Source organism: Cnephaeus nilssonii, assembly GCF_951640355.1.
Source record: "Cnephaeus nilssonii genome assembly, chromosome: 2".
Taxonomy (NCBI): domain Eukaryota; kingdom Metazoa; phylum Chordata; class Mammalia; order Chiroptera; family Vespertilionidae; genus Cnephaeus; species Cnephaeus nilssonii.
Genome location: NC_137073.1, coordinates 46,746,279 through 47,034,636, shown reverse-complemented (window position 1 = coordinate 47,034,636; position 288,358 = coordinate 46,746,279). Strand labels below are relative to the sequence as shown.

Below are 288,358 nucleotides of genomic sequence, written 5' to 3'. Positions count from 1 at the left end.
CAGATTTTGAAAGTGAGATCATCTTTGGAGATAGATCATTTTATACATTAATACAATCCCTCCATGTTACAGCTGAAGAAAATGAGCTCTGGACTTTCCCAAGACCATTCTTGACCAGCAAGGCTGGGACTTGAACCCATGTCTTTTGATCCCTTGTCCAAACCCCAAGACTTGATTATGTCCAATGGTTCACTCAGGCCTTTGAGTGTATGAGGCCCTGGTCTAGCTCAGGGGCTTTTGGACAAATCTCTCCTCAGGATCCCTCTTCTCAGAAGAGAATGTGATGCTTGGGCTGTTATAATATAGTCTTAAAAATGATGTTTAGCATCTTGAGCATCCAATTCCCTGCTTCCATGTGAATAATACAGAAATTTCTCTTGTTGCAAATATTTCCAAAATATTTGCAGCCATTTAGTGAATTTAATGAGCATACAAATATTTCAAATGATTCAAGATGCTACAATATCTCAAGGTCATCATGCTAGAGATCTCTATGACTACCTTCTAATACATAATCTAGTTTGACCTTTTAATTGATTTTTTGTCATTTGACTTTTTTATATTTATAAAAATAGAAAGTAAAATGTCTAATTAATTGACAAACTTGGGTTAATTGAATTCTGGTTGAGGCCTTTTTATATTATATGGCCTGTTCTACCTTTGTCCTCCCAGCCTCCTTAAACAAGTTGTGAAGAATATTTAATGTTAATGGTATAGAAACTTCATGGTATTTATAAAAGTACTGTGCATTCTTCCCAGCCTGGAGCATGTTCATTGTTAGTCAAACAGAAAAAATATCAAACACCTAAGTGGTTGACACCCAGCCTAGAATATGAATCTAATCAACCCTCCTGTAGGTCTCATCTTTTGTCAGGTTCTAAGAGGCAGAGCAGGGTTTAACTCTTCTCAGGCCTCATCTGCTGCAGCGCCAGTGTTGCTGTCCCTGCACAGAGAGAGACCTGAGAACTGCCTGCCATGACTTCAGCTTCTCAAATCTCCAAACGGACAGCTGTTCTGACTGGAGAGATCAGACACCTGTCTTTCCCCCTCTGAGGCAATCAGATTACTCAGTCGGTATAAATGACATTGCCTTTGGCTGCCGGGATCATCCTCGTTGGATCTGGTGATTGCCTCATAAATCAGGGCTTTTGTCCTCCTTCCTTTAATCAATTAGAATAGCGACAATTAAATGTGTTCTTAATATAATTTCTCTTTTTTTCACTGGGCCCTGAGAAACAAGTCTCCCCAAGACATCTGTTGTTTTGTTTTTTTTCCAGGCTGGTTTTTAAGGAAGGAATAGAGACTTCTTGAAGCTAGCCTAAGTAAAGGGGATTTAATGGTAAGGTATATGTGGATCAGTGAGGAAGGGCAGAAACCAAGGTATAGCTGGGTCATCTGGAAATGGAACACATGGACTCAAGGGGGCGCTAGCAGGGTCCTCACTGAAGCACTCCACCATTAAGGCCAAATACCTGCATTCTGCATGATGGCCTTTCTCTTTCAGGCCCAACCATCAGAGGTTCCATGTGCTTGCCCATAGCCCCAGCTCACCCTTAATTTTGGCTTTTTTCAGTTGTAAGTTTCCTCAGGAGTAATTTCTCACGCCAGTAGGAAATTCTTCTTTGATTCATGGTTCATATGAGAGGGAGGGAAGGAGGAAGGGAGAGGGAGAGGAAGAGGGAGAGGGAGAGGGAGAGGGAGAGGGAGAGGGAGAGGGAGAGGGAGAGGGAGAGGGAGAGGGAGAGGGAGAGGGAGAGGGAGAGGGAGAGGGAGAGGGAGAGGGAGAGGGAGAGGGAGAGGGAACCCCTGGTCCAATGAACAATGCAGAAGGGGTGTGGGTAGGGAATGGTGTTTTCCTTGGAATAAAGTGTGGTCTGAGCAGGCATCAAGGACCTGCCAATATAGACAGCATATATGGGCATGTGAGTCTTTTTAAAGCAGTTATAAGCTCTCCATACACTGTCACTTCCATGGAAGACTGAGAAAAGCTGGGAGAAGATGAAAAACGTGTCTTTGGCTCTAACAGTCCAGCACATATTTTTTCAATTCAAAGACGATCTGGCTATTTCAGAGTGAAATGAGACACACCTAGTCTTAGGGCCTGCAGGGTGCTCCCAGCTTCAAGCCCTGCTCTGAAATCAAAACAAGGTGCATCCCTAGCGCATGCGTGTGCGCACTCGTGCGTGTGTGCGTGTGCCTCGTGTGACAGGAGGCCAGGGCAGGAGCACAGGTGATGGTGGAGAAGACGGGCAGCTGCCCTGCAGCCTGGACGGGCAGTCTCCTGATACCCTCTCTTATTGGCCTGAACCCAAGAAGCTGGCTACAGCGCTGCCCTTTCGACAGGAATGCCTACAGAGCTGCTATTGTTTCCTCAGGTAACAAATGCCACAGGCCTGGGCCGGCTGAGCCGCCCTGGAGCCCAGCTGCTTCCCCGGCCATCACATGAGCAGGGTGCTTTGTTTTCATTGTCACATTTGTTGTTTGGAAGGATGCTCTTTGACTAAGGAGTTTTCTGGGTGACCTTTCCATAAGAATTGCATGCAAATGTCTCAGCAAAGCGGTGATTGATCTGGAAAGGTTATCTCCGTTTGTCTAGACTGCTGTCTTCACAAAAGGAGAAAGTTCGGGCAGGGTGCCCAGGGTTGGGGTGCCGCAGAGGAGAAAGGTCATTTGGTCCACACCCCTCCGTTCCCTGGGCCCTACCTGCAGGTGGCTGCTTCCCTTTGCTCCTGGCCGCCCCTGGTTTGCCCCGGCCAATAGCCCTGCTGGCTGAGGGCGTCCTGGAGGTTCCTGCGGACAGGCTCTCTGAGCAGAGGGGGTACATCCTCCAATTGCGCTGAGACAGGGCGGGCGGAGGAATGCCCCTCTGAACAACCGAGGCCGTTGACAGGTTTTTAAAAGGTTTGTTGAAAAAAAAAAAAAGGTTTGTTGAGGGAACAACATGTTAATGGTTCATCCTCCAAAAATCCCATTTAAATCACCACCCATTCTGAACAACAAAAAAAAAAATTTTTTTTTTCCTTTGGAAACTCTGATGAGATTAATGTGTCTCTTATTACCCCAGAGCAGTGTGGCAACCCTCATCCCCAATCCCAGGCTGGCCAAGGGAGAAATGGCTTTTAAATGAGACATTCTCCAATTGAAACTGCTGAAGGAGAGGGCCTATGTGATTTATGGGCGTGTGGTGGGGAGTGGATTTCTTTCCCCTCTGCCCAGTCGCTCCCAGTGAAATCAGACTGTTTCTTTTCCTTCTGGGTGGAAGCTGGTGGCAGCATCCTTAACCTGAGAGGTCGCCTGGGCCAGGGTGGGAGAGAAGGAAGGCAGGGATCAGGGAGCCCGTGGCCTGGGCTATGCATGAGGGATAGCAGAGAAGGTGAGAGAAGTGTGAGGGGATTGCAGTGGAGTGTGAACTTCTAATGAATCATGTCAGCTGTTGACTTGGGATTCACAACAAGCAGCTGCAAGTGCACGCCTCAGCCCAGTCCTTAGGGAAGCAGGTGGTGGTGATGTGGTGGCCGGCCTGCCCCAGCCTGCCTCCATTAGCTGTAATTATGCTCCTGACTTCTGCTCGGGGCCAGCGAGGAGCCATCAAGGCATGCTGAGACTATCGAAGACCCACGTTTTTAGCCGGTGGTCATTCAGCTGTAAAAATGGGCCACAGTTGGCAACTACAGAAGGAGTTGGAAGCCTGAAGCAATTTTTCTTTGAAATCAGCTTCTAAATTGCAGGGAGTCCAAATAATGGATACATTTACTAGCTTTCCATTCCTGCTTCATTGCCTCAGCTGGGCCTCTCCTTGCAGGAGCCGCTCTGGGTGTGGGGATTGGAGAGTGGCTGCCCCCAGCCCCGGCCCAACAGGGCTAGGATCTGTTTGGTCACAGGCTGGGCTCTTAGGTGATGATTTCTCTGTGCAAGCACATTTTCATTTCTGACATTAATGAGTGCATTTCCACTTACCAACTGAAAACATTTTATTTATCTATTTATTTTTACAAAAGAACCTGTAATCTATAGGGATAAACCCCCCATAAAATAAGAAGCAAAGCGGTACCAAGTGCTTACTCTAAGGTAAGTGTGTGTTTGCCACAGTGTGGGCTCTCTCCCCAATCCACCTCCTGGATAGAGAAAGTCACCTTTGAGGCAATAGAATTCCTTTATAATTTAGCTGGCTTACATTATGGGATGTTTCCTTCCAAAATCAAAACTGATACGAAGTGACAGAAGAAGGCCCTCGAGAGCTTAACATTTGCTCGGTCACTTAGCTTTTACAGCAACACCTTCCTCACTAGGATTTTGAACTGCAGGCCCAACTGGGAAGTCGTGAAGTGGTTAGGAGGGAATTATCATTGACTATAGACATGTCAGTGTTGGTGGAAGCCTAGGGACAGAGCTGCAGGCTCAGGCATCAGTTCGGATCCCAGCTTGGCCACTTATTGGCTGGGTGACCTTGGACGAGGAACTTCATCCTTCTAAGCCTCAGTTTCCTTATCCATCAATGGGGATGATAGTAACGACCCAATGGTTATTTTAGGATTAAGGAATGGATGGATATCACTGGCATATTGTAAGTGCTTACTGAGTGTCAGCTATTTTCAATCATCATTGAAGATCAATGTGATGGCATTTTTCATTCTCAATGCTGGGAAAGCTGGGCAGTCGGGGAGCAGCCTTGGTGTGAGCCCCAACTTCTGTCCTCCCATCCTCTACACAAAATTAAAAGCAATCCAGATTCGGGCCTAATGCTGCTCTAAGTGGGCTTTTGGAACTTTGACCTCTGTGCCTTTGCTGTCCTCTTCCTCCTCCTCCCTCTCCTCTTCATCTATCTTCACACACCGGCTGAAGCCCAACCTCCGCTGGAAGCCTTCCCTGACGTGTTACCCATAGGATGCCTGGAGTATTCATTTGTACGCCCTGCCTCTTACCAAACGTAACACTGATACTCACTTTAGATGAATTATGTCACCTCTTAAGCCGGATGGCTACAATTTTGAGGGCCTTTTTGTATTTCTTTGCATTTTCCTCAGTACTAGTCCAATGTCTGGTTCAAATCAGGTGCTCAGTAAATGCTTGTTAATCCATTTTAACTGGTGCAACAGTACAAAGTGGGCTGAAGACTTGTGCAAAGACCAGGGTTTGTTCTGATTGTCTCTGGTAGCAAGTCATTCAACCAAAATTGACCTCCTTATCAGCACAGGAAGAGGGCAGTGAGCAAAACAAACCATGTCTCCATTTCCCTGGCCCTTACAGCCTTGTGATGGGTGTAGAGGAGGATGAATGCGTGGCATTGGGATTAGTATTCCTTCCACAGGTGGGGGTGGGAGGTCAGAGATCTCTTGACGTATTTTGGTGGTGTGTACTGTAACAACTGAGCTAAACTGTAGCTACAGTCCCCTGAATTACCTTCTCATATGGTTCTAGTGACTATTGGCTGTACAAGGTAATTTGAATAAAATGTGAAAAGTGCCCTGGCCAGGTAGCTTAGTTGGTTAGTGTCATCCTGATATGCCAAGGATGCAGGTTCAATCCCCAGTCAGGGCACATACAAGAATCAGCCAATTTATGCATAAATTATGCATAAATAAGTGGAACAACAAATTGATCTCTCTCTTTCATCAGTAAATAAATATTTTTAATGTGGAGAGTGGAGGTAAAGCAGGTTCCAGTTTTCTTCCCAGTTTCCATGTAAGTCTCAGTTCATCGTTGCAGGTTCCCGTTTGTCTTTTCTTCCATCCGTATCCCACTTCCTTCTAGCTGGTCTGCAGTAACTGCAGGTCCCACACTAGGCGCAGGAGCAGCAGCCTGCGCAGCCTGCATCACTAGGTGGTTTGCAACCTCTGTTGCAGAGGGCCCAACTCCTGCAAACTCTGAAAAGTCCTTCCCAAATCATCCACAGCAGTTTTGCTTCTCTGATCAAACCCTGCCTGAGCCAATGAGTGTAGCAGCTAATAGTTGTGGAGCCTCATTCTGTGCAGGCACGCACAGTTGTCTAAGAGGGTTCACAGGCAAAGGATACGGTGTCCTGGGCGGGCGGGGGGTGGGGGTGGCTTAAAGTCCCCATTTCAGAGGGGAGGGACTGAGCCATCCACCGCTCCCTCCCTCTCTGGGGCTGCTCAGGTTGGGGTTGGGCTTGATGGAGAGGAGGCAGGACGGTGCACTTGACCACAACGGGAGGAACAACCTGTTCACCACAAGACCGGTGCAATGGAGCTGCGTCCGTTCGCCGTGGCGAACAGTGTCCTTCCAGTCCAGCAGACGTTCCTGCCTGGCTTCTGTGAGCTGGCGGCGGGAAGAGAGACCAGGGAATCCCGTTTCCCAGATTCCGGGGATGCATTTACCTTCCAAGGGGCAGTAGTTCACACCTTATCTTCGCTTTTTTGTTTTTAATTATTTAAATTACCGCTTACATTCGGTATTATATTAGTTTCAGGTGTACAGCATGGTGGTTAGACAATCATATACTTTACCAGGAGTTACCCCCATATTTCCAGATGTATGCATGGTTATTACAACACGATTGACTATATTTTCTGTGCTGTACTTTACATCCCCGGGACCGTTTTGTGGCTGCCAATCTGTACTTCTCAGTCCTTCCGTGCCTGACCTTTGAATGAGGTGGCTCCGGCCAGCCCAGGCTGCGGATGTGTGCCTGGGGGCGGCGCCTTAAGATGCAGAGCTGGGGAGCCATTCCTGGGCTGCGGGGACAGACGCAGCCACCACTGAGCAGCAAGGCTGCGTGGGTCTGAGGTAGGAGGAGATGAGGAAAAACATCCAACATCGAAGTAAAATATGTGACAATGTGTGGAAAACATGGGGACAAGGAGAAAAAAAAAAGTAATGAAAACAGCAAATCTCCCAAGTGCACTTTTACAGAGCGGTGAAATGAAACCTCGGTGTCTGTCACCATGCAAAGTGCCATAATTTCATCATCCTTCCCACACAATGCTGTGCTAGTTTGGGTTCTGTTATTTCCCCCTCTCACCTCAATATGCCCAAGATGCCAAGATGTCTGACAAACAAACCTATAGGCAAACACTTTATTTTCACCAGCACGGATGGAGACTTTAACACGGGAAGCGCATCTCGGGGCGCGCGGCCTCCTCCGTGTCGTCACGCTCTGCCCTGGGGAAGATTTCAGCTGAGCAGAAGCCCGGCTGACTTGCCAGCTGTGGTCTGCGCCCGGGAACTGAACCCTGGTGCTCTTTGCTAGAACGATTCCTTTCCTTAGTCACAGATCCTCGCAGAGCAGAATAGAACGGCAGCCACCCTTTTGCAAAGACAGCATACGTCCCTTGTCCCTCACGCGGTGTGCCAAAGATTTCTATGTTCTGCTTTGTCTAGTTTCCTTTGTTAAAAAACAAAACAAGACAAGACGGAAAGAAAAACACACACACACACACACACACACACACACACACAGAAAAAAAAAACTTGGAGCTCTTGAGGACAAGGAAGGAGAAGCCAGAGGAAATGGAAGCATCTGATGTTATCTTAATGCCATCTGTTCACCTAAGGAAGATATTTAATCAAATGAACAATTGAGAGCCTGTATAAGCCAGGAGACTGAGGATCACCCCTGCATCCCACTCCTTCCCTCCCTGCCCTGCAGGCCGGGCCTCCTCCTCTGCAGGCTGGCTGAGCCCTCGGTCACGGTCACTGTGTACACCTTCCCCTCGGGGAGGCCGGGCGGAGGCTGGGCCCAGGCAGGCCCTGGTGAGGTGTCGCCTCTAGACCTGTGCTGCCTGGGCTGGTGAGGTGTAAGTCTGCAATCCCGTAACCCGGGCCGAGGGCGGCCCTGAGCAGAGCGCTAGGGGCCACATTGACTTGAGAACTGTATTTTCAACACGGGGAGAGGTCATTACATCGAAGGAAAGGAGCCGCCAGCCGCCTCCAGCAGGGCTGGCTTTGACCGAGACTCCCTCAGGCCATGGTCGTAGACTGGTCACCCGTCAGCTCGAGCGGCCGTCGCTGAGATCGAGTCCTTTCTCTTTGGAACTTGATGACACTTCACCTCAAAAAGGGAACTGAGCCAACTCGGGGCATCCGTTTGGGCCTGTTTTAACAAACAACAAACCACGTGTTTCCCGAGGAGAGCTGTGCAGCAATAGCACAAGGGCCACTACGGTTTTCATACCCTGTGCCAGGTGGCCTCGGCTCCCTTAGTCTCCCCAGCACCTCCAGGCAGATGGGCCTACATCCTGCCATTCACATGCTTCTCTGTCAGGGAACCAGACCGAAATGAGCCCTGTAATGCTCGGAAGATTTATTTTACTATATGATATGCGTGACTTCCTCTCTCTAAACCATTTCCAACCTATGTCACATGATTCTCCTTCAGTTCTTTAGCTGGTCAGTTTACTGTTCTGGTGCAAGCCTGTGTTTCGCTGATGCATTTCTAAAATGGCATCGTTTCTACCTGCAAAGAAGCTTCTCCAGTAGTTCAGTTTCCCAAACTTGTCTGTGCCTGGGGGAGGCAACTGAGTTATACTGAAGCCCTTTCTTGATGAAAAATTTGCAATTCTTACACTGTGGCAGAGCAAATGGGACTGTGGCTCATGATTCACGATCTATGAAGTTTGACAGTTCTAGCATGTTTCTCACCAACACGAGCTTTACGGCACTCAGCGTCATGGAGAGCAGCCTGCTGAGGTGCAGTCTCTGCCAGGGGTCCGAATGCAGCCACAGCCGCCCTGGGCTTCGTTTAGTCTCTGCTTTCAGTCCCGAGCAGGGAGGGGGGGAGGCGGGGGAGATTTCTGTTGAAAGCAAATATGATTATACTGGTTTAAAGCTTTTAAGGACCAAGTAACACCTCACGGAGTTGGTTGAGGTGTTAAGCACCAGTGTCTCTCAAGCTGCCAGTTAATTGGGACGCAGATTAAAGTGGGAGTCAGACTGCACGGAAGGCGCCTTGCCTGTCGCGCCCGTCCTGCTGGTGTGCGCCGTGGAAGGTTTCCGGGGAACATGAGGCCACGGCGACTTCACTTCCCTGCCTGTGCAGCCCAGTGGGAAGGACACTGTGCTAGGCGCTGAGCTCTGAGGCAGCCAACACTGCAGAAATCGCCTCCCTGGCCAGGCCCTTGGCTCCCAGGGTAGAAGGTCAAGGTTGGGTGCTGCTCAGCTGGTACTGGGAACTGCCTTCTTCTCACAAACTGGAGGTTCCAGATTATGGGGGAGGGTGCCAAGTCCCACGCTGTGGCTGAGGTCACCCCAAGTAGTATTCCTTCTAATGGCCTGAATGCTCCTCCTCTGAGAGCAGGTCCCCTTCCTTGCCTGAAGTGCTGTCACAAAGGGCCATCCTCTGCTCAACCAGGGGCACACTGGCCCCGTCAGGGCTGGGCACACCCTGGTCACAGCACAACCAAGAGAAGACCCAGACTCCAGTGACTACCTTGCAACCAGTCACATGACCCTCAGGAGGTGTCAGACTAAGGCTTAGTCACTAAGCCATTTAAAGAGTGGCTAACCTGTTTCTTACTTACTGGATGACAGACTTGGTTGGGAGTGCAAAATGGAGGGGCATCTGGCATGTCTCTCTGCATTGTATTTATTTTTAATCCTCACCCAGGATATATTTTTATTTATTTTTAGAGAGAGAGAGAGAGAGAGAGAGAGAGAGAGAGAGAGACGAGAAACATAAAAAACATCAATCGGTTACCTCTGGTACATGCCCCAAATGGGGATAGAACCTGCAACCTTCCAGTGTACGGGATGATGCTCCACTCAACGGAGCCACCTGATACTACAATAGCCATAGATCAGAACCGATCCAAGTATTCATTAATAGAGAACTAGGTAAACAAATAATGGTACATCTACACAATGGAATACTATACCCCTATAACAAATAAGAAAGTGCATCCATTTGACTTGATATGGAAAGATCTCTAGGTTATATTGTACAGTGACACAAGCAAGGTGTATATTGTGTACTGCTTTGTATAATTGTGTTTCTCAACCTTTTTTAAATTATCACCCCTCTAAGAAGCCTTTTTGCAACATGTGTTTCCCAATTGCTAACCCCATGAAATTTCAATACCATGTGTATTTGTTTATGTTCTGTATGTATAATGTCCAACTGTGATTTATACATAAAAAGATTAAGTATTTTTCACTTCTAAAAACCAATTTTCACCCCCATGGGGATGATATCACTCCCTGTTGAGAATGCCTGTTCAATAAGAAAGGGAGAAAATAAGTATATTATATATCAAACTGGAAGGAGATATAAGAAACTAATAAGAACGGTTGTCTATGAGGGAGAGAATGGGGTGATGAGGGCAAGGGTATGAGCAAGATTTCTCCATGTCTTCATTTTTTTAACATATATTTTTTATTGATTTCAGGGAGGAAGGGAGAGGGAGAGAGAGAGAAACATTAATGATGAGAGAGAATCATTGATCAGCTGCCTCCTGCACACCCCACACTGGGGATTGAGCCCGGAACCCAGCTGTGTGTGCCCTGACCGGGAATCCAACCTTGACCTCCTGGTTCATCAGTCAATACTCCACCTCTGATCCATACAGGCTGGGCTCCATTTTTATATTATTTTTTTTGAAACATGCAAATGTATTGGCTGTTCAAAAAAAAATAAGTGGAAAGATATATAAATTCATTTTTTCTATAATCAAACAAACAAACAAAGGACATCAGAAGAACCATGAACCAAAACAAGCAAGCAAAGCCTGCAGCTCTGTTAACACTGTTCTCTAACCACACAGAGAGCCCCGAGCAGCCCGAAGCACCACCCTTCCCTGCAGAGCGCTGCTTCCTGCTGCACCGCCTGGGACCTCCGCTCCTCAAGAGTCTTTTGTCCTCTCGGGTTTACTTCTCAGCACAAAAGAAAACCGAGGGTATGCTCTGCTCCCTAATAAGGGCTGTTTGAGCCTGCGTTAGCTTTGAAGACCGTAGCTTCCACTTTAGAAGCACCAGGGTGTTTCTCAGCTGGAGGAAGAGGCTGCACAGGAGCGTGGAGGAAGCCCGCCAGCCCTTCCCAGAGACAGTGAAACGAAGGAGGAAATTACTCCTGCCCTCTCTCCCGCCCACGGCACACGCAGGCGCTCGCCAGGAAGGGACCAGGATGGGCAACACAGCTCTGGCAGTGAAGGGTAAAGGGCAGAGCTCCTGGGCTCACTCAGGTTCCCGTCAGCTGGAGCCGGCCAGGCCAGCTCCCTCCAGCAGAGAGTGTTTCCTCCTGCCAGAGAGAGCGCCTCTGGGGGAGGAAAGGCCAGGTCCAAGGTTGATTAGTGGACCAGAAATTCCATTGTGGGATTAACCAAACAAAACAAAAAATTGGATTCACACTTCAGTGCATCAGCAACTTTAATTTGACTGTGTAATGAGGCAAGATGATAAATAAGATTTGCATGATTGTGCCCTTTCCTTTGCTTAAATATCAAGCATTGCAATGTGTATTTGGAGTAAATGGCTGCCTTTGAATGAGTTTCATTTTTAAAAAAAAATGCTACAATAAGTTATATAGGGAGGAGAGAGTCAGTACCTTTAGGTCAAGTCCTGGTTGTTCCCCCTACGCCTGTTGCCCCATCTATGGGGTGGGTGTAATAATACCCACATATCTACATGACAGTGCTGTTGTAAAGAGTGAATGATTCGAGTTAAGAAATGTTTCATCCGAGTAAGATACTGTCCTCCTCGTCCTCGTTGACATTGTTATTTCTAGAAGAGGGAGGGAGTCCTGGTTTTTAGATCTCAGTAGGGGACACTCAACAAACGTGCTGAGCTGAATCGAAATGTCTCTGCTCCATTGGAAGGCGACTCTAGAGCAAACACTGCCCTTCCGTAATGTGGATTCACTTCTCAACTTTTTCAGAAACGGGGAAGCCACTGACAGAGTGGTCGTTTAGATACCCGGGGTGTTGTGTGCACAATGGCAGCTTTCGATGGACTTTATGCCCTCTTGCCACTCTGTCCCTGTTGGGCCTCAAGTTTGTCACTTAACTTTCCAGTGTTCTCTCCTTTTCCTACCTCTGCCTGTTGTTCTCTGAAATACACGCTGGGACATGCAACGTGTCTCGGGAAGCAGAGCAGCGTTTCTTCCTGCTGGGCCGCACAGTGCTGAGGTCCAGTCTGTGAGCACCAGGACGCGCCTTTCAGAGCTGCTGCCCCTCAGCGTCATTTTCTATCAGTGAGTGTCCACCCCCTGACATGGGTTCTGGCAGGGGGCGCTGAGCTTTCTTGTTTTAAGTTAAAGAAAAAAAAGATTGTGTGTGTGTGTGTGTGTGTGTGTGTGTGTATACTATATATATGCTTATTGTAGAAAATGTTATAAATATTAAAAGTACGCAGAAGAAGAAAATAGACATTACTCATAATCCCACTACTTAGAGATATGGAATATTAACATCTAAGTTTATAAAACATCTATAGATTATTTGTATATGTACAAATGTGTGTGTGTGTACATCCTGTGTGTATGTCTATCTATCTACCTAGACAGATGGATAGATAGAGGAATAAATAGAGATGTATGCATATGCAGGTGTGTGCATGTATGTATACTTATATATTTGTGTATTTAGGTTTATATAGTTTTTGTTCATTTTACTTTTATATACAAATGGGACCACGATGAACATACTGTGGTGTGATCTGTAAAAAATATTGCAAACAACCTTCCACATTAATAAACATATTTCTTATGTATTATTCTTGGCTCTCATATTTTAAAAGATTTTGATTTTTTACCATAAGTTTGATGTTATGAAAATCATCGCACAAACTCTTTGTTCAAAATCTTAATTCTTTCTTTAAAATAAGTTTTTAAAGGTGGGCTTTACTTGCCGAGTTGAAACTCTACACACCAAATACAAGAGGCTCTACCAATCTGTATGCTTATCAGCAGTGTATGATGGTGCCCCTTCGTCAATTACATTGGCTTTTCTCTCTTCATTTAATCTTGCCAAATTGTATTTTGGACTTTCCATTTTTTCTTGTGAAGTTGTACATTTTCTTATGTTTTTCTCCTTTTGCAATATGCTTGATGTTGTCCTCTGCCCATTTTTTCAAAGAAGGTCTTTGTATTTTAAATCCTCATGACTAATTTTGCAACTAGCAGTTTGTACTTCTTAATCCCCCTTCCTCTTTTTGCCCCTTTCCCATCTGTCAACTATCAGTTCTCTGTATGTATGAGTTTGTTTCTGTTTTGTTTTGTTTGTTCATTTGTTTTGTTTTGTTTGTATATTTGTTTTTTAGATTCCACATAAAAGTGAAATCATGCAGTATTTGTTTTACTCTGTTGGACTTATTTCATTTAGCATAATACCCTCTAGGTCCATCCATGGTGTCACAAATGACAAGATTCCATTCTTTTTATGGCTGAGTAATATTCCATTGTATATCCACATCACATCTTCTTTATCTGTCTACTGATTGACACCTAGGTTGCTTCCATATCTTGGCCATTTGTAAATAATACTGCAATGAACAGAGGGATGTATATATCCTTTTGAATTAGTGTTTTTAATTTCTTCAGATAAATGCCCAGAAGAGGGACTGCTGGGTCATAAGGTAGCTGTATTTTGAGGAATCTTCATAATGTTGTCTATAGTGGCTGTACCAACAGCGCATCAGAGTTTCTTTTTCTCCACATCCTCACCAACACTTATTCTCTGTTGTCTTTTTGATAATAGTCATTCTGACAAGTGTGAGGTGATTCCTGTCTGTGGTTTTGACTTGAATTTCCATGATGATTAGTGATGTTGGGCACCTTTTCATGTGTCTGTTGGCCATCCGCATGTCCTCTTGGGAGAAATCTCTATTCAGGAAGGACTCAGTTTTTCAAATACTCCTCCTCAATGTTCTTTAGAGACTGGGATGGGGATGATCAGTTGTTAATGATTGGCTGATTGAGAAAGAAAGGCCACGAACAATATCTCTGTGCCCAAAAGCAAAGCTGGAATACATAAGAATATAGTTGGTAACTATCAATGATGGATTTCCCCCATATGTTTTCTTGTGAGTCATATGTAATATCCATAAAGCAATATACTTTAAGGAGAGGTAGAATGGGCTCTCCTAATTGCTATCTGGTTTAGCTCCTCCATATTGTATAGGCTTCTCAGGAACCATGTGAAAGTGGGTAACACTTTGATTTTTTCTGTACTACTTGAGAGGAGATGGAGGTACAGTTCATTGCCAGAAAGTTTGTGTCTTCATCAATTATGAGTACCCATGAGCACTCTCTTCCTCCCTCCTTCCCTCCCTCTCTTCCTTCCTCTCTCTCTCTCTCACTCAAATCAATAAAAAAGAAAAGAGAAAACAGCCTATCTGATGACATGGGATGCACATTTTCTCATGGCAACAGGCTATTGGGGCTGAGGGTGCTCTCCATTTGCTCCAGCCCCCACTTAGCCCGCTCCAGTCACTTCTATGCCCTCAGAGCCTGCAGATTGAAGGGACGATAAAAGAGGGTCTGTGGCAGGGGGCCAGATATGGCGGGGATCTCCCTTTTCTGTGTTCAGCACAGAAAGAGAGATGAACCGGTTCTGAGTGGAGGCGGCTGGGGATTGAGAAATAAAAGAAAGAAAGAGACAAGACGCAGAGATAGAAAAAAAGCTGGGAGCTGGGTGGAACCGCTGCCTTCTCTGATGGAGGGACAGGGACCCAGAGCCCATGCAGCACATTTATTTATGTATCCCAAATACCAGGAAGTATCACCAAAAGTTAGGATCAAAGGAGATTATTTGCATTCTTGAGTAGGCCCGAGCATTCCTGGTGCTTGACTGGATTTACATATCGAAGTCTCACTACCTGACACCTGGGCAAAGTTAAGAGTCAGTACTGATAACACATCCACCTTTTTGGTGAATGTGTATCCAAGACGAGGCTCTGCCTGTCGCCTCGGACTCAGCTGACAATAATTAAACAAATGCCCATGTGCCTTCCCAGGCGCTGTCTACAAGGGTCCTCAAAGTCAGAAGTGCCCAATGCTGCCCCACTCCTCACCCCCCTCCTAGAGAAACAGCCAGATGCAGAATTTACTGTTAGGAAGGGATAGGGACTGTGGGAAAAGCTGTTTTCCACACTCCACTTCCTCCAAAGAAGCAGATGACTGAGGTGAGGACACACTGACCTGCTAAGAAGAGAGGATCTGGAGGATCGACACGAGTACCAAGGGAATGACACAGACCTAAAGCCTTTCCCAATGGCAGGGCCTTCCAGGTCTGCATCCCCGGGTGGGATAGCAGCCCAGCTGGGGTGCACTGGGTGCCTGGGCTCTTCCTGGAGCACAGCATCCAGCCACCCTGCCTCCGCGTGAGCCCTACATTTTCCAGGACCCTTGGACATTTCTTCTGGAGAGACGGTGGAGAGGCATTTTCCATGCTGCTTTGTGCTTCTGTTGCCCGAATCCCTCGGGCTTCTGAAATGGTTTTTTGTTGTGTTTTTGCACTGGACATATTTTGCACCTAGACACATCTTCGCCCTGTTTTCCACCACCCTTTTAGGATTCTGCTGTTGCCATGTCTCTCCTGGCCAGGGCTGCTGATAGTTCTTGTGTACCTCTAGGGGTATGTTCTTTCTTTTAAAATAGATTATGTAGCACACTCAACTCAATGCAACTGCTACATCCTTTGCCTGGGGCTAGTCAGCGGCCTGCCTAGCAAAGAGGCTCAGGAGTCTGCAGGTTGCACTCCGTCCTGAGAAGCTCCTGCAGCTCTCTGGTAGGTACCTACTGGGGGGAGGGGAGTGGTGGCCGGTGTCTGTTTCCACTGTTTCAGAAACCTGCTTTATGAGGGTAAAGGGCCAGAACGGATGAGATTGAGGGGATAACAACATCCCCTGTAAGACTCGGGAAGAAAGTGCTGCCAGTTTCTGAAAAGCTACACATCAATCCCCGAGCCAGCGGTGGCCCTGCCTGCAGCTCACAGGGATAATCCCCGCCCTCACCCTCTTCCACACCCAAAGGGGTGGGGTCACTTCTGCAGCCCACACCCCACTCTAATCTGCCCCCCCCCACACTGTGTGGGACAGACAGCTCTCCCCCTGCAGCTCAGCTCACTGCCCACCGCCCTCCCCGCATCCACTTCTGCCGCAGGCAAAGGTCAGAGGCTCCCAAGCCTTCCCATGAGGCAATTTTAGGTTAAATCATGTGAAATTGCTAACAGTCAACTGTTTTGTATCTAAAAATGGTAATTTCATATGTTTCAACTCAGCACTTCTCCTTTGGCCTCTGAGAACCTGCATTTGGGGTGAGGGCTGGAGAAGGGAAAAGTACTGTCCCGTTTGGGCCCCTGTCACTCCACCTCTCTGACCATCTCCGGCTCTTCCTCCTTTGACCCTCAAGTGGGAGTGTTTCCCAAAGCTCTGACCTCAACCGTTGGTTACCTCTTAATACTCAGAGCTCATCACTCACAGCTGCAACCAGCTGCTTTCTAGACAGACGCCAGAGCGACCCCACGCTCTGTCCTGAGATACAACCCTTCATATCCCACTGCTGGAGAGGTTCCCTTATGGAGGAAAATGAATGTGATGGCTGCGTCCCACCCACGATGCCCCCCCCCCCCCCCGCAGAGCAAGAATGGGCACAGGAGTGTGCACGGACCCGCACACGCTTCCCACTGCCGGAGACACGGCTGAGGCCCCTGCCCACCTACTTCTCAAGGGCTCCGTCTGTATGCTGCTACAACTCCCTGAAGCAACGACTGTCAGCAGTGACTGAGGGCACGTCTACTTGCAAAGACGGGAAACTGAGGCCCTGAGAAGGAAAACACCCATCCATCAGCCAGAGCTCAGAAATATTATCAGCCTGGATTTTAAAAACTAAGAACAGAGAAGGGGTTAAAACCAGATCACCCACTGGGAGTGGTACAATGGTCGTGTTCCTGGGTGTCCACTGCGTGCAATACGATGTGTGGGTCCTGGGGCGCAAAGGGAGACTCTGGCTCCTCACCCAGCGAAGGGGATGCGTTCCATGGCCGTGGGAGAAATCATGGTGGACACATCAGGATACATGATGGCTTCAGCGACCTGAGGAGTAAAATATTCTCAAGTATTTCATGGTCACATTTTACGCAACACATTTTTTTTTTTTTTGAAGAGCTTGCATAATCCAGTACAAATTTCCCCATAGCGAAAATGTAGAGTCGGGCATGTGTTCCAGGAGAGTATAAATCTGTAATTACTCTGTTGTCTTTTTGCCTTAAAGCTGCTTCCCCCCCCAGCATTATCTTTAATATTTTGCAGAGCCTTTTCCTACATAAAGAGCACATCAGAGTGCGAGGACCGGTTTCATTGCAGAATTTTACCACATCTGACTTCCCTTTGCAAAGATTTTGATTTGGTGTTGCTTTTTACCAGCCTTAGCATGAGCATCCACATTTAGATCTTATAGATACAAGTCATGTATTTTAAAAAGACAATAAATTACGTCAGTAAAGATTATTGTTAGCAAAACTGTCATCACTATACTAGCAAACTCTTTGATTTATGTAAACAATAAGAAGTTTCACAGATTACAGATTCTGAGAAAGACTGGCACGCGTTTCTGTGGGGAAAGTATATACTGTTCCCAAGAACTTGTGCTGGTCTTGAAATTACACAATGTTTGATGGGCTTTTTAAAAATTTTGGATGATTCGTATTAATTGCAATGTTGTGTATAACATGCAACAGTGAAGTCATACTGTCTTATATCACACGGTTCAGATCTGCTATGACCACGCTGTGATAACTAAATGGGATCCCATGTGCCGGACCGGACAACTCTGGCTGGAAATCCTGGAGGCGGACAGGCAGGCCTGAGCGGGTGTGAGGAGAGGTGGAGATGAGGCAAAGCTTTAGGCTAGCTGGACCTGAGTGACAGCTGTAGCAGCGAATGGGAAAGGAGTTTTCCACCCCAAGTGTGTTGGTCTCTTCTGCCAAAAAGGAAATGAGAACCCACTTCCACCAACAGGAAGATACCCCAGGAGGATTCTGCAGGTGGGTAGATTCACTGAATGGTTCTAGGCCAGTGGTTGGCAAACTCATTAGTCAACAGAGCCAAATATCAACAGTACAACCATTGAAATTTCTCTTGAGAGCCAAATTTTTTAAACTTAAACTTCTTCTAACGCCACTTCTTCAAAATAGACTCGCCCAGGCCGTGGTATTTTGTGGAAGAGCCACACTCAAGGGGCCAAAGAGCCGCATGGGGCTCGCGAGCCGCAGTTTGCCGACCACGGTCCTAGGGTACGCATGTGTCGCTGGTCCAGGGACCACATTTTGAGTAGCAAGGCTGTAGGGTGCTGCCAGAGCTCCTCTGCACCCTCCCCCATTCCTCTCTCCCACTTCCCGGTGCCTAAAATCCACCTGTATTGCTACAACTAGAGAAAAAGGTAAACGCAGTGGAGAATTCTTTCACAGGATGCATTGACTGGTGAATGGCAAAGAACTCTCCCTTTTGATGATGGAGGAAATGAGGCCCTGGCTTTGACCTGGGAGAGAGGCTGGAGAAAGGAGCCCAGGGAGCCAGCACCACTCTGAGGACCTGCGTGTCTGCGTGTTCTGCGCCCAACAGCCCCTGCCGCTCGCGTCTCAGGTTTCGTGCTGCTTCTGTTATTTAATACGTCTGACTTCACAGAAAGGAGCTTTGTTTGGGGGGTGAGCTAATTGAGGCATCAAGGTATAGGATACAGACTTTGCCCTCCAGGACTGCAATGCCGTTTTTTAACTGTTTCCAGAACTAGGCTTAAGCAACCCAACTCGGCACAGAAACCGCCGCGATTAGTTTTCCGTTTCTAAGTACTTTTTCATTCTGGACGGAGAAGCTGAAAATCATGAGGGAGTGTGCGTTCTTCTCCAAAAGCCACAGGTCCATTTCATGTCAGAGTATATCCAGCTTCTTGGGGAAATGTCTTGACAAGCAATTTTCACATAAAATTCATCTTGGTGTGCACCCAAAGACCAGCCAGCAATATGCGATAGCTGCGCCTGGGATTACTGAGATTTATTTTTCTTCTTTAAACATGCCTTTTACTGTGGTTGTAATGATGTGTATACAAGAAAAACATTCATTTTTAGAGGCCGAATCGTCTCTGAACTGTTTCTATTGTGCATTGTATTGGTAGGGGCAGAATAAGCTCATTATTCCCAGACTGTCAGGAGAGCGGAAAGTGATTAAACCTTTTGATAAGAAGATAAATGATAGGAAATCCATCTGAAAGCCCGCAGTGCCCGAGTCAGAGTTTCCACACGGGGCCAGCACAAAGCCTGCCTTCTGCGCAGGGCGCCCGGGCAGCCTCATCCTTCCAGCTGTGGCCGCGTGCTGGCTGTGACACTCTCAGCCACCCACACCTGGGGCAGCAGTGTTTCCTGAAAGCGGGCCCCCGAGCTCGGTCGGGCCCCGGTTCTGCACTCCTGCTGATCCTCACTCATCACTCGCGGAGCGGTTTGCTCAGTGTGAGCTTCCCTGATGCTTCTTGCTTCCAGACGTCAGAGACCGGGTCTCATGTGCAGTCTGGCACATGTGGGCACTTGGAAATATTTGTGGGTTGGCTGGATGCATGGATGCATGGGAAGGAAGGAAGGACAGATGGAAGTTTGTCAAGCTTTGAAGTTACCGTCATTGAGTGCTTGGCCGTAGGCCAGCTTTCCGTACAGGCTGGTAATCGATGGGCCATGTGCGTCACCCTTCTGAGGTGCAGGCTTCTCCTCAGGGGAGTCAGGGGGAGCTCATCTTCCTCAGGAATTTTGTCTGCACACAATGGTTTATTTAAATATGCATTGAAAATTATGTCCACCGACCCCTACACTCTCAAACCGCCTTCACTGTGTCTACTCCAGGCTCCATAACTCACCTGCGGGGCCTTGCACACACTCAGGGCACATGGCCCTCCTGCTGCCAACCACCTCTCACTCCCCTCAGGTCTGGGCAGGGCTGGGCCCGGACTTCCAATCCCGAGTTCAATACCCACGAACAGGGAGTCGATAAGGGCTTATGGGATTACTGCTCCATTAGTTTCAGAGCCCACTGGCCTCCCGTTGCCCTGCTTCTGCGCGTCAAGGGAGAGCATTGCAGGATTAGCATCCGTGACTAGCCAACCTCCAGCATAAACCCACTCATTTCATGGGAACTTCTGAAGTTTTGTGTAGCAGGGATATGGAGTTTTTAAAAATCTAGTTGTCATTTCTCTGAAGACAAAAAAAGGGGGGGGGGACTTTCTTTTCTTATGTACAAGTAAATAACAAAGGAAAAACCCCAGACTTCGCCTTAGATATGGTATTTATGCTCTTGATCTCTTGTCTGACAAATTAACAACGTTGTCACTTCCGCCGGCCTCATTCAGCTCCCTGCTTTGGGATGAATCGTGATATCTTGACAGAATCCAGAGAGTGCTGAAGAATACATTTGACTCTATTGCCAGCTTCCTCTACATTTTGTCTCGCTCATGGGAAAGCAGTGGCACTCTGTAATCCTGAATCAGGAGTTTATCAAATTAGAGCTTTCTCTGGTGTCAGAGTAAATTACAGCACAAATTGTACAAGTAAAAGGAAGCCGATGGCTCTATTTGGTATCTTGTGTATGAAATAATGTTGTCTGCATGGGTTTATTTTTAGTTGGCACTTTTCTTTGGAGGGCTGGATAAATTGAGGTTTTGGACCCCAAATTCACCCTGCTTATACTGCCTAGTGAAATGTAAAAAGAGGGGCACATCAATGAAATTACTTGGGGCCTACAAAAATCTTGGGTTTAGGAATCAAAAGGTGTACGTTCGAATAATCCTGGCTTTGACATTTACCAACTGTCCTGCTGTCCAGTATGGACATCAGTTGTGTTTGCCTGCCGATCACCCATGTCCCTGTATTCAAGTGACAGCAACTCTTTCCTACTCACACAGCACGCTTTCCTCGGGGCTGATCCCACACCTGGCCTTAGGGAGGATATGCGCAAGGCCAGGACAGTCAGTTCAGAGTTGTGGTGATTAGTGGAGCACTGGGCATGCAATTTAAACCAGGTCAGTGAAATTCAAGCTGTGACTTTTACTGAAATACTGAAGAGAGTCTCTTTATTTTTGCTGGGGATGCCTAGTTGATAGGCTATAGAGCTAGAACTACTGGTGGCCTATTTTGCCACCTCACAGGAAAGCAAGTGCATTGCCAAGAAATGGAGAAAGGTGGGTTGGGGATATTCATTGAGCACCTGGGCACAGCCATGCCTGCACAAACAATGCCTGGACTTTTCAGATACAAGAACTAGTAAATGATCCCCTGCTTTGTCTTTTTCTTTTCCTTCTTTCCCTCTCTCTCCCTCCCTCCTTTCCTTTCCTTTTTCCTTCCTTCCTTCCTGTTTCTGGTTTTGTTTTTAGTATTTGCAACCAAAAGAACAGTAAAATTAGTGAATGCCTTAAACTCTCTGATTTTAGTATATAATTGATGAAATGAAATGAGATTTGACCCTAGCCAGTTTGGCTCAGTGGATAGAGCGTTGGCCTGCGGACTGAAGGGTCCCAGGTTCAATTCTGGTCAAGGGTACATGCCTGGGTGTGGGCTCCGTCCAATGTGCAGGAGGCAGCCAATCAATGATTCCCTCTCATCATTAATGTTTCTATCTCCCTCTCTTCCTCCCCCTTCCTCTCTGAAATCAATAAAATTAAAAATTTTTAAAAAGAAAGATGAAATGAGATTTCTTTTATCTAAGAGCAACTATGACTCAAATATACATTGTAGAGGCAATGAAGCACTTGAGGAAGTGGATTTATTCTGGGACACCAGCTCAGCATTCAGGGCCTGGACAGAGGCGACTGCAGACCCCCCTCAGCTCTGCACCCGGGAGCAGTGCGGCTGGGCCTTCGCATACGTCTCACAGGTCAGCGCTGTACCGGCGGTGGGAACTGAGTCCTGGAGAGCTCACTGCAGTCCCTGAGGTGTATGGAGCTGGCACACTGAATGACCGAACTCGGCGGGTGCGTGTAGAAAACAGTCTCACTCTTTCTCAGTATTGACCCTTCAAACCCATGCTGTGGACCAGTTTTTACCCACCCGTGGGATGAATGCTTGGGCAAACCCCATGGCTTTCCTTATCATTCCTAGATAATAGAAAGTCTTCTGGTTGCTTTAAGTTTTAAGAATAGATTCATTTAAATAATTAAACCATCCAGTCTGCTATAATCATTAAAACATCAAACTTGATTAAAAAATGAAATCTTCCCCCCCTCCCATCTGGGGCCTGGGCAGCAGGCAGGGGGGAAACGGTTGCATGCGTTCTCATCCTCCCCTCCTCACGTCACCCGGCTGCTCGGCTTCTCCAGGGCGTGGAGATGGGGAGAGAGGAGAGGTGACGGGAGGAAGGTTGTGTTTGGCTGGCATCACTGGAACCCACACTGTTGCCTCCTGGTCGGACAGGTTCTCAACAGGGGCCTTTTGTTTGTTTTTGTGGGGACAGTCTCCTCTTGGGGGCCTTCACCTGCAAAAGGCATTACCACCTGTTAAAATGCCTCTTCTCCTTCGGCCCCCACATTCCATTGGCCCTGCTGGGTCCCATTTCCCTCTTGGGGGCCCACATGGGTCAGAGCTAAGGTTTTGCCAAGCCAGTTCCCTTCCTGGGCTCCCGCATCTAGGGAAGTGGCCATCGTGGCATGCAGTTAGCCCTCAACATACGTCCCTCCCTCTCTCCTAGGAAAGCCTGGCAGCTTCCTTAGCCTCAGCCCTGTCTCCGCCAGGCAGATCGCGGCTAGGGAACAGGCCTGCATAAGCAGCGCAGCACCTTGCTTTGGATTGGGGTGTTCTTGGCTCCTGCTGTTTACTGATACGTCTTGGCTCCTGGGGTTTCAACTCAAACTGAGACATACCGAGTCCCATTTTAACACTCTAGTCCCGTGGTCGGCAAACTGCGGCTCGCGAGTTTGCCGCTCTGTTGACTAATGAGTTTGCCGACCACTGGGATAGGGGCTTAATCACAAGGAGCAACAACAGCCTGTAATTATTGGAATCGAGAGTCTAGGTCAGTGGTCGGCAAACTCATTAGTCAACAGAGCGGCAAACCGCGCTCGCGAGCCGCAGTTTGCCGACCACTGCCCTAGTCCATACCGTGGGTTCCATGCCAGAATTTCCTGGTTCTACTTCTAACTATAAGGGGACTCTTCTTGGTGGAGGGGTGTCCCATCCCAGACTTGGGCTTTCCCCCCAAATCTCCTCTCTGTCCAGGAACCAATAGGATCTGGGTCACAGTGGTGACACATTTATTTCCACGGAGCATGCTCAGACACCTTGCTGTCATACTCGTTGGGGAGGATTTCGGTGGCTTATGATGGGACTTCCTACACTCTTACCAGTAACGGGCATCGTTATTTAGCTTCTAACAAAAATGATTGGTTGAAGGTTTTGGTTAGTTAGACTCCCAAAAGGAGGCCTGGCGAGCGGAAGTAGCTCACCCACAGTCACACAGCCGAACCGTGGCGAGAACGCAGTGTGGCCACCGCTTCATTGCTCCGGCCTCTGGACCTTGCTAGCGCCTTCCTCAGCTCATTATCATCTGTTAACAATCCCTCCCCTGTTTTGCACACAACAGCCGAGATGTCTGCAGACTCATATGAAACAGAATGCAAACATTTCCAGAATCCATTTCCATCTGCAGTCTGAGGAGGTGTTAACTTCGGAGTACTTCGCTGATCATTTTTCCTCTAGCAGCAATAATTGTTTTGAAGAACTTGACACACATTTCAGCAGGGCTCAGTGCTACTGAGCAGGCAGGGAGCAGTGAGAAAGTGCCTCCACGAGCCAAATCTGCATCGTGCTGCGCCCCGAGAGTGAGCTGCACACCCCGGTCCCATTAACAATAATGATAGGTGAGCGCTGAGTTCTTCCTCGTTGCCAGAAACATATTTCATCCTTTGGGGATCTGTTCCAGTCCTTGGCCCTCTGTGCACCCAGCCTCCACAGCGTTTGCTCTGTAATTTATAAAAGATGTGTGTTGCACCTGGGTGCCTCAGAAAATTTAAAATAATTTCAAAGCATTCAACACCAGCCTTAAATTAAAGCTCTCCAAATCCCTTGCCTGACGAGTGTAATTAAACTCAGACCCACATAGGTGAGTCTTTTAATACATCCTAGGGATCAGGAGGCCCGGGCTGGGTCTGAGGAGCCATTCCAGGTATTGGAGGGGGAGAATGATCCTGCTACAGGCAGCATGGCATGCTACGGGCAGATCACACATCCCTAAGTAAAGCTTAGGAGAGCGCCATTATTCCAAGATGCTCTATGTCCTTGCTTAACAGACATTGTCTCATTCCTCCCACTTCACCCATCAAGGAGGATGGCTTTTGCTTCCCATTGGACCCCCTGGCCAGCAAGATCCCGCTGACCTGACCCCAGGCTTCTTAGCAGAGCAGGATGGACGAGCCTGAGTTCCTCCCAGCGCTGGGATCAGCCTGCTCAACCAGGGGAGGTTTTCAGGGGCAGAGTGCTTGAGGTTGGGACCTGACTAATAAGCTAAAACAACAACAACACTTCTCTACCTTAGATTTCATTTTCTGGAACAGCCATTTTTAAACCTAAGTCCCTGGAACCTTGGGCACCATGAAAAGCACCACTTTTGGAATTAGAGGGACCCAGGTTTGAATCTTGACTCTACTACACATGAGGGAGTGGCCTCCAGTAAGTCACATCATGCCTCGGTTTCAGTTTTCTCATCTGTAGGGGCAGGGGGATAACAATGTCCAGGCAGCAACAGCTGTCTTTGCAATGAAACAGAGCTGGACACTTTTATGTTCCCGGGGCTCCCCTGCCTCCATGGTGCAGGCTGGGCAAGTCCACATGATCCTGAATCCTTGGCATGCTTTTCCAGGCTGGCAAGTCACCCCCATCTTATTCTTATTTCCAAGTCTAAAAGCAAGGGTACTCCCTCCGCTCCCAGGGAAACATGTCCTTGTGTTCCAAGATCATTGAAGTAGGGGTTCTAGAGAAACAAAATCACTCAGTGTAGACAGTAAAGAAAAAGATGAGCTTAGGACCTGAATGATTCAGACAAGGGCTTTATCTATATACTTAATGGTTCCTTAGATGTGTGCAGTCATATATATATGTATGTGTGTATATATATATATATATATATATATATATATATTCTCATTAAAAATTTATATAAATTTTATGTCACAATGATAATATTTTGAACAGATTGGATTAAATAAAATGTTAAAATTAACTTCACTGCCTCTTTCTTTCTTTCTTTCTTTCTTTCTTTCTTTCTTTCTTTCTTTCTTTCTTTCTTTTTGTTAATCCTTATCCAAGGATATTTTTCCATTGATTTTTAGGAAGAATGGAAGAGAGAGGGGTAGACAGAGAGAAACATGGATGCGAGAGAAACACATCAATTGGTTGCCTCCTGCACGAGCCCTGTCCCGGGGAGGAACCTGCAACCAAGGTACGTGCTCTTGACTGGAATCAAACCTGATACCCTTAGGTCTGTAGGCCAATGCTCTATCCACTGAGCCAAACCAGCTAGGGTACTTTTTCATTTTTTAATGTGGCTACTAGAAAATTAAGAATTACACATGTGACTTGTATCTATATTGCCTGAGGGGTATCTTTTGTTTCCTTTGCAAGGGCTAGATACACAGTAGGATCAGCCCAAACCAGGGGCTTGTTATCTGGACCCATGTGTGTAGGAAGCAGCTATGGGGTTAAGCCTCGGACTGACCTGTGGCAGGGCCACAAACAAGTCTCAGCTTGGAGGGCAGAGCTCTCCTAGCAAAACTAAGCTTGACCTTATAGTCCTCCCTTGTTCCTAGGTAGCTAATGGGCTGTGGGAGGTACAGCAAGTGCTGCCAAAACAAGGTGAAACTCACAAGAACATTTAAAAAATGTTGACTACTTCTCTTGTTTTGCTTTGTGTGCTCTGACTATAAAATAAAGCTTTGGCTTGCAGGCCATGGCGCTGTCTCTCCATCAGAGAAGTGGCGTGCCACCGAGCCCCAGCTATATTCTCTTGTCTGTCTTCTTTAATCCTTCACCACCCCTCCTCAGGCTCACCAAACCTGCTGTGCTGGACGCAGCACACATGTGTACTTGCTCAGACACCTCAGAACCCAAACCCCAGTGTGGATGCAGCTCAGGGTGATTGTAGCTGGTAAAGGCCTCCATCAGTGGGGTCAGAAGCGATCTTTAATTTACTTGTGATTCAACAACTTCTGTTCATGGGTCTTCTTTCTCCTCCTACTACCCATGGGCAGCCTCTCTCCAGATTTCCTGTTTGTATGCCTGAGAGAGGATCAGAGTGGCCCAGTTAATGTCATTTACAAGTCAAGGAAAGAGGCGTCAGAAGAAAACAACCCTGTCAGCATATTGATCTCAGACTTTCAGCCTCCAGAGAACTGTGAGGAACTAAATTTCTGTTGCTTACGCCACCCAGTACTTTTTTCTGGAAACCCTAGCAAATGCATGCAGCCCTCAAGGATGAACTTGCCCTAGGCCCAGTTTTGCTGCTGCTCAGCCTGCCTAGGCTGCAATCCTGTGACTGAAGGAGGCAGCCAATGAGCTCTCACGGCTGGAATCCCGACCATCCAGGTGTTCACTCTCCCTGCATCCTGCAACCGTGGCTGGAGCCACCGGCCTGGTGGAGCCCTCCCCTCCCCCTTGCTGCTCTGGCACTTCAGCCAGCCGCTCCTTTCTGCTCTGTTAGCTCCTGGAGGACGAGGTCCAGTTTCCACACCTGCTGTTTACTCCGTCTTTTCCTTCTGAGTTGGCAGCAAGAACACAAGGACTTGCCCTGGTTTCTCAGAAGCAGAGAGGCAGCCATTTTTGCTTTGAAAGTCACAGACCTGGGAGCTGCAAGGATAATACCTCTGGTGGAACAGGCCCCAAAAGAGCAGATGGCGCAGGTGCCAAGAGCCAAGAGAAAGCTTAGTTGTCATCTGAGGCCTTGAAACTTTTACCATGACTCAGCAAAGCTGTGTATGCAAAACTTTATCAATCATGCTTCATAAATAAGTCATTTAAATGCACAATGCACTAGTTGAATATTACTTTAATTCATAGCAATGTGGGTTAATTACAAACCCCACTCCATCCCCTTTCCAAACGGAGAGGCGAGCAGAATGGACTGCCCTTGATGGGCCTTGCAGTTGGGAAGATGCCCAGCGTGTGTTCGTGGGAGGCTGTGGAGAGCTGAGGGGCCCTGGGGCTCTTTGTACCTGTCTTTGTCCTCCTGTGACTGCGGAGATCTGGATGCGACAATCCTCACCCTCCTTCCTGCTGCGTTTTTGAGTCCCAGGAAGGGCCAGCTCCTTCCAGTATGCGACCCCAGCACTGGCCTCGGAAGGGCATTCCTGGGCATGGAGCGTGTGCAGACGTGCCAGCATCACTCTCCAAAACGAGGGACTCGTCGGGAACCATTAGCCTTGGATAGTCTTGGAATGTGTCGTAGAGAAACCACTTGCCAAGTGTCTTGTTTTCTTGAAAGAAAGCTTTTTTTTTTTTTAAGAAATAAGAGTGACAGAGTAATTTTGAAAAAGGGAGAATTGAGATGTTTACAGATAAGATTCACTGACAGTGGGTATCTCTGGGGGGTGAGATCACTGGTTACATTTCATTTTCCTGCCCCATCTTTTGGTATTGGCATATATCTTCATTTTCTAGTAATAATAAAAGAGACAAAGCCTATCTATGTCTCCTTTCTACCCTGAATCAGATGCCCTGCACCATGGCGGTAGCCGACCATCCATCCGGTGCCAGGATGGCATCCAAGCCCTATGACCTGCCAAGTCAAGACCATCATTGGAGCTGGACTGCCAAACAGACCTGTGGGCTGGAGAGAGCCGCCATAGGAGGGAAGACCCGTGTGTGTCCCCTGGCCAGGGAGAGGCCCCGGGCAGAGCAGGCTGGGAACGCCGCCTGGGCTGCCTGTCCCAGCCCAGCTTTCTCTGCCTTGCCTGCCCTGCCCTCCTCCGGGAGGTCTGCTCCTCTCTCCAGATGGTGTGAAAGGCGCTGGTTTCCCTGAGAGCCCAGCAGTGTTCTGTCTGTAAGGCCTGGGGGGCAGGGCTGAGAGGAGTAGGGCCACAGCTTTCTGCCTACACCGACCTCCTCCGTGAAGTGTGTGCCATCCCTGCACCTCCGCCCTGCCCCTTCCCGCAGCACCTACTCCCCTTCCTCCCACGGACAAATGGACTGACGGACAGAGCTTGTGTGTTTGAAGGAGGCAGGAGGGGGGTGGATCTAGGGAATGAACAGTCAGTATTTGCCAACTGGGAGCCAAGTGCTACAGAAAATAATCTAGCTGAATTGTCACAAAAACTAGGGGAGATTGGTGTACTAACCTACTTTTCAAATGAGGAAACTAGGGTTGAGGATGTAAGAAATAAGCCAACCAACATCATGTAGCTGATAAGTGAGGCAGACAAGGTCTGAATCCAGGTTTTCTGACTTTGAAATTCATGCTTGTGCTTTTCCTTCGAATGCATCCTTCAGGGTTACAATTAGTTGTAAGACTCCATTCTAAAATGTACTTCTGTGGTCTGAGAGGCTCTTGTGTGTGGCTTTGTGATGGATGTAGATATAGACACAGCTACATGTTCCATAGAGTGTTCTCCTGCAAGAGTGCCTGCAAGAAGCCCACCCTACGGCCAGAGAATTGTAGATAAAATGGGTTGTGTGGCTTTGCCATCCTCCTCACTAACAGGGACCTCCCTGAGCACAGTGTCATCTCCCCTGCACCAGCCCCCCACCCCAGCCCTCGGCCACTACAGTGCTTCTATTCCCTTTAGTAGAAGTTAAACAAGTGTTGCACCGTGGTCAGAGCTATGAACAACGAGCCTTTAAGCATATGCCCTACTGTGAAGTCTCCATGGGAAGTGTGTTAGGATCACATCTAACTTACATCCCCATGGCGGCCCATGTGATGATGGGACTCATTGTTCTTCGAACATAGTTTAGGAAGCTCCGGTAAGTTCAGGGGCTTAATCACTGTTTTTCTGTAGCCAAAGGTGACGTTGCTGGGTTCAGCTGGGGCGGGGTCCGAGGTGAAGGCCAGGAGAGCAAAACTGAAAACGCTGAAGAAATTTGGTCCAGAGAGGCAGAGCCCTTTGAAGAGCAATAACCAGGGACAGAATTTACCAAATTTTCTTTATTTCTCTCTACCACCTTTGTGATTTTTGTCATTACAATAGATCACTGAGCTATTATATATATTCATTTAGCTTGACTCACTTCTTAAATATTTTGGCCTCATGTCAGGTAATCATAGTCATGGAATGACATACTAGTTCTATCTTTTTCTAAAGCACCCTTACATTAGGACATGACAATTGAAATGGAAGTATTTGTGTAGCACTTGTAAGCCCTCTGACATGCCACGCTTTGGTGATGGAGGCCCAAGGGGACCCAGAACTCCTTCTCCTTCCGCACGGGCCCTCTGCACGGGGGCTCTGAGCCTGGAGCTGCCAGCGCCCCGCTCCCAGGGGTGGGAAAGGACGGTGCGTGCAGACCACCGAGTTCCAGCCTGGTGCTCCCTCCGTGACGGGAGCTTCATCTCCTGAGAACACAGGCTAGCTCGGCGCTGCTTTATGAGCAGTAGCCATCTTTTCGGAATCCCAGGTCTGGGTACATGGTGTGCTCCCGGGGTAGAATATTTAAAAATGAGACCGTTCCTCTAAACTCTGGGGAGCGAGGTTGCTACAGTCAAAGGTCTGAGGGGGCTTCTGCAGCCCCTTCCTCAGCCTGGTGTTTAGGGGTAACGTGGGCCCACCTGGGACAGCTGGTGCCCTCTGTTGCCTCTCCGGGGTTTTATGGGCTGGCTTTAAGATAGCTACACGTTTCCCAAAACTTTAATTTCATGTATCTTATTACTTGTTGCCCTGAGGCTCTTTCACAAGCACGCTGTGGTCAAAACTAACTGTAGAGAGAGGTTGGGGGGATGGGGGTGGGGTTGGGGGAAGGTAAGCAGTGAGAAGCAGCTGAATTGATTCAAGGACCAGGAGGCTCAGCACTGCGAAGGCAAATAATGTCGAGGCCCAGGAGTCCCCCACTAGGTGCCCTTTTCTGTCTCAGAAGGTGGACAGACGAGAAAATAAAAGAGCTCCTACTGGGACGGGGGTCTTTATGATATTTCTGCAGAGTAAACCATTTACCATGTGCTCTTCCTGCCCCAGTCAGCTCAGGAAATTTTCTTCGTATGTGCCGGTCAGATAGGACTCTTGATTGCAAGTGACACAAGCGCCATCTCGCATTGTCTTTGGCAAAAGCAGAATGTGCTGCTTTGCGGAGGCTGCAGGGCCCAGGGGGAGGGCGGGTTTCAGGCACGGCTGGACACGCACCTCAGACAATGTCCTTGGGACTCATTTTCCTTCCGTTTTCAGCTCTTTAAAACGTAGGTAAGCAATTAAGTAATTAATTGATTAATTTTTTACTGAGTTGGCCTCTGTCTTGACTTTTGTCTTTGGTTTTCAGGGTAAAATCAGCTGCAACTCACTGCCCTTCAGCTCTCTGGCAGATCCAATGTAGGGAGGTCACAGGCCATTTCCGCCAGGGTCAGCCCCAGCTCTGACTTGCAAAGGGGAAAACCTGAAGGGCAATGACCAGGCATTGCACTTGATTCAGAAAGATCTCTTTGGTGGTGTTTGTACCTTGAGGGGCAAAATAACTTAGGAATTTCCATCACCAAATTAGCACTTGGACGATTAGATTTCTACGCAGTTTATACAATGTACGTTAAAAAGATGGGGAAGTATTTTTAAAAGACTGCAATACAACAGCCCTTTGCAGCAACTGAGATTCTTGGAAACTCCTCCTGGACTGGGCTTCCTGTGGCCAAGGATGTGCTGGCACAAGGGTGCCTGGTGACCCCAACCCACCCTCCAGGCTGTCTCTTCAGCTGTCTCCTCCTTCCCAGCCAATTCCGCTAAACTGTTTCCTTTTAGACGTTCTACTTTTGTCCTCTAATTTATCTGACAATATAACCCAAGGATACGGGCCACATAGGAAACCAGCGGGACCTGGTTTAGAATTTCCTGACGGAGAATACGGAATAACTCAAACTTACTGCTAGCACTGACATTTGTTTCCCCACAGAACCTTTAGAGCCAAGTCGATATCCTTCAGGTATCTGTCTGGAGGAAGGGTCTCAGACAGCCTCCCAGGGTCACCTTCGGCTCCGAGACTTGCTGCACCGCAGCACTCTGCCCCGGTCGCTCGTCTTCACGCCGGCTCCTCCTCCGGCCGGCTCCTCTGGTCGTGGCCATTAGCAGCCACCTCCTCTCCCTGAACACACGCCAGCTGCTGACTGGCTAGGAAAGCCACAGTTCTGCTGCCTATTTATCTCAGAATAAGACAAAATATGGCTGATCTGACTCTCCGGGTTCACTGAGAGCTTTCACTTTTCATACCCCGTGTCATTAGATTGCCAGACACTTGCATGAGGAGGGCTGAGAATGGGAGCATTCTTGGTATGGCTGCATAACAGCCCACCCCAACACAGAGGCTGCATACACCCACAGAGTTTACTTGCCACGTGGGTTTGCAGTTTGGGAAGGGCTTCGTGGGGGAGGCTCATCTCTGCTCCTTGAGGAAGGAGCTGAGACAACCCGCCTGGAAGCTGCAGGATGAACTTCCAGGTCGGCTCACTCACCCCCGGCAGCCCTCCCTCTGGGCCCTCCCGGGGCTGCATCAGAGCAGGTGGCTGGGCCCCAGAGCGAGCATCCCGAGGCATCAGGTGAAAATTTGCAGTGTTTTAAGAGCTGGGTCTGGACGCTGGCCTAGCAGAATTTGTGCCAGCTTCTACTGGTCCAACTGTCCCAGGGCCCAGATTCAAGGGGAGGCACGAAGACCCACAGCTCTCAATGGAAGGGGTGGCAAAGAGTTTGCGGGCCAACCTTTATAATTGCCAAATTGAGGTGAGGGAGCTCCAAGAAGTTTAGTGACCTGCCTGAGACCACTTTAGTGTACCCCTTTTGAGGTGCCTAGTTCGCTACCACCCTCTCTGAGATTTGCCGTTTATCCATGGGGTGTCCCCTGAGGCCCTTTTCTTACTATGGAACTAGGTACCCTAGGATTTCCATGGTTTATGTGAACAGCGCCCCCTGGAGACCTGGAGAGCCGCCATCCTATAACTTGCTCCCAGGAATTGGGACTTGGGTCTGTAATCTACTGGGATCAGGACTATGTCCAGGTCAGGGACCAGGGGTCCAGAGCAGGAGGCTACACCGATACATTTGATGTTGGGGGAGTTATTTCTCTTCTCTGGGCCCCAGCCTCCTGTAAATGAGGAAGTGAATGATGTTAATAATCTGAATTCTTGTGATTCGAGGCAGGGCAGGAATGTCCCACCTTGGCCCCTAGCGCACTTTCCACAGCTTGTCTCGCGGTATTTGGATTCCTGTGTTAGCACTGCCAGAACACCGAGAATGTGGAAAGAGGTGGCTCATTTTGTGACTGGCTCACAATCCGAAGCCACAGACTGTCTGCTTCAGAGAGGAAAGGCTGCGCTCCCAAGGCCCTGCGCTAACCCAGGCGGGGCCACAGGAAGCTCCAGTGAGCCCGTCTTACCTCCAGGGCTGCTGCGGGGCCAAAGGAGAGCGTGGCCACAGGGGAACTTCTCAACCCTGGGACACCTCAGGGCAGTGTGGGGGACATTTTTAGTTGTCACACGTGGGGAGGGGTGTGCCGCTGGCATCAGTGCGCAGAGAGCAGGGGTGCTGCTAAACACTCCACAATGCACAGAGCTATCCAACCCAAAACACCGGTAGTACCAAGACTGAGAAATCCTGCTCTGTCCTGTCACCCAAGGGGAAATCTGAACTTATCGTTTACATTGACGCAAAGGTGACGTTTTGGTTGGAGTTTGTAACACTGATCTTTCTGGGTTATGACTTGGTAATCTGTACGACAACTGGAATCTCCCTGTATCTTGAGTTAATTTTATAAGGTTCATTCAAATTCCCAAGCCTGCATTACCTTGCCCAAGATTTCTGCTTTACCTGTCCCATGTCAGCTCATATGTAAAACTCACCTTCAGTCTCAAGTGTGAGTACAGACACACACACATCACATACACTAGGCAATGTGTGTGTGTGTGTGTGTGTGTGTGTGCGCGCGCGTGCGCGCGCGCGCACGCGCGCGCGGGGCAGGGGAATTGAGGTGGAGTAGGAGATTTATAATGCAGCAATATCCCTGTTCTTACGTTTTCTACCTGCCACGCTAATGGACCACTTGCAACCAAGTGAGCTGCAGCAATGAGTATATGAAAAGTGGAGAGTGAATGAGAGAACATTTTGTAATGGAATGTTCTGCAAAGGAAAAAGCCAAGGAAATTATTTTCATACTTTTAAAGATCATGACTTTTAGGAAAAAAAAAACTGACATCAAGCCATGTATACTCATCAATACATATAATTCAAGCAAAAGTTTCATGAAAAAAATACCTTATTACATGCATTGCTCTTGGAGATTTTCTATTTTATTTTGTAAAAGTTCTACAGTTCACTACAGTAACCTCAGGAATCAGCGATGGCTCTGACCTGCAGTTTGAAAATATGGCAACGGTGATGCCCTAGGGTAGGTAGAAGCCTAGGCCGCAGAAGGGGGTGGATGTGGGGAAGATGGAGTTTGCTGGAGCTGGCAGAGTTGGGCACTGCCAGGCTCAGGTGCTACAGGGCCATTCACAGTGGCACCCATGCTCCTCAGCGCTTGTGGGACTAGTGCCGTGGTCAGCAAACTGCGGCTCGCGAGCCACATGCGGCTCTTTGGCCCCTTGAGTGTGGCTCTTCCACAAAATACCACGGCCTGGGCGAGTCTATTTTGAAGAAGTGGCGTTAGAAGAAGTTTAAGTTTAAAAAATTTGGCTCTTAAAAGAAATTTCAATCGTTGTACTGTTGATATTTGGCTCTGTTGCCTAATGAGTTTGCCCATCACTGGACTAGTGGATCAGGGAAAGGCTGTTCTACCCAAGTCATTAGTGAATAGAGGGGGTCATCCGAATGTCACTAGAGTCTAAAAGGAGGAGGGAGAAAAGGCAACCTCAGAGGTAGCGTTTTCCTCTGAGTGGACGGTGTTGGTGGTTTAGAAGAAACCAAATCATCCTTCGAGGCCCACAAACCCACGGCTTGAAGCACAGGTAGGAAATCAGTGTTGGGGAATTCATTCTTTTGACAAATATTTATTCAGCACCTACTAGCTTAATACGGGATCCACACACTTCTGTGTCCTGTTTTGTTCCTCTTAAAGTGTTTTAGCCAATCTAAAACTCCATGCTAAGGATTCACAGCCATAGCCGGGGGCACTATCTGATAACATTATCTTCTTTCTCCTACGCTTACCTTCTGCGTTAACACGTGATAAGTCAAAAGCAAGAAGACAATTTAAAAAATGTAAAAATCTGAACTTTTTATGTAGAACTTTAAAATGGTTCCTGATCCCATTATCACATAGATTTCAGGGCAAGATAATCCGACTCAGGCGAGCTCACATGCCTGCAATGGTACCGGGAGCAGGAGCACCCCAGCGCATCTGCCGTCCAATGATGGAGGACTCAGGGCATCAGACCCCAGTGATTATTTTCAGCAGAATGTCCAAGCGTTGGGCCCTCTGGGAGATGCCTGTGTTTGAAAAGATCACAGTTTATTTACCTCTTTCCTGGCTCAATACCCACCTGCAGCTCGGAAGGTCTCTGTCTCTGGCTCCATATCTGTTGGCAGAGTCTAGAGTCTGTTGGGCCCATGTGTGAGTCCTGGCTCAGTTTCTCACCAGCTTTCCCATTTAAATGTCCATTTTCCATCTATAATAAAAGGTTCTTGAGAAGATTAAGTTAATCGTTGAGCCTGAAACAAAGAGTAGAGTACCTGGCACAAGACAGATTTCTGAAAATAATACCTCTTTTGCAGTCCTTGCCTTTTCCCTTCCTCCCTGTGGTAGGTAGGTGGCTTATTATTCTCCACTCTTCGGCCCCTCGCAGTGTGCTGTTTGCTCTATAACATTGATGTTCCTTTCACTAGAGGCAGAATATATTTTTCTGCTCCACTGATGTTGGGCTTGGCTACCTGGTTTGATTCGGGCTTGGCCATGTAACTTGCTTTGACCATTGGGATATTAGCAGATATGACATGGGTGGAGGCTCGGAATGTGTTTTTATGGTTGAGCTCATTCACTTGCACTCCCACTTTTTACCATGAGAACAACATGCCTCCAAAGCTGCTGGGCCGAGGAGGGTGAGAGACGTGGAGGGGCCCTGGACCCAGCCTGCAGCTCCGAGTGGAGGCCAGCTGAGCCCCGCCTCGTTCAGCTGAACCCCAGCTGATCTTCCAATGCGAGAGGGAGAGATAAATGCTTATGGCTGTATGCCTCCGCGTTTATGTGACATCATTGTGGCAATAGCTAACAGATAACTGCATTATAGTTTTCACACTCCATAAAAATGCCGCATATATTAAATAGCAGGGAAAGTAACTGTTCCGGGGAAGCGGCAGAACAAAGTGAGTCACTGGTGCACAGAAGGGACCAGATGTGATTCTCCCGCTGGGCCCTGAAACCGTCCTGTGGTGTCCTGAGACTTCCCCTCCACCTCGATTTGTAGGTGGGAGGTTTCATGTCCAAATGAAACTGCTTGGAGACGGCACTGTTCCCTTTAAGAGAGTAATGCTAGGATTATGCTTTCTCTGAGAGCAGGGCCAAACTATTTATTGAAAAAGTAAGCACACTTAGTGCAAAACCCGATGTATTAATTTTAGAAGAAAACCGATTCTTATTGGGTGAGGTTATTAGCTCTTCCAGGATCATAAAGTAGCCCGAGCCATCAATGGTGAAGAAACTAAGGTGTACCCCTACTGTGCATGGGACAGACCCCCGTCTCCCCACTTTGCAGCCAGCAAAGGAACGGGGGCACCACCTTGCACAGCCCCGGGAGACAGCATTGCACCTGCAGACTAGTTTCCCAGGAGGAGGGTGGTGTCCAAGCAGACGGGGGCGAGACCCTGGAAGAAGCAGAGAGAAGAGCGGGGCTACAGGACAAGAGGGATGGAGGAGTTCAGGAGGTAGGGTTAGGGGACCTCAGGGCTCCCAGAACAGGTTGGGCAGTTTATGTCTGAGCATTCGTGAGCTGATGGGGTGAGTGAGGCCTAGAACTCCAGCCATGCTCCGCTCACCAAGCCAGGTGTCCAGGCATGAGGCTGTGTCTGCCTCAAGCACCATGGAGATGGAGGAGGAGTGTTCTTTATTTTTCTAATTCCCACAGGAGCACAGCATACACTAACAGCTGCTCTAGGGGAGAACAAAGCCCTGCCTATGTGCGACACCTCCTGCAGGCCTACACTCTGAGTCTTGTTCTCCCACCCCAACCTTGTATGGGGCAAGGAACAATGTTAGTTAAATAAAGCCACACCTTCCGGCTCATCTACTGTGTCTGCCGTAGGACACCTTCTTGATCCTTCAGTAAGGCGTCCTGCTGAGTTCAGAGCCGGCTTCTGCCGGGAAGCCAGGGCGGTGGTTCTCACAAAGAGGAAGCACCTGCTTCCTGATCACCTGGCGGCACCCAGCCCTCCCGCCTTGGACTGCTGGGAGTCGACTGCAGAGCACAGACAGTTCCTCAGGCCCGAGGGACTGGGGCGTGCATCTCCGCTTGCCCAGGGCCCCACTAAGGAGTGAGGGACATCCCCTGTAGGACAGAAGGAAGGGAGGTTCCTGACACTCCCTGGTTACAATTCTACTTCAAAAGCAAAAATAATATTTAGCTTTTAATTTTGTTCAGAGAGCACCTACCTCTGAGCTTCCTAGCTTTATTTCTCTTTCCTCTGTATTATACTCAGGATAGAGCCAACTTTTGTGCGGCCCTATGCTTATACAATTTGGAGGGCCTGCTTTATGGAAAAAATATATATATATACACTGACAATATGGAATTAGTTTAAATAAAGAAGTGAGCCTTGATTTAGTATGAGCCTGGACGAGGTCCTGAAGCTTGGGTTTTATTAGTATCACAGTACTTCTGCCCCAGACCCCTGTTGACTTAATTGTTCTTCCTTTCGTCTAGGAGGGTGATAGGCAGCAGCCAGAGGCTTTCTGACAGGTGTGTGTGTGTGTGTGTGTGTGTGTGTGTGTGTGTGTGTGTGAAAGCCCCCTCCTGTGTTCCCTGTGGGGATGCTCCCACTTTATGCTCAGCGGTGCCCAGCCAGGCCGGGGCCTGAGGACGAGGTCACCAGCCCTCAGAGGACACCAGCAAGGGCGTGGCCAGGCTGCTTGGGTAGAGTCATTTCTCTGGACCATAAAAAAGTGGGGTACTCATGCAGAGGTCTCTGCATGTGTCCAATGTTACCCTGGGGCCTTTGATCCTCCCCTGGAGCCTATTTGTAGAATCACAGGGAGACGGAGATGGTCTGGAAGCATCTACTACCAATTCCTTTTTTTTTTTTCAAGGAACACTCCCCCCCTCCCCAAGCCTTCCTTTTCTTAAAATGTCCACAGTTTCCATTCTTTTCGGTAAGAAATGTTATTAGGGGGGGGGAGGGGTTGCCTTGCTCACTAATCTAAGAGAATAAAGGGGAGCACTTCGCTGGGTAGTTACTCGGCCCTCAGAGCGGACAGGGCGCAGCCCAGGCGCGGAGAGCGGGGAAGCCACCGGCAGCGCGCTCCTCTTTCAGAGCCCTCGGTGCAGACAAAGGCTGGAGCGGCTGGTCATCCTCTGGTCACTTCTCTCTAGAAGAGCCCGAATGGCCTGGCTGGAGCTGTGTCCACTTCTTGCTCATGACGGACCGGTCACTTCGATAGCTGTGTCAGGATGGAATAAAATGAGGAGGTGACGTTCTGCAAAGGTTAGAGGAGAGCTGCTGCAGGGTGGGGACGAGGTGAGGGCGGCACACGCACTGCACCTGGACTTGGGGAGTGGAAGCACCTTCTTTAGCAGTGCGTTTGATTAACAGTGCAGGGAGTGAGGAGATGGGGCAGGGGTGACTGGTGGAGGGCTGGGCTTCAGGAAAGGTCTGGAATGTGGAAGTGACCAGAGGCACACCTGGGAGGAGGAGGAGAAGAGGCTGAGCCCCAGAGAGGCATAGAGAGCGTGGGGAGTTAGCTCCAAATGAGATGGGAGAGCTAAAAGGAGGAGGACGGGCCCTGATCAGAAAATGCATTGAGGTCACTGGTGTGTGTAGGGAGGACTCGGACTTGCAGCCTGGAGTTTTTCCTATAACTAAGCACTTTTATGCTAGCCATTTTCAAAACTTTATGCAGGCATCCCGGTCCAAAAGGGGTCAGAGAACAAGTGCCGAGGAGAGAGCAATTTCATATTTAACAGGGGAGTTTGAAGCTCTGAGGAACGTCCCCGCAAGGGATTGGGGAGATCTGAGGTACTGGATGGTCATAGGCAAAGCTTGCCTGAGAGGTATTTGTGGGGAACGCATAAAAGCCACAGCCAACTATGAGAGATTGGGTCTCAGGAAGGGCAAAGGGAAAATAAATCACTTCTGGATTTTAGAGGCAAACAACCTCGTGACATCACACGGCCCTGAGGAAGGACTTATGTACCAAACGGCAGGTCACAGTTAAGGTCAGGCTCTGCACAGCGAGTCTCCACAGCCTTGAAGTGAGAGGGTCACGGCTGGATTGCAGCCCTCTCTTCCTGCAGGGTTTCTGGCATCACGAATCACTTGTATGCCCAAACTGTGGAAATAGTTCCTTTTCCTACCCGATTCTTCAGGCCCAAAACACATGAAATGAGCAAATGGAGGACCACAGGCTCCAAAAGGGAGGCTGCTGGGGCTGGTCAGCGAGGACAGGCATTTGCTTATTGTCAGAGGTGGAGCCGAGGTGGGTGGCCACATCTTTGTTCCTGCAGACGGCATGCTCTGTGGCTTCTTGCCCTTTCTCAGCCTCCCAAGCTCCCTCCCTCCCTCCCTCCCTCCCTCCCTCCCTCCCGGTTAGAACAGGCATGTTTCTTGTCCACACCCCCACAAACCATTGGGCTCCGCCTGGACCCCTGCCCTTGGTCCCAAATCCATTTTGAGCGTCTGAGCCTCGTTCAGCGGCGCTGCCCTTGGCTTTTCATCCCACCAGAAACCTGCTGCACGCGTGGGAACCGGCCAGTTTTATTTTTATTTTTTGCTTTTTTTAACTACACAGAGAAGCAGAAAGTACCTGTGTGTCCTTCACCAAGGAATGTATTTTTAGATAGCTCCCACATGCCTCTCTTCTTTTTTTTTCTTCCCAAACTCCTATGTTTATTATTGGAAGCAGCCACTGCTGCTGACTTCTCGGTTGTACCTAAGTAGGATCACCGAGCCAGAGTCCCTCGTTACCTGTTTCACGACGAGGAAGGACACACTGTTCTGCTTTGCAAAAGGACACTGAGCTCGTAGGGAATGCCCTTGTTTCAGCTCTTGGCTGCTCCAGGTGAGGATTTGTTGACCAATTTTAGACCCTTCATAAGCCCTCTGGGTATAGATTTGAAAATCTTAAGCAAACACACAAAACCCACAGAGATCGGAGTGCATCAGATCTGCTTAAACGTCTTTGATGGTCCTCATGGTAGAGCCCAGATTCTTTAGGCTTATGTTAAAGGCCTTCACGATTCAACTGCAGCCAGATTTTCAGGTCGATACCTGTTCCACCGTGACCGTGTATTCTACGCTGCATGCATGCCACCGCGCCAAAACCAGCTGGCCAGTTCTCTGCTTTCTTTCCCCATGTTTGGCCCTCAGCTGGAAGTGCTCCTATCCCCCGGCCCCCTCCCCTCCCCGCCCCCCTCTTCCCATCCTCGTCTCTTAGGCACTGGCATCCCTCCCAGCAAAGTTCATGGCTTGATGTTCATCCATCGAAGACACTTACAATTATTGCAATTATTTGCTCATGTCTACCTTCCTCAACTGTGAGTTCCCTGAAGAAAGGTGCAGGTTCTTATTCTCTCTTTAAATCCTTAGTATGGAGTCTTGACAGTGAATATTTGATGAACAAAATGAATAGTTCAGCAAGGGCAACTTTCCCTTAGACACCAGAAAATCAGCACTTTTTTTTAATGGACACGTGTCCCTACAGGGCCCAGATGTTTGGGGAGGGACTCACACCTTTTTTCCTTCCCTTGCCTGGCCCCCAAAGGGCCAGAATTCCCAGGAGGTCCCTAATGCCTCTCCTGGTGATCTATTTCCTGTTACCAACTAAAGGGAGCTATATACCATTGTGTTTTCTTTCTTTTTTTTTTCTCTCTCGGAGGAAGTTTGGATCTAAGCCAATGCTTTCTGATATAATTATCCTACCATACCCTCCCCACCCCCTTCTGACATTAGTTTTAGAGGTTGTATGGTTCTTTCATATGTGTGCTTTTTATTGACAGCTGTGTCACCTCCTTTTGGAAGCATGTAGGGCATGTTAGTAAATAATAAATGAGAGCTGAATATATGTTTCACAACAGCCTGGCCCAATAAAGCAAGAGGTTTCCCACCCTGTATATGGGTTTTGCTTCTGGACCCCTTAGGTACACACCCTGGTCTCTCTGTCACACCATAAGGCAATGACGTCTCTGTCGCTGTTTATATCATTCCTAGCTGGACATGGGAGAGAGTCCTTTGGTTATGTCCTTCTCCAGAGCACCTCTCACAAATTTCAGAGAAGTTTCTGTGCATGCAAAGACTTTATTTACCTTTAATGTGGATGGACCACCCTACCAGTTTCTTTGTAGAAATTCTGAAAAAAAAGGAGGGTGATTAGAAAAATGTTACAACTCAGAGTGACCACCTTTCATAGATCACTAGACACACACACATACACAATTTTGCATACAATTTCAAGGGGGTCAAGAACCCCAGTTTAAAGACCCATTCTCTATAGGATGATTGAGGATGCTATTCTGGGTCAGGGATGGCTACATCCTAGTCATGGCTATATAATGTGTGGATGAATAAATATGTGATAAGTACCAAGGAAATGTTAAAACAGAATATTGTGATGGTTTTGCTCTATGTGCTTTAAAACCACCCAACTAAAGAAGCATAGTCCTGATACAAATTAATCAATGGAAGAGAAAAAAGGAAAAGAATCCAAGTAAATTTGGAAACAATGTGGATGATATCACTCAGGGTTCAATCACAGAAGCAGAACAACTATCAATGATATAGATGGCAGTTGTCAATACAGATGATTTGGGCCCAAGAAACATTTAGCAATGTGTGGAGACATTTTTTGTAGCCAACACTGAGGGGCAGGTGTTACTAATATCTAATGGGTAGAGGCCAGGATGCTGCCAAGAATTCTACAATGCATAGGAGAGCCTCACATAACAAAGAACTATCCAACCCAAATGTTAACGGAGATGAGGTTGAGAAACACTTCTATAAAGTATTCGTTATAGGAAATAGACCTCAAGCAGCAGTGGGAGCTTATTGAGAAGTCTGTGCAAGGCTATTGCCTCTGCTGTTAGGGCCTGAGTTGCCACAGAGCAGTCAGGAAAATAAGCTAACCTGGAGCTGGTGAGGAAAAGGACAAACGGAAAACCATGAGGACAAACTGGAACCCGCGTCTGTCTGTCACCATCTTGATCCATGGGTGACCTGCAGGAGAAGCTGGTGCCCTGCCCCACAGAGCTGCACCTGGCCCAGACTCAGAGGCGCTGATGGAGACTTGGTGGGAGCCAAGGAGCTGCAGGCCTGGGTGTTGCTTCAGCCAACAATACCCAAGAACACCTTGTCCTGTACAATGACCTTCCAAGCATAATCTCTGCTGTGTCACTTCCACCTACTTGATTTTTCTTGCAGCTATTCTAACCTGGACCATACAGGAAAGGGAGTTTTGGAAAATACAGTTCCAGCTTCGCTAGTTGACACCACACCAATAATATGAGACAGTGGGAAGAATATCTTACATAGTAAATAGGGTTAGAACAACCTGCATCTGTTTGGAAGACAAGCAGCATAAAGCCTTCCCTAATGCACATATATAAATAAATGAAGAACATGGAGAAAATCCATGAGAAAAGAGAAATAAAGCTCTCATTATTGGCAGGTGACAGATGCTGTGTATAGAGAACCCAAAGGACTCCATCAGAAAACTACCAGAACTGACAAAATGAATTCAGTCAAGTAGCAAGATGATGGCTGGTGGTTTCAGGGAGAAGCTCAGGCCTAAGCCAGACAGCAGGGGAATGCAGAGGGGCCCCTCAAAGGCTTCTGTGCCCCACAGGCTCCTGGTGGTGCTGGAGGGTGAGCCTTTCAAAGAGTTACTCGCCCAGCCCAGCCGGGGGCCCGCCAGCCTGCGGAGATGGGTCAGGTGTCGCCCATCTTCTTGATGAGTTTCACCTCCTCACCCAGGAAGCGGTTCTCCCGGAAGTCACAGAGCTGAGGGTCAGCGAGGGGAGAACCCAGGGCGTGCAGCTCCGAAGGCCTGGTTCAGGTTCTCCAAGGCCGGGGCGGCTTCCTTGGCCTCCTGCGTTTTTGCCCGCTCGCCCTGGAAAAGCTGCAGCACGTCCTGGAAGAGAATGCGGCCACCGCGCTGGCTTTGAATCTTTAAGGGACGCTGGGCACCCTAAGGCGGGTTCCCCTCGGCCACCTCAAGGAAGACGTGGCCACGCCCTCCAGAGCCGGATGGTCGAGGCTGAAAGGAAGCCCAGAGCGAGGTAGGTGTGGGAGGCCCTGCGATGCAGGATGGCCAGGCGGTTGACTGCGGCCTCCACCTCAGTGGAATAATTTTTCTTTTTCTTTTCTCAGTGGAATAATTTTGACAAATTTGGGAGCTCATGGCTGTTTGGCAATATGCAGTTAAGGTTGAAAAGCGGTGCTGGCTGGTCTCAGAGGCCGAGGATGGCTGAGGTGGTTCCAAGGTGGTTCCAAGGTGGCGGCTGAAGGGGGCGTCCCGGGGTCTGTTCCGTCGAAACACTGTTGAAGCAAGAGACAGATCCGGGGGCCTGCTGGGGGTACCGCCTTTGCCCATTTTTTAATTGGATTGTTTGTTTGTTTTGGTGTTGAGTTAAATAAATTCTTTATAAATATTGGATATTAACCGCTTACTAAATGTAGCATTGGCAACTATGTCCTCCCATAGTTGTCTTTTCATTTTGTTGATGGTTTCCTTTGCTGTGCAAAAACTTTTTAGTTTGATGTAGTCCCATTTGCTTATTTTTCTTGTTTCCCTTGCCTGAGGACATATAGAAGAAAAAATATTGCTGTGAGAAATGTCAGGGATTTTACTGCCTGTGTTTTATTCTAGGAGTTCATTATTTCAAGTCTTAGATTTAAGTTTTTAATCCATTCTGCGTTTATTCTTATATATGGTGTAAGAGGATGGTCTAGTTTCGTTTTTTTGCATGTATCTGATTTTCCCAGCACTATTTATTGAATAGACTGCGTTTAGCCCATTGTATGTTCTTATCTCTTTTGTTAAATATTAATTGGCCATATAGGCATGGGTTTATTTCTGGGATCTCTATTCTGTTCTATTAATCAATGTATTTTTTATGCCAATATCATACTGTGTTGATTAATATGGCCTTATAGAATAGTTTGATATCAGGTAGCATGATACCCCCAACTTTGTTCTTTGCCAAGATTGCTGTGGCTATACAGGTTCTTTGGTGGTTCCATATAAATGTTGGGATTATTTGTTTTAGTTCTGTGAAAAACACCATTGGTATTTCGATAGAAATTGCATTGAATCTACAGCTTGCTTTGGGTAGTATGGATATTTTAATGATGTTAATATTTCCTACCTATGAACACTGTATATGCTTCCATTTATTTGTATCTTCTTTGCTTTCTTTCTTCAGTGACCTATAGTTTTCCAAGTGCAAGTCTTTTACCACCTTGGTTAAATTTATTCCTAGGTTTATGTGTTTGTTTGTTTTTTGGTGAAATTGGAAATGGGATTGCTTTCTTAGTTTCCCTTTCTGATATTTCATTATTGGTGTATAAAAATGCAATTGATTTATGAATATTAATTTTGTATCCTGCTTCTTTACTGAATTCTCTTATCTGTTCTAGTAGTTTTTTGGTGGGGTCCTTAGGGTTCTTTATATACAGTATCATGTCATCTGCAAGTAATGAGAACTTTATTTCTTCTTTTCTAATTTGGATGCCTTTTATTTCTTCCTTTTGTATAATAACTGTAGCTAACTTCCAGTACTATCTATACTAATAAAAGGGTAACATGCTAATTAGACTGAATAGACCAGCCGTCTTCCAGACGTCCTTCTGGACAAAAGTGCGGTGGCTGCGAGGGCCGAAGAGGACTGGTGGCTGAGGAGGGCCAGCATCCGCGGTGGCCAACGGTGGCAGCAGCAGCAGTGGGGTGATGGGGGTGGCGCCTTCCCCTGATGGGCCCGGTTGGATATCAGTAGGACATCCTCTTAGGGCTCCCAGACTGTGAGAGGGGGCAGGCAGGGATAAGGGACGCCCCCCTCCAGTGCACGATTTTTTGTGTACCAGGCCTCTAGTGTTGAATAAAAAAGTGGTGAAAGCAGACATCCCTATCTTGTTCCTGATCTTAAGCAAAATGCTTTTAGTTTTTCCCCACTGAGCAAAATGTTAGCTGTGGGTTTGTCATATATGGAACCTTTATTACGTTGAACTGTGTTTCCTCTATTCCCATTTGTTAAGAGGTGTTTTTTTTTAATCATAAATGGATACTGGATTTTATCAAATGCTTTTTCTTCATCTACTGTTATGATTTTTATCCTTCATTTTGTTTATGTGGTGTGTCACACTTATTGATTTGTGGATATTGTATCAACCTTGCATCCCAAGAATAAACCCCACTTGATTATGGTGTATGACCTTTTTAATGTACTTCTGGATCCGGTGTTCTAATATTTTGTTGAGTATTTTAGCATCCATGTAACTTTCATATTCTTTATAGTGTTTTTATCTGGTTTTGGAATTAGGATAATGTTGGCCTTGTAAATGAGCTTGAGAATCTTTCCTCCTTTTGGATTTTTTGAAATAGTTTGAGAATAGGTATTACTTCTTTTTGGAATGTTTGGTAAAATTCACTTGTACAGCCATTCTATCAGGACTTTAGTTTGTTGGGAGGATTTTTATTACTGTCTCAGTGTCGTTGGTTGTAATAGGTCTGTTCAGATTTTCTTCTTGATTCAGTCTTGGAAGATTGTATGTTTCAAGGAATTTATTCATTTCTTCCAGAATGTCCAGTTTGTAGTGATATAGTTGTTCATAATAATTTCTTACAATCCTTTGTATTTCTTAAAATATATATATTTTTTATTGATTTTTTTACAGAGAGGAAGAGAGAGGGATAGAGAGATAGAAACATCGATGAGAGAGAAACATCGATCAGCTGCCTCCTGCACCCCCCCCCACTGGGGACGTGCCCACAACCAAGGTATATGCCCTTGACCAGAATCGAACCTGGGACCCTTCAGTCTGCAGGCCGATGCTCTATCCACTGAGCCAAACCGGTTTCGGCACAATCCTTTGTATTTCTGTGGTGTCAGTTATTACTTCTCTTTTGGTACTGATTTTATTTATTTGGGTCCTCTCTCTTCTTTTCTTCATGAGTCTGGTTAAAGGTTTATCAATCTTGTTTATCTTTTAACAGACCCAGCTCTAGGTTTCATTGATCTCTTGTATTTTTTTTAGACTCTATTTCATTTATTTTCACTCTGATCTTGATTATTTTCTTCCTTTTACTCACTTTGGGCTTTATTTGTAGTTCCTTTTCTAGTTCCTCTAAGTGTAAGTTTAGATTGTTTATTTGAGATGTTTTTTTCTTGAGGTGGGCCTGTAATGCTATGAATTTCTTTCTTAGGACTGCTTTCTCTGTGTCCCATAGATTTTAGGTTGCTGTGTATTGTCATTTGTCTCAAGGTATCTTTTGATTTCTTCCTTGATTTCATTGTTAACCCATTCATTGGTTTGTAACATATTATTTAACTTCCATCTGTTTGTGTGTTTTTCAGTTTTTTATTGTGATTGATTTCCAGTTTCATACCATTATGGTCAGAGAAAATGCTTGCTATGATTTCAACCTCCTTAAATTTATTGAGACTTGTGTCCTAACATGTGGTCTATTCTATTTTTCAATTTTAACATGAAAGAATGAAAATACATTGAGCACCTATTGAGTCCCATCAACCACGTAAAATGTCATGTTTGTTTAAACCCATTCAGGGCCCAGAGACTGCTTACAGAGCTGTCACTCAGCCTAATGGTCCCACACGCAGGGTGTGGATGTGAGGGCAAGCTTGGTGAACTGGTGTTTACAGTCAGAATGAGCCTTCACAAAAGCTGAGAAAAATCCAGTACTGCCTATGCATGTGTGAAACCTCGGGACCATGTGAGCATCACTGGAAGGGCCCCTGTCCTCGTCCCCTGTGACCCTCTATGTGGCAGGCAAGACAGGAGAATGGCTGCCATTTCTTGAGAGCCTCGCTGTGCCCGTAGTTATCTTAAATGATCTAATTTAAATCTCTCAAAAAAAAAATTTTTTTTAATGAGGAAGTTGGGGTTCAGAAAGGTTAAGTAATTTTCCTCAATTTAAAAGTGATAATTATTAACTTCATAATCAAACTCTGCTTCTTCCTTCTGTTCTTAAATGACCCTTAAGAAATTCTCAAAAGGGCAGGTAATGCCTGTATCTCCAAGGTAATGCCTGTACCCCCTCTACATCGGCCACCGCAGTTACAGATTCCAAACCTTGGGCTCCAATCCCGAGTCCCAAGGCTGACACTCCGAGAGGCTGGTCAGTCTCCGCCACGTGTGAACCAGGAAGTGATGCGCTCTGGAAGGTCAGGCTGCCTTTCTGGAGTGGCCACTTTAGAAGCACGTGCAGAGAGTCAGAGGAGTCCCTGGGACTAAACTAAGCCTGGGCATCCGAGGCCCAGGGGCCCCTGAGACACAGAGCACCCAGCTTCTTTTCTTTCCAGTTCTGGGTTCCAGGCCCCAGGAGGCCCAGTGAACTCGTGCATCCAGTATTTGAGATGACCCCATATCCTGATAGCAAACTCCCATTGTACTGGATTCAATCTTGACTGTGTGCCATGTTAGTTTGTTCTCAAGTTGTACCCTTTGTCTAGAAGGCCCGGTGCCTCTGCCCCGTGATTCACCAATGCTGCGTGCAAACTGCCGTTAACCGCCATGCCTTCTAGAAGGTCTTCCAGGTGACCCAGCTGAACGATGCCTCATGGAGCTCCACCTGAGCCAGACGGAAGGCTCATACAGTAGCTCCCACTTCCTATCTCACCTCTTTGTGTACCAATATGTGCATCCCCCTCAAACGGCACTTACCCAGTCCTCTGTGGATAGGAGTATTTAATGTCACTACACCCGGAGCAGCTTCCAGAGCTACATCCTGGGCGTGGTCTTTCCAGAGCACCTCCAGGGAACGTCATCTGTTGAAGTATGGGTGCCAACCACTGAGTCATCCTTCTCCTTCAGACTCCTTTGCTGTGGCTTGGGTCACCTGTCCACTTCTTGGTTAAGGGAAGGGCAAGCAATCTTACTGTAAGGGTCCATCAGCATCATAACAAAGGGGGCACTGGTTCTCCAGGAGGAAGATAGGATGCTGTTGTCAAAAAAAGAAGCGAGGAAATGTGGCCTTGGATGTCAGCTATTGCCTGAGGCTTTTATGTATATCAGCTGTTTATTTTCACCTGTGTCCTTATTATACCAAGGCCAGTTGCTTTGTTCCCTCTTCGTGTATCCAACAGGATGCTTTTAAAATTGGAATTCTTATCTTCAAATAGGGTTCTTTATATTTATTTTAAAATAATTCAACCTGCATTAAAAATGTACAGCATGGGTTGTAGTGTCCCTCCAGGGCCTGCCATGTCCTTTGGCATGAGCCAGGTCCCACGAAGCCTACAGATAACCATCGTGCATGTCTCTCTGCTTTCGCTCGTTTGGCTTCATAGTTCCTCATTTAGAGAAAAGGCTTCAAATTCTTGGTTCCTCCCCCTTCTTGGACAGCTCCTCACAGTGTCCCATTGTAAAAGGTGGTTATTAAATGTGTTTTGATGACCCTGAAGACTCTTACAGGGATTCTCCTCCTCAAAGCCCCCAAACGAGAAACAATGGTTTTGTTTTCAGCTTTAAGAGGTTTCCTCCCAGAGTGTCACACTTCCCCACACTCAGTGGTTGTGAAGAAAGGCAGGTGTATGTGGCCTGCGGGTGCTGGGAGGCTGCCTCCCCCGCGGTCCTCCTGGCCCCTCTGTTTTCTCTGCGCTCTCCCCAGTTCTTTGCACAGAGGTCGGGTGAGAGTATCCATGAGTGAGGAACTTCACATGAGGCTGCAGCCCCCTCCCACCCTTGTCCACCCACAAGAAAGATCCCAAACTTCTTTAAAGCAACATTTTAATTTTCATCTCCAATTTTTGAATAAAACTTGAAATTTTGACGCCTTATTTATTTAAAAATCAAATTTAACTTCTTCCCACACAGCCCAGATGTTCCTTCACTTTTCCTGTTTTGATTTCCTCTTGACATAAGTGATGAATGATAGACATCAGGGCCTGGTGGAGGCGTCATCTCGACAACCTGCTGCTCTTTGGAAGGTCCTGACCTGCAGATTCCGACTCTTCCTCCAGAGCTTCTTCGCCTCCTCTAGACCCTGGTGAGCGGCATCTGAACTTGGGAAGTGTGCACGTCTGCTAAATCAGGCACCCTCTGTCAGCCTGCATATGCTGGCACATCACAGAGACGGGTGAATAGCCAAAGTAAAAATAAACCTAGAATAAATGGCATTTGAAGGACTTGAAACAGATTAATTTAGATGTTATTTGAAAAAGAGTAGGTTGGCCTTCTTTTTTCTAAATTTCTTAGTTGGGATTTTGGGATTTTTAAAAAAATAATAGAGCAAAAGATTCAAATTCTGTTCCTTTAATTTCTTACTTCAAATTGGTGTAGAGTAGTAAAGGCTCAACTTGGCTCAAATGGCTTTCCTTTGTGTAGAGCGGGCACTCGATTCACGAAAGGGCACTCAGGTTCCTGGGTACCTGAGGGCTTGTCCTACCCTCCCACTGCCCACTGCAGGGAGAGGGAGAGGCAGATATTAAACACCATTCAAAAAAAATTAAAGAGGAGTCCTGGTCCTTAAACTACCTCCAGGAGATATCATATTACAATTTTTTAGTGTTTCCTAGGAAACCAGTTCAGTGTAAAAACCTATTCTTTATCTTCTGCTCTTTGCAAAATTATTTGAACCATATCTCCTACAAGGTTGCTTCACAGGCAGTTTGAACACCATTAAAAACACTTAATCTGCACTTTGCTGCACCCATGAAGAAGACGATACACCTTTGTTAGAAGCTTGAATGCTTCAGATTGTATTTGCTGAAAACAGATAAGATTATGTCACTATTTCTGAAGCATCTGTGAAATCAAATATTGTTGTCTTTTCCCCTCCAAATCATGAGTCTGCCCCCCCACCCCCCAAAGGACCCAAGTTGCATTAAAAATATCTACAAATGTCTCCTAAAATAGTTTTAGGAAATTCTTATCAGCACTTATTAGTACACAACAGAGCATCAATGAAGAGAAAAGTAAATCCCCCCCCCCCCCCCAGCACGCGCCTATCTCTCCCTCCCCCACCCCTCTCTCTCTCCAAATCTCTCTCCCTGTACCTGCTTGGTCTCCAGAGCTCATGTGCTTTGTGTCCTCAGTGTCACCCCAAGTCAGAATCCCCCCAACGCCCACTCTTCTCTCTGGGGTCATCTCTAACTTATATCCCACTACCATTTCATGTTCAGTTGTAATTGTGGTTTTGCAAACGATTGGGGTACTTACATGTGCCCTGGGGTAGGGATCTCATGAAGGTCAAGGTTTTAGAATATTGGAAGGTTGGTTTGATTATTTTTAACACTTGCAGTTTCAGCTACTTTCTCATACGCGCAAGCCCTTTGGAAAACAGGACGAGCATCTCCGCCGCACTGACGGGGGCGTGCACATATGGAATGTCTGCGGGGTGGGCGCACATTGCCGTCTGTGTGGTTGGAAGAGTGTCGCTAAGGGATTAGTCTTACTCCTATCCCTTGTGTCATTAATCACTTAGCTTCCTACAGTGTTGGCTGTCTCTCGATTTCTGACAGGCTCTCCTTATCATGTTACAAAAAGCATCCCCTATCCCGCCTCACATATATGACACCAGATGATTAACAGCACTGGCTGTAGGGTCACCCCAGTGTGCACCCTGGACCCGCCCAGTACTAGCTCAGTGAGTATGGGAAAGTTATTTAACTTCTCTGTGCTTCAGTTGCTTATCTGTCAAATGGAAATAACAAAGGGTAGGATTCTTGAGGAGATTAAATGAGCTATAGCCAAGGAAACACACACCCAATGCCTGGCACCTGGTGAGTAGGTGAGCAATGCTACAGTTACTGGGACAACTACGGCAACTACTGCAGTGATTTTGTTTCTGTGTGGAGGTGTGTGAAGACTCAGCCTCTACTACTATCTTATGTTTGATGACAAAGTAGTTTAGCAAATGCTTTATTGTGAACTTACAATTTATCCGGCTCAGTGTAGTCTGCCTTATAAAGGGAAAGAAGATACATCCTGCCCTGGATGTGCCTGCAGTCTAATGGAAAGCAGATCTCTCCACTGTGGTGCAGATGAGAACCTTTAAGGACTGGCTGCTTTGGGGGAGGATGGAAGGAGAGCACAACCGGCCTGGGAGCTCAGGGAAGGCTTGGTGAGCAAGGCGCATGAGCACTGGTTGATGGCATCTTGTTTTTGTCAAGTATGTACAGAGGCATATACACACACATGCACTGTGTAATAAGATTTATATGTTCCTATGTGTACAGAATGTGGCAGACTGCTGACTTCCTGCAGTATCCATTCCCTCCTCCCCTTTTATAAAAAAAATTTTTTTAATTGATTTTAGAGAAGAAGCGAGAGTTAGAGAGAGATAGTAACACCATCAATGATGAGAGAGAATCATTGATCAGCTGCCTCCTGCACGCCCCCTAATGGGGATCAAACCCACAATCCAGGCATGTGCCCTGAGAGGAATCAAACCTCGTCCTCCTGGTTGATAGATCCATGCTCAACCACTGAGCCACAATGGCAGGGCCAACTACGCCCCCCCCTCCCTTTTTAAAGTACTAGCCCACTCCTGAGTTTTATAGAGCATGAGCCACTGAGGTGTACATTTCCCAGCCTCCCTTGCTACCTGCTATGGCCCTGAGATGATGTTCCTGGTACTTGAGCTAAAGTGTCCTGTGCAACAACTGGGATTAACTCCTAAAAATGGCTGGGTATGTCCCACCCACTCTCTCTTTTACTCTTCTTTCTGACCGAGTAATTGGCACACTTGGAAAAACTGCTTGTATCCCGAAGGTGGAAGCCATTGAAGATGGCAGACCTGTCCTGCCACCCTAGGTCATGTGCTTTGGGGCTATTACATGAGAGTGAAATAAATTTCTATCTTATTCTCAGTTGCCCTAGCTGGCATTACCTTTTTTTCCGGAGTTAGGTCTATACCTCATAGATTATGGTATCATGTAATGAATTAGGAATCGGGACACCTGCTTCTTGCCCTTAGACCTGTCATGAACTAGAGGAGTGTTCTTGTGCAACCTCTCATGTCTTGATGTATTCTTCTCCAAAAGGAAGGAGTTGAACTAGATCTCTTAGCACCATGAGACATATAGTAATGACTGTCACTTATATTTTTTGGTTTAATGCTTTACAGTTGCAACAAAGCAGTTTTTCTCTTGGAAGAAACGTCACGAACTCCTGGGACAGGAGATTGGGAGAGGCTTGGGACTGAGTGGGCAGTCCTTCCTTCCAGGCCAACTGTGGCTGAGACTGGAAATGCTCTGGGCCGGACAGGGCAGCCCTGCAGGTGTGCTCTGGAAAATGGCCAGGCGTGTATTGGCTCAAAGAGGAAGTCACCAAAGCAGACAGGCAAGCCAAGGGTACTGGGCATCATGTGCTAGTGCCTTGAGGATAGGGACAAAGGCAGTGCGTGAATTTACAGCTGTGTTCCTTGCAGTGGATTCTCAGCCCATTCTGCAGGCCAGAGAGTCCTGCCCAGAGGCAACAGTTCGGGCCAACCAGACAGGAGTCTTAGGTAGCAGGAGAGGTAGAATTCACAGAGGGCATGACCTGTTCTCCCCAGACTAGCCATCTGGGAATGGAGGAGGAGGGCAGTACCAGAGTGTTAGAGCCACCAGGCCTCCATACAGGCATCGTGGGGCTGAGATAGCCACATCAGTGCGAAGAGCCAGAACTCTATCGGGTCAAGCAGGGCTTTTGTTTAACCAGGTCCTACTGACTGCTTTTGTTGGCAGATAAAAGTATTTGGGGGAGAGAGAAAGAGACATTTTAATTATCAGCAGGATGGGGATTCAAAGTCATTTATTTAACTTGAAGATGGAGTGAACTGGTATCTCTTTTTGAATACCAAGTTGGGATTTTGAGTTTTGCAAGTGCCAGTCAACACTCACTTTGTGTGACTTGTACCCACTGCAGAGTCTATTTTGCAGACGGGGAAAATGAAGTGCCAGGAGTTGGAATGACTGTCCTACAAGTGGCAAGGCCAGCTCGGATAGAACCCAACTCACAAGGTGACAAGCTTCCTTTTAAACTACTTTTCCCCCCCTTTTTATTGAATTTATTGGGGTGACACTAGGTAACAAAATTATATAGGTTGCAGGTGCACAATTCTACAACACGTCATCTATATACTGTATTGTGTGTTCACCACCCCAAATCAAGTCTTCTTCCATCACCATTAATCCCCTCTATACCCTCCTCCACCCTCCCTTCCCCCAGTAATCATCACACCGTTATCCATGTCCATGAGGTTTTTCTTGCTTTTTTTTATTTTTTGCTCAATCCCTCTACCATCACCCCAACCTCGCGAGAAGCAAAAACTCCCAAGTTACCAAATTAGCCATGACTCTCTTGAAGAGCCTCTTTGTGGGGCTGGTCTTGGGGCACCTCACCCTCATGTCACCAGCCCCCCAGCCCTGTTCCCCCCCACCGCACCGCCCCCCCCCCCCCCCCCCCGCCTCCCGCCCAGGCCCGGCACAGGCCCTGCTGCTCTGGCCAGCTAATTAGAGAGGATCTTTTTTTGGGTCGCTCTTTCCTGAGCACGAAACAAGCCCTTTGGTTTCTCGATGAGAAAGCTCAACAGATTAAGTGACAAGGAAAAGTTTTTGATCTTGCCATTACAGTCACCTAATTAAAATGAGATGCAGATGCTCCAACACCTAGTAATTTTCACCTCACTTACTTTGGCTCCAATTACAGCCCTTCCCTACTGACTTGCACTGTTTAAATTACAAAGTCAGAAGGAAATATGACTTTTTACCTGTTTCTATTCATACATATAAGTCTAACACATTATCTTTTCTTCCCCCAGCAAGTAATGTGATCACAGGACTTCTCTTCACCCCGGAAATAGAGGGGGGGGGTGTTACTCTTTAGTTCTCATATAAAATTAAACACTAATAAGTATTCAAATCACCCAACAACTCTACCAAACTTCAACAATTTTTTCATAAAAATAAAAATGTGTTCTTTCTCCAGAAATGGAAGAACTGGTCTTCAGAACAACTATAGCATTTGGCCTTGTCCTGAAATACACACTCTGGTATAGCAACCTTCCTTTTCAAAGTTAAGAGGTTATTCTTCCTCTCTCTGTTCTCAGGAAAGATCTGATAAACTCATTCACTCTCGTGTGTAAGTGACTAAGGATACCTTAAAAACAGAAAAAAAGTGGATCGGTTACAGTTAATTGTTTCAAAGGTTGTTACCTTTATTGAGTACATAAGTAAATATCACTGTGTGGCAGTTGGAATAATCTATATTTTTCCAAAGTTGGTGGCAACTAAGCCTATGTCTTTACTAAAAAGGCATATTTGTGTACTGAGAAAAGCAACCAACGAAACATAAAGAGAAAAGTGGGGTTCTAAGAAGAAGGGCTGGGTTTCTCGCCTTCTGAGTGAAATCTGTCTGAGGTTAACTGTCAAGGCAGCAAATGGAAGATGCTGGGTTCTTCCGAGTGCTGGGTGCTCTGTATAGTGACTGGCCAGCGCACACTGCTCCCAGGGCAGGAGGGAGGCCAGGAGCCCAATCTACAGATGGCCCTGCCTCTCCTGCACCTCACACACTCAACACCAAATAGCTTATTAACTCCAGGAGAGCCAGTCTGAGGAAGTAGCAACAGGGAACACGGGCAGTTATGTGCAATAGGAAGATAGGTACCCACATGCAGACGATGGCTACTTCCTGTCTCCTCTTGGCAGATTGTTCCAGGCAATCATCCCACCTTTGACATCAGGGATGAAGTCAAATTGTTTGGTACCCACAGTGCCATCGTGGCTAATGGGGCTAACAAAGACAACAGCGTTCTTTTTTACCTCTTCCTTTCACACTTACTTTACCTGGGTCTTCTATGAAGGAAAAGGTGGGCAAATTCTTCGCTCTTCTTATTCTTCTCTGTCCCCAGTTAATCCTGGGTTCTCTTAAATTTCTCTTGTGATCTATGGCTTGAGTAGGATAAAGAAGTGATAAAAGCCATGCTTTTTGCCCTTTTTCTTCCTCTGAGGCAGTGGGTGCCAGGGCCCCTGAGGCAGCAGCAGGGTGGGTGCGCCTCCAGGGGGAGGCCAGGCACTTGGCTTCAGCTCTCTCTGCTCCTGCTTTGTTGACAGTCCCTAATAACACTGCCGGCATCAGGACTTTGCAGACACAGGAAGGAAGAGATGTGTTCTTTAATGACGGAAAAATATTAGAGCACAATGCCCTTAAAATAGAACGTGTGTGCCTAGCCTTTATTTTGGGGACTTTATTGTTGTAACCATCTCCCCTGGGAAATGCTGGGGGAGGCCTTTCCCCGCTGGTGGAGCAGAGTAATTGTATAACCTGAGGTATCCCCGAGAGAGCCTACGGGATGATGTCAACACACAGGGTTTTGAAACATGACTACATTTTCATGTTGATCAGTGCTCCAGTAGATCCCTCCTCTCCAAACTCCAATTTCTGTAAATTGAGGGTAATCCCCTATGCGCTGCCCACTTCACTAGATAGCTCACATGAGGACCTACCAAAATAATGGACAAGGCTGTGCCTGCAAACTGAAATCCCACTAATGTTGATTGTCATTGTTATTGAGAGTGGCAAGCCCTGCCCCTCATGGGTGTACACTTTTCATTTTTTTATAAATAAATATACCTTAGCCCTGTGGTCAAGATTTATGCTTTTGTGCTGACATGGACTAGGTGTGCAAAATGGTCAGCGTCCACACCAGAGAACTGACACTTTGTGAGATCAGCTCACTTTCTCACCACCCTGCACCATGGAAGGGCAGCTGTCATGAAGAGCAGGCAAAAAAGAGCCTTTGGCTCTCAGACAGATTTTCCATCTCCTTCCTCATTCTAGGAAACCCCGGGGAATCCTGCCTGCGTTTCTTTCGTGTGGGCTTCCTGGCATTTGATATTGTGTCCAATGTCCCCTTCATCTGTCTTTTATTTTTTTCTGAAAATCACCCATGAAAAATGCTTCTGGTTTCATGGTTCCCTACTTCTCCCCTTCATTAGCATCGCTTTATTTGGACCATTATTGCAACCCGTTAGCAGGGCTGATGACTTGCTCTAGAGATGATGTTAATGATTCTCAAGGGAGTCTTCATCTGAAGGTGATTAGGAAGAATAAAAACGTTGCTAGGCACCTCAGTCAGCATCGGTGGGCTGTAAGGGACCCGTGTCCAGGCTTCCCTGCAAAGATCTTGGTTCCCCCTGAAACTGTGGTTTAGGACAGTTCACATTTGATCAGAAAGTACTGAGGTGGAACACATGTTTTACCAGGAAAAGGGGTGAAAGATGTGGGTTCTGAACACTGTGACATTTTGGGTATTGGGCACCCAGAGGAGAAAGGCTCCTGAAAGCATTTTTTTGTGCACGTGTGTGTGCAGAGATGTTTGTAGAGGGAGATGGGGAACTCCCCGCTGCTCAGCTGCCTCTCTTGATTTGCTCCAATTTCATTTCCATTTGCTAGAGGGACATCTGCACATTTTTCTGCCCAGCCAACATTTAATGCACATCAGTTCAGCCCTAACCCTCTGCTGAGGTCATCCACCCTCCACCTCCAGGCATCCCAGGGGGTTAGAGCTAAGGAGACACAATACTCTAAATGGAATATTGAAGATCCCCATCTGTCTGGCAGTCCCAATCGATAAATGTGAGCCCTTCCTTTCCAATCCTGTGTACGCGACACGTCACCACCTGGTTTGAAGACAAGCATGAGATGTGGGTTTCTAAGGGTTACTGAGTCTAAGGGCCCAGCTGTCACAGTGCTCAGCCAGGACAGGGATTATGTTCTTAATCATGTTATTCTGTTACTAACGGGTTCTTTTAAATTCCCCTCTCCCCCTTCCCCTCAAGCAAAAGCACCAGTGTCTGAAATTGTAGGTGCCTTTCTGACACTTTTACTTCACTTGCTGAACGACTGTTTTTGAAAGAGCTTTTGTTCAGGCAGTCAAACCCAGGCACCATGATTCTGGGGCATCTAGTTTGGACCAGTTTGTGTTTATGAACAGAGCGCTAAAGGAAAGCAAGCAGGTCTGGTCCCATGAAACACCTCACCCGTTGGTTGCATTGGGTGGGACAGCTACTCCTTAAAGCCAATAGTTAAAAAACACCCTGCAGAAACCACCGGCCCTGTAACAAGCAAGCAAGCACGCACAATGAACAAGCTGGGTTGTCTGAGGCACTTCAGCCTGAGCAGGACATCCCCGGGGACCCAACTAACACACAGGCGGCACCTGTTCAGCCTCTGTCACCTCTTCCCCAGACCAGAACAAAGCTGACTGCAGCAGAAGCCACCCTACTAAGAGTCAGGTTGCACTTCAGGGACTGTCTGCTTCCAGCCAGTGTGATCTGAGCTCCAGCCCACCCTCCCCTCGGCCCAGATGAAGGAATTTGGGATGCCTGAAAGGGGGAGGTGGGGAGGCGGGTAGGAAGGGCTTCCTGTGAGAAAGGATGACTGAGTGAGATGGAGAAGCTGTCTGGGCTGAGGGGGTCTCAGCTTCCCAGCTAGTATTGCTCAAATGATGTGAATGAATGGGGGATGTGTGTGTGGTGGTGGTGGGGGGGGGGGGCGAGTAAGAGACAGATGAATTGTCTTCAGAAGAGCTCTTCTACCACAGCTTTAGGATTGTGGGCACATCCCTTCACTCAGAGGAACTCAGCTTCCTCATATTTTATTTATTTTCATTGATTTCAGAGAGGAAGGAAGAGGGAGAAACATCAATAAGAATCATTGATCAGCTGCCTCCTGCACACCTCCTACTGGGGATCGAGCCGGCAACACAGGCATGTGTCCTGTCCTGGAACCGAACCATGACCTCCTGGTTCATAGGTTGATGCTCAACCACTGAGCTACACGAGTCGGGCAGCTTCCTCATTTTTTTAAAGAACGGATCAGAGTAACTGTTGGTCATTCTCTGTTTTACATTTGAGTGTAAGTAGATAGGGCAAACCTGTCAGTTTTAGGGACAAGATCTTTCTGGCAAAAGGGGATAATCATAGAGCTGTTTCCTAAAGAATCTTACGTTGGATGGGGAGTTTTCACTTGTGTCCTCCTAATAGCTTGGCATGCCGTTGGCACATCACCCAGCAGCCTGCAGCCTCTGCCTGGACCAATCCATTTTCACATTGCTGCCAGGTAGCTTTCTAAAGCACAAACACATGTGTTTGCTGCTTCGTATACTCCAGACACTGCCCATCAGCCAAAATCCTAGCACAGGGTAACCAGGCCCCTCCTGGTCTTGGCACCGACCCTTTCCCAGCCTTGTCCCAGCCAGGCACTCTCAGGCCCTGTTCAAAGCCAGCCAGAACTTTTATTTTCCAAACACAGCACACTTGGTGCTTTTGCACAAGTGATCCCTTCTACCTGGGCTAGCTGTCTAGAGAACTCATTCTGTAAGAACCAGCTCAACTGCAGCCTCGTGCCCCAAACTTCTGGGCCACTTCCTCCCAAAGGCCATTACAGAAGCACATCAATCTGTCCTTATACTAGAGGAAGAAAGAACCATATCCTAGTCAATTTTGTGCCTGACAGTGCCTGACCCTATGGGTGGGATTTCAGAAATTCAATTGGAAATGACTTATCAAAGATGACTAGATTACTACAGGTGTGAACTGAGGCCCAACCCCAGAGCTTTCCACAAACTGACCTAAAACGTTAAAAAAAATTAGTTCAGAAAATCAAAAGTAAACTATTGTAGCTGAGGACTTAAATAACTTAAAAAAAATATCCCAGAGGGGAAAACCTGACCTAGGCATTTCATAATGCTATTTTGCAAAGTAAAAATCAGGTGATGCATCCCAGTTTACCTCCAACAGTGTCTTCTAGGTTACAAGAGATAAATGCTAACAAGGAGTGAAATCCAGCACCTTCCACCTTATTAATATGTAAAAAGGCTGAAGTCACATCTGTGCAAGGATCTATTTTTAGTGGACTGTACATACTAAAATCCTAGCTTTGATCTCTTAAACTATCAAGCCTACCATAAATGTTTGATGATGAACAAGCCCATAAAAAGAAAATGCATAAAATGAATAGAAGGAGTCAGTGCGTGCTCTGCCTTTTAATTACCGGTGGCTTCTGTACAATCCTGCTCCAGGCTGGATGCAGGCAGAGAAAACACATCAACAATTTTTTTTTTTCTGGAAGGGGGAAAGGTATGGGTACTACAAACAAATGGGTCTAACTACATTGTTATTCAAGCGTTGGAAGCCAAATAGTGATGAAGGAAAGAATGGACTGCTACCCCCACAGTGTGAAATTTAAAAAGGGAAAAATTAAGAGATAAATAAAAGCATTCAGGACACAAAGGATAATGAACAGTCTTGTTTTATTACTTTTAAGTAATAAAGAGCCTTTTTGCTTGCTATTTTGTTTTTTTTTCCCCTTTTTTTCTTTTCTTTTTTACAACATACATTAAGTTGTGAATCAGATGTTAAGGGATGTGGAGATGGAAGGAAAGTTGATGACATCACAATATTTTTACAACTTTACAACAAATATAAATCTGAGTTTGTTGCATCTACCAGTGTCTAGCAAGGGTGGAAAGCAAAGGCACACTCAGGTTTATGGACCCTCCCCCCACACGGGGTGGGGAAAAAAAGAAAAGGCGGAAAAATACTCAAATGCAGAAGACCAGCTCAATACACGTAGGCATTCTAGGGTCAACACTGCAAGTGATGCGTTGTGGGAAGTAAGGGTGTGGGTTGGAATTTTGACACAGGTCTCCATAACACAGCTGAGGCAATGACGTCCACACATGGGGATGAGACGGTGGGCACTGCCCCGTCAATACTCTTGGGAGTCGAGCTTGGGGAAGAAGGGAGCAGGGTAATATACACCCATCACTTTCCTAAACTCCGCATTTCTAAAGAAAATCCAAGGGATAAACCAGTGTCTTGGTTTCTATCTAAAAAAGACTTCATGGTTTCAGGGCAGAGTTCACAGAATGTGAACATTGACTCCACTAACAAAACAAAAGTATAAGGACACAAAAACAACAAGGCTTACCCCAAACAACAGCAAAACGGCAAGAGATGTTTGGGACAAAAGGTTGTGCGGGCAACCTTGCCACACACCTAGGTCTCTCTCGGATGAAGGAGGCGTCGCGTTTTTACCAGCCAACTAGAAATTGCCCCAAATTGTCTTTTTAGAAAGTTTTTCTTTAAAGACCAAACTAACCCCAGGTCAAACTGGAAATAAAAAGACAAAGAGACCACCAAATATGTTTAACTGTTTAAAACAACAACCAGAAATGCTCACGGTTTACAGTGTGTTGACAGTCTTTTGTTCACGGTCAACACAAGTCCCTTCGGTGTGCCTGCGCCAATGAAAACCAAGGGGAAAACACCCACCCACCCCACCCTCTACAAACCAGAACAACAAAAAGAAGAAACTTAAAAATTTTAAACATCTTTTGCCCCAGTCAAGGTTTTTGCAGCATCCATTGTAGTTGGCCTTGTACTTGGGAGTTACTCATTAATCTCAGCAGGGACCAGCCTGCCTGTATCTATTTCCATGTCATTTCTTTGTGTGCATGGCTTGCACGCGCGGAGCACACGGCTTGGAGACGCCTCCCAGATGCCTGCCCAACTGCACACGGCGTGTCCTCCAGCCAGTGGACCTGGCAGAAATAAGGACTGGGACTTCAGTCCTTTCTCTGCTGGCAGATGAGGGTATTACCATGTTGAAATGATCTGAGAGTCTAAGGGAAGCAGGGAGCTCTAGAGGGAGAGAAGGGATTTGCCACCCACAACACTCGGGTCCACGTTGATCAGCACGGCCCAAGGGTGGTTGGAGTTGGCACGACTAGAAGGAGGTGTGTACTGGAGGGTGTTGTGCGCCCAGCTTTCCCAGGCCGTGAGATTCTAAGCATCACCACTGCATTCTTCTTCTATCTGCTGGACGGCTAATCCTCCAGAGGACTGGAGTGGGGTGAGGCAAGGGTTAAATAAATATCTCTATTTCAAAAGGAGGGAAAAGTTTATCATAAATGACAGTTTACAAGTGTACACAACTCAGGGTGTAAGGCACAAATTTACATGTGGAAAACAGGCTATTCACAGATGTAACCCCACGAAAAACCTGTGTGATCAAACCATTAATTTATGCAAGGTAGCAGCCAGCGTAGTAATTAGTTCACACCGTTGGTGGATTTTGTTTGCTGTCTCACATGCAAGGCGAAATGAGATGGCGTGTCACAAGCTGGTGCCTTCGCAAGAAAGTAGGAACCACTGACAAAGCCATGTTGGCAGCAATGAGGCATGGCTGTGCCATTCTAGACGTTCCTCTCCTGGTTGCTTTAGAAGTTAGGATCTGGAAGGACTTTTAAACCGATTACTTTTTTGCATGTTATAGCACAGAGATTTCACCAGCACATTAACTGGTAGATTTAAATAAACACTCCCCTCTTAACTTTCTCCTTTAGCTAGAGATCAGACAGTCCAAACACAAAGCTCAGATTCCAGCTCCAACTTATTTACTCAGTGAATTTATTGTAAAAATAAAGAAACTCAATTATTCCAGTTAATGGATTTCACGTTAAATAGTGTAACGCCAAGGGGCTTTCTGAAGAGCTGTTCATAGGGCAGTGTGTGGAAGAGTCCATTCCTTAAGGAAAAACAAAGGGTGAACAATAAATAAAGTTACTTGCGTTAACGGTCACGTTATTTCATTAAAAGAGAGGAGCAGAAATCTATGACATAGTTGCCCAACATGGCATTAACCTGCTAGAACAGAAAGCTGTAACACTGGTGGGCATTTCACAGTATCTGCGCATAGTAAACTTCTGCCATTGTTAAAAGTCTGAGTTAGAATTATCAATGAATTCCTTTGTCTTTTTAACTTGCATGATTTAAAAAAAAAAAAAAATCTATTTGTGTTTTGCAAGTTGGAACGCTAGCCGACCTTGGCAGCGCCCTGTGCAGTCCCGGACAAAATCCTGCAATTGCTGTTCACCTCTGTGTGAGTGTCTGTGTGTGAGTGTCTGTGTGTGAGTGTGTGTCTTTCTCTCTGTGTCCGTGCGCACATGTGCACACGTGTGGGCGTGGGTGGGTATGTGCTTTTGGCTCATGTTTGTGATGATAATTTAAGTCTTTCGTGAGTACGACCTGTAGCGGGGCGTGGGGGGAGAGTGAAGGAAGAGAATGGAGGTGAGTCCCGCGTCGCAAACCTTCACCAAACCGCGTGGGCCACTTGGCGAGTCCCCCCCACAATCCCAGAGGCCCAGCGTCCGGGCGCTGCGCGGCCCTCTCGGTCTGGTGTGCACTCAGGCAGCGGAGAACCGCGCGGGCGCAGCGCGCCTCGCCTTTCCTGCCGGCTCGACACCTGACCATCCCCTCGGATTATGTACACGCATCGTTGGGCTTCATGGATGTGGAAAGGGGGGCAAAGGTAGGTTTGGGGGGTACGTCCGGCTTTAGCGAGGGGGTGCGCTTCAGCCCCGACCTGGTCAATGAATTGTAGGCGTTGAGGCTGGGCTGCCTCGAAACAGTCACTGCCGGACCCGCCGTCTGGGAGCCGTGCACCTGGATGGAGTCCACCCGCTGCGGGGCGGGGGGCGGGTTGTCTCCCCGGCCAAAGCTCTGGTTTCTGGAGAGGTGCGAGGAATTGGAGGAGTTAGTATTGTTTCTTTTGAGAGTGGTGGCCTGGTGGCTTCTGGTGAGCGAGTTCGTGGGGTAGCTCCTCTTATAGTCAAGCCCGTAGGAGGAGGAGTGGTGCATCTCCAGCCGCTTGCTCAGGCCGCTCTGCGACAGGGAGGCTCCCGGGGGGCCCAGGGAGGCCTCCCGCTGGGGGACCTTGGGGGGCAGGCTGTCCAGGTTCTCCACCAGGTTCACCCCGTGGTTGGGACTCTTGCTGCTGAGATGTTCCTTGATGGTCTTATACTCCAGGGTGGCCGCCTGGTCCTCCAGGGCCATCTGGGCCACCTCGCTCATTTTGGGCTGGTCCACGTACTCGTGCTGGTAGCCCTGCTGCGTGATGGGCAGGACCACCACGCTGGGGATGTGGCTGGGGGAGGCCCGGAGGGGCAGGTCCGTGGGGATCACGGGGGAGCCCATGGGGGGCATGTCCTTCGTGCAGGCGTTGATGAGGTTCTGGTTTCTCTCCCACTCGCGGCTGCCGCGGCTGGGCTTGCGCTTCTGCTGCAGCGTGGGCGTGGACTCGGGCGTGGGCAGGGCCGCCAGGTCCAGGTGGTGCTGGTCGGCCTTGATGAGCATCTTGGCCGTGTTGCCCGGCGTGGCGAGCTTGCCGTTGTGCATGAGCGGCGTGAGGATGGCCTCCGGCTTCGGCTCTTTGGACTGGGTGTCCCCGAAGAGGCCGCTGAGCTTGGTGACGCTGCTCATGGAGCCCCTGCGCGAGTGGCTGAGCTCCTCCTTGCGCTGCGCCGAGGACCCGTCCTTGCGCCGGTGATCGCAGACGCAGTAGACCACGATGCCGGAGAACACGGCCCCCATGACAAACGCCAGGATGACCGCAATGGCCAGGAGGGTGACAGGAACGAGCTGGTCCTGGCCTTTGAGGTAACTCTCGCGAATCACTCCTGCAACAGACATCGCACGTGGTGTTAAGAAAGGAAAGGACACCGCGAAGCCTACTTCGGTGCGGCAGTCACCCTGTTAATTAATAACGGGAATAAGTGACAATAGCACCTCAGCATAACTTGTCTTCCAGGCGCAGCTTGCCAAGCATTAACTAATTAATCCTTCCCCAAGGCCTCCCCCGCCCCCCCCCACCCCATGAAGTATGTAAATAGACTTTCTTTGTTGCCTTCTTTGTGCTCCGAAGAAAAGTGCTTCTCCCTCTCAAGTACTCGCTCTTTCTACTTGGCTTCACTCCGTGGAAGATGGCAGTTTTGTCATTTCCAAAATTCAACCCTTTCCCCCCTCTTCATCTTTTCTCAGTCTTCCCCTCAAAGAAGTGGGATAAGCGAGGTATTTTGAGTCAGGGGAAGAGGCAGCCATTCTACCCACGGTAAAGGAACAAACTGCACAATACTTGAGGCTTCCCGGGTCTTTTCTGATGACTTTTTGGTGGGCACGAGGGCCTCTATCTGGAGAAAAGCTACATCTATTTGTCTTTCAAGCAACTGGAGGAAAGTGTGTCATTTGCAGTGAAAGAAAATAGCTAAAGCTCACAGATTACAAATGTGTGCTCATTTTGCATCATCTTCAAACAAACAAAAATCCCCACGCACACCCAAATTCAGGTAAATGTGCTGAATATCTGAGTTAAGCTCTTCCCTTACTTGAACTAAAAGGATGGTTAGAAAAGGAGGGACCATTTGGGGCCCCGGCGTGGGTTTGAGAAGTGTCATGTCTCACTATGATGGCCGGAGTTTGCGGCCACGGTGAGATTCTTCAGTAGAGCGAATCTCTTCCATTTAATAAAAATGACGTCACCACACCCGTCGGTAAACTTACACTACATTAACCAAGACTCCGTGTTTCTGAGGAAAGTTGCTGTCCCTGTTCCTGCTTAATCAGCCACCAAGCTGAGCGACTCTAATCAAATGCAAACACCGAAGCTCTTATTATTTAATGCCAAGTGAGAATACACATCACCATCGTCAGATCTTAAGTGCTTGATGCGGTAGCTAAAAAATAAAACCTCAAATACTTCAATTCCTGCCTCTGGAGAGTGAAAGAACATGAATACATTACAGGCACCGCTCGCTCGCTCCGGCTGAGGAAATGTAAACATTGTTCCTATTATGGAAACTGATAGTAAGACCGAACATGTACCTTTTCTGGTCCCAGGAGGCACATTTTTCATCTACTAAATCAACTCTTTCTGGAATATGTTTAATGTATTTTCCTGGCAGATATCAGTGGCACAGAATTAGAATGAAACGAAATAAAAATCTCCACTGTTTCCCAAAATCCACAACATGCAACCATTACATTTCTGCTGAAATGCTTTGTTATGTCACAGCTGGGACCGTGAAGAAACGCAGCTTTGCCTTGGGGCTTTTCTGGTAAAATATTTTGATTAGTGGAGTGATGGTCTTAAAACTCAGAAACTTTAGCCTGAGATGATACATTCTCTTTTCTTTCTAAACTGTCCTCCTCCCCTCAATTTTGACATCACGGTTGCTATGGAAAGGATGGTCCAGTGACAAAGGATTGTGACTTCAGGTGGGGAATACATAGAAGCAGCAGATATCTCTTGTGAAAGAGTCTGTGACTAAACAAATGTCCTTGGTAACAAAGGGCAGGGGAGGCAATTCACCCCAGGGAAAGTGTATGTAAGATGGTAAGACAGTGAATAATTTCCAAATGGGACACTTTTCAAATATTTCTAGATTTAGCTTCATGAACTTTTAAGGGGTAGAAAAGGAGAAGCAAAAAGCCAGCAGGAAATTCAGCTATTCCTCACACCTTTTATGTTGTGGAACTCCCCAAACAGTGGGGTGTCTCTGTGTTCAAATATGTTTTAATACCCAGTCACCCAAGGATCTGTGCTAATGAAAATTTCTTCCTGAAATTTGCATTTCCTTGTTGTAATGCTAAAACAGCACTGCTTTTCTTCCCATTTTGATTGTGTATGGGGTTCTATGGAACATCATTTCTAACCACCTACATATAATGCTACAAAAATGTAAGCTGTGAATAAAATGGACTTAAGTTCCCTCGCTGACTTGGTGATCTCAGTGGGGCTAGACCACTGATGGGGACACCAGGTAATGTTTTTCATAGCAAAGGGTACTTTATGAATCCCTTTCAGGCAAGCATATCTTTGGGGGCCGTGTCTTCCCAATAAATGCATACTCATAATCGGTAGCTATCTACAGTCGCCTTTGGAATGAATATTACAATTTAAATTGCCCTCTCAGCTGAAGAGGAACATGAAAGAATAAGGCTAGAGCAGGCCACCTTTTCCATTCATTGTTTAATTGGGAATACTGCAAACGTTTCAAGTGTGTTATTGCTTCTTTACTTTCAGCTCCCATTCTTCCTTTCATATCTGAAGGTCCACTTCTATCTTAGACTCGTGGAAACCATTTGCTCTTTCACTGGGAAAAACTTTTTTGAGCGAATGACTTTGGGTTCAGGTTTTTGGTTGTTAACAAATCAAGCAGGGTCTGACCTTCGAGAAAAATGATGTGTCAGACAGTTCCCCCTTGTCTCATTTTGTTATGTAAATAGTGCCCTTAAAAACCTTTCTGTATCTCTTCAGCTTTGATATCGACCATGAAGCAGGTGGCTTCCCTCATCTGTTTGTGCAAATTCAGAAACTCCACGCCAAAGTTAGGAACAGTCAGAGATTTAAGTTGAAAGTGCAGTCAAGAAGTTAAAAGTTCTTTTTGGAAAATGCCTTCTAAACATGAAGCTTTTTGCCTATATCATGAAAAGGGGCAAAGGGGCGTTCATGGAAATGATTAAATCATCTCTGTGCCATTGGAATCTTAGGCCTATGCTTACTGCTGGGTGGCCTCTAGCGAGTGACTTAACGTCTCTGGACCGCAGTTTTTTCATCTGTAATGTGGGGTTAGCACACCTAATTTTAATGCCTTAGTGGGTTGTTGCAAGAATCAAATGAAATAATGAATAAGAAAGAACTTAGATGCTGTAGTTTGCTGGACAAATCTAAAAGTCAAGCCACCAAAGGGAAGTGGTGGGTTAGTACCTCACCACCGGCTCAAGACCAATAGTCCCAGCTGCTCCATTTGGTTTCATTGGCTATGGCTCTCCTGGGGCGAGGGGGCAGGCATGTTCTTCCAGCCCCAAACCTTGTGCTGTCCAAATGTTGCCAAAGGATGATATGTTGAGACAACATAAGATAACACTGCCTATTGGTGCTGAATTTTTAAGTAAATAAAACAACAAAAGTGGGCAATGTTCAGCAAAATAGTGATTACAGTTAGATTCCTTGAGGACAGGGACTGAACTCTATACGGATGTACCACCCTCACCATTCCCAGGGCTCTTAGGCACATAATAAAGGATTATTAAATAAATGAGTTTGCAGTGCGTTGTTGAGACATTTTAAAGTGGACTTCTAAACTTGGTGGGTCATCTTTGGAGTGACTATAACCTTGCTTCTGAAGTCACAAAAATGTATCTCCAATTATGTAACAGAATATAATCATACTAGCATCCATTAGACAAAAGGAATCTATAAAGCTGCTCAGTATTTGTTCAAAATAATGAAACTATTTTAAAAATGAAAAGAAAATTCCTCCTGGGATAATTCCAAGAGATGAGGGTCAATGGGTTATTTGTAACAACTGAGTGTTCAGATAGAACTGAATAATTCAAAACAAATGCATCTGGGCAATGGTCACGGGCAGCCCTGGGGAAGAGGAAGGCCCTTTGTATGGTGGGTGGTAGACTCCCTCCCCATAGACTCCATCAAAGTTGAGCTTCTTTACCAGCTCCTGGGTTTTTTTATGCTCACCAATTGAAAATGGGACATTAGTAATGAAAACATTTTCTGAAAAATCCTTTGCATTGATTCATTAACCACAAGCTATTTCTCACCAGTCATGAAGTGCTAAATGGTTTATTCTTTCCACCTTCCTACTGCAGGAAGCAAGGCACACAATGGCTTAGAGATTTCTCTGAAATCATGCCTAAATTGGCAGAACCGAGAAAGAATAGAATCTCCACTGTTATGTTTTTTTTTTCCTGAGGTGAGAGAGTTTTGAGATGCTGGAAGAAGGTCTCAGAGGAGCAGTTAAAGGGTTTTAGAGGTTGAAGTGATGAAAAGATTGTGAACAACCCCGCCCTCCAGGCCCTGCAATATGTAATTCAAAATAAGAACAATTATAAGCTGTAAAATAAGAGGAAGTCTAACACAGTTCTGATTTTTCCTATGATGGCCATGTCAATGCATTTTGAAATTTCAAACATCAAGTTCTTTAGGAATGGCTCCTGGCAGCCCTGCCTGCAGGTTCTCTCCAACTTCCTGGCCTGCGGGGAGCACAGCACCAGGCTCTGCACAGTGACCTCAGGGAAGGGGCGCTCCTAACCAGGGGCGGATTGTGATGTTCTTGGAGCCTTTCCTGTCACTCCCCTGGTGTCATCAGGACCCCAAGCATCTTTGGGACTGTCTCCAGCAAACATTTGCTGAGCATGGACTAAGGCACTGTGCTAGGTGCTGGGGGGGCAAAGGTGAAGGAGACACAACCCTGTGATCCAGGAGGGGAGAAGGAGGCAGGTGCTCACACAGGAACTACATCCAAAGTGTGCAAGTATCATGAGATACATCGCTTCTACTTCAACATGGGCAAAGGCTTTGTGTAGGAGGTGGCATTCGAGCTAAGTCTGAAGAATGCATAGGACGTCATCCCGGCGGGGTGGCTCAGCTGGGTGGAGTGTCGTCCCATACATCAAAAGAGTTGTGGGTTCCATTCCTGATTAGGGTACATACCTAGGTTGCGGGTTTCAATCCCCAGTCCGGCACATACGAGAGACAACTGATAGATGTTTCTCTCTCTCCTCTCACTCTTCTCTCTCTCTCTCTCTCTCTCTCTCTCTCTCTCTCTCTCTCTCTCTAAGATCAATGAACATATCCTCAGGTGAGGATTAAAAAAAAAATGAATGCATAGGATGTCAGCTGAAGAGAGAGCAATAAGAACAAGGCATGGAGGGAAAAGAGGAATGCTGTGCTCATTAATGGTGAAAGGTCTCATTCCCTTCCCGTCTCTTCTGCCCTAGGTGCCCAGAACTGTGCTGCGCTGTGACTCCTGGGCTTTCGCACAGGCTGCTCTCTGTCTGGAATATCCTTGCTCACCTTCTCCAAATCCCTCTGACTCGGTCAGCTCTTCCTCCAAGTGTCCTGAACTCTTTACTTCTCAATCCTAAAATCATCGCTCTGTGCTACTTGCTTTATGTTTATTTTTTCTCACCTAGGCTGCTGTAGGAGTGAGAGATTTACCACTGAGTCCCAGGCACAAAAGTGCCCAGTAAATATCTGTTAAATAAGTAGTTTAAGTGAATGAGTATTTGTGGAGGGAAAATAAGAGTGAGAGCTGAACACCATTTGGAAGCAGGCTGTGAAAGCCTTGAGTGACTAAAAAAGATATTTAGAAGACATGCCAGTTTTGGAAGGAAAGTTCTTGGTAAATTTGCCTGCAATTTCAAGGGTCTCTTTTCCAGGTTGAATCCATTATTGAAAAACTGGCTTCAAAGAGTCAATACCTTTGCATTAAAGCACAGCTAGTCTACTTGAATCTATTATTACTCTTTTTAAAACTAAAAGGGTCTTCAACTATACTTATCCCTTGCATACTACAGAAATAGGTGTAAATGTTATCTGTCCTTTCAAAAAATGAAGCAAAACAAACAAACAAAAACCCCACATAAAATCAATTGCATTTACTAAGCTAAATACCAGAGAAGAGCCCGCCCATCTGTCCCCAATTACCTGGCTAAGTATATGAGACCAGGGCAGCCAGTACCTCGAAATGGTTAAGTGCATACGCTCCCCTCAGTGTTCACGGGACGGCCTGATTCAGAGCTGCTGTGATATGATGGATGTGTCTGTCTCCATAGTGAAGTGATTAATAGGCATCTGTGTAAATCGGACCTGGTAGCCACAAAGACAACAAAGCCTCTCTGTGTCCTTTAGAAAAATCTGCAAAGGCAGCGAGGAGGATGGACATTTCCTCCACTGCGAGCCAGAGTGGGGTTCCGTGTTGGGTCTGCGAGCTCAGAAAGATGGCAAAACACCAAGAAAAGCCCTGGGGCAGGATCCCCTAAAATAGACTCTGGATTCTGCTTTATAGTAAGACAAACCTACAATTTCCTTGAAATCCTCATAACAACTTGGTTGAATGGAATCTAACAACCCAGTTTTTCTTGTTTGAAAATCTTATTGCATCCAAATGCCAGGCTTACAGTCCTGCAAGGCAGTATGAATGAACTAACCATGGGCCAAGCATCATGGCCGCTAACCACAGAGGGCCCGCTGTAATCCCCATTAGGGAGAGAAGAAAATAAATCGGGGGAAAAACCCTAACTGGAGACCGTTCAGCCTCCAAGCCACACCCCGCCCATGCGGATGGCCACACTGAAAGCGCAGTGGGAGCGTTCTGTGGTTATCTGGTCAGGAAGCAGCCTTCTTCTTGTCTTACGGGATAATGGGAACCAGATGGCTGAGGAATAAGCTGAAACGCCAGCAGCCATGGAAATGGGCTCAGAGTTTTATAACTCAAACTTTCCTTTTCCTTTTATTTTTGATATTTTCCCCCTCTGTGCCAACAGGAGGCTGAAGATTAGATGCTGGGAGGGGTCATGGTCTTCAAGATGATCAAGTTAATGACTGACCATGCCAACGTAAAAGCAGCTTTCTGGCTGCTTAATAACCTCAGCTCAGAAGCTATTTTTAAAATAATTTACATACTGCAGTAGTGCTTACTGTGTGGTTGACTGCAAATGGACCCGCTTCCAGTTCTATCACCTTTGAAACGGATGCATTTTGTTGTTGTTGGGAGGCCATCACAGGAAGAATGAGCATGAAACTCGTTTGACTTTATATTTTTTAGGAGAGAAACAGCTTCATTTCCCACTCTGTGCCAACAGGAGTGCTCAGTTCATTGTTCCTCCTCTGCTCCAGTGCTTTAGGTTTGGCGCTACCCTCAGTCCCGATGGGCGTGCTACCCCCAGAGCTGGGACTGAGGCTGGAGGGGAGTCATGATAAGTTAACTTTAAAAGCCAGGTCCTGGGATGTTGGTCTGTGGTTACATGTGTTGGAACTGTCACTGTCTTTGTAAAGGTAATGGTTATTTCAGATGGACAAAGTTTTAGTAATATTTGTATGGTTTGTTTCCCTCCTTTTAGAGGTTTTCTTTCTGATAACACTGGAAACCCAACATCTAAGTCATTTCTGAAACCAGACAAAGCATTTCTATTGTCCAGCTTCCTGGTCCCATCTTTTTCATTTGCTCTCTTACACGGCATCAAAGCGGCAAAATGGGGCAGAGGATTTCCTTAAAAAATTGTGAAATTTAGGTGATTCCTTGTATAATTTTCAGGCTTTCTTTTTTTTTTTTTTTTTTCTTTACAAAGCAAGGATAAAATAAATACGAGGAAATAGGTCTGTTTGAAAACTCCTAAAACTGACAGCTTAAACTTGCTAGAGGTATAGTTCTTAGGATCTAGGTCATAGATGAGGCTGGGTGTTAATGGTTTAGAACATAAACGTTGAGGTCATAAAGACCTGGGTTTAAGTCTTGGCTCTATAACTAACTGGTTGAGTGACCTTGGGTAAGTTACTCGATCTCTCTAAGTCCCAGAGGTGTTGGCTATGAGATAAGTGTTGTTGGAAGGATTAAATAGATTAAGTAAATGAATGCATATAAAGCACTTGTTGTTGGTAGGACATGTGTTAATGCTCAATTAATAATATAAGGGAAGTGTTTCTAGAATTTGTGACAAGTTAACTTGCCTTTGACAGGGTCCAAGATAGACTATTTTAATGCAACACTTTGGGAGGGTTTGTGTTAGCCAAGAGTGGAAAATAGGATTTAAAAATACAACAAAATCTTGGAGAGTGACTGTAAATAAGAAAGATAGTCCATAGCAACTGGGAAATTATTCTAAACCAGTGCTACTCAGCATCAGCATCACATGTAACTTGCTAGAACACAATTCCCCGGGTCCTACCCAGAGATAGAAGCTCTGGGGTTGGGATTCAGAATTTTGTGTTTTAATAAGGCCTCCAGATGACTCTTAATGTTCACAAAAGCTTGAGGAACACTGACATGAACAGTATTCCAGAAAATGCATCTACATCTTTAGCTTTAAAAAAGTCCAACCTCACACACCACTAAGGCAGTATATAAACAGAATTTACATGAATAAATGCAGTCTTGCTTGGTGTTGAAAGTATGAATCTTTGGTGATTCTCGTGTATGACAATTTCTTCACTGTGGTTACTTATTCTGATAAAGAACACAAAAATTGATGTGGTTGTATTGGAAAGGCAAATCCCTAACACCTCCCCTTGGTACCTGACAAAAGCTTGACACACAGCCTAAAATACCATGCCACTACTCCTGTAACAGAACCCAATTCGCTAGAGCCCAAAGCTGCTGGGAAAATGCCTGTGGTCTCTTTATCTGTCCCAGCGTGGAGACTCAGAGGGAAATTTCGGCTGCTCCCCATCTCTGTCACAGGGACCATCAGAGAGGTCCTAGCCTGGATCAGCCCAGTCAGGACTGGGTCCCAGGGAGAGAAGCAGCAGAATCTCACTATTGAATAGACCAAACAACTTTCTTTAAAGGCCTGCACCGCGTCACCTTGAAATCAACTCCACTCAAGCGACACACAGCCGTCAAACAACATTTCTCCCTATCTTTGCACGATTGGGCAAGAGAATAAGAAACTCAGAAAGATTATTTTTCTTTATATTTCTGGATCGAAGGAGGGACCTGAGTTCATGGTTCATTCCCCACGTTAAGGTCCTGCTTTATAATAATAAAAATGCCTAGCAAAACAGTGCACTCATCGGAGCTCAGTGCCTACAGATCTGCTGAGTTGAACTGAATCTGCAAATCCATAGGATTATATAAGACATTTTAAATTACATTAAATTTCTGCTGTGTGCTTTTAAATCATGGAGTGCAAGACCCATCAGCACTTAGGGTATATTTATTACCTCAACAAATGTCAGATGATTGTGTCCAGTGTTATCTATTATTTATGAATAACAAGAAGCTGTAAGACTAGAAATGACAAGCTTTAATATGTCCAAAAGGTTAGGCATAATGCGGTTTGCTGCCCTATAAATTTCTTGACATCATTTTCCCTCCTAATAAAGCACTGTCAGTGGTGACTACACTGAATTTCCATTATTTCTATGCAGTTCATCATGACTGCCCTGTCTTCAGCGAAGACGTGTAATTGCAGGCACATCTTGGAAAAAGAATGCGTCCTTTAGAAAAATATGAAATTTAAAAATAATTGGAGTGGGAAGTTCCTATTATCCCATTAAAAATGAATCTTTTTACAAGGACAGTTTTCAGGCTGTAGACTACCAAGAGCTGAAGAAATATTAATTAAGGATGACAAACCTTCACATTGCTCGTAATGAGTTTCCTGACACCGATTAAGATCCCGTCTACTGTGCATCCAATATGTTTGAATATCTTCAACTACACCTCACTAGCTTACTTCAGGGCCCCTCAGCGATTTAAGGTGCTCGGGAATTGACATCTGACGCGCTTCACAGGGATCCTGCCAGGCCTAAAGCACAGCCCCCTTGCTTTGCAGGACTTTCCCTATGACTTGCACAGCCTGTATCTCCCTGGGACCCGCACAAGAACACAGCTCTTCTGTCCTCTTTCTCTCTCTGGCAACCGCATGAATTATGTATTCTGAGCGACTCTTGCAGCTTCCGAGGCCATTCTCATGTATAATGTCAAGACAAGAGAAAATGTCCTTAGGAAATGTCCGGGTTTCCACTATTTTGCCTTGTTAGACTCCTTTGCCTATGGAGCAGTGAGGTGTGCGAAGTAAAACTTGTAACAACTCCCCCCTCCCCCCATTTTTTTTAACTCCAGGAAATGAGGCTATCAGAAAGTTTTATTACAAAGCTAATGTTATTTTTCCATTATTATACATGATTCTAAATACGAATGACTCTTCACAGTTTTACTATTAGGACAAAAAAAATGTTAGATGAACACAGTGCAGTTGAACCAATTAAAGAGCAAATTTTTAACTACACCAGATGTTCAGTTAATAAGATTGTGCCTAACCTCGTCCCTGTAGTCCTTGAAAGTCCCATTAGGCTGTCAGAAAACTTTGTCATCGTGGTGTGTGTTTGTGCATAAGATGGGAGAGGATGGAAATAAAGAGATTTTTCAGGAAAAGGGAGGGGACAAAGTGAATTCAAGTCAGTGATGATGTGGCTTGAAAAAGTGGCTGTGGAGCAAAAGTAAAAAGCACTTCTAGAAGGTGAATTGATTTTTTAAACACCCTGAGGTTTAAGTTGCTGATTTTAAAAGAAAAAATTCAAGTCGCCATAATCATAATTTAAGTCCATTTTTAAAAAAAGAAAAATGGTTGTTAGGTGAAAATAGGTTTCATTAGTTATCTCTAGAAAGAAAATTTAAATACTGGTGTGCAGATTCAGATAGACGGAGATGAAACCATTTTCTACATGGCTGACCAGACCACTTATTTTCTCTTCTACCCTTTCCATAATAATCTCATCAAGACCTTAGATAAATTCAGCAAGTCGTCAAGAGGACACAAAATTAATTAGATCAAATCAGCGTCTCTGCCCCAGCTGCTGGAAGAACAATTTCAGCCTCTACATGGGCTTCCAGTCCTCGTCCCTCCTCCCAGCACACACTCCCAGGGAAATCCCCACGTCATCTGTCTGAGAGCCCAGCTCCTGACCTCATAATATCATTCTCTTCAGTTTTTCAGAGAGAAGTCAGAGACTGCCAATACATTCCTTTCCCAGTAGGTGACAAAGAACTATTAATATGGAAAAAATAAATGGTGGCACCCTGGATTACAGTACCATTACTTTCTCAGTCTCCTTGGTTTCAGAATCTGTTCTGGATGAAAAGTCCGCCATGTGCCACGCACCCCAGTGTTTTAACTAAAGTGGCAGAGAAGCGCAAGGGAAGCTGGCTGGGCCTTTACCTAACATACTAGAGCTTTGAGCTTGGCCAGAGCTCTGCCAGGAAAATGCCAGGGATGTGCAGACACCTCAGACCCAAAACTGAAGCAAAATTTCATGTTCCAAGTTTATTGTGTATGTGTAATTAATAACCTAGAGCCTAAGGAAACTGAATAATCAATTTAATAAATGTCTATCACCTATCAGTCTCTGGATCTCTGTCTGGCCCTCTCCGACCTCCTTTTGTCCCTTTCTTTCCATCCATCTACCTCCCTATCCCCCACTGCCTGCAGATAAAGCCCAGAGCCTTTAGCATGGGGCTCCGTACTATCATTTCAACCTCAGTTCCCATTCTGGCCCTCTGTATACTTTATCACGTTCATCATAGCATGCTACTTGCCTCTTTATCATTATGCTCTGTACTTTAATCGCTTTGTGTCTTGGTCATGTCACTTATTTAACTTGGAATGTCCTTTCCCCTTTCCCCTCAAAACTTTGAAGACCTTACCTAGCCCTCAACTTGCAATGAGTTGCACCTCCATTTATCCTCTCTCAGCCCTTGGCCGGCCCTTCTTTCCTTTAATTCCTTTACTCTCAGACTTCACGCTGCCTCATTGGCTAGCCAGGAGGTCACGTGTGTGTATCGCCTGCTACACTGTAAGCTTCCTGGGTGCAGGGCTTATGTGTTGATTTCAGATCAGTGTGCACTGTAACACTCCGCATAAGGCTTATATACAGCAGACTTGTTGGATGTCTGCTGAGTGCATGAAGAGAGAAATGAAGGATGCTGTTTTGCTTTTCTTTTAGTGTTACTGTCACTACTATTAAATTATTATTTTGTAGTGCCTTTTGGATTCCAGTTCATCCCCTTTAGAGCCATGGAAATGAGAAATGGAAAAACAGAACAGCCACACAAAGAAGGAAAAAAAGATGATTAATATAATAGTTGATTAAAACCTGAGGTTAAATAAAATTAGAAAGAACCAAAAGTTTTAACAATGCCTTTGTTTAGGAATGGTTTGATTTCTGAGCCTCCCTTACTTAAAACTGACATTTAAAAGCTTGCTTTCAGTGATAATCAATTAAGTTATTATGTTTCAAACACATAACTTTTAGTGAAAAATTAAATATTTTTCACAGAATTAAATTTTTACTTTAATTCCTCTGATATGGGTTATTCTAAGGGTTAAAGAGCAAGTGTAATCTAGAGATTAGATCTTATATTCTCACTGAATAACTTAACAGGAACCTCTTCAATAGGATTGCCAGGCAGCAACTACATATAAAACACCTGGTTAAATTTCCACTTCAGATAAACAGTAATATTTTAGTATAAGTATGTCCCATTTAATATGTGGGACATACTTACACTAAAAAATTATTCATGGTTTACTAAGATTCAAATTTAACTGGGCAGTGTGTATTTTACCTAGCAATCCTACTCTCCTCCCCTCAAGTAATGTGCTTCTAATGATTCTTAGAAATATTCTTTAGACCCACTCTAAAGTTTTGGAGAGTAAAATAGTTTAACAGATAATAAAAATAGTTTAACAGATAATAAAAATAATACTAAACCTTTAAGGGCCAAGTATAGCATAATTTGCAAATAAAAAATACTAATGAACTGATTTCAAGAATTGTATTTTATTTTTTCATTATCAGCAACAACAGGCACTTAGGTACCAAATTTCTTGTGAGCTTTGAAGGATACCTTTCCTCTAACCCTCAAGAACAGAAATAAATGAACTCTAATTCAAAAGGGTTGTTGGAACACTCGCCATTGGTTTCCCATCTCTTGGTATCCTGGGCCCTAACCATGCATTCTCCTAACTGGTTCAGCTAATGGTCAAATTGTTGGGTGGGAGTCCAGCTCCTTGCCCTTCCCACTAGGCAGTCCTTCTCATCAGACAGAGCCCTTTCTCTGAATTCTCTAAGACTGTCCTGTTCAACCATCGCATTTAGAAATGGCTGTGATACTAAGTTTTACTTAAAAAAGCTATGCATGGGCTTAGTGGGGTGTGCGTGTTTTTAAATCAAGTTCAGACTGTTAAAAAAAAAAAAAAGGCCTGAGTTTGCCAGAATTTCTATAGCAATTTTAAATATGAACCCCATCCCAAACACCCCTCACTTTCTTCTTCCTGTCAAGTGATATATGGCTGTTATAACACTGGTGCTGCAGGGAAGGACTAAAGGGAAGGGGCTGAAAAACGGTTTCCAAGTCCTGTGTCCTTGATGTGTTTGGCCAAGTTGTCTAATACCTTTTTTTTTTAAATCTGCTGTGCACAGGTTTGCCTTCTTCACAAAGACAGTGGAGGTCGTAAAAGCTTTCTGGTGCATTTCCTAGTCTGTGTGTGCTTCATCCGTCTGGCGGGTTGATAGTTCTTGGACAGGAACTATGTCTATCTCTAGTATGGCCTCTACCTCCTTAATGGCATCCAACGCTGTGCTATGGAGCCAGGAATACATTTTGTCTGAGAAGCGTCAGAAAACATTTTTTTTTGTTATGGTGATAGTACTAAAGAAATGGCAGAGAAAATCGGATCCGAGTGAAGGAGTCCGGAAAAGAAGGGAAGCCGATTCCCCTTCCTTTATTACTGTCATCGGCAATAGTTTGCACAGAAAATTACCTACACATGACTTGAGGGGAGCTAAGAAATCACTTTCCTCATCGGGAGAACTGGGATGCTTTAAAATCCCCAACCCATGAGATTTTAAACATTGGAGTTCGTTAACATGGAAGAGTGATCAGGGCTAGGTTCTATTAGCAAATATACTCAAAGCTGGGATTCTAAGCTTGTTAATGAAGAAAGCTGGGCTCTAATGGTCTGGGACTCAGAATAGGTAAAGTTTGAATGGGAGAAGAGGGAAAGAAGGGTCAAGTGTAGGTTATTGCCAGGCCAAGGGATGCACTGTAACACAGGAGACCTTCCAGATATGAGGAAAGTAGCCCGAGCGCTAAGGGTAAACTCGCCCCCAGGCCACAGTTTGGGTAATAGCTAGCTGCAGTCTATACTTGGCTGCTCACTGCTGTCTGGAGAAAAATCTCACCAGATGCTTAACAAGCCTAGAATGACTTTTTTTTTTTTTAAGTTTAAATTCATTTTACTCTAAATTCCTCCTTGACCAAACTTTTCATTGCCAATCACAAAAGCTTAGTAGTTGGAGGAGAAATCAGAAGAGCACTAGATAATGCAATTGGAACGTTTAGAGCCCAGCCAACAGAAGGTAGAGCGATTATTAAATTTTGTTCTTCCAAAGGCCAGAAGCAAAGTTTTGGTAGTAGTTTAATCCTCGGTGGAGTCTTTTAATTACTGTAGGCAGAGTTACCTAAATTTGAGTCATTCAGTTTACCAATACTCCAATTTTAGTGCTACCAATGAGTCTCATGGACTATATTATTTACTTAATATTTCCTTTAGAATGTATTTCAAATGGAAACTTTATATCATTACCAGACATGGAAAAAAGTGTCACTTTTCATAGATAAAAGGTGGCTATAAAAATAAAATTCACGGCAAGCAAAACAATATTAATTTCAGCTAGTTCCAGCTGCAAGTCAAAGCCCACAACCTAAAGCCAATTCTTTCTCGTCAAAAGAGATAGGAGCAAGTTTAGGGACTTGTTAATGATAAAGCACCAAACTGAGACTTTTCCTTGACATCACCAATAAGGTGGAAAGAGAAATGAAAATGGTGCGGCTTCCCACCACAGGATTCTTGAAAGCCATGATGCCCCGAGCTACCTAAAGCATCTTATGGAAGGTGCTGTGTGTGTCCAACCGGGAGGCAGAGCTGCTGCGGGCTAAGATGCCTTTGAGGAATAGATAATTGATTATAAAGAGGATTGTTAATAAACCCTGTGATTTATAAAATTCCATTCAGGATTGTTATGGAGTGTGGATAATTTACTCATTATCCTTTATAGACCTTATGAATCTTACGGGGCTATTACTTCCCGGACTAAAAATTGCTTATACAAATAGCTCGTATATTGATTAGAATATATTCAACATTTACTGTACATTTTAGTTTAAATTATTCATTTGATTTCTTGTTTAAATTCTGTTTCTAAATCTTTTCCATGTCTATAACAAGCATATCTTGACTAAATGTGATAATGTGATAATATTTCACTTTAAAGATTTCCCAAAATAAATAAGCGTACTACAATTCTGGCATTTCCAATCAAATGGGACCATCGTATAGATCGACTATGTCGTCTATTTTCTGAGAGCTCACAAGAACTCTATAAAAGAAAGTCTGAAGTAGGATATTTTCTTCTGTTTCTGATTTATTCTTGCATCCCAATGGTCAGCATTTATAGTTTACATTTATGCTACACAGCTCGCTAGGCAGATCTGTACATGGCTAATTTCCTCCCATATCTTGTAGTCTTCTTGGAAATCAGGTTTTATGGTATTGTTACTTTTGGTCAGAAACAAGAAGCACAAGAGTGACTATTAATCCTCAGTATTGCTTACCCTAAGAAAAGAAGCTTTTATTTATTTTTTTGCTGTGGGAAGGGTTTGGTGGTGAGGGGAGACAAGCCAGATCTAAAAATACACCGAATTTTCTTTCTTATTCACATGTAATTAGAGCCCCTTTGTAACTACTGATTACTACCTCAACCGTTATAGGAAGAATACATATAATATATATTTTTAAATGTGGCAAAACTAAGAAGGAAGTAGCTAGGGCTGCATCTAATTTATCAACTTGGTGATTAAAGGGCTGGCTGTAGAGGCTCCAGACATCTAGGGACCGAGAGATAAAACAGAGCAGTTGGCTGTGTTTTTACTAATGAATCTAGGGCTTGAAAGATATCAGGCAATTTTAAAGAAAAGCAGCAAGGACAGGAGACATTAGACAAGGCCAATAGGGTAATGAAGGGCAAGGCCAGTTACTGAGCGAGAAAATTACTTCATTTTCTGTGATAATGCTTCTGTGTGCTTTGCAGGTCTCTTCTCACGCTTTGTTAATATGACTAGATATTCAGACAACATCCGAATGCTACTCACAGCAGAGAAGGAAAGAGCCTTGGAACATTCCACAGAGGGGCAGAGGGCTTGGGTCTATTATTTTGAAAGGGGGAGGCTAAGAACAATGGCAGCAGAAGGGGGTTAGATTGCAAGGCTGGGAAAGGTGCTTTAACAGAAGGTGAGGGACGCACAGGATTAAATCAACACGAAAGACAACAGCAAGGAAAAGAAAGAAAAGGCAAGCAAACATACTCTGGAAATGCAGACTTGTTTGGAGGAGGAGGTGGGTCAGAGCATGGGACTAGCCCGTGGTGGTCAGCATGTCTGCAGGGCAGAGCTGTGGGCTAGTCTACTCACTGGTGTTTTTTTTTCCAGCGGCCAAAATAAAAAGGGCATTGGACATTTGACTCCTCAGCTAGCTGGTCAGCGGACACCTTTTCTGCTTAGTGGAGGAAATGTGCAGTATTTTAGAGACAATTCCAGAGTATATTTAGCTCCTGAAGCTGGAGCATACAAATGTCACATTCCCATGAGACAATCGACCCAGTGACAAGAGCACCTGCCAGAGGCCCTCGGAAAACCCAGGAAACTCTCGCATCCCAGGGGATGCTGCACACACGGATGTGACGTCATTAAGGCATCCACGCCAGGGAATGAAAGGGAAGCAGCGAGGGGATTACAGATTGGGTCAAGTTAAGGAACGTCATAATGAGTCAGAAAAGAAACAAGACTTTTCCAACAGAGTAACGCCACCACCAAGTCACAACACACAGTGCTTGGCAAAAGAAAACAAAAGATCAAAAGAAATCATGATCATTAAACAAAAACAAGTCAGAGCAAAAATGGAAATTAAAATCATAAAAATCATGGTAAAAGGAACATCAAAGCTACATCTTTCAAAATTTTCTGCACAGCATCTCATTGTCTTTGCCCCATCAAATACACAATTGTCAAAAATCCAATTTGACAGGGCAAGGCAAGGAGTTAATAGCACAAGAACAGTGATCATGTTAAACACCCATGCAGTCACACCTCTGCCACCATTGTTTGACAAGTTGTAGACTGCTTCCAGCTTTGTCAATATTCACAATAAGACCCAAGAGAATGAACAATGCCGAATTTTAAAACGATGTCAAAGTGTTAATTGGACTCTTTGATAACCTCCATCCCTTGGGGGAGTTAACAATTGGAGAAAATTCAAGCCACCAGGTCTCGGGTGAAGTGAAAACAATTGTAACCAGCAGCTAGATATTTGGTCGACATATTTAATGCTTTACTGGAAAGGCTGTTTGGTTTTTTTAGAAAGTCGCAGTGGGCAAACACAAAGTGTTTTTTCTGAGTTGTCTCTTCTTGAGAACCCGGCCAAGACGAATACCTCTGCGGTCTGGAGCCACACATAACAAATCATGGCACATGCTAGGGCTTGTGGCCTGTGGGATAGTCTGTCCCTTCACAGATCGGCCTGGTGCTTTCTTGGAAGGGTGAGGGCAAGGATCCCTCCAACGTAAAGAGGCCGCTGAGACAAAAGCCACTTAAAAAAGATTTGGGGCAGGGCACAGTACGAAGAAGTTACAGAAGAAGAATAAAATTGATTAAGGGGACATGGCTCGAGAACAAGTCAAAAGGGCTACGTCTTAGCACGCAGAGAAGCAGCATGCACTCTCAGCAGATGAGATGCAAAAAGGATGGGAATTGCGCATGCAGGTCTGCCTGGGAAACACCCTCTCGGAGCAGAAGGGAGTAAGTACACAGAAAACCCTGAGGGAGGACATGGTGGAGACTGCCTTCACTGCGGCTGGTCTGCCCTCCAGACTCCAAGCCCTGCTTGGGTGAAACTCTTAAAAACATATAGGAGTCAACAATTCTGAACGGGGGGGGAAACAGCTCGCAACATAACCGGGCTTTTCAGTCTCTGATTTACAGGACTGGTTTTTTGGACAAGTAACGGCCTCTTTGGTTGCAGCTGCAACTAAAGTAGGCTGTGTTACCAGAGCAGCAAATGGCAAGGAAAAGAAAAAAAAAAAAAAAGATGACATTTTCTGTCTCTAGTTGAGCAAAGAAAGCCAGGGAGAATTTAGCACAGTTCACAGTAGAGTCCCTTTCATTTAGGGCAGCTTCCTTTCCGTTTTCCATGCATAGCAATTCTGCTTGGTTCAATAACATATTTTTGTTTTAGCTGTTGTCCTAGAGGCAGTGACAGTAGGCCTCAGGACCCTGGCTCTATTCAAACGCAGTACCAGGCAAGAGTGGGAGATGCTCCCAGCCAGAAAAGACTGTGCCCTGCTCTTTCTCCATTCACTGATTAAGCGGGCTTTGACTTTGCTTACATGCACTTGCCAAAGCCCTCAGTGCGTTCATTCCAATGCGGTGGGAAAAGAGGACCCACAGATTACAGGAGAGGGGCGGAGGGGGTCTCAGGAGCCAGCATCTGTGCTGGGCCAAGCCACACCTCTTTTGGGTGGAGGAAGCTTAGCGGCTGTGTTATTTGTTTTGTGTGGTTTCTCCTTGCGTGGGCAATACTTTAGGATCAAGCTTAGCAAAGAGGATTGGGTTGCAGTCTTTTTTGAGATGCTTTCAATCATAGCGTGTTGGAGGTTTCTTACATCTTGCTATGATTCTGCTGGAAGCAGTTACAGAGTTCTCCCTATGTTCCCTCCCTCTCCCCCCAGAGGAAGAGGCAATTCCAAGGCCTTACCCTTCTTGTCTTGGTGATTATGGGAAGACACTGCCCCCATAGGGTCTGTGCTGCCGGGTGAATGGAGCAGATCTTTCCAGTCCAGCATTCCTCCCCTAGACTCATACCCCTCTCGAGCCGTCGAATCTGACGTGGTGGTGCTGGGCAAGAGGGAACTGGAGTGCCCTGTTTTCATCACAAATACAGTTAGGGAAAGCATCACCCGAGACACCCCCATCCCCTTAGCTCAGAGGCCAGGAGATTGGACTCCCAAGCTGGCTGTAAGACTGGAAGGAGATGGCCCTATAAATAATAAAAACGGGGGTGGGATTCAGCAGAAGACCCTTTGAACTCAGAGGATAAAGGGTAAGAGCCCATCTCTGCTTCTTGCTGAGCGAGCCTTGGAAAATCATTTAACTTCTCTGGGCCTTGGTTTTCCTTGTGCACAAAATGATGCCACTTAACCTCACAGTGTTGGGAGGATAAAGCGACATAATGGTGAAAATATCTAGGAGTGTTTGACACATTGTAGGTGCTCAGGAGATACTAGTGCCCTTGTTTGGTATTCCCACAGCAGCAGGAAAAGGCAGAAGGGTCCACTCTGGGACTGATGGGGGAGGTTTATGGTACGGCACCAGCCTCTCCCCATCACCTACAGCTCAGTGGTCCTGAGCCTTCCTCACTGAGGGTGCATCTATGTTTCAGCTGCAACTCAACTTCTTTCTGGAAGAAGTGGTTGCTTTCTAAAAGGATCTGCTCCCACCTCCTTTCCCCTCAAATGCTCCATGTTGTTATTGGCTTTGTCTTCTGTGTCTTATTCCAGCAATGCTAGCTTCAAAGTTTTAGGAGTCATAATTGTGAGAGGTTGTTTTTATGCCACACCAACTAATACTGTTCGGTTGGAAATAGCTTTTTGAGATCCAGAGTAGCCCGTGATAGATGTTGGAAGAATGGCTGGGTTGGGAATTATGGCAGACACTGGACATTTCCTGCGAATACATTCCTAAGCTTTCCTTCTTCCATCATTCCACAAGGTTAAATGCAGATCCTATTAAGTGCTTGGATCTAAACTGGTGCAATGATTTAAAGATGCACCTTACCTGTTCTTTCTAGGAGAAATAAAATAGGACTTCTCTGGGATTTTTAAGTAGTCTTTGGGTATTCAGCCATTTTACCCGTAGCAACCTCTTGAGTAATTTTTAGAAAGACATCTAGGGGCAACTACGGTGAATGTGTAATTGGTGCCTTTGGTAGAAAGCAGGACAGAATCCCAGGTGGTCTCCACCTTGGGCTGCCATCACCGTGCATGTGATAAATAAAATACTGGCCGCCAGAAGAAAGGCTGTAATGATCAATGCATTACATTGTTCCATTTTACAATTATTATTGGAAGTTGGATTCCCAGGAGACTGTACCACTGCCAGTTACAGAATATATATGTAAAAGAGCCGGGAAAAGCAAGTCAGCCAAGTGGCTTGTCTAAGCTATAATGATTTCTATGAAAGCACCACACTTAGATGCTATGCAAAGCTTTGGTAACATTTAAGAGGCGGCTTTCTGCGTAGAACTTGTTTGGCTCCCACACAGCTTCAAACATCCACTTTGTTACAAATAGTCTGATTCATAACCAACTGCTAGAAACACGTTCATTTAAAACTCAAGAAGGCTTGGATCCAGATTTTTTGTTTTTACATTTCTGGGCGTCACACCTCATCTCATGATACTGACAAGAGAACAAGGGTAGGAAAATCACCTGGAATTTCTTTTGCTTCCTCTTGCTTTTATATTGAGCTCTAAAATACAGCCTCAATTTTCTACCCTTCAATTCAACACAGCTCTAATGAAATATATTGTTAACCTAAGAAAGAATTCAGCACCCAGCATAAGCAAACAATTACAAATAGCTTTTCGGGAGCTAAAAGGGGTATGTGTGACAAAACCTCTCCTCCAAGTAGCAAACATTTTTTTTTTTTTTAACCTGAGTTGATTTGCATTTTGAGCACTTTCAATGTAACTGTGTCCAAGGGGCAATTTTATGATAATACCATAAGTATGGTTAAGGGAGAACATTTCTTAATACGGTAATCTAGGGGAAATATATGCCTAAGGGACACATTCTCTGTAGAAAGATTTCTAGGACCATATGCTGCAAATACGTGGAAAACTCATTGGTAATGGAAAGCTATGGCTATGAGAGGATATTAATGTGGGCCAGATGGTAGTTAGGTAGGGAAATGTTTTACACAAATGTGAGAAACCAGCTCCTTCCTATCGCTGAAGTGTTAGTCTAATACCCACCACATCTCCATTTTCTGTATGTAAATCTAGAGAAACCATGCATCTGATGTACTCAAATGAAAAAATAAAATAGAGCAGCATGAGGTTTGTAATCTTTTAAACTTATGCTTAAGGACAGGCAACACGTGTCACTGGTGAATCAAGTAGTCACAGAAAGCAATACCTGATTCTCAAAAATTGTAGAAGCACCATGGAAAAGGACCATTAAGCAGCAGTCCTTAGTTTGAAATCAAAGAGGCATATGATTATTACCTCTCCAAGCTTAAAAAAATGTTGAAAGAAAATCACTTTATTTCTTCTGAGAATCTGATTCTATAGGCTTTATTAGTTTGTGCATTCCCTAAGAGACAGTGTAACCAAAATCATGCTACAAAAAATAGGCAATCATTTGTGGATATAGTATTACATGTCAATAGAGTTCAAATCTATAATTTTGTCTTGATAATCCAATTAGGGAGGTCATGTTTTAACTAATGGAGCTTATGATGTATTCTTATAATATACAAAGAGGTAGATATTAAAAGTTAACTTTAATATGCATCATACCGTTTCTCTATATCTACAAATCTTTGTGATTCCAGAGGTTAGAGACCCTTCAAACTACTCTAACTTATTAACAATAATTATAGCCAATTAGACACAAAAAAAGAGATACTATATCAATAGAAGAGAGGAAGAGAGAAGGAAAATAACCAGGGTCCAATTCACTAAAAAGGGTTTCTTGGTTATGAAACTGATGTTGCACAGAGCTTTTGCCAAGCAGAGAGTGCATGGTTTATTGAAATGATCCCTTTTTTAGGCGGTTGTGGTTTTGTTGTTCACTCTGTGAGCCTGCACTCAGCCAATGAACTTTTTATGGAAACATTCAAAGGACACAGTGGGGAGCAGTGGGTGCACTTTGGACTGTGGGGTTGGCTTCTAAGCTACATCCTTGCTCTTAAAAATAGCAATTTGGTATTTCCTTTGATGGTAACAATACAGCACCTAGTCCAGTGCCTGGCACTATTTGCTGAATAAATTAATTACATCTGTCCTATGTTTATTAATTCCAAAATCAGCATATCTTCAATAGTATGTGAAAAGAAAGTCTCCTGTATTTTTCTAAGTACTGTCTCGAGCAGCCTCATTTTGATGGTCAGTTAATCATCTAACCACTCCCTTCTGGATAGATTTAGCCTGAAATGGACAGGATTATTCATTAAAAGGAATACAGTATTCCAACTCTTCTTTAGTTTCATCACAGAAATTACTGGTCAAAAGCTGAGGGTGGAGAGGTATTGTCCTTTAAAAGTGTTAATATGGAGACATTAATAAGTTCCTTGAAAAGGAAAAAGAGATACATAGATTATTTCTGTTCATAAAGAAGATCCCATAGTTTAATTGTTCTATCGATATGAGAAATTACCTGGGAGTTAAAATTGTACAAATTGATGAATGCTAGGGAGGTTGCTGGTTCAATTAGATTCAAGACCTGAATTTCTCAATTTCTGATAAAGATTATTCAATTATAAGAAATGATTTCAAAGTATGATATTGAGAAAGAGCAGAAGCTAAGTGGGTTCTCTTTCTGAAGGACAGGCTAAGTTAGAGGACATATGCCTCCTGAGAAATTTTTTTCTAGTAGTTGGTGTTTAATGTGTTGGTTGGAATCACAGATGAGAGAATATTAAAGGTGGATGAATTCTGTGGGTTCCTCTCCACACTACCTCACTTCATGTGGGGGACAGTCCGGAGAAACCAGGCATTGTTTTCCATATCTGCACAGCTCCAGTTTATAAGATAGTCTTTAGGACTTTCAAAGAGGCTTTTTATGTTTGCTAATACTCACAGGGAGTGAGAGTTCACATAGAGCTATTAGACACATTTGTAGCCATCCTGAACTATTTCTTTGAATCCGAAATCCACCTTGCTTTCTTTTCTTTACTTTTCCCCTTCATTTCTTACCTACCACTACATTTAAAGACTGTCCTAGAACTGTTACTGTTCTTAAACACAAAATCTATAAAATTTGTGTATCAATGAAACCCATAGTCCCCATTATCCTATATAATAAAAGCCTAATATGCAAATTATCCCCTTAACTGGGAGTTCGACCAGGGGGCAGGATCGCTGGCCAACCGCCCAAGGCCCCTCCCTCTGTCTGGCGGTGGTGGTGGCAGGCGGCTAGGGGAAAGGAGGCCCTGGCTGGCAGCCGGCAGCCGCTAGGGACCCTACCCATGCATGAATTTCGTGCACTGGGCTTCAGTAACACATAAGCTTACGTTTGCCATCACACATATTTTTTCATTTTATATTTAAAAAACACATGAATAGTTTACCCTAATAAATACTTGGAGTAACTTTGAGAAATGGAATGTTTTAACTACATTTAAACTTTTCATATAAAGAGCTCAGAATATTCTGTTTATGGATTTAATAGCTTTGTTTAATGTAGCTTCTGCATTTCCGAGCAGGAACAATGGGAGAAGCCCTGTGTGCACATCATTTGCGCTGTGTCACTCTTCCTTGTACACATTCTAAAGAAATCTCGATGACAATATGTCTAAATAGTTGCACTCTTTGTGAACTTAAAATTTGATGGCCAATTTCATGCTATATTGGAAAGTTTTGCCTAGTAAGAAGCTGGTATGTTCACTCTGTATAGATTTTCCCCTGAAGAAGGTATGGTCCTGAGAGTCAGCATTTTGGGAATGTTGCTTTCTATCAGTTAAAGAGTTATGGCCTTGTAGTTATAGGCACTATTCTTTTATCTTGGATATACTTATGTCCAATAGCAATTTTTTCTCCTTCAAGAACTCATTAAAGATATTCACCAAATTCCCTAAGGTTGGCATATTTCATGTTATATGGATTAAACTGTAGGACTCAAGTCTCATACATCAAATACAGGCAGAGTGATTTTTGAAGCATCATGCAATCTATAAATAATTTTAGTGAATTGGGGCCCTGAAGTAATAAAGAATCTGGTCCATGGTGTTTAGGAATGAAAACTATAAACTACCACAAGATGAGTGGCTTGAAGAATTAAAAAAAAAAAAAGAAATCCATCAACTGACCATATACTGTGTTGTAAGACATTTCATGATCTGGTAGAGGAGTTGAAATGTCTATAAAAAAATAACGAGGACAAAAAAATTAATTTAGAGAGAAACCTAAAGTTTGAGAATACTGAAGAGGATTAGTGAAGCAGGATTTCCTAAATAGAGTTTTATCGATAATTAGTCACGAGTAATGTCCTTACCATTCAGTGCCACGAAGGAATCTGAAAGACAAAAGGGAGGAGAAGGTTACTTATGTCTAACACTCCTTAGTGTGACTTACGTAGTACGTGGGAATGAACTAATACAGGACTATAAGAACATATGACACCCAACACTAAGTAAGTGCATTTCAATTCTGGCTTGTAATGTAAGATGCGTTATATTCGGTCCAATTTCACACCCCCATCTCTTCCCCAAGTGAGTTTCCTCAGAGTCACTGTTTTTGTTGCCAAGAGGCAGAGAAAAAGCAAGAGTTAGTAAAGAAATGGTAACTGTGATTATATGTGTTTCTGAGAATTTACGCCCTACCATATATGTGGATAAAATAAGTACCATATGGACCCACACTTACAAAGTACCCTTTTTTACATTCTCTCATTTCATCCTCACAACCATGCTGTGAGGAACTGTCCAGTATCACAATGTTCTGAACTCAGCAGGGGGCTTACTTAGGTAATTAAAACAAAAATAAAAGAAATCACATCCACACAGAGGCAGCAGACACCTGTGTGTGCATGCTGTGTCTGGGTCAGAACATGGTTCCCTCAGCCTGCTCCTCAGCCTCTGGCACTGGCTCTGCACGATTTTCTCATCTGCCCTTAAAATCCTGATGCAGTCATTGTGCACCAATGACCGAACGCCTCTGAATGCCTGTCTGTGAAGAGGTAAGTCCCATGAAGTAGGTCACGCTCCAGCAGAGCACAGGGAGCTGAGAAGGCTCTCGGACAGGCGGCCGAGGGTCTGCTCAGCCCTACCTCCTGCCCTGAGCGGGCCTCTAAGAGCCTCAGCAGGAATGAGGTTCAAGGGTGGGGAGTACAGGAAAACAGAGGCTTGACTGCTGAGGTTAAAGAGTAAGTCACGGGCCAGGGGAGAGGGTCTCCCCTGTGCTTAGTACTGGGGCTTCCTTCAGCTTTTCTGCCAAGAATACAGGTGTGGTGTGAGCCCACTGGTGCAGTGGACACTTGGTAGAGCTATTAACAACCATTTTCACGTTTTTCATAGATTTGCCTATGAAATCCAAATTGACACCCCAGTTTTCTACAGATGCCCATACCACCAGATCATAAAAATATGATGAAAATTATTCACTAGTCAGCTAATTCAGTTCATATAGAAACCAAAACCTGTTTCCTGAAAATGGAGCCTTAAGGCATCAATGTGACTAACATCCATGGATCAAATTGTTTCACTCCCCAAAAGTAATGTAGATCTTTTGGCAATGACACTGTCTCCTATGCTGATTTTTTAACTCATTATTAAATTTTGTGTGTGAAGACATAAGAAGCTTTTGCCAATATATAATATTTGCAAACAAAAAAATATATGCAAAGAATTTGGAGATAAGGCTGCCATGTCTCTTTATTTGATTATATCTGATTTCTATAAGAGATAAGAAAGTTGAATGATACCTTAGCATTTTCAGGAGAGTTTTGATATTAATCAGAAATAGGAGAACCAGGATCCTTTACATGAAGTTCTAACTAAAATGTTACCATTTAATAACTTTAGAAATGAACTCAGATTCACGCAGTTTAATTTCTATGAAAAGGTTATTTTGAGTCACCTTGTTCTTAGTGGGTTATATCTGAAACTTTTTTCTACTGCAAATGTTAACAGACAAAAATCTAATTTAAAAAATATAATTACTTTTGTTAGTTTCTATGTTGAAGAAGAATAAAACAGTTCCATTCAATTAAAAAGCTAGAGTATGATGTCCAACCTTTTTATCATATTTGGTTAAAAATTACAGTGTAAATAGCACATTTTTAAAAAACAACAAAACTGGGCTTTCAAAAAAAGAAAATGCAGACAAAACTTACTGCTCTGCATAATTTATATCTTCTTAAGTGAGTCTGTTCCTCAGTATTGTAATAATGCACTAGGTGCCAGCATTTATAGCAACAGCATCGACAATAACATTGGCTCTAAAACACACTCTTTTCTTTATTTGATATTTAGAAGATGGTTCCTGTTATGTGTGCATGTTTTGGTGCCAGCTGTACTCCGTTCCACATGCAGGGTAATGTTCCCAGGCCATTCCAGAAAGCTGCTCTGCCCAAAGATAAACACGGATAAAAGCTTCACTTACTGTGACAGTCTCCAAGGCCATCTGTGTTGCCACGCTCTATGTCCTGTTCAAAAGTTAGTCTTTCAGAAAAGGAGGGGGGAGAAAAACAAATTCAATCATGTGAGTCATTACTCGGGTTTCACGAAAGCAACTAACACAGTTGGATAAACTGAGTGGCAGGTGCAAAAAATATGTAGATAACAGCTTGAAAATTATATCTTTGAAATTTACAGAAATGAGTCTTATGTACAAGAATATCCAAAAAGAAGCCCTGGCTTAAGAAGTTAATTCAGATATTATTCAGGAGGTAATTAGTGTGTGCATTATTTATATCTGTCTTTTACTCTGATTCCCTGAGTATGTCTTAAACATTTAAATGTTAAAATACACTGTTCTGAGCAATATAGAAGTCTATAAATCTCTCTATATAAAAGCCTAATATTCTAAGGGTCCGACCTATCAGTTGACCTTTCGACCAGTCGCTATGATGTGCACTGACCACCAGGGGGCAGACACTCAGACCAGTAGGTTAGCTTGCAGCTGGGGTCCGGCAGATTGGGACTGGATGAGATGGGCCGGACACGCCCTGGAGCCAACCTCCTGCAGTCCCTCCCCGGCCTCTAAAATATTTCTTCTAATTAATTCCCTTTCAATGTGCATGAATTCGTGCACGGGCCTCTAGTTAAAAATAAGTCTTTCCCCCTCTACTACTCTTTCACCCTGACCCTTGCCTTCCTAGATTTTTATCTATTTCTTTGCTTAGCAGTAACTTATATAACTAAGTGTTAAAGGTACAAATGGCCAGTGGCTATGTGGGGCCCAAGAAGAGAGGGCTCGGAGGTGCATTTTGCTGAGACCATTCAGGTATTGTCTTCACTCCTCCCCGTCCTCAGGAGTATACTTCTGGTTATACCTTGAATATAGAAAGATCATGCCTTAGCTTTCTTCACTGTGCTTTGTGATCCTTCCTCCTTTACTTCAAGAGTCCCAGGAAAAGATATAAAGTGCTACCACTGTAGCATGTCTATATTGCTACTTGTAAAGATGATGTAATAAAATATAGAAGTCGACCCTTTGTATTAGTCAAATTTCCAGGTCAGATTTAGTTATCATTCACACTGTTTATGGGAATACTTTCCCTCATATGATGCAGGTGGTAGTCATGAGGGGGCCTTCTGCCTATTTGTCTAGCTGTTCTAAAATGGGAGAGGAGAGTCAGTGATGTGAGCCCTTCTGTTCCCCCTTTGGATTTGGGGAAGTTGAAGGAATTGGCTAAGAAAGAACTGTGCTGCCATATGGCACCTCTCTTGAGTTGCCATAACCTGTCAAGGACATGCATTGGATGTTTTTCCAATGTTATTTTGGATTTCACATCCAATGAAGTAAACACATAAAAGAAACCTTTTAACTAATGCCAGCTGAGCATTTAAAGACCGGGTCACAGTTTCAAGCACCGAAATCACAGGCATGTTAGACTGCCGCGATCGAGCTGATCTGCTGGAGAACTGCCAAGAATTGACTACCTAATGAGTAATAGGGTCAACTGTTCTTCAGCGCAGGAGAAGATTTATTGGATGTATACAACATGCTTGCAGTACAAACGCATCCTTAACAAATGCTCTGCAATTTCTTCCCAGCCTTGTATGGTCAATTAGAGGAGCCCGTTTTGTGATGGCTGGGCAAACCGCATCACTAATCTAATTGCTACCCAACTGCTTCTTTTCTCCGCTGTTCTCAAATTGTGATGATTAAGGCATGCACATCCTTGTCCCTCTCTCCAGGGAACACTCAGAAGCCCACTGTGTTTCTTCTCTTTGTGTTTTTAATCAGCCTGAGGATGCATGATTAATCAATTGGAAATCTGCCACCTGTGATATTGGGGTGTTCTGTGAAATGGGAAAAGGAAGGAGAATGGCTGACCGTCCCATTGATGAGGCTGTGCACTGAAGGCTGAGTGGTGGTGGTATGTGCAAGCACAGTTAACTAATACATATAGAATGGATAGCACCTTCCACTCTCCCACACCTGGGGTGCCTTACCTGCTGCCAGGCAACAGATAGGCACAGGAACCTCCTTCCTTCACCCACCCGCAGTAGGGGTCTCTGGAGGCGATACAGGTCCTGCAGGAAGAAGATGACCGTGAGCTACCTAGGCCTCCTTTCGAAGCATTTCCTAATAGGCAATGAGGCAAAGTACATACTTTTTACACTTCCCATGTCGTTCACACCGACCAAGGGGAACCTTTATCACACAGGTGGAGAATGCAACATACAGAGAGTTGCTTGCTTTGTCCAGTTGCAATCCCATAATCCTCTTGTCTTCTACTCCATCATAGCTACACCTAATTGTATAAGGCAGGATAATAGCATTAAAAGTTTCCCTCGGGTCAGTTTTCTTTTTCTTGCCACCATCCTCATACCCAACACCCAGCCCACGAAGTGATTTCTTAATCTGATCTAAGTAAAGGTGAAATAGATCCTTGTACATGCATACACACACACACACACACACACACACACACACACATCTATATGTGTAACTATATAAATACATTATTGGCAAGGAGAAAATATTGCCTTTTATGTATTAAAAGATTTTCACAAATAATTTTAAAAGCCACACCTAAAATGTAAAAAACCTATGTCTGCCTTGACTTCCTCTGAATAACATAAGTAATTGCTGAGAAAGGACCAAACGTTCTACATACTTTTCAGGATTGTAAACGCTCATCTCCTCCAGGAAAAGGCTGTCATTTAGGAAACCACTGTTTCCTATTCTGGCCAAGAACTTCAAGATGAGTCCCTTCTCTGATCCCAGGAAAACCACAGTGTGATTCTGATAGGGCCCAGCCGCGGTGTCCACCGCAATTTTGGTGAGGCGGTATCTGAAATGACAGGATCGCATTTTTCATCTCTCTGTTGGTCTGTCATTCAAGTGTCCCCCTTCTCACTTCACACAATTGAATTGTGACAGAGCTTTCTAGTAATAACCTCAAGAGAAATATATGCATGTAAATAATGCTCTCAAGCTGTTCTGGTATGTTACTTCCATATGCAGAGCATTAGTATGGCTCCAAGGGGAGAACAGAGGTATGGGGTGTGGAGGCCAAGTTACATAATAAGTAGCCAGCCATAACCATCAGAAACCACTCCACAATCATCTCTGCCCTGATCAAGAAGGGAAGGCTCATGTCTCCTCTGAAGAGGGGAGGAATAAGGGAACTCATTTGACATTTTATTTAACATTGGAAAGAAAAGCAATGGCTACCATTTTTTTTAAAATACCATTCTTCTAAGATGTAAAGCCACATCAACAAAATGCCAGATTGGAAAGATTTTCAATTGTATGTAGAAGGACTGAAGTTCCGAAGGATGTGCCAGCCAAGCAAGATCCATTTAGAGCAAAGGTGAAGGGCATCAGCTTTGTCACACATCTAGGGTAAGTCCTATTGGGCCTCCTCTTTCCCTCAGCCATTCAATACTCCATAGACACCTATTTGTCCTAAGCACCATGGCAGGTTCCAGAAAATATGGACCCTCTTCAAGTTATATTGTTTCCATCTTATGGACAAGAGCCATTATAATACTTTAATATATTTCAATAAAGGCATAGTTTAAAAATGGTGGTAAATTTAATTAACCTTGTGTTTGATGATTGCCCAGACTGGATGGTACTTGGGAAAGCCTGTTGAATTGTTTGGAAATAAGCTCTAAATACATACAAGGAGGAGTACTTAATGCTTTCACAGACTTCACACCAGCTATCCCATCTCAGTTGGCCACCACTTCAGATAACAAATGCTAACGCATGAACCTTCATGCTGGCAGACTTGTGCAAATCCTCCTTTTGTTCGTGCTCCACTTGAAAGTTAACAGCCAGGGCACAATGCTTGAATGGAATCTGCAGCTTGTTTTGCAACCATATCCAACCAAACAGGTGTCCACATCATCAACTGATTCTCCTTCACTGCTCCTCCACTTTGGCACAGACTGGACTAAAGGGCTACCCGGGAAGGGGATATCTTTGTTTCCTCTAATTGCTGTCATGCGCCCAGTTAGCCCCACAATACCCAAACTCTTCTCAATGGGAATGTGGACGCGGGGTTTGGTGGCATCCACCCCACTCGCCAGCATTTCATAGTGGAATCAGTGCACGTGATCACAGAAGATGCCTGTGCCATTTCAAAACATGATCCGCTGATATGAGCATGAGATGGAGTAGGGAAGATCCCTGTAGGACTCGGCGTGCTTGGCACCCACCTGACCATCGTCCTCAGGAACCACGGCCTGTTGATGACAGAAGGCACGGCCTCGTCCATGAGCGGGTGCGTTTTGATGAAGTTCAGGGTATCATCCGGAAAGTCATTAGAGGTTGCATATTTTTCTAAGGAGGATGAGCCAGCACAGCAGCCCGGCCTGAAAAGAAAGGGAGGGAGTTTGTTTCATGCCTTATGGCAAATTCTTTGAATGAACTGCTTCTCTAAGCATCTGGCATGAGGGAAAATGTACCAGAGGCTGAGAGGAGGAAGTTGAACAATGCAGATGCCACCAAATAAATGTGCTTAGATTTCCTCCAGGCCGCCTCGCATGCCATAGAGGAGCCTCCGCCCGGGCAGTTCAACCTTGGCTGGGGGCAACTTGGCTTCCCCCCAGAAGTACAAACAAATTCCATCAACAGTGATGGAGCCTGAAACAAGGGGGGAGTGTGTGGTGTGCACATGTCCCAGGGCTGCTCTCTCTGCCCTAAAACCCTGCTGGAAGTTCTCGAGGCATTTGCTCTACAAAAGGAGAGAATTGAGCTGACTTTTCCACAAATGTAGAAAACAAAGGCACTCAAAAGCCACCAGCCAGCATATGTACCAGCAAGACGCCACGTAACCATCTCCCACTGGGAGTCAGAGAACGTCTGTATTTGGTTTTCTACGGATGCTTTTGTTTTTGTTTGATTTGGGCAGGTATGAAAAGCCAATGACACTGAAGCTTCCCTCCTGAAAGGTCGTGTCATTGTGACGCGAAAACCTTTTTCTACAGGAAATGCGATGGCTTCTGGAGTCAAGGGACATCTCGGTAAAGTCAGATCAGGGAAACACTGACACCAGGCCTACCCACACAGCTGGACTCGGACAGCAATGGCATAGTCTGGCCCATGCATGCACTGTGTCACGGCCCTGACCCAGCCAGCCCTGTGGGCGTATCCAAATATCTGCAAGAGGGGCGAGGCAAGCATGCGGGAGGATGAGGCTAAACACACTGCCAATCGTAGCGAATCACTTACAGTGTGTTTCCTGGTCATGGCTTACACACCAAGGAGAACACATTAAGTAAGTTCTCCCTGAAACCTGACCCCTCAGGCTAAATCCCCCTCCTGCTTACCTAGAAAGTAGCTAACAGTTCCAGACATTGACTTAGAAGATCTATCTGAGGTTTTGCCAGAGTGTGCTTTTTGCACCCAATGCATATGCCAGACAATTCAGACGATGAAGACAGAACCACAAGGCTTTCTCTCCTGGGTACAGGGTTCACATTATTTAAATTAGTTCAATTAAATGGCTCAGGCTAGGTATTTTCTGTGGGGGACTTGAGGTTGGAGGAGATGGTTGGAAACCAAAAAACTTAAAAGACATTGGGCTTCTTCCTTCCAGAGGCCCACAAATTCAGTGGAGGAAGCTGGGCACACAAGGATGTTTCCAGGTAACTTAGACTGCAAATGCTGTAATGAAGGTAGCCAGTGGGTACCACATAAAGAGGGCAGGCACAGGGCTGGGGGACAGTTTTCTCCCATCCCAGTTAAAAAGGATGAATTCATGGCTTTAGTGTGAGGAGTTGAAGGAGATTACAGAGGACCAAGAGGTTCCCAATGAAGGCAATTCTGGGGCACACTTTGGGGAGAGGGGAATTTGGGTTGTATATGGACCCAAAATAGACCAGAACCTGGCAGACCAGAGACATGTTAAGGTCCACTGCACCTGTGCTCTCTTCTTGCCCTTGGCCTGAGTCTTGACTCAGCTCTGATCCAGCCTGGTCAAAAAATCCAGGGAACACACACCATTTGTGTTCCACATTTTATTAGGATTTAAAGACACGAGTTTCTGTAAAATTGAAGGGAAGCAGGGAGGGACAATGGAAACAATCTATCCAGCTATGTGAACTTACACTATATACTTTATACCTCTCTGGGCCCCAGTTTCCTTGACTACAGACCATTGGAGCTGGCTGGGCGAAATGGATCTATTCATCCTAGGATTACTTGGCTAAACCACAGATACAGAGATTAAGCGAAAGACTAGAGAGTCATTGTTTTAAATATAAGCAACCCTGAATTTTGCTTAAGTGGATGAAGATAAGTGACCTGATAGGCCTTGCCGTTGTTCCAGCATCTTATCTGTATGGCTGGCATGGGCATGGAAGACACTGGTGTGCAATTCATTATCAGAGGAGCAAGCTGTACCATTTCTAGAAGTTCAATATAGCATATGGCCCTGGTTGGTATGCTCAGTGGTTAGAGGGGTCTCAGGTTTGATTCCTGGTCAAAGGCACATACTTGGGTTGCAGGTTCAATCCCCAGCCCTGGTAGGGACAGGCCTGGGAGGCAACCAGTCCATAAATCTCTCTCACATCAATGTTTCTCTCTCTCCCTCTCTCCACCTCCCTCCCTCCCTCCCTCCATTTCACCCTCTCAAAAACTCAATGGAAAAAAACATCCTCAGGTGAGGATTAACAACAAAATAGCATATAGATATTTGCATGTACCTGGGCTTAGGCACTCGTTCATCAGGAACTGGTGTCCAAGTGGAATCCGGAGACTTCTGTTCTTTGAATCTCCCAGTAAAAACATTGGCAATGTCAAGCATGTCATAGGCACAAACTGCAGACCCAGGGATGCTGCAACATGACATTTCACACAGTGTTACTCATGCCCAAGTGCACAGGCAGCTTGGAAAACATACTCCAAAGAAACTTTCCTATTACAGGCAATTGAAATGTAAAGTTCATATACTGAACACAATAAATGCAAGGGATCCTAGTGCATAAAGCGAATGTTCCTGGGAATCAAATTTTCATCAGTGGCCTTAAATAAAGGCTAGTTAAAGCAACTCATAAAGAGAAAGGACCTCTTCATGTCTTCTGGGACTGCTTTTGTTTAGAAAGGAAGAGTGCTTGAACTGGTGATTTAGAAGTTTCATGAATTCACTGATGTTAGTTATTAGTCAATAACCCCCTCCCCCAATAAAATTTTTAGAAAATATATTCTACATCTCCAATATTGGTAAAAATTTAAAATAAAAGTGCCTCCACGGTCCAAATATTGCTTCTTTGGATTTGGAACCTCAAGCTAAGGACTCCAGGAGTGAGAATGTCTGTGTGCGGAACTCGGGAATATTTTGTTAGTCGGTGTACATTCCAGTTTTTACTCCTGTTTATTTGCATAGGACTGAACAATATAAGTCTCTAAAGCATCAACACTTTGCAAATAAAGTGCTCTATTAAGTGCTAAGTAATAATAATGACAGTAATCTCTACCTATAATTACATTCTGGCCTGGCACTCCTGGAAGGACTTTGGGATTTTTTTTTTCATCAGTGGTGAGAGGCATGAATAATTCATTCATCTGGCTATACTGTTTGAACCCATGTTTGCTTTTGACTATGGTTGTTCCTTGGTTTTGATCAAATAAATTGCAGGCACCAGCTGGCCAAGGTTTTAATCAGGCATTGAGGTTGAGGACCAGTGCACAGCAGCATCAGGGCAAGACTGCGCTCTGCAGTATGGGAACATCATCCAGCACAGAGAGAAGGATTGGTCTGGATTTTGCAAATGTAGAAAGGATATGGAAATCACTTCATAATGATTAGGAAAACTTTATGCTATCTTTAATTTCACAACAATTACTGAAGAATTACTAGTAAAGCAAGAAATAGGGAGAGGGTTAGAAAGCTTATTTAAAACAAGGTGGCAGAATGAACTTTAAAGTATTTTAAAATTAAAAGTAGTAATACATTTTTTAAAGTAGTATATATATATATATATATATATATATATATATGTTTACAGAATTGAGTATACAAGACAGTGATCCCCATTTGTTTTGAAATTTTAGAACCCTTACTTAATTTTGTAAGGTTCTTCTTATCTCCCTTTCCTAAAAGTAACAGGTGTACATATTTACTTTAAATATTAAGAAAAATAGGATAAATATTGAATTATTTTATGAGGAACCTTGTAGTAACTAAAGACACCCTGGGATTTTATAATCTTCCCAAGGTTAGAATTACTTGTGACATCCATTATTCTTCCTTCCCTACTTTACTCCCTCCTCCTTCCTTTCATCTTTTTTTCATTCCTTTCTTTCTACCTGCTGTTCATTCAACCTATAATTATGGAATCCCTAATCTCAGGCAGTAAATGCATAATAAATAACACAGAGTACTGCTCTCAGTTGACTCACAGTTCAGTGTGGAGGCAAATAACAAAAACAATGATGATAATAATTCATGCAGGACAACTTGCTAAGAGCAGTATTTAAAGAGGTATGCACAAGATCTCATGGGAAGCGACTCCAGCTGAGACTTGGAGCATCCTTAGGGTTACAGTGGGCAAACAGACATTGGTTGGACCAGCGGACTTGGAAGAGAACAGGACATGAGCAAGCATGGCATGTTCGAGACAGATCTTAGTTCCAGAAAGCACATGCTGCTGGCAGAGATGGGCCAGACCATGAGGGGGTTTGGACACCATTCTAAGGAGCGTGAACTTTATCCCCAGGGTAAAGAGGAGCACCTAAAGGATTTGAAACCTGACAGTGACCAAGTTTGCATGAGTGGAGCATGGGGTGGAGAGGAACGAATCTAGAGGGAGTAAAATGAGAGAGGGCCAATAATTTAGAGATGAAATGGGTATGTGCATTTTTACCACTTTCTGATTTTACTGAGCAAATATGTCTCTGAGATTGCATAAGCATGCAATAATTGAATGTTTCTTAGGGGCTGTTAAAGAAAATACTTTAAATGGAGTATCTATAATATGCTAGAATCTTTTGCTGTATTGTAATCATAAAGTAACTCACTGCCCTCAAAAATTAAACCAACAAACCGGAAGTGTGCTGAAATTCTGCTAGCCCCTACTTTCCCCATGTACCACAACAGTATTCCTTTTCAACAGTCTAGATTGATGCATTCGGAAGTCTGAACAGTCAAAGTCTGAATTATTGAATCTTTTCTATTCTCAGGCTTACAAATCTCCACAGATGGTTAAAGCTTACTTAAATCTCACTGAGTGCTTCTTGCTGTAGTATGGGTTAATATTTTCATGCACCTTCAGCAGGGAACTCTTGACTTCCAACTAATAAAGGAACATTATTTCATCCTTGAGCTTGTTCTGATCCGGGCTCTACCTAATTCTGAAACATTTCTTTCTAGATGCTGTCCTCCAATCTCGACATGTACATGCCTATCATCTAGGTACTCATTGAGTTCTTAAAAGTCTTTGTAAAAAGTGTAATCCAAAATAAAACAGTGTATTCCTAAAGGAAGATAATATAGAATATCCAAAATTCTACATAGAAATGAGAAGACAGTACATTTAGATTGTGTGACCACACCTAGAGTGATGACCATTTTCACAGTCGTGCTAGGACTTTAAGGCCTGGGAAAGCTGAGTACCAGAGAATCTAAATGCCCGTATTCTTTCTGCTCTTTAAACCCCGCATATTTCCACTGCTCCAGGAACAGTTATTAGAATATTATTTAATTCCTCAAAGTCTTAGCTTAAAAACTACCAAAATAGGAATAAACAGGCTGACACTCAGTATTTCTAGGTTTGACAATGTATAGAGCCCTCCAGAGTCAGACAGTGGTGCTATGGTTGGGATGCAGGCTCCTCTGATGGGATAATAATAACCAGGGTGTCTTAGGTGGGTATGGACTCATCTGAATCACTTTCACTCTGTAGCATTTTAACATTTTTCCAGGGTTTTTACTTCAAAAGATACCAAAACTGAATGGTACATGGCCTAGAAGAGAGAGAACCATTTTTGAGTTTGAAGCTGCCTCTTCCGTCTACTGACTACCTGGACCAGGTTCTATAATTGAGTTGTTTTGTCCAGTGTAAAATAGGGCAACAGTAGTCCTTGCCAGGATTACAGGAAGGATTGAGAAACAACACGTGAATAGTGTTTATATGACAGGCCTATAATTAGAAGATATTGTTATAATTTACCTAATTACTTTCCCTAAAATCCTAATCTAATAACGCCTGTAAATGACCCTTAATTTGTTGATGAAAACTGAGTGTTAAGTGCTTTTTTAGCCACAAATAGTGAGTGGCAAGTTTTCCATCCGTTGTGAATCTTGTGTATTAGATAGAGGAGAGCCCCTGGGGAAAGGAAGCCGGAAGAACCAATTAAGTCAACACCGCCATGGCATGGTTACCTGTTATAAGGTGTGGAAAAGGTTGCCAGGACAACGTCACGGCCATTAATACGAATCACATCTGTAACCGCCTGGAGTATGTTGAAATAAAAGTGAGAGTCTCCGGGAACTGAGCAGTTGAGGCGAGCCTTTAGGAAAGATGTCCACTGTTTCTCCAGGACTCTCTGAGACCCTCCCATGTCATTCTTACAAACCTGTGCCACTCTTGGGAAAACTACCTGCAGAGGAAAAACACAGGGAAAATGAAATGCACTAACTTTTCGAGGCGATCTTATTAGAATTTTCTTTTCTTTGAAAATAGAAACAGAACAACAAGGTGCTTAAATTAATCTCATGTTTCTAAAAAAAAAAAAAAAAGGAAAACCTCAGCATTGGAACAGCATGTTTTAAAAGATAAGGCTGTGGCATTTAATACAGAGCCATAAATCCTTCAGGGGATCAGCTCTCAGCCACATACACTCATTTCCATATGGACTGCTTAGCTTTTTATTTCCTCAGACAAAAGCGCACTTTGTATGCACCATCTCTGGCAACCTCACTAGCTGCCTCTGGGCCTCAAATCTCATACCCTGAATTCCTCTAACTGTGCAAGCTACCTGGCATTGATTTTGTGCCCTCCAACTTAGTGACCTTGATCCACTCTCTGGTAATCATAACTGAAAGGGCCATCCCCTAAGTGTTCTCTTGCTTTATTCAATAAAGATAAAATTTAGGACCCTCAGTTTGCTTAAAGATACTGGATATCTACTCTCTCTGTGTGGAGCATCTCATTAAAAAGAGAAAACGGTTGAGTATACCTGGAAACTACATCTCAAGACACTTGAAACTCAGTAGGAAATCACTGAACATCTGCTTATTACATTTTGAAAAGAAATATTTAGGATGTCCCCTGTACTCCGTTACTTTTTTGCTAAAGCACCCAGGGCTTGGAGGCAGCACCATGTTTCACTTCCACTAATCTTTGCATCTTCTCAAAATGATGACCTTGTCCTTAGATTGATGGTTCCTATTCCAAGGTCATTTATAACCATATTGACCCAACAGGGAGACTTCCTCCCCTCTTACCTTTCCCATGGTGTTGTACTCCACTGCTATTTCCCTGAAGAAGAAGTAGATATAGTCTCCATAGTCCACTGCTTGGACGAAATATGGTTCTGTGAACAAATTGGGAACTTTAATTGGGGACAAGTCACCCAGTTGAAAGAATTTTAATCAATTGCAACCAGTGACATGTTATTAATTAAAAGCACAGGGCCATTAGACATTTGGTTAACACCAGCCGTTTCGAATGACTGCACACATGTGAGTGCTGGTGATTTCAGAAAGCATTGGAGCCTACAAATTACATGTTTCAGAGGTGGTTGCAACCAACAATGAAGACTAAGTGAGTGCTGCATATCCCTGTCTTTTATTTTCCACAATGGAATGCCCACGTTACAGAGAGGGTGTCGTACACATCTCCTGCCAGCCTGACTCCTGCAGAGCTATGAGAGCTCTTTTCCTGTTCCCCACACCTCCAATCCCCTGATCCCTGTTCTTTTCATGTGGGACTCTGAAATGAGAGTGTGAGGCAGGAAAGATGAATGTAATGTGCTCTACTGTAGTAGCATGGGTAGTTCTGTTAACATTCCAGAAGCTCATGGGAAGTGAAAAAGGGAGGTAAATAAATCAGTTGAGGCAAAAGATGCAATTTGCACCTTCCCGTCTGTCAGAAGCCACTAATGAAATGAAACTAGTCTGGTCCCTTGGGACCTAAATGTCCCCTCAAGACACCTATCGACCCTCCCCCCACCTTATTCTTTTGTTTTTTCACCTTTCAACCATTTTGAATCGTGCTTGACAGTCCGTAGGGTTGGTCTGTCTCCAAAACTCCGGTAAATAACTGCATCGATGGCAAGGAAGTCAGTCACTGTGGCCGAGTATAGTTTTCCATCTTGGAAGAAAAAGAAAAGAGGTGGATGGGGTGGGGAGCAAGACCGTGGGCATGGAGGGATAATAGAGACATACCCCAGACGGCGTTCCCATATCAGGCAAATTAGATAGGACAACTGGGAAAAATCCAAGAGGCACTGGGAAAATACTTGGCCCACATTCCTAACCATTTTAAATTGGGATCATGAGAGAGGAAACATTTTTCATTTTTAAATTGCACGGCAATTTCTAAGCAGCAGCAGCTCCAGGGACAGGGTGAATGAAAAATGTTGTTTGCTTCAATTGATTAGATGGTCCTTGACTAAAGTCTCCAGGCCAAGGCCCCTTGGATGCTGCCGCCGCCACCGCACTGTGGTGAACTGGATCAGCTGGGGTCCCCGGGGAAGACAGAAGCTGGTTGTTACCACCTGAAAGTTTACATTCAGCGGAAGTAATGGAGTCCTCAGACTGAACAGGGGAGGGGAATTAAGAGAGGGGGTTCATAAACAAAAAGGAGCCGACTAAACTGCTACTTAGATCTTGAGAGGCACTGCTCCCCTTACCCGAGTCACGAGAGTCAGGGTTCATACTAACCCCTGCCAACTTAGCTACATTAGAGATAGGCTTGAGAGTACATCCAAAGCAAAAGGGACTGAATTAGACTAAAGATTAATCCCTGAAGATGTTGATTCTTTTCCTGGATTAGCAAACGCTTTACGCACAAATAATTAAATGGGATGTTCTAGAATAGAAAAATCTATATAGATGAAACAGAGACTATAATTATATTCAAACTAAAAAATTACTTCCTTGGTTCTTTTTTAATGGATTACATATCTTCTTTAATTATATGTCGGCACTTAGGTACAATATAGTATTCTTTAAGCTCTCCCACTTGTAGGAAAGCATAATGGTTTATAAAAAGCTTATCCAAAAATACCTAAAGGAAGTTCTTAATGTCTGCCTTTGGACTTCAAATAATGGAAAGTGGTTCAGGTTCAGTTTAGAGCAGCCTTAATATCTGCACTATTAACAGCCATATATTAGTAAGTGTTGACTGTTTGGGTTAGATTGGAACTGCAGACAACAAACCTTTCTGTTGATAAACATATCTACACGAATCACAACTTTAATTATAGAGTCATAACCCTAGGTCACACAGATAGAACTGGGAAGTGGGGGTGAGGGGGAAGGTGGGGTGTGTGTGTGTGTGTGTGTGTGTGTGTGTTCATTCCTTCTGACCACTCCCCACTACTCTTTTTGTTTTACATTCAACACTGGGTATTTCACCAGACTTTTACTTGCAAACAGAGCACTATTCTGGCATTCTTAATAGTCTGACAACCATTCAGTTGCAGCAAGGCTCTTCTATTAGTAAGGGCTGAACATGTGTGAGAATTCAAACCTTCCAGGGAACACCTATTGAGGAGGGGGAGGGGCAGTCATAGGATTGTCTCATGTGGCTCCTTTTATTTAGCCCCTGGAAAGTTGGATTTAGAAAATACTTTGTCCATTCTCCTTTTTTTTTCTATGCCAGACTACAATAAGTCCTCTTTTTAATTTACAGTTAAATTTACATTCTCCATTGCAGCCCACATCCTCCATGGTTACCAACTAATGCAGGTTCAAGTGTCAGAAATGTGCTACAGTGGAAGTTACACATTGGGAATATACCCAAGCATCTCCTCTGCTGGGCTTGCTCCTGCCCATGCTGACATAGGTTTACAAGACCTCGTGACCCTTACAATGCTGCTTTCCAGTAGTACTGTGCTCTAACTTTGGCAGGGGCCCAAGGAAACAGTCCTTAACTGGCACAAGCTCTTTCTGCATTCTGTGACTACAGATTTAGGACCACAAATGGATGACACTGAGGATGAGTGAGGTTCAAGGAGCTAATTTTATTTCACAATCAAAGGCCTAAAGCTCCTCATCTAAGCTAGGATGTGCCAGTTTTTATCTTTTATAATGGAAATTATAACTAACTGCTTCATTGCTTGCTATAACAATCACTATTATGCCAACTCTTCTCCCTACACCCACCTCCACACACACAGCTGGCACTGAATTCCTAAACAAATTTCTAATTAAAGCGCATACACTCATCCACAAAAATCTCAATCTGAAAATGATGGCTTATTTCCTGCTGCTTTCTATCTTTTGTAATGGAAGGAAGGTGTAAGGATGGGGAGTATGGGTCAACCCAAGCTAACCAGCATCATCCCCTGGGCTACTACAACCTTTGCACCATAGATAGGCATGTACCCTAATTAGGTCAGTGATATCTGAGAAGGTGTTTGCTGGAAACTGGGGGGTATGTAGCCTCACTGCTCTGAGAGAGCTTCCAAAAACTTCCTAATTGGGGTTGGCAGGCATCTATGACTGTGAGGGCAGCCAGTCTCTCTTAAAAGGAAATGAAAGTGAGGAGAAAAATGAAAAGGACCTTTGTCCTGGATGATATTAATAAATTGTTGGGTCAAACCAGCCCTTACACTAAATAATAAACCTATATCAGTGGTTTGAGGTGGGGTTTTCTATTATTGGAGCCCAAACAGGCCCTAACCAATATGCCATGTTCAGTGCAAAACTATTAGCCTTTTCTGAAGGCACAAAAGCATGGGTAAATATAGCAAAGAAAGCAAAGTACAACTTCCATACTAATTTCAGATGGAAAAGGCATTGTTAATTATAGTATTTACCAGAGAAGTAAAGTATGACTGTGACTCTGCAAATCCCCCAGAGCAGGTTTGCAGCAGCCAGCAGAGCACATGAAAGCAAATGCATTGAGAAGAAATCAGAGCATTTACCTGCAAACAATGCGATGTTGGCATGTTTGGCATCATAGGGGCATCTGGCCATTCCACTAAGTTCATCCCCAAAAGGTTCCAAAGTATCCATCTAAAGGAAATAATAGGACTTCATTAGGAACAACAACTAACAGTAGTAATAGCAACTAATATTTACAAAGCACTTAATGTGCTAAATAATTCATATTCATGGTGCGAGGAATCCTCAGGTACCCTCTTAGGTAAGTTTATTGGTTTCAACTGAGGAAACTGAGGTTAGGAGAGATTAAGCCTCTTACTTGATCAAGGTTCTATAGCTAAAAGAGTCTGAAATTCAGTCATGTCTGCTTGAGATTCCCATATTCTTCTAAAATGCTCTAGAAATGAGTGTCTTCTCCTTGGAGAAGGAATTTCCAAGGCAATCACCAGGAAAACATATTTGCTTCCCTCTTTTAACCCCCACCCCCCCAATTATCTGTGGAGTCATGACCTCTACAGAGGAAGACCTAAGTTTTTTTGTTGTTTTTTTGCCTGAGGAGCCTGCCACTGTGGTTTAAATCCCAGGAGAAGACACCAAGTTCTTCCTTGGGTTACCTGGTAGACTAGTGTGGCATCAGCAAAGGTGCTAAAACCTGGATGTAAGCAGAGCTCAGGTGGCCTTTTGCACCTACTTTAGAAAAATGTCCCAGCCTCAGATCATGTAGAGGCTCAGAAACTGAGGTGCCCACACTGTCAAAGGCAGTGAGGGATGGGGCTGCTATTTGACTTCAGTCCCCTAGTGCCCAACCCAGGCCTTGTTACTGTATGCTAACTGTTATCACTGGCTTGCCAGTGAATTTTGTTTGGCCATCTTAGTATGTAAAAAAAAAAAAAAAAAGACAAAGGAAGGAAGGAAAGAAGGAAGGAAGGAAGGAAGGAAGGAAGGAAGGAAGGAAGGAAGGAAGGAAGGAAGGAAGGAAGGAAGGAGGGAGGGAGGGAGGGAAGGAAAACTGATCCCTATTTTAAAATGGAATTTTCACATGAAAACCTGGATTTCTTGCTTTTGAACAAGTGGGAAAGTCAATTTAGGCCCTTCTTACCCAAGTGGCAGCAACAAGCTACTTGTTGAGTAATGGACACCCGCCATTTCCTTCAAACAAGCATGTGGTATCCAGTACCAAGGCCCCTTCACCCACAGAATGTATCAACAGCCTACATGCTTCCCTCCTAAGTTACCTGCCTGATCCTACAGGCATTTACAGGTGTGGCAAAGCCTTACTAGCTATTCACCAAATACCATTTATCTTTCCTCAGTATCTCACTAAACTACATTTACCATCCTCCCTTGTGGTTAGGTGTGATCACATGACTGAGTGGAATGTGAGTGTAAGACTATGCATCACCTCTAGCTCTGGCTCCTAAAAAACTTCCATGGTCCTCTGCTCTTATTCTGCTTCCACATTCTCCCCCTAGACACAGAGGATCCAGTGGACAATTCCAATACCCTAAGACAGTGATGGGCAACCTTTTGAGCTAGGTGTGTCAAACTTCGCCAAAAAACTGAGCATAACTCGGGTAGTGTGTCACTTTGAGGAAAAAACATTATTTCGCAAATGTTTCATCCTCAGGAGCAGCAAATGTTTCATCCTCGGCATGCGGCCGCCTCAGCGGCCACGTGTCATCAGAAATGGCTACGCGTGTCAGTGCTGACACGCGTGTCATAGGTTCGCTATCACTGCCCTAAGAGATGGCAGAGGTATGAGCACACGATGGAGCTTGGCCTCCTGAATAACCTCGTAGAACAAAATCTCTGTTACTGACCAATGCTCGACTGTGAGGGTAGCAGGAAATGAAGTGCTATCGGTCAGCCACTAACAGTGGTCAGAGGCTGGCCCACCTTGACCAGTATGTTCAGTAGTTTCCGCCTCTACCTCATGGTCTTCTTCCTTATACCATGGGATCTTCCTAGCGTTTGAATCTCAGAACCACAGAGCCCATAAAATAATCTCCTCCACATCCTTAATATTTTATTATATATATATATATATATATATATATATATATATATATATATGTATATATATGTATATATATGTATATATATATTTTTTTTCAGAGAGGAAGAGAGAGGGAGATAGTTACATCAATGATAAGAATCATTGATCGCCTACCTTCTGCACGCCCCATACTAGGGATCAAGCCCACGACTTGGGCATGTGCCCTGACCGGAATCAACAGCCTCCTGGTTTAGAGGTCACAGCTCAACCACTGAGCCACTCCAGCCAGGTAACATCATTAATGTTTTTATGCCCCTCTGTGATTCAGTCTTCTTTAGTTTTAGGGTACTTGGTTTATCATCTGGCAGTTGCATGGTTTGACTACAGATATGAAAACTGAAAGAAGGTAGACCTAAGACAGCATTGCTGCTGAGGAAGGATCCATGGAAAAGCATTCATCATTAAATCAAGGTGCTTGGAGTCACTGCCCAGAGGAAAGAGTGCGGTTCTACTATGCAGCCGTTAGTGCTGTCCAGTCGGTGGTGTCTTTTGTCCTGAACCTCCAGAAACCATTTCTGGAATACGACAGGCCTTTTCTACCTGTAACCATTCTGAGAGAGCCACTATTGAAGCCATCCTATTTTTTTAAACTATAGTTGAGAATCACAAAGCAATTGTGTTAAAACCATATATTTTTAGGAGAAAGAAGTTTAAGTCAGACACCCTTTAAAGCAAATGCACTCCTTTCCTGCCCCAGCACATCTTTTATGAAAGTCTTTCTGATATTTTATTCCAACTAGACCTTCCTGATGAACTGTGACCGACTTTGCCATCTATGGGTCAGGCAAGTATTCAAAAGAGATGCTTAGGCCCTGGCCAGTGTTGCTAAGTGGTTAGAGTGTAATATCTCTCTCACTCTCTCCCCCACCTTCCTTTCTCTTCGTCCCTTCCTCCCTTCCACTTTCTCTAAAAAGAATCAATAGAGAAAAATGTCCTTGGGTGAAGATTAACAACAACAAAAATGTGATGCTTAGTACACCGTGATGCAACAGAAATGCCCTTCTCCCAAGCAGTGCACTGTGTAATCCTGGCATTGGGGAAACAATGTACAATGCGGAGATATTTTTTAAATGTACCTACTGCTAAAACAGTGGCCATAGCACAGCTATTCAAAGGCAGGAAGCAGTGAAGAATTAATAGATTGGTTTGTGAGTATGGAAGGTGCAGAGACAAAACAATGCCACAGTGAAATCCTCTTTTCATGAAGCAAGAACTAATCTTTGCATTAGTCATCAACTCTCAGACTTGACAGCAGCCCCTGGGAAATTAAATCACCGTAGGGTACAGATAAGTATGCTAAGAACCAGCCTGACGTTTGCAAAAGTTCAAGAGGTTTAGAGCACAGGAGGGAAAAGGTACGGAGTGAAGTTTTAGATTTATAGTGGGTAGCCTTCAGAATTCTTCCCCAGATAATCTTATTTGGGGCCACAATCTTTCTAACACATTCAGCCTTCTTTACATAACTAAAGGCATGGAACAAAAGCAGAGAGCACACTTTGTCACCCTCCTGCCTCAAGTAAGTCTAATCAACTTGATGCCTCTGGATCAACTATGGGATGTGGGATTTTCAGTGGAAGACCGGTCAGTGTTTTTGCTTTCAATCTTTGGCTCTGATCTGTTGATAAAAAGTGCTTAAGAAAGAGGCTGTCCATTTTCTCTGAAGCCAAATACAATATGTCCTGTGTCATCAACCGAGTTCTGCTGTGCCCTGAATCTAAAAGAACACTTTTCTGCCCTAGTCGGTTTGGCTCAGTGGATAGAGCCTCACCCTGCGGGCCAAAAAGTCCCGGGTTCGATTCTGATCCAGGCTGTACCTCGATTGCAGGCTCCCCCCTGGCCCGGGCCCTGGTTGGGGCTCGTGCAGGAGGCAACCAATCACTGTGTTTCTCTCACACCGATATTTCTCTGTTTTTCCCTCTCTCTTCCACTCTCTCTAAAAATCAGTGGAAAAATATCCCCAGGTGGGGATTAAAAATAATAAATAAATAGATAAATCCTATTAATAAAAGCCTATGTGGTTGTGACACCCTCACATGTGATGCTCTCAGGCTGTAATGAGCGATCACCTGGAGGCTGCGTGCGAAGCGGGCGTGCGCAGGTGGGCGGGGGCTTGATGCTGCATGCGCGGCACGGAGGCGGGTCCTGTTGCTCCGCGCGGCACGGAGGCGGGTCCCGCGACTCCAGCCTACCTCTTTGGTGATCGATCACGGGGCTCCCGCACTGTGAGAGGGCACAGGCCAGGCTGGGGGACCCCCCACCCCGTGCATGAATTTTGTGCACCGGGCCTCTAGTCAATAAATAAAAGAACACTTTTCTGAGCAATGCCAAATGTTCTCACGACCATTCGCCATGCTAGGCATATAGATGGGGACTGCACAGGAAGAACATCTTGTCTGGTTTTTCAGAGGCTCGTGCTCCTGGAACATGTCTCAGCAGGTGAGGCTAGCACAAGTGAGCGGTGAAGGGATCACCACAGGTGAGGCATTCTGGGAATGGAACATGTGTGGGAAGAATGAGGGAGATCACTCTCGACCTGTATTTTGTCATAAAAGATAGCCCTCCAGCTAGGGAGTTTGTTGGGATTTATTAGAAGAATTTGTCTTAATGAGTCCTAAACAATGACAAATGGAATATTAAGTGGTAGAATTAAAGTAAAAACTTCAGCTGTGTGCTCTTATTGGCTAGAGTAAATGTTTGACTGGATTGGCTGTGTTTATTATAAACTGCATGGATCCTGACATTATTTAAGTTTTTTGATACTTCATGATAGTATTTTTTCATCTATTTAGGTTTCTAAAAATATTGCATTAAAAATATCATTTATCTTGCTTGATTACTGAATTTTTTTGGTGCCTCACTTGCCTCACCCTAATCCTGGTGCCCATTTCCAAGTATCAGACTGAAGATGAGCATTAGGATAAAACAGACTCCCCAATGTCTAAGGCAGAATGTCTCTTAAAACTGTGAAAGCAAAGGCTGGTGACCCCCTGGTTCTGATACCTTTTCTCATTTTCATACCTCAGGGTTTCACTTTATGCTGGTGAAACTCAAATCTTTAGTACTCCCCACATCTCTCCCTAAATCAAGGCTTAGCCATCCAGCTTCTTGTTAGATATCTTTGTTCATGTCTCACAGGCATTGCCATCCACAGTGCTATGCATACTCATAATGCACAAAACTGAACCCCCGGCTCCTCACTACTCTGCTCAACCCGAATACTCTTCCATCATCCCTTGTCTAAACAAGGCAGCCCGCTTCATCCATTCACCCAAAAGACACCTAGTGGTAATTCTTAACTCTCCCCTCTCGTTATCCTGTGCTTGTTAGCAGTTATTGAGTCCTATTGATTTTTGTCATTTAAGTATTTCCTGAATCTGTTCTCTTCCTTTCACCCATGGGGCCACCTACCTCTCCAGTCTCTTTTTTGTTATTACTTGTCACTTCACAATCCATCACTCCAGGGCCAAATGAAGGTTCCCAAGCTCAACTGACCGGGTTTACTCCATGCCTTAGTTCATGCTGTCCCGCCTACCTGGATTGCCCTTCCCTTCATTTGGCTAACTTCTACTTCTTTAAGACAAAGGTTAGGCATTATCTCATTCACTATCTCACAAAAATTAATTGAGCACCTGTTTGGAGGCACTATGTCAGGTTCTGGGCAATCACAGGTGTGGTCCCTGCACTCACAGAGTTTAGGGGTTTCTTCTAGGCGGCAGGTGTTTGTGTTCCATATGTAAGAACAGCAGGGTGGGGGGATATTTGAAGAGAGGGGTCACCTACCTCTTTCATCTACCTGGAAGCTTTCCCAGATTCATCATCTCAGGCTAAGTACTTTTCTGTTGTACTTCCATAATACTCTGCCTTATGTTGCCATGGCAGCAACCCTGTGGAATTGTGGTTTCTTCTTCCAGTCTGGCTTCCCTAAGGATGGAGGCCTTTTAGCTGTCCTTAAACTTGGCCTGGCCATAGGAGAAACTCAATATATGCTGAATGAAAGACTGTAGCACAGGTGTCCTCAAACTACGGCCCGCGGGCCACATGTGGGTGTTTTTGCCGTTTTGTTTTTTTACTTCAAAATAAGATATGTGCAGTGTGCATAGGAATTTGTTCATAGTTTTCTTTTTTAACTATAGTCTGGCCCTCCAACGGTCTGAGGGACAGTGAACTGGCCCCCTGTTTAAAAAGTTTGAGGACCCCTGCTGTAGCAGAAAGAAGGGACAGGGAGAACTAGCTGCTGTGGGGCCAGGACCTCAGATCATTGCCACCTCTGCTTTGCAGCTGGTAGCTCCCACTTCTTCAGCAATAGCTCTATCAGAACTATCTAGATTTATTAAGGCTTTATTAATTTTTTCCCCTTGCATAAAGGCCGAGGTAGGTAAGGCCATGATTAAGTAAGCAGAGTATTAAATAGAATTAAATTCCTGTGTTCTTGAAAATGTTACCTAGAGGAAAGTCTACAAGTTCCAATGGCCTGCTTTTGAGACACCTTTAAAAATAGGAATGACTCACAATACATATAAGTGTTTCTGTGCTCAGAGAGGTGGGAGGCAGAAAGAGAAAGGAAGAGAGAGAAAATCCATATGGTTGTGTGGTAGGTATGTTGGTGTTCTGAACAATAAAGAATAGGGTCTTACAGAAACCAACTTTGCTCGCTAGGCTCTTTAAAGACCTGTCAATCAATCCTGAACTAACAGGAAGCTTAGAAGCTTGTTCAGGATCACTCATGTGGAACAACACATTAAGTCCAACAAGAGAGAGGAGCCCAGGTAGTGTTGAATTACCCCTCTTAGGTTGCTGCCGGTACAATCCCAGTGAATTATGAAATACCTCCAGGACATGTGGTTCCAACTGACGAAATCACACTTACCTTATAGTTTCTGCAGGAAGGGTTGAAGGCATTAGTTCCACAGACAAACAAAGTATCATCGTTTTTCTTTAGAATAACTTTAATGAAGTTGTGACACTCATCCTGAAAAATAATTGAGACTCCTTTGTATTCAATCCATTCAACCCAGAAACCCATTCTTCGCTGTGTACGGTGATCTAGACAGTCAGGTTAAAAGGAGGGTGGCTGAGGCGCCCATCTGTTAATAGTTCGAGCTCCTCCACATGTTTACCAGAAGATGATATTGACAACAACAATTGCCTTTAGAACAGTAAATAAAGACATGGCGTAGAGTCTGTGTTTATGTCACAAAAGGAAGGCAAGCCTGGAATTGGCAGCCTCCCATTGTGTTAATTTTAATGCCAGATGTCGTAGGGTTTCTTGATAGATAGGACGACTCTAGGCTGAAGTGTGGTTTTATGTGGTTCTGTGGCCAAAGGCACAACCCCTGTGTGCCTGCAGCAGCCTTTTCGGAGCTGTTCTGCAGAGTCCCTGGGGGCTTTGGACTGTGAGGTGGGCTACTAGCGAGTGCACTCAGAAGAGTCAGGGCAGCTGGCTTTGTGTCCGTAATCCCCAGGCCCCTAAGTAGTTCGTGATGCAGCCCTAGCTGATGTCCTGGTGTTTCATCACATTAAAAGCAAACTATTTTTGCAAATTAAAGCCTTCAATAAGTTGATGGAAAAAGCAGTTACTGGTGGTAAAGGGACTCCTAGCATGATCCATTCCACATCACGGTCTGTGGCTAGAGATAACAGTCCAAACCTTAACCCAAAGTGGCAGCTGCAGGAGAAAGGAAAGTGGCCTACCTTATGTTTTCCCTTCATTCTGCATGTGTCTACATCAGCCTGTTTAGATTTCCATGTCAGTTTCTGCAGGGACCAAGAAAGAAATCAACAAGAGCCCAGAGATGGCTGCCTTTGATTTTAGAAGTAAGAGTTCCCTTGGGGAGACTAGAGACTGAACATATATTTATTGAAAGCTTTCTACACCCTTTCTCCATGGCTAATTCACCATAACAAGGGAAGATTAAAGATGGACATGTTCATTTAATTTTGAACTCCTATGTATTCATTAAACTACAAAATGATCTTCTCTTTGGGATACAGATGGAGGAAAAAGAAGAATAAACAACTGTGCAAATTTCACATAAAATACCCAAATTAACTTGCTAAATTATGCTCATTTTGACAAAATACATGCCGTTGCCCTTTCCTTTCAGTTGATAAATCAATTTTCATAAAGCAGGCTTTTTCCTTAAAATATGGAAGTCATTTTCTTAAAAATAAAGGAGACATTCTCTTTAGGTGGACAAAGCTTTAATTCAGGCTACACTCCACGTAAATTCATGCACTAAAGGGGCCGTCTACCTCTATGGCAGATTTTATTAACTAAAATACCTCCATGCGGAGATATCAGGGGAGCCCAGGCTATATTTTATGTCTGTCTGAAATGGATAATGATCAAATTCCTGAGCCACAACAGTCAAATCAAACTTAATACTGCAAGACCTGGAAACATAACATTTAAACATTTGTGGGACAAAGTTTTACACATGAAAACTGATATTTTCCTGGACAAACATGGCAATATTTTATTGAAGGAATATAGGAATTACCTAAGATTCCAAAATGTGTATGTTCACATATGTGATGAATAAAATAGGACATATATAACTGTTTCTGAACATATATAAAGCCCTAACTTAGCCCCAAATTAAGATCTCACAAAATTATCTTAAATTATAATTGGCCATGTCCTCTCAATCCGTGCATTTAAAATGCAAATTCTCTTCACAAATTATCCTAAAGTCCTTCATTTCAGAAAGATGGTTTTAAAACTACTTACTTTGCTACAATAAATTTCTTCTGTGTGTGATGTGTCTATATCAACAGTATAAATATGGTCCCTATAAACAAAGAAAAATGAATACAATGTCAAACATAAGCATCAAGACAGTTCATTTTCTCCTGAATGAGTATGTATCTCACCCAAGGCAGATAAATCCATATCCCGCTGTAAAACAACAAGACACCCACGTGCAAGGAAGCGGGAAGAGCTTTCAGCACCTTTGGATGTGGTAGCATCTATTATGAAAACTCTCCTGCAATCTCTCTCATATCAGAACTGTAACCTCTGCATATCGTATAGTTCAGGAGAAAGGCCTACAAACGTTAAATTGGCCCCAAACTGGAATACAGATGGGTTCACATTTCAGTGTCTTCAAACCCGTGTACCAGACACTTGGTATTCAGCATGCCGCATCTGTTCATCAGGGGGGCGAATGAACGCTAACGTTAACGTTTGTCTCTGTCTCTCAGCCTTCGCTTTGGTGATGTGATTGGCAAGATGGAAGATGATAAAGGGAAAATTATTTCCAGAAGTCACTCTCTTCTTCACACAAGGATGGTCCACTAAGGTCTAAAATGTACTTGAGCCTAAGTTTCCGTTTCTTGCTTCTGTTCACCTTCCTGTTTCGCTGAGAACTTGGTTGTCTTTGTGACTCGCTGCCAATCTCCCCTAGGAAGCGGAGAGAGGAACCGGCAGCTCAGGTGTGGGGCTATATTTAACCATCCCCTTCTGTTTGAGCTGAGTACAAGGGTGTTTTTGTCTGGAATTCAGAAGAAAGAAAAGAAAAGAACTACACTCAACTGGGGAGATGGGGGGTTAGTGAGGGAAAGCAAAACAGCTCATTTTCCTTTGAAATAACATTGACTTTTTCTAAAATGCAGGAAGTCCTGAGGCTGGGAAATTACCCACAGCTTTAAACCAAGACCTCCAGGCTCCCAGGCAGACTCTCAAGTCCCTCATTACTTAAAAGAAAGGAGGAGGGTGGGGGGGCGGGGGGAGAAAGGAAAGGGGAAAGAAAGGAATTATCTGTCAGGATTTCTTCAATCCCCCCCCACCCCCATTTTTCCTCTCAATATTTTTGAAATCTTTTTGCAACCATTTTAAGGGAAGGTACAATAGATAAAAATAAAATAAAAACAGGCTCTCTTGTGTGAAAATAAAAGAAGAGGGCAAGGCAGTGGGCTTAGAAAATGTCCTTGCCTGCTATGAAAGAGTGCGAATGAGAATGTGTGAGGGGGAGAACAGGGAGCCTGCTTTGTAAATTGCTGAATTGGGAAGTTCTTCAGACTTCAGTAGGGTGCCAGAATTTCGCTGCCCTTTAATTTCCAGGCAGTTTTATTGCATTCCTTTATTACTTGTTTGACTTTATTGGTGGTGCTGTGGGTCAGGCTCATTATTGGAATGGAATTGCCTATGACTCTGGAATCAGGTTTGAGATGACTCCAGGTTTTCTTTGCTCTGCCTCTCCTCAAAACTTTAAGTAGGAGCCGAATATATGAATTGTAAATTAACGGCTGATTAATATGCATTGGCAATTCCTCAGAAAGCTCTTGGATTGCCCCCTCCTGGCATGACCTGTTTATGTTAATTAGCAGTTTAGAGATTAAAGGGAAGAAAAGAATTTACAAAATGGATAATAATGAAGCAGAATTGAAAGAGGTTCTTGCCATCAAGCCTCAGTCAGTCCACGGATTCTGGATGGCGCTTCCGATTGCTGACATAACTGTCTAGAAGAATTGGGAAGCCTTTTAAAAATACAGTCTGTGAATGAAATCTCCTTTTGGACAATGCAATCTTTTTCAATATCCAAGAGATCACATTGCCCAGCAAGCAGAAACAGTCCAGGGTCAAAGGTTATTCCTAAACAGAGACCAGTACATCCTAGGAATCATACACAGCTCTTATTGAATTAAGTTATTTGAACATAAACTGGCTTAATCCTAGGACTTCCTCTTCCCCATTCCAGTAAGTACCACTGAATTGTGTTGCCATGGCTTGAGCCTGGCGGAAGAATTTAACTTGAAATCGTGTTACTTGCTGCCTAGGAACCTGGATCTCTCAGAGCAATGATGGAAAATGTGAAATTAAAGTGAGAGGAGAGACCCTAAACATGGCAGCCACGGAACTCCTATAGGAATCTTCCAAGAGTGTGTATTGAAGGACAGTGGTTGAGTATAGAGTGAAAGCAGCTTGTCAGTGCTAGGGTTTCACAAATTTTAACTCTTACAAAAGGCAAGTCTGCTTCATAGTTTTTAAAAATTGAATGTGTTTCTTCTTTTTCCCCTTCCATTTCTTCTTTCTCCTTTTCTTGGTGTAAGGGGTTAGTTTAAAACGGTTTTAACCAGCTGGAATAATGGTCAGGATTAAGTCTGCATAGCACTTTGCTCCTAACTCAGGTACACCCTGGAACTGCAGCCCACAGCCATGCTAAATCATCAGGCATGTACCAGAGATTCCATTGCAAAGTGAACAATCTATAGAACGTTATCGAGTCAGCCTATTTCTCACAGACCCAATGTTTAATCATTTGTTTGGACCAGCTTTTAGATAATTGGATACAAATGTAGTCTTAGGAAACAAAAAATGATATTTAAGAAGAAGTTAATATTCTGCCACAGACATGTCTACTGAAGACCTTGGTTTTTGTTTTTTTTTAATATATTTTATTGATTTTTTACAGAGAGGAAGAGAGAGGGATAGAGAGTCAGAAACATCGATGAGAGAGAAACATCGATCAGTTGCCTCTTGCACACCCCCTTCTGGGGATATGCCCGCAACCAAGGTACATGCCCTTGACCGGAATCGAACCTGGGACCCTTGAGTCCGCAGGCCGACGCTCCATCCACTGAGCCAAACCAGTTTTGGCAAGACCTTGTTTTTTAATGAATGCATGCAATGACGATGTTCTTGGGCAATAGCTCTTAGAAGGTTATTCCCAGGACAAATATTACCACCTCTACTGCTCAGTAGGCTGTACAGTATAGGGAGTAATGACCCAGACTTTAAAGCAAGACCATTCTGGTTCAAATCCTGCTCTGTCATTTGGACCTAATCATTTACCAATTTTGTACTTTGGTTTCCTCCCATAAGACATGGGGATAATAATATTTCCTTCTCATAGACTTTCTTTCAGGATCGAATGAATTAACATTTATAAAGAACATAGAATTATATTTGCAATTTATATGGCACATACAACTAGTATGTACTATATAGTTTTTGTGAAATTTTTAAAAAAGTGTTTTGGCATTTCTCCCTGTCACCAAATGTGGGGTACTTAACGGATATTTTAATGTCACCGATGGTTTTGTTGTTGTTTTTACTTTATGTCGTACAGCTTGACATTTCAGAAAATCTACGTGCTTTAAAAGAATCAACCACTGTTGCTATTTACCTGTTCTTTACCTGTGCTCACAGCCAGACAAGAACCACAAACACAATCTTTATTTCTTTCTCCCTCTGTGAGATTATTAATCAATCTAAACTCAGTAAGACCACAGTGGAATTTCATCATGGTGTTCCTTGTTGCTGTTCATTTAGAAATTATTTTGAATGAGCTACACACCTTCAAAAGGGGATCATACATTGTTAGAATCCCAAGAGACTTCATTAAGATAATCTATTCCAACCTCTCATTTGACAGAGAAATATTCCAGGTAAATCAAGAGCGAACTTAAAACAAAAGCCTAAATCCATGTGATGCCTGTTTAGGCAGTTTTCTTACCATGCCAGTCAGCCTTAAGACATAGTGTGTTTAAATGACATTTCCCCAGTGGATGAATATTTTCTTACTAGATCCAACTCAAAGACTCTTTGGGTGCTACTGCCAATCTGTTAAAGTAATGATATATACTATCCATTCACTGCAGAAATACAAACAGTTTTAATATACACACACTATATAATAATGCATGTTTACACATTCAACTTAATTTAACAAACAAGTATCAAGGAGAAAGGCACTCTACTCAGTGCTTGAGTAAATATTTGCATATATGTTCAAGAAAAACATTGGATTACTTGCGTCTAAAATCCAAAATAGGCAATTATCTAAAGCCGTATTACGTCAGACAAACACAGAAAGTCTCAAAAGAATGGTTGCTTGACACACTAAAGTAGCCTTTAAATTAAATAACACTCTGTTTGGGAATGTCATGATCTTTAACAAGATGCATAGCGGGTCCATTTGTATCTCAGGACCTTCGGGTGCTTGGAAAGCAGAGCTGTGGAGCAGGCCACTCACCGGGCAGCGATGTAGAGGGTCCTGTTCATGATCATGATCATCTGGATGTCCAGTCGGTGCCTCTGCGTGCTGTTCCGTCCTGGCTTGTGGCCCACAAACACCGGATACTGTTTTGTATCTGTGAAAAGAGGAGATGGGGCAACAAAGGGAAAAGGAAATCAAGCCAAGCATTGCCAGGGCAGGGAGAGAAAGGGGGCTGTCTACAAAACAAAACCATATTTAAGTCAGACCATGCCACCATTTTCCATCTTCAATGAGTCTGTTATTTTAGGAAAAATTATGACGGAAGAGTGCTCTTTAAAAGAATGATCATGTTACAGTTTCATTTTCAGATGGTAATAAGCCTGCATTTATATTTCTAAGTGTCACCATTTCTGACTTGTCCCTCTTCCTGGGGCTTAAACTTGCAAGTGAACCCTTTACATGAAGGTGCTCTTTTTCCCCAGTTCTCTTTTCATCTTCTTTAGAGTGCTAAGCCTGGGGGGCAGTCTGCCAAAGATCTTGTCTCGGGACAAAACTGTTTCAAAGCGGCCTTCCCATCAATCACCACAAAGGCAATGTGGTCTGGAGGCGAGAGCCCTCGACCAGGAGCCAGAAGAAAAATACAGTCTCCACAGGCGTCCAGTTGGAATAATCTGCCATTGAAGGCGGCCCTGCTAGGTTGGTTGGCATTCTAGGAACTGTGGGAAGTTCGCTCTTGAGTTAAGCAATTGGTTGATCTCACAGAAACGGGCAGTTTGACAGGACAGGGTCAAACTGAGTGTAGCCAGTCGGGTGATCTGGACTTTCCCTGGCTTGGAGAGTCAGTGAGCCTAGTTCTCCTTTCTCACAGTTCTCTTTGGTTGACAGTGGGCAATTTGTAATAATGCCTCACCTTTAGACATACCTACATCTCAAAAATCTCTCTGCCTTTAATCCTACAAACTTCGGAGCACAAGCATTCCTCCAAAGAAACTAAGGACTCACATAAGATGAGTCACATTTAAAAAGCACTTGTTTTCAGAGGGTTGGGTGGGTATATAATGACTCAAAAACCATTCACAGATTTATGCTCAGACCCCTCACTTTAAACCTTAGTAGTATCTGGGCATGACTCACAGTGGGTGTCTTATTCAAGAGCCACAGTTATTTTACTCACAATTAAGCTCTAGTATGGAATTTTCTCATGCCTTTCTCCCCACTGCTCTGAAATTTCATTTACCCATTCATTAAGGAGCTTGCTAAAGCAGTATCATGTCTCTGTAGTATCAAGGTTCAAGTGCTCACTGGAGTATCCTTTTCAGCAGCACATTTGGGCTGGGGTCTCTTCTGATACCTATCTCAAATGGTGCTAAATTAATGCTTACTAAGGTTTGGTACCTTGAATTAGGTGGACTCTGCCACTTCAAGAATGATGATCTTGAACTACATAATTTGGCCTCAGTCATGTTCTGACTTCTGTTCTCTCATTGTTTTATGTATCAGTCTTGCCACCTCACCTTATAAAATTATCTTTTTCATCCCAGACCATCCAGCAGAAAGATGGGCATTAATAGACCTTATTAGTATTCCATATTAGTTTAAACATCTTTTGTATGGTTTATTTGATGTTTGTTTTGGGATAATTACTGGGAAAATATATATTTGGGGAAAATGCCCTCTTTCATTTTTAATGTGATAAAATATTTTGTCTTTTGGAGGGATGGAAAAAAAGTAGTAAATTGGCTGCTCCATCCAATATACAGGTAAATTTTCTTCATTTGAGGAGTCAACTAAATTCTCAATCATGTTGCTTTCTATCCTCATCAATGAAGCAGACCAAAAGGAAAGTTATATAAACAGTTAAAACAGGCCCTTGGGATTAAAATTCACTCTACCTAAATCTAGTAATGATATAATCTCTAAGTATAAAAAAAGTTTATTTTTGTCTCTAGAATGCTCCAAAGCAGCCTTACTATTTTCTGTCTTTATCTTCTAGCAAATTCATATGTTAATTACATATGAAAATGTGCAATACTAGTAATCCCCAAGGGATAGTGATATTGTCCCACAGCTGGTTTCCAGCTGGATCACAGCCTCTATGTGGTAACGGAGACTTCATCGAAAGTATTGAGGGACGTTTCAAATGCTCACACATATGTGTCCTACAATAGCATTTAATGAAGTTATAGAACGGGCATCTCACCGACTTGAATTAACTTTGCCACCTGCACAAGTTCAAAGTGACCAACAAGTCTCCTATTCTGTTAAACTTTTTAATGTGTTACAGTGTCCACAAAGGGAGAGAGTGGGATTGTGGGTACTTACAGTTGCCATGCGAAATACTGATTGGCTCAGAATCTTCTGGGAAGCCAGCCCCAGCGCAGTGCAGCAGTGTGAGATATAGCAGCAAGGCTTCTGGCCTCATAGTAGTTCAGCGGGGAGACTTTCTTTCTCTACTTCACCCTGCCAAAGAGCAAAGAAGGATTTTCTTTCTCTTTTTGCAAGTCAGCTCTATTCCATAAAAATGAATTGGCATTGAAGATAAAGTTAAGAGAAAAGAGGTCTCTGCTTCACATCTTTTCCATTGTGAATTCACTGATGATTGTGTTTTACATAAGGAACCTGCATCCATCTATTACCCAACGGCACACCCGCCTTCCCCAGGCATCCGCGCGCTTTCACAAAGCTTCTCCCAGACATGTGACAGAGAGCCTTAGTTCCTCTGTCCTCAGCCTATAATAGGCTATTATCGGCGGCTATTTCACAATTATGAAACGGCATCCCTCAAAATGTGAACAACTGAAGAAACATTTTTTGAAAGGTGTAAATCCCTTTTCCTTCTCAGCAGGTTTTTAGCATCAAGACGTGTTTTGTTTGGCCAGCCCAGGATCTTTCAAAAATTTGTAGTTGCCAATATTGAAAAATTAGGAGATTTCTAAACTTTATACAAATCAGAATGTCTTTCTTTCTTCTTTTCTTTCTTTTTTTTAAATCCTCACCCAAGTATATTTTTTCTATTGATTTTTAGAGAGAGTGGAAGGGAGGGGGAGAAACAGAGAGAGAGAAACACATCATGCAAGAGAGACACATTAATTGGTTGCTTCCCGCATGCACCCCAACTGGGGCCAGGATCGAGCCTGCAACTGAGGTACGTGCCCTTGACAGGAATTCAACCCAAGACCTTCCAGTCTGAGGGCTGACGCTCTAACCACTGAGCAACCAGTTAGGGCCAGAATATTGACCTAAATAACATATTGACCTAAATAACAGTTCCTCTCAGGCACCACACCCCTCCCTACCCCCAACACACACACACACACACACTCTCTCTCTCTCTCTCTCTCTCTCTCTCCCTCCCTCCCTCCCTCCCTCCTTCCCTCTCTCCTATACCTATAACTGGTCCCATATTGACCTAAATAACAGTTCCTCTCAGGCACCACACCCATCCCTACCCCCAACACACACACACACTCTCTCTCTCTCCCTCCTTCCCTCTCTCCTATACCTATAACTGGTCCCATTCACTATTTCCATTACCTGCTTGACCCTTTAGTTGAGATTTTCACCCTTGCTTTCTGTAATTCCATAGTAATTCTGTAGTGACCTTAGACATACATAAAATTACAGAATCGAATCTGTGATTAAAAAGAAGTAAATGGCTCTTTTCAGACTCTGAAGAATACTCTAGGGAGAATTTGAAGCCACATCTTGAAATGGGAGGGTTGATTTTTTTTTAAAAAAGCATATCCCTGTATATTTTAGTCTCATATACCACCTTGCAATGAAATAGTCATGAATAAAAATGCCAGATATACTGTTCTACCCATCTGTATTTTCCTAAAGATGCTCTTTATGTGTAGAAAAAAACTCTAAATCTTAGAAGTAAAAACCATTCCACGTAGAGCAGCTGGATACAGTGAAAGAAGACTATTAAAACAGTAAATATCACATAATTCTGAGGCATATTTCAAACAAGTGTTGCTCTATCAGGGAAGTTAATGTAAAATGAGGATATCTTTTCATCTCTCCAGAGTAAAGCCTTAGAAGTAGCCTGCCAAAGATGATCTCTTTTGAACAAAGCTATTTTACATTAGTCCATCCATCATTTAAGATTTGTGTGTAGAAAGGTCAAACTTAGTAACAAACTGCTAACTTACGCTTTTTAGAACACCACTTAATATAAGATACCTATGTCTCTCTTTTTCATGCCAAAAAAAGCATTAACAAGTCCGGAGTGTTGCATTACAACTTATAATTTTACAGTTACCGCTGGGTCTTAATCGTTTTTTCAGTTGAAAAGTGCACATTAATTAATTGGCTTTATCTTAAAAATCAAAGAGGGAGCGAGGCTGAAAGAATAGCCAAATCAATTCCATATCTTCAGCTCTGATGTGTAGATTAAAATTAAACTTTAAATGATAACTTGTTCAAAGGGGTGACCTGTTACCAAGAGACATAGGCAGGTTAAACACAGTAGCCCATTCATCCATTCATTTTCCAGTTCTTCCTATTCTGGAGAATCTCATCCCAAAGTGAAGAAGCTCTGAGGTACTCATATTTGTTTCTCATAGTTTGTGTTCAGTATAACAATGAAGAGGTGAAATCAATAATAAGAGTTAAGTAAAACATAAACCAGACATCAGTTGGCTGGTATATTTTAGATGAGAAAGTATATGGGGAAGAGGAAGCGGCAACATTTACCAAGAGCTCCAGAGCAGTATTACAGTGTTATACAGGAGCATAGTACCTCAGAGAGTTTGCAGCATGTAATGGAAGAATAATGGGACTCAAAAGACCGAGTCTCATTTCTTTAGCAATCTTTGGGAATATGTGTATACTTTTAAAGATTAATTTTTCTTGACATGACAAATGAATCTCTATCCTTCCACAACTGCATTCATTTTTGTGCAAATGTCCTACAAGCTAATAAAGTTCTGCTATTTTATTATATCTCCTGATTTTATCTTTTTCCATCTTAAAATTGGGTTAGATGCAACATTCTCAACCCCAGAGGCAGGCAGGAAGAGCATTGCATGCAGAATAAATATACTTATTACACATTTCAGTGGCTTCTTTTAATCCCTACACATAGCCAGGATCATGGCTGAGATGGGTTATTTAAATATCTCCAGGTTTAGCCCTGGCTGGTGTGGTTCAGTGGTAGAACATCAGCCCAAGGACCAAAGGGTCTTGAGTTCTATTCCCAGTCAAGGGTACCTTCCTGGGCCCCAGACAGGGTGCAAGCAGGAGGCAACCAGTCGATGTCTCTCTCTCTCTCTCTTCCCCCCCCTCCCTCTTTTCCACTTTCTCTAAAAGTCAATGGAAAAACTTATCCTCAGTGAGGATTAACAAAAAATTTAAATATCTCCAGGTTTAGAATAGGGCTCTAGGCCAGGAAAAAAATAGCTGTTTCATGTGTCTTTCTATCATCACACCATCAAGTTGTTAGCATGTACATCATATGGGTGAGGGTGTTCCAGCAGTACCAGTTAATCTTGCCAGTCCACATGAACACCTTACAATTTCTTCAGCTGAGGCTTTGATGTATAGCTGCTCCCTTCCTACACAACTTCGGGCTCTAAACCTTGTAAATATATAGTCAATATATTTTCTTATTGAAGTGATTATTTGGTGGAGAGATCCCAATTCAATCACACTGTCATTTTCCATCCTGTAGAACATAGGTTGGCTATCCCCGCTAAGAGCAATGGGATTGGCTGGGAGAACAAAAGCAAACAAGAACTTTCCACTGTGCCTCAAAATCTTGAGTTGGCTGGGCTGCGGCGATTAAAGATATTGTTTAGGTAATCTTTGAAACTTTAAGTGTTACCTAAAAATGTTTTGGGGCATCTGCAGACATTTGTTGGTTTCCCTCTCTGTAACCCTGCTTATAGAGGCTAACCTGGCAGACTAAAGCAGCTATCCAGAAAATTAGATAATGGAAAGATGGTCAATATGAGGATTCTAAACAAAAGTAAGTAATTTACTTCAGAAGGAAGCTTATTATGCCTGAATTTTCCATCTAATTTTCTCAACCTTCCATTATGCTTAGCCTGAAGAGAAATGCCCTTTGTAAAATACACCATTACTATAAAGTTGTAATCCTATTCTTTCCTAACCCACAAAATTCATGGAAAACCTTAAGCTAGTTTAATAGGCATCTGTTGGTGAATTTATTAGGTCTGTTTGGGTTAATCTAAAGTTAATTATACAACTTTATTCTGAGTCAGATGGTCAAGAATTGTGTTGACTTTCTACATGCTCTGAGCCCTGAGAAAAATTCTTTTTACTGTAATTTTCCCCTATAGTTTTTAAGGCCAAACTAATGCATAAAGTGGTGTTGTGACTGCTGGCTGCCGTAAGCTAAATGGACCTTGCAGAAGGCCAGGAAACTAGCCTTCAGGCATTCCAGATTGAGGACCAAACAAAAGAGATTCAAAAGAGTCTGTATGAAAATCCTGTGACTGTGTTTGTGTCGATAATTGTTTTTTAAAATGATCAAATATTCCATTCCACCACTCCACCCTCCATACCCTTGTCATTCATATAGCAGGTCATTGTGTCAGCAAAGCATTAACAAAGGGAATGTCACTAGAACGGTTAGAGTAGGTAGAGCTAGATAGACATGAGCCAGATAGATGGCTACCATCAAGGGGAACACGGGGGAGACGTAACAAACAAGAATTAACCAAGAGTTAGAAGACACAAGAGTGAGGAAGGGAGAGACTTGAAACCTCCTCCAGGATGTGGTCTATAGCTTTAATCCAGGTGAGGCATCCTTGAAACCTGAGGAAGTTTTCAACTCAACTCCAGGGTATAAAATCTCAGATGCCCAAATGAGTGGGGCACTTGGTTCAGCTTTGGCCAGCTAAGCTTCCTGCTTGGACTATCTCTGAGTGTATTTCCTTTTCTTGCAAATACACTCTTGCATGCTTTGCTTCTATTTGGTACTGTCTCTTGTTTGAATTCCTCCCTACAAGCAAGACAAGAACCGAGGGCACAGAGACCACTTATGACAGAACTGGAAATGATTATGAAGTCAGAGAATGAGGTCATACATTGCTACATCTTATTTCTGATTAATCAGGTTAATTTCATAAGAGCCGCCAGGCCTGGGAAGTCCAGGCACAGGACCACTCCCATTTACCCCAAGATTCAGTCAATTCTCTGCCCAAGTATTTCCCCAAATCCTGCCTGGCAAAATCTACTTGGACTCACAAAACTGGTAGGAATTGGCCAAAGCTGGCTCACAGAGAACAAATAAATAAACAAACTAGCTGCTAGCATTTAGGAGAGGAAAGAAAAGTGGAGACGATTTAACATACAACTCCAGATTTCTGGTTTCTTAAAAAAAGAAATCAGAGATCTGGCTTTGTGGGCCAAAATTATACATGACCTACATTCCAGAGCTGAGGAGTAGCTGTCTAAAGCAGAGGCGCTGGCCCTCTCCAGTTGGAAACATTCCCACCACTCTCCATTGTCTTCTGAAGCCTTTCTCACCCCCTAAAACTTTACTGCCTGACCCCGGAAAACGCTGAGGGCAACCTTCACTCCACCCAGGAGCAGCATCTCACCACTGCTGCTCGAGTTATTGTGCTCGTCCTTGCCATCATGTGCAAGTTGCTCTGTGTCAGTCAGTCTTAGCAAGTGAACCTGGTGGGACCCAATGTCTGTGCACACAGATGAATGGATGTTGCTTGTTTCAAACACACAGTTGGGCAGCTGCACACTGTTTACATGTCCAACTGCAGCAAACAGTTCATCAGTGCACTTGGACTTGGCTGTAGCAGTACAATTTGTGTCTGATTTGGAACAACAACAGCATCTTCCAGAACACTGGCATCCAAATGAACATGTTAATAATAAGTGGGGAAAAAAGATGAGAAAAATAATTTACCTGAAAACTAGCAAATACAAAATGTGCTTGATAATTGTGGCCTAGAGATAAAAAGGAAGTGATAGCAATGGCCCTTTTTCTAAGAGGCAAATTACTACCAGGTTTCAGTAATTCTCTTAAGAAGCACATTTTCTAGTCCTGTCTGGGTAGCTCGGTTGGAACGTCATCCTGTGCTCCAAAAGGTCGTTGATTCGATTCACGGTCAAGAAACATACCTAGGTTATGGGTTGGATCCCCCATAGGGGTGAGGCAACCAATGTGTTTTTTTCTGTCTCTCTCCCTTTCTCTAAGTTCAATAAAAACATGTCCTCAGGTGAAGATTTAAAACAAAAAAGCACGTTTTCTACTGCCATCATGGGAAGTTTTAAAGATAATAATTCACACTGGCCTTAATAGAAAGAAGGGTAGGCTAACAGTGTGACCCTGGGTAAGTCACGCAGCCTCCTTGGCCGCTAGTTTCCTCACCTGTAAATTGGAAGGATACGGAATGTAAAAGCCTCTGGTACTCCTCCAGGCTCTGAGATTGTACAGTTCTAGGCGACTGTGCCCCGATGAAGAAGGGAGTGGGTATGTGAAGATGATTAGGGAGGACAGTACATGGAGTGACCCTGGGCCGGGACACGTCATTGTAACCCGTGTCCAAGGCCAGGGACACCACCTGGAGGTGTGAGGGTGGGAGGAGGAGGAGGAGTTGAGGCGGGTGGCTGCTGGAGCTCCGCACGGTGGGCAGTGGGGCCCGGCGCTGGTGCTTGTCTTGGCACGCGCCAGGTTTATGGCTCTGGGATTATGGCAGCGGTTGGGCAGTAAAAGCCCCATGCACCTGGTGAGCGCTCTTTCCAGAGGGAACACGGCTGGTTTTCCTGCCCTCTTTCCTGGTTCCCCTCAACTGCACTTGGCTTGGGAACTCTGGAGGTAATCAGTGCGTCTGTGAGGGAGCGGCACTGTGTGAGGCAGTGATGAGGGATGGAGCAGCCCAAGCGCACCTCACTGTCCCTGTCCTCGGACTGCTCTAGGACCCGCATGGAAGCTGCAGTTCCTCAAGCCGGAGCAAAGAAACCCCAGCAGGCGGCACTGCCTTAGGACAGTTTTAGGACAAAGTTCAAGTCCCATAAGTACAGAAATTCTAACCTGGCCAAAGAGACCGCCGTTGTTACTGTGTAATCACATTCGGAGCTTCGTTGGGTTTTACACGAAGGATAACATTTTCGTTTTTATTGCTTCAGCTGTCTGACCTCCGCATCTTTGCCCATACAGGGGGATTGTCTTTGTAAATCTGAATCGAAATCAGTTTTAAAGCTCCTACATGAAATCAAACTACTGCTAATAAAGAGAGGGGAGCAGGAAGAGCAGAGGGTAAAATCCTGGGCTTTGGATTCCTCTGTCCCACTGGCTTGCTGGGACTGCTGGCAAAATGCTGGCACTTCCTGAGCCTCCGTTCCCATCTTCGGTAAAACGACCGCAAGGTTGGTTGTGAGATAATGCACATAAGCATTTGTAGCTCTCGGAAAATGTTTGTCAGTGGAGATACAAAAAATTACCTCTTAATACCTTTTCTTGGAGTTCCTTAAGAAATTCGCAGGACGGCCCCAGACTAGTAACTGGTGTTTCGCTTGTTCAGCGGAGAAGCAGCCCTCTCTCACCCTCCTCCTCCCCCTTCCTCCTTGAGGCCGCCAGCTGCCTCACACTGGACTGGGCAGCTGGAGAAGGAGGAGAGTCTGCCCCAGCATGGCATAACTGAGTGTGGGATTTTTTAAATGCAGATCACAGTACTCACACAAATGCAAAGGAAAATAATGATTTGGGAAATGGAGAATGGATAGGGTGGAAATAGAGATTTGCTGAGCACTTTGTGTGTGCAAGGTACATATGCATATTATTTAACATCACAGCAACCCAGAGACACGGGCCTCATTATCTCCATTGTGCACACAAGGACACTGAGGCTCAGAGTAGCTGGACAACATGTCCAGACAGCACACAGTCCACATGTGCAACACATCCGGGAAAAGGGAAAGCCAACCTGCAAACCCTGGTCTCTGTGATGTCAAGGTTTGCGTCTTTCCCAGTACAAAGAACGGGGGCCAGAAGGAAGGCTGGGAAGAGATGCTAGCATAAACGGAAACTGCACTTAAGGTAATAGTTGGCATGGACAGAGTGGCTGAACATCCCTAATGGCTTCAGTAATAAAAATCTATAAAAGGAGTACACAGTGGCTTGCAAACATGTCGGCGTGCAAGGCTCATTCCACTTTATGGCCCTGTGCTTGCAGGCTCAGGTGATAGGAAAGATGCAAACGCTTCTCAACCACAGTTTTAGGAGGAATTGATTATCTCGTGACACCACTGTGTTCAGAGAAACCACTTGCTTACAGCCTCCTTAATAGTAATGTTTTAAAGTCAATATATCAGAGAGAACAGGGTAAGGACAAGGCTGCCTGCTTTACTAGCTGACACGATAAACCGATTTGGACACCTCTCAAGTTAGAGTAAGAAACCTCTGCCCAGAGAGAGGAGGGAGGGCAGGTGTTTGTGCAAAAAATCCAGCTTGCTGCACGCTGAGGACCTGTCTCACAGAGATCTGAACTGCTGATTATTCTTGCACCAAAGGAACATTTTGAGAATTACAGAGTGTTTCAACAGCAGGTGTCCTTCACTGACCTACCCAGCCCTGTGTCCCGGACTGGAGCAGAAAGAGGATGCTGCTGTCCACAGGATGCATAGCTGGGCCCCCCGAAGATTACTTCCCAAATGGAATTAGGAACAACTTGGCCATTGATTTTGGTTGAAACCTTTACTGTACACCCAATCTTCAGGGACCACGCTGGCCACTGTTTGCTGATATTGCATTAAGATATAAGGCTCATGCAAATGAGAAAAATAGCTCTAGCCTCTTAATAAGGCAGCTAGTCTTTCTCTCCTCCTCTCCTCAGCCATTAGCAGAGACATAAAAGGACCCATTTCGGAGGAAAGGGAAATGCCACAGACCAAACTTCCCCATGTTTTGGAGAATGATGATGGCATTCTATGGAGCATAATAATAAATATCGACTGTGTATAATTGATGTTCCATTTTAAGTCTAAAACCACTATCACAAAGGAACAGGAAGCCAGCTATGAATTTAGAAGAACAGTGAGAAAAAAATATTTTTGGAAAAATTAAGGTTGTTTGTAAACCTGTTATCTTCTAAGGGGAGAAGGCAAGCCTTGTGTTTCAGGTGATCCTTTGTCACGACAGTTTTCTTTCTCTCTACCAACACCCCTACACACTCCCACACTCCCTCGCACTCTTGAGCCAGTGCATTTAATGTACTTTGCTTGGAGGTTTCAGATACAGTCTAACGACTCTTTAGGGCTCTGCAGTTATGGTCATGATCTTAGCAGGCCTGATAATACTGTGGCCAACCAGCTTGATCTCAAAGAGCTGCAACAATTCCCATCATATTTACCGATGTCACACCCCAGCTTTTTGCCACCTCTGTCTTTTTCAACTTCTGTGATTTGCTGAACTCAAACATCTGCTCCAGAAACAGAAACAAATGCCCCCTTTGTTTTCCTGTTAAGGAAACTGAGGCCCTGAGAAGTCAGGTTCCTTGCGAAATGCGGCCCAGTTCAAAAGTGGCAAAGCTAAGCAGCAATTGAGGACGCCTGACTCCTCCACCAGGCTCTGTCCCTACATTATGCTGCTTTCAGAAAGGAAGCCAAGACTCATTCATTTCTCCTTGGCTTGCTGCCTGATGTTCATTACTTCCATTGCCTGATTTCCATCTTACTGATTCCCTGCTTTTCTGCTGGGAGCCGGCTCTGTGCTAGATGCTGGTACAGACAGAGATGGAAAAAAAGGTCCCCTGTGTCACCCCTACCCCCACAGGACCTCACTCTTTAGTAGATGGGCCTCAACGGCTCTGGGCCATTGTCCCCAAAATAGAACATGAACAGACAACAATAACTTTTCAAAGAGAAATTAAAATTCTGTTAGGAAGAATACTGCCTGGAGCATGAAGAGGTTGCAGAGGCATGTGGGTGGGGTGACCGGTGAAGGCCTCTGGTTGGAGAAAGCCTGGCAGGTTGCACGATGGTACACTGTGGACCGTGGGGGTTAGAGGAGGGGCAAGACATTTCAGGTAGAAAAACAAGGTCAAGAGAGTGGGATGTTAAAATAAACAACTCCATGCCAGTTGGACTTTCAGAAAGTCAAATTGGACCATTTCACTCTTTGCTTAAGGAGTTTCAAATTATTTGTCTAAATAGATGGATTTTTTTTTTCACTTCATCTAAAGTTCAGTCTAATAATTATAGCAAAATAAAGATCGTGTCTGATTACTCTTTCCTTCTAAGAATACGGTAAAAGAAGAAGGAGGGGCAGGGAGTGGGGCATAGGTGTGAAGCCAAATCTCAGAAGATTGGTGTTTAGTCCTTCAAGGTGCTATGTGAGTTACTGTCACAGTCCTCTCTCTTTGGGTGTCTGTACATTTGTAATTTCATTAAAAATGAAGTAAAGGGCAAAAGTAACATGCCTAAATTGAGGGCACTTTCCCCAGCCCTTAGAAAAATGTTTGTAGAGAGACTTCAACTAGAGATATTAATGACCGGAGTTTTCCATGATCCTTTGTCAAAACCCTAAGCTGATTTGAACCAAAATAGAGCAATCATTGGCCTTTGACAGGATGCCTCTCCCTGGTAATTTCTCCTCTGTTCAGTGTGGTAAACAGAAAACAGAGCCTCCCAGCCATAACTCTCCCCTTCCTGCTCCTTGCTTGGCCTGGGATTGCTCAGGCCCACATGGCTGCAGGGATGTGTTCTCTCCCACTTTGGAGTGGAAGTCAAGTCAAACTTGGCTCAGAGAGAAATAAAAACAACCTGCAAGCCTCCTTCTCTGAACTCTGAGTAATGGCCTAAAATAACAATATCACCAATCACAAATGATTGGAACTTTGACTGAACCCTACAAAAACTCTTACTGCCTTTTTGGTAACAAGTCTCAAGATCAGGATGTGAAAAACATTCCCTTGAAATTAGACTTTGGATCAGGCTCTCTCGCGCTCGCTGCATGCCACTTTTCATTGTGCTCCTTGTCTCCTTCAATGAGCTCTGATGCTCTCCCAGTCCCCCGAGAGCCAAAAACAGAGTTTAAATTTGACTACAAGCTTCTAATTGTATATCAAGAGACATCATGTCATTTTAGGATCCGCTCCACAACGAAGCATGATACCGCTGACTAGGGTTTTTCATCAGTAAAATATTATAAACATAGTGGATTATCTATATGTATATCTCATCCAGAACAAAAATGAGATGGAAACATTATCTCTTGAGTTTCCACAATGCTCTTATATTCTTTAGGAAATTCGTTTTTTTTAATTAAAAAGGGTGGGCGGGGAAGGGAGAAAGTGGGGGGAGAGTAGGGGAGGGGAAGAGAAGGGGGGGTGCGGTAGAACCTGTGCTATGTTCTGATAAACCAGATGAAAACTGCAAACCCATACATTTAAACCTATTTAAATTTATTATTGAATTTGGAAGATATTTTTCTGGAATGAGTGATATCTTTATTGGCTTTGCTCATGTTCTTTACACAGAGAGAGCTCCTCATCAGGCTGGCTGGATTTACTGGGAGCGGGTATCAGTTTGAATTGGGGTGGAGAGAGCACCATTCACTAGTTGCCTCTTCCCAATCAGTCAGATCTAGTGATAACACTCCCTAAAATGCCCATCTGTTTTTAAAGTGAAATCCTACCCTCAAAATTAATAACTATTTCCAAACATCCTGAAAATATGCTTCCTTAAGGCCAAATAAGAGTAAGTTCCAGGAAACTATGCGTTTGTTTGAATGTCTCTAGCACATAACGACTTGGTTCCTTATGTAGGTGACTTAAAGGTCACTGTACAGAAACAGATTTACAGACCCGTTCACAGAGATGAAGGGGGTCAGCATCTGGATGAACTATTATGTTGGTAGTAGTTCATTTTAATTAAATATACCTTGCTTCTCCGTAAGTTTATAAGAAAACCAAGGTTCATTTCTCTCTGTTCCTCTAAATGTGGATGAAACAAGTTGGTTTTGGAAATACAGGTCCACAATCCCTTATTTGCAATTACAAAAAAACAAAACAAAACAAAAACAAACCCCCAAACCTGGAAACCAAAAGTTTTCCTATTCATTCTGTGGCAAAACTTGACCTGAACTGACATGAGACCATTTAAAGTCTTTTTTAATCTAACTCTTAGGATGCATATGTATACATTTCACTGCACAAACATTGGTGGTTGGATTACTGGATGCTGCCCCCACAGGCATATATGTCCCAGATTACTGTTCCTGAAATCTGAAAAATTTAAAACCCCGAAAAACATCTGTTCCAAGAAGAGACTGTGGAACTTTATTCCTTCATCCCTGAGGAGATTAAAAAGGAGGGCAAGGAGACCCTCTGAGCAGAATTTCCAGCACTGGTTCTAAACCCAGGAACTCTCCAGTGACCCCACGGTGAAGCGTGAGATTCCCATAGAATTTTAAAAATGTAATCGATTTCACTTATATTTTAAAATCTTATTACAAAGTATATTATCATATTATACTTTACTTGCAAGAATAATTCAGAGATTGTGAATTGCTGACTGTGTTATCTAGTCTTAATTTCCTATCTTGTGTTCATAACAGGGTTCCCGGCTCCTAGCCATACAAGCAACTGACAAGAACTGGCTGCCACAACATGAATGATGCTCAGCACGGAGGTGATCTTGGTAGAGACGGTCTGTCTCATGCCTCTCGGGTGAGCAGTGACATCCCGCAGCGCACGTGTGACTGCCTCACCCGGTGCAGCAACCCCAGCCTGGACACACTTCATCTTCCTTCCATCTGACAGCCAACTACAGGTGGGTCAGCCCCCTTCTTCTCTCCGTGCTAAATGTGTCGCCGTCGCAGGCTCTCTGTGCAGTTGGTGGTGGTGTCTCCAAAGGAATATCCACAGTGTCTGCAGCCTGTAACCTTTCTCTCCCCAGAGGAATGACCCCGGGGATGGCTTTTTCCAGCTCCCATAATCAGAGGGAATGGTCAGCTGGCAGGGTCTGCTCGCTGCTTAATTTTCAAATACCTGCAACTTTCTTTTCATATAACACCAGTAAGCTGAAGGATTAAGTTTAAAAAATGAAGAATTTGTATTTCAAGACTAATTTGGGAGGGCAACTGTTATCTTGGGGAGTGACAAAGGAGGAAGACATACTCTCTCCCTCTTCCCTTCCTCTAGGAAGGGCCTCTCCACACACTGGCCCCTGCTTTCGCTCTCACTGAGTAGACACTGGGCATCAGGTACAGCGGTAATCAGTTCTAACTCTGCGATAAAGTGGAGGCACGTGGTTAATAGCAGCAATCCAAATTATCGGGAGGGAAAACAGCACATGGATATTACCAATTAACCCATGAATCGAAAAAGAAATAAATAAATAAGCCTTGCAATCCCCATAATTAATAGCCCAGCAGACAATCACTGTAATTACAATCTCTGTGAGAGAGACCAGAATCAGGAGGGAAAGTGAAATTATCCAATAAGCTTGAGTGTGACAAGTGGAAACCAAATTAAAGTGCTGAGGGTAAGACAAATGAGAGGCGATAAATCAGAGAGAAAGCGAGCGTGAGCCCATGTCCAGCCTAGCAGCGGGGCCTGGGCAGCTGGCCGCCCCAGGAGAGCACAAGGATCCCTGAATGCACGTGCTCCGAGGCACAGGAAATGCATAAATGGCTTTGAAAACTACTCATTGCCTGGTTATTGGAAAGCCCAGAGGCCCATCTGGGTCAGGCAGGCTTTCACTGGTAAGGATTTGAAGGGCTGAGCAGTGAGACGGAAAAAGCAAGGCTCTGGAACAGGTGGAAAAGGAATAATGCATGAACTTTTCTAACGGCACATTCCCCCAGTGATATGCTTCCTGTTCGGTTAACATAATCTTCATCACTCCAAAGAGTGAAAAAAGAAGTCATTCTGAAGTGGTATGCAAGAATAAGCAGATGTGTTCTTCACAGACCTATTTAATCAGCCCTTTCCAGCAACACTAAGGTATGAAAGAAGGCCGAGACCCACCTAGAATCCTCAGTGAGGAGAGAGCAAGATGCTGTATGGCACCTGAGCAAGATGACCCAAGCTTGGGCACTGCGTCACCATATGAAAGTGAGGGGCCTAGGAATGCCTCCTCCTCCCTCACACAAAAAGTATATTTGAAGGTTAAGCATCAATAGTAATTTTTTCCATTTTTGCAAGCACTTTTACTTCAAAGGAGCATTGCTTTTGTACATCATGAATTACTTCTTTAACGTTTTGGCAGAAAAAACATAGTACAAGTGTGTAGGCATTGAGACAGGACTTTATTTTCCATGTTCAGTAAAATAAGAAACTGTCCCTGTTAGTGGTTTGCCTTCACTCATCCATTCATTCACTCAAGAAATGGTGGAGTCTAACATGTGCAAGCAGGGCACTGTGCTGGGACAGAGTGGGGTACTGAGGTCATGGGCTTTGTCGTGGGTTCTGTGCCTGTCAAGAGCCCCCAGACCACTGTGGGAGATAGTACCTGAGCAGCTAGCTGTACCAAAGTGGAAGGCAACGTAAATGGAAAAGGAAATACTTTCGGAGTTCAGAGGACTGAGAGGTAACATCCAGATATTGATTCTACAGCCCAAACACATGCCACATTTGTCCACTTCTCTACATGCTACCTGCCACCTAGGATCGTCCAATCCACCATCAGCACCTGCTTGGACAACTGCAGTAGCTTCCTAATCAGTTTCCCTCCTTCCATTTGGCCGTCTTTCCATTTAATCTCCACGGAGAGGCTGATGGTCTTTTTAGAAACATATTTCAGATCATGTCCTCTCCTGCATGAAACTCTTATGGTCACTTATTGTGTTTACAACGAGGTTGAAACCCACAATCCAGGATGCAAAATGTGCCACATACTCCCTGCCCCCATCTTGTTACATCCCACCATTTCCTAACTCTGCTCCAGCCCCCAGCCTGGCTTCCCTCAAACACAGGCTCTCACTCCTGCCTGTGGATTTGCTGCTCCTTCCACTTGGAAAGATATTGCCCTCCCCGCATCCAGTTTTCATATAGCTGGCTCACTTTTCAGAATGCAGTTAAAATGTCACTTCCTTGAACAGGCCTTCCCTGACCCCAAACAATCCAATGCTTTCCCCCCCATCACTTTGTTCTCAATATCTGTGATGGATTTGTCCCTTATTGACATTTCCACAAGTGTATTCTTGTTTACTTTTGTCTGTTCTTCCCCTCCATTAGAATGTAAGCTTCATATGGGCAAGTTTGTCTTGTTAATCACTATCTCCATGTTCTGGAACAAAGCTTACTACACAGTGGACTCCCAGGAAATAGTGGAGATTGAGTAAGTGTTACTCCAAGAAAGAACATCAGAACAACTTCTGACAAATCAATGTTAAAGAAGAGTGGATATGCAAGGGGCAAGGGTAGGCATTTTCATATATCTTAATAGAAACTTGGAAGACAGTTATGATGGTAAAACTTAGATCAATGGGCAGAAACTATAAGGAGATAATGTCTGCTCAAAATAAGAAGGAACTTGTAGTAGTTACAGTAGCACAAACATGGACTGGCTGACCTACGGGGGTGGGAGGCCGGATGAGTGCGGGGTGGAAGGAACATCGTCCATGGGAGGCAGACATTGGATGGAGGGCTGGACTAGACAATGTTTAAGATTTCAGTGGAAAGCATTACTTATGATTCTTGGATCCTCCGACAAGTCTTTATTCCCACAGAGTGAGGAAACACTGCTTAGTGGAGGACGCCATAGACGGTCCAGCACAATCCTGCTGTTGACTCAAGCTCTTGCTGGAAGCTGCCCAGATAGCTCTGTTGATGAAATAACATGTCTGGAATCAAAAGACTAAAGAGAAAGTCCTCAGGCTTTGGCCAGGTCTCATTCATTCAGGATCCCAGTTTGACCATCTTGGCTAGGTGATAGGTCCGTAGCCAAAAAGTATATGCAAGGAGAGAGATGGTCATAACCAAATGAGCACCAGAGGGTTTCTGGAGTGGGAACATACACCATACGCACTGCCCTACCACTTCTCATCTCCGCAAAGCTCAGAGAAGGTGTTCGAGTGTGGGATACAAAGTGAAGCTCTGGTGTGTGGCCTTCCTGGGGATGAATGTCATCCACATTGGCTTGTTACTAAGGCTCAATTGCCAGTGACATACAGAACCCAAGAGATGATTTAACTCCGCTCTTGTCTCAAATCCCTTCCCAGTGACTCATAACTTTCTCCTGACACCACAACAGCTGGGCCAGCCAGCTGGAGAAAAGACACACAGATGTTGCTGGCTGGAGTTAGAGGTGGTTTGGGGGCCCTCATCTGTGCAATCAGCCCAGAATGCCTTGGTGGGCCGCAGAGTGTGGGTGTTCCCCCCTTTGCAGACAAGACATGGGTGGGGATGTCTGCTTTGTCATGGACCATCTCTCATCCTTCTGTCTTTGAGCAAAGAGCACTATAGCTCCTCTCCTTAAACAATTCAGAGAAGTTTTATTTCTTTTGGGACTATCAAGTCCTTGAGCCAGTCCATCTGGAAGAAGGTATGAGTGATAGTACTCTGGCCAAAACACACCACCCACCCAGAGATCTGGGCTCAACACGGATCTCAAATTAGAGAATGTGTGAAAGGCTGAGAAGTTAAAGGGGAGGGGGTGGTGGAGGTGAGGGGCAAGAAAGAGATGCTTTTTGTTTCTGAGAAAAGGCTTTAACACAAAGACATAAGTTGAGATTCTTTGATTATCCACCGGAAAAAATATGAAATATATACAAATGAAGTCCTCATTAGAAATGGCTTGCTTAGGCAACATCTTGTACATTGAAGGTACTTGTTAAATATTTGTTGATTTTTATTCAAGTGGCTTTGAGTATTTTTAAGTACCTGCACATTGAGTTCTACAATGATTGTAAAAGGGGCAACTTTTTTAACGAATGTTGAAATACAAACCACGACTGATTTTTTAAAAAGTATTGTGAATATTTTAAGCCCATTATACAAGTAACTAGTAACAGTGATGTCTCTGAGGGAGGAGGACTGGAGGTCAGATGTAGTAAAGAAACTCACTTTTTATAGTGTACTCTTTCATGTGTTGTTGTTTTTTTTTCTTGCACATATGTTTAATTTTTGGAAGAAAACCAAACTAGTTTGTTGTGTTTTTTAAATCGGTGTCCCCAGAGGCAAACCTGGAGCTCAGGCCTACTGATCTCTGCCAATTCCCACAATTCTCCCCAGGACCCTGTCCCTTCACGAGACGTTCAGCCAGTGGTAATGTTCTGGAATATGGGATGCGAGTAGTTTATAGCCATTGTAGTGTCAGTAGTGACAACTTTAGTTTACCTGTGACGCAGATGGATATATATGGTAGCTGGTAGTTGGCACAACACTATAAACCTGCCTGCATGCCATATGAATGGCTGCCTAATTTATTGCCTGTCAAATAGAAATGTAGCAAACTCAGAAAGCCAACATGCAGTGAAGTCAAATACAAAGAATCAGATGTGCTCAAAGCAAATACCCTTCATATTTTTCATTTTCCTTTCCATAAACAAGGTTCTTGTGCTGTGCATGGGAATGTTTTTCCCCTCTGTTTGCATGTTCATTTCTGGTGTCTCCATGTTCTCTGGTGTCACTGCTCTTTCTTGGCCATCACCTCCCATGGCAAAGAAAGGCCAAAGGCTGCTTCTCAAGCATCCCAAAGGATGGCCCACTTTTTAGAAGGCGAATGAGTGTCTCTTCTGGGATGGTCACCTTGGACTATCCCAGAATGACTGCTCTCTGAGAAGAGATGGCACTGACTACGATAGAGACTTTATCAGAAAAGCAAAGAGCGTTGAGTGGAGAGGCACCTGCTGTATCAGGATCTGATGGATGGAAAGCATCCTTCATCCTATCCCAGCATCTTTTTCTAGGAAGTGAGCTACAAGTGACTGTCCCCTCCTTTCTCATCTTTTCACTCGTTTATTCAACAAACAGCTAGCTACATGCTGCAGGGGTGCCGGGGGGAGGGGTAAAGGCTTATTTCTTACTTTCTCTGTTCCCCTTCTCCTCAAGTTCATATCAATCACTTTGAAGTTGCTTCTCTCACCAGGTGGGTCACAGTATGCTCCTCTTCTTAGGGCTCAAAGTCTCTCACTGGGGTGGGAGACAGCAGTTTCTGGTTCAGTTTCAACTCCAACTTGAACATTGGCAGCAAGAGCTGCCCATTGGAACACACGTGTTCTCATTTCATCACTCCACCAGGATATGCTGCTCTGTCCATAGCTAAGTGCAAAAATATATCATACTGTGAGTATAAACCAATGGTTTCCAAACTTGCACATTGGAATCAGCTGGAGAGCTTCAAAAATTAAGGATGCCTGTGTCCCACATCCAAAGACTGTGACTTAAGGCCACCAGGTGATTCCTGTGAGCAGACAAGCTTGGGAACCGCTGATATAAACACAAGTAGTATCCAAATTACAATCCTAATCCCTTCCATTTCAATGCCTGCCGCTATGGCCAGGGATAATTAATCATGATTCAAAAAACTTGTACTTGTGCCAGCTGCATGGAGTGGCTTTTAAAACATCTAAGTTTATTCCATGCCCCCTACCCTGATGCCAAACCACTAACAAAGTATGATTTAACACATTAAAAATTACGGGGAGCCATGCAGAAACTTCTTTTCTAGCACAGGGCTTGCAAAGTATTTTTAATGTAAACACAGACAATAGGTACGTTCTATTTAGTGACAGGATTGAAATAAAGCAGACCTAATTAACCCATGGAGATGCTACGGAGGACAGGCCCTGTGAAGACTGTGCTAGGAAGCCTATCTCGCAGCTTTATCAAAACGGTTTTCTCTTCTGGTGTGCCCTGGTAACCTGGGAAATATAAATTTTGATTACTGATTGCTGCATTGTTAGTAACTGACTATATATCATCAGTAGCTGGTCACCAGTGTCAGCTCAGACTTAATTATCTCAGCTGAAGAGAAAGTAACCCCATGAAAGAACCGTTTTCCAATTAAAGCAGCATAGAATATGTTATTTGTCTCTCAGGCGATACCCAGTTCATATTCCTTTTCATGCTATTTGTATTGTGTTCTTTTCCTGATTATAAGCTCAGAGTTGTGAATCTTGGGCTCCCTAACAAGAAACACATAAATATCAGGAGGGCAGCTAGCTGTCAGACCATTAAAAAAATCTTGAACCGTCACCACCAAAAACACAACAGTAATTACCGACTTTCCACCAGAAAAATGCTCCTGTTAAGGTGAAAGACATATTTCAACATAACCATATATTTTCACAGGTTCTTAACCTCCTATAGAATGTGTGTACGATTGCATGTACATTCAAACACACACACACATACACACACACACACACACACACTTTTGAGAAGATATTCTTTAGGGGGTCAGATATTCTATGCTTTGTCTTAGCTATTATTTCAATGACAAGGGGAACATTTTTTACTAATACAAGAAAAAAAAATGTTTTGGGTAAAGACCTAGGCAATTCTCTCTCTTAACTCATCTTCCTTATCTTACTTGTTCTGACTGCTGTTAGTTCATTCATCCCAACTGAATGTCTGCCCATTTGCCTATCTAGGCACTTCTTTATCCCAGGAGCAAGTACAAAAGTTTGTCTTCTCTGTGACTAAGTTGACCCTGACCACTTTGTAAACACAGGCTTGGAAGTCTGGGTTGTTTCAGAAAATACTCACTGAGCACCCACTATGTGTCAGATGTGTCCTAGGCACTGAGGATCCTCAGTGAACAAAAGAAGTCTCCACTTTTATGCTTATATTCTAGTGGGTCTCCATCCCATTCCTTCGTTTCAGAGCTGAGTGGCCCTGGGTTAGTTATTCAAGCTCTGGCAGCCTCAGGTGTCTGACTGTGAAGTGGGATAGTGATGCTTTGTCTTCATTCGGTTGTTATGGCGTCTGGCCCATAAAGTCGTGTCTAATAAATATATGCTCCCACCTTCTTCTCCATGCCCTTTGTGCTTTTGGTGGGCATCTGGAAACTCTAAGTATCCTCATGTTTCAGCATCACTTGTTTCATAAAAATACTTCCTTGTGGTAATCACTTTTCCTCTTTCCCTAAAACTTGCCAACCAGAGCCTTCTATGTCTTGCACTGGAGCTGCCCACATTTGTTTCACTTATGCACAGCTGCCATTCTGAGAAGATGATAACTACCATTTGGTGTTTAACCAAAATTTCATGGACGGCTAAATTGTTCCTTTTGGATGGGGGAAGGTTGCACTTTTTAAAATATTTATATTTTTATTGACTTTAGAGAGAGAGGAAGGGAGAGGGAGAGAGAGAAACATTGATGTGAGAGAGAAACATCAATCGGTTGCCTTCTATACGTGCCCTGACCTGGGACCGAACCCTCATATAGGTATGTGCTCTGACCGGGAATCAAACTGGCAACCTTTCGGTGCATAGTATGATGCTCAACCAACTGAGCCACTCTGACCGGGCAGGAGGGTTGCACTTTTATGATGCATTTTTTAAGGACCATGTCAATGTAAAAAGGAGAAACAGTCTCTGGTCGCTGATGTTAGTCATTATCTACTTGGTTCATATCTCTCTTCCCAACTACACGGAAAATATCTCAAAGAGGAGACCCTTTCACTTCAACTTATTTTCAGCAATTTAAATTGAGCATTTGTTAGACTGTGTTGATGAGCAAGGTACTGTCTCAGGCACTGTGACCGGAGAAAGATGAGGGGTGGCTGACGTATAAGAACTTGGGAAGGAAGCAGCACTTCAGAACTTTCTCTAATCTTCTCACCTACCAGTTCTAGGTGAGCAGCCTGCCCACGCACCTTGGTTTCTCTGCCTGCTACCCAAGATTAACAACATACACCAGGGTTTCAGTGAACTGCCCCTAACTATAAGGTTGAGAATCCTCACAATTCAGTTGAATTGGTGGAGTTTACAAGAATGGCTTTTACTGGATTTTCTTCTGCTTTCTTCTCTTCTTCTGACCCTTTGTATCTTATACTACTCTGCCCTGGCCATTTTTCCCCCAATGCTATCCCCTACCCTCACCCAACTTCTCTATTCGATTTTTTTTTTCTGCCTTGGGAATTCCTATTCTTCTCTAAGTCACTGTTCAAACATCACCTCCTCAGTGGGGTCTTTTCTGATCCTCACTGACAGTTAATCACTATTGTCTCTCTTCCACATGCAAGAGCTCCATCATAACAATCAAATCAACATTATTTGTTTACTAATCTGCCCACACCACTAGACAGTGAACCTGGGAAAGACTAACAAATGTTTGATGGATAAATATACTAGCAAGGATCAATGAATGAATGATTGAATACACAATTTGTGTCCTCAGAGGATTTACAACTTATGGGAGACAGAGATATCAATAACAAACTGTAAAATAAAGTACAAATACATATAAACCACATGAAAAATGCTACACATTCATAGTTTTAATTTTTCCAGAAAGATGGAAATGTATTTACATAGTTCACTTCATAGCGGACTGGGGTCTTGAAGCAGTCACTATAGATTGCACCGGACTTTCTTTTGTAAGGGCCTTAGTGCTAGCTGGCCTCAGCACCTCCATTGTGTACACACACCCTGGTAATGGACAGCAGACTGACACAGCGTTTGCCTTTGTACTTGGGCACACAGGCTCTTGAAATATACATGAAATGTAAGACGCTAGTATTCATACAATAACGTGAACACCTCCATATTCTATGAAATCCCTGACCTAGTTACATTGCTGAAAGCAGAGCTTAAGTGCATGTAATGCCCGGCACATGGAAGAAATGGTTATCTTGAGAAAAGTAAATTTGGCATTCCCCAAGTTCTGTATTATTAAATCTGTGACCTTAATATTGCATTGGAGCCGATTTTTTATTCAATTATATGGACAATGAAATAAGAACTGAGAAAGATGTAGCTGGCCCAGGTTTCCCCGGGTGTGAAATGATGATATTTGTTTTATCAACTTCTGACAATGAAGTTGAAATCGTTACTTAAACCTCGTACCAGCAAAATATCAATTCAAACAGAGGTTAATTCTTCATAGTCATACTTGGCTTTAAACATTTTGTCATCAGAACTAAGTAATTGAACATTTCTGCCCTAAAAATGGGTGGAGTTGGATCTTGCAAAATGCTGGATAAAGAAAACTGAACATGGCCAAAAGATGATGATTGCCAAATTAAACAAATGGATTTGGGGCTTGCTAAATAAAATAAACTGTTTCTAATGACTTAATGGAAGGGCATATATGTTTTTTTAATTATATGGAGGGAAATATTTCTTACCTAAGAAGTTTCAGAAAGTGATCTTTTATACCCAAAAGGCCATGAAAGGTGAAATTATAAATGAGGTTGGAGAAAGAATTCTTGTCCATCTCCCTCCTAATAGCTTATGTTCTAGCTACATGCTAGGAGAACGGGCTAGGTACCACATACTGTTCCATGTCTCTTTGTCAAACCAGTTGGTTTAATGAATTCTAATTGTTAGTTTTAAGGCAGTCAGAGTTAACAGCATGGCACGAAAGTCAGTAAGAACTTTCAGTTAAAAGTAAACTCTGAGACCACAAATCCTTAGATAAGATTAAATTTTAACATCCAAACATCTCTTAACTAATCTCTCTAACCCGCTGAAGTCCAATTCAAGTGTCATTAATTTAATAAACACTCAAGTCTAAATACCACAAAGCAAAAGCTTATTAAAAAATGAACAAAGAGACAGTTTGGAGAACCAAAAAAGGGATGGGGGCGGGGGAATGCAGATTTTTCCTTAGCAACTCCTTGCAGGATAGAGGTTGCAGGGATAATTTCCTTCAGTTCCTATCATCTAAGTGAATCTAGTTGTAAAGCAATTTACACTCTCCAGGATCACTACAGGTTAAACACCTCATCAGCAATGTGTACCCCTTACTGCCGGCTTCCTTTTCCTTTCTTCATTTCCTTTCTTCACAATCGGATACTACTTTATGTGATTAACATGGCACACAGTCCCTCTCTCATTTTCCCGACTTCATCTTTTGCAACCAAAAAGTGAGTAACAAGCCTTCGTGAACTTCCTGCCGTGTTTCACGCTTGCCTGTGGATATAATGCGGATTTCTAGAAGTGCCCAATGGAAGGGAAACACCACCACATGGACCCCAGTACCTTGCTGGCCAATACCTCTTGTCCCCCTCCCACACACACCCCCATCCCCCAATCCTCATTTATCTTAACAGAGTGGAGCTGATACTGTAGGAGCAGCTGATCATCAGGAAAGCGAACTCAGGTAAATTAGCTTAATGAAAAAGATGACTCTGTATATGAGTATATCTTTGGCTGGGCTCAAATATCCACTCAGCTAATGAGCCTGCGATAGGATCCTGGCAGAGGTGTCATCATTCTGCCACTAAAAGCCTCTCCGAAGACCTGCGTCCTATCTTCCTTTCTGAAAACTAGGCAAAAGCTTAGCAGCTGCCAAGCTTCCAAAATGCAGACAGCAGCAGTTGCCTATCTACGTTGTGATTGATGGTACACAAAAATGGATGACTACTTCCTTGATATTCTGGCCTGCAACAAATGAAGGATCTAAACCTTTGTGCTAGGCAGATAGCCAGTGTGTTGCGGGGGACGGCTGCGGCTCTATAATTATATCCAGCCTGATAATCATCCATTCTACTGCCGAGAACGGCTGGTGCCCAGGGACTTTAATTTCACTGTCCCCCTCCACCAGATAATGCCTGACCCTGTGTCACGTTGACTGTGAAACACACTGAAGGAGATAAATGAGTTTTCCTCTGACTGCGTTAAATTAACTAATGGATTCTGATTGTGAAACTGGCATAATAATGAGCCACGGCTCTGCCAGTACTGGTGGGCCTGTGGGCAGGGTCTAAGGTGTTATTAACCTCAGGCAGTAAAACAACAACCAAAACAAAAAGAATCTGGCCAGTGCGAACAATGAACCTATTTAGAGTGAATAGGGATTAACCAAGTACTTTATATTTCAACCAGTTAGTTTAGAATCTTGAGATGCAGCTAGAAGGCAGCTGTTGTGTGGTCTAAAACCAGGGATTAAGTGAGCAATTTTCATCAGCATTTCCCCCTTTTCTTGGAGGGCTGCATTTCGTTTTCCTAATCAGAAGGCGGTTATAATTCAATGTGGCTGCACATACATCCATTTGAATTAAATGTTGTAAATCTTAAGTATATTAGAATGAAAATAACCACTGTTTACATTACTTTCATTCTAATATAAAAGGCACTATTGCTTCCAATAATTGGTAAGGGACATTATAATCTGTACAATAGGCTGATTGTACAAATTCCAATGTTGCAGCTACATAGACTCCCTGTTACACATGGCCTTAAGTTTTCATATATATTTTTCTTTTATTCACTAAAATATAGTATGGGTTTCATTTTCATGCAGCTGAAAAGATAAATGTCCTTTCCCATGTTCCCATGAGAAATCTGTGTGTTCTGGGATGTTAAAAAATTATCATTCAGCTGTTCCATACTGCATTAAGACTGAAATTTGGCATCCCAGATGTGAATTGGTTTCCAAAGAGTAACAGAATCTGGGTTTGTTTGGGGTTCTTTTTGGAGAAAAAATATTTTAGAAGCTTAACTTACTTTACTTATTTTAAAAATATTTCACACTTTAAAAAATATGTGGTTTTTTTATTATTATTTTAGAGAGAGAGGAAGGGAGAAAGAGATAGAAATATCGATCAGCTGTCTCCTGCACACCCCCTATTGGGATGGAGCCCACAACGTGGGCATGTGCCCTGACTGGGAATTGAACTGGTAAACTCTCTTGGTTTATAAGTTGATGCTTAACCACTGAGTCACAACAGCCAAACAAGCTTAACTTACTTTAAAAAAAAAGATTTGTACTGTTGTTGTTTTTTAAAAAATAAAATTTTATATAAAACCCATTGGACTTCTGAAAATTACAAACCCATATTAATCTAAAAATTTTACCTTTAAAAACAGGCTACTGAAGATGCAAAACTTGTAGAATCTTTCTTAATCAGTCACCAAAAAACCCTGCTTGCCTTTATTTTAGGTGGAGTATTTTCAGAAGAGCTCCTCTGCCTAAGAGTAATTTATTTTTGCAAAATAATAACATTTTGTGTGTTTTCCAAGCGTCAAGCATATAATGACTCATTTAATCTTAACAACACATTGAAATGCATCCTATTATTATCATCCCCATTTTACAGATGAGGAGACTTCCTAAGGTCACACACTAGTAAGTGGGGCAGCACAATTTGATCCCTGGGCAAGCTGGCTCCAAAGCCCACATTCTTAACTACTATGTACACTGCTCTCTAATCATAGTCATTTCCGAAATCGTAAATTCACTAACATTTAATCAGCGCCGGAATGCAGGGCATCTCACTAGAGGTTGGGGGCAAGGATGGGGAGGGTCTGGAGTGGAGAAAAGAGGGAACACAATTCCTACCACAGCTTTGTGGGCCACATGGACATGACTCTAATATGATACACTAAAGCCCGCCTTTTCCAATTGGCCCTTCTAGTTGGGGGAATCGTGGGACCCAGCAGTTAGTGTCTCTGAGGTATCTGAGTCCCTCTGGATGGTATAACTGCATGCCCACGCCCCAACTGCTTGTGTAAAGGCCCTCTCGTTCCACTGGAGACATTTCCAAAGGCAAGCCTTCTAAAAATACCCACAGCCTGCTGGGAAAAGTCCTCTCTCACCTGTGTCACTGTGCTTGTTATTTCCCCGCAGACACCAGTGGACATCAATGGCAGAGCTTCGGATGTGTTTGCTTTGAAACCCTGGCTCTTAGCACTCGGTCACACATAAGCCAATTGTTAAAGTGTCATTAGCCCAGACCCAGACAGAGATGACAGGTGTAAACAGTTTATAATTTACAAAGTGCAGGATCGGGTTTCTCCATGCCCTCTGCCAACAGCTCACAAACACACCTTAGCTTGGCTCTTGTGTGTGCACTGTCCACATTCCTACAGGATTGTTTACAAATCAATCCTAGAGGGCACCTGCTTGCTAACATTGTGGGCGTTTGGGTCCCTTGAACTGTTCATTCAAGCTATGCAAAGCTATTGGTTCATTTCGAAGTTAACATTTCAAAATGCCGTGTTCACCTAAAGAACCACACTCGGAATACTCTGGACGCCTTTCTGCTGGGCTGCGGACTCCCTCCTTTGTTTCTTCCTTTGTGTAACCCGCGGTGCTGCCAGGCATTCGGGACGGCAGGTCTGAAAGGGTTAGGCTTTGCGGAGGCCTGCCATTGTGGCTCTGTGCACAGATGTGGGGTTTCTGACACCTTTCTAGTCTGTCCTACTTAGCTGCCTTCTGCACTTTTCAGGGCTGACATGTTTCAGTAAAACTTTGACTAACTGGAATACTTGGGAGAGGGCGTTCTGGTTGAATGATGCCCTGGTTAAACGGAAAGTTATTTAGAAAGCCCTTGTTATTGAAAATCTTTCCAAAGTACATCAGCACATTTTTCTCTGAAGCGAGGCAGCACTGCTGGAGAAAAGATGGCACCTGGCTGTTTGGAAGGGCTCCGAAACAATTCCGCCAAGCTGCGACCTGCTCTGCAGGGCTTTCTCTTGCTTGAGAGCAGCCCCCCTCCCCCGGATTGATGAATTCCAAACCCTTGCTACTCTTTTTCCCTTCTCTGGACAGAGCCTAACTTCCTACCCGGCTGATTAAACAAAGGCCAGGAGGCCATCAGCTCGCACCTTTCCTTCTTCCACTTCCAGGCTTCTCCCTCCAGTCTCCACATGACCCCTTCTTCACCCCTGTCTGAGACCATTCTCCCCACCTCCCAGAGGGTGCCCACCTCGCTGCCCCTGCTCTAGCACTTTTCATTTGCTCACCATCCAGTGACATGCCCACAGACATGCCTGTTTCCCTTCTCCCAACAAACCTTTCATTCTCCTTCCCTGGAAGGCTATGTCCTTCCTCATTGCCAAACACCTTGCACAGCTAAGACCTGCATTTGCTCCTTAACCCTCCATCTCCTCCACAGCTAAGCCCCCTTGTCCTGTGATTCCACCAACACAGCTCTCAAAGAGGCCACTGATGATTAGCTGCCAGATCCAAAGGCTTTATCTTGGCAAGCCTTGTTGATTCTTCCTAACTCAGCTGAAATTCCTTACCTTCTCTTCATCTCTACTGCCACTACTGTTTTGCTGAACTTCTTGTGTACAGAGCGTAAGTCAGATCTCATCACTCCCTTTCACTGCTTCCCCGGGCACTCAGAACAGCATGTGGACATCCCTAAACTGGCTGCATGCTCAGCTCCGGAGAGCCCTGCCCCCGCCTTCACCACATCCCAGCCAGGCTTTGGGTCCCCACATACCCTAGAGCTCCTTCTTGCCCGGAGGTGCCCTCTCACTAGGAAGCTCTTTCCCCTGACTTCTCCTGGCTGGCTCCTCCTTCACGTTACTTCCTTGAAGAGACCTTCTGTGGCCAGCCATCTGTGTGGGTCCCTCACACCACCCCTCACCACAAGGCCCTTTTCCATGGCACCCCATTCTTTCCCTTCATGCCGGAGACCACAGGCTGTCATGGGGAATGGACTCGAATGGTACTGGTTAAATTATCTTCTGCCTCCATGAGGCTGTGAGCCCCGTGAATTTTGGCATCGTGTCTTTTTTATTCGCCCCTGGACACCCAGTGCTGAGCCCCGAATCAGGCACGTACTGTGTGATTGAGTGAACAAATGAAGACTTTATACTTTTACAACAGAAGGCCGTTCTAGAAGGACAGAAGCCTAACCAGGGGCATACCTCAATAAAGAACAACCGAGGGAATCCACATTAAGCTTTCTAGCATTTGAAATGCCTTACTCATGTTTACATGTGTGCAAATCAGGCCGCTCAGCCTGGAGGAGAAAGGCACTTAGCGTAATACAAATACACCTATTACGGGGAAATGAGGGAACCACAGACATTGTGTTCATAGGCCTGGAGGAGGGCTGCCTGGCATGGGTCAGCACGAGCACAACTGAGAGGAGTCCAGAGTGCAAAGGAGGGGTGAGCCCCACTATGGCGGGTAATCCTACCCAGCCAGGGAAGCTAAAGTTAGACCCAGTCCTAAGGTCATTGACCTGGCCGGAAACAGGGAAGCTGGGTAGCAAGTGGGTGCAGAAGAGCAAGTCTGCATAAACACAAAGCTAGCTTCCCAGCGGACGGTGCTGGGAAGGAGACAGGAAGGATCTGGGTGGAGATGAATAGGAATTGCAGCGATGAGCAAAAGGCCCGGTTGTATAAGGAAGTTGTTGTGAGCACATATGAGTGAGCAGCAGGAGTTTCTTGATAGGCATGTGATCTTTGGATTTTGAACTATTTAGAAACTGTGATCAAGGTAACATCACAGTTATACTGACTTTGTGTCCAATCAGAAAGGCAGGGGAGTGAGGCTGATGACTTTACAGGGTCAGATGGGAATGCAAACCTCAGGAAAGAAGGCTGCTGTCAACCTCAGGGAGAGGATGAGTGACAGCCGATCCGCTGGGGTTCAGCTGGAGGCCTGAATCTCCCCTTTTAGGATGACGACTTGCTTGTGCCAGGGGGCCGGTGCTGAGCTGAGGGAGAAGTGGGATCAGGCTGCACCTTTCAACAATATTCATCTTTTAAATAGGCCATGATACAACTACAGGAGCTTCTGCTTAAGAGTTTCCTCCTAGAAATGATTTTGTAAAACATTACAGCCACTCCCTGGATTTTGCATCACTGCACATTTTCCTAACTGAGGCTGTTGAAAGCAGGGGTCTTTTTACCACTCTAAAGCGAGAAGACACGCAAGTCATTTTGCACAGCTTTTTCGTTTTTAGGCATTCTTAAAAACACTAAGAAAAAAAATAATGCCCACCCCCAAATAACTCAATCCTATGTTCCCAGAAGGAAATGATTTCAGAAAAAGGTGCCCACCTGGCTTTTAGTTCACACAGCTCTGTCTACCTGCAAGGAACATAATAATCTCCTCTGCATAAAAAAAGTTCTCCAGAATTATCAGGTGGAGAACACCCTTTAAACAGAGAAGTGAAGCACCAGTGAGTTTGCCTTCAACGCCCTCCACCCTCCTGTTGCAATTAGATTAGTTCTTCGGTATTATTTTAAGAGTGATTGTAATTTAATTTTAGTTAGGAAGAGTGGAGTCCATTGTTTACTTACAAACAAACAAAAGAATCTTCTCCCCAGCACTAGGATTCCTGCTTGGCTGGTTCTAAATAGATGAGGCTGACCAGATATTTACCATCAGCTTGGTGAAGAAAGAGACTTTGTCTCAGGGAGCCAGAGTCCTGGGAACTCAGTCCACAGTGAGGCATTGCTCACTCGGAGCGGACTATGACCAATCAAAGTCTCCCTGTCCACATCACGGAGGTGGGACCCAAACAGGAAAACAGAAAGCCCCTACGTGCCAGCGTGTTGGGAAGACGCCGCTGCAATAAAATTGTGAAACAAACGCTGGCAGGCGAACAACAAAACGCAACCACACACTGCCATATGCTTATCAGGGTTTGGGGGGGGGGCGGGGGGAAGGCCCCCCAGCTTCCAGAGGACCCTGGCAGGGATCCCAGGGCCCGCGGCTCCTGAATAAGCGCCCTGTGCCTCGCTTCCTCCAGGTACCACATTGTCCGCCGCGGAGGGGCTCTCAGCAGAGTCAGAACAGCTGCACAATGCAGCGGCCTCTGAATGGCCCAGGAGCTTTTCATTCAGACCTCGTGTGATTTTTCTTAAAAAAAAAAAAAAAAATCCACAAAGCTGGTGTTCTTTTGTGCTTTACAAAGGCAGTGCTTTTCTGGCTCCAAGTTTAAGACTCATGGGCTATTAGGAGAGGCGAGATGGACAATATATTAGCATTTTTGAAAAACAAAGTAAAAAGAATAGGTGTTCCTTAAAATCAAGTCCATGATAAGAGCAGCCCAGGATGCGGAATAGCCACCTAGCCAGAAGCAGCCCCAACAGCAGTTAGAAGGTATTTTGACTCCTGTGATTTTGATTAAAATCTTTTGGCAACAATCTCTCTCTCTCACACACACAAAAGGCACACACACACACACACACACACACACACACGTGCATACACGCTCACTCAGATCTATCCATAGGAAACTATAGCATTTATTCATAATAAATCCACTTCTTGAAAAGGGATGGGGCGGGGCGGGGGGTAATACAGAGCTAGAACATCTAATCTAATGCTTCTGTCTACAAGACGTGGCCTGTTCAGGTTAAGTGACTTGTCCAAAAACACAGATCCTTCACAAATAAACAAGAGGATGTCCTGGTGCTCCCATACTGCCCTGCATGGGAAACAGTGTTTAGGGTCAGTGGGGACCAGATCATGGGTGTTGCCATCAGCCCAGTCTGGCCCGCAACCCCTAGCACTGTTTTCCAGTTTTGTGACCTAGGGAAAAAAATCCCTTTATCATTCAGAATCTCGACTAAACACTGTGGATAACAGTAACATGTGCCCTTGGGGTCGCTGCAGAGATTAAGTGAAAGTGTAGCAAGCACTATATAAACATTGGTTACTATGACTGGTACTACTAGGAGCAGTGGTAGTGGCATTTTCACCTTCTCAGGAATCTTAATGTTTTAGGGGGTGGGGGGGGGGGGGAAGAGAGGAAAAAAGATAAAATGGATATTAAAAATAACCACAATGGTATATGAGTAAGCATAAGGGGAATAAATTCAGGTAGGTCACGCAAACAGAACGTTTAATTTTTTTAATCTACTCTTAAAAACTTGGGCCAAGTGGTTCATAGGACTTTAACAATCTGTTGTCTTCACATGTGAATATTATACCTCTTATCCATCTATTTGGCTCAATGGTTGAGTTTGTTTTTTCCAGTATTAGTAATAGGCTTTGTTGGTTATTTAAAAACATTTTATCTTCCCAAATAACTTATTGCTGGTCATGTACCATGACCCGTGGGTGTCCTCATGTAATTCAGGTGGATAACCAATATGCAATGCCAGCCCTGGCCAGGTGGCTTGTGGGTTCGATTCCTGGTCAGGGTACATATGGGAGGCAACTGATCGCTGTTTCTCTCTTCCTCCCTCTCCTTCCTCTCTCTATAAAACCAATAGAAACATATCCTCAGGAGAGGGTTAAAAAAAAAAAAAAAAGATGCAATGCCACTTACTGTCCTGAGATGTCAGCCTCACGTGTGAGGAGCCACCCAGAGTGCTGGGATAATGAGTTACTCTCGGGCCCTTTGTATTCCATGTTTTCCAAAGCTCTGTGGCACTGTCACTTTCCATGAGCTCTCAGGATAGTTCTGTTCAGAGGAACAGAATTTCAGTGTGTTGTTAGATGTGCTTTTACTTGCAACAACAGTTTGTGATGTTTTTGTCTGTTATTTAACCTGTTATATAAGTTAGACTATACTACTTAAAAGCTGCTTTTCATGTACTTATATTAATCTTGGAGTTGCCAGGATTTTTTTATGGAAGTCATTCATAACAAAAAGTAACATTTTCAATTATGTGTTCTGTAAGGCAAGCACACTTTTCTTCACTATATAATCATAAGCCTATTTTTCTTCATTATCTATATATATAAAAGCCTAAGTGACCATTATGACCGGTCGCTATGACATGCACTGACCACCAGGGGGCAGACGCTCAACGTAGGAGCTGCCCCTTGGTGGTCAGTGCGCTCCCACAGCCAACCTCCTGTGGCCTGCCAACCTCCCGCGGTCCCTCCCCCTGGCTGGCTGGCCACCCTCCTATGGTCCCTCTCCCCCCCCCACCCCAGACTGGGCGAGATGGCCCCAATCACCGGCCAGGCCGAGGGACCCCACCCGTGCACGAATTCGTGCACTGGGCCTCTAGTGTATTCATAATGACATTTTGGTCAACGACAGACCGCCTATACGATGGAGGTACAACACGTAGCCTAGGTGTGTAGTTCCACCTAAGGTGTGTCTGTGCACTCTGTGATGTTTGTTCAAGGATGAAATCACCTAAAGACACAGTTCTCAGAATGTATCCCTGATGTTAAGCAGCACATGACCATGACTGCACCAAAACAATGAGCCCACCTCTGGAAGTGAGAACAAACAGCATTGCTTCCTTCAGCGTTTTGCAGTGGAGTGTAACTGTGATGACCTGGGCACACATTACGCGGCAGGTCTGCTTCCTACAGCTGCAGGTGACACTGGGTCGCTTTTGCAGTTTGTGTTTGCTTTTGGTCTCTCGCCTGGAATGTGTGTCACATTCCTGATTCTCAGGCTGGTGAAGATCTGTCGACTATTGTGTAGGCACATAAACTGACATGCTTTGAAAAGCATTCTCTCTGCTTTGCCATCTGAGAACAAAACAAATCATTGAGAGTCGTTGCTTGTAAGAATCGTCTCACCCCTGCAGCAGTGCTGGGCAGCGTGCAGAGCGCCTTCCATACTCGGAGGTTATACTCCAAAGAAATGGCTCCCAGGATGGTAATATGGTGACCGTGTGACTTTCATTGCAGTGCATCTCAGCAGTTCCTCTAATGCTGACCCTCAGTCACACATAAATGTAAAATAACTGATGGATTTCCTTCAACATCTTGATTTCACTACTAGAATTAACACCATTTTCATCAGTGGTAGATGCTCAGATGAAAATGTTTTACAGGTCTTTAAAGTCCATATACTTGGTTTCAGTTTTTATTTTACTTCTGTCCTACAAGTTCTTAACCTCTTGATTTTTATACACAGTTTTAATTATTTTAGTCATCAGTCATATCAGTTATTCTCTCCAAGCTACCTTAAACTAACGCTAGATATAGAAGGCATTATATTGCTTTGTCTGGTTAATTTTTTAGTGTGGTAAGTGTTCTTGAGAATTTTCTGATCTAATTCGTTGTTCTGTTAAGTCCTTCTTCCTGTCTCAAGTTCATCTTGTTCATTTTCTTATGCTAAACTGTGTATTTTTATAAAACTCCTTTTCTTACACTGTAACTTTTTGGTTAGATAAAATATTGGTCTTTTTTATATGCTTAGTCTGATATTTTCTTTAGATATGTGATAGTATTCAACTACTCGTTTTCAGGGCATGTAGTTATTATAATAGTAATACATGCATTAGGTGTATTTTTTTATTTGGGAAAAGTATCCATTATCATGCTTCTGATTCACTTTTAAAGTAGGTGAGTATAAAAATTATTATGGTAAAACTGGACTCCATCATCATTATAAACTCCAGCACGGAGGCCGTTTTCTGCCCCTGCCTGTGTGCAGTCACCACCATATCGGAGGTCTCTATCCCTGGATAAATTCCTGCTTCAGGTGTTCACAAAGATCCCCTGATTTGGGGCTATAGCTTCTGTTTCAACTCACTTCTACTGGGAGGTACTGGCCCCTTGTCATACTCTCACATCGAGGAGAAATGAACTCCCCCATCATTCCCACATGTCACTTTACTCTCTCTCTTTCTCTCTTTCTCTCTCTCTCTCTAACAGAACCATGATTTGGCAAGATAAGGGGTGGGGCATCCAGCTGCACTAGACTCTTGCCCAAGATTCCCTCTTTGCTTGTAATCAGGCATCCCTCGTATTTCACAGATACTGATGTTGTGTATGCATGTGCTACATAACTAATTGAGAGAGAGAGAGAGAGAGAGAGAGAGAGAGAGAGAGAGAGAGAGAGAGAAAACTTGGCCCAAAGTATCATTTTTGTTTCTGCCTTGGCAGTTTATTCTCATCAGACTGGCACCAGTACCAGCCAACAACTTCTACTTCAGATCAGCATCTTTTGGCACTTAGATGACAGTATATTTATTTCTGTATGGCTGAATGCAGACAGAAAAAAGTCCTGTGCAAATAAAATTTTCCATTAGCAGCACTGAACTTTTGTACCACAAACTTCGCAATGCTCTCGATCCATCCCAAAACAATAAAACTCACAGTTATGATAGTATTAATGATTATGTTGATGACAACGTAAGCAACTTATAGGGAAGATTGTTTTGCCCCACTTGATACTAATTGGGGCCAAATAAAGGAGGCAGGTCTGGACCATGTCTTTGTCAGGCTGGGAATGCAAGGTACCATTCATGTGGATCATTAATGATGAGTGGTGGGGGTGGAGGGTAAACACAAAAACAGTTGAATCACAAGCTGGCCTGGCTACACAAAATGCTAATTAGTGATGATCACTGTGTCCGTGCACTTTAAACTGATAAGAACAGATACTGCACTTGATCTTAGCCAAAAGGCCGAGAAGCGATGTCCGTGCTCTTTAAATATTCAAAATCAGAATTCAAATTAATACCACAGGCCTTTAATCTAAATCTGTTGTGTTTGCTTTCAGAAGTCCTATTATGTCTATTGTGTGGGGTGCAAGGGGAAAGGTACAGTCACCAAAATTATTATTACTTATTTTTAAATGATAACTAGAATCCAAGGACATTTGAAAGTAATATTCTTAAAAGGCATCAACTCCAGACTAACATGACTAAATAAAGGGTTAATTACTGTGCATGTTCCTGTGCTAAGAGGCCACCCACACAAGTTCATCCCATCAGTACCAAGCTCATCTTATTGTCATTACAAGTTCAAATGCTAATTAACAGTTAGAGTGAACTTGGTAACATCTTACACATGAATTGGTATCTAGGGCAGAAGAAAATCTTAAGTTCTTTAAGATGCTTTATTTACCCGGTTAAGAGGTCTCATATGCAGAAGCACATGTCATATCTTGGTAAATGCATTGGTGGTTACCCATGCATTTTCTTCCCTGTTTTCTGAGGATCCAGTCCCTGCTGCTGAGAGGGTAGCCTGGAGAGCCATCAAAAATTAGAATCTCTTTCTATCCCCTCTTCATTTGAGATGCAGGAATTGGTGTGGGATTTTTAAGACTTTGCATAGGGAGTTTGAGATCATCATTTCTCATATCCTTCACAGTTGTTATTTGCTAACCAAATCATCTAGGAGCCACCCACTGAAGCTGCTACCATAACTGATCAATATTCTGGTATTTAATAATCAGAGATCTGGACACTTCTTTGGGAAATAACCTATCTTCCAAAGGACACTCGGCATTTGCTCTTGCCTCTTCTTAGATTTTATTTCTTCCCCAGGAGACCCCTCCCCAACCTCTTTATATGCAGACATCATTTTTGATAGCCTTTTTAAAGGACTCCGAGTGTCCCTTTATCTTTCATTAATATGGTTCAGAAAAAACTTGTTTTCTCCCCTCTCATTTACCTCAGACTACAGGGAATTTGAAAAGCAAAATGGGTTCATGCATCTAACGTATCAAAGAAACTAAAAGTAAAACAAACAAAATTAAAAAAGCAAATAAAGAGGCAAATATCACACTACTAGGCTTCCAAAATAATATGGATTTATTTGAAAATGAATGACCATTTGCAGATACATAGAACTTGTGGGGGTTGTCGTCATTTTAAACTGTGAATAAAGCTGATTCCTGTGCCATGCTTGGAGGACCAGGAACGGCATAGGGAGCGAGAGTGAGGGCAGTAGGGTCTCCTCTGTTCAGGCTACTTGTTCAGTCTCCATGTCTTCATTTCCCGGGACTGGCAACCACTTCCACTACCTCCAGCAGCTGCGGCTCTAGCACCACTTGACCCCTGTCCCTGTGAGTTTTTGTCCTTTTGGAGACAGCATCGTTTCCCATTTGGAAGCCTGAAATTCTGTGCCTGTATTTCTGTTTGAGTGCTCACAAAGCCCAAGCAGCAAATCATGAACTGGAAGGGTTTTTCCCCCTAAGTTCAGAAAATACTAGCTCTTCTGTGTCAAGAACATGTCAGTTCCATCTTTCAGCTACAATGGGATGATGACTGGTTTTTCTGATATGACTCTGAATTCCTTTCATTCATAGAGGTGCTGTTTTTCTATTTCATGACTACCTAAATTTTCCCTGATGTGTTTTGCAAATCTCTCACAAGACCCGTTGGCTCAGTAAAACCCCCTTTTTCTCCTGCTCCCTTCTATGTAGCAGCAGGTGAGCAAAATGACCCAGTTCAGGGGGGCGGGGGGTTCTTTATCATCTGACACCCCACTACTTTACCTCTCATGAGGGTAGTCTGCAAAACTGTAGAGATGTCTCAACTTTTTGTTTTTCTCTTGGTCTAGTTCCTACTGAAAATACGATCTTCTTCCTGAATAATTCTCATTTCTCTTGAAACATAACAGGCTATACAGAAATGCCCACTAATATAAAAGGCTTAACATCTAAGCTTGTTACAGTTTTAAATAAGGCCAAGAGTATCATTTTTTAATTCAGAGTGAGTGGTCCAGACTGATTAGCACGTGATACTTGCTAGATCTTCTCCAGAGGTTTATAATCTGACTGGTTTCCTGGCTTTGCAGGGCTGCTTGGCCCAGATTAGGTAGCAGAAATACACTCCCACATGCTGATAGGAGTTAGTGCTCGAAGAAGACAAAGTAAATGGGACCATATGATAAGACCAGTATGCATTTAGATAATGTGCCAAGCCTCCATGTTCTTGATCAGGTCTCCAATATGGTTCAATCTAGGCCCAAGCTAGCCCTCTTCACGCTCCTGGCAGACTCCACAGCTTCTCCCTTCTGCTTTACTTCTTCATTTAATTCTTTCATCTTTTGGGCAGCTCTTAAAATACATTCGACAGACCTTTGATTATATGGCAGATTAAATGAACCTTGATAGCAATAGGAAAAAAAGAATTCTCTTTGCTCCCTAATGTTTCCAAGAAATAACCAGTACTGGGAAGGCTGGTCATGGACGAGTCTTTCTTTCAGCAACATATTTACACTTCTGGTTTATTGCTGTGGAAGGCACTCCTTCCAACTGTTACCACAATGGGTGGTCCTTCTTTCACAGAGTTGGTTTCTGGGATTGCTAAGAAATCGCCTTCCCGGTCCTCCTTCCCAGCCCGGGGTCAGGCACAGCCTAGTTGGCAGTTTCCTCATATGGTTCTTAGGAGAGGCCTCCCGTGACGCTCAGATTGGCTTCTGCCTGCCAAACAGGGCTGAGATCATTATATCAAAATGTTATTACAAAGACAAAAACAGATTTGTAATTACTGTGATATCACCATTTCTGGTCAATGTTTCTCTAGGTTGGTGTTTATTGCTTTTAGACTTTGGCCTAAAAGGTTGAAGTGGCAGAGGGCTTACCTGCAGCCCCACCCTCCACTGTTACAGGAAACTTGGTTGTTCTGGAAAATGGCAGCCCACGTACAGACAAGGACCCACCTACTCCCTCTCTGTGGGCGTGGAGATGCCATTCGGGAGTGGCAGCAATCTGCGCTGAACAGAGGCATCTATCCGTCCTGCCATCTACATGGCCCCATCCAGGTGGGCCATCCATCCAAATGCAGGGGTGATGGCAGAAATCCTCATTTGCCTTTTAGCGTCACGAGCTATCTCCTATCTCATGAGGCTGTTGCGATGAGTCACTTTGTTTTTAAAGGGCTGTAAAGCATTTTGAAAGCAGGAAGCTTTAATAAAACGTGGCAAATCGTTTCACTAATAAGTACGTGCTAGAAACCAAGGGCAGAGTCTTGGTTTTGAAACCTGACAATAGCCATAATCCTAAAGGCCACTGAGATTAGTGTCGCTCTTCTTATCACCCAGATCTTGTCTCAGCTCCATTTGCCCACGTGGCCTTGGGGCTATTAGGCAAATATTAGGCTTCCGTGACACCACAGGTTACAAGCATGCCAGGGTGCAAGTTAACTTCCCGAGACACTTTGATGGCTTTACATCTTCAGAGATAAACTACCAACAGATACCACATCCCTACAGTGCTGTTAGCTAGCTTTCTAAAAATAGCTGTCCTCTTCCTAAGACAACCCCATGTCTGCACCCCACACCCTAAGTGGGTCCTCTTATCTCATGTCCATATGTATGCCAATCACCAACCCCCTTATTAAAATGCAGATTCACCTCCAGTCCTTCTAGCCCGGGGCCTGAGCATCTGCATTTCCAATAAGCTCTCAGGTGATGCTAATGCTGTTGGTTGGAGGGCCACACTTCAGGAGCAAGGCTTTAGATCACTTGTCAAGCCGGATAAGGCTGTAACTAAGTAACTGCTGGGAACTCTTCCCTGGAGCCAGCTGACCTCCCGGACTGCCTGGAAAGCCCCGCATACTCATTATACAGATCCTCATCTAACCCGCCTCCAGTGAACAGGTCAGCAGCAGGGGAAATGCAGCTCTCAAAACAGATGCTGAACACTATGCTGAGCCCGCCCGTTTTCCCTGATGCCACCTCCTCGCACTTCGGCCATTCCCGCCTCTTTTTATTACTCATTATGGCGAGTCTGAGCAAACACAAGCTTCAGCCTGATAAGCAGTCAACCGACTTTTCCATAAATATAGATTCTCATGAAAAACAAAAAGGAAAAGGAACATAATGGAGAGGTGTTATATATTCAATTTATTTTTGGTTCCAGACCTATTTTTTCCCTTAGGCTTGTGGCCTGATTTCCATTTAGTCATCCTGTTTGCTCTTTGCATCAGTTTTTCCTGCTATTATAGGAAAACTTTAAAAGGATTTTTAAAAATCTATTATCCTTAGGAAAAAAAAAATCAGTCGTTTTATTCTAGTGCCTTAAAGAAATGGTAGGTGATTCTGGGCATGTGCACTAAGTGTCCTAAGAGGTGTAGCTCTGAAAACCTCACCGCCAATGTTATGGAAAGATTAGCTTTGATCCTTTTCTTCCAGATCACCCTAAGTGGACTCCCAGCCAAGGCATGGGTGTGCTAAACCTTCTAAATGTATCTACATTTATATTTGTTTACTTTTCAATATTCAAACATATGAAATGAACTCCTAAAATGCCAGCAAACTGGGTGTGTGTCTGTTGTTAGAACATAGTGGTTTTATATATTGTTAAGATGAAAAGGGCTTTGTTTCCCAAAGTATGTATCTTTTTTTCTCATTACTTAACTATTTAATTAATGTCTCTTTAAGTAATGTGCTGATTAAGAAAAAATCATATCTATTAAGGAAGCTTCTAAAGCAGAAGCTTTTATTTCATAACAGGATTACTAAGAAGTGAGCATTAAGGCTGGCTAATAATGTCTTTGGATCTAAACCAGGAGAAAATCCAATGATGTAAACTGCTATATGTCTGGTACTTAATAAAAGAAGCCGAATGATCCCTTGAGTCAACACCCGTGAATGTAAAGCATTCTGCAAATAAGGAGGGAACATGATCAGCACGATTAATCAAGGTATATTATACCCAGAACCTTGCAATCTGTAAGCTACTCTTTGAGAGTGGCTCAAGTGCTTTTAGGGGCTACTAATGAATGCTGTCTCCAAAGTGCTGAGCCTTATCCCCGGACATGCCTCTGTTCGGGGAACTCTGGCTCCTGGCTACCATGGTGATTGTGTAAGGCCATCCACCCTACCACTTACATTCACACCTGCAGACAGGGATGTCGGGCAGCCCTGGAACCTCATTGTCTAGTTTGGGTTTGATGTATCTTGAATTGGTTTCAAAGCTCTGTGGGCCTCAACACAGCTGGGCACTACAGAATAGCAAGGGCCAGTTATAACGCCTGCACCCCCTTGACAGCTTTCTCTTTTCTTTCTTCTTTTCCATACTTGAGATTTGATTTATGGACCTTAATGCTTGCTTCCAGGGAGGACTGGCACTCCCCCGACCCTGTCCATTTAGCTGCCATGTCCCAGTCAGCTCAACAGTGGTTCTCAAGGCCCATGGTGTGTTTCAGTGAATATCGCATTTCGTGTTACACTGGAGCAGAAAACTTGCTTTGGGGTGAATGGAGGGAAGTTTCAAGCTCTTGCCATGGAGGACAGAAAGTACGTGTTATTTTATACAGACAACTTTGCAGGTGGTTCTGGAAGATTGCAAGGGCTGCTAATATATCCCTGGGATTTTGATGGTCAAGAATATAAAGCAGGCCTCCTAGCATTTGCGTTACATTGAAAGCTCTTTTTAATTTATAGTCTATAAATATAATGGTGTATACCATGCAAAATCTACTGTTGTGCTTAGGTAATACATTTTTCATTGATGTAATTTGTTCAGCTGGAGGGTTTAAGATGTTTCCAAAAAATCTCCTTTTCAGTACAAAACTGAGGCCAGGAACAAACAAATCTTGCCCACAGATTATACCAAATGAGCAGAAGGTATAAGGCAACTTTATTCTCTTTGCTTGTACGGCTCCAATTCACCTTAAAACAGTGCTCTTCACAAGAGTTCCATTCCGTAAACCATAATGGATAATCAAAAAGGTTTTGTCATTATCCAGAAACATTTTACACTCTGTTCTTACATGAATGCTGCCCTGGAAACTAAGGGAACCGTGCGATAGGTCTGGCCTTCTCTGCCTGCAATTTTTTACTTCTAGAAAGAAGTGTACAATAACTGAAGCATGAGCTTGTAGACACAGTATCCAAACCACTAATTTAAAAGTTCTCAGTGCTAGCTAATGGGAAGACCAAATAAGCACTTTCCAATTCAGGCTCTCAATGAATCAACTAAAAATCAAAATCGTCATAAACAAACAACAAAATGGACCCGATAAATCATCTCGAATGTGTCTCTGAAAATTGGGGGGGAGGGGGAGGGAATCACATACTAAATTCCCTTAATAAAGCCAAGAACCTATTAAGAGATTATTTTATAAGCCTCTACCACTTGAGGGCTGAATCAAAAAATAAATTTCTCTTGGGCCTGGCTGATGTGGCTCAGTGGTTGAGCATCAACCCATGGACCAGGAGGTCAGGGTTCAATTCCGTCAGAGCACATGCCCAGGTTGTGGGCTTGATCCCCAGTAGGGGGCGTGCAGGAGGCACTCGATTGATGATTCTCTCTCATCAATGTTTCTATCTCTCTCTCCCTCTCTCTTTCTCTCTCTGAAATCAATAAAAACATATTTTTTAAATTTTCTCTTGGATTCTGAGAGGTTGGCCTTAATAATGGTTTAAGTTCTGTTTTGTACCTCCCATAGCATATGGAGATCTCAGATACTAGAACTCAATTCAGGCTAAAGCCTGGAGATAAGAAGCAGAAGGATCGGGATGATTATGTTTATCTCCTGGGAAAGACTGGAGTCCCACAAACCCCTCAGGCCATAGGGGAGGAGTAGGATAGGGAGACAAACCCCTCAGGCCATAGGGGAGGAGTAGGATAGGGAGACGAACCCCTCAGGCCATAGGGGAGGAGCAGGATAGGGAGCCAGCAGGGGAGCAGCTCCAGCCGTGGCCCTCAGTGACTCAGTGCCGCCCATCCTCTGATTGGGGGGTTAGGGAGGCTCCTTTTCTCTTCACCTCGGCCAGCACTGACCAGTGAAACCAGAAGTAAACAGAAATGGAAACTGCAGATGTGGAAAAAAAAGATTTTATTTATAATGTTATTTATAATAGGTGAGAAACTACACCCTCCTCTTCTAATGAAGCATAAATATCCAATTATAGTTAACAGAATGCGCCTTGTGAGTACTTTCCTAGTAATAACAGGAATGCAGTAAACCATTTATGCAAAATTCATGAGAGTGTTCCCCCATATCATTACATTATACGTTTGCAGAGCTTTGAGTGGTACACAAACAATAATCAGAAGGCTCAAACAAGTATCCGTGCACTATCAAACACCTCTCTGCCAAAGGCCAGTGCTCTTTTGAGGGCAGGTGACAGCACTTATTCAGTTGGCTGGGATGCGTTCCATTGCTCATAGGCCTTCTAAATGGGCATCTTAAGATCATGGTTAAGTCAGTGATGGGTCCTTACCTTGTACAGATAGAAAATAAGGGACTGTATCTCTTCTGGGTTTGAATGAAACAGGGTTGGTGGGTAAAGAGTTTATTCTTTTTAGAGGCATTTTAAGCCATTGTCATTTTAAAATGTAAGTATTATAAATATCCCTCAATTATTTCAGGTCATTAATTTCCATAATATTTTATTTTATGGCTCCTTCTAAGCCTCTTTGGTTTTATTTTAAAAGCAAAATAAATATATCTACCAAAGGTCACAAATTTCACGCTGTCAGCAATGTCTGGGTTATTTTAAGAAAGGAGAGATTACTAAGAGAATGATCCTCTCAGAGGTTATCTGACACCATTACTCCACCTTTTAGTTCTTGAACTTGAAACCAGCTCTGTGAAATAATACTCTAAATGTGCTAATGTTAACAATATCTACTGATACAGAGAACCCCCATGTCAGTTAAAGCCTAGCTTGAAAGCTGGCCTTTAACAGGGTTTACTGAATCACAGCAGAAGCAAAGGTGAGATGGAAGGAGAGATTTTCTCAAATGACCAGCTTCCCAAGGCCCTTTTAGCAGGTGCCCAGCAGACACCTCTGTGCCCTGTGGTCTGAAGACCTCCCACAGCAGCCCAGTGCCCTGCATCTAACAGTGAGAACAGTGCCTGAGGTTACCCGGGGCTTTACAATGCATAAAATGCAGCATTTGGTGCGCACCAAAACCTTGGGATAAAAGCTTGGCTCTCTAATCATCTCGCACATGAAGAATGCTCTTTTCAGAACCATTAATGAAAACAGAGGTTCCCAAAATTCACTGACCATCAGAGTCACCTGAAGGACATCTGATGCCTGTAGATTCCCAGCCTCAACGCTGAAGATAGGTCTTTGGCAACGCATTATCCCAAATAGCTTCATGCCTGCAATTCTCACCCTTAAGGGCAGAAATCCAACATTGTCAAAAGAGGACTTGGGTTAGCAGGTCACACTGAGTGCAAAGATATTAGAGTATAGTATGTTCTTGGGGACCTGGAAGGTGAATGGCTTTGTAGAATTCATAAAACATCACCTTGATGAGATATAGGCCATGACCAAAGAGAACATGGGTAGGAAATACCTGAAGGGGTAGGTGGAGAAGGGGTGATAACCAGGAACTTCGGGTGTAGAGGTGTCAGAATGATCAGGTAGGCAACAAAAGCCAAATTTGACCATGTTACAATTCAAGTGTAGAATCAGTTCTAATGATATTCTACACACACACACACACACACACACACACACACACACACTCACACACTTTGCAACTTATGCCTCATCAGCATGCTTACATGAACAAATGGTTTTGGGGAAAAGAGTAAAAACAGAAAATACATATCTAGTGTTTACTATGTAATAGTCCCTTAAGGCAATTTATGCACATTGATTTATTTAATCCTCACAGCCACCCTGTGAGGCAGACACTATAGCTATTCGGTTTTACAAAGAAGGAAACTGAGGCACAGGAGGTTAGGTAGTTTGCCTGTGTCACAGGCAAGTGAGTGGTGAACTTTGGATTTGAATCCAGGCTCCCGCCTCTCTGCAGGGTACACATAGTTCTGTTTGCTAATGTCGTTTCGCTCCCACCCACCCTTAAGTTTTGACCTGGTCATTGAATTCAGATAGAAGAGGTATCTCAGAGGATGTAATCACAACAAGCTTGCTCTATTAGTTTTCTGTTTGCAATTAAACACAGACATGCTACAACAACAACATCAATAATCCCACTAAGGAATTAGAATGCCGGGACTGACAACCTAAAGTATCAGGAGCCATCACCTTTCTGACAGCCAGGGGAAGGCTTTAAAGGTTCCTGCCTGATGTTTCCACAAGGACTCTGCTAAGGGTCTGTCACAGGATCCTGTCCATAGATCCTGACTCAGTTTTCTGTATTCATCTGAACAAACGGTGACCGCAGAAAATGTAGGCATGCCAACCACTGCCCACATGTCACTGGCCCCAGTCAGAGTTACCGATGAAACTGGAGAGCACTGTGAGGCCAGCCGTGGCCTTTGTGCCTACTCTTCAATGCCTCCCAGACAGTGTAAAAGTATTGTGTCCATTGCCTAAGGCTTCCTCTGACGTTCACATTTCTTTTTAAAAAGGGATTTTGTAGCCAATCGTCCTTTTCAGCGTGTTTTACTTTTGCCACAACATTTAGGCAAAATGACAAGAACACATGACTTTACACTGACTATCTTTTCACTCAAGAGGAGAGTGTTTCTTTTCTTTTTTCCAAACCAGGGCAAAGGTAGGTGCCATGATGTAGCACATAAAACAGCTTTGAAAAGCCTTGCACTAATTACGTGGTCACGCTGTGGGTCAGTTAATGATTTGGTACTCAATGAAATCCTCCAAGGTGGGGCCCATTCGGATGATGCTCTGCGCCATCTCTCAGCACAGCTGCTGGAAGCCCTGGAGTGAGTGAGGGCAGCCAGCTTCCGCCTAGGCAGAGCAGTAGGCCCCATCCTCTCTACTGGGAGGGGCGTCCACGGTGCCAGTCAGCCTCTGAACCTGCGACTGCAGATCGGGTTCTCTCTCAACCCTTAAATCAGTGGGAGACGATTACTCACACTTACACTTACTTACAGGAAGTGTTTTAATGGGGCAATTTTACAAAAATCCAATAGAAAATTATTTCATAAGTGGTGCCACATGTTGCCAGATGTGACAGAAATGAAAATATTTTCATTCAACCATTGCCAAAATATGCTAGAAAGTTAAAAAAAAAATAAAACGTTAATGTGGATTGGGTGTAGACGTAGATAGGCAATGACGGAGACCCTGTCTCCAGAGGAGAGCGGTTCCCGGCATAGACACGGGTCCAGGAGGAGTCGGCTGTGCTCCAGAGGACATTCATTCATTCCCAAGAATCCCTGCCAATCACCAAAGAACACTTCTCCACTTGGAAAATGGGGACAATATTACTAATTCGCAAAAATGCTTTGAAAACTATGGATTAAAAAATTAAGTATATATCGTACATTCAAATATAACATACAGGGAGGGGCAAAAAGTAGGTTTACAGTTGTGAGTGCATGAAACAGTTGATTCTTGTATTATGATTTATTAATTGTATTATTTTTCATAGGAACAACTGTAAACCTACTTTTGCCCCACCCTGTAGATATAACTTGATACCAGGCCTAGTTTTGTGCCTGTGTTGGGAAACTTCTATAAATAATGCTCACTTTAAAGACAGTCATCTTGCTTACCTTTAAGCGCTTGAAAATCCATCCAGTATAATTTTACCCGAATTTCTTATCAGCTTCAGTGTAACCCCTGTAGGAAGACCACTTCTGAACTCCAAGTTCAGTCCCTCAAAGGGATTCAAGCTTCAACACGCCACCACGTCAGCTGCTTTGGCTGATCACGCTTGGTGTCATTAGCGTCTGTTTAATATGGCAGCTGATGCCTTGTGGTCCCTTGCAAATGAGGGAGAGCGGAGCCTGGGAGGGAAGTGAATTCTAATTGCCTGCCGCAGGACTGTGTGGCGCTGACCGTGACAGAGGCCAGTAGGGAAAAGAGGAAAGCTTTAGAGAAGGTCTGTTGTACAGATGAAGTGGAATTCCTAGAACACACTGTGCTATAAAATGAGATTTGGCTCCACAGTGCTGGGAGCAAACAATGGACTCAATAGTACCCAGCACTGGTTGCTGGGCATATTCTAGCTCTTTTAGTCGGGGCTGCCTTTCATTCATGGGAGCAGGAGCCACACTAGAGAATGGGAAGGCGAAATCCTGAGAGTAAAATGTTAGGGGAAAAAATCCAGGGACTTTCAATCAGGATGAATACCATGATTAAGATATCCTCTCACACTCAACGTGAGATAGCTTCAACCAAATCTATAATTTTTTTGGATAAATAACTATAGCAACGACTAGCAAAATATGTCTAGTCCTTCAACTGGGTTAGTATAGTAGTGACTCTTTTTTTTTTTTTTTAAGGAAGGTCTGGGTGGAGATGGATTCCCCCCTCCCCTCCGCCTTAGGTCTTTATTTCTTGGAAAAGGAGGCTAAAATGAGTGTGGTTGGGAGTGGGGGCTACAGGAGTTTAGAGAGGGTCTCTGTCTGTGCCCTAATCTGTATGTGATCAGAGTCCATGGCAAACAATGAACAATAACATCAGTAAAAATGTAGTCAATCACCTATTATAAAACTATGTCCTGCCTTAGAAAAACATTACTTGTCATTCTCTAAATGGGTAACAGATTCGATTAGTAATAGGCCAGGAGTTCAGAGTTTGTTCCCAAATTGTAAAATTGAGAGAAAGAGAGGAGAGAACTCCTACTCCAAAAGTGCCCCAGGCACTAAAAAGACAGCTGAAATCAAAGACACTTAATTGTAGCCTTTACAAGTAGGCGCAAGTCCACCTAATTATGAATGGGGAATTGTCAAACCAGTTTGCCCCTGAAATACTCACTTTAATCTAACTTTGGTTAAACTTTTGAATAAAATTATGTTGCAGCTATTACTGATCAATTACAACTAAAAGTCTGAAATGAAGCATATACATTCTGTTTGAGGGTTCACAGGAAGGTAATATGTAATCATTTGTAGGATGTCTTTGTTCAAAGACTACTGCACAGAAACCAAATCCGTGGAGAAAATTCTGCACTTCAAGACTTGCGTTGGTGGGGGTCAACCCTTGACTTGCCCACCTTCTTGAAAGGCTTCCGTGGTTAAGCACATGTGCCCAAGCACACACACACACACACACACACACACACTGAGTATCCCTTTGCAGCGTTTATGTCTGGGAGCCCAGGAACCAGAAGTCCTGGAGGATGGAGAAAGCTCAGCTTCCCAACAAGGCCTCCTCCCTAGGCTGGAGGGGCAGGCATGGGCCTTGAGGTGGTACAGGCAGATCCAGCCCATTCCCGCCTTATTTGTTCAGATCATTAGGAAGGTGCCAATTAGCCCCTATTTTCATGAAGGTTTTTGTATTGTGAACATCTGTCCACTAGCATCTGGCCAGGGCCCAAGTCCATTTCACAAGAAACACCAAACAGCTGTCCGATGGTCCTGAGTTTTGGTGAATTGACCAAATGAACACAATGCTCCCTGCTACTGGGGAGGGGGCCCCACTTCCTATTATCCATCTCTAGATATACAAGTTAGCACATTGCCTAACTCCTAACCAGCACCTCCCTCATTTTTGTGAGTTAGGCTTTGCATTGGAGGAAATATTTGGGATGGATAAAGCCAGACTTAATTTGTTTTTTAGCTCGGGAGCTAATGATCCGTTTGGCCTTTGCTCTTCTTTAATTGCCCAACTTCTTTTCTGCCTTCTCATTAGAGCTCAGAGAGTAGGGGTGAGGGCAGGGTTGGAATAGGGTTTTACTTTCCAACCCATCCACCATGCTGTTTTAGAGGTTCAACTCTCAGATGTTGTGAAAAGTGTTTAAAGCCAATTAATCAATTCAACATTTTCAGTTTATTGGTATAAGTCATTAATTCCACCTATAACTTAAAAAATTTTTGTATAAAATACATCTTATACATTGGTTTTGAGTCAGATATTAAGTTAACAGAGATATTGGGCCCTCTTTGTTAGTGAAAATTTCTGAATATTATGATCCCAAATACAACACTAATTACAATCTAAATTTTACATACAAAAGAATGAGAAAACCCTTAATATTCCTTCAGTTTCCACATCCTCTATTCCCAGAGTCTAGGAAGGCTGCAGTTCAGGGCATTGCCTAAGCCTGATAAACACTGGCTCGTCTGAGCACTAGACCCAACAAAGGCAAATTAAATCTGGAACAAAACCTAGTCACCTCACTCAACACCTTACTTAGCATTTTGGAAATATCTAATAGGATCTAATATAGCTCAATGCACATAGTACTACATACATACTAAATGTTCCCTAAATAAAGTGAAATGATGAATGATTGATCAATCAGTTATTTTAAATCATGCCCTGACCCACGAAAGAACATGGAGAAGGAGACAGAAGCAGCAGAAAGACTCATCTGGACCGTATTCATCTTGTCATCTTCTTGTCTTTTCGGTTCTAACCTACATGCCAAGAACCATACAGCTGGTGACAGAACGCACTGAATGTAATCCATTCTATTAGGAGAACTTGGTGTCAAATTGCAACAACCGATTTTTTTTTTTAATCCTCACCTTGAGAATATTTTTCCATTGATTTTTAGAGAGAGTGGAAGACAGAGAGAATATCGATGTGAGAGAAACACATCAATTGGTTGCCTCCTGGACATGCTCCAACCAGGACCTGGGCCAGGGAGGAGCCTGCAATCAAGGTATGTGCCCTTGACCGAATAGAACCTGGGACCCTTCAGTTCTATCCACGAGCTAAACCAGCTAGGGTGCAACAACTGATTTTTATTGAGTGCTTACTGTGTACCAGACATCCTTCTGGTCCATAGGTTAGTCGTCGGAATCACTTTATGAGGTAGGCACTGTCGGCATTCCCATTATACAGCTGAGGAAAACCAGGCACAGAGAGATTCAGTAACTTTCCCAAGATCTCATGGACACTAAAATAGGAAACTCTAGAGCACACTTTTAACTACTGTATCACATCACCCTCCCTAGAGGAAAAGCTGATTCTCACGTGTAATTTTGACCATCGGCTTCATTCTCTATGTCCTGCACTCACGTGCTCTTAGTTGTTCTTCCTGGTCTTAGTTGCAAGACGTCAGAGAAATCATGTGGCCAGTGTGGCTCAGTGGTTGAGTGTCGACCTAGGAACAGGGATGCCAAGGTTCGATTCCCGGCCTAGGTTGTGGGCTCAATCCCCAATGTGGGGCCTGCAGGAGGCAGCCCATCAATAATTCTCTCTCATCATTGATGTTTCTCTCTCTCTCCCTTCTTCTCTGAAATCAATAAATATATATTTAAAAACAAAAACTTCAGAAAAATCAGCAGCAGCAGTAGCCATTTTTATCAGTTGCTCTGCTGGGAGGAGCTGGATGTATGTGGAATGTTGTAACGTTATCTTTGTAATCCACTGAGAATGCCAACATTATACGTGCAAAAAAACAGCTACTGAGTCTGAAATTGACCCTCCACTATTGCAAACTCTGGAGCAAAAGCAGAATTGGCACCAGTGTCAGAAAATACTTAATGCCCACAGTTTGGGCTGCAGTATGTGTTTCTCTTCTTAATAGCTTCAGAGAATAATCTATAAAGGGCTGGAATTTACTCTTTGATGGTTTGGAATAGGATAGTGCATTGAAGTTTGAGACCTCTTCCCTGAGGGCTAATTATATGATAAACTTTGAGGTTGTCTGCTCAGAAATCTCCCACCTGGTGATTGAAATATTTTTCTTGACACTTGTAATTTTTATTGAAACTTACTAAACAAGGTCTTTTAGGCTTATTTAGAGAGAGCTTATTTTATCATATATCACTCTTCTGAACACACACAAAAGAAAGTAAGTGAAATTAATTGGACAATGTAGTCCTAAACCTTCTCCTCCAGTATTTGACTTTGTATTCGGAGTTTGACTTTAAATTGCAGTCATCGCTGTGTTTTTCCTCACACAGTGTAGCAGGTCCTTGAATAGCATGGCTTCCTTATAATGTTGATGCGGTGATTAGCCTATGGTAAAAATGATTTCCTTATACTCATGTCGTTTCTCTTAAAGTCGCAGAACCTACCCATGAAATTAAGTGAGGACTTACTACTGTGTTATCTGCTGCTATCAGAGCTTTGGTGATGGGCACTCTTAAATTTGTGCACAGCCTTTCAAACCATGAATTATACACTTGTGAACACTGCATTTAGAGACAAGAGTCTAGCTTGCCTGGGTTAGCTGCTGACTTGTTGGTAAATTGTTCTATTATGTTTTTTACCTTTCATGGGATCTAAACAAAGTGGTTGTGTTGAGATTAAGTAACACTAGAGGGCAGCCTGCAAGTTAGAAAAACAAATGATACTACATCTGTGCAATAATTTGACATCACAACAAGTAATCTACAGTTTACTTTCTCAGCATTATGACACCAACTTAAATATGGCAACCCAACATAAAGGAATCAAATAATTCCTTAATGTTTAATTTTAATGTGCCTTTAAAATAAGACATCAAAGCAAACTATATCATAAAGGTTTTCTCCCTTCCAGAAACCTTCTCAATTTGTGAAAGCTCCCTAAGGATACTTGATGTTTCTAATCCTGCTTTGTTTTACTTCTGTTTTCAACCTCTTTTAAAAATATAGCACAAACCCTTATTTTATTATAGAATAAGACTTTCCTGTCACAAGTTTTATTTAGAACCCTCTGAAAGAAAACTGCAAAGTGAAGGGTAAATATGTAATACCCATTTTTTTTTTAGAATTCTTTTTTAGAGTACAAATGTTATATTCAACAATTAAAGTCACAGGAGGATTCCTTGGGGCAACTGTACAACATCAATACTATCTAGGGGGTGGAACATAACCAAGTCTATGATACCTCGATCATCTGTGTAATGAAGATTGATTTCTTTCTGAATAAAATATTATTAAACACATTTTTTCTTCAAAGTTAGCATAATGCAGCAAAAAAAAAAAGGCCTAGCTATCTGCTAACACTGTCTTATTAAATAAACAACACAAGTTAGGTGTTATTTGTGTTTTGTGAATGACATCATCTGTAACATTTTGATTGCTCAAGGCAACTTAAGAGATAAACACTTACATAAATATGCCCAGCACAGGGTGGGGAGGGGCAGGGAGAGACAAACATGTATATCTAATTTCAGAATTAAAAAACTTGCATAAAGTAAAATAGTTCGGAATGGAAAAAAAAATAGGAGACAGGTGGCTCAACGTATGCCCCGATTCTCATGAGTGAATCATTCGCCCTTGTTCCTTCTGCACTTTCGTAATCAGTTTTTATGGTGCTTTGCTCTTCCTCATCTTCTGCTCATCATGCTATGGTATTAACCTCCCTGATGTTGGAGAAAGTGGTCCCAGCTGTCAGACCAAATGTGACAGTTTAAACACTCTTAATTTCAAATCTTTAGCACTCCTTTCACAGAGCTGGGTGTGAGCACAATGGGATGAGGTCCAAGGCTTTGGTGTTTGGCCTATTATGTGTCATGTAAATAAGGTTTATCATAGCTGTTAAATATTAACTACTTTGACCCAGCCAGTGTGGCTCAGTGGTTGAACATTGACTGCTGAGAAGGTCATGGTTTGATTCCTGGTCAGGACACATGCCTGGGTTATGGAGTCAAACCCCAGTAGGGGGCAGGTAGGAGGCAGCTGATCAATGATTCTTTCTCATCATTGATGTTTCTATTTCTCTCTCCCTTCCTCTCTGAAATCAATAAAAGTATATTTAAAAATATATATTAACTATTTTTGTCTATAAACCTGGGTCCTTAACCTGGCCAATGTCCCCACTCTCTGCTTAGTTCCCCAGAGGGGACATCTTGGAACCATTTTTTACTCCTTCCACTCACACATCCAACTGGTCCCTAAGTCTTTTTTTATATATATATTTTTTAAATTTTCAGAGAGGAAGGGTGAGGGGGAGAAAGAGAGAGAGAGAGAGAGAGAGAGAGAGAGAGAGAGAGAGAGAGAGAGAGAGAAACATCAATGAGAAAGAATCATTAATCAGCTGCCTTCCACACGTCCCACCCTGGGGACCAAGCCCTGACTGGGAATCCAACTGCGACCTTCTGGTTCATAGGTCGACACTCAACCACTGAGCCACGTCGGCAGGGCAAGGTCCCTAAGTCTTGACAACTGTATCTTGTAAACACACCCAGAATATGTTCCCCTTTTCCACTTGCAGTGCTAGCAGATTTATATTTCTAACACACCTTTGATGATGTCATCAAAAGCATCACCTGCCTACACCTCCAAGTCCCCTCAGTAGAACAGGGCAGAGCCCTCCGCTGGCTGCTCTCAATGCCCCTTTCTGTCCTCAGGGCTGCCACACCACACTACCAGTTCCCGGGAGGCCCCTGGCTGCTCTGGGGCCAAGGCCTTCATTTCCTGCCTCTGGACCTTTGCTCCTGCCTTTCCTAGACCCACTGCTCTTCCTCCCCTGGCCTCCCACCTACTGAACCCTCTCTCATTCTTTAGATGCAACTTAAATGCTTCCTCCTTCACAAAGGCCTGTCTGAGCTCCCAGCTGGACACAGCTGCTCCTTCCTGTCCTCCTTAGCATCCTCACCACTCTGCTTCTGGGATGGAAAATAGACCTGACACTACAGTGATTTTTTATGTACCCACCCTTCTTGCTAGAATTGGGCCCAATTTCAGGCCTATGGTGAGTACACAATTAATAAATTCTAAACTGGGTCATCACTGTGTCTCTTCAGTATCTAGAACTTGTCTGACGTAGATGCCAAATACGTATCTGTTGAAGGCTGCTGCCTTCACTAGACCTGGCAGCATGGACCCGAGAGTAAAATGACTTAGTCAGAGGGGAGATCCACTTAATGCCGTGCCATACCACGTTATTCCTTGCTAAACACGTGTTTCTGTTTTATAGGCATAAGTTGCAAGCCCCAGGAGGCTACTCCTGCCAGGGTATCTGGCTCAACCTTCTGTCCCTCCAGTTCGACCCTGCACCTCGGCCAAAGTTTCCATCCTCATGTTACTGTTTATTTTTATCCCTACTATAAAACAGGACTAGAATCCCAAATAAAAACAGCCTCCATTTTTCAATTGATCTCCTTTCAGATGACAGGCTCAAGACCCTAAGAGCCTCCGGAGACAATGTTCAGAAATGGCTTTCCACTGAGAAGCAGAATTCAGGTCCCAGCTGCGCAGAAGCCGCAGGTAAGTCCTTGGAAAGCTACTTTTGTTCCGTATCAGTATTCAATCTGCATAATAGGCATAACGTAAGAACATTTATGGTTGGAAGACTGTAATGGTTTTTAAGTATTGAGTGAACAGTGAAATAACATGGAGGAGCACAAAACTCAAGAGTCAGAAAGTTGGGAGCTTTGTCCCAAGCCCTTCCCTTACCAGGTGTTCTCCTAGGCAAATTATTTGACCTCTCTGAACCTCAGTTATCTCATCTTTAAATTGGGTAAAATAATACCTGCCTTGCCTAACCCAGGATGTAATGATATTAAATGAGGCAATGTTTATAGAGTCACTTTGAAAACTATAAACACTTTGGAAATGAGGTCTTTATTATTAATAATAACACTATAAATACTGGTGATGTTGATCATCACCTGTAAGTAAGCCTGATTTCTAAGTCTGATGTGGGGCTCAGCAAGACTCCTTCCAGGTGAACAGCCCTGTGCTGGCACCTCACAGTGGAAGCAGCCTATCCTCTGCTTGGGAGGTGCCACCCAGGAAGGCGTGTCTGCACTGTAAACACAGGCCCTGGAAAACTATGACATATGCAAATGAGTTTTGATTATTTTTACTAGAACAAGCCCGGGAGTTAAGACTAGATATAGTTGACAACAAGAAAAGATACTGCCCTGCCCTACATTTAAAACCTTTTCAAGTTCTGCTCAGAATTTGCATTTCAATAACAATGTGAGAATGTCAAGCTATTCCCAGGGTTGCCAGGCCTTCTCTCAGACACCTGCGTGTTGTAGGATCTACACAGGCAATTTTGTTGTCCTTTCATTCTTGGGAATGGATGTGTTTGGGCGATATTAACAGGTCTTCTGTTCGGGACATGACAAAATATAAAAACGAAAGCTCCACCCTCCAAGATATCCCATGAGAATTAATTAATCAACATATTTGACATGTTGAACTTCCTCTCATCACAAATGAGAGGAAACACCTTGTAGATAAAAGTTGACTTTTTAATAGAAAACTGTTTCCTGTACTCCCGAACATCCCTTTAAAAGAAAAACAAATCCAAAAGATGTTTGTTACCTTTTCTCTTGGCTGCATAAGAGACTACTCGGTTCTTTCTACTTTTGACACCAGTAGCCTCTTCTCCTGGCTGGGCAAACATGGGATCATGATGCTGGGTTGACTTTATTAAAAAAGTAAAACCAGCCCTAGCCAGTTTGGCTCAGTGGATAGAGCATCGGCCTGTGGACTGAAGAGTCCCAGGTTCAATTCTGGTCAAGGGCACATGCCAGTGTTGTGGCCTCAATCCCCTGTAGGGGTTGTGCAGGAGGTAGCCGATCAATGATTCTCTCTCATCATTGATGTTTCTCTCTCTCCTTCTCCCTTCCTCTCTGAAATCAATAAAGATATATTAAAAAAAAAAAAAAGTAAAATCATACTGCATGCACTGGGACAACCATCTTAGAAATTATTTTACATAATCACTACCCTAGAACACAGTACAGCAAACATTACAGATCAATTTAATTTAGGCACTTTCTCCTTAAGATGCTTATAGATCGGTAAGCTTAATTGTAAAAGCAAAGCAATGATAATAAGCACACACTCGACTACACTAGATGAGTTATATGCTATTAGTTTCATCATATAAGCTACAAAATGATTAGTCACGGAAACTCAGTTCTTAAGTTGGACTTAATTTATTATATCTAACTTTCATTAGAGCCTCTAGTTAAAAGTTGAATGCAAATAGTTCCCTAACAATATAATTCAGCTTATTGATACTGTTCTAAAACTCATGACACAGGACAAAAGCACTTCCAACAAGATGTGAGACCTGTTTTCCTCCAGGGCCTGCCATAGCCCCTGGTCTGTATTTGTCACACTTGGTAAATACTTTTGGGCAAAGGCAGTAAATACCACATGGTCTACCGTCCCCAGCATATGGCAGCGTTCATTTGAAGGAACTGAGGCACCACTCAAAGTCCCATCCAGTCTTTGGGAGGAATGGCCTTAAAGCCAGGTAGAAGCCAGTAAATGTCCCCTATTTTGTAAGTAAATTACTTTAAAATGAAAAATGGTTCACCTGCCATTCCAACATACTCTGCATCTGTATGACCACTGGGGGGGACAATGCATTTTACCACTCAGGGAAGGATGCAGCAAGACATTCTTCATACACTGAGAACCTAGTGCGGTGTGCATGGCAAGAAAATGGAAGCATGTTCAAGTCACTGCCGTTGGAAATGTTCCACCAAAATACATTTTGTGCCTTGGAGGCACAAGAGAAAATCTGTAATCAGAAATCGTTAATTAAGGTTAATTAAAGTCCACACTGTATTGAACCGACATCCACACAAAAGTACTGCTTGCTTTTCTTAAGGCTCTATGTGTAGTATCTTGCCTGACCTGACACCCAAGAATAATGCCAATCTGTGACTGTAGAGAGGACAGCAAACTGAATTCACACAAGCTCTTCTTCTCACACCAAAAGCTCCTGATCGGAAATATTAGTCCCACTGTTCTCTCCCCCTCCACCCCGCCCCCTTGCCCTTAAAACAACTAACTTACGAGAATACTGTAAAATGTGCAGGACATATTTTCTTTCCCTGTCAAACAATTGGGGGTCCATAATGCTGAATTTAAAAATGCATGCTTGTTTTGCTTCATGGAGATATTTGAGGGGGACCTGGAGAAGGGCTGGGGGATAATTGCAGCCTATGGGTAAGCCAGACCACATGATCAAAAACTGCTGTGACACTTAAAAGTGTTTCTCCACAAGGAATTCCCGTGCCCAGAAGCCTGGTGAAGCCAGTAGCAATTAAGGGCATGTTATCCTTTTAATTTACTTCAAGTTATTGGCCTCTAAAATCAATCATTTAGTGTGGTTGGGTAAGGGAGGGGGTCAATATAATAGGCACGTGCATTAAACATGCTTGTTGATCTGACACACACAAAAAATGTGACAGGCTGGATATGGGGAAATTTGAACCAGTTGCTTTGAAGCTCACCCTGAAATGAAAACTAGTCATTTTCTAGCAAAAAATAAAATAAAATAAAAAGTGACTATTTTTCTAGATGAGGCCCATTTGTAATGAATTAAAGGTTTTCTTCTTCTGAACCTGCCTGGATTTTCATCTGATGCTTTGCATGTCCTCAATTCAGTGCCATTTGCATCAAGTATGAGATTGTTTTATTTTACGTTTTAGTCTATGAGGAATTTAATGGCTCTGGTAGGAGGAGTCCTTGAAAGTCCACTTGAGGGATGGGGAAGAAAACATTAAGAAGTGCCCCAGCAGTATGTGTTATACAGGCCAAATTTACCTAACAAAGGAAGGCTGTGTTCCACATCACACATGAAGCACATAAATCCAGCTAGTATGTGGGTCTCCCTCTTGCAACAATTTACTTCTCCAAATCTTTTCTTGACTCAGTCATGCAATATATGCACAACTGGAGAGCTTTTCCTAATCAACCCTTAAGTCACAAACCTAAACACAAAATAGCAAAATATTACAATTTACAGAAAGGAAAAAAAAAGCTCCTATACTCAAGAGTTGACAAAGCAGCAGACCTATGGGCCATTGTTGCAAATACAGCCAAATGGTCTCTAGCTCCTCAGTAATGTGTGTCAAACCTAAAAAAATAAAGGTGAAACCTGAAGGAAAGCACTAAATGTTTGCACTGCCATACCCAGGCAGGGGATACAACACTCCTGAGGTCATTTTATTTATTTAGCAATCTGCAGAGCCAACACCAATTTATGAAGCTGAAATGTTGAGCAAACTCATGAATGCCCTCATTTACCTCCATATTTATAAATAGTCCTAATGAAGAGTTCACACCCTTGTGCTTTCTCGCCGAAAGATGAAAGTGACATCAGCCCCTGGACTGTAATTTTTTACCAGCAGCACTGAGCAAGAGGCAAATCCTGGAGTAAATATCAGCTGGCTGTGCACATAACAAGGTCCAGAGAGACGCTCTCAGAAGTTGCCTCTTTGAATCCAGCACTGAATTAGAAGAGAAGTGGTTTTCAGTTCTTTCAAGAGCACCGCAACTGCCAACATAACTGCCAGTCTTGCAAGCCCTAGTATATCTCAAACCTTCCCCAAGACACCCCAACACTATCGGAGGCACTGAAACTATGGCAACCGAATAAGAAAGCAGCCTCCATGATTAATAGATGAAGATCCCAGCGACAGCGTCTAGCTGGGGCCATCATTCATGATGCGAGAAAAATTAGCACAGAATCCATCTCGAAAACCATTAACAAATATTCTTATAAAAATCCACCCAACTGCCATTCGGCTACGGATACTCCAGTTTAGGATGCTGTAAACTATTCGGTTTCCATGGATCGCTCACAATGCTGACATGAGCACGTTCTTAGTAACTCTAATGCTCTCATTTTTTAGAATAATTAAAGGCTTTAATCTACCGGCTTTCCACCTGGGTATTTGAAGCCTAGGAACTAATGCATACAAACACCAAAATAAGTGAATGAAGTCACGTGGTTCTCGGGGTAAAAAGGAGGAGACACAGTTGGTGGATTGTTGGAATGTTTTTTTGTGGAATGCAGTTTTTCATAAAGCATTCCATTTTCGGGAAAGGAACATTCCCACTCACCAGCTCAATCAGTATTCTCTCAGTTTCCTCATTCAAGGACAGCTGGAGTCACTGCAATATTAATGAAAAGATTGAATACTCTCCTTTAAAAAGGGTCAGGAATAAGAAAAAGGAAAGGAGAGTGGATCCATCACAGAAAGCTCGTCTGTAAAAGTCTCATATAACATTAAACCATAACTAATGTAGTATTTCTTCTCAGTCCCCCAAATGGTTATTTTCCAATGGTGTGTTTTCATTGTGTTCAGTGCCAGCTCGTGCTATAAATGCTTCAGATCTAATCATGGCCAAAGGCTTGGTCTTAAACACGTGGGAGGGTAGAAAGGCTAAGAGAGAGGTAAATAGCATCTCCTGCTAAATTTTTAAATTGGCGGGGATTCTTTGAATTAAATTTTCTACAAATGGCAATTATAGGTTGGTGGGAAACCACAGAAGCGCTGAGTCACAGTAAATGAAAGCCTCAGGTCTGTGGGCTGTATGTGGAAATACCGAATACTAACAATACTTTCAAAGCAAGTTATCTCACTCACTGCTCAGAAGACCTGGCCCTTCAGTCTTTGAGGCATGTTAATTGCTGATTTATTTCTCGCTCTCTTTATATTATCTTTCTACTTACAATATTTAAGAGAAAAACAAATTAGTCTCTTAAGAGAAAAGAACTAATTCTAAGCCAGGAGAGGTTCCTATTCCTTCTGGTGCAGCAGGAGTCCTTCAGGGAATGTGGTGATGATGCCCCTTTACTGCACCTTCTGCTGTGCCTTTCAGAAGTCAGATTCTCCTCACTGATAAGAATTTGCATGGCTTCATTTGAATCAAATTTCATGGCAGTATAGTGGTCAGAGTAAATGCAGTCTCTATTGGGGTTAGCTAACATTTGGTAGGGAAGGTGATGTTTTGCTTCTGAGTGGAGAAAGATTCAGCTCTCCCAAATGGAGTGCAGGTCTGCCCAGGGAAGAGTGACCCAGCAAGTGTATGGCCAGCTCGCAGACCCTCTTGCAGAAGTTGGTGACAGCCTCCGAGGGGTCGTTCGGCAGCCAGTGTCTCCTATCACAGGTATGGCGCTTGGGGTCCATTCAACTTATCACTGAACAGTCATTGCCGGCTACTCTCAGATGCCAAATGTGGGCGCTTTCAGATTCTTTGGTGGGTTCAGATTGTGTGTTTTATCCTTAAAATGTTAGTAAGTGAAGGATGTCATTTCTTTAAAACAACTCTCCTGTGGGTCTTACTTGGTGTGAGGCCCTGTGCTACTTGCTGTTGTTTTGTTTGTATAGTGTTGTTGTTTTCTTCTTCTATGTTGGGTGTGATATTTCAACTTCCACGGTTAGAAAAAGGATCATGACTCCTCTTCCCATGCAAGTGACGCTTTCACATGTTTCTCAGCTTAAAACCCCTGACACGATGGCCGGCTGACCGTGTGAATGTTCATCTCTAGCCCAAAGGTTGTTTCCTTTGCATCATCTCTTTATGCTACAGACTTGTGGCCATTTCCTTCTGTACTCTCCCCATCTGGGCACTCTCCATGACTACTGTCACCCAAATAAAAACAACACCTTCCCTGGCTGGGTAGCTCAGTGGGATGGAGCATTGTCTGGTACACTGTAGGGTTGCGGGTTTGATTCCTGATCAGGGCACATACCTAGATACACTGCATAAGGGAGGCAGCCAAACGATGTTTTCTCTCTCTCTCTCTCTCTCCCTCTTTCTCTAAAAATCATTAAAAACATATCCTCGGGTAAGGATTTAAAAAAATTCTAAGCACCTTATATTTAATGAATGTGTATAGTGTACCAGGCATTGTGCTACAAATTTACAGATACCATCATATTCACTCTTAACAACTATAACCTCATCATACTAGCATTTTACAAGTGGAAACTGAGACAAGTTAAGTAACTGGCTCAAAGTCACACTATTTGTAAATGGCAAAAACTAGGACGCAAATCAAGTGAGGTCTGTCCACCTAAGAAGCATGACCTCAGCACTGCCTCCCTGTGACAGTCCCTCCATGTTATAAACTTCACATCACAAAATCTAAATACTTGCCTGTGTTACAGCCAAGATCAGAACTTCTACTACTCCTAGTTCACCCTGACAGGTCTGTTCCACATTCATGGGCACGTTGACGTTAACCAGTTTAGAACTTACCTAAGTCAAAACAATGCCCTCTCTTTGTTTATAATGACTGGCAGAGTGCTCCTCCCATGACCTCGCTCCATTTAATGGTCACATTGAAAGCAATCTTTACTTGATGCAGTTGGCGTTCTGATTAATATGGCTACTATCCCTGTTGAATGTAGACTATGTGTTTTCAATGAATTTGAGGATATTGTTTAATTTCACAATGTGGTTTACACTAAAATGACATCAACAGAGTCTAATCTTTCTTTTCTGATTTAGAAGACAATGAAGTAGGGTCTCTGCTAGGCCTAGGGACTGGGGAGGGAGGAGCTAGCATCAAACTTCAAATTTCCAGAGTGCATTTCATAGTTTACCACGTACATTCACACTCCCGATTTCATCTTATTCTTCCAGCAGTCCTACAAGGTAGGAAGCAGAGGTTACTCTTCACATTTTTTTGTTTAAAATAATGCAGATCAGAAAGGTTAAGATAGTTAAAGTCTGGAGCCCAGGTCTTCTGACTCCAAGTACAGGACCTTCAACAAGTTACTGCTATACTTGTACAGGGCAGAAATGTGGATTAACAAGCATATTATTTTCTCCTGGTGGGAAGTTCAATTTTGAAAACTACTGTTAGTAAACTCCAAAAAAGCAAGAAGGTTCTGTGGCCAACGGTTAGAATGCAGAACAAATGAGGCCAAGGTCAAAAGCTCAATCCCCATAAGTGTTGGCTGTCTTCTTAGCTCAGTTTCTTGGCAAGATGATTTTGCCTAACTCAGATTCCCTCCAGCTTCAACCAGGTGTCACACAGATGTGTGTTCTTGGACACAGAAGGGGACTGGGTGAGAGTGTGGGAATGAGCAGGCTCCAATCCATCACCAAGACTGGGAAAACAACCCACAGTGAATGTTCTACTAATGGTGCATGAGACATAGCACCTATGTACATGGAAGACATTGTTACACACACACACACACACACACACACACACACACTCATGCAGACAGAGAGATAGCTCATTTGATGGAAACATGGTATAGAAAAACGAGCAGACATTGCCTGGCTGGCATGGCTCAGTGGTTGAGCATCGACCTATGAACCAGGAGGTCACGGTTCGATTCTCGGTCAGGCCATATGTCTGGATTGCCAGCTCTATCCTGAGTGTGGGGTGTGCAGGAGGCAGCCAATCAATGATTCTCTCTCATCATTGATGTTTCTATCTCTTTCTCCCTCTCTGAAATCAAGAAATATATATATATATATATATATATATATATATATATATATATGAAGAAAATGAGCAGACAAAAGAGATAAAGACTAGTTGTTTGCAAAAAGAGTCACCATTCATTCATTCATTTATTCAACAAGTACTTGTCCTAGAAGGCCTAGGATGTACCAGGCACAGGTTTAGGTGCTGGAGGTACGGTAGTGAATAAAACATAAACATGTCTATCCTATGTTCTAGTGGAGGGCAAAATAAACTAGGACAACATATAGTGTATTGGACTGTGATAAGTGCTAAGGAAAAAAAAATGAGGCAGGCCAGGGCGGTTGGAAGTGTTGAGGGGAAAAAGGTGAAGTAACTAAGGTGATCAGAAAAGGTTTCACTGAGAAAGTGACATTTGAGCAGAGACCTAAGGAATGTGAGGAACAATCATGAAGACATCCAGGGCAAGACCCTTCCCAAGCCATACAAGAGCAAGTGCAAAGAGCCTGCCAAGGACCACGGAGAGCACAACTGGCACATTGAAGTAGCCCCAAGGAGTGGAGGTCAGCGAGGTGGGGGCCCAAGTGCAGATCGTGTGGGGCCACAAAGGCCACAGGGCGGACTCTGGCTTTCCCTGGAACGAAGTGGGAAAGCTGAGCAGAAGTGATCTGATCTAGTTTAGCCTTTCCGCTTTGGGGATGGCATGGAGAAAAGACTGTAGGGGGCCCAGAGCAAAACAGGAAGACTGGCTGGGAGGCAGGCACAATAACCCAGCAGGGGCGCTCAGGGCACTTAGCCTGTGTGTGGGCCCCAGAAGTGGCAGGCCTGGAGGAAGTCCGAATGCCAAGAGCATTGCAGCTGGAATGGGTGTGGACAGAGAAAGAGTCACAGATATTAGGCTTGAGCAACTCAAAGGATGGAACATGCCATTTACCGAGACGGAGAAGATTTTAAGAAAAGCATATTTGGGGGAGAGAGATCCAAAATTAGGTGTTTTGAATGTTGACTACTTGAAAGATACAGTTTATTTGGGAAACATCAGAGTTTTGATAGTTTTATGTGACACTCTCCATTAGTGTAATTAGAATAATTCTAATAAAAAAAAGTTTTACAGTAAGTCATCTGCTTCACAAAGCAAGATACTCTAGTGTACTAGTATATCCTACACTGTAATAGTCCCATGCTCCCTTCTCCCCTTGAGGTTTGTGTGGTATGATATCTTATTTGCCCCTTTCAAAGGGATTAAATGCCTCCCTCCCTTCCCTACCTTACCATATCCCCAAGAGGCAACCCTGTGGTTGCCAGCAGAGAATAGCTCAGTTGCTCTTGCAGCACATTTAAAGCAGATGAGAAAAGCCTTCACCCTGGAATAGAAATATCAGGGACAACTTGGCTCCAAAGGCACAGAGAGATGGACTGATGTTGGGAGGTGGGGGGCACAGCAGGATGCTTCCAGGCTGCACCTCCCCCTGGAAGTGTGAACACCCAGGGAACACCCACTCTGGGAGTTGGGTGTGGGGGAGCGCAGTGATAGCTGCAGGCTTTCCCAGGCTTTGCAGTGCTAATTAAAGTATTTGCAATTACCTTGGCTAGTCCTGTGATTCCTTTCTGCAAACAAACAAACAAAAAAAGATGGGAGAATATATTAGCTCTTGGCTGTGTAATTGTAAAAAAAAAAAGTTTTCCTCCCATAATCATTCTTTTGTTCTGCTTGGAAAAGAGCTGAACCCACTATGCACACATAGGAAAGTATCTGACTTACTTCCTTGTTCAAAACAGTATTTTTCCTTCCATTTTATATGGAAGTGCAATTACCTATTTACTTTTAAAGCATGAGTATTTATTTTGAATTTAATAAAAGTTCTTAATTTGGGTGTCTTATTTTTATTGCATGAAGATACGTCTCCCTAATTCTTGTTATTCTTCTCATTCAACACACTTGGCAATGTTATCTGCCTACTCAGAATGCAAATGTTATATTTTTTTTAATGAGAAAAGCATTCACTAGACTTGGAAAGAACTTGAGGGGTGTAAGTTTGTGTCTCTGTGAGTGTAAATAAAGAGTGGCGCTTATTGCTACTTTATAATAACCACATGCTTGAAGGCATGGATTTTTTTTCACTAGGAAAAAAAACAAACAGGTCCACTGTCAGTAAGAAATGTGAACCATGTGTGACTATTTCATTGATTCATTGATTCATTAGACATTTAGTTAAGTTTATACACTGATTCTTATGAATTTTTAACCTCTTTAAACTTAGATGTTCTAGCCAATAAGTATATTCTGCAGGTGGCTCCTGAGATAAAGATTTTAGGTGTCTGCTGAACATGTCAGGTGGATTACATGCATTATTGATAACGTTGGCCCATCTCTACCTGGTGGTAACGGCAAAACATAACACTTTGGGAAGACTGTCAGAAATAAGAAACATGAACACAAACATCGTAAATAAGAAACATGAACTAGAATGCTTCTTTATATCAAGTTGAAAAAGGACATTAACACAAAAATGAAGTTTTATATCGGATTTCATTCCTTTTTGTTTTCAGGTTGGTTTGCAAGGTGCCTCATTCAAGAATGTCCTAAAACCAGAATATTAATTGAGAGTGGAGGTTACTCAAGATTTGAATTAAAGTTACCATATAAACAAGCACGGGTAAACCAAATTCAAATAGTCAGTGCAATTATTTTTTTAACAGATAGTTTAGGTTAATAGGTGGAGACACGGTTCTGCCACTGTATTTAAGGTTAGGTTAATAATTAACTTTGGTGCCTGGAGTGGTTTAATCAAAGCTTACTGTAAATCATAAAACTGCTCCACGCAGACTAAACAGGGTCTGAAAAAAACATACAAAATGTTTTTTTTTACCACCCTGCTAGCCAATTGGATAAGGGGGTGTTAAAAAGTAAGATATTTTCATTCAGAATTGAGCACAGGCATCTTTACTTTTGGGGAATAATAATAATAATAATAAAAACCCACAACTAAATAGAGGAGTCATGCATCCCAAACCAACAGTCTCCCCCCTGCCATCAGTGGCAACCCGTGGACTTAACGCCAAAGATAAGAAATGTGTTGGAAGGAAAGCTGACCATTAACAGGATTAGAGAAAGGCAAGCAAAGGCGCTCGACCTTTCTACTCGGAAAAGACTTTAAAAACCAGCGCTGGGGGGCATTCAATAGCTTTCCTGAGACCTACTGGCAGGACACTGCAACTGGGTTAAAGATCTTTTCCGAGTTGAGGCAAAAAAAAAAAAAAGTTGTGCGAACAAGTGTGAGAAAGTGTGTGTCGTGCGCGTCTGTGTTTTTAAACCTTTCACGGATCACGTTCAGTAGCAATTTGATTTCCATCCGGCATAAGCAGAGCGCGTTCCCACCCTGGCCGCGTCGGGCCGCGGCCTCCCCAACGCAACCACCTTTCTCCCAAGGACGGACGGACGGACGGCGAAGGGCTGGAAGGGCTGCCCACTGCAACACAGGCCGGCGGCCGTCGCCGTCCCCGCGAGTGCTGGCTTTGGCTGTGAAGTCAGAGGTTCCAACCTGGCTCCACGCACACCAGGCTACCTGCTCTGTTCCTCCCTAGACTCCCGCGGACGGGAAAACCGAACGCGCGCGCGCAGGAGGCTGGGATGCTGCTCTTGGAACTGGTACCTGCAAGGCAGCCAGCCCCGGCGGAATGCCCACACGCACCCCCGCGCCAGCCGAGGGCCACGGTGGCCGCATCAGCATCCCGAGCCCTGACCCTGAACTTCCCCTCCTTCCATTGCTTGAGACTGGTACAGCAAGTGCAGCGCTGCGACCCTGAGGGGCCGCTGGTCGAGGGTGGAGGGTGGGGAGTGGGGGCGCCACTGTCGGAAGAAGCCCGCGCCCAGCTCCTGGTTGCACCCTGGGGCCGTCCACTGGCTTCCCCTGGGGGTCAGTTTCTCGCAGGCTGCACAAGCTGAGCCCCAGTCCGGTCATGCCCGCCGCCCGTGGCTTTTCAGAGAAACTTTCCAGAAGCGCCCGGTGGAGTGACCCGTGCTGGAAAAGAAGGAGGAGTCGCTGGGCGAGGGGGCGGAGAGGGAGCGGGAAAGGCAGCGGAGTCCGGTTTCCTTTCCCGACACCCACACGCTCCCTGGCTCCCCCAGTGCCGCTCGGGTCCAGGGGAGAGGGAGCGGACGTCAGGACCCTGCTTTGCACTGTGTACCACGGCAGAGCTGAGAAGCAACGGGGGAGCCTGGAGAACAGGCACTTCCCACCCCAGCGAGGCCACGCAGGGTGGGCGGGCAGAGTCGGGCTGCTCCCGAGCGCCGCTGCCTGCGAGGCAGAGCTCTAGAACGTAGCTAGTAGTTCGGAGACCCGGAACCTGGGGCAGGGGCAGAGCCCTTGTTTGGGTAGCAGCTCTGGCCATCTCTTGCCAGATCTTCCCACCCTTCCACCTCCCGGGAACCTCCTTTCCAGAGATCCTGGAGGAGGGCGCGGCGGGCACCCGCCCCGGAGTGGCAGGCTCTGTCTGGAGAGGGACGACGCAGCCCCGACAGATGCTGTCCTCACTGCCCAGGAGCTGCGGCGAGGGATGGGGCCCTGGGCGGGAGCGCCGCACACCCCAGGAGGAGACCACTCCTGGGCACTCGTTCGAGCAAACAAAGCCCGGAACCTCCGGTGCCCGCGGCCGCGGGAACCGCGATATCACCAAGTGGCAGGGCGCGCGGGTGCCAGGGCTATTACAAGTTTACACACTCCACACAGAGCCCAGCCCAGACCCGCGCGGACAACAAAAGATTCTCTTCCCTTTCCCACCGTCCCTGCGGAACCCATTCTCCCACTCCAAAATCCAAACCTGGTGATGGATGAAAACAGCGCTCTTCCACCCAACCTCTTTCAGCCCTCGAGGGCAGAACCCCCCTCCTGGCTTTCGCACGAGGACAGGGCGCTTCCGAGAATCCCACCCTCCTGGGGCATCTCTGCTCCCTGCTGGCCCCAAAGTGAGGACGTGCCCGGTCCTGCACACACATCCCCGGGCCAGACGGCCAGCCGCGCGGTCGCGGTCCCGGGCGGCACCGGGCGTTGTGTGCGGCGCGGGTGGGGAAGCCCGCAACACGGAGCCCGGCGGTCTCTGGGGCTCAGGGCAGAGAGGAGCGGCCGGCAGGGCTCACGACTGCTTCCCCAGGGCCGGGCAATGCTCAGGAGACAGAGATACGAGACAAAATAAAACGCCAGCACCACAAAGCAGCCAGCGCGTTCTGGCCGCGGCCCCGAGACCGCAGGCTGGAGGCGAGCCGCCCGGGAGGTGGAGCGCACCGGGGCGTCCCAGCCGTACCTTTTCGGTGCATCGACGGGTAGGCGGCCAGGGCTCGGAGCGGGCTGGTACAGCGTGTATCCCATTTAGTAATCCATTATCGAGAGGATCTCTGGGCCGCGAGCTGCGCTCTCTCCTTCACAAGCCTTTGTCATTCCTACATGTGTGCTTGTCTCTTTGGGGATAACAGTCGCGGCGACTACTTTCTGGGATGCAAAAGCTCTGTGTTCATCTCCAATGAAAGGCGGAGAAGGGGAGCAGAAAAAAGAAAGAAAGAAAAAAAAAACAATAAGGAAGGAGTAAATGTTCAAGAAACTCTTCTTCAAATCCAAATTCCACTTGGATTCCACTCCAGCGAGTCCCTTCGGTGGTGTCTGCGCCGATTAACAAGTCATTTCAGGGTGGGGGGCGGGGTGGGGGCTGGGGCAGGGGGGCACCCTCTAGCCCCGTTCTGCGACCGGGAGCGGTGTGCTGCGGGTGTGGCGATGCTGGCCGCTGCCGCCGCTCCTAAGTGGACATCGCGGGCGGTCAGCCCAGGGAAAAGCGCCGCTGCTGCGTCCCGAGCGCCCGGGCAGCCGAGTGCGAGGGGAGCAGAGTTGGCTGCAGCCTCACCCGTCGCCGCTCACTACTCCTCTGTCACTGGAGAGGCCGCCGCTCCCGGGCTGAGCCAAGTCCCGGACTGGATTACGCACAGCGGACTCTCCTCCTGCAACCCCGCCTACTTTGGCTGGCTTCTCCTCCGACCCAAAGGAGAGCTATGGTGTTTGTGTGTGAATGCGAGTGAGCGAGACAGAGAGAGGGAACCTACGCGGTGAGGCGGCAGGTGGAGATTTGGACCGACTGACCAGTAAAGCTTCCTTCCATCGCGAGTCCTGACCCCGCCGACGCGCTCTAGGCAGAGGTCCCGGAGGGGGCGACTCCGGCGGAGCCCAGCCCTTGCCTCCCCCACCCTCGCATCTGCTCTAGCATTGGGAAAAGAAAAAAACAAAAATCCAGGACAGTATTGCTGAGTCCTGCTAAATGAGAAAAATAAATAAAAATAGATGTAGCGCAGGAGCGAGTTACAAGAAAGGATTTGTCCATCGATTTTCTTAAATGGAAAAGTTTTAAAGCATGAGGGTAAGTGAACGGTGAGCCTTTCTAATTCTGATTACTGTATCAAGAGGTAGATTCCAGAAGTGATGGACGCTCTACGCACCCAAATGAATTAGATAGAAGCCGGTGCGGTTAATAATACACTTAGAAGATAGGAACACAGCTATGAGTGAACGCGTATACAACACGTTAATAAGGCATGTTAAGTAAGCAAATAAATCATAGTACAAAGAATGGTGTTGATAACGATTTGTTTTAAAATTTAGAAGTGTGTAGACTGTTCTTAGAAATAAATAAACTTAAGAAATAAAACGCAAACAATTCCCATGAGAACCCAGTGGCTTCATGGAAGAAGTAAATCTCAACTTCTTCCAAGGCGCTATTGTTATGTGATTTCACGAAGAATGGTAGACACAGCCTTCCTCCATCGCTTGAAGTTCCATTCGCCAAAAAGCCTTGCTGACAAAGACTTGTGCAAACTGGTCCGGCCAGACCCATTTCCCCAAACCCGGCCATTGCGCGCTCCCTGCCGCGCCCGCTCGCGGTGCAAACAATTGCGCGCTTTGGCCGAGGTTTCCCCAGCGGGCTGCGCAGATGGCGCGGGCGTACTCACGGCCTTGAAAGAAAGTAACACTGGGCGGCCACGCAGTTCTGGAAGCAATATTTACTAGCCAGGGGTCGGGCGAGAAAAGCGCTGGGAGGGAGATTGGAGTCGCGGTCATCCTCGGGCCGAGTGCCCTCAAGTAAATGATTAGAAACTGTACCTGTGCCCTAGTTGGGACTAGGGTCACTGATGGACTGGGAACCCAAGTTATGTACAGACATCTGTTCGTGAGAACTCACAGAGAATAAATGCACACGCGACAACACCATCCATGTATATGTAAATATTATTATTATTATTATTATTATTATTTCCACAACCCACCTGGAAAAGGTGGGGAACTGGTAAAGGGGGAAAGTCAATCTCTCTGCTGTTCTCCAGAGCTGCCAGCAGGGGCCGCTATCCCCACCTTTCCCAACCAAAGCCGCTACAGATTCCGGATGGTGGAGGGGGTTGAGGAGGGCGATTCTAGGTGCGCGCGCAGCCCCCGGGATCCGGGGGGGCTGGCGCCGAGGGGGACGGGGGCTGGGCTGGGGTGGGGTGGGGAGGATTGGAGCGGCGGGCTTGGCTGTGCGCTCCCGCACCCTGGGTGTAGGCTGGCTCTCGGAGGTCCTTTTCGAGTCCGGTTGGGATCGGGAGCAGGGCGTTGGTGGGCCGGGACGGCTCCATCCTCGGCTGCACTATTTAACTGGCAGCTTCGGGCTGGCGACGGCAGGGCCAGCTCGAGCTGGATTCCTGAGCGCCTCCTTGCGCCCCTGGCGCGGGCCCGAGGCGGAGGGTCCTCGCGGTTCTCCTAAAGGCACCTCTGCCCTGCCCGGGTCGCCGCCTGGGCCCCTTGCTCGCTCTGCCGCTGATTTACATGCTAATTGTATCTGGGAAAGGTTCTTTCATTGGCAGAATTAGGCAGAGCCACCGAATTGTTTCACAGGCTGAACCAAATTAATTCCGAGTTTAGCTTCTTCCCTTGGAGAAACAAACAATTAAGCTGTCTTGTTTGCTTTATGGGTATATTGGAAATGCCCCACATCGAGTTTCAGGATATATTTTTTAAAGGGAAATCATTTTCATTAATAGTTGCATTTTAATTTGCTGAGCCAAGAAGTGAGAGATTAAATTTACCTAATTTAAAATAATAGAATACAAGAAGAAAAGAATTTGAGTGAACTTTACAAGGATAAGAAATACCTCCCAGAATCTTCCTGGCAATTGTTAGATCCTGAAGTCTCACCACCCAATTAGGTGCCCATCCTCCTGACCAGGTGAGATTACATGTCCGCCTGCCAGAGGAGAGATGGCTCCAGGAGCTGGGAAAAAAAAAAAGCCAGCTACTGTGTCACTCCCCGAAGCCCTCAGGGGAGCACCTGTGGGGAATAGGCTGAGGAAACCCCATGATGTCATCTCCCCTCGGTGCACCTCAGATGACTTCAGGAGCCTGCCTTAACCTTTCAGAAAAACTGCTGCCCCTCCAAAGCTTTTTTTTTTTTTTAAATATATTTTATTGATTTTTTACAGAGAGGAAGAGAGAGGGATAGAGAGTTAGAAGCATCGATCAGCTGCCTCTTGCACAACCCCTACTGGGGATGTGCCCGCAACCAAGGTACATGCCCTTGACCGGAATCGAACCTGGGACCCTTGAGTCCACAGGCCGACGCTCTATCCACTGAGCCAAACCGGTTTCAGCCCTCCAAAGCTTTTGAAATCTGCAATCTACCCTGTCTGTTAGGGGAAAGAAAGCCAATGGGAGTGAAAGTATCACGGCGTTAGGACTAGGAGGAAAGGTAGACGGCTTTACAGTTAAGTAGCAGGAAGCAGAGTGAGGCCAGCTGTGGTTCTATAACTTACTAGTTGGTGACCTTGGGCAAGTCACTTGTCTCTCTGGAGCCGCAGTAGCCTCACCTGTAAATGGGGATTCATGTACCACTCACTCCCAGGGACTGTGTGGACTAAATGAGATGGTGAATGTAAACCTCACGTCTAGGGGCTGGCACACACTGCGCTGTAAAAGTTAACTAGCATCCTGGTCATGCTTGCCATCCTCCACATCAATCTTACCACCACGTTTTACAGGCGTCAGATGGAGGCACAGAGGAAAGATGTGGCTTGCTCTGTGTCAGTGCTGAGACCTACCCATACCTCCTCGTCATAAATGCTGGTTTGACCACACCTGCTTTCCCTCACATCACCCAGAAAGTATGGAGGCAGATTACATAGACAGGTAAAATCACACAGGGTCCTCTTAAAGATCACCTCTAGCCATCTGATCAAAATCTCTGCTTTAAGACAAAAGGGAGTAGTGAACTTGGAGAAGAAGGGTCTGCTGGTGCTTACCACTCAACTCCTGGTGAGTATGAGTTCCTGGCGGACACTCTGGGAGTTCGGTTTGTACATCAAGCCATTATCCATCCTAATCAGGAAGTCTCTCTGTATCTACAATTCCTTCTTCAAAGTCTCCTTCACCTCCTTGTCTTAAATCAGTGGTTATTAAAAATCCATCTGCACGTTAAAATTACTGGAGAGCAGATTCTGATTGTCAGTCAGGGGTGGGACCTGGGCCTGGGTATTTGTTAAGCTCCCTGGATGAATCTCTGTGTGGAGCGAGGATGAGAACCACTGTCACAATGAGCCCTGGCGGTGTTCTAGAACACTGCTTTCCCCAGCCTTTTCTGTGGAGCTGTTCATTGTCCCTCTTGCCCACTAACCCCAGTGTTGGGAAGTGAGGTCTGTGTCCCTGCTTCACAGGCCATTTCTCCTCTCAAAAACGTCCAAACCTTTGTAGGCTCTGCCCTACAAATACATTGGTGGTATATCCACAGACCTCATTTTTACCCCACTTTTCAAAGACTTAGGGCCAGGCTTATAGTCCTTTTACCACACCATTCATGGAAGTGTTAGTGTCCACTGAAGTACCCACCCTCTGCTTCTCAGTTTCTCTTCTACCTCATCTACACTGTCCTTTCCCCTCACTCACCTCTGCTCCACCCCTACCCCCACTGCCACCCCCACACCAGGGCTTGCTGTTGAGCTTTATTATCTGAAAGGGTTGCATCTTCTAAATCACTAAGGCTTTCATCACCTTCTCCAATCACCACTTCCTCTCATCCCAGCTTGCTCCTCAGGCACCCCTCTGCACTCACGCTGATTTCACAGAGACCTCCAAACCCCGGGTCCTGCCTCTCTCTCCATCCTTCCACTCCCTCCTTCTTTCATTCCCCTCTCTACCTAGCATAGCTTCATAACAACAATCTCTCTCTGGTGAATGCTTTCAACTCCCCAGCTCCTCTATCTTTTGGTCACACCCATCTGACTAAACCGGTCCTGAATGATATAAACATCAGCCTTCTCTGCTCTTGCAATGGGCAGCTGACACCACTGGAAACCAATGCAAAGCACACATCCAGTGGGGATACACTCAGGTATCGACCTCAGTTGGACCCTCAGCACTGCCTCATCATCTTCCCTTTCTCTCAGTCTCAACTTTCTCCCCTTTAACCAGATGTTTCACCCTCTGTGCCCCCTACTTCCCTGAAAAAAAAAAACCACACACACCAGTGGATCAGAGGGGAACTTTGCTTCTGTACTCATTTCCTACCTGTCTCTGCTGGTGGAGGGAGTGTCCCTCCTCCCATCTGAGGCCAGTCCCTCCACCTGCTCTCATTTACACATTCTCAGAAATTCTGTCCTATTGTCTCCTCATCCCCTCCCCCGCCCTCCCCCAACCCCCGCCGGTACCTTCCCATCCCCAAGTAAACAAGCTTCAGTCTCTCCTGTCTTAGAAACAGCCCTTCTTGGATCTTCTGTTGCTTTCAAGCTACCCCTCTGCTCCTCCCTTCTCCGCCAAATAGCCTCACAGGTTGTTGACAATCACCATTGCCGCTTCCTCCTCTCCCATTTCCTCGTTCCTGTCGGGCTTCTGTTCCCTGCTCCATTAACAAGTCTTTTGTTAAGGTCTTCAATGACATCCAGGACAGTAAATCTAGTGGATGTTTTCAAGTTCTTATTTTGTTTGCTTTCAGGGCAATGATGAACACGACCATTCCTTCCTCTGTGAAATACTCTTCGCTTTTGACTTCTACAACACATCACTCTCCTGGTTTGCCTCCTACCTCTCTCCATTTTTAACTTGTCTTTTGAGGAAATGGAAAGATTGAGACATTTCCAAAGAACAACATAACAACTCAATTTTCACCCTCCCCCCAGAATTAGCAACTGTTAATATTTTGTCATATTTGTTTCCGGCCTTTATTTCAAGCGGTAAAATGTGATGTATAAAGCTTAACTCATAATCAACACCATCTTTCCCATTTCCATCCACTTCTTCACAGGTAACACGATCATGAGTTTTCTGTGCATCCTGGTAATTCATTTTCTAGACTTTTACATGCACCATCTGTACTTAGAACCAATAGAGCAATGTGTTTGGTGGTTTTTTCCCCTAAATTAAACATAAATAATGTTCTCTTTACTCTTGCCTTCCAATTCATTCTCCAAATTGTAGCTAAAGTGACCTTTGCAAGATGTGTATCTGATCACATCACCTGCCTGCTTGCATCCCCAACCCTTCAAGGCGCTGCACCGTTTGGTTCTTGCCCATCTCTCTGGTCTCATCTCTCTGCCATGCTCCCAGCACTATCTTCCCTCTGCAGCATCGCAGATCTGGGAAGTTCCACGCTGCTTTCTAACTACAGGCCTGCCCTCATGCTTCTGCCTGGGACACTATCACCTCTCTCCCTAGCTAATGCCTACTCATCCTTTAAATTTCAGCCTAAATGTCCCCTCCTCAAGAAAAACTTCCTTGTATTCCAGGATATGTCAGACCCCCTCCATATGTGTTCTCAAAGTACCCTGCCAAATCAGTCCATATGTCATAGCTCGAGTTAATTTTCAGTGCAGCTATTTGTAGAAAGCTTCTCTTTCCTATTAGATCTGAATCTCCTTAAGTCGCGGGAATACATCTCTTTTGTTTCTCTTGTACTTGCAATACCTAGCAGAGAGAAAGAGCTTGGTAGATAAAAGAGGGGATGAGTTAGTGAAAGCAGTGAGTTCTTTTTCAAGGAAAAGTGCTTTTTCAAGTAGAAAAAAAAAGATCTTTGGATGGGATAGGACCATTTATAAAAAGAAAGAAAGAATACCCTGGACTGTTATTTTGAGATTCCAGTTTGAAAGATGAACAAAACCTAGGCTTTCCCCCAACACAGGACTTCCCATGCGTGGTGTCTAATTTGCTTATTGAATAAGGAAATGAGGATTTATGGATGCAAGTGATGAGTAAATACCACAATTACAAAACAAGATGCTGGAAAAAAAGCTGCAGTAAGAATATAATATAACTCCAAAAGGCCAGTGGAAGGAGATAAAAGTGCAATTTGAATCCACTGGGAACAATCAGGAGCATCTCCCAGGACCACTCTCCCAGTGAGCTGGAGTGTGCGAACAGTGATTTACTGTCTGCCCTCCATGAATAGCTTCACGGGTGCTCTCTCCGTGTGGAACAATCACTGCTCTGTGCCACAGTGCCGCTTGGGCTCCAGCCCCTTCTGATATCAAATTATTGTTTGGGAAATGAAGAGAATGCTCGATTAGAAATAAGGTAATGAATGAACAATAAATGCTAAGTAAACCAGAACTCCACACCCCCCACAAAAGCTCTTTACATTTAATTGAAGACTTCAGTTATGTAATAAGAGCAAAAGCTGTCTCTGACCTTATTTTCATTTCTCTTCCAACATGACTTCTTTTAATTGCCCTTCCTGCTAACATTTAGACTTAGAAGTGTCTACTTGGATATGAAATTGTTTTAAAAATGCAGTTACCTAAATGTACTTTATACTTTTCATAACCAGATAAGCCAGATGATTAAACACCACTTTGGAATTTGTTATTTGGCCAAAGGAATGATGAAAAGTAAAATATACTTATTTTTTGGGAGCTGTTTTTAAAGGCTCTTCTCCCAGGTGGTAGAAGGCCTACTGGTACAGGGAATTGTTCTGGTCATGCTAAAATATAAAACTTCAGTTCATATGAAATTTCAGTTCTTTCCAAATCCAGTTTTTAGACTATGTAAGAAAGCACTGTATTGATATCAACTGAAAGACTTTTTCCTTGCTGTTTATGCTGAATATGTATTTAAGAGTAATTTTATAACCAAAGAAATAGAGACAATTAAGGGTATTTTGTTTGCTTCAACACTGAAGTTTTAAAAGAACAGTGGCTTTAAACATCTAAATTTTGGCTGGATAATTGTGGACAATAAAAGTATTTTAAAAAAAAGATATGCTTGGAAAGTTATAAAGCAGGTTTTAAAATGAAGTATAAAAAATAATATTGTTGAATATAAAATTATCCTCTGAACTACAAACAACTATAAAATACTAGAGGCCCAGTGCACGAAATTCATGCACGGGGGGGGGGGGAGGGGCAGGGGGGTGTCCCTCAGCCCAGCCTGCACCCTCTCCAATCTGGGATCCCTCTCACAATCCAGGACTGCTGGCTCCCAACCATTCGCTTGCCTGTCTGCCTGCCTGCCTGATTGCCCCTAACCGCTTCTGCCTACCAGCCTGATCACCCCCTAACCACTCCCCTGCTGGCCTGATCACCCCTAACTGCCCTCCCCTGCCGGCCTGGTCGCCCCCAACTGCCCTCCCCTGCTGGCCATCTTGTGGCGGCCATCTTGTGTCCACATGGGGGCAGCCATCTTTGACCACATGGGGGCGGCCATCTTCTGTGTTGGAGTGATGGTCAATTTGCATATTACCTCTTTATTATATAGGATAAGATGATTTCCTGGTGTCTTAACCTGACTTTGGATTTTGTGCTGGGGCAAGTCTCTAGTTCAGGCATCCTCAAACTATGGCCCTCGGGCCACATGCGGGTGTTTTTGCCGTTTTGTTTTTTTACTTCAAAATAAGATATGTGCAGTGTGCATAGGAATTTGTTCATAGTTTTTTTTTTAACTATAGTCCGGCCCTCCAACAGTCTGAGGGACAGTGAACTGGCCCCCTGTTTAAAAAGTTTGAGGACCCCTGCTCTAGTTAATAGCACTATAAAACACTGTTGACACATAAGTACCTATATTTAAGAATGTTTTCAGATTTTAGGTTGCAATGAGCTTAAATATCACATTTAAAAATAAATAACATATTCTTTGGTATGTCCCAAAAGTTTCACATGATTCAGTAGTTACTAGTGCTTAATTTGTACTTCACCGAAATTTAAGACAAGTGGAACAATTGATGCCAGTTTCTTTGTGAAACCTTTTAAATACACCTTTATTCATAACCAGGTACTTGTTAATATAAACTAGAATGTTACATTTTTACATTTGAACTGAAAATCTACACATCTGTTTTCTTAAGAAAAATTGTATCATGAACTATATTATTAGGACTCATAAAAACACACATTGATTTCCTCATAGTTCTCTCCTTTTCTTTCCATACCTCAAAGCAGTTGAGTCATTTCCTTTCTTCAAAGAGTCTTCTAAAATCTTTTCTTGTTTAAGCAACTTTTGAAAGTCCCTAACCATCACCTCCTTCTCACCATCACTGTATCCTTCTCTACCCTCTGAACAAGATCTCAAGTATGGATTTTTTTACTTACTGCAACCCAGCATTGACATTGTTTTGCTAGATCCCTTGTCTTAGGGAGTTTTCCCTTTTTGCTTAATTTCTTAATCTATCTTCCTTCCTTCCTTCCTTCCTTCCTTCCTTCCTTCCTTCCTTCCTTCCTCCCTCCCTCCCTCCCTCCCTTCCTTCCTTCTTTCCTTCCTTCCTTCCTTCCTTCCTTCCTTCCTTCCTTCCTTCCTTCCTTCCTTCCTTCCTTCCTTCCTTCCTTCCTTCCTTCCTTTCTTCCTTCCCTCCTTCCTTCCTATAAATGGCTTAGCTAGTTTTCTTACAAAATATGCCAAAGAAACTGTAATAAGAATATTGTATGGCAGTATGGATTCACTCATGGTGGAGTGAGAATGAGCCTTATGCTCTAATGTTCTGTCAATGTGTTATTGGACTATGGTGACTCAGATGCAGTGGCATTTTACTTGTCAACATTGTGTCTTTTGATCACATAACAATGTCATGCTGCTCTGGCCGAACAATTTAGAGTCATCCTTGACTCCACTTGTTTTACCATTTGTCACAGCCAATTCATCAGCAAATCCTATTGGCCCTACCTTCAGAATATATTCAGAATCTGATTACTTCTCATTTCCACCACTATCACATTGGTCCAAGCCACCAACCGTTATTTTCATCTGGAGTCTCCCAGTAGCTTTGTCGTAACTGGTCTTTCCTCATTTAACCTTAATTGTATTCTGTACCATACAATCTAGTCCCAAAGTAGCAGCCAGAAAGATTCTTTAACTTTTTCAATAAAATCATGGCAATCCTCTGCTCAAAACCATTCAATGGTTTCTTTCCCATCTCCCTCAGAATGAAAGCCAAAGCCCACATCACGTGATCTCCTCTCCCCTCATCTCCTGTCTTCCTGGCCACTCACTGCACTCCAGTCTCACTGCCTGTGCACATCCACCTCAAGCTTGTGTTTCTCCTCTTCCTGAACACCATGTCCTCAGCTGTCCATACAGCTCCTCCCTCACCTCCTTCAGGTCTCTTTTCAAAAGTCATGGTTCCCTGATCACCATACGTAAAACTTCTCAACCTATTGTACTTTCCCTGCTCCCTTCCCCTACTTCATTTTTCCTCACAGCCCTTGGTGCCATGTGACCCTGTATATATAGTTGGCCCTCCCTATCCACGAATGTGGAACCGTGGGTATAGGGGGTTGGCTAAGGGACTGGAGCATCTGCAGATTTTGCTCTCTGCAGCGGTTCCTGGAGCCAATCCCCTGTGGATACTGAGGGACAACTGTATTTACTTGTTTATTTGTTTAGTGTCTATCTCCTGCCACTCAGTCGTAAGCTTCATCATGGCAAGAACTGGTTTCACTTACCACTGTATCCCCAGCACTTAGCATAGTGCTGGGCACATCCTATACAACGAATATTTGTTGAGTGAATGAATAAATACCCACATTTGATGTCAGCCACGTGAGGGCCAGTGGGTGCATGTCTTATACACCTGGTAATGTTTAGAGCAAAGTGAGTAGTTCTCTGTCAAGAAATGCTCTCAAGAACAGAGTTCTCTCTAACCGTTTCAATTTCTGTAGCAGTAGGCAGCATGTGGTGTGCTTTGTTTTGAGTACAATTTGCTTTTGTGTAGTACCTGCTGTGTAGTGAGTGGTGAGGATAGGAATTAGGTATGCTGACCCAGGAGGCTCTGAAGAAGAAACGATGGTGTGGATGATGAGGACTTTTTCTATTACTTGCTGGTTACCTCGGATGATCACTTCAAAGACCAAGAGTAAAAGGAGCTGGCCTCACATTACCACCTCCATGTGGGTCCTGTATGGGTTTAGGCTGCCATAATGAGATACCATAGACTCAGGGTCTGAAACAACAGACATTTATTTCTCACAGTCTGGAGGCTAGACATTTACCATCAAGCTTCTGATTGTTTCAGTTTCTGGTGTGCACTCTCTTCCTGGCTTGCAGATGGCTGGCTTCTCCATGTACACTCACACAGTCTTTCCTCAGTACACATGAGGAGAGAGAGAGAGAGAGAGAGAGAGAGAGAGAGAGAGAGAGAGAGAGAGAGAGAGAGAGAGAGAACGCTCTCTGTGTCTTATCTTGTGAGTCCACTAATCCTACCGGATTAGGGCCCCACTCTTATGACCTCATTTAACCTTAGTTATTTCCTATTCCAAATACAGCCCCACTGGGGTCAGGGCTTCAACATATGAACTTCAGGTGACAACCACTCAGTGCCTAACAGCCTCCCTCCAGGAGTAATGAATCCTGAGAAATCACATGCCCACTGCCCTCCAGGCAGGCTCACCTAGAGCAGGGCCAGTGGGGCCCTTAGGTTTGGGTCTCACATTCAGGAAAGTTCTTAAATGATCTTCTTTAATCTTTTCTTCAAATTATGTTCATACACATACACCCCATATAAACACAATATATTATATATAACCTATGTATGTACATAAGATATACAGGCAGTCCTCAGGTTACATCAGACTCGATGTACGTCGTTTCGTGGTTACGTCGCCATCTCCCATTTATTTATAAAAAGAACAAGTTCTGGCATTTCGATGTATGTACATATGTGCTTTATGTTTTTTATTATTTATTTACAACAAGTAAAGGTCAGGAACTGTTATCCTTCTTTTAATTTTTTTTACTGTTTCACTTCATTACTGCTGTGTATGTGCTCCATGTGAGTGACTAGTTGCTTATGTAGGTGGGTTCCAACTTACGGTGAATCGCCTTATGTGGCGCCGTAGGAACGGATCTCCGACGTAACCCGAGGACCTACTGTATAGAATATAATGTATGTAAAATATACATAACTCATATATAACCATTGCATTTTTATTTTACAAATTAAATATCTGCGCAGTGCTCAGGAGCCTGTTTTAGGACTTCTTACCTGTCAGCATAGTGGACCATCTAGCCCCGTGGCCGGCAAACTGAGGCTCGTGAGCCACATGAGGCTCTTTGGCCCCTTGAGTGTGGCTCTTCCACAAAATACCACGGCCTGGGCAAGTCTATTTTGAAGAAGTGGCGTTAGAAGAAGTTTAAGTTTAAAAAATTTGGCTCTCAAAAGAAATTTCAATTGTTGTACTGTTGATATTTGGCTCTGTTGACGAATGAGTTTGCCGGCCACTGGTCTAGCCTTTCTCAGCGGCGGAGGGACCGCCTTCCAGATGTGGAGCACTGGTCCCCATGCTTGTCATCCTGGTTACTCTCGCTTATCACGCACACATGGCCCTCCTTCCAGCAGTTCTTCCCTGCGTTTTGCTGCTCACTCAGCTCTGGGCTCCCTCAACTGGGTCTCCCACTCCTTTCGGTCCTTCCAAACTTCCCTTTGCTGTCCTTGTCCTTTGGGACTTCTCCGGAATGAGCAATGCCCCCCCCCCCCCCCCCCCCCCCATTCTCAACATCTTCACTGACTAATCTCCTCACCTCGGATTCTCCCCTAATACAGCACCCGCAAGGATCTGGGCTCTTCATGGCCATTCTTGGGTGACAAGGACTGTATCCAGGTGGAGCCAAAAACATGCGAACTGTTCCCCAAACTGATCATCTCCCAGGGCGGGGATCACAGGGAAGCCTCCAAATGAGGACTAAGGCCTTGGCTCTATAAAACAGGGGCCTCTGGCGAGACAGCCTGGCGCATGGTGAGGCAGCCTGTGTGGTAAAGGGGCCACGCAGCGGGACCCAGGGAACCAGGGACCCAGGGAACCTAGGTGAGCCGCCGTCCTGAGCCTTAGCTCTTTCCCTGGAATCCCTTAGCAAAGGGCCGCTCACAACACGGACCCCAGGCGACAAAGGTGGCGGGCGTGCTCTCATAGCATCCTGGGAGGGCAGGAATGATGCGGGCGTGGGGCAGGCCTTCCAGGGCGACTGGGAAAGGTCCGTGGCGGAGACTTGGAGTCCAGCTGGGGTGTGGGGACCCGGTGCTCTGATACCCAGCTGTCCGCAGAGACGGTTTCCGACACTCTTTGACAATGAATTTGGGGCAAGGACTATTTTTGAAAAGACATGAGAAAGCAGGTAGTGATAACGGTAGAGAGAAGTGAATCTGAAAACAGGCGAAGTTTTTAAACGGACAAAAGTGGGACAGGATGAAAGCAGGACCCTGCGGGGCTGACAGCTTCCCTCGCACTGAATGCTGGTCGTGCTGGAGACTTTTCTAAGAGCTTTGTGGCTATTAGCCCATGTAGTCTTTTAATGATTCTACGTATTTTTATTATCCTCATTTAGCAGACAAGGCAAATGAGGTAGATATTCAGAGAATGTGGCCAAAGTCTGGTAGTTGTGACATGGCTGAGGCAGAATTCGAACCCAGGCCTCAGCACCCAGCTGTCAATGGCATTGCACAGTCAGGCAAAGGAGGCATGCTTGCCATATGCAATTGGTTCCTTGTTTCAGTGCTTTTGAGAAAAACATGGAAGTCCAAAACATCCTAGAGGCATGTGGTATTTAATGCTGTTGCTAACTCAACAAAATAGAATCTGGTTCAAAATGTGTATCACGTCATGGCCAGTCTTCCCCCTATGCAATTTCAGCAAATTAAGTTTAAATGCATGCTCATTCAAAAACCAAATTAGAAGAAAATCTTAAATATAAAAGAAATGCAGGGGTTGGTAATTGATTTATAGAAAAGAAAATTTGCTTTTGAGAGGCATCAAGATTGCGGTAAGCTCTCCACTGAGGTTTACTGGTTAGCTTTACTAAAATATCACTTATAACTGTGTCTGGCACATGCAGAATGAATGCGCCCTGACTTCTGTGCTTCCAAGTGTGTGTCCCGTGCATCTGGGGAGCTTGGGCTCAGCTGTGTACACCAGCTCATTTTCCTCTTGAGCTGGATCCAGAAACGGAGAGATACAAAAGGGTTTTCTCATCTTGCAGCTTGAGCTTCTAGCAAAAATGTCAACTCCTTGCACTGGAGCAACTAGCTAATTGTTTGGAAAATAGTAAAGTTAGTTCCTACCTCATACCACTCTTGAAAGTAAATTCCAGATGGACTAAAAATCTAAAAGTAAAATAAAAACAACATATAAGAGAGTTAAATGAGTATGCAAGAGAATACAATTATGATCTTGGAACAGAAAAGGCCTTCTTGTGGCACTAAAAGCAAAACCCTCTGAAGAACAAAATCAGAAATTTTGACTATTCTGAAAATAAACATTTTTGTAAGGCAAGCTACCATAAATAAAGTAAAAAGGAAGATGGCAGATTGGGAAAAAATATTTGCAACCTAACTAATGGATAAAGAATTAGCATATAGGCCCTAGCCAGTGGATAGTGCATGGGCTTGTGGACCAAAGGGTCCCAGGTTTGATTCCAGTCAAGGGCAGCTGGGGCCCTGGTCGGGGCGTGTGTAGGAAGCAACCAATCAATGTCTTTCTCTCACATGGTTATTTCTCTCTGTCTTCTCCTCTCTCTCCCACTCTGTAAAAATCAATGGAAAAATATCCTCCAGTGAGGATTCAAAAAAAGAATTAGCATATAGAATATATGAAGGAGTATACAAATTGAAGAAGACAATAATAAACAATTTGATAAGAAAAAATGGGCAAAACACATAAAAAAGAAATTCTTAGGAGGCAATGCAATTGGCCAATAAATATCCCAGAAGATGTTCAACATTAATCAAGGAAATCTAAATTTAAATAGGAAGATAACATTATACTCATCAGATTAGCAAAGAATATTAAAGTTTGATAATCTCAAAAGTTGTCAAGGATGTTCAAGCAGCCTTGTAAATAAATGAGAATATAAATTGGGATAGGCACTTTGGAGGACAATTTGACAGTATCTATTAAAATTGATAATGTGCATATTGTATGATCCAGCAATTCATCTTCTGGGTATCTACCTGAGAGAAACATCACCTTTGTACACAAAGAAGCACATTTGTATAAAGATTTTCATAGCATGAGTGTCTTTAATCAGGAAAAATATTAGAAATAACTTAAACACTTATCAATATGCCATTAATTATTTAAAACAGTTAATAGGATCTGGTAAGCATATTTTAGAATATTATGCAGCAGCTAAAAAATAATAAAGTACATGCCTATATGCTACTCTCAAAATTTGCCAAGACATATTTTATTTAAAAAACAAATTGAAGAACTCTACACACAGGAAGATTTTAAAAACTGCACAGAATAAAATAACCTCATAAAATATATAGTTTTTTTTTTAAAGTCTGGATACTTTCCACTATCAGAGAATTGATAATGGAGGTCATAATTGGGAAAGAAACATCTAAGGGGGGAAGGAGGGAGGGGGAGTCTTGTTAAGGACTGAATGTGTTGCCCAAAATATATATGTTGGGGCCGTAACCCCCAGTGAGGGTGTATTTGGAGTAAGGTAGTAATTAAGATTAAATGAGATTATATAGCTGGGGCCCTGATCTGATGGGATTAGTGCCCTTGTAAGAAGAGAAAGCGTGTGAGGACACAGTGAGAAGGCAGACTTCTGCAAGCCAGAAAGAGAGCTCTCCCCCAGAATCAAACCCTGTCAGAACCTTGATCTTGGACTTTCAGGCTCCAAAACTGAGAAAATACCTGTCTTTCTTAAGTCCCATCTGTGGTATTTCATCATGGCAGCCCGAGCTAAGGTAACTGTAAAACAGGACTTTAGCCTTAGCTGACATGTTAGTTGTCATACTTAGAGTGAAATGTGCTTACATATTATGCATGTGTTAAAACATTAGCTTTTTAAAGTCAATTTCTCTTTCCTCCTCCCCTTTGACTGCCCTTCCCCCATTTCCTCACCTTTGCTGGGCAATATTAATACAGGCAGACATTTATGTTCTGAGTCTCCCTGACCATGAACCTCTGAGGAAATACCATAGAAGGCACTTGAGGTTTGGTTGGTAGAGTAGGGCAGTGTGAAATGGTAAGGGGAAATCACTCTCTTAGTGTTAGAAGAGAAGGCTCAAGTGAAAAAGTCACTTTCTATCATCTTCTAATACGACATAATGTGCACATAGTGTTTCAAATATATTACCTTACTGTGGATGGCCAGCATTTATTTCACCCTCAGTATGTGGCAGGCACTCCCTAAACATTTTATCCGTAATATTCCATTTAATCCTCATGAAGCCCCCTATGAGGAGCTTGAGATAATAATTCTTAAATCATAGAATTTTCTCAGTAAATTTTATTTACTATGAAAGGATATTTTGCCAACATTGCAATAAATTTAAAGACAAAACAATTTCCCATTACCCCTCCACTGTAAAACAAATAAGATTTCCAGGTTTTTAGGTGTTCCTTTCTAGGTTTCATGCTTACATATTTTTCTGTTGTCATTTAAAGGGTTATATAATTTTCTGCATACCTTATTTCTCTTAGCACACTTGTTATATACACTGTCATTTTAATGGCTACTCAATATTTCATTCAGTTGTTATAATTTATCTGTTCCCCTGAGGTTGACATCGAGGCTATTTTCAACTTGTTATTACAGATAATGCTGAATAAACATTTTCACACACATGAATTTTACAATTTGCATTAGTTCTCTAGGATACATTCTCAGGGCTATTACTAAGGGCTCCATGATCAAGCAGTTTTTATTCCTATTGATAAAAAATTGCTCAATAGCTTTTCCAAGCCAAGTGACTGTTAACAATGGGCCCAGCATTGTGCAGATGCACTGGGTTCACCACAGGGTTGTTGGCACTGGCTGCATCGTTTCACATTGTTTTGCTGATGTAAAAACTTGGGGGGTGGTACTCAGTTCTTCTAAGACTCCTTGGCGAACTGATTGAAAACTGCAGAATCACAGAAAAAGACAAGGATTATTTTTCCCAGATCAGTTGAATATTTCTCTTCCTCTGAGAACTCTGAGTTCCTCTGCTCTCTCAGTTAGTATGTTGTAGATGGTGGGAATGGCACCAGGTGTCCGACCTCGGTACTTGGATTCTGGCTAGGAAAGAATTCAGAGTCCAGACCCAAACTGTCAGAGAACACTTATTGGGTAAATTACAGAGGTAGAAAAGGTAATTTCTAGAAGAAATGGGCTTAGGAAACGAGTTACGGAGGTCAAGGAAGGGCTCTTGGAGCTTGGGGGTGAGGAAGCTACTAGTAAAAGTAACGTGCCTGGGGGTAGGGAGGGAGAAGGGGACAGGAAAGAGAAAGGCGGGGAGGGAGAGCTCACTGGGTCCTCCATCCTAAGGGTTTTGAGGGTGGAGATTTTAAGGGAGGTCCCAGGGGAAGATCTCAATAGAATATTCAGTGGCTTTCCAGGATGACACCAGGACAGGGGGTCATTATTTCATGCAGCTGGTTCTGATGTCAGCAGGGCCTAGTTTTGTTGCTTCTCTGGGCCTGGAGCTGAAATACAATTTGTGGCCTAGATGTTCTTTCTAGGAAGGAAACGTCAGGGGGTCCAAACCTCATGAGAAGTGATATGCTAGGGAAGGAAAAGTCACCCAGGGGTCCCACCCTATAATTGATTGTCCCTTGCTAGGCACCTGGGGCTTTCCACTCTGGTGACCTTGTGTAACTGGTCCATCGTCCTTGCCCTGCTCATGACTAACTGCGAAGGTTAGATCCAAGAGGTCAGCATGTGACCCAGTGTGGTGCCTCTCTTCCTCTCTCTCTCTCTCTCTCTCTCTCTCTCTCTCTCTCTCTCTCTCTCTGCCTATCTGAAACATGCACAAATGGATTCAATAAAAGGCAAGCAGAGCCAGGAGGAAAGAGTGACAGTAAGTTCTGGCGATGTTACCTGAAAGGGGACCTGCTCTGAGCTGGTCCTCCTCCGGCCGGCTGGTAGTGTGTGGGTTCTTGACTTGGTGCAGGAAAGATTTCACAATATGAGTCCAGGTGATTTTGAGGGTACACTTATTAAAACTGGGGTCAGTGAAACAAGGAAGGGCCTAGGATAGGAGAAGCAATAGCAGAGCCCGGGCTGGGCTGCTTTGGTTCACTGGGAGGTCAGAGAAAAGGGGGCCTTGGAGACAGGCTCAGGGCGTTAGCCTGGGAGGAGCTGCCACTGCCCATTGCTCCCCTGGTTGCAAGTCTCAACGGGTCCCTTGGAGATTCATACCTGTGGAGGAAGAGGAGAGGGAAGGGAAAGGTTCCCAGGTGGGAGAGGGTGGTGGTCCTTTGTTTTGAGCGTTTTTATCTGTCTCCTGCAGGCAGAAATCTTAGGGGAGGCCTCAGGGGAGGGTTTCGGTGGAATATTCATCAATTTTCAGGGTCATGGTCTCTACTGATTGGTCAGCACCAGGACAGGGAGCCCACCTGGTTTTGCTGCTTTTCAGGGCCTGGAACTGAAATACCACTGAGGCCTAGATGTTTTACCTCTAGGGAGGTGACCTTCTGTATCTGGTGTAAATTGCTGGGCCAGTTTGTTCAGCTAGCTGTCTCAGTTTCCCCATTCTATTTGCTAAGGAATGTTCCTAGCTTCTTACTATCCTGCCTCAGTGACCGTGTTTGAGTCCCTAGATCCAGCTGGGCTTGATGCTAGACTACTTGGATTTAGGGTCGCTATAGAGAGTTGAGCAATTTGTGAATTGAAGAGGGTTCTTGGCCAAAGGGAAAAATGGGGGCTGAAATCCATTTTGTGCATCTGGGAGCAAGGCTGTGTCTACCTAGAGGAAGGACTTGTTCGATTTCTCTTAATTTTTTTCCACACAAGGTTTCAATAGCTTGCCAAGCCACATGCTCACTCAGGTGTCCCTGTTTCCACTTCTCAAAAGGGACTATGTAGACTGCCAATAGCTTTGCATTTATATAAACCAATAAATCTTCCCTTTTACTTAAATCAGTTTGAAGTCTGCTTTTGTCACAGGTATCAAGCTAATCCTAATTAATACATCAGATCAAGGGATTTAAAAACTAGGATGAACCTTAAAAAGTACCTGTGGGAACTCTGGTATGTGCAATAACTTGGGGAGTTTAGTAACTTGCCCAAAGTAATACCATTATGTTACCCCTCTATTTACTAGCTGTGATGTATTTTTATAGCTTGGGTTTGAGAGTCTAACCCTGCGGAGATGGCTTATTTCCTCTGAGTATTCTGTTGACCATGTAGCTGCCCCCAAGTCAACTACCTACACTCCTCAATGGCATAAAGATCTGAAAAATAAAACGTAGGATGCGATTCAGTAAATGTATTACTATGTATAAGAAGTCAACTGAGAAAGTGCCAAAAGACTATGAATACTATGACTAGGAAAATTAAACATCTGTACTCTTTAGCCTAAGACTGAAAGAAACACATCTGTTGAGATCCATTTGCACCTCTCCTAGCTATGACTAAATGCTGTTTAATTTGCGTGTGGTCTTTGCCCAGGCCTGAGCAGGAAATTCATTACAGGTCCTCTTGGACTCCTAGGTAAGGTCCCAGAGGGCGATTCACCCTGGCCTGCGCCCAACTAAATGCTGAAAGGCGTTAGTGTGTCCTCCGATCGCTACCCATGTGGTTTATCATTCCCCCTACTTATTTGGATTTTCCTGAATTTTATTTATCCTGGGGACTCTGTCTTCTGCTCTATATGCCTCCTGAAGCGGGAAAAAGAGGGAGTTTTCAGCTCTTTGATAAACACAGAGGAAGATTTATCTGGGTTCCTGTCAAAGCCTATTATAGTCTTTTCCCAGAGAGAAAAGAGTAATTTTCTTCCACCAGACAACCTTCTTCCAACCCAAATTTGCCCTGTGATAATAAAAAAATCAGATTCTCTGCCATGTTCTATAGATATCTTCTTGTTTGGAGGTCTGGTTTCTTTCAGAATGACCTTGGAACAAATTGCTTTTCAACGAGTTAGGCCCCGCTCCTGCTCACTGTGAACCCATTTGAGCAGAGCTCTCACCCCAGCTCCTCCTCTTATCTCACTTTATCAGTGAAATAACGTTCAGAGAAAGGTGTGGAGTGGTGCTGTCATGGGGAGCTGCCCCTCCTCTCACCAGGAGCCAGACCTGCCCCTGGGCGTGGAGTTCATCTCCTTCTGCCTCTCAGGAACTTGCTACCATCCACTATCCCTATGCACCTGTGTATCACACTTTAATCATGCTCAAGTCTCTCACCCACTTAAAAAAGTACTTTAAAAAAAAATTCCCTTCCAGTAATCACCCTGCTTTTAGTCCCCCCCCCCCCCCCCCGCCCACTTCCCCTGCCTTCTTCCTCATGTTCACTGAGGATTTGTCTGCACACACCATCTCTACGTCCTTCCACTTGCTCTTTATACCATTCTATGTAGCGTCATTTCCCACCTCTCCACAATAAAAGCTTTGGCTAAAGGTATTCCTTAGGGAAGCATGGAGTCCTCCAAGTGGCTCACACAGCCCACCTCCTGAGCTCTCAGGATCATTTCCCGCTGACTCCCTTCTCCATCAGCTTCTGAATGTTGGGATTCCTTTGGGCTCTCTCGTGTGCCCCCCTTTTGCCTCTGTCTACATTCTTATTCATCCCCATGATTTGAAAGACCATCCATGTATGATGAATCCTGAATATGCATCTTCAGTCTTCAGCTCTTCCCTGAGAATCAGGTCTGTCTTCTCAACTGCCTGCTTGAGGCCTCCATTTAGATGCCGCAAAGGCAGCATGACCCAAACAGGAGTTTGCTTCTCTCCCTAAATTTGACCCAGGCTCAGTCTTCTCCAGCTCAGTGTTCAGATTAGAAACCCAGGGATTCCTCCTCATTCCTCACAATCAGTCCATCAGCAAATTCTGTCTGTTTTATCTCCGACTTTACCCTCGTTACTCTACCCTCTTTTTTCTTTTCTGTTCCACTGCCACCATCCCCACCGAAGCCACTGTCACTTCTCAGCTGTTTCACTGCAGCAGCCCCTGGCTGGCTTTCCTGACTCCCATTGTGCTCCCCTCTAACCCGTTATTCCTCCGGCATCCAGAATAAAGATACAGATCTCACCATAGCATTCTGCTGCAGGAGCCATTTAATCATTTGCCATTGGCCTTACATTCTTACCATGATCTGCAAGACTTGTCTAATCGTCTGGAATGTAAGCTTCATGAGGGCCGGTATCTCTTCTGTCTCATTCTCTATTTCATCCCCAGTGCTAAACATCATGTTTAATATATGGAAGGCATTTGATAAATATTCATTGAAAAAATGAATGATGGACATTTTACCATACTGCTTATAGTTATTTGCTTAAAGTCTATTTTTTTTTTTACTAGAATGTAAGCTCTGTGGAAACAGGGAAACAGTTTTCTTATTCGATGCTTTTTTATACCTAATAGATAAAAAAAGAATCCATCATTAATATGCAAGAATTTGAAATAACAGACTGACTGCATACAATATAATTGTATCTAAAACATAGTGTTGAGTGAAAGCAGTGTGAAAGAAAATTAGATGTATATCCTAATGCCATTTAAAAAAAATCTAAAAATACATGCCTGCAGAATAGCAATATTTGGCAAGAGTGCAAACAAAAGGGTACCCATTAAACATATCAGAATGACAGCTTATTGAAAGGAGGAATTGACATGGAAAATAAGATAAAATAGAAAAATAACTAACCTAAAAGAGGACAAACGTTTGTCAAGTGAATGATGAATGGATTCTGAAGATGGTATGAAACTCCAAGGTGAAGAAGCAGAATTTTTAAGGAATAGCCAGAGAACAGAAGGAGTTTATAAAAATCCATTCATTCACTGGTGATTCCCTCCAAGGTTTTGAGAACAATGATAATGTGCAGCTGTAATGGCCTGGTATTTTATAAAAGACAAAATTCCTTAGCACAGACAAAATAGAAACATCGTAATTTCCATTAGCATCAAACACTGCAAATGAGAGGGCCAAGTTGTCCTCTAATTCTTAAAGGAGAAAAGTCCTTGAGGGGAAACCCATTGTTCTTTCCTCTGTGCCTGCTCACTAAGAATGGTTGAGCTGCCGCATCCTCCGAAAAGTGATTTCCAGATCTGATTTTGCTGATCTCCGGGAAAGCTCTGTGCTTGCCACTTCAAACCAAATTTGCTTTAATTCACTTTAATTAGGACAAATAAATAAATGTTATGCAGCACTTTGGAGAGAAAAATGGATTATCACATCAAATTAATGAGGCTGGGCATGATAAGTGGGGCCCTATTGTCTTAGAATAAAACCTTGGGCTCTGTACAGCATAATGTAAAGACTTTAGGCATTTACAATTTTCCAAGGTCATTATATGATCTATTCCTGGCTTAGGCTGAGCCTGTAAAGCCTGCACTTTCAGTTTGAGAAGCACAGGCTGGCGACTCCAGCACCTAAAGCACTGGGTGGGGCCGAAGCAAAATTTAAAAATCTAAACAGAGATTAAAGAACAAAAGAAAAAGGAGAAAGCAAAATTGTAATAAATTTCATTATAATGAAATTTCAGTATTTTATTAAAGGCCAACCTTACTATCACAGACACACATACATACACACACAGACACACCACTCACACTTTGTATAGATTAGACAAATGTCATTCTGTAAACTTTATACAGCTCAAACTTTTCTGATGAGGTATACTATTTGGTAGCTGCAGCATTGTTGCCTAATTGATTAGGAAAAATGTATGAATCTGGGGTTTTGATTTCTAAATTTCACTAATGAATCTCACATATCATTTTAATTATAATCATAAACTTGACTTTAGCATGTGGATTACCATGTCCTACGTTTCTTGGTTATCTGAACAGTTTTTCCATCTTCATTTCCAAACTGAGGAAGGAGCAGATATTAACTGGAGATCAGATTCCATTTATAAAATATGACCAATATATTTTGTAATGAGGAATGGAAATAGCCAGGATTGTTTATGCTTGGTTGCATTAACTAGTTTGTCGCAAATGGTTTAACTTCTAATAACTACCATTTCTTGTAGTCTCATTATGTGCTGGATTGGGTTAGTCAGCATGGTCTATGCCAGTGGTTCTCACATTTGACAGTACATCAGAATCACCTGGAGGGCTTGTTAAAACGTGCATTCCTAGGCCCCATCTCCAGATTTTCTGAGTGTGTAGCTAAGGGGTGGGGCCTTTTCTATCCAGTTCCCAGGTGATGCCCAGTAGAAAATAAACTCTAAAATCACAATCGCTTAACACAAGGTTTGTCTCTTGCTTTCACAGAGTTCCATCGGCGTGGGACGCATCCTCTGGTTATACCATCTGCCCACACAGCCTCTAAGGACAGGAGAAGTTCTGAAAGTCCTCAGTCCATCTGGGACATGGACCCCTGGGCTCTCCATCCACTGACTGGAACTGGACTCCAGGAGTGTCCTTTCTGCCACACAGGTACTTGACATTCAGGGTCCTTGCTCTGCACCACAAAGGCAGGTGTGTGCACACTAGATTCAGAGATAAGAAAATAGTCTCTCACAGAGACTAATTCTGCTCACAGGCCAGTACTAGCGAAGGGAGGGAGCCCGGATTTAAATCCATGGCTGTCTCACCACAGAGCTGGTGCATTGTCCTCCAACATCCAGACACCATCTGAATGTGCTGAAGTGGCTGATTCAGCCCAAAGGTTGGCATGGTTAGGTAGACGGCCTGGGAGACTCACCCAACATCAATAGAATGGACCCACAGCTGTGAGCTGTAGCAGACTCCTTCCACAACTTCCTCTCTCGACATAGTTTGCAACCTGAGAGTCCCTCAAAGGAGAATGAAATAGCTGTGTGTTTTTACAGTGGCTTATGCCCCTGTGCTGGCTAGATGTTTTGAGGAAAGGGATCCTGATGAAGAGAAAGAGAACAGTATTTAGAGAAGAAACCTCTGGAAGATGGCAGAGGAAAGGTCTTCACGCATCTTCACAGATTCATTTCTCAGTTGGAAATACTGAGCAGTTGAGTCTGCCTAGGTGTTAATCTAGTCTGTTGTTTTAAGAAACTTCCAGCTCTGGCTGGTGTGCTCAGTGGTTAGAGTGTCGGCCTATGCACCAAAGGGTCTTGGGTTCGATTCCCGGTCAAGGGTACATACCTGGATTGCAGGTTTGCTCTCTCCCTCTTTATCCCCCTCCCATTCTCTCTAAAAATCAATGGGAAAAAAAAATGTCCTTTGGTGAGGATTTAAAAAAAAAAAAAAGAAACTTCCAGCCATGCCCTCTATTCTCTTCCCCTCTGTCCTCAGCTTTACCTCACCAGAAGAAATACTTACTCTATGCTTTAAATATAAATCTTTATTGAGTGAATCAGAACACAATGATACATGCATGTCCAATCCCCCCCCCCACACACACACGCTATTTACTCGTTCTTTAATTCTAGATATAAGTGCAGTTATTTAACACTGCTTTTGTTGACCCTCAAACTTGTTGGTTTGGAAGCTAATGATTTTATTTGTGGATTGTGCATTCTTTACCTCTTTCATCATTTTACTTCTTTCATTTGGTTGTTTTGCTCTTCAAAAGAACTTTGAAAAGAAGTTGGTATGTTAAAGAAGATAAAGCAAAACTCATTCCTTCCATCCACCTATCCATGCATATTTCCATCTTTTAGTACATCTTGCAAGATAATAAGTGGAAAAAGAGGTCTCAAATACTGGCTGAGAATTAAAGTTTTCTGTAGATATGCTCTACTCTTACATTGTGACTAATTGAGAGTTTATGATATCCATTTACCAATTCCACCAATTGCTAAGTGAAATTTCATGTTGATTTTTCTATATCTTTTAAACTTGTGCCTACTTCTTTGAGGGAGGGTCTATAGAAATTTCTGATTAAAACTCTTTTAGTCTTTAGAAGCATTTTTAAAATGTTTCTGGAGAAATTTTAAGATATATGTAATCTATAGCATTTTATTTCCAAGATAATAAATTTGCTATCTTCAGGTCTATATACTAGTTAAATATTATTAAAGTGAACCCAATCCTGACATATGCCATTTAAAAAGAACCACTAACATGGTAAATTAAAAAACAAAACAAAAACAAACAAACAAAAAACACCTCAGTATGGGAACTTGTTCCTTTTTTATTTACAAAACTAGAATTAGCTATATCCTTACAAAAAATAAGAATTGTTATTTTAAGAAGATGTCATTAAACTGCTGAAAATGAACATACCCATGTAGAAAGAATATCAAGAGTTACTGAAAATTACTATAAATAAAAGGCACATTTTTACTACATATGTTTTGAAAACACCGTGATTAGACATTAAGCAAAATCACTTCATTAAATGTTGGGATGTTTTTACTCATGATCCAAGTAGAACTCTTTTGAGAAGGACACTTCTGCTTAATAAGTTTGGTTATGCTAAAGATAATTCAAGCCTTTGACAAAATTCTCTGACCATGAGGCCAGACAATATATATGTGTGTTTTCCAGGGACCTAACTTTAATGAATATATAATTTATCAAACAGGGTCATTTAAAGGAGCAAGGCTAAAGAAAAACGTATAGAATAAAATAAAGTATAATTAACACAGATTTTAAAAGAATACAACACAGCCCTACATATCATAAGTAGAAAAAAAAAATCAAAAGTGTGTCATTGGGTGTCCCCGCCCCCCATGCTTGTCAGCCTTTTCAGAATATCTACCCACAGCAACCCCTTTCCCCCCTCCACCCCCCCCCCCCCCGCCTCCATTCCCTCCCCCTGCCCCCTCTCCTGCATGGCTCCTGCTTCCTCATTCCTGGAAAAAGCCTTGTTCATTCACTATCACCTTTTCCATCTTACTACCACTGTGTGGTTGATCTGTAACACTATATTATTACAGTGGCTGTTTTATTTGTGAGAACCTTAAAAGCAGGGTCTATGCCTTTTATTTCTGAATCCCTAGTACTGAGCACACTGCCCAGCACATGATGAATGAATGAAGCAGATTGATTTAACTGATGACACCAGGATTCATCTGAGGTGGCCAGAACAGTGATATGATGCACATAAAACTGAAGAAAGTTACAGGTTATCCTGTTATTTCTTTGAAGGATCATTAGTATTTTAAAGAAAATTGTTGTTTTCCAAATACAAAGAACATTTAAGGTAGTTAAGTAAATACACCATTACACAGGAAATAGAAATGTCAGCTGAGTTTCCATTTACTAATTGGGCCCATAATTCTTTTAAGGTCTATTTTTGATGCCAATTAAATTCCCAATTTTTTATTTCTCTTTTTCTTTATTCTTTTTTCATATGGGAACCATCTTTTTAGTTTACAAAATGTGGGTTTAAATACTGACCTAAATATTTCTGGGATTAATTTTTCTTTACAACTTTGATCACAAGTAGATTAATTCCTTTAAGTCATATAATTTGGGGCAATTCTTCAAAGTATGCAACCCATATATGAACACTGAACTATTCATAGTTGCCCTATGAGCAGAACTTTTTATTTCAGGGTGTTATATAAATGATAGTAACAGTATAGTCCAGAAAAATTCTGAACTTATATAGAGAGTACATTTTCGTAATCCAAAGCCTTCTTGAAATGTTCATGTATCTTACCTATTCTCAATCAGAGCTATTGCTCCATCAGAGAAATAGGCCAAATTCCACAATTCCACTACTATCACCACTACTACTATTTACTATTCCTTCTTCTCCACTCTGACTTCTGTACACACACACACACACACACACACACAACTCCACAAGCATCCAAATTATGTTTTAGTGGCATCAGTATTCCTTCCTTCCCTCCTTCCTTTCCCTCCCTCCCTCCCTCCCTCCCTCCCTCCCTCCCTCCCTCCCTCCCTCCCTCCCTCCCTTCCTTCCTTCCTTCCTTCCTTCCTTCCTTCCTTCCTTCCTTCCTTCCTTCCTTCCTTCCATAAAGATCCATTGGGTGCCTACTCTCTCCAGGAAATCTTGTAGTTATGTGAGATCCAGAGGTGAACAAAGCAAAGTCTCTACACTCATGAAGTTTATATGCTATTGCAGGAGATAGATAAGCAAGCAAATGGGAAAGTAATATAATTTTCAGTGGTGGTAAGTACTATGGAGAAAAAGCAGAGTATGGAGTTGAAAGCAACTCAGTGGGGAGTAGGGAGAAGTTATTTATATAGGGTGTACTGGTATATGTGTATATATGTTATATAAGTTTCCTATTGCTACTGTAACAAGTTACTACAAACTTAGTGGCTTAAAGCAACACAATTTATTATCTTACTGCTCTGGAGGTGTACAGGTCAAAATGAGTTCTACTGGGCTAAAATCAAAGTGTCAGGAGGGCTACATTCTTTTTGGAGAAGAATCTGTTTCTTGGCTTTTTCCAGCTTCTAGAAGTTGCTTTATTCCTTGGTTTGTGGCCCTTTCCTCTATATTCAAAACCAGCAGCCTAGTATCTTCAAATTTCTCTCTGACTCTTACTGTTGGAGGAGATCATTGAGAGGACCTGACTGCTGTTTGACCGGTGAGCTGGATCTGGGCCCTCTCACGCCTTCCCTAGTCCTTGGAATGTATGTTCTGCCCTCTGTTTCTACAGTGGGAGCTATTTTCAAGGATGTGGTCTTCAGAGAACTGTGTTGTTGAGACCATTTGGACAATATATGTGACTGAATCCAGTTAAGGCCTCTATATAAACGTTTAAGATTCTGTGGGTAGATGCGGAGGTCTACTCGTCTTGCTAAGATAAACCTTATAGGTTAAGTTCCCTTGCTTAATAATCCTGCCAACTACTAACCCGCATCTTTCTTTGGTCTCTCCTTGACCCTCCATGTATGGGGGCCAATTTAATGCCAACACTGACCCTCTTATAAGGAACCCTGTAATTATATTGGGCCCACCCAGATAATATAGGACAATCGTCTATCTCAAGATTCTTAACTTACACCTGCAAGGTCTTTTTTGCCTTGTAAGGTAATATATTCACATGTTTTAGAAATTTGGAATGAGGGCATCTATTGGGGCCATTATTCTGCCTACCACAGAGTGGTCAGGGAAGGTCTTTGTGGTAGTTTGACCTTGAGCAGACACCTCAGTGACCTGAGGGAGCCAGGGAAGGACCTGATGGAAGGCTCTCCCAGCGAAGAGCAACTATAGACGCCCTTTGGCAGGGTTAGCCTGACACCTACGTAGGTGCAGAGGCAAGGCCAGCGCAGCTGGTACAGAGCAGACAAAGGGCAGGACAAGGCAGGGCCTGAGGTCCTGGAGGAGAGCTGGGCTGGATGTGGTGGCTTTGTAGGTCCTCTCAGAAAACAGTATGGGATTCCTTACTGAGTGGGATAGGAAGCTTATCGGCGGGTTCTGAGAAAGGGACAGAAGTGATCCCATACATTTCTAGACATCAATGAACTTGTAGAAATTACATTCTTAGCAAACAAAGCTGCTTCCCAGGCTCTTTGGCGAGTCAGGCAATGAAGGGAGCAGTGAGTTCTAACCAGAAAGGGAGATGAGCTGTCATCGTGTCTCCTCACCGCTCTGAGGGACTGAACCCTGTGTTGAGGGGTGTGGCTGGGTGTTGAAAGTGTCTGATGGGAAGGAGAGTTGAAAGGGGACGCCTTTTTTATAGATATCTTAGTAGAAGAGCTGAGATGATCTTGGCTACTTTCCTTTTTCCCCCAACACAGGTAAAAGATAAAATGGTGTCCACAGGTTGGGAATATAAGCTTTTTGGCACAAACCTGAGAAAGTGTGTATTCCATAAAATAGTTCGTTATGTAGGTTTATTTTTAATTTAATTAAAAATCACTGTCATCCTGGTTTACCACCTCCTCCCCCAGACATTAAGGCAATTTAGCTATACAGAGATATTTTTCTGATAGTATACTTTGTAATGTAATTTTACCTGTGAATTAAATTTGTCTGGCATGATTTTCCTGTCACACAACCATATTAGTTGCTATTTCATTATCACTACTGACATTCTTCTAGGATTTTTGTCTTTAACAAATTTATGATGCTAAGTGGCATTAAAGTTAGGCTGACCAATCTAGTATTGGGAGCATATTCTTTTCCTCTTTGTTTATAAAGAATTTCAAGAAGAAGGATTTTTTAATTAATTTATTTATTTTTAAAATATATTTTTATTGATTTTAGAGAGGAAGGAAGAGGAAAAGAGAGATAGAAACATCAATGATGAGAGAGAGTCATTGATCTTCTGCCTCCTGCATGCTCCACACTGGGGATCGAGCCCGCAACCCAGAAATGTGCCCTGACTAGGAATTGAATCATTACTTCCTGGTTCGTAGGTCCCTGGTCAACCACTGAGCCATGCAGGCTGGTTTTTTGTTGTTGTTGTTTGTTTGTTTTGTTTTTTACTTTATTGATTTCAAAGAGGAAGGGAGAGAGAGAGAGAGAGAGAGAAACATCAACCATGAGAGAGAATCATTGATCAGCTGCCTCCTGCACACATCCTTCTGGGGTTGGAGGCTGCAACCTGGGCATGTGTCCTGGACCAGGAATCGATTTATAAGTTGATGCTCAACCACTGAGCCACACCAGCTGGGCAGTTTTGTGATAGTGATCTTTAAGCAAAAAGGAAACCAAGTGTTTGTATGAACATAACAGAGCTCACTACCTCCAGGAATCATGCAATAATTATTTTAACATCAAGATATTTTTTCTTTTCTTTCTGTAGCTCTTTCTTTTTAAATATGAAATCAGTAGCTTAGGACCAAAGACAATAAAACTCACAGTTTTGCAGCTGCTATCCCCGTTTAAATGATCTGGGGCTACAGTTAACCCTGCAGTGTTGTTTGGAGAAGAACAAGCCCTCAGTGGGAATGTGCAAAAGACATCCTGACAGAAGCGTCATGGATTAAACGCTGTGTTCACAGCAAGACTTCATAAAGGCAGAACATCAATCAAAAATTTAGGGGAGCAGGGAGAAAGGAGTGAGTTTGTCTTGGCAAGGTCCATGTTATTACAAAAGAAGGCTGTGGACCAGCATAGACCATAACCATGCCTCCTGAAATAGCTGAAGTCAAGGAAAGGGTGTAATTGCCATAATTGTAAATAAGTGGCCCAGAGAAGTCTGCATTATATCATAGGGGTTTTACATATATTTATAACATTGAACAGATTGTTAAAAATCAATTGAAAATAATAGAAAAAGTATGAGTAGGTAAATCAAAGGCTGTCTCTGTGACCTTTCCCGTGAACTCTGCCCTGGATGGGGTGTGGTCAATTGCATGGAAGCAGCCTCCCAGCATTGGGAAGCCATTTACACCTTCAGCAGCTTGAACGTTGGGTTTTAAGTGAGAATTTCAATTGTTATGAAGCCAATTATTTTTCTTGGGATAAAGGGAATTAGAAAGTAGAGGACACGCTTTAAAACTTTACTGTAGAGATTGTGCTAGAGAGAATAGTCAAGGCAAAAAAAAGATAAAGAAAGGAGGTGAGACCAGAAGAAGAAAACAGTGCCTGTACTAAAATGGAAGAAGTAGAACCAGGAAACTTATCTTAGAGAAGCTGTGGAGAAAGTGGATTTTCCCCCCAGGTTAGTATTTTGAACACAGCTAATATTTGGCTATTCTTATTAACTGAAATAGGCTGACTGCCAAATCCAGATGAAAAGTGAAAAATGTAATCAATTATCCATATGTTTCCAAATACCTGAGTTTTAGGCATCAAATAGATGAAACATCTTAAAAAAACGACTGGATTTGTTGCTTTGGTTGTATATATATTGACATCATGTGACAGCCAAATGTTTCTTGGCACCTGTCCATAGACAGTGTTTCCAACTTGAACCTGTTTAACATGTAGGAACACTTGGGGCAGCCTCTCTAGGCATGTGTTTGCTCTGGCTCTGGCATAGCGCCGTGCTGCCACAATCTTTGTAAATTAGAAGGAGAATTAATGTTAAGCACATTGTCATCGCCCATGAAAAGAGGTGACAGTGTTTTGAAAGATACTGCAGAATACTTGGAAGGAATGCCTCCCTTTCAACAGCTTGTTGTTCACTGATGCTCAGGAATTTCAAAAATCATTTTGATTTCATTCTAATCCTTTGGAGAAACCAAAGAGCACATCCTAGAGCTAGTGAGACAGCACCTTAAAACAGGAATCACCAAATGCTTTTTGCAAAGGGCCAGATGGAAAATATCTGTGGCTGTATGGGCCATCCCACCTCTGCTGCTGCTTCTCTATTCCACTGCTTTGTCGTGAAAGTGGCCGCAGGCAATACACACGTGACTGATAGTAGCTGTGGTCTAATAAAACTTTACTGATGGACAATTCAATTTGCATTTCATATAATTTTCATGTGTCTTAAAATATTTTTCTTTTTCTTTCAACCATTGAAAAATATAAAAATAATTCTTATCTCCCAGTCTAAAAACAAAACAAAAACAAAAACAGGTGGTGGGCTAGATTTTGCCTGTGGAACCTGGTTTGCTAATCTCTGCCCTAAAACCTGAAAGGTTTAGATGAATAAAAACACTGTAATAGTAGTAAATACTTAAAAAATAGTAAACATTTGCAGCATGTTTAAAGTGTGCCAAGTGCTATACTAAACACTTTGTGTTCTATGGCAATTGAATCCTCAAAACAGCCCCATGAGGTAGATGCTCTCATTCCCTTCACTATCCAAAGAGGAAATGAAATCACAGAGATTTGAAGGAAGAGAGCCGCTGTGTTCAGTTGTATGGACTGCTTACTGCAGGTGGTGCTCAGCCACCGGGTGAGTGGGGGTCCAAAACGAGGCCTACAGCCTCCTTGAGATTTTATCTTCCCCGAAGGGCACCTGTTTCTAATTTGCACAAGGTCTCCCAACTGGTGTGGCTCAGTGGTTGAGCATCGACCCATGAACCAGGAGGTCACAGTTCGATTCCCGGTCAGGCCACATGCCCAGGTTGCGGGCTCAATCCCCAGTGGGGATGTGCAGGAGGCAGCCTATGGATGATTCTCATCATTGATGTTTCTATTTCCGTCTCCCTTCCTCTCTGAAATAAATTTTTAAAAATCTATAATTTGCACGAGGTCCTAAGGGATAATGTTTTAAGGAACTATGTGCAAGGCTACACGGTTATTACATGTTAGGATTGGGATTTGAACCGAGCACTCTCCCTCTCAAAGCTCTGCTGTGCTGTTGAAAAAATGCCTTGCAGCCTCTGGAATATATTTTGTATTCCAGAGGCATTTTTTGCACAAATCTTATTTGTTTCTTTAAATTTTCTCTTCCTTCCCCAGAACTAACAGATTCAAGTTCTCTAAGGTGGCTTTGTGCCTGCAATTAGGCATGTTTGTCTTCATAGTTGGTTTGTACAGCAGTGCGTCAACGTGTCAGGAGACATTAAACAGCAGTAGCACCAAACATTACAGGAATGAAAACATTCTGAGGGTGGAAACACTTGTTTTCTCTTCACTTCCGTAATTCTTCCCCAGCCCAAACCAAGACACCGCATTTTCAAAGGGGCTAAGGTGAACAACAGCTTACAAAGCAAGCTAAATATATATCACGTGACTTTTGCTTATAACATTACTTAGTTGGAATGATCTACCTTGTGCCCAAAGTGATCAACTGATTGTGAGCTCAGCCAAACAGAATGCTAAAGTCATAGTTCCAACTTGCCAAATGAATTACACTCTTCAAAACGTTTCCTTCCACTATTTCGTGTGCATTTCTTTCTCCCTCCACTTCTAATGCAGGCCTTTAACTCCCTTTTTTTCCTGGATTACTGAAATGGCACCCCATGTGCTCTACTTTGTTCCAATATCACTGGCTATTAATCAGGCACACCAACTTCACATTAATCTTAGACTATAAGTTTTATAAACCATTTCACAGTCCAGTTTAGACTCTCTGTTGGTGTCTCATTGTGTATGGTATCCAATACACTCTTACAAGCCAGACACTCAAGACCCTTGAGGGTATGGCTCACATTTATTTTTCTAATCATCTACTATTCCCTCAGATAAGTCTGTCAAATGTTTCTTCTTCCCGTCACCCTGGAATAACTTCCCTCACCATCAACTCTTGAATCCTCACTCATGCTGTTCCAAGGCCTGGAGAGCCCTACCTCCTCCACTGTATATCCTATCTATACTAATAGGTGGTTGTCATGCCCTCATGCATCACGCCCTAACATCGTCACAAGATGGCTGTCACAAGATGGCCATCACAAAATGGCCGCTGTGAAGGCGGGGCCTGGCGGAGGAGGCCGGTTGTGGCAGGGGAGGGCAGTTATGGGCGATCAGGCCAGCAGGAGAATGGTTAGGGGGTGATCAGGCTGGCAAGCAAAAGCAGTTAGGGGCAATCAGGCAGGCAGGCAGGCGAGCGGTTAGGAGCCAGGGGTCCCGGATTGTGAGAGGGATGTCCGACTGGTAGTCAGACATCCTCTGAGGGGTCTCAGATTGGAGAAGGTGCAGGCTGGGCTCAGGGACATCACCCCCATGCATGAATTTCGTGCACTTGGCCTCTAGTCTATATAAATAAAAGCCTAAGTGACCTTTACGACTGGTTGAATGAACAAACAGTCAACTGGTTGCTATAATGTGCACTGACCACCAGGGGGTAGATGCTCAATGCAGGAGCTGCCCCCTGGTGGTCAGTGCGCTCCCACAGCCAACCTTCTGCAGCTGGCCAACCTCCCGTGGTCCATCCCCCCTGGCCGCTGGCCCCAATCAGCCCAATCGGCCAGGCTGAGAGACCCCACCTATGCGCGAATTTGTGCACCAGGCCTCTAGTTTTTACATATTCTGCTGAGATACCACTCAATTCCACCTCCTCCAGAGAGCTTCATTTGTGTCCCTGGCTCACAATCATATCTCCTCTGCCACACAGTCTCTCACTTGGCTACTAACCATATGTTGGTCTCAAGTTCATTTAATCTTTGTACTCTGTGCACTAGAAAATTATAAACTCGTGGCAGGATTCATGCACTCTCCTTTAGCGGCTAGGATCCACTCCCCAAACGCTGGTGTAGGAGCAATACTTCAGCTTGTCACTTTCCACATCTCAACTTGAGACCAGACTATGATTTGCCCATTCTATTGGGCCTGTGGAAAAGCAAGCCAACAAGAAAAAACACAACTAAATTTTAGTTTCTCTTGGGGTACTCTAACCACTTCCTTGGAGCTGTGCCTCAGTTCTGGGATCTTCCACCGAGCCTAGTGCTGGGAGGCAGGAGACACCACGTAGTCTTGTTAGTGCTCCAGACAGGGCGGGCCTGAGCGCTTGTCCTCTCCGTCCTCCGTCTACTGCTGTTCCCATGTCATGCTGGGAGCCAGGAATCTTCATGAAGGCTGCTTATATTTCTCTCGATGTGCACAATGTAGCCACCCCTCTGGGGGCTGGCAGCCTTCGTAGTGGCTGCGAAATGTAGGGCATAACTGCGCTCTTGGGACTGGTCCCAGACCTCCGCCTCTTTCACACTCCCCAAGCCCAGGGAACCGGGGAGCACAGAGGAGCTTCTCCATTCCTGCTTCTTCAGGATGTGAATAGAGCATCTCTGTCCCCAGGGGTTTAGGCTTTGGTAAAACAAAGACACAAAAGCGTGTGGTTTGCCCTGTTTTCCACTCTATTGTGTGCCTCTCCCGAGTGAGTGGAGATCTGATCTTGTGCTGGAATGGGGTGCGGTGGGAGAGCTTTGGGGAGGAGGAAAAAAAAAAGAAAAATAGAAGTAGAGGAGTAAGCAAATATTTCACAATAATAACCATTTCCAGGCGTTTTTCGTTGTTTTCCACAGAGCTGTACACAACATTGGTGACCATGCGCAAGGAGCTTATGGCAGTGTCCTTTAGCGCATTGAGCTCGCTCTTCACGTGTACAGTGAACACAGCAGGAGCCTCCATTGCCAGCCTGAGACGTTAAAAATGCCCCCTTTTGTTTTGTTTTAGTGTGTTTGCTTTTACAGCGGGGCTGGGTTCAGCTAACACTGTCACAACTTCAGCGGAATGTCTGCTCTTTCACACAGTGCTTTTTCAGCTTAATACAGCATCCCTGTCTGTAGGGAGGTGTGAGGGAGAAAGGTGGAATCTGTTTACAGAGAAGCAGCTCTGGCTCTCAATGACATCACCAGGTGAGTGGGTGTCGGTGAAGCCTGTGCAGGTAACTGGCAGAGAACTCCCTCTGTTTGCCTAAGTCCTCGGCGTGAGTCATTTGCAAACACTGCCCACTTAGGGCTCTGCCACGTACATCCCAGTCTGAACGTCTTGCTTCATCCAGGTGCATCCTAGGTATGTCCTCTGGGTTTCAAAGGGAACCACGCACCAAGAGTGCCCAGTATCGATAGTGGAATCCTTCTCCTCAGCCTTAACTTAAGGACCAAAAAGGCAAGAGCCGCAGAGAGGGATTCTGCCAGCCCCGGAGCCAGACCGTCTCGTTAGCTGTGGGACCGGGGGCAGGGGCACTGTGCTTACCCTCTAGTGCCTCTGTTTTCTTCCCTGAAAAATATGGGGATAAGTATAATATTATTGTAAGATATTATGAGGAGTAAATGAGTTAATATACCACCAGGCACTTAGTAAGCACAATATAGTGTTAGCTATTATTATTATCATCAGATCTGTGTTTGCCATTTTTCTCTGCCATTCCCTTCCTGCTGACACTCTCCCCCATGCTCCCCCAAAATAAAAAAAAGAATCTATCCAAAATTCTTTATCATTCTGTTCAACATGACTGGAACTACGAGAGTGACTTAGTATGACCTGTCATTTTAGGCAGCTTGGACTCGTGCTCTGCTTAAAGCCATGGCTTTGAAATGGGCAATGCTCTCTGATTTTTGTGTTCCAGCCAGGCCTTTAGGCAACTTGGGTTCCAGTCTGTCTGTATGTGTATCACTTACAAAAAGAAACAAAAACTGACTTAAACATTAAAAGTGTGTATATTGGTCTATCGAACTGGCAGTCTACATGTAGGCCAGACCTCTGGATTACTTTAACTCAGTAGCTCAACAGCCTCATCGAAGTTTCTTTTCATTTCTCCTCTTTGCCCAGTTTTGAATTCACACTGAGGCTGGTCTTACTTCATGGTGGTAATCTGGCTGCTAACAAATTCTCAGTATGCTAGCTTTCACATGTGTCGTTGGAGAGAGCAGGAGCGATGGTCCTTTCCAGAAACTCTCAGGAAAGAGCAGGGATGCTTCTTCTTGGAAGTAACAGAAAACATCTCCTCCTCCTTGGCATGAAAACAAACACATAGATCAATGGAACAGAATAGAGAGAACAAAAATAAACCCACGCATATATGGTTAATTAATTTACAATAAAGGAGCCAAGAATATACAATGGGGAAAGGACAGTCACATGCAAAAGAATGAAACTGGATCATTATCTTACACCATACTCAAAAATTAACTCTGTTTTCTTTTTACTCATGTAAACAAGTCCAAAAACAATACAGGGTGGTTCTGAAGGTACCACAAATATGCTTTATTTATGTATGACATGTGCTCTGAAATGTGCCTAAGTTTTAGAGAAATAAAAATTCTTGCAAGGCGGCCATTTATTTTACCCAGTTTTATAAGCCAGGATTTTTATAATCCCGTTCCCACCCCACCTTTCACCACCTCCTCACTCAAACCACATTCTCCATTGTAGCAAGTCGCTTGTGGCCATTGGGCCCTTGGCCGTGAGCCTCCTCTGAAGTGCAGTCACATCCTTCTCTGCCTGGCAGACTCATTCAGACAATTTTATTGAGTGCGTAGTCTGTGCTGTGTGCTGGGTTTACACTGGTGAACAAGACTTGTCCTGCCTTCCTGGCACTAGGGTCTTGGGGGGAGATGGGTACCTGTCCTTGCAATCCTTATTCCTTTGTGCAACCTTCACTGACCTCCCTCTGTGCTGTGTTCCCCCACCACCATTGCCTGAGTCTCTTTTAGCAAGTGATGCATACCTTCCCCTTCACAAATGCCCTCCTGGTGTCACATTTCTTTTTATCCTTGTCTCCTCTGCTTTGCTAAGTTACCTAAAAATTCGGCTCTTCCTTATTCACCTTTGTGTCCTGTATACCTAGAACACTGTGGGGCCAGGTTGACTTTCATTTACTATTCACTGAATGACTGAGTTGGGTGTAGGGTAGAAACATTAAGATTATAATGAAATTGCTGACTCTATCTAGATCATGGCACCTTAACATCTGTAAGTTACCGAGAAAAAGGTTAATTAACAGTCAAATAGGTAGAGAAAATGAGAAGGGTACTTTTAGAATTCTTCTTTATGAGGGATTTATATTATTAATTAAACAGAGGTAGATAGGAACTTATGAACATTTACTTCCTCCTCTAGAAATGGCTCCCTTTCTTATTAATTAAGTTGTATATGGTACAGTATAAATCTCCCAATGCTTACTCCACTCCTTTCATACATACTAATGAGGACCAGCCTATGAGTGTGGTGGTGGTAGAGGAAATCATTTATTCAGCTGTGGGAAAATAACATCAGGACTCAGACCCCCTGTTGACTTTGCACACAGTGTTTAGAAGATTGATATTAGCATGCTAATTAAGTAGCTGAGTGCATTAAATAAAGAGCATGCCATTGCAGATGTTATAAGTGACGCCTTGTGATTCTCCACTTAGCATCTTGTAGGCGAAGGTGGAGGGTGGCCCCATTCTCTACATCTCTTTCCTCCACACGTTATCTACCATTTTCAAGTTTTCTGCTTTCATCAACAGTTAATCGCAGAGAGCTCAGAGAATTTTCAGAGTTCCCAGTAACTATAGAAAGACTAATTTTGCTACCAGATGCCACAGTTATTCTCGTCTCTTTGACACTGTGCGGATTTAACATTTAAAAATGTGGGTGGTAGTCTCATTAGCTAAGAAAGAACGTATTCTGAAAACATATCTTCAGATTCTGTGATTGTGCCTACATTATTTGCTAACTTCTGGAAAGAGAGAAAAGGGCAAAAGTCCCCGAGTCCTTGTTTCATCTGCAGAAAATGATTTGTGCTTGTCCTGGAAGTAAAGTAGCATTATTTTCTACAAGCCCACATGCTTAGTCAGCTCTGTTTGTGCCCTGCCTTTCTACAGCTAATGACGGCAGAACAGAGATACAGCAAAATTCATCTCACAGTATATCGCCTACTACTTTATTTTTGGAATGTCAGGACAAACTAAATATATATATATATATATTTTTTTTTAAATCACAAGGCAAGCATTGTGTGTGTGTGTGTATGTGTGTGTGTGTGTGTGTGTGTGTGTGTGTGTGTGTGTACCTGTGTGTGGATATGTAAACATGACTTTTAAATTCTTTCCTAAGCATATGGAAATAAAACAGTCTTCCTACAAAAAAGCAAGCAACTTAGTGTGACAGTTTTCCTCCTTCCCCTTTGGGTCTCTGTATGTGGGCATAAAAACGTAGGAACCATTTGTGACAGGCCAGTGCCAGTGGATTGATTAATTGGTTGGATGTGTTTGTTTAGATTGTGGCTGGACCGAAACCTGGAACTGAGGGGCAGAAATGGGCAGTGTCTTGGCCAGAGTCACATAGCCAGCTAGCAGCACAGCCAAGATCAGACCGTCAGCTTTGACTGCCAACTGGATTGTCTTTCCATTAGGGAAAGAGACATAGTTGCAAAAATTTCCTCCTCTCTTTGCTTTTCTTATTTATTTTCCCCCACTCCATCTGTGTCTTGATACTATATGTATTAGAAGTAATAAAAGAATTCACTTTTGCTTTCTTTTCCAATTTCTCCCCATGCATCCAGTTTTCTCCCCCACCCTGTCTTGTCAGTATTCTGTTCCCAGGGAGCTGGGTTTGTTTTCTGTGTTTTCCTGGCAGAATCAAGACAGCAGGAAGATTTGAAGTGCTGACTTTGTCCTGTTTTTTCTTTCACCACAAAAAGTAGAGAGAGATGGGCTGGTGGAGAGGGAAATTTAAATAATGGTAGGAATCTGCTCCCTCCCTTTTGTAAAAGAGGATCTTCTCACCGTGCCCGGGGCCTTGCAGCGCTAAATCAGGGATCAGATCACGTCTTTTCACTGCTCCCCCAGTGGCGCCCTTCGCCCTTCGGAGACCTTCGCCTCTGCTGGAGGGAAGCCCCAAAGGAGAGGGGGTGCATCTGGAGTGTCGTGGAGGAACTGTGACGGGCCACGTAGGAGCAGACTGTGCAGATTTGACCCCTGGCTCTTCCGCTTTCTGGTGCAGGCCCTGGGGGAGCCATGACCCTTTGTGCCTAGGGTTCTCATCTGCAAAACGGAGACAGAAATCCCTCCCTCTCGGCTGAGAGGTGAGGTTAGTGGAGTGCTTGGCGCGGAGCCGGCCTGCAGTGGGTTGTGCTTTCTACTGAGTGGCATCAATAGGCAGCACACAGTTTCTCGGGAACCACGCACAGATTCTCTCCGAACCAGGGAGTTAGGAAACAGAGCTGTTTCCTCTCTTCAGGGATAGGGTAGGAGAAAGAATTCAGGCTCCGGGGAGGGTGAAGGAGGAAGATGGTGAGGCTCAGATAAGGCGTCAGGACTCAGGCAACCGGTCTGAGTCCCGGCTGCGTTCTAATCCTTGGAAAGAACTGTAGGGCCAGCCTGGAAGCCCAGGCAAAGCCCAGAGGCCCAAGCGGAGGAGGCTCCTCCCACTGCTTCCACTGAGGCTGCGGGGGGGTGGGGTGGGGGGTTTGTGTGTGTGTGTCCCGGCTGGGCTTCGCTAAGGACTGCTTCCCAGCAATGCCATCACCTGATCCTGCCAAGTGGCCTCTGGCTCCCGGTCCCTTCACCACTTGGGTTGACGAGGTGTCTTCCTGCCACCTCCATGTGTGTCTTAACCTGGGCCCCTCCCTTCACACGCACACATTGCCTTCCTGAGCGCTCGAGTTGCTGCTCTGCCCCATTTCCTACACCACCCAATGCTCTGGGCGCCTCCCTCCAAGCACACACAGGTTTTCATGCTCCGTCTCCACGTGGTCAGCACTGCACTTCCAAAGCCACTTCTATACATGCAACCAACACAGGTCAGCGTGGCCATCCCCGCCCTGTTTACACAGGGACCCCTCGTTGGTGTAGAGGTGGGCTGTATCGCACAGCAAGGAGGGCCGCAGGCCTCCGTGGGTCCTCAGACGATCAGAAGAAGGTCTCGCCGCTGAGGGGCATTTCCCTGTCGCCCTGGGCTCAGACTCCCAGCCCCAAGCTGGTCCTTAAGTCTTGGCCAACCACCACGATGGGACCTGGGCCTGCAGCTCTCACTGCGAAAGCCGCACAGGCCTGAGACGCAGTCAAGGGTGCGTCTCTCGTTCCCAGCATCACCCTGCGTGGACCAGGCCCGTGGGGTGTCATTGAGTCTTCCCCCTTTCTCGTGGTCTTCCCACTGTGACGAGAGGGAGAGCGAGGCTCGCTATCACGCAGCGGGAACGCGATGAGGAAGGAGAACCTCGGGTAAAAATTCATTTTCCTTGTTGCCATATTTCTTTGCTTGTTACAGTTTCCGTGCACCCTAGAGCTTTTGTCAGTGACCCATTTTGTGAATGGAGACATTTCTGCTTTGAAGTCATAATTTATCCCGCCAGAGCTGCTAAAAGAAGCACTTTTAAACTCAGACCTGAGCACAGGCTGGGAATTTTAAGTCACCTCCAAGCACTTGGGTAAATTGCAAGGAGTGGAGTCGTTTTACCTCAGGGAGTCAATTTCAACTTACTACTTTTTTTCCCCCTCTGAATATAGTTTTCGCAAACATTTTCTCCCCCTTGCTTTCACTGCAAATTCTGACTTAGGTTATACAAATTGGCCGTGTAGACTTACTTATGACAGTTAGTTTGTTGTGAGTTAACTTGTGACTACCTTATTATTTACCATCTAGCCCAGTGATGGCGAACCTATGACACGCGTAGCCATTTCTGATGACACGCGGCCGCATGCCGAGGATGAAACATTTGCTGCTCCTGAGGATGAAACATTTGTGAAATAATGTTTTTTCCTCAAAGTGACACACTACCCGAGTTATGCTCAGTTTTTTGGCGAAGTTTGACACACCAAGCTCAAAAGGTTGCCCATCACTGATCTAGCCAAACAACAGTTTTAAAAACCAGCCTACGGAAAACCTAAGGAAACACTATATTTTTTCCCAACCTACTCCAAGACCATTATAATCACTACCAGCCATGCCTCTTCTTAAGCCTTAGAGAGAGGATGTGGCAGAGAGGGCGAGAATGTGGACTCTAGCATCTCCATGCCTGTATACAAATTGTGGCTTTACCACTAATCAGCTCTGTGGCCTAGGGCAAGCTACTTAACCTCTCTGTGCCTCAGTTTCCTCCTCTGTGAATGGAAGTAGAGCTAATCCCTTCCTCACAGGGTTGTTGCAATGAGTTAAGATACCCAAAGATTTTAGAAGGGTGCTTGACACATAGAAAGCAAATGTAAATATATTTTCTTCTTATTGAATTGTCTTCTAAATGTGTGTTATTTGAATCCTAGAGGGAGAGAGACAGTCAAAATAGACCATGAAAGCATCTGTTTGTAAAAACAGGTGTATTTTGCTTTTATGGTTGGAGTAATTATAAAATGGCTTTTAGAAGCCGATCAGAGTTAATAGGATGGTGTTCCTAGATTTAGTCACTGAAAGTGTTTTGTTTTTTTGTTAAATACAGTCAGACGCTTTATCTATTTAAATCTTCTGGGTCTTATAACAGTGCTATTTTGAATCTTGTGGTTTAAAGGCTGAAGAGAAATGTCTTCAATGTGTGCGTTTGCATAACACAACCCATCTGACTGAGCAGGGCTATATGATGTGGCTGGCCAGCCTCTCCCGTGGCGCACCCAGCCTTCCCTCCCTTCCCACACAGTCTCAGGGGGACTATGTCGCACACGTTATGCAAGCCCTTCAGGAAAGAAAAGTAATAGAAACGCATCTCTGTCTCCATATGTTATTGCTTTTTCTACACACTGAGCTCGCAGGGTGACTATCTTGTTAAATTTGCCCAGTGCTGACAAAGCGATTCGGGGACAAACGATGCCCTCTGCCATTTGATAGGCCGCCAGAGTTTCCTAAGAGGATCCCTTCGGAATCCCCTAAAAGTCCTTTCGTTGCAATCCACAGAAAGTCACAAGAGAGCAGCTGAACTGTGCAACTGAGCTGTGTTTATTACATGCACACACACGCTCACACACATACATATGCGCACACACAGAGTGCTCGTCCCTCCTTCCTGCTCACTTTCTCTGGGGTTGGTTAGCAGAGAAATCTGGGGCTATGTCTCTGCTGGCGGCGGGCCATGACTGCTTTCCCTTCCCAGGAGTTCAAATGTGTTACAGTCATTCCTCAATCTCCACAGCGTGTGTTTAGCAGGGCTCTATTATCATACCCACTTTCCCGCCGGAAAGTCCAGGGAGAATTCCAGGGATTTGGCCAATCTTGGGATAAAACAGATTCATCACCTGACAGTCACAACTCAGCCACGTGGACTGAAGCAGCTCTTTAATTGTGTGGGAGCCACTGAAGGGAAGGGCATGCAACTTGAATTAAGTGAGGTGGATGGGGGGAGAGGTTTGCAGTCTTAACCTGGAGGCTCAGACTTCTTTCTGTCTCCAGCACAGAGTGATTCTTTCCTTCTGATCCGCGGGGAAGGGAAGGTCCTTCGTCTCTTGCTTTCAGAGCCCACATATATCGTTCCTTTCTAATATGTATCATGTTATCGTCTTCTATTCATTTTTATGGCCACCTGGATAATTGTCTCCAACAGAAGGGTGGGGACTCCATTAGGAAAGTGTTTTACTAATCACTGTATTCTCAGTACCTAATCCAATGTCTGGCAGGCATATAGTTGGTGCTTAATATGTAATGAATGGTTGAGTCCTCTCCTTTTTTGTTTTTTTTTGTTTTGTTAATCCTTAACTGAGAATATTTTCCCATTGATTTTTAGAGAGAGTGGAAGAGAGAGGGGGAGAGGCAGAGAAACATTGATGTGAGAGAGACACATCAATTTGTTAGCTCCCACATGTGCCCCAACTGGGGCCAGGGATCGAGCCTGCAGCTGAGGTATGTGCCCTTGAGCAGAATTGAATCCAGGACCCTTCAGTCCAAGGGCTGACGATCAAACCACTGACACAAACCGACTAGCACAAGTCCTCTCCTTTTTGTGCGTGTTTCTTGTGCCAGTTTTCAGTGTCCTCTGTGATACCGCTGACTCAGTGGGTGCTGACTGGGACAGACATGCTAGGAATGGTAGAAATTAGCACATAATCCTCTGGGCAGGCAGGGAGGTGTCCCATCCATCAACACCTTAACAAGAATGTATTAGATTCCCACCTTATCCTTACTTTGCATTCAGTGCTAAACATTGTGGGAAATTTGCCTGGAGAGCTTCAAAATCTAGCTAGCAAGATGAATCTTACACAGATGTCATGATTAAATGCTCATTAAAAAGAAACAAACCCAAGATTGATTCTAAGGGAAGTAGAGTTTTAATAAATGGAGAGAGGAAGGTATTCCCAAATGGACCTAAAAGGTTCATATGGAGTTGGGACTCAGGCAGGAAGGGTGTGTAGGATTGGGATGTATCAGGGGGCGGAGGCGAGACTTTCTGGGTGGGAGGAGGAGTCAGTGCAAGCAAAGACATGGAGACTGGCATGAGCATGGCCGTGTGAGGAGAAGAGGGGCCACTGACCTGGCCCGAGTGGCGTGTGCTTGAAAGAGGAAGCGATCAAGGCCAAGTGATGGAGAACCTGTTGTGGGGTTTATGTTCTTTCATTTATTTATTTTTATTTTTTTAAATTGATTTTTAGAGAGAGAGGAAGGAAAAGGGAGAGAGAGAGAGAGAGACCACTGGGGATTGAGCCTACAATGCAACCCAGGCATGTGTCCTGATGGGGAATCAAACCGGCGACCTGTTGGTGCACAGGCGATGCCCAACCACCTGAGCCACACAGGCCAGGGCCAGTTTGCCTTCTTGATACCACCCCTCGAACCACTCTAGTCGTGCTGGCACATTTGTGCCCAGGGTGGGAGAACAGCGGTGGAGGTTGGAGGGAGAGACAGGGTTTGCACTAGCACTTCCACCCCATACTCTCCTCTGGATTTTGATTTCACCACAATCAGCACTCAGTTGTTTGACTTAAAAACCTCTTATGGATGTACCAAACGAATCTCTCTACGGGGCAGTGGTTCTCAAACTTGGGTGCACTGATGGGATCTTATTTTAAATGCTGATTCCTGGGACCTGTCTCCTACCCCATACCCACATTCCGATTCAGTAAATTGGACTGGGACCTAGAGCTCTACATTCCTGCAAGGACCCCGCGTGCTCCATGGACCACATTCTGTGGACGTGGCTCTAAGGAGGAAGTGGTCTAAGGAGCAGCAAAACACTCAGAGGAAGGGCAGCCAGAGAAAGGCATCTGTAATAGGCGAACTGCGCGGCAGCCACTGGGACGCTGCTCTTTGATGGAATTTAAACACTCCAGAAAACTCTTATTTTCCCCTTCGCTTGGGAGTTTGTCTTAATTTGATGAGTAGGGTGATATGGAGATGATCCACTTTCCAGGAGCCCCGGAGTGAAAATGCTACAGCTCACCTTAATCCAAGGACATCCTAAAAGCAGCCACTTGAATTTATGCTTTGCTATCAGCTGGGCCCAGAGTAGCTCATTCCAAACTACAATTAGTAGCAAATTACAGTCAGACTGACTTTCAAAAGAGCTGGTTACATTCTGCTAGGAAACAATTTACAGGATCAGATTGGTGCTGCCACTAAATCAAAAAGCTCCTCTGACTCCTGAGACTTGGGCCTCCCAACCCTGCAGCCTCTGCAAGTTGGCTTCTACGCTCTGGGCTTTGGGATTCTAATCAGTGTTCCCTCTAACAACAGGCTGATCTGCCTGGGGAGGGTGCAGAGCACTCACCGGCCAAACTGCAAAACGGTCAGGACACATGTTCCTTTCGCATCTGCGGCTGGGCAAACTGCCAGGGACTCCCGTGGCACCCGGCCCGCTTCTCCAGTTGCGTGATGAAAGCCTTGCTGGGAGTAAGGAGGACCCCTCCTAAAAGGAGGGGAGCTCTCCTCTGCCAGCATTCTCCCATCCATACACACTGAAGAAAGGCCCAGGGTGCAGAGCGAATCCATGCCACGGGGCTCTCCACAGAGTCACCGGTTCGAGGTGGTGACGGAGCCCTGTGGGCGGCCCTGACCTGGTGCCGCGCTGGAATGCGGGGTGTGCGGTGTGGTCCAGTTCTGAGTGAGTCCAGTGAACCTCCTCGGAGTTAAAATTTGAGGAAATTGTAAAAAGTATTTTATTTTTTTATAGCTATGGGGGAGGGGGAGGGGGGAGAGACAGGAGTCCATGATACTTTATTTCACCAGACATTTTTCTTTTCTTTGTGTCTTTCATTCTCCTAAGGTTTCATAGTGAGAGCACAGCCATTTCACCTGCGATAAAAACAAAGGAAAGAACTCTAATAGTGAGAGAGAAGGTTTTAGGACTAATCTCCCCCCATCCTTTTGTTTGTTTGTTTCTTTCTTTTTTTTTTCTTTAATCTGCCAGGAAAAAATGATTTGGCTTTATTTTCTGTGGTGCTGGCTGGATAGAGTCAAGCACTCATTAGGGAATGTGCAGAGCTGTCTGTCTTCGAGTTCAGCACAGAGGCCAGGCCTTCTCTGCCCAAGCAAAACTCTGATAACACCCAGAGTTAGGAAAACAAAGTCCCCCACTTTTGCTGAGTCCAACGCAAGGCATCAAAGCAACCATCATCAGCTCGAGGGCAAGCAGCCTTCAATTCTCCCAAGGACAATACAAGACGGGGAAAGAATGTTGTTGAATTAAACTGAATTTCAATCAAAAGCCAACAGCTTAAAAAAAAAACACAACCTTTTCTTTTACATACATAATATATATGGTTTTTAATTGATTTCAGAGAGGAAGGGAGAGGGAAAGAGAGATAGAAACATCAATGATGAGAGAGAATGATTAATTGGCTGCTTCCCGCATGCCCCACACTGGAGATCAAGCCCGCAACCCGGGCATGTGCCCTGACCAGGAATCGAACTGTGACGTCCTGGTTTACAGATTGACGTTCAACCACTGAGCCACGCCGGCTGGGCAAGCCAACACCTTTTTAAAAAATGTGAAGTATTTTGCTTGCTTACTCTATCTACTAGGTACTGACTGGGTGGGTCGCTGGTGGTTCTCCAGGACCACCCGGTTTCTGACTACCACCCTGCTCAGGATAAGGTAGAGACAGCTATCCTAAAAGACAGAGTGCCTGCTTTCTTCTTGTATTTTCTTTGGCCGTTGTCCACCCCGCACTTACCACTGAAGTGTTAGTGTCCTAAGGGTAGCTAGAGACAGACCCAGTGTCTTCATGTCCTATATCATACACCACGGAAGAAAGTGCCACACACCCTGGGCCCCAGGGCTCCTGAACAGCTCAGGGGCAGAGGGGGGAATCCTGTCTTCCCCCTCCTAAGCTGAGCCCAATGAGAATGGGGTGTATATGCCCATTCTGAACGATACCTGGTATTTTTTTCACTCTCTCATATATGTCATAATGACATTTCTGACCCAACAGTTTCCTGGTTTTACTTGGGTCAGGTAAAAAAAGATACGTGCGCAATACCACTTGAGAATGTGTGTTTTGAAATTCATGCTCCCTGCGGCATTCACAATCTACACTTTGATGTGTTATCACAACTCCCAGCCCTGTGGCTTGTTTAAGGAATCTGGGTTTAAGAGCAACCCCGGAGGGTGGGGGGGTGGGTGGGGGGGTGTGGGGGAGAGTGTGTGAGAGGGCCCTGCTTGGCCCTCTCCTCTGTGCTCCCCGTCCACCTGCCCACCTCTCTTCCTCTCGGCTCTGAGCAAGCAAGACAGAACCAAGGAGGAGGAAGCACTTCCAGCCGCAGTGTGTGCTGTTGGCCTTGTTGCCCACCTGCCATTTGTGGAGTGGAGTTACTCGGTTGACGTCTGCATCTTCCTGCATCCTCCCTGCGGGGCTGGGATCTGTAAGGGAACCAGGAATGCCTTGATCCCCTCCAGGGCAGCCTTCTCATTCTTCTAGAAATTCTGCAGACTGATCCCACCTGCCATTCTGCTTAGTTTCATTTACTTATTTTCTCTTTCTCAATTATGGATCAGTTCAGTTTTTCATGGAATTGACAAAGTCATGCAGCCCAAACTCCTGGTTTTACAGATGAGAACGTGGTGACCCTGGAAGCTTGAATGACATACTAATGACATACTAATGACATACTAGTATATACACGGCTGCGTGTATCCCTTTCCTGGCTCCTTGGTCCTTTCCGTCTGGTGTTGCTGTGTGTGTGTGTGTGTGTGTGTGTGTGTGTGTGTGTGTGTGTGTGTGTGAGAGAGAGAGAGAGAGAGAGAGAGAGAGAGAGAGAGAGAGAATGGATATTTATCTTATTTGAGCATCTTTATAAACTGTGTGAATGAGGTGTTATCCATATGCACCGCAGGAAGAAATGAAGGCTCAAAGAGGTTAAGTAATTTGTTCAAGATTTCACATCTGGGAGAAGCTGGAATCGGGATCCACCTCTGACTTGGCCGGGATTGTGCCATCATACCACGTCTGCAGGGCCCTGGGTGGAGCACTGCCCTCGTCTCAAACGATGGCAGCTGCTCTGCATGTGGGGATGAGGGGCTGCCCATGCAGAGGGCGTGCACCTCACCTCCATGCTTGATGCAAGGGCAGGCCTGTATGTGTGTGTGTGTGATGTGACCCAAGTGATGGGGGCGGGGGAGATATTCTCCTGCTCAGCAGGGCACTGCTCCTAAATCGCCTGCCCTACTTCTCTCCTCCTTTTCACTTTGAGGATGTTTTTCCCCTCTGAAGTGACTTTGGGAGGAAAAGGGATCTTGCAGAGGCATTGAGAACTGGTGTTACGGCCCCTTACATGCTGCCTGATTGCACAGATACTACCAGGGACCTGGGGGAGGCTAGAGGGGGAGGGAAAAGGACTGAGCAGGCATCTTGTTCTCTTCAGGGGAGTGAAAGTCCCAGATCACCCTACCTGTTGGGTAAATACCAAACAAGAGAACTTTGTTTCCTGGGCCCTTTGGCAGAGAAAGGAAGCACTTACATTAAATGTTTCTGGGCATCTCCTGTTTCCTTCCCCGTGGCCCTGTGAATGGAGGTGGACAGGAGAAAATCGAGAAGGGATTTCACTGGCCAGGTGTAGTGACCAGGCACAAGGCCCTCTGCTTCTCCTGCATTTTTTCAGAACCAGAGAAGAGGTGCCTCCTTTCTGCCGGGGAGAGCTGACTGGGACCCTCCCCGCTGTCTGCTAAGACTATTTCTGTGAGAAAAATGTTTTCCAACAGGGGCTACTCTTGGAGGAAAACTCTGAAAAGGAAACCCTGCACTCTAGTTAGGACATAATTTCTTCTTTTCTTTTTTGCTTGCCCTGTGCCTTCATTTATTACATTTGTCTTTTAAGACACTGGGACTGTAATTAATCTTACTTTTTCTTTGTCTCCAGGGATTTGACTTTAGTTCATTTTAAGATGTCAAATTGCCAAAACCTTTTTTCTCATCTTTCCAAAGAAAGCTTACAAACTGGTGGAGCTCCGTAAGGGCAGGTAATCTGGAGAAATGTTGGTATATTCTATTCAGACATGGATTTATTTTTTGGAAGAGTACAAAGTGACTTTTAGGAGTTCAGAGGAAACTACCTAAAGTTATTTTATTTTACACTGGGAAACAAAACCCCAAGAAAGAGCAGAGAATGATATAAGAGTAACGAACGTGGGGGTATGGAGGGGGGAGTTTCTCTAGGTTCCCAGGGCTTCTCATTGTCCTGAATATCTGGTGCTCTTTTCCACACAAACCTGTTAGGAGCGCTCACTTACTGCTGTGCTGTGAGAAGGCTGCGCAAGTCCGTCCTCTGGCATGGGTCTGACTTGCAGGGTCATCGCTGCAAGAAAACCTATCAAAGTGCACTCTTCCAGCGACCTCGCGGGCCTTTAATTTATTTGATAATTCCTTCGCTGTGTTCTGTGTCGGTACAGCTGGAACCGACCTCCTTTGTTCCTTCCTTACAGGGTTTTGCATAGGTGATAATAACAAGATGAGGAGACTCTGTCTGATGTTAAAATGCACCCCTGAAACTCAGCAAGGCTTCTCAGTCTCAAATCCCTAGGCCAGTGGTCGGCAAACTCATTAGTCAACAGAGTCAAATATCAACAGTACAACCATTGAAATTTCTTTTAAGAGCCAAATTTTTTAAACTTAAACTATATAGGTAGGTACATTGTTATTAACTTAATTAGGGTACTCCTAAGCTGGCCTTTGCTAAAAACTCAAGGGGCCAAAGCGCCGCATGTGGCTCATGAGCCGCAGTTTGCCGACCACTGCCCTAGGCTAACATACTAAAACAGCTCAGCCAGATTGGCTCAGTGGTTGAGCGTCAACCCATGAACCAGGAGGTCACATTCAATTCCCAGTCAGGGCACATGCCCAGATTGCTGGCTTGATCTCCAGTGGAGGGTATGCAGAAGGCAGCCAATCAATGATTCTCTCTTGTTATTGATGTTTTTATTCTCCTTTTCTCTCTGAAATCAATAAAAATATTTTTTAAAACATAAATTCATCAGCAGGACCTATATTGGATCTAGATTAAAATTTGAATCTCTGAACTTCCTGCCACCTCCTGCTACAGAAATAACAAGATCATTAATAAACTCCATAAACAAAGGAAACTCTCCTTTCTGCCCAACAACAGGCGAAAAGGCAGACCTGAGAATATGCACCGCTCAAAACACCATCACGGCATCCCAAAACCGACACAAAAGCAACTGTGCCAAACAGTCAAATAAACAAAGGTGAAGTCAGCCTCCAGTAAGCCCTGGTGAGTTGCCAAATTTGGCTTCTGGATGAGTGCCCTGCGGGGATTATGTAATTCCCAGACCAGAGCCCTTGACTGAGAAGTTCAGCCTCATTTTAGATTTTTACTCCTGAGAACTGGCAGCAGAAATAGGTGAGAATCTCACTTCCACTGATGCAATGAGGCTGTGGGGTTTTAGTAGATAATTGTGTTGTTCATGTCATTGGGATGATGTGGAAGGAAATGCCGTGTTTGTGAGGTAACAGAATGAGTATCACTTCACCCTCCCCAAAAGTAACGACATTGCCCTCTTAAGTAATCCATGCCCCAATTCCTTGAGGTAAAAAAATGGGAATATCCAGAGCAGGAAGCCCCCTGCTTGCTTCATTCTTCCGCAGTGAGGACAGCAAGCTCAGAGGTAAGAGCTGGGCTGACACACTGGGGATTCGCTAAAGAAAAACTGGAGGAGTCGTAGGAAGTTGAGGCTGGTGGCTGGTATCAGAAGATGTACTGATGAAATGAGACCTTACAGATGTCCTCTCATTTCACATCCACATTAGCCCTATAAAGTATTATTCTCATTGCACAGGAGAGAAAATTGGGTCTAAGAGAGCAAGCAGCTTGCTTGAAATCACACAGCTGCTGAGCAGGGCCTGGGCCTCCATGACTGCAAAGCTCATTTCACTCTGGACTCCAACAGCATTGGTTCATCAAAGTCAAGGGATTTAGGAGAAAGCACCAGTGCCTTCATTATCCATGAGAACTTGGGTGATTGAGCCTCTGAAGGTCTTATCTCTAGGATCAAGGTCTCCATATTCCCTAGTCTTTGTGCTGTTCAGTGGCTATTTAAATTAATCAAAAGCAATTTAGGTCCTCTATCATACTGTGGCAGAATTGCCTCCCAAAATTCAGGTTTGTGTACCCGATGAGCTAGTAGGTCAAAAGGTTGACATACTGGTATTTGGAGGAAAGCTTCATTCTATTTGACCAAGGCGTGAGGACGAGAGAGCAAGATTTCTCAAATCTGCCTCTCCCAAAATGCAAAATTAGGGAGTTTTTGTGTGGCTAGGGAGTAAGGAGAGGGGGAATTCCAGGGAACTGAGAGAGAAGCCTGTGTTATTGTTTTTTAGTCCACACTGAGGATATGTTTTTATTGATTTTTAGAGAGAGAGGAAGGGAGAGAGACAGAGAAAGAGAAACATTGATGTGGGAGAGAAAAATCGATTGGTTGCCTCCTGTAGGTGTTCTGACTGGGGACTGAACCCACAATCTGTGTATGTACCTTGCCCGGGAATCGAACCCAAAACCTTTGGTTTATAGGGACATTGCTCCAACCACCTGGCCAGGGCAAGTCTGTATTTCTTTAGTCGTAGATGACACTATTTCGTTTCAGACTCCTGGGCGTCAGCAATTGGTCATAGCTACCTTGAAGACATTCTTTCTTTCTGCAAAACAAACTCATAAATTCACCTTGAAACCCTCAAGTTATCTTCTCCTGTTTAACAGTACATCAGCAACATAAAATTATACTGTGAGAACAAGGAGTTCTGGGTTGAAGAACCAAGATTCTGCAAAATATCTCATAATTGTGCTACAGTGATGTTATCTTTAAAGCAAAAAGCAGAAATCAGGCATCTTGTGACTACAAGCCATTATTTACGTTATCATTGTTTTGTGCTTAGTTAGCTGTATTTTTCTATTATCTCAAGCTAAGTGTCTTTTAAACATTTCTCCTGGAGTTTGCTTTATAGTCAGTCCTTTAGGCATGACTAACATACTTTCTTAGTCTTTGACTATAACCTACATGACAACCAAAGCAATTGAAACATTTAGTTAAAGCCTATACCTACATCCTAATTAGGAATTAAATTATTTATTTGTAGCTGCCAAAAATACAGGGGCATTAAAGTCACAAGGGACTCGGTTGCAACACAGGCAACACATCCCTGCTCGTAACCACATGTGGCCAGTGGCTATCTTTCTGGATACCAAAACCTTCTAGAACGTTTTCATCGTTGCCAAGAGTTTGGGTGGACAGCACTGGAGATCGAACGTCCTTGTTGTTCACAGGGCCTCCCCTTAAGGCTGCACATAGTCCTTCTGGGCCTAGAGAGTCCAGCTCATCCTGCTTATTAGAGGAGACATGCTTAGTCCCACTCTGGGTTTCCACTGGGAGGAATTTTCCCTCAGCAGCAGTTTATGGAGACGGTGGAGCGGGTGCTGATACTTACGCTGCTCAGAGAGGAAGAAGGCAAGAGGCCAAGACTCAGGTTCAAGCAGCAGTCCTGACAGCACATTTCTGACCTGTCTTTCTCTTTACTCATTCTACTCCTGGGAGGTGGAGGTGTTTTACTGCTTGGATAATCTGGGAAGAAGAATTGGGAATGAGCTACCCACCAGGAACACGGTTCTGCTATTCCCTCAGGGCTCTCTGCCCTGTGGTGGGCAGGGTTTGGAGGCGTCCTGAGTATCTTCTGTTGTTCTTTGAGTCCACTCTCCACCCACCTGCACCCTGCTCTAGGCTCCAGGAACATGGCCTGAATGATCTACATCAATGACCTCCTTTGACCTCTGTCAGACCTACCATATAACAACAGCAATTTATGGTACAGCCCAGAGCTGCAAGAGGGTCAGGGGCACAAGGAAGCCACATGAGCAGGTAACATAGATCATTTCACCTACCCTTCTTCCACCAGTGTCTCTAGGACACAGTAAATACCTCACATCAACAACTGTTTTATGGGGTATGTCCCTAGTAGGTAGCAAGCCTGAGTCTGGGAACCAAGGAGGGGAAGGAGGAGTAATGGCTCTGCTTATACCACTCCTTTTGACCCACTGAGGGGATTTTTGCTTCCTGTTACTGCACTTCTAGGCTTTTTGGGGTTTGGAGGTCTCTATTTCCAGAGGGAGAACATTTCCATCTGGAAACTCAGTCGGGGTCCCATTAAGCTTTAAGCTCTACTTGCTGACTGACCCTGGTGCCTTCAAAGTGTTTCAGGTGAGGGAAAGAGGCTCCATCCTAGAGGAGTAATTGACCCCGATGATCAGGAGGAGGTAGGGCTGCCGTCACACTGGGATATCTCTTTGAACTCCCCCAGTTTTTTATTTTATTTTATTGATATTTCACAGAGAGAAAGGGAGAGGAATAGAGAGTCAGAAATATCAATCAGGTGCCTCTTGCACACCTCCTACTGGGGATGTGCCCGCAACCATGCCCTTGACCGGAATCGAACCTGGGACCCTCCAGTCCGCAGGCCAACGCTCTATCCACTGAGCCAAACCGGTCATGGCTCCCTTCCCCAGTTTTAACGATAGAGGTACAAAGGCAGTACCTATGGAATGAACAGGAGGTGGTGACCAGGGGCTCAAATCATCTTATTGAAGGTCAGGGTGACTCCACCAGGTAAGTCTCTTACAGCAACAGAGGTGCTAGCCAAGGGAGAGGGGAGTCTAAAAGGAGTAGCAGAGTGGAGACACATGTGTATCAGTTCCCTGAAAAACAGCTGCAGCAACGGGGGCTGTAATTCATGTCATTAACCTTCCTCTTGTAAGTTTACCCAGGAAAATAGGCCAGCCAGAATGCTGGAGAAGCCGTTCCCAGGTTTTCCTGTTAAAGAAAATGGGCCCAAGTGGCCTGGGGCTGAACCCTGGTGAGGTCTAGGGGGCACTGCCCAGATCCTGCCTTAGGACAGAGGAGATCATTCTTCCACCTTCTGAGAGTGCTAGTGGCGCAAGGTGAGCCTCTCAGCTGAGGCTCTCTCCAGGAACTGCCTTCCTCTGAAGAGAGCCACAGGTGACACTGTCCCCAGAAGCAGCCCGCCACCCAGCTTCCTTGCATTGAGCAGGACATTTGGGAAGGTTCATCCCAGTCTTTGGAACAACTGAGGCCTTTGTTGCAACTTCTTGACAGTTCAACATCTCCCTCTGCTCCGTTCCACTGCTTTCACTCCATCCCCAGTGTGTGTCTTGAATGGACTCCTCACACACTCCCTGCATGCTAATCTGTGTCTCAGAGCCTTCTTCCTGGGGCACCAACTTAGGATAGTTCTCTCTTCATCTTAGAGCACTTTTCCTTGCCACACTTTTTATGGAGTCTTCTTGGATTACTCTAATTTGAGTGTGCCCTCTGACCCCTGCTGGGACTCTCACTGATAGAGCTTGGGACATGGGGTCGTCCTTCTCCAGGGCCCTCATCCAATGACTGGGGGTGACTGTGCCCAGTTCTAAGGTTAGTATTAGTAGGACCTCTTTACTCACAGATAGAATCAGCATCCTCAAACTTACAGGAATCAGGTTGATAAATATATTCTGTCCTCTACATTAATTCTGTGTTTCAATTATTCAGAACATGAGTCAGGAAGCTACTCATTGATGACTCCCTCAGAAACCCCAATCCCATCAAGTGCAGCTTATACCAAGTTTGGAAGGAACAGCCAAGTGTTTAGCTTGTTTAGGGGGGCCTTTTAGACAGTGTTTGTTTTGGGGACAGGGGTCGGGAAGGCCTCTAGCAAGCTCAGACTCTTCTAATTAGTTCAGCTATTTTCACTCCTAGACAGGGTTCCTGATAAGATAGACAGATTGATTGGATCTCTTTTATTCTCAAGGTTATTTAAACCATTGGTGTAGTCCATCTAAAATCTCTCTTAAAAAAATGTTTTCAGCCCAGCCAGCATGGCTAGTGTCGACCATGAACCAGGAGTGTCGACCTCTGAACCAGGAGGTCATGGTTCAATTCCCGGTCAGGGCACATGCCTGGGTTGTGGGTTTGATTCCCAGTGTGAGGTGTGCTGGAGGCAGTCAATCAATGATTTTCATTAATGTTTCCATCTCTCTCTTCTTCTCCCTTCCTTTCTGAAATCAATAAAAAATATACTTTTTAAAAATAACATTTATAAAAAAATGTTTTCATTATATAATAAGTGAATTCATTCTCTTAATTTAAAAAAACAATTAAAACATTGCAGATAAGGCTAAAGTCCCTCTTGCCTGTCAGACCAATCCTCTCCCCAGAAGACAAAATATTATCCTCCAGACTTTTTCCACGTTGGCAGTATCTATTTAAACTAAAATTCTGCATTTTCCTTGACCTGAAAATTCTACTTTTCACAAGTTACACTTAAGAAAACCTCTTGATTGTGCATGAGAAAGAATGCACAGGATATTTATTGTAGCATGGTTTACAATAGCAATAAGGTAAACAACTTAATAGGGGTCTAAACAAATGTGGTATATTTTTACACTGGCATTGTATGCAGTCATAAAAACAGGGAGTGGATCTAAAGTGCTGACATGGAAAAAATCTTCAGGAGATATTGAGTGGAAACGGGGGTTGCAGAATGAAAAATGTACTATGATTCTATTTTATCAGGGCTATTTAGGAAAATGATCACCTAATACAAATGGCCTGGCATAGGGAGAGTGATTAATCCTCTCCCCTACTCTGCCTCCTTTAGCCACTTCTTCCTATTTCCTTTATCATTTCTGCCTTCCTTTTCACTCCACATTATTCTCTCTCTTAACCACTTTTTCTCATGGGTTAAAATTAGAGCCAAATCTACATACCATGAGCTGTTGTGTGTGTGTGTGTGTGTGTGTGTGTGTGTGTGTGTGTGTGTGTGTTTACTCTCATTATCAACCAGTTGAACTCAGTTGATTAGCAAAGAGGCCAAGCCAGACTGGTAGTTAAAGTGTCAAAATAAATGGATCCAGTGCCCGTGCCCCAGCTCACACGATCAAGATGATGACTAATTAGTTGAGCTGTTATATGATCTGTTCTATGGAAGCATGCCTGCTTTGGCTACTTATAAAAGTCTCAAAGATAAACCAACCATTCAACAAAGTTACAAAACACATATGTACAAAAGAAATTTCACGCATGGTTTGAATAATAAAAGTCTAGTGTTTGCCTTAAAGAAAGTACAAGTAACATTGTATTTTGTGCTACTAGAGCATGGAGATTATTTGAATTGAAGAGTTCTAGCCTAATGGCTCCCTTTTGTATTGGAGAGAATAGTGGCCCAAGGAAGTGAGGTTGCACAGCAGGCCTCCTGGTTCAGCGGTTTTCTGATGACACATTTTATAGACAGTCGAGATGGATATTCAGTTTCCTGTACTTTGGGAGTGGTCTCCATCTCTCTCATATAGTAAGATTCAAATGTGTGTGTGTTTACTCATAGATCTGTTTGGGGCACAATCTTTATGGGATGGATGGAAATGGCTGACCCAGTCCTGAATGAGTTAATGGCAGGAAGGACCAGCTCTGGGCTTCTTTGGACCTCTATGTCCCAATGCTAGAGGACCTGACATAAAATCATACACGATATGGTCACAGAAATTGGACATTTTTAGCTAGAAAAAAAATCCAGGTATAGGGTTATCAGATACTAAATACAGGGCACTGGTTAAATTCAAATTTAAGATAAACAAATTAATATTTTAAAAGGATAATTATGCCCCAGATAGTATGTGGGACAAACTCATACTAAAAAAAAATTCTCTATCTGGAATTCATATCTGATTGGGTCCTTGTATTTTTATTTGTTGAATTTTTTCAATCCTACCCGGGATACATGTTGAAATGTTGATTGGAAATGTCTTATAAACTTGAGAGTACATTAGTCCACATGTTTTTTTGTTTGTTTAGCTAACTCAAATTATAAATTATAACCAATACTTTGAACTCAAGGAGTATTGGATGTTGAATCAATTCAAGGACACATTTTCTAATCATAGGAGTATCCTGCAGTAGAACAAATTGTCTCAGAAACAGTGCATCCCCGAGCCAAAGATAATACTATGTTAACATTTTAATAGCAAATAACTGGGAGGAACATAAAAGGTCATGAATAAGAGACTGTTTAAAAATAGTTAGGGGGTCCCTAGCCAGGTAGTTTATTTTATTTATTTATTTTTATTTTTTGAAAGGCAAATGAATCAGTCTGTAGTGAGTTTCTTTCTGGGCCAACAGTTCTTTTGAGACCCAATTTCAATGTCAAACAGTTCCTTATGTGCACATGTCAGCAATGATATTTCAGTTCTGGATGGTGGACAAATGGTGGTAATGCAGGTCCGACCCTCTCTGGTTTGGTCCTGGGCAACCTGCAGTGACGCACAGCTGCTGACTGCTAGTATGGCAAGGCATCATCAGCGTCTTCCATCTCTGGACTGCTTCTTTTCTGTCTTCATCTAGCCGTGTAGTTTAGTTGGTTAGAGTGTCATCCCAATACACCAGTTTGATCTCTGCTTAGGGCACATATAAGAATCAACCAATGAATGCATAAATAAGTGGAACAACAAAAAGAGAGATGTTTCTCTTTCTCTCACTCTCTCTCAAATTAATAAATTAAAAACATTTTTTTTTAAATTAGGGACACAACTGTGCAGTGGAATTTTCCATAAGTAGATCTCTCTTCTGGCCTCTGAAGCTTCTAGCTGCTATTATGATGGGACTGTCACTACTGTTATAGCATGGGCAACCATGGTCCCCAACAGACAAACTGGTCTTTCTGACTCCTCGGGACACTCCTCATGCATGGTTCTCTATACCTACATAGTGGGCAGATTTAAGTCGATCTTTAAGTTAAAAAAAAAACACGGAAGAGCAGCATGCTTGTAAGATCACATTTGTGTAAATTTTAAAAGCATAAACATGAATTGAGGAAAAAGCATAACTTTTTTTTCTGTTTAAATACCTAAGAAATAGCTAAAAGTGTTTCTTTCAGGGAAGGGGATCAGTTATTGAGGGTAAGTGAGGAAGAGTTGGTGTTTATTTTATATCTTTATGGATGGATTTAAAAAAAAAAAACCACTCTGCACATTGAAACGGGCTGGATATTCACCTTTTAGTAACTGTAGCGGCAGTCCCAGCGACGGGCTGGGATTTGTGCCAGAAGGAGGCTAGCTCACAGTCCTTTCAATGTAAAGATCATATATACTAGTACTTTTTAAAGTCCATCAGTTAGTTTGGATAACACCATGATGCCTTCAGGCCTTGGCGGTCTCCCCTGCCCACCTGAAAGCTCAGGTGAGAGGAAAGGGTTTCCCAGGGCACCCAGGGCCAGTGCCATGTTTGCCTGTGTGTGTGTGTGTGTGTGCGCACGTGTGTGCGCAACACATGGGGGTAAAGATTGTTTAATGGCTGAGCCCAGGGCCCTCAAATCCACATGCAATCCTTGACCTTGGCTTCAAGGCAGGCTCTGGCAGTTTAACATTCAGGAAAAGCAAAACCTTGTATTCCTTCCTTAATAATAGCTCAAACCACATTGCATCAGAGAAAAAAAAGTTTGAATATCAGCAATTTCACATGGTTCAGCTACTACTCTTCTGGACACCGTTGTTCGCATTCTCTCTTGATCAATTAGGAAAACAAATCAAAACAAGCCAAGTGTGCATGTTTCCAGGCTTCTAAGTCTGCCTCACCTTTTTTATACCGCATGATCTACTATACGTGACACTATATGAATAGGAGTAAAAGCTTACATAACTTTTTGTATATGCCAGGTATTTGAAATACTTTAAATGTTTACAGTCATTTAAACTCTACAGTAAACCTATGAGATAGTTATAGTCATCCCATTTTGCAAATGAGGAGCCTGAGACACACAGAGTTGAAGCCCTTTGCCTGGGCGGGTGCAGCTGGAGGGGTTGGAGCAGGTATCTGAGCCCAGGTGAGGAGCCGAGGCAGGGATGGCTCCCACATTGCGTAGCACTGCCTCTCCTTTGCCCCCTGAGTTCCTGTCATGATAGGCCCGCCACCACCCTCTTCTAACCTGTCCAACCGCTCTTTCCCCAGCAGAGAAGTTGCTCTTTCTGGATTCCCCCAGGGCATACGGGCATACGCAATACACTCCAGGATGGTCCCTTAGAGCAGCATGGGGTTGGAATGTAGGCCCTCAGGCCGGCGGCTTGATCCTTCCTTGCTTCTGGTGCCATTTGCTATGAGGAAACCTGCTTGATAAGAATCATGTTGTCTTTCTAACTGGTGTTCCTGAGGGCCTCCTGGAGCCAGCCTGACTGTATCACCCCCAGCTCCACAGAACTCACCCGTGTGCCTCTGCTACCTTTTCTCCTTCCTAAGATGGTCTGGCCAAGGCCGCAGGAAGGCGGGGGCTGGTATGTCCTACAGGCAGGAGAGGACCCGCCGCTCAGTACCCTTGGGCACATGTTTAACTTTTCTGCAAGTCAGTTATTTCACATGCGGGGCGAGAATAGCAATACTAACGTTTTGCGGTGGCTGTGTGCCTCATCGACCTCATGGATGCAAAGCCCAACCTAACCCGGGACAGGCGGTAAATGACACGGAAAAGCAGCATCAGAGCCGCTTCCAAGTGAGGCTGGGCCTGTACGTGGGCTAGCACGGCTTTCCCTGCTGATAAAGTGTCCTTCTAGCAATGGCCACCTCATTAAAGGCACCCGTTGACTTATTGGTTAAACCTTGCTATCTTTTAGTGAGGAAGTTTAGACGCCCCTCCTGCTGTTTGCTTCTTTGAGGACAGAACTTCATAGTTTTGACATCTTGGCCCTCACTCTTTCCTTCCCACAGGAAAAGAGGAGGGTGTGAAATTACCTCTTTCGGAGTTTCTCTGGCCTTTTTTCTCTCCAGGGCTTGTCAGCTACATTGAGCACATGATCTCGTCTGTTCCCCAGGGGCAGCTTCCCATCCTCACTGGTTCAGAATCTGGGCAGGGAAGACAGGATCCATATCACAATTTATGTTGAAGTTTTATACTGTGGGATTCTTCTGAGAAATATATCTCAGAAGATCGATTAGAATTCCATTTTTCCTTTGCTCTCAGACCATGCTTTGGCTTTGCCCAAAATTTCAAATGCAAATTAAGCACATGCATTGCATATATTTAGTATTTTAGTAGGCAACGGATACCATATTAATGTGAACATGTGAGACTTGTTATTTGAGATATTTTTGAAAGATTTAATACTAGAACATTATAGGCATTCATGCTGATTTTAAAATATGTGATGGTGTAATAGATTTTTCATTTATTTTGGGGACCGTTTTTTCTTTAGGCCATATACTCAATTTTGAAATGGAACTAACACAATATTCATTTTCGTGAGATTGAACTTTTGGCTTACTGATGAAATGGAGGAGTCTGTTCCCTCAAAAGCACTTCGCAGTTTGTTTTTTAAATCAAGTAAAATAAACATCCAGAAAAATACACTATAATGTAGCCAGCACCCAGATGAAGAGAGGGAACATTACTAGCACTCCTGAGCTCCCTGGCAGGTGCTCCCAATCACAGTCCCCACCTACTTAACTATGACCTTGACCTCTCACGTTATACTTTAGTTTTGCTGGTTTTTGAATTTCATGTAAATGCAACCACTCAGTACGCACTATAGATCCCTGATTCTGCAAGTAATGCTGTGATGGTTTCTAAACCAATTCTTGGAGAGGCAAGAAAGTAGGCAGGGAAAGAAGAAGGCAGGGTGGGGAAGAGAGAGAGAAGGAGGGTGTGTTTGTGGGTAGCTACTCTGAAAGTAATGCAGGCATGAAAAATTCTGGGAGAATATAAATAAGCTATATTAGCCAGTCTGTGGCTACCTTAGACCTTACTTATGTGAGAAAGTGAAGTAGATCTAAATGAATATCTTGCTGGACCGACTGGCTTTGGCTGTGCAGTGGGGATGTGGACACATGGTTCTGATGTCCGTAAACCTTAAGAGGACCCCAAAGGGTTGACCTCGTGGATTTTATAGCGCTGCTTCTGAGTCTCCTTTGCTTTAAAGTTATAGTCTTGGACCCCAGCTGTCTGCCAAGGGTCTAAAATAAATCTCTGTTGGGACACGTTTTCTTCTAGGTTTTCATTGCTGTCATATATAACAAATGTATGAGAAGATAAGGGTATCTTAGCTCCTTTACACATTATACATCCCCTCTGGAACACTAGAGCATTTTAAAGATGAGGGACACAGTGTTTGTCATGCCATATTCCCACCACAGAGGCAGGCTTAACGATGGAGACAGCCATGTTCGCTTCAGTGTCTTCCTAAGTCCTTCCACTTCTGTTTCCAAGAACAAACCCTGAGCATCCTCTTTCAGGGCCTGGGGGCCTTCGTATTGTTCCCCGTTCTGGGTGGAAGGGGAGGTTAGGTCATTTTCTGAGGCTAATGAGTAAGAAATGTAGAATTTAAGTCTAGCTATCTGATTTCCAATCCAATGATCATTCTCCCTTTCCTTTTTATGAAATGGTTTCCTTAAGTTATCACACCTCCTGCCACCATTCACAAAAGTCTCAACATATATTAGGGAGTTTCAAGACAGAAAAAAAAAAAGTGCTCTGGGTAGGTGAGATTCAAGTCTTGGCTTTACCACCTACAAGCTGGATGGTCAAAACCACAATCTCTCTTACGTGAGCCCTACTGGCTGGTTCCGTCCCAGGGCTGATAAAAGAATAAATATAGTGATAGATATTTGGGGGGTTATAAAGCAAAGTGTCATAGATTTGTAAAGTGTTATCATTTTACTTATTCATGCTCTAAATTCTCCTTATAAGTGACGTCATTGACTAGTACAGTACTTGCTCCTTCGGCGTGTGAGCATTGGCAGTGCAAGGTGGGTTCCCCGCGCTTGACCAGTGCAGAAGCCATCAGTGGATCCAGTTCTTCAGACCGGAATCGGATTTCCTGCAATTTGTTGTTCTTGCTACCTGTTGAGCATGCAGTAGAGAAGGTGCTTGATTTCCACAGAATAATTACTCAAAGGACAGTGTGTCCCATCTTGGATGGAATGCAGATTTTACATTAAGATCAGATCTTTCATTTTTAAAGTTTGAGTAGAATAGCATCTAAAAGAAAAAAAGAATTCCCACTGGCTAAATTTAGGCCGCTGGGGAGAACAAGTTGAATGTAAGATTATTCTTGGTATGGAAACATTTTCACTTGGCTGTGAATTGGATACATTTAAAAATCATTTAGACTCTTGCCTTCAGAATTGTGTGTAATCAGGGGATCATCAAACAAATGTCAATAGACTCATCGGATTCAGCAGCACTGCCTCCCTCACTCTAATGAACTATTTCACATGGCAATGCCACAGGAGGTGGTCTTCTGGTTGCAGTACAAATGCAGTGATTGGTCAGGAAGGACTGATGGTAATCTAAACGTGCTGGCTTTTCCATTTGGGCTTGGCTTGCAGCAGTTCCTGAGACTTGTCCTGCTTACTTAAAATTATTAGCCTTATGTAAACAGGCCTAGGCACTTAAGTGCTATGTAGCAGATCTAGCCATTTGGAAAGACATGCCAATTTATACTCTCTGTTGCAGGTCTTATGCATATAATTATAATAATAGATAGCACTTAGTGTACTTGTATTATGTACCAGCCACTAGGCTGATAACTTTACATATTATTTTAACCTCATGCTGTGAACATATAAATTATTGAGGAAGAAAAAAAAATGACTCACCTGGCCATGAAGTAGTCCAACTGTTTGGTACATCTAAACTTAACCATCACTGGCTGGGAAATAGAAATAGAACATTGTGCGTCTTTCCTGGAAATGAGAGATTTTTTATTTCTTGCTGCTTTACCAAAGGAAGGCCTCGAAACAAAACAGAGGGATTGTTCTTTTTTACCCTGTTTCATTGCATTATCATCTCCCAGGTGAATGAAGAGAGGGAAGACTCACATTAGACTCCTGACACCTCAGACCCTGTGCCTTCACAGACTTAGAAGAAAAGTGATCCTATAGGACAGCAGCTCTACTCTCCCGCCCCCCGCCCTGCCCCCTTCTGTCTATGCCCATCTAGGCAGGCTACCCTTTGTTCAGGACTCTTTCCTTTAGCCACTTGCGAAGCCTGGTCACACTGTCAGCCTTGGAGGACCTTTCTGGGGTGGGGGTTGGGGGTGGGGTGGGGAGGGCAGGGCATAAAGCCATTGGCTGCTTTCCCTGCTGTGGGAAACAGCAGCTTCAGTCATGAACCGTGACTGATGATGGGAGAGGGGCTGGGTTATAATAATACCTGTCCTGCCTCCCAGGGGTGTTGTCAGTATGAGATGACATAATGGATGCAAAAGCCCTTTGAAAAGTATAAAAATGTAAGTCATAATAATTAAAGAACAAAGAGCATTATGATTCCTATTATGTCAGAGCATTTCACCCAGGACAATCAGAGCTGTCAGTCAGAGCAAGGACAAGCCAAGTTCTCTCTCAGGCAGCAAGGCATTCACCCAAACTTGTTTTTACAGATTTGTCTAAAATTAGGCACTGTCTTAGCCAGGGAAAAAGAAGAATGAAAAAGAGCAATGGGCTCATATGGCAGTCGGATACTACCCCAAATTTTCTCTCTCACACACACACAAACTCACACCTACACACACCTACACACATGTAAGAAATACATAAACGTCTGTAAGTGTTGAAAGGGAAGAGGATAATCCAGACGTAGCTGTAATGTCTCTCCTCTTATGGGTCTATATCAGATTGCCTCGATCCCCAGCTCCATAGCAGGGCAACCACTAAACACCCCGAGATTTCTGCAGGCTCCCCAGGTTTCCGTGGTTATGCGAGTTCCTATGGTTTCTGCCCTTGAGTTTGTATATCTTTGCTGCATAACCTACGAAGCACAGAGAGACTCAGCCCCTCTCTGATATCAACCACGAGCACTGTCCAAACACCATTAGATTGTGCTGGCATGGGTGAGAGTGCGGTGGGAGCTGGGGGGAGAGGGGGCGAGTGGACATGGCAATGGTGAAGGCAGCATCCATCAGTTCAGGAGGTATTATCCACAGTGGCCACCCTTTTCCAGAGGAGATTGAAACCCAGTTTCCAAAGGCCTGTTCTTCTCCCTCCTTACTTCTGTCTACATTTCCATACCCCACATCCCTAACCCCTAGGGGAGCCAAATAGCACATTCCTTTCCTTGTCTCAAGAAGAGCGACTCCTGTATCCGCCCCCCATCCCCAACCCCATCCCCAACTCCAGGCCCTGATCCTGGATGGGGCTCCTCATCTTCTACAGGGAGCTCTATCAAGCCATGGAGTCTCCCTAGGTGAATCTAGAGACAAAATTGTCTTCACCTCCTTCCCAAAGCATGAAACAGTTACACAGTACCTAAATCCTGGGTCCCGTCAGGGTGAACCTTGACAACAGGATCATGTCCAGTACATTTAGACTGTAACTCAAATAGGTCACTTAGTGAAATCTTTCAGTTAGACCCAGCTGTCTCGAAGATCTAGCTAAGCTTAAACATTCTATGTTTCTCTTTTATTTTATTGATTTATTGAGAGAAAGACAGGAGAGAAAACGACTTACTTCTGTCAGTAAAAATAAATAAATAAATAAATAAATAAATAAATAAATAAAGATCTGTCTAAATAGAAGAGAAGGTGAACACCCGCTCTGTCTCTCCCTTCTCAACTGTACCATCACATTGATCTTGCTGAGCCAAGGAGTCACTTAGTGCGTTCTTTAAAAAGCCACACTGTCCAGGGAAAGAGGGACACCTTCCTTCACTTCCAGTCAGCCAACCCATTACTCCTTTCTCCCCTTTGTACGGTCACAGAGTGACTTAAAAGGCATGAGTCATGTTCTGAAAATCAGAATGCACATACAAAGGATATAAAATGAACCACAAAGAGAGTAGGAATTAGAGACACAATGTGGCCCTTTGTGAAACATGACAGCGCCCCTGGGGACCAGGGTTTCTGAGTGTTGTTGAACGAAGGAGGGTAATGACAGGGTTCCGGGTTTGCCAGAGAGTGTGTCATAAATCTCCTCCTGAAATCCGGAGATTTCAGGAGGAGTGCGGGGTGCCTTTAATCAGGCCTCGGAGGAGGGTGCTCAGGGTGCCCTGCTCCTCAGTTGTTTATGTGGCGGGTGGGCTCCAATCAGAACGTTACCATTTTTTGTTGTTGTTGTTATGACAATTTGTAGAGTGTTTAATGCTTTTCTTCTCCAGAGAAACATTTGTCAAGTGTTAATTATAGATTCTAGACCTTGCCTGAAAGATGAACTTTTACTGGGGGTCACCTCTATTGACTGGGACTTGAGCTGCAGTGGCTTGGCATAGCACCCTAAGTGTCTGTGCCTCCACAGGGATCCCTGTGGGCCCCACGGCTTGTGCAGGGGGAGGTATCATTTGAGGCTGTGGATTCTGGCTGCTGGACAGCAGCGCCCTGGGAGGCTCCCAACCACACACAAGTGGAGGAATTTCTACTTGTTAAGCCTTGCCGTTTGCCAAGGTAGTTATTACCTTATTTCTGCGGTAATAGATGTTTGTTCAATCACGGAGTGTTGTGATCTAGTCTTTGATCTCACCTCCCAGAGGTAATTGTAAAACTTTGGTATGATCTCCTGTATTCCTGGATTACAAAACAGCATCATCAGACCATTCTTATTGTCATGGGTAATTGCCATGGAGAGGGGAAGTAGGATGGAGGGCTAGAATTAAAGAATGAAAGTAAACACTTATGGGGAACATTATGCTTTAGAAGAAGGCATTGCAATGTGATAGCATAATGACTCCAATCCCAGATTCACAGTGATTTAATGAAATAAGCAGCACGCATTGGCTCTGAACATATGTTGACAGAGGCAGATTGAATATCAGATATTTCTATTGTCAAGTAGTGATTTTTGTGTCCAAAATGTCATTATCTTTAAAGGATATATAGTCCTTTGAGGTCTGAAAATACCCAGAGCTTCCTTTTAATGCTTCTTGAGCTTAGTGCTTATTGTTTTATCTTGGAAGACACTTGCTGTTTCCACGCACAGGCATTGTAATAGAATTTCCATTCCCACAGTCAGCAGTCCCCAGACTGTTTGTTAGAAAGGCTGGGGAAGAGGGAGAAGCCTTCTTATTCTGACTGTCAGAGATGATGATTGGGTTTACAAAGGTTCGCAGGTATAATGACAAGGGAGAATTCATGACCCGATGCTTTCAAATCACGTTCACGTTCTCCTTTTAATTAGAACTAGCCCTACCCTTCTCTCTTGTTCATTTGCCAAGTAACATACCTTTCCTTAATTTCTGAAGGGAAAAAACTTTGCCAAAACTGGGTGAAAAAATGTTGATTTAGAATCAGGTCATAAATTAGAACTAAAGAACAGGGTTGAACCGTCTGCCTCGGCCTGAAGCCGCTCCCTAGGAGGGGTCCCACTGCACGGCTGATGGCAGAGAAAGGCAACGCAAATGCAAAGTTGTGCTAATCCGGCAACCAGCGCAATCTTAACTGTGAATATCTGCCAAAGTGGGAATCTTCAGGAGTTCACTTAACCCACCCAATGTTTGAGCCCACTGACATAATTTGAGGTTTAGGGGTCTTTTCCACACAGGACTAGGAATCCCTCTTTGGTTTGATTTTTAATATAATAATCACCTCATCATATACACTGAGTGGCCAGATTATTATGATCTCTATATATTAGAGGCCCGGTGCAAGAATTTGTGCATGGGTGGGGTCCGGCCAGCCTGGCAAGGGCGAGGGGACATGGGCTGTTGGCTGACCTGCCTGCTGGTCGAACTCCTGGTCGAGGGGACAATTTGCATATTAGCCTTTTATTATACAGGATATACACTGAGTGGCCAGATTATTATGTGTTCAGAGATCATAATAACCTGGCCACTCAGTGTAATCTACTGCTTCCTTTCAACCCTCACCTTTGGTCCCTAGCCTTCCCTCATAGGGCCTTGGCTTTCATGCATTGCAGGGTATTTAATGTTTCTAAGTTGTACCCATACCTCTTCTGTGCCTTTGAATGTGGACCTAGGAAATTGTTACTGAATGGAATGAAGTGCTCCAGCAGCTCCAATTTAGTATTTTCCTGTCCACAGTTCTTGAATTTTTCTGCTTACTCCAGTCTTCATTGACCCCCAACAAGAGCATACAAGGTTTCAGAGGCCACCTTTTCCTGTGAAATTCTCCATGTTTTTTGACTTAAAGCAAAACACTCATCTTTCCTTAAAGAATCCATCCAAATTTGAAGAAAGGGATTAAAAAGTTCAGATGTTATTCCAAATGGACCTTAAAAAAAAACAAAAAACAAAGAGCCCAGCTGGTGTGGCTCAGTAGTTGAGCATCAACCTAGGAACCAGGAGTTCACAGTTTGATTCCTGATGAGGGCACATGCCCAGTGGGGGGATATGCAGGAGGCAGCCAATCATTGGTATTTCTATTTCTTTCTCCCTCTCCCTTCCTCTCTCTGAAATAAATAAAATCCTATCTTTTTTTAAAAAAAGAACTATAAAAAATGAAGGTAATATAGAACTGAATAGGAAGCAAAATGCTTCCAATTTGAATAAATAAAATTCACTAGATATTTTTCCTTTGATATTGGCATTTTCAGTGCCTAGTCTTTGAAAAGCTTTGCTCATTTTCTATCATGGTAACATATATAGATTTTGTGGTAGCTAATTGCAATTATCCACCCTAGACAAAGACACACAAAAAAGAATCTTTCTTTTTCCAATTTCTCAGTTTGTGTGCAAAGTTGCTATTCCAGATGGGGCCCATTATGTGATATTGTATTTCAAAGGGACACATTTCTTAAAGTTGCTGGGAAAAAAGTCTATTAAGAAAATAAGAGCTGCTGAACAAAAGGCTGCGTTATCTATTTCTTCAATTATTGGCAAAATTCTGGTCACATTCCTGAAGAACTGTGGAGGTTCTAATTGAAGTATTTGAATCTCTCTCCTCAGTCTACCCAGGGCTATGGTGAAAGGGAGAAAGAATCATAGGATTCAATTCTGGGGGAAAAACAATTTCTGATTTTGTAGCTGTGAGAACAGAGTTGCACTATTTTGTTTAATGTGTTGTTGATTAAAAGTTTTTCTCAGTAGGACAGCAAGCAATTATTTGAAACAGCTGGGCCACAGGAAGGACTGATCACATGTTATTACACGCAGAGGAATTATGGATTATGGAAAGATGAACAATGTAATTATGCTCATGGAGTGTCACTTATTAATTTTTAAGGTGAGATTTGTAATAATATCGTAATAGCTATAAAATCAGAGCAAATGTCTGGATTTGTAAGGATCTCTAAGGCTTAAAATTGGTACATGGCTTTAATTTTGTTAAAATGTGGTCCAATGCCTGACAGTTTTCAGTGTTTCAAGGGGAATGAAGTCATAGAAATGCTGAAGACAAAATCTAAAACTTTTCATCTAAAATCTCGTTTCATTAACTTTCATTTACGTTACCCCATTCCCTTCCTGGGTTATTGTAGAGCCGGACTCAGAATAGATAGCCTACAACTGTCTTGCATTTGCCTGAGTAATTATGCAAAGGTGAAAAGAGCTATCATCTTGGAAGTAATTGACTTCCATGTTAATTAACACCTTTTCTGGCTCCACCATGGTAATTATTTGAGAAGCATCACCTTTGAGAATCCTGACAATCACTCAAAAATCAGGACCATCTCCGTCTTTCTAGAAGCCCTTCCCTTAACTGTTTAAAATAATTTCTCTCTACAGGCATACCTCATTTTATTGTGCTTTGCTTTATTGCTTTGCACAGATGTTGCATTTTTTACAAATTGAAGGCAAGACCCTCCAACCAGCAAAAAGATTATGACTTGATTTATTGAATACTCATTTCATTGTTTTCGTCTGGAACTGAGCCTGTAATATCTTGGAAGTATGCTTGTATTTTTGTTTCCATTGCCTCTTTCACTCTCTTCCTTTTAGTTTTTTGTTAGCATTATTCCTAATCAGGCAGTGTTTCCAACAGGCTGAGGACAGTCTCTTTTGCCAGGCAGGTGGATGGTATCTGCAGTAAGCAATCAAAAGGCACTTTACTGAACTAAAAAAAGAAAAGGCTAATAATAACAATAGTAAAGCCACGGCAACAAATGAGGGTGAGAAACTGAAGTGACCAAGGAATTAAGCTAAGTCAGTGAGCTGTGAGAGACCTGAAGACCCTGCAGGGTAGGTAAGCAAGTTGCCTGAGCAGTGGCCCTTTGACCGTCTAACATAAAATGAAAGAATATAGGTCATCATTACCCTAAGTCTGGCATATTTAAAAATTTCCCAGCTGCTATACAGTTATAGAGCTTTAATTTTTACCTTTGAGTCTTTTTTTCCCAAATGGTGAAAACCTTATTTTTTTTAAGCCTCTAAATGCAATGGATGCTCACTATTAAAAATTCAAATAAAGTAAAAATCCTAGGTGAAAAACTCTGCTAATATTTAGTGTCTATTCTTGCAGCACTTTTTATATGATACATAAATAAATATAAATAAGAGACAAATATGTGTAAATACATTTTAAATAAATATTTATTTATTCAACATTATTTATTGAGCACCTATTACATTCCAGGCAAATAGACATTCTAGTAGTCCCTCCCCTCCTGGAGTTTAACAGCCTACAGGAGAGAGGTATTAATTAAAAAATCATACAAGTGGATATAATATTACAAATGTGGAAAGTGCAATAAAGGAGAGGTACATAGCATAAGACCTTACATTAGGGAGCAAGGTCTTAATCCAGGATATCAGGGAAGGTTTCCCTGAAGAAGTGATGATATTGGTTTTAGATTTCAAGGAGGAGTCAGAGGATAGATGGCACCTAGGAAAAGATAGGGAGAGGGAAAAGGGGGAATCTGGAGCAGCTGAGTTTTCCAGGTAACTTGCTTCAAGGATTTGCAATCGGAAGGAGCATGTACATTTGAGAAAATAAGCAAGGCTAACATCCAGAGAATAAGTTTGTCACAGTGGGAGACAAGCCCAGTGTGGTGGGTAAGAAGCCAATGTTTGTTGGGTCTTGTAGACCTTTGAAGGACTGGGGCCTTGGTTCTGAGCCCTAAGAATAATGGAAGCCTTGGTTCAGGCATGGAGGTGACATATGTTTCATCAAGCTAGCCTACCTTCAGTGTGGAGGACTGATTAAGAGGGCAAATTAGATGCAAGGAGATTAAATGGGAGGTTGTCATGGTAGAAGGGAAAGAGATGATGGTAGTATGAACTAGGGTAGTGATGGGGGAGCTGGAGAGAAAAGAACTTGGTGATGAATTGCATGTGTTGGGTGAGTAAGAGAGGAATCAAGGGAGACTCTGTTTGCCAAGTTTTATCTGTGGTTGTCTTTCAACCTTTTGCCCATTTGACTATAGTGTGCTCTTTCTTTTTCGTATTGATTTGTAGGATCTTTTTATATATTGTGGATATTATTCCTTTTTCTGTTACATGTTCCAAATATTTTCTTGTGGCCTATTCCCTGTCTTTTAATTTTGTTTTATGATATTTTTTGACAAGAGTTTGTTTTGCATAGTTATATTTGTCAATCTGATTTTCTTTTTCTTCTAGATTTTGTGTTTCCAGTTCTAATGCTTTTGTGACAATATTTAGTTTTTTAAAAATTATTCATTTGGAATGTCTTCAAGGTATGTTATAAAGTAGGGATTGACCTTTTATTTTCTAGATGGGTAAAATATTATATTTATACCGTTTATTCTCCTTTCCCCATTATTTTGAAATAAATTCTTACACACACACACACACACACACACACACACACACACACACACACCACATATATTTATAGCAGATATGTGGTACATTATTCTAGTCTGTTGATGTGGTTGACTTTTCCTGTGCTAATCATGCATTACTTCAATTAGTATAGCTTTAGTTAATTAATCAATTACATTAAAAAAGATAGTTTATTATTTTTTGTACATTTTCTTTTCCACAGACATCCAGAGAATCAGCCTGTCAGTTTCATGAGAGGTAATGTTGGGATTTTACTTGAGATCGCACTGAATTTATAGATTAATTTGGAAAGAATTGATATTTTTAATTCTTTCATGAGTCTTCCTATCTAGCAATGTGGTATGTCTCATCATTTATTCAAGTTTTCTTTTGTGACCTTCAGTAAGGTTTTATGTTTTTATTCATCTAGATCTTAAGGCGAAAGTATTTTGTTTAACTTGAATTATCTTATGGTTTCCTACTTCTTGACATCAGTTAAGTATGTATAAACCTTCTCTGTTGAAAACATCTAGCCTGATATTTTGCGAAGTTTGTATGCCTTCGATAATATATCCTCTCTGTCTAAAAAGTCTGACACTTGTTTCAGGCAGGAGGATGTGAGGAAGGCAATTTTTTCTTTTTTTTTAAAATTAAAAATAGTTCATGTTGACAGTATTGCAGGTGTCCCCATATCCTTCCCCTTTGCCCACCTCCACCTTCCCCTGCCGCCTCCTCCCTTGGCCTTCACTGCACTATTGCCCATGTCCATGGAGAATGCACATATGTTCCTTAGCTAATCCCTTCACCTTCTTTTTCCAGTCACCCTCTTCCTCCTCTCCCTGTCTGTTCCATGTATCCATGCTTCTGTTTCCATTTAGCTTAGCAGTTTATTTAATTTTTTTTTCTTGGAATAAATACCTTTATGAGGAACTTCAAATCAGTCTTTCTCTGCAAGTAACGGCCTGCCTTCTCTAGTGCAAGGTTGAATATGGCAGAGGACATGTATCTATGACTGTATATCTACATCTTTAGAAACATACTCTATAATGATTTAGAAACATTCCAGCACAAATTCCTCTGTTGGTACATGTTCAAACCCAGCTGAAGAGTCATTTATCCTTATCCTTGTATGTTTATCTGCTTGCTGATCTCTCTCTTGCCTACTAGATCTTAGATTCCTTAAAGGGTCAAGGGAATCTAGCTATAAGCCCTTAAGGTCTGACCCTGAAGTTCATCTTCTATGTTTTTGAAAGGCATTGTCTTCTTGGCGCTCCTGCTCAGGCAAAGAAGGAGTTTGGATTAGATGTTATGGTGATGCACACTGTGGCATGCACACACAAAAAAGATCAAAGACTTCAAGCATATTTATCTGTTTGATGGCTCCAGCATTCTTTGTTCAAAACTGTTCTTTCAATGTCTAAGCTAAGCTTGTGTCTGGTAGCACAGACTTGATTTAAATTAGAGAGATATAGTGAATTCCATGGGAGAGCTGGCAGGGACAAAGCTGGGTTTCCTCAATCTCTCTCTCCTTTGCCCTAACCCTCTTCTGTTTTGCTTGCTTGTGAAACTCCATCAATGATACTTGTGTCTTCATTTTGTAGCTATAGCCTGGACTCTGCAATGGTAATGGCTTGTGCTTACTATCAATTTCATTTGTGGTTAACACTTTCCTATTATACCCATTGTCTGGCCCTCACTCTCCTGCCTGGTACTGTAATACACTGCTTTCAGTATTCGAATGGGATTGCATGGGTCTGCCATCACCAGTTTGATTTTTAACAGGAAGCTAAAACAATAAAGGCCTTGAGAAAGCAAATGTGAGAAATGCATGCTTCTGTCTAGGGACGTCAGTGCGAACTGAAAACAGTACTGTCTTTTTTTTTTTTTTTTTTGCTTTTTCTGCCATCCCATTTTCACCAGCGAAGAACTAGAGGCCTTCCCTGCACCACAGGCATGAACAAAGAAAAATGGCTCCAGCCAGCAGGGGCTGCACTTTGAGACATAACATAACAGTTTCCTTATAAATATGTAATTGTTACCTGTTGTCTACTTTTCTTCATGCCACTTAATATTCAACTCCAAGCAAATTCTTTCTTGTTTCAAAGAGCACACCTTGATTAATAATGATAATAAAAACAACACATGGAATTTTAAAAGAAAAATTCAGAGAACCTAGTGGCAGGTAACTATTAATAACTCCTTTGAGCCCTAGCTGATTTGGCTCAGTGGATAGAGCATTGGCCTTCAGACTGAAGGGTCCCGGGTTCAATTCCAGTCAAGGGCACATGCCCAGGTTGTGGGCTCCATCCCCAGTAGGGGGCATGCAAGAGACAGCCAATCAGTGATTCTCTCTCATCATTGATGTTTCTCTCTCTTCCTCTCTGAATTCAATAAAAATATATTTTAAAAAAGACAGCTGCTTTGTGCATTAATTGAAACTAAGCAGACAAAATAGTACAGGTTCATGGGGTCCAGCTCCATACAGAGCTGGCTGGCTTTTGAGGAAGGGACTTCTAGTTCTTTCCAGACCCAGGTAGGCATGTTCTATTTAATAGTGACAAATTAATGAAACCTTAAACAAGATTTGGTGACTACTAGGGAAGAAGAACTTTCAAGAAAGGATAGTAAGTTTTCACTGTTCTAAACAGAGAAAATGTGAAAAGACAGAAATGGTCTCTATTTTAGCTATTAGACAATGTCAGCTGTCTAACTTCTTTGCAGGGTCCTTCTTATCCTTCAGGTCAGTAACTTGCCTACAGGCACAGAACAAGTTACCCAGTTGTTCATATTGACTCCTCTTTTCTTCCTCTGGGTCTGCCTTCAAATGCCTTCTCCTTCAATTTTGTACTGAAAGGGATAGACATTTAGTTGGTTCCAAAATTCTGTTCTCTTCTTTCATAATCGAGTTTTGGCTTGACACATGGGTTGCCTACTAGAAACTACATTGCCCAGGCTCCCTTGCGGCTAAGATTCTGGCTATAAATTAAGTTCCACTGATAAAAGTTCTCACAGGAGATTTAGAAGAAGAGAGATGGGGCTTTCTATGTCTATTGACCAGCAACTCTGTGGGTTTCTGCATTGGCTTCCAGGCTTCTCTAGTTTCCTGGGTGTAAAGAAGCAGTGATGCTACATCTTGATCTGAGCTCTAATCTCTGAACAAAGCTTCTCATGTCCATGCTCTTGCCTCCTGCTGCAGACTGCCATGGCTCTGGTTGTGCCTCTGAATTAGCCATTCCTCTAATAGGCTAGTTCTGGAGGTCAATTCCACTTCTCACCCTTGGGATATAGTAAACCACTCATCCCTGTGTTAAATCTATTTTACTTAAAATACGTGGGGTGAATTCTGGTTCCTGTACTGATCCTATTGCAAATAACATTACTCGTGTCCAGTCCTATAGAATTTGAGGGCAGGGACTGTCCTCATGTAGTAGACCCTCACAGGGAATCAGTGAGTTGAGGCACTTTACACACATTCTTTCATTGACTCATGCCAACAGCACTAGAAGGTAGGCATCACTGCCATTTATTGAGGTCCCTATCTATAGAGTGAGGGTTAAAGAGGTCAGTAATTTGCCTACAGGCACAGAGCTAGAAAATAAAAACCCATTTTTCCTTTAAGCCTTCTCTATCACCCCAGCTGTGGACAAAAACTGTTTAGAGTTTCAGAAATAAATATTTCTTGCTAAGATTTCAAGATAATCTTCATTGTCAAATGGGAAAACTAAGACTGATAGAGGGACACGGCCTCATTTCTTTGACTCTTCATTGCATGAACTATATGACCCATCATGCAGAATTAAACTAGTCCCCTGGATACATTGTGCAATTTTATGCCTCTGTGTTATGTGGGGGACATTTGTTCCTCACAGTCTTCCCCTCACCACCCTTATTCTGCTCCAAGGAGAACTAGGTGCTATGGATTAGTCCCTTATAAGGACTGCTAGTGGCTGGAGATTTCATTATTCTCCATGTAAAAAAATACAGGAAGAACAGCTGCAGGGCATGTGTTGTAAGAATTTCAAAGGATCCCCCAGGCAGGAGTGGAAATGAGGACCGAGGCCACTCCCTGGAGCAGCCGGATTCTATCTCTTGTTCTTTACCTTCATTTCTACTTATTTGGCTGAGTTGTGGTTTATTTATTTATTTACTTTTTATTGATTTCAAAAGGAAGGGAGATGGAGAGAGAAAAACATTAATAATGAGAGAGAATCATCAATTGGCTGCCTCCTGCACACCGCCCCCCCCCCCCCCCCCCCCGCCGTCATTGAGATCAAACCCTCAACCCAGGTGGCTATGTGCTCTGACCAGGAATCAACCATGACCTCTTGGTTCATAGGTTGATGCTCAACCACTGAGCCACACTGTCCGGCCTTGGCTGAGTTGTTTAAGGCCTGGGGCGTGTTCCCTCAGGAGAGCCCTGGCTCCTCATTGGGACGCTCCGGTCTCTCTCACACTGCCAGTCCCTGCACCCTCACTCTCTAACTGGCTCCTCTTACTTGGGCACTATGCTCTGGCTTAGCTTTCCTTCACCCCAGGAGTGGCGAGACATACATTTTGGGTTTAGGTTTTTGGTGACATAGAGCAAGCCTTCTATTGGGATTCCAGGGCATCTCAACCATCCTAGCTCAGAAAAAGGCATTTTCCAGGAGTCTAGTTTAGTTTCTCAATTTACACTAGGGTTTGAGGTGGGGTGAGGGGTGGGAATCTGAAAATAAAATAAAATATTAGCTGACTTTGCTTTGTCTTTTTTTTGTGTGTGTGCACATATACCCCTCAGAGACCTTTGAGGAAAAGAACTATAGAGGCCAAAGCAGAACTTAGGTACTATTACGTACGATTTTATTATCTCCTTATTAGCTCTCTACATAGCCACCCCCTGGAAAGTCCTCTCTCCCATCCCTCCCGCTCCCTCTGCACGCACCTGAGACTGCGTGCAGCTTATCTTCTGTCAAGGCTCAGTTCAGTAGTTACCAGCTTTGTGAAGCCTCCTGAAACTTGGCAGACAGGATTAATCCCTTTGTCTTTAGCAGCCCACAAGCTTTGTTGACACAATTGAAATAGTACCAAAGCACTTACCACAGAGCACTGTAATGAGCTGTTTACTTATCTGTGTTTTCCACTACATATTGACCTCCTTGAGGAGAGTGACTGCATCTTATTCATTTCTTAATCCTCCACAGCTAAATAAATATTTGTTAAATCATATCAAATTCCCACTCCCAGTTCAATGCATTGTATCAAGTATAGAGGCAACATCCAGAGTTCCTTGATTTTAAGGAAGGAACCCTTGATTGTAAGGTACACCTTTGATTTCATAACTGTTTGGGGTTGGATATACTCAATGTATGTGCGTGAATATTCCCTTAAATTTGCTGCAGATGAGCGTGGATTCCAGAGCCCAGTTCCCTGGTTTGAAGGTTGGCTCCACCACTGACAGACTCTTTGGCCCTGGGCAAAGGCCTTCACTACTCTGTGCCTCAGTTTCCTCATCTTTAAAATGGGGCTGATGATACTATCTGCCTCATAGGGTTATTATAAAGGTTAAATGAATTTACATTTGTAGAATGTTTAGAATGAATCCTGGCACACAGTAAGTGCTATTTAAATATTTGTTATTATTATTATCCTGATAATCAGGTACAGTGAAATGTAAAGTAAAAAACATACATGTTAAACCCACAAAAGATTGAATTTTCTTAGAAGCTGGCTTGATAAACTGTATACTGCCTCCAAAATTGGCTCGTCTTTCTCTGGACACTTCAAGGGTTACTCTTTGTCCTGCCCACAGGCACTTTGCTTACTTTCTTACTATCATTTTCCTTCTTTTCTGTCAGTCTTATTTTCACCTGAAGGACCAACCCAAGGTCTTATATGCTCTAACATCAGCTGGCAGGGAATCTAACAAACAGTAAGTATCTAATAAAATTGTGTATGAACAAATGAATCACCAACAGAACCCACACAGAACACCTGGAATCAATGAATAGGTGCTGTATATTCAGATACTTGGAGTTAGAATCAACAAATTAACAAACAAGCCCCCACTTTCCTGCTCCAACTCTGACAGGCACATACTCATCCTTTGGGGACAGATCAAAACAGGTACCAGATGTATATACATCTTGTGCCTTTTCCCTCTGTCACTTGCTTTTACCCCTTCTCATGTCCAAGATAGGATGTGGACAGTTTTCTCCATGCTCTTCTTCGTTATTAACCCATGCTCTTCTTCATGATTTTCTGCCTGCCATCTCACTGCCCTAAAATCCACTCTCCTGCGTGAGCCCTTAGCCTATACATGACAACTGTCTTATCATTTTTATGTCCAGAATTTTCAATCGACCATTTGTACATTTTTAGTGCTGTCTTTCTTACTTGTGTGCACTGCTCTGTGCAGGCATGGGTTTGCCTACATTATTACCACTCCAGGTGCTACATTTGGGGACCATTTATAAGTGCTTTTGGATAAAATGTTGGTACTGGCTTGGTGACTTGCTATATGAGAGATAAAGAATATAAATGACATGGCCAGTGCCATCATTCATTCTTTTATTTATTAAAAGACCTATTGAGACTGTTTGACAGGTATAGTGCCAGGTATTGACAGTCTAACTGGAGAGACAAGATTAGAAGATATTAAAATGCACCATTACTTGCAAAATTGTTTGACATAGAATTATAGATATTTATTGAAGGGACCATCAACTGGAGAGAGCCAGAGTGGTCACAGCCCATTTTCCTGAAGAGAGTGGAGCTTTATTGACCTTGAAGGACTGAAATATTCAAGCGAGTGATGGGGAGGAATCATGTATTCCAGCAGAGAAGGTGGCAGAGGGGCAGGAATGAGCATGCCCCTGTGTGGGGGTGAGACCCGTTGGGCTGGCATGAAGAACAGGAAGCTTTGAATGGTAGGTCTGGTTTTTTATGTAGATGGAATCAAGTTTCTGAGCGGGGAATGATGTGATGGAATCAGCTGGGAGACGATAATCTCATTAAGTTCTGAAAGTAGTATTGAAGGACAGGAAACATAGCCTTGGGGAGGCCAGCTGGGAGCTCTGTTGTGAATGAGCCACGATGGCAGCATGGGAGTGGCAGGAAAACGTGGCCCTGGAGACATTCGGAAAGGAAAGCAGAGTGGGACAGGTCTTCCTTCTTGCCATTTGGTTAGATTTCCAGCATAGTTTTGTTTTGCCTGTGTGAGTTGTGTATTTGGTTTTACTTCACATTTCTCTAATTATTCTGGCCCCTGTCTCACCTTCCCCCTCCTTATAAACTGTTCAGATAGGGTACAACCATGCCATAGTGGATAGGTAGTGTCAACTTGCCTGGGCCACAGGCTGTCTAGACAGCAGATTAAGCATTATTTCTGGGTGTGTCTATGAGGGTGATGCTGGGTGCGATTAGCATTATTTAAGACAATGGACCCAGTAAATAAGATTGCCCTCCCCAGTATGAGTGGCTATCATCCAATGTTTTCAGGGGCTGAATAGAACAAAAGATGAAAGAAGGAGGAATAGGCCACTTTTTTTCCCCCTCAATGCTTGAGATGGGATCTCTCATCTCATCTTCTCCGGCTCTTCAACTGGGATTTACCCTGTATGCTCCCCTGGTTCTTAGGCCTTCTAATTTGGACTGAATTGTGACACCAGCTTTTTTTGGGACTTCTCACCCTCCATGATCATTTGAGCTAATTTCTCATAATAAATCAATCTCTTCCTATCTATCTGTTGAAACAAAATTGATTATATCTACCTTAGATATATATAGATGAAGCAATTTTTTTGTTTCTCTGGAGAACACTGACTAATGCAGGTGGGGGAAAACTCAATCCTGTAAAGCACAGGTTTCTGGGCCATGTGGTGTGGCAATGGTGATGGGTGTTAATGAAATGACTAGAAAGACCTTGCACAGCTGGCTGGCCTGGTACTTCAATGAATCGTCCTTATTACAGCTACAGTTTGGCATAATGAATGACAGATGTCTGACACCCTTACCCTCTCTGCCTCACGACTCCCCACTTCTAGCAAGAAAATAAGAACTGGGGCTGATGGCACAGAGAAGCCAACCAATCGTCAATCCTCCCTCCCCCAACCCCTTTATGCTCATTTTAACTGTAGATCTTGGTGATATTGCTAATTCCCCAGAAGACAGCTTACTGAAGCTGCTCCAGTAAGGACTCAGCTGTCTCAGCCACATTTAGGAACCTGACAAACATCATTGATGATATTTCCCCCCATTTCTCTGAACTTTATAAAGTATGTCAGCCTGCCATAATGGTTAGCTCTCATAGAAGCTGTTAGTATTCTCTGCTGTTGTTTCTTGGTAATCAATTATCTCTTCCCAATGAGGTTCAGCTTCCTTTGAGGGCCTGCCATGTCTTGTATTTTTTCTTTATGCCTGGCAAAGGTGCTCACTGAGCAGTGGTTGAAAGGGTGAAAAAATAAATGAATTCCCTGGAGTGCTAGTAGCAATGAAAAACTCATAAAACAACATAACCTTTTTGATTTATTGTGATTTTGAAGAACTAAAAATAAGTGTATTCATAATTATGCGGGTAAGGTAACTTGTAATATGGGGATAGGTGTTGGTTAAGCATCAAGAATAGTTACACAGAATTCATGTTGTAAAAGATGGAGGAATGGCAAAGCTGGCATTGTGTGCTGGTCATGGAACTGACGACTTTAGGGGTCGTCTACTCAGATCCTCTCACTTTTAAACTGAGGATTAGAGGGAAGAACTGACTTGTCCAGGACACTGTATATGATGCTAATGCCTGGAATAAAACCCAGAGTGAGCTGTCCCTAAATCTGCCCTCTGGCTGCTGCACTTGGGGCCACATCCATCAGAGACCCCTCTAGGAGACCAATGCTGCTAGAAGGTTCAGTGCCAAATCTACTCTTGCCCGTGGAGTCTTTGGTCAACAACTCTTCCACAGGCTTTGCCCATTGAGGAGGCAGAGAAAAAGAAGTGCCAGGAGCAGAAGGAAGATTAGGGGTAGAAGAAGGAGAGGGCCAGGAATTGAGGAACCAGGACTTCCTTGGGGGGCACTGGTGGTGGTGGAGGAGTAGGCCTGTGAACCAAGACGGTAGTGACTCAGGTTGTTATGGACTGAAAGTTTGGGTCCTCCTTACATTCATATGTCCATGCCCTAACCCCCAATGTGATGGTATTTGGAGATGGGCCCTTGGGAGGTAATTATATTTATATGAGGTAATGAGAGTGGCCCCCATGATGGGATTAGTGCCCTTATAAGATGCTGAAGAGAACAGAGCTCTGTTTCTCTCTTCCATCTGAGGACACAGGAGAAGGCAGCTGTCTGTAAACAAGAAGAGAACATTTACCAGCAAATAAATCCACTGACACCTTTATCTTGGACTTCCCAGCTTGCAGAACTGTGAGAAGTAAATGCCTGTTATTTTAGCCTTGCAGTCTACAGTATTTTGCTAAAGCAGCCTGAGCTGACTAAGACACAGTCTATGCTATGAGAATTTGGAGAGCTCCCCCACCCCCGTCTCTTTTAGCTGCTGGAGCAGAAAAGAGATATAAGTTTCCAGTGAACCAGATATTCCAAAGATTATTTGCAAACCTATTCAGAGATATTTTTTTCAGGCATGTATTTGAACTGGGACATGATATAAAGTGGGACATTCTTTGCCCTGAGTGTGGAGAGGCAGAGAAAATTATCTTCAGAGAGGGATAAAGTCGCAACCTCACAGAGCAGAACAAAGATAAGAAGTGTACCTTCAGAGCTGGAGGATGGGCTATCCATTCCTGCCAGCCTTCAGGTCTCTGCCTCAGTCCCCCTTTCCTCCTGTTTAATTTAAACTAATTTAAGTGAGCTTTGCTCTTGCAGCCAGAAAGTACCCAGCTAATATCTGGAGTCATGAATTATAATTCCTCATCTTCCTTCTCCCACAAATTTAAACACCTAATCCAAAAAAAGAGAAGAAAAACAAAATAACCAGTGATTATGCAACAACGATTAAGCACTGGGGGGAAAATTCTGGTTTTAATAGCCCTTTGCAAACTGGTCCACAAGTCTCTCATTTATAATGTTATCTCTATATTCAAATGCATGTTGAATTCTTAACACCCAAGTTAATAATTTAAAAAACTTGTTTAAAAGTTAATTTCTGTGTATATGTGTGAAACAATGTGGTCCATTTGTAGGTTAATAGTACAGTGAGTGCAAAGACCATGGACAGGGTCTGGGCTCTGTGGCTGAATCACTAGGAGCTGTAGGACTCTGGCAGTTATTTAAGTTCTTTGAACATCAGACTCTTTTTTCATTCCTAAAATGGGAGCAATAATACTCTCACTGCTGGATTGTTCTGAGGAGTAAATGACTTAGTCTACACAAATCACTACTGTTTGGCACATAATAGATTTTCACATAATGGCGAATCCTTCTTTCTCTTTCTTTCTTTCTTTCTTTCTTTCTTTCTTTCTTTCTTTCTTTCTTTCTTTCTTTCTTTCTTCCTTTCTTTCTTTTCCTCTAAATCATGGCCAGATGAATTCCACTGATAGACATAAATAATAACCCTCCCATATGTAAGAACTTCAAACACATCAATTTTTTGGTTTATTTTTGCTAAGTTCAAAATAGATGAAAGTTAACTTTTGCATTACTGATATTCCTCTTTCAAAGTATATTGTCTCATATTATTTCAAAAAAGCCCTGTATTATTCCCTGCCCTTAGAAAGAGAAAAGGGTGTTTTTTTGTTTGTTTGTCCCCCCACCCCTAGACAATTGGCTAAATGTAAATCCTAACTCAGAGTTAGCAGTACATAATTTCTGTATGTTGTTGAATGATGACTGTAGCACAGAGGAGTAAGATCTTTAGGAAAGCAACAGGGATGGTACCCTCTTAGATTCCTTTTATAGTCAGCTGGAGGGATGCTGATTTGATTTAGGTGCTGTTTAGTTTGTAACTGGATTAAACTTTGCACTCCATTAAAAACCAATCAGCTGACTTGCCCTACAGGAATTTTGCTTTTATGATGAAGACTTCATTTCAGAGCCTCTCCCCCTTTCTGGAAGAGATTTTTTAGCCTACAGCATTCTTGGGTTTCCTTTATTGGTATCTCCATCTTTTAATTTGAATAAAGACATGAGTAAATTATAGAATCCCTGTTGGCTATGGTTTTGTTCGTTACAGTGAAGATGAATTTCTCAAAGTTCTTTTCATCACTTATCCTGTGAATTCTATCACTGAAGTTGAGAATACTATGCAGAGTATAAGAGTCTGGGTTTAAGAAAAGGTTGGAATGTATTTTAATAGCAGATGCAAAATAATCATCATGCAGAATATTGGGAGGAACAGCTCAGTGACTCAAATGGGACAAGAGAGTACACATGATCAATTCTTTTTAATAATGTATTTTTATTGATTTCAGAGAAGAAGGGAGAGAGAGATAGAAATGTCAATGATAAGAGACAATCATAGATCGGCTGCCTCCTGCCTGGGGATCCAATCCACAACCCAGGCATGTGCCCTGACGGGGAATCAAACCATCATCTCATAGTTCATGGGCCCATGCTCAACCACTGAGCCACACCAGCTGGGCACATTGTCTCTTAATGTGGACAATAGTCAAATTTACATGTGACTGTGCCACTGGACATTTATTTTAGAAAGCCAGATCTCATAGTTTTGCAATAGTAATAATATTAACAACAGAAATAAGACTATAAAACCAGCACAAGACTAATGAGCACCAACACTTCCTGAGCACTAACTACATGCACAGCCCTGGCCAAGCATGTGATATGTGCATTGTCTCTTGATACTCAGAGCGACATTAGGAAATGGGTGCTGTTATCTCCTCTCTACCATGGCTGAAATCAGATTAAGTGACTTGCCCAGGGACACAGCTAGTATTGGTACAGTAAGGTTGAAACCCGGGCAGTTCATTCTGCTGGGTAACATGTACTCCATGTCCAATTGCACAGAAGAGTATTAGTTTAGCAAAGTCAGACTGAACTTACTAGCGATGTGGGAACTATTTAGCAGATAGGAAATTTAGAGCAGTTGGAAATATCTCCGTTAGTGACAGATGTTGAACACAAACGTTCTCATAGACTGCTTGCTTCATTGGTCAAACTCCATTTTATAAAGGTGCTGATTCACCAACACAGTTGTTTTGCATTATGGCCAGATGCTTATTCAATACTTGAGAATGTTTCCTCTTGATTCAGTCTAATGGGAAATTAATAAGAGACTTTTGGGGAAAGCAAAAAATATGAAAGGGCTGGGGTAGGGTACAGATAATAATCTTGTTCATAAAGGAACTGCCACCCCCACCCCCACTCCCCAGCAGCCCTCCACCCCCGTTCCTCAGCAAGCATCTCAGCCATCATCAGTTGCTTTGTCTTCATTGACACAAAACTCTGTTGTTTGTCCAACTGTTGCCAAGTGACACTCTGACATTTGCATAGCCAGGAAGTGCTGGAAAATAGGGCTCCAACATTTCCCTGTATTATTTTTATAGTAATTAGGAGTAAAAGTTATTTTTAGATTTCTGGCAGTAATTATTTATTACAGCTTCTATTTTAACTTTGTAAATAAAGTTCTATTTCCTGGTTGCCTGGAATGAGATGTTAATGGCATATACTATCTCCTGGAAGACTAAGTAGTTTCGTGGTTTTTATGCGACAAATTCCACGCCTGAGTAGCAATTGATTCTTTATGGAAAAACATTTTCAGTGGAAAAATATATGAAAAGAATTATTCACTATTACCTATTTTCACATAAAAAAGTATAACACTTTTCTTGTTTTAATTATTTAAAATGTATGAAATTGGTCATTTCTATGGAATCAGAAAAACCCCTACTTTGTTCTGGCAGATTAGTAGAATAAGGGAATGCATGTTGCTTTGAATCTAAATCTTTCTTGGTTGCAAATCAGTTCTTGTTCTACTTTAGTATATTGAGTATATTTCATCTTTGAATCAAGCAAGAATTCATTAGGAGGGTATGACAGTTTGCCTATGTGTTATTTCTCTTGCTTTCTTGGAATGTTACTCACTTTTTATTTTACTGACTATTGTTCTCTTTCATAGGATCTCATTAGGTTTTGCCTGGGAAGAAAGGGCTTAGTTAAAATCAAACCATTTGACAGGTCTAGTGTAGGCTTGCACTGTGATAAGCAATGTGAGTGGGCATGAACTTGACATAGTCTGTTACCTCCAGAATATGGTAGCAGAAAAGTCAATGAGAGTCCTACATAGGAAGGAGAAGAAAGAAAAAGAAAAGGGCAGCTTAAAATATGCACAGTCACTGAAATCTACTCTGCTTCTTTCCAAAGTTTGGGGTTAGAAATATTGATTTCTTGTCTATACAATCTGCACTAGAAATATCAGTGAATTAGCAGCTATTGACCTCTAACTTGGGAACTTTCATAATTGAATGTTTCATATTCTATTCCCTTGGTGGGTTAAAAAATGCTTTCCTTACTTGACATATTGCATAAGTTAACAGTTTCTGAAAAGCATTCATTGACTTATTGAAACAATCTCAGAATGCACAGCAAATGCAAAGTCATATTCAAAGAAACCTACTGCAAGAAATTCAGTGCACCGTGATTTAAACATGCCTCTAAAACGTGCGGTTGAATTTAGAGTTTTCTTTAGGGTTTGAAAGACATGATGAGTTTGAAGCTGAAATGGAACAGAACCATTGTTGACAGTTTCCTTTGGACTCTGCCTCATTTTCATGGCCTCTAAGTGCACTTATTTGTATTTTGGTGAACAAGGAAGATGGTTATTTCTTCAACATGTGACCCTCTCATGTTCAAATACATACACAGGTTTTTCTTATTTTTGTGAGGTGATCGAGATCTTCCCTCTACCAGTAGGTTACTGAAGTTAGGGGGTATAGGGGATGGGACTGTACCAGTCAAATCTCCCTCCACTCAGGTGGATGTTGGCAGGCCTCAGTCACTTAGTGGCTCTTGGCTGGAGGCTTCCGTGTTCCACCCCATGTACCTCTCCATAGCACTGCTCCCAATGGACAGTTTGCTCCCTTCAGAGGAAGTGATGGGGCTGGGTGGGGTTGAGGTAATAGGTGAGGGGAGAGAGTAAATAAATAAGAGAGTTCATAAGAAGCCACAATCTTTTATAATGTAATCTCAAGAGTGACATGTCATGACTTCTGCTGTACTATATTGGCTACACTGACCCAACCTGATACAAGGTGGGAGGAGACTGCGAGACAGGTGGGAATCCTAGGAGGCAAGGATGGTTGGTGGCCATGGTGAAGACTGGCTATCATAGAATGCTGTTTGTAGTTTTAGGTATCTCGCTGGTAAAACTTTACTATTTATGTGGTGTTGGTAAAGATAGGGTAAGACTAGTATGTTTGGTGTCCACATTTAGTATTGTCTTTGCTTGGGGATATTTGAAATAATGGAATTATGCTTTATTATGCTTGCAGTCTGATGCTTTTGAACACAAGACTAAATTTTACTTTAATAATTGACAACAGATTTCTGAGCATGTGGGTTTACAACTGGGTAACTGACACATGGTTGCTGACACATGGCTAACATCAATGGTATAAAGTTTCCATATAATTATTGCATGTATGCTTAAAAGCGTTTTCATACACCCAGAAACTTCTTGTCAGTTTTAATATGTGGGATTTAAGCTTGCCTATTCTTTACTCTTGCAAAGTTATTAGGTGCTTTTTTATTGTCTCCAGTTTGCTATAATTCTGTGTGAGAATAATATGCAAATAGCCTGCCTATACTGAACATACCTTACTTTAACCCATTTGATGGGCTTAAAATGCTTGGTTCATCAGTGTCACAATTATGCTTTGTACATCAAACAAAGCATGTGATCGTAGATCCTGACACCACACTGCATTCTATCAGCTACTTTCTTTTGTTAATTAACATTCTTTGGAGTATGGTTTATAGATGGGCTGTGAAAGAAGTAGAGAGGTTGAAAAATAATAAAATCATGTTAGGACATTAAACAACGCCTTGTGTTTGTCCAAAAGAATACTTAAGCTCTAAGGAATGAAAGAAAGCACGTGTTAGAGTGATTAAGTAAATCATAGTGAGCTTGGTTTTCATTTCATATTTTATCCTGGAAGGAATGAGGAGCTTGGCATCCTGGAGGAGCACAGACAGAGATGTGAGGTGATAGGGAGGGGCTCCTATATTTGCCTCCGTGACTTGAGTTTCGGTGATAACAGGAGTTTATTCAAGTGCATGTGATAGATCAGTGGTCGGCAAAGTCATTAGTCAACAGAGCCAAATATCAACAGTACAACGGTTGAAATTTCTTTTGAGAGCCAAATTCTTTAAACTTAAACTTCTTCTAACGCCACTTCTTCAAAATAGACTCGCCCAGGCCGTGGTATTTTGTGGAAGAGCCACACTCAAGGGGCCAAGAGCCGCATGTGGCTCGCGAGCCGCAGTTTACCGACCACGGTGATAGATGATCTGTTTCCTCAGTGGGTACCCTGTCCAGCCCTCGGAGGAGGAGGCAGTGGTGGGAAGGAGCATGGCATGTGACTTAGGACCCCAGCAGGAGAGCAGCGCTCCTTCAGGGTACTCTGTCCTCCCTGGGAAGGGGTGTGTAGAGCGAAAGATCTTGTTTAAAATCCCTTCCCTTGATGAACTGGTCAGGCAGAATTGCTCAGGGCAGGTATATCTGGAGGCTACATTGGCATCTGTGGGAATGTTGATTGCATACCTCTCTTAGCTTCTGGAATCTCAGGTTCCAGAAAGCTTTACTCCACTAACCCTTTGCCTATTATGTCTGGTGCTGTCTGGCTGGCTTCTTGGACCCCCACCTTGAATCACCGGCAGAAATGAATCCAGGCCTTCAGGGTTCTTTAGAAAAAATGATACACAATTACATATAAGTTAGATGTGAAAATAGATATTAACTCAGATTGAGAAAGAAATCACAATTAAGTTTACATTTAAAAAAGCTATGAGATACCACAAACATCACAAATCCAGAAAACATTCCAGAAAAGCTTCTAGACCCATGCATTGTGAAAAGCTTTTCTCTTTTACCACTCATGAACGTGTGGTTCAGGGCACTGTGAGACAAGGTCACCCTGCACAGTTCTCAGGGTCTGTGCAAAGTGAGGGGTCCTGAAGCTGTGTCATTAGCGTCACTGGAAATCCACCTCTGATGCTCAGACTGAGAACATTATTATGAACCGTGCTGGCTGGCACAGACAGACTGACCACATTTTGCCTCGACCTTAGGTCTCATCCCTTTATAGCTTGGATTGGCAACCTCAGAGCTGTGAATACTTCAGCTGTCCTGTCCCTGGCCAGCTGCCCCAAATTCAGTATACTTTTCTCTAATGAATTCAGCACTTGGGCCCCATGTTTTTGGAAAATGAAATGATGGCATTGATAGAATATGGCCAGGATTGGCTGTGACATCATTTTTTTCTTTCTGCCTCTTCTCCAATGCACATTAAACCCCGAAAGGGGGTGAGAAATGCTAATTCAGAGCTTGCTGGCTATCATTTTACACCCAGGAAGATGACTTAAGGGTATTTTCATTCTCTGGAGACAGGATTGAAGCAACTGGCTTCTTTCCAATGTAGATAGGAACTAAGCATGATCAGAAAGTGAAATCATTAGCTCTCTAGACCTTGGGTACCATAGTCATTAACATTATGAATTTTAAAAAGCAGGCTCACCTCATCTCTGCCTTCCATCATAAATATTTTCTACTCAGTCCAGCAGCATCAAGCATGCATCTTGCAATGTAATGGCTATCCCAGGTTAGATTTTAGTTTAATCCATCAAACATGTCCATAAGCATAAGGAATTTTGTACTGCATCCCCTCTGGGGAAAATTGTGCAAGGATCAGCCAGTCATGACAGGACAGGCAGAGCTCTGGGAACTCTGGTTTTTCAGGCTGTCAGATTCCTGTCTTTTCATTTTCCTGATTTCAACTAATGATCATCCTCACTAATCTAACACACAGCACAAAAGCCTGGCCATTCCCTCACATGGGCAGTTCAGATTTCCTCCTGAGTTTTATTTCAGTTTCCGCCTCCTTTCCTTATTAATTGATTCCTAGGTGAACACAGGTCTAATCTTTCTAGTCCCATTCTGAATTTTCACTCTACGCCAGCAAGATTTTCTTACCTATCGTGGTGGGCGGCTTGGGCCAGAGTCAAACCTCCTGCTGTATGGAACACCTGGCTGAACCCAGAAGGTAAACCAGGTAACAGGTGACCAATTTAACCAGTAAACTGGCTGATGTTTCTGTTTTGCTTGCCTCTTGTCTTCTTTCAAGCTTCTCATGTGCTATAGAACCCAAAATAAAATCATGCACAACTTATGTGTATGTTTAATTCAAAAGCATTCTGTGTAAAGATAAAACTGGAATTCCATCTTAAATAGATCTATTCATTCAGTGCCTTGGAGACCAGCCAGGAATGAACTCCAAATGTGAGACGCCGCAACAGCAACCGAGAGCACATGCTCCCTGGGACTGAAACCTGTGTTTGTAAATGGCCAATGGAGCAAGCTTCAGATGCTCTCAAGCTGCAACAAGGCTCATATGCAGAGAAAAACAGAGGCCCCAAACTGTGCACTGAATATATAAGTCATCAAAGTAATTTTAGAATCAACTCAACATTTGACAAGGAGCCAACAGGATTCCCTTGTGATTAGAATGACATGCTCTGGCTACTACTAGGGGTGAAATTCTGACAGTAGTGTTTTGTGCATGCTGGAGCCTATGCAGGACCTCCCCCCCAAAACCTCCTCCCTCTATGGAAAACCATCATGAAGCATTACAATGGTGGATCTGTGAGATCATTAACACATGGGTGCCATTCAATTATTAGGGCATTGGTGAAATTCTAGTGATTGGGCAAAAAAAAAAGCCCAGGACCCCATATGTATGATATGGCCACAACCACATTCATAACAAGCAAAAGGAACACTCATCTCTGAATCTAGAGACAATTGAAGACAGGCTTCTTCTATGGATGAGGAATTTTTTGTTTGAGGGAAGCGGGTCAGGAAGAAGGAGAATGGCAGTGACCAAAACACCATTGCAGGCCCTCTTATTTTTAATCTTTTTAAAAAATTGAATTTATTGGGGTGACATTGGTTAATAAAATCATACAGGTTTCGGGTATACAATTCTACAATACTTTATCTGTATACTGCATTGTGTGTTCACCATTCCAAGTCAAGTGTCCGTCCGTTGATATTTATTCCCTCTTTACCTTCTTCTACCTCCCCACACTCCCCCCACCCCTGCGATCACTATGCCATTGTCCGTGTCCATTTTTTCCTTTGTTTAATCCCTTCACCCTTCCCACCCAGCCCCAACCCCCTCACCTCTGACAGCTGTCAGTCTGTTTTTAATCTTTATAAGAGAAAATAAAACAGCATTTGCTATCCAGAGAACCATTTGCCACTGATGTTTTTCCTCTTTATGTGAATTTCAGTTCTAAGTCTGTTTTCTTATTCTAAAAATTCTCTGGTCTCTTTAAGGTATTGAGAAGTGAAAATGGAGTGGGGAGGGAGAAATAGGAGGGACTTGTAACATCTAGCTTCTTGTTATAGTTTAACTTCTTTCTTTGGTTATTTCATTTTTTTTCTCATTGGAACATCAGAAATAATCAAGTCTGTTTCTTCTTGAGGCAACTTGAAGAGACAAGTGTCCCACAGTTGTTACTTTGATGTGAACCACTATCTCATTGTAAGAGGCTCAAAGCCCAATTTTCTCCTCAGCCTTCATTTCCCCTTTCTTTCAGCCTCAATCTCATCATTTGCAACTGTGGCTTCTGCTCTCTTGCCACCCTCTGGCATCGCCAGTGCGCCAGCCTCCCTCTCTTCCCTTGCATGGCCATACAGTGCTCCAGTTACAACAGGCCTGCTGGCTTGGTCCTGCTCCACCACCACCTCCATGCTCCTGCTCCAGGGAGAGGCAGGTATCAGAAGTAAAGCCTGCTTACACAGCAGGCTCATAATACTCTGTTCCTTGCTGGGCTCAGTGCCCCCTGTTGGACCAAGAGCTGTGTACATTCTTGTAACTGGCTAAAGAATACGTAATACTATTACCTAAGAGGCTGGTGCAGAGCCCAGGTGAAATTGTACTAAGTGAAGGTCACAAATATGATTTGGCTGGCTCCCTGTGGAATATTCCCAGGAAGGCACAGCCATGGAAAAGTGTTCTGCTTTTCTCCAAGGAGATCGTTTTTGACAACCTCTAAGGGGAAAAATATATATCTTCATGGTCAGATTATACTCATCTCTTGCTGAACATCCAAACTCTTCTTCAGGATCCATGAGGCCTTGCATGAGCTTCCTGCCTTTCTGACCTCATCTCCAGGCACTTTCCTCCCTGCCTCTTAAGTCCCTAGGTACAAGCTTTCTGCATGTTGCTCTCTCCTCTGCCTAGAACACTCTTCTCACATATCTTTGCCACCTTCTTGTCATCCAGTTATTATTACTCCTCGGTTGATTTTCACTTCCTACTCAATTTGTTTTTCTCCTTGCAATTATTCCTATGTGAATTTAGATTTTAAGCTCCATTAAGGCAGGAAGCTTGTTGTCTTATTTACCATTTTAATCCCAGCACCTAAAACGATGTCTGCATGGGAGAGACACTCGGTAAATAGCTGTGGAATGAAAAATGGATGGATGGACGTGGGATGACCCAACTGTAGGCCTTTCTCAAAGTGATATTCCTATAGAAGGGTTCCTTTGAAAATATTGTGCCCTGCTTGACATTATTATACATTAAATTGCCTACCAAAAATGAGGTGTTTTGGAAAAGTTGGCAAAAGCTTGTTTAGACCCTACTTGTGCAGGACACCACTGAAGGCAACGCAGAGGCTCTAGAACTGATTGAGAGATCATGCCCGTTATAAGGGACTTGAAGCTTTGTTGAAGTCATTTTATAAAAAACAACAATAAAAAAAAAAAGACAAAATAAAGTAAACAGAGACCCAGCATTTATCCTTCTTCTCTCTGTTCACATTCATGTTCACTGTTTGAAGTTCCTACTACTTAATATTTTTTGAGTCTGTTTACCAATCTTTGGACCTACTGCCATATCCGTAGTTTTGCTCCAGCCTCATAACAGGCCTCCTCATCTCTACTCCAAAGTGGTCTATTCTCCACACTGTTGAAAAAATGGAATTTCTAAGCTCACAATCTCAGCAGGTCAGTCCCTGCTTAAACCCTTCAGTGACTCCCCACACTCTAAAGCACAGTCTTCAAGGTCCTGTCTGAACTGGCCGTGGCCAGTCTTTCAGCTTGGTGTTCATCACACCACATCCTCATGCTACAAAGTAGCCACAAGGTTACACATTTATTTCTCTAAATGGCCCATGATCTCACTTGTCATGTGGCTTTTCACTGATAAGGCTGTCTGTCTGGAATTCCCAGTCACGTTGGACTCAGTTTTGATGTTCTGGTCTCCGTGAAATGTTCCCGGACCCTGTAGCCTGCCTGGTTAGACACACCACTGCCCTGTAGAGCACTCAAAATTCTGTTGCTTTTTGCTTGTCTAGTTCTCTTATTAGATTGGAACCTCCTTGAGTACAGGGACAGTGTCTGGTTGAAAAGGGAAAAAATAAAGGAGCAAAAGAAATTATAAATGAATGATCCAATGAAGAAATACAACTAATATGCTGTAGGACTTTCAAGGAGGAGATTATTGAAGGCATCATGGAGAAAAGACATTTATTCTGGGCTTCAGAGAATGACTAAAAAGCTTTCTACCAGAGAGGAAGGATAAAACATTTGAGGTTGAGGATAGTGACAAGGGGTCTGGCATAGCCAGAAGGGTGTAGAGGATAATAAGGCCAAGGCAATAGCTTAAAGCAGGATCACTGAGCGTTTTGGATGCTATACAATGAGTTAAGCCTTATTCATAAGGCCAGGGGTCCTCAAACTTTTTAAACAAGGGGCCAGTTCACTGTCCCTCAGACCGTTGGAGGGCCAGACTATAGTTTAAAAAAAACTATGAACAAATTCCTATGCACACTGCACATACCTTATTTTGAAGTAAAAAAACAAAACGGCAAAAACACCCGCATGTGGCCCGCGGGCCGTAGTTTGAGGACGCCTGCATAAGGCCATTGGAGTTGTGATTGTTTCTGTGTAAGGGTGTGATGTGAACTGATTTATAATCAGAAAGAATCACCTGGCAACAGGGCGAAAGATGGATTGCAGAGGCAAGAGGCAAGAGGTAGGTAAGCCATCAGAGATCATTTTAAGAATCCAGATGAGCAATGATGAAGCCCAGGGTGAGGCAGGGGTGGGGAGGGGTTGGGTGAGGTTGGGGGGAGATATGGGAGACACTGTGGAAGGAGAAAAGACAGTATTTACCATGGGAGAAGACAAGAGAGGGTTGATCAGCTGGGAGGATGGTGAGGTGGACGTGTCACGGGGCTGCTAAGCTGTGCCTCCCAAACAATAATCTACTTTACTGGGCACTGCCCAGCACATGTCAGGAGGAGGATGTTCCACACTGTGCATTGCGATTTGAAAGGACATTTTAAAAAAATGTAGCAGATTCCATGAAGGGCAAGGAAGGCGCTTGGAGACATTGACTAATGAGAAGTAGTAGACTAAAGACTAAAGAAACCAAAGTTATTGGTATCACATACACACACACACACACCAAGACATCTAAGGGCTGCCTTTGTGTATTTGAAGACTGGTCTATGGAGGAGATATTATGCATGTCCAGAGGGCAAAACTAAGGCCAAGAGTGAGATGCAACTTAAAACAAAAGCACATCTGGCTCCAAGCGGGAGAGAGGATCTTTCTCACATGTAGAGCTGTAAGCTACCTTGTCAACTAAAGAGCTTATTGTACAAATGGCTAAGCATAGAATAAAGGAGCCTTCAGGAACTTATAAGAAAGGAGTTTTGTGGGGATAGATAGGAGATTGGACTAAGTTCCTACAACATCAGAGACTTTGTGTTTACCTCCAGTGATGTCCAAATTTGCACTATCTTTTCATCACACAGTATTGAAAACAGGTCCTGAGATGAGGAAATCCTGACAGGGAAGAGGGAGATGTATTCTGAGAACCACTCTGCTGCCAGGGAGCAGGAGCTTGGACTATAATTACTTTCATCTTGACTGGATAGGCCTCTGCTCTCCTTGCTTACTTGCTTCTCTTCTCCTTCTCTAGACCATGGGACTGAGCTGAGTGGCCAGTTAGCCTGGCCACTCTATTCCTTATGTTCCAGCCATATGGTAGTCGGGAAATGTCCCCACTTACTAAACCCGGAATTCATTTGTTCATCAGTGTTTTCAGATACAGAACAGAACAAATCGAGGGAATTCCTGTTCTCCTATGCTGGTGTTCTATTTCCCAATTCCACTATATCTTTTTCCATTCAACTAGCTGGCTGGCTGGTTGACTGACTAACTAGTTATCTCTCTCTCTCTTTCTCATCATAGGGCTTTGTCATTCATTGGTAAATTAGAAATCTTCCTTTTCAGGGATCTGAAGATGAGAGAATATGCCAGGTTCTTAGTAAAAATATCAATGATAATAAAGATTTTATAATGTATATTATTATACCTAATAGTTCTCTTATGAGGGCCAGGCCTCAAAACAGTCCTATGAGATCAAGAAACTGAAGCTCGGAGAAGTTAAGTAGATTGTCCAAATTCACACCATTAGTAAGAGGTAGAATTGAGGTTCTAGTTCTTCAAACTTCCACCTCTAGTCACTAAACTATACCACCTCTTTATTTCTGGAATAAGCTTTCAGATAACTCTAACTCACACCCAGATGGTCTTCAATTTTTTTCCACTGTCTCTTCAGAATGGAAAGTCCCTGGGAAGAAGGACTAATCTCTCCATAAGGCTAAGAGCTTCCATAACTGCATTACCTAATACATAGTATGAAAAAAATTAATGAATTTTTGTATTGTGTATATGATGAAATGATGTTATTTTGGATATATGGGATGAAAATGTATTAAATTTAATTTTGCCTGCTTCTTTTTACTGTTTAAACTTGGCTATTAGAAAAGTTAAATTACATTACGTGGCTCTTATTAGTTTCTATTGGACAGCAATGCGTTAAGATGGAGCTTATGTCTTTTCTCTGAGACAAACTCAAGTGTTCTATGAAGGAGTTCACAAAGAGAAAATTGGAAACTAAATCCTCATAAATTTTATGAGTGATAGTCCATATGACCAAAGCTGGCACTTACACCATGACTTCCCATTCTTGGTCACTTTCATCCCTATAGTCTTTAAATTTTTGTTTTGCTTTGTTTTAATATATATATATATATATATATATATATATATATATATATATATATATTATTTCAGAAAGGAAGGGAGAGAGATAGAAACATCAATGATGAAAGAGAATCATGGATGGGCTGCCTCCTGCACACCCCCTACTGGGGACCAAGCCCGCAACCCAGAATTGAACTGTGACCTCCTGGTTCATACTGTGCCGCTCAACCACTGAGCCATGCTGGTCGGGCTGTTAGTTTTTTTTTTGTTTTAGAAAATGTTTTAGTCCCCTGCCTACCCTCCTTACCAGAAAGCCTGCCCGGAGGTTGAGAGCGCAGCTGCCCTCCCATCCCTGCTTCTTTCCACCTAGTTTCCCTTCTGCACTGGCCAGGGCTGCCTGGGTACCCTATATAATAAAGAGATAATATGCTAATTAGACCAAACAGCAGAATGACCGTCTGGACATCCATCCAGACGACCTTCTGGATGAAGCTGGGTCTGTAAGGGCCAGCCGAGGCTGTGAGGGGTTGCAAGGCGCTGCGAGGGCCAGCTAGGCTGCGGGGTGTGTGTGGGGGGAGGCTGTGAGGGCCAGTCAGAGCTGCAAGGGGCTGCGAGGGCTGGCCGAGGCTGTGAGGGCCGAGCCCCTTGCACGAATTTCATGCATCGGGCCTCGAGTCAATATATAAAAGGCACAAAGGCATCCCTGGAAATGCAATGACATGGGGAAATTTGTATTGACAGAATTCCTTTCTGGGTGACAATTGTTTTGGTTGCATTGTTGGAATAATTTGGTATGGTGCTCTGAGTGGAGGAGAGGTGTAATGAACCCAAGGGCTTTAAGTGGGCCCTAAAGTTACTAAACTGCCTTCTAAAAAGCATAGATTCAGTTAATGAGCTCTTGTTTTGCTGAGGTGGATGTGCGAGTTGGAGGCAAGAGGTGAATTGCTGGGCAGCAGAGAGGTGGAAAGCTGCCACAGGGATTCTATCCCCTCTTAATTCATCCGGCAGGTGTTCTTTTGTCAATATTTTAATGAATATCCATTGGCTGAGAAAGCAGATTATCAGTCTCTAGGGCACCCACCTGTCTTAGCCCGGTTCTGGCAAACTCTGATGAAATGCATTTACCTTAGAGCTGCTTTTACTGTCTCACCTTGTTTGGTTAGGATTGCATGTGTCTCCTGATGATCATAGAAATGACAGCACTGTGTGTGTGTGTGTGTGTGTGTGTGTGTGTGTGTGTGTGTGTGTACACGATGCGACCCCATGCTTTTGGAGACCATCTCTAGGAAAGCAAGGTGGGGGCCATACCTTCAAACTAGACTGTTGATTTCTAGGATTTAGTAAATAGACCTGTTGCAAGATTGAGTCATGCAAACAAATGTATCCTTAAATGAGGCTGTGAGGCTAAAGTAACAATGCAAGAGAGAGGGGGAAGACCAGGGAAAATTTACACAAACTATAATCCATCTAGTCAATATGAAATGAAGCGGGGGGGGGGGGACCCATTCATCAGTCTGCTCTCTTTTTGCACTTCCAGCCCAAGAACCATAAGCAGATTCTATTCTTTTCTATAAGCCAAGAGCCACACTACCTTTATCTTCTTTCTAAAAGTTCCCTCCCTACCCTCCATAAGCACTTAAGCTGGCATTCTGCATCCAGTGGATTCTGGCTAAATAAAGATAAGGGACTGGAAAGAGACTTCTTGGCAGGGCCTTGGCAGTATGGATGCCTTCACAATCAATCCTAGTCAGCCCGGACCCCCAGGACTGATTAAGAGATGCTCTTTCTCCATCTAGAAGCTGAGTATGACTTGAACAGGCCTATGGCCATTTGCCATTTGCAGAGCCTAAAACTGCAGTACCTGATCCTGCACACGGTCCTGGCAGCAGCAGGCTGTCTGAGCAGTGGGGCCTGGCTCTTTGAGTTGTACCTGGGGAGTGTGAGACACGGCAGCTCTGCACTTACGGACCACTTGATTCTCAAAGCAGATGTGGGCTGATGCGTTTGCCAAGCGGCAGAGGGTTGTTTTGGATTTTCTTAAGAGATCTGAAGGACACGGAGGCACTCTTCTCCTGGGGGCACCTGGGCACCAGCCCAATAGTCTGACAGTGACTTGTCATCTCCACACCGTTTGGGTGGTCTGTTCTGTAGCATTGCTATTCCCATAATCTCCATGTGGATTTTGGAAAGAGGGACGAACTCTTTCCAAAAATAGAGGCCCAGATTAGTCTGGTCTTCTGAGCATGGTAGCAGCAATTGCTAGTAACGTTAGCAGATACTTATATGGGGCTTGCTGTGTGCCAGGTACTGTTCTAGACACTTGGCCTACACTATGTTATTTAATCTTCATAATAATTCTCAGAATTAGGTACTATTATTGTCCCTACTATTTTATAGATGTGGAAACTAAGGCACAGAGAGTTTAAGTCATTTGGCTAAGAACACACATTTGATAAATAAAAGAATCTGAATTCAATCAGAGTATGGGCACTTAATCATTATACTAAATTGTCTTTCACTGTGTATTTAGTCACTGATATATTTTGTTTGTTTGTTTGCTCATATTACAGTGGGGGGAAATATGTGACAGGATTTAGCAATCACAAGCAGATTTATCTCAGAAACCAAAGAAAGGTGCAGTCCACAGCACAGGCATCTATATCGCTGCACATAACTTACTAACACTCCTCAGACATTTTCTCTGAAAGGTTGACTGATGTGAAGTGCATACACCTGTCTTGGTGATATGCACGTGGTGGTAAATTGAGTGAACCACATTTTTATATTCCGGTCTGTTGGCGCTGGGTGTGTAATTGTGGCCTCTGATACAGGGTCCATGTAACTTCATCTAAATGCAAATTCCAAAGTAAGGATTTAGAGAAAGGAAAGGAGCCTTAAAACATACTGAACTTGGAATCCCATGATCGTCGTATGCAGACTGTGAGGGCTCCACAGGCTGGCTGAGGCAGAGGAGGAAAGAAGTAGACAAAAGTAACAAAGAGCTGTCAAACCAAGAAGCAGCATCTCCTTAGCAGGTAATCTAAGACTCCTAAACGAGAGAGAAAAATAAATTCAGGGAACTACTTTTTGGTAGAGGATTGTTAAGAAAGTTGCTGATTCCAAGTATGTCATAGAAATAGTGTGTTTTACCATTTGTGAAAGTGAGCAAAGCAGACCTAGTATTTTTTTAAATTTAGCATTAAACTATGGAGAGTGTATATGTGTGTGTGATGTGTGATGTGTGTGTGTGTGACTTTAAAAAAATGTTAGTAAGATTGGGGATTAGGCTAAAGGGATGAATTGAGCAGATTCACATTTTTTTCCTCCCACCCCTCAAGGCCTTAGAATGAACAGACAAGAATTTTAAATACATATGAAGAGATAGCATCAAGGGATCAGAATTTATGAGAAATTTCTGAAATTTTGAGTTTAGATGAGATTAGATTGGAGGAGGAATCGATAGCCCAAAAAAGGTGCAGGGGAGGGTGATGAAGAGTTGAAGATGGCCCCAGGGGAACACGGGGCTGAGAGTGAGTGGAGAGAAATAGGAGGGGCCTGCTTGAAATTTGCTGTGAAAGCATCATGGAGGTGAGCGGCACCCTCTCTCCTCTAGGTAATAGCTGCAAACCCGGGAGGAAGGGCAACACCCAGAGTGGTTGGTGAAGCCCACAAGGAATGAGGAGCCCTTGTGCCCAGGACTGCCTTTTATTACTGGAGGCGAGCTATGGTCACAGACAGGCTATAAAGAAAGGGGTAATAAATGACAACCTCACAACTCCAAATCAGGATGTTAGAGGACCTGAAAGACAGCTATCACGTTTTACAAAAAAAGACATATCTGAAGATACATAATTAACAGAGCAATCAAGAGGAAACTTCAGAATGTGTATAATTAGTATTTTCAGAGAGCTGTGAGACAATAGCATTCCGTAACATATCAACCTATCATTCAAGTATGAAGGTAAAATAGGATGTTTTTAAATAGCAAAACACTTAAAAATATATCACTTGTGAACCTTACATGGAATAATTAATAGAAAATATACTTCAGTGATATTAATAATGAACTCAAAAGGAAGCTACGGAAGCAATATTGAGCAAAAATATAAGCATAATTTATAATTGATTATTAATTATTTAATTGAGTATTTGTTATTTAGTATATAAAATTTAGAATTAAAATCCCACATAATTTCAACATTGTGGCACTTCAGGGGAATGGGGAGAGGACAGGAGATTATAGGTATTTATTAAAGTTAGGCTTTGGGGTTCCAGGCAGGATGGCAGTGTAGGTAAATGTGGTACTCGAATTCTCCACAACCACATCAAAATTACAACTAAACTATAAAACAACCATCATTTAGAATTGCTTGAAGTCTAGCTGAATGAAAGTCCTAAAACTAAGGGTACAAAGAAGAGGTCTCATCAAGACTGGTAGGAAGGGTGGAGAGGTGGAACAGGTTGATCCCACACCCACATGTGGTGGATAAAAACTGGGAGGAATATCTTGGCCACAGAGGACCGCCCCTGAGGAGAGAGGGGTCCCAGCCCTACACCAGGCCCACCAGCCCAGGGTTGCAGTGCCAGGAAGTGAAGTCCCCATAACTTTGGGCTGTAAAACCAGTAGGAATTGAGGCTGAATGAGATTGAGGGCTGCTGGAGTCCCAGGCATTTCTCTTAAAGGGCCCAAACATGACTTTTTTCAGATTCACTCCCTCTGAGCTCCAGCACTGGGGCAGTAGTTCAAAAGGCACCAGGGACATGTGGGGAGGAACTGAATTGTCTGACATCAGGGCAAGAGCTGGAGGGGCAACTTTCTGTGAGACAAAAGTGCTGGCAGAGGCTAGTGTTCCTTTTCTTTCTTTAAAAAAATTTATTTTATTGTTGAGAGTCCCCCATTTTCCTCCCTTTGCCCCCCTTCACCCATGTCCCACCCATTTTTTCTTTTCTGAGCCTTTCCCTCACAGAGCTGACAGGAAGAGGCCATATCTGAGTTTCCATCAATCAGGCTAACACTGTTCACTTGCCCTGGTGATTCCCTGAGACCATGCCCCACCCAACTATTGGGGCCACCCAAGCCAATTCCAGTGGTTTTTCCATACAATGGCCTCCCTTAGCTCATGCTGCAGATTTTCCTAAAATCTCTCAAATAAGCAGCATCTGGACTAAGTGTGCCCTATATCTCTTGCTTAGTGGCCCCAGGCCTAGCACTAGTAGCAGCTGTCCTTGGTTTGCAGCTTGGCCTCTCTTGGGTACCTCCAAGCCCAGTGCAAATAGCAGCCATCTGAAGATCACTGTGTAGCTCATCCTAGTGGCCCCAGGGAGGGCACAAGTAGCAGCTGATCTTGGCTTGTGCATCCTGGGAGGCCCCAGAGCCAGCACACAGAGTGGACCACTTCAGATCAGGTTGAAGTACCACCCAGCCACCTCCGTGAGACACACTCAAGGGGCAGTCTCAGCAAGCATCAAAACCCCACTTCAGTAAGTCCTGGTCCATGGAGTTGGCTCCTGCAACAGCTGATTCTCCCCACAGTGGTTATAACCAATTCTCGTAGCTGATGGGCCTGGGGATAAACCCCTACCATTGATGTTCTAACAGCAATCAAGGATCAATTATAACAGAAAGGTGCACACAGCCCACACAGGGGTTCACCTGGAGTACCCAGCTTCAATGATTGGGGAGGCTGTGTCACTGGACCCTATAGAACACCTACTATATTAGGCCACTGTATGAATCCTGGGAGCTGAAGCAATTCTACCTAATACATAAAAACAAACACAGGGAGGCAGCCAAAATAAGAAGATAAAGAAATATGTCCCAAATGAAAGAACAGAACAAAACTCCAGATAAAGCACTAAACAAAATGGAGACAAGCAATCTACCTAATGCAGAGTTCAAAATACTGATTATACAGATGCTCAATGAACTTAGGAGAAGAATAGGTGAACTTAGTTAGAATTCCAATAAAGAGACAGGGAACATAAAGATGGAAGTAGAAAACACAAAAAAGAACTAGTAACTGAAATGAAGACTATGTTATAGGGAATCAACAGTGGAGTAGATGAAGCTGATGATCAAATCAGAGATTTGGAAGAGAAGGAAGCAGGAAACATCCAATCAGAACAGCAAAAAATAACAAATGAAATGAAATGAAATAAAAAAAAAATGAGAATAGTATAAGGTGCCTCTGGAACAACATAATGCTCAATAAATAGTGATCCTATATAATAAAAGACTAATATGCAAATTGTCCCCTTGACCGGGTACCAGGAGTTCAACAAGTAGATGAGGCCGGCCAACATCCCACGGCCCCTCCCCCCCCCAGCTCCACCCCCAATGGGTCCCCTTCCCCGATTGGGGGCGGGGCCGGCTGACCAACAACCTGTGTCCTCTGCCCCAGGGTGGCCTGGCCTGATCAGCCCAGATTGGGGCAGGCTGGCCGGACCCCATCCGTGCACGAATTTGTTCACCAGGCCTCTAGTAATAATAATAAAGTAAACCCTTGCAAAAAATTTCATGACATTGCTTTAAGTGTGATTATCTATAAATATATTCAATCCTTGCTGCAGTCCTAAATTGGCGATACTCTTATCCTCATTTTACAGATAAGAAAATCGAAGCATAGAAATGGTTAAGTCACATGCACAGAGTCTGGTAGTGGCAGAAGTGGGACTTGAATATAAGAAGTCTGGCTCCAGCATCTGTGCTCTTAACTACCACAGTAGTGTCTCAGTATTTTCAATAGGAGAGCTTTAATGCATGTTAATAAAAAACACCCTCGAACATAAAATGCAGCAACTGCCAATGCCTATTAGTGTAAGACATATTTGGGCTTTTGTTTTTTTTGACATATTTTATCACTAATCATTAACTTCATCATGTTTAATAAATGTACAACAGTAAAAATGTTAAAAAGTAATATGGGCCTATTCATTATGGGGAAAAGTTTGAGTTTAAAAATTTAAAAGATCTAAGAAAATGATGATTATGTGTAGAATCACTTTGGACTGCCAAATTTCCCTCCTAAAAGGTTATACTGATATTTTAAATTCTTCATAGTTTATCCAAGTGCCCTCTTTCCACATACTCCCAATCCAGTAACATAGGCATTTTTGTCTTTTGCATTTTTGTCACCCTGTATGTTTCAAATGAAGACGACAGTCTTTGATTAAATAAAAATTGAGCACGTGTGTTTACTGGGTAAGTGCTCTTTTGGTAAGAGCTTGCTATTTAACAAACGTTGTATAAATCATCTCATTTAGGCCTTACAATGTTTTTGTATGTGTGTGGGTGGGTAAGTGGCACATCGAGCAATTCTAAGGCTCTATTCTCCCAGCACTTGCTGTGTTCTTAGTTACATGTTAGTTGCAGTGTTTGATAATAAAGAAGTATACCCTTGGTTTCTTCCCTTAAGGATCTTATAATTCAGTTAAATATGTTAGACATACACCTATGACTTAAAGGTGAAACAACAAATAATTCAGCCCTAAATTTTGTACTACAGACCACAAATGATATATTAACAATGTGTTTTGATGATATATGCAGGCCACTGAGAGAGGCTTTGAGAAAGAGGAGGAGAGAGTTAAGGTAGAAGTCAGTGATGGTTGCAGATGCCAAATCTAATTAGACCTTGAAAAATGATTAGAATTTAAATAGATTAGGGTATGGTTTTTCCAGCAAGGGCCATAACATGAGTGAAGGTATACGGTTAAGAATGAATGAACCTATTTTTGAGACTGGCTTTCTATTTTTAATTATGAAAAATGATCCCTCAAATAAAATTACCTTGCTCTATCAGGAAATTTAATAAATAGCTGGAACTAATTAATGGAACACCATGTAATTTCTACGTGGTAGAGCAATCAGGAATCATATAGCAATATTCACTAATAAGGTAATTTAAACTTGTTTTCAGGGGTGAGAAGAATTGAACTCTGAAGGACTCTCTGATATGATTCCACTTGGCATTGACAACATCCTGAGTGTTGTGCTACCCCAAGGTATCTGGCATATATTTATAGGGCTTCATATGAGGGCTTACATAAATTAAGCCTATATATTTGTCCTTAAGAAAGTTATATAAGTCCTGGCCAAGTGGCTCAGTTGGTTGGAGTGTTGTCCCATACACCAAAAGTTTGCAGGTTCAATTCCTAGTCAGGTACATACCTAGGTTGCAGGTTCAATCCCCGGTCAGGGTGCATATGGGAGGCAACCAATCAATGTTTGTCTCTCATATTGATGTTTCTCTCTCTCTCTCTCTCTCTCTCTCTCTCTCTCTCTCTCTCTCTCTCTCATCAATAAACATATCCTCAAATAAGTATTAAATATTTATATAACATAAAAACATATGATGTACAGAAAGTAAAATAAGCAGCTTGCTCTGAAAACCAAAAGAAGTTTCCAAACTCTACCTCTATGTGTCTAGTTATATACTCAACACAGAATCCTGAAAGAAGAATTCTGTATTGAGAAAAAACAGCTAACAAGTCTTCTTTAATAACAGTTTTTATTTTTTCAGGACTTTCGTTTGGGAATGGAGATGATCCTCCATTTAAAAACTTGCTATCCAAATGGTGGGCAATTTACTTAACCTCTTATGTACAATGAGGACACCAATACAATTCACCTTGTAGAATTGTATAAATTTGAGAGTATTTAATGTATAAGAGTTTGCACATAGACACCAACTGAAAGATACTTATTGTTGTCAATTTTTTCCTTCAGATTGGATTAAATAAGGTTGAGAGAACAAGGACGTCTTCAGGGAAAAGGGAAATCAACTAACATTCATTGGATGCCTATTATGTGGTTGGTGTACTAAGTGATTTACAGATAGTGGCTCACTTTGTTGGCAGTGGAGAGAATGGCACAAAGTGTTAGACCAGTAGAATCAGACCCGATCTTGGTTCAGCTACCTCTGTACTTGAGTTCTGGCTAAGAAAGAATTTAGAGCCAAGACTCAAACTCTACGAGCAAGTTTATTTAGAAAGTCACAGAAATAGAAGAAGTGAGTGGTAGAAGAAATAGGCTCTGGTAACAAGTTACAGAGGCAAAAGAAGGGGCCCTTGGAGCTTAGGAGAGAGAAGGTAACTCTGACTAGGGGGAGGAGAAGGAGGATGGGAAATGTGTGGTCCTGCTCTCTCTCAGGAGGGAAAGTGCCCTGGGTCCATCCAGACTAAGGACTTTTAAGGGTGGAGATTTGAGGGGAGGTTGAAGGGGAGGATCTCAATGGAATATTCATTAGCTTTCCAGGTGTGTTCTTTCAGGGTCGTGCGCTCCACTGATTGGTCGGTGCCAGGGCAGGGGGTCATTAATCAATGCAGCTGGTCCTGAGGTCAGCCTAGGTGCTGCTAGTCTGCTTTCGCTGCTTTTCTGGGCCTGGAGGCCCGACATAACTGAGGCCTACAGTTATCCCCAGGGGTTAATGCTTAGGGAGTGGTCTTTGGAAGGCTGGAATGGGAGTGACTGAGGCCACTCTTGGGCCCCTTGTTCCTCCTCCAAGGGGACCTACTCCATGACTAGCAACATTCCAGGGGAGGAAAGGTCAGGGGAGGGTCCCAGCTGCATGACAAGCAATATGAAAGGTCAAACCTCATGACCAGCGATATGCTGGGGTAGGAAAGGTTACCCTGGGAGTGAGGTCCTTGTTTTCCCAGTTTTGCCCTTTGCTAGGCGTCTGGGGCTTTCCGCTCTGGTGACCTTCTTTACCTGGCCTATTGTCCTTGCTCTGCTCTTTTCTAACTGCCTACCATAAATCTTGGCAGAAAAGAAGTGTTTCACCCATATGCAAAGGCTGAGCCTATGTATTACTTATAAAAGTTATAGCATTTTTAATAAAATGTGATATCTTGTTAATGTTAAATGTACAGCTTAATTTCTGCTATCAGTTCAATATGAAATAATAGGCTTTGGCGTAGTATTACAGATTTAAGACAGTAATAAAAAACTCCAGTTTTTTTAAATCTCCCAGG

General features: G+C 43.8%; 1 protein-coding gene across 2 annotated transcripts; it reads right to left on the bottom strand.

The window, feature by feature from the left end:
- Positions 1–59,748: 59,748 nt before the first annotated feature.
- SEMA6A (semaphorin 6A) lies at positions 59,749–185,552 on the bottom strand. Of its 2 annotated transcripts, XM_079783190.1 has the most exons (19): positions 184,948–185,552; positions 119,639–119,776; positions 117,353–117,470; positions 113,107–113,167; positions 112,068–112,130; positions 111,244–111,345; positions 104,362–104,452; positions 101,460–101,579; positions 100,712–100,800; positions 99,647–99,864; positions 95,970–96,101; positions 93,480–93,635; positions 91,928–92,104; positions 91,421–91,561; positions 91,260–91,340; positions 89,242–89,300; positions 87,134–87,154; positions 81,616–81,780; positions 59,750–62,903 (listed from the first exon to the last, which is right to left on the bottom strand). In XM_079783190.1, exons 2-19 carry the CDS (start codon positions 119,736–119,738, stop codon positions 61,708–61,710), a joined length of 3,090 nt encoding a protein of 1,029 aa, XP_079639316.1. In that variant the 5' UTR covers positions 119,739–119,776; positions 184,948–185,552; the 3' UTR covers positions 59,750–61,707. The 2 variants fall into 2 exon arrangements, with proteins under 2 accessions (XP_079639317.1, XP_079639316.1); XM_079783191.1 differs by lacking the exon at positions 81,616–81,780 and having other exon boundaries at positions 59,749–62,903.
- Positions 185,553–288,358: the final 102,806 nt, after the last annotated feature.

What these genes read in the sequence shown, in the direction of transcription:
- SEMA6A (XM_079783190.1), bottom strand. Translation starts at nt 119,738, where the DNA reads ATGAGGCCAGAAGCCTTGCTGCTATATCTCACACTGCTGCACTGCGCT. An exon ending in GAATGAAGGGAAAACATAAG is followed by an intron (nt 111,346 to 112,067) that starts GTAGGCCACTTT and finishes ATTATTTTTCAG; the next exon opens with GATGAGTGTCACAACTTCAT. An exon ending in CTTCCTGCAGAAACTATAAG is followed by an intron (nt 104,453 to 111,243) that starts GTAAGTGTGATT and finishes TATTTCCTTTAG; the next exon opens with ATGGATACTTTGGAACCTTT.